The sequence below is a fragment of the Tiliqua scincoides genome, chromosome 4 (genome assembly GCF_035046505.1).
Source record: "Tiliqua scincoides isolate rTilSci1 chromosome 4, rTilSci1.hap2, whole genome shotgun sequence".
Classification (NCBI taxonomy): domain Eukaryota; kingdom Metazoa; phylum Chordata; class Lepidosauria; order Squamata; family Scincidae; genus Tiliqua; species Tiliqua scincoides.
Window position 1 is genome coordinate 20780364 of NC_089824.1, and position 242366 is coordinate 21022729.

At 44.5% G+C, this 242366-nt stretch overlaps 5 protein-coding genes and 3 pseudogenes across 10 annotated transcripts; 6 read left to right on the top strand and 2 right to left on the bottom strand.

Moving 5' to 3' along the window:
• Positions 1–4657: 4657 nt before the first annotated feature.
• Positions 4658–18681, top strand: KCNV1 (potassium voltage-gated channel modifier subfamily V member 1). Of its 2 annotated transcripts, XM_066626003.1 has the most exons (4): positions 4658–4714; positions 9093–9511; positions 12827–13353; positions 18170–18681. In XM_066626003.1, exons 1-4 carry the CDS (start codon positions 4658–4660, stop codon positions 18679–18681), a joined length of 1515 nt encoding a protein of 504 aa, XP_066482100.1. The 2 variants fall into 2 exon arrangements, with proteins under 2 accessions (XP_066482100.1, XP_066482099.1); XM_066626002.1 differs by lacking the exon at positions 4658–4714 and having other exon boundaries at positions 9030–9511.
• LOC136650280 (5S ribosomal RNA) lies at positions 10047–10163 on the top strand (annotated as a pseudogene).
• Positions 18682–89790: 71109 nt separating the features above from the next.
• LOC136650692 (5S ribosomal RNA) lies at positions 89791–89907 on the top strand (annotated as a pseudogene).
• A 5131-nt stretch (positions 89908–95038) lies between these two features.
• Positions 95039–137101, top strand: SYBU (syntabulin). Of its 5 annotated transcripts, none has more exons than XM_066625565.1 (7): positions 95039–95170; positions 97524–97731; positions 113676–113873; positions 124589–124691; positions 130469–130672; positions 133133–133282; positions 135309–137101. In XM_066625565.1, the coding sequence occupies exons 1-7, from the start codon at positions 95135–95137 to the stop codon at positions 136420–136422; spliced, it is 2013 nt and encodes a 670-aa protein (XP_066481662.1). In that variant the 5' UTR covers positions 95039–95134; the 3' UTR covers positions 136423–137101. The 5 variants fall into 5 exon arrangements, with proteins under 5 accessions (XP_066481662.1, XP_066481664.1, XP_066481666.1 ...); XM_066625567.1 differs by having other exon boundaries at positions 130469–130573; XM_066625569.1 differs by lacking the exon at positions 130469–130672.
• LOC136650110 (5S ribosomal RNA) lies at positions 128266–128385 on the top strand (annotated as a pseudogene).
• Positions 137102–142069: 4968 nt separating the features above from the next.
• EBAG9 (estrogen receptor binding site associated antigen 9) lies at positions 142070–160180 on the bottom strand. Its single transcript, XM_066625186.1, has 7 exons — positions 159990–160180; positions 153854–153951; positions 152530–152608; positions 152250–152408; positions 151421–151528; positions 149584–149675; positions 142070–142587 (listed from the first exon to the last, which is right to left on the bottom strand). The coding sequence occupies exons 2-7, from the start codon at positions 153934–153936 to the stop codon at positions 142467–142469; spliced, it is 642 nt and encodes a 213-aa protein (XP_066481283.1). The 5' UTR covers positions 153937–153951; positions 159990–160180; the 3' UTR covers positions 142070–142466.
• Positions 160181–163686: 3506 nt separating this feature from the next.
• ENY2 (ENY2 transcription and export complex 2 subunit) lies at positions 163687–168964 on the bottom strand. Its single transcript, XM_066625531.1, has 5 exons — positions 168843–168964; positions 167061–167157; positions 166599–166669; positions 165383–165457; positions 163687–163995 (listed from the first exon to the last, which is right to left on the bottom strand). The coding sequence occupies exons 2-5, from the start codon at positions 167126–167128 to the stop codon at positions 163919–163921; spliced, it is 291 nt and encodes a 96-aa protein (XP_066481628.1). The 5' UTR covers positions 167129–167157; positions 168843–168964; the 3' UTR covers positions 163687–163918.
• Positions 168965–169406: 442 nt separating this feature from the next.
• On the top strand, positions 169407–221932 carry NUDCD1 (NudC domain containing 1). The gene is made up of 10 exons (XM_066624329.1): positions 169407–169568; positions 174097–174251; positions 176973–177158; positions 179216–179390; positions 187131–187319; positions 193943–194153; positions 199367–199511; positions 209904–210029; positions 218870–219026; positions 220801–221932. The coding sequence occupies exons 1-10, from the start codon at positions 169451–169453 to the stop codon at positions 221094–221096; spliced, it is 1758 nt and encodes a 585-aa protein (XP_066480426.1). The 5' UTR covers positions 169407–169450; the 3' UTR covers positions 221097–221932.
• Positions 221933–242366: the final 20434 nt, after the last annotated feature.

Below are 242366 nucleotides of genomic sequence, written 5' to 3' on the forward strand. Positions count from 1 at the left end.
TAGGTCTGTGTAAGAGTCCCATGGCCAAAGCCCATTTCCTACCCTCTATTCAAGCTCCTGTTCTTGAGTTGCAGAACATGACATACAGATTTTCCAGAGATGCAGCAGCAAGAGACACAGCTGTCTGACAAGAGATCAGGCCATGGATTTTACTATTGACTTACATAAGGTAAGGATTTGTTCAGATATACGAAGTGGATGCTCAGGGAATGTAGAAACCATCTGCTTGTGCTTTCCATGAGCCAATGAAAAGGCAGAGCAGATGCATCTGGGTCTCTCAGCAAGCTTGATGACTCTTAGCAGCTGAGGCTTCTTTTGTCTCCAGAGGAGGTAAGGGAAGACCCCTGCTGTTTCTAATTCCTAGAACACCTGAGAGTTGAGATGAAATAAAAGGGGTGGGGAGGGAATGCTAGGCAAGCTGTTCTTAATTCAGATTCTGCTTCCAAATAAATTCAAATTTAATTCTTTTAAATTTGAACTGTGTATCAAATTTACAAGAACTCGTTGTACCTTTAAAAAAAAGCATTCCTTTAAGTCACAATTTAAAGTCACTTTTCTTACCATTGTAGCATGGTAGAGTGGCAAGCAAACAGTCTCAGGGGATTAGAACAGCTATTTCCGGGTTGTGCCAAGGTCACAATCCTCTCCCTTCGCCTTTGGTTGCCCCAGAACGCAACACGGAAGGATTAATCACTCCCACATTGCATTTTTTTTGCACTCCAGGGTCAAAGGCGGGGTCTCTTGCCTTGGCAGGACTCCAAGATAGCTGTTCTAATTCCCTGAGACTGCCTGCCTGCCGCTCTGCCACACTACAATGCTAAGAAAAGTGGTTTTAAACTGCAATTTAAAGAAACACTTAAAAAAAAAGTGGATTTCACTATCTGCGGTTTTTTGCATCTGCAGGGGTTCCAGGAACACAACCTGTATATACTTTCTCACCCTCAGATTTTTCATCAGATATTACTCAAGGTTTACATAGGCAGAACAAGACCTTATCCTAGACTTGATAAGGGTCTTCGTAGGACTGTTCTACATACAGAATTTTTTTCAGTCTCCAGATGTTTCCCTTCTGCTGTGTGGTCACCTCTCTGGCTGCACAATACATGCCTTCAAGCTTCCACAGATAGCTACAAATCACACCAGGCAGGATCTCAAGCTGGTATCACTCTTGCCGACTGACATTCCATTCTGCCCCCTCCCTTTGGTATGCCAGAGACTCCTCTCTCTCACCGAGGGTCATGACAGCTTATCAGTGACATCCAGTCTCCCCTCCAGGCATGAACAAGCTGCTCCAACTTAGTTTCAGGTAGACCTCAGGGAGCTCCAGAACACACTTTCTGCCCTTTATATATACAAAAAGTCCTGCATTGTCCTCTTCTGTATGTCAAACGTGCTGACAATTAACAGGTTCAATCAAATGACATTTTGCTTGGACACTGGGATACTACTGTATAGAAAGAGTATAGGCCTGCCCCCATATCCACAGGGGATCTGTTTCATCCCCCACGATTATGTAAAACCACAGCTATGACATTTTATTTTTATTTTTATTGTATTTCCCAATACTTTTTGTGAGCCGCCTTAAGTCCTTTCTGAGAGAAAGGTGGAGCAGAAATGCAGTAAAATAAATAAATAAATAAATAAATATAACAGCATACTGTGGTGGGGGGGGGGGAGAGGACCAGAAGGCCAAGAGATAAACATATTTTTAATTTTCTTCTCAATAGACAACCTAGGGCCCTATCCTATCCAATTTGCAACTGTGCTAATGGGGCATGCACTGCATCTTATAGTGGGGCAGCAGTCACAGAGGCCTCCTTAAGGTATGGGAACATTTGTTCCCTTACCATGGGAGTGCATTGTAGTTGCACTGGGGCTGGAAAATTGGATAGGATTGGGCCTCTAGATGGTAATGGGTCTTCTCGATCCATGCCAGCTATGTAGCTGGGCTATGTTCAAAGAAAGGGAAATTGGACTTTAAAGCAGGAGACAGCATCTCATGCAAATCACTGCTGCTGGAATCCATCTCCTCCCTCCCCCAAATCACCCCAGTTCCTCCCCTTCCCAAACACCTACAAACCACACCCTCCTCTATCACATCTGGGCCTACAGGGCATCCAGGTGGTTTTGGCACATGTGCCAGCAGCTCTGTTGTATGCAATGGCAGCTTGATATTTGTACCATCGCAAGGCCATTTACATCAAAGGATCAAAAGATCTGCTGTCCAACAAAGCCCATAGGACTGGGCCATTAATCAGGCACTACTAGAGTAAACATGGAGCAGTGTTTTGAGTAGGCCAGCACAAGAGAGACAATTTCAAAGGATGCAAAATCCCAAGCATGATGGAAGTCATTACATTTGGTGGGACTAGCTTCCAAAAGTAAACAGTGGACCAGTCTGGATGAGGACAAGCCCTCCTGGAACCTAAGGTGGCAAGCCACAATCCAGCCAAATAGGCATGAAATGCAAATAGTTTAACCTGTGATAATTATATGTACAGTTTAAATGCCAATAGGATAAGCACATTGACAATTCACAACAGCAGTGACTGGGGCTAACATAATCTTCCTAGCCTTCTTAACACCTGTAGTGAACAAGAAAAATACTAAAATCACTTTAAAAATACATAAAACACTTCACCAGCAGCTCCCAAGTCAAAACCCTGGCAGAAGAGGTTTTCAAAAGTTGAGAGAGGCTGGCTGCTCAAACTCCCTGATGCAGGGAGTTCCATGTTGACCTGTGCGCACCCCAGTCAAGCCCCGCTCAATGACAGCTTGTAGAGCAGAGCCAAAGATCTTACTAAACAGGAAGATTCATATGGCAGAAGGTGGTCCTTGGGTATTGTGGGTACTATGCACCCAAACCATATAAAGCTTCAAAGGCAATGACCAGCATCTTGAATTGGACTCAGATGGGAAGTCAGTGTACATCCTGTAGGGTGGGGGTAAGATGCTTTCCCCATATGGCCCCCAGTATGGCCCCCATCAGCAATCTTCCCATGGCACTTTGAACCAGTTGCAGCTTCAGAGGTCTTTTTAAGAGCAGCCCCATACAGGCTGTGTTGCAATAGTTCTTTCAAGATGTGAGCAAGACACAGGTAGCTGTGGCCTGATCTGCTTTACCGAGGAAAAACTGCAATGGCGCACTAGCCTAAGCTGGGCAAAAGTGCTCCTTGCCATGGATGCCACCTGCCCCACTGGAGCACGGTCCTGGCAGCAGCCTGATAATCACTATTTCCAGCTAAGCATGGGCAGATCCAGCCTGAAAGACTGGTGGGGAAGCATTCGGTTTGCAACAAGTGTTGCATTTTCTGTGAGTGCGGTTCTCAGATTCAATAAAGACCCCTTGGAGCTCTCCCCCCAAATCCTCCTTCCATACCCACACCACTCTCTTATGGATATGGCTCTCTGTCCCAATCATAAGAAAGTCAGCTTCCAGCATTTGAGCCCCTGTTGGATGGGCAGACGGGAGGGAAAACCATGTACAACAATAACAACACCTATCCCCGAATACCACAAACTCAAAAGGCAGGTTCTGTTTATTTACCTATGAAAGTGGCTGAGAGTGAACAGTTACAAGGAATGGGCACTGCTGCCTTCAATTGTTCAGCTGGCCAGAAAGGAAAACCCAGGCAAGTCCATGAGTGAGCAAGAAATGGCTACTCCACTTTCTGCTTGCTCACCTTTTCTCTCTGGACAGGACAGGTGGCAGGAATCGGGGCCAATGGAGCTGCACAGAGAGATCAGGTGATGTGATCCAGAGAAGGCACATGCCACCTCTTTTCACTTTTATTTCTGGGAGACACAGCAAGGAGGATTGCACCCTCCTACGCCCAGAGACAAAGAGAGTGCCAGCCATTGCCTGTGCCTGTTCATTTCCCATCTCTCTCCAGATGGCCCAAAAAGGGTTCATTTCCCCAATGCATTGCCCAGTGGAAGAGCCTAGATGAGCAAAGGAGCAGAAGCTCCCCCACTGATCAGCCTCTTCCTCCTGTTCACTCCCCTGCTTGCCTTCCCTCTGAGTGTTGCAGGAGTGGTGAGGAGGACTGATGAGCCCAGAGAGAAACAAAGCGGGAGCAGGCGGAGCAGTGGCCCCATTTAACTGGGGCGCTGGATCGGTTTGAGGCAGCTCCTGGGAGAAAATGAGAGAGAACAAGGGGGTGATCAAGACCAGTGGCAGCTACCTTGCAACTCTCACTGGCCCAGTTAGCCCTGCCAGGCTGCAGGGGGGGACCAGATGCTCCTGTTCCCTGGCATTCTCAAAGAGAGGGCTCCTTGGGGCATCAGAATCCCCATTGGCACACCACTCCAAGCCCTCCATCTGGTGGCTATTTGTTCCCCACAACAACAGGCTTGCAGCACCAAGCAGAGAGCTCCACTTTAAGGGTGTTTGCACTCCTTAAAGGTCAGTGCTGCATACGAGGCACCCCGGCCAGCAAGAGAGAACATAAGAACATAAGAACAGCCCCACTGGATCAGGCCATAGGCCCATCTAGTCCAGCTTCCTGTATCTCACAGCGGCCCACCAAATGCCCCAGGGAGCACACCAGATAACAAGAGACCTCATCCTGGTGCCCTCCCTTGCATCTGGCATTCAGACATAGCCCATTTCTAAAATCAGGAGGTTGCGCATACACATCATGGCTTGTAACCCATAATGGATTTTTCCTCCAGAAACTTGTCCAATCCCCTTTTAAAGGCGTCTAGGCTAGACGCCATCACCACATCCTGTGGCAAGGAGTTCCACAGACCGACCACACGCTGAGTAAAGAAATATTTTCTTTTGTCTGTCCTAACCCGCCCAACACTCAATTTTAGTGGATGTCCCCTGGTTCTGGTATTATGTGAGAGTGTAAAGAGCATTTCCCTATCCACTCTGTCCATCCCCTGCATAATTTTGTATGTCTCAATCATGTCTCCCCTCAGGCTTCTCTTTTCTAGGCTGAAGAGGCCCAAACACCGTAGCCTTTCCTCATAAGGAAGGTGCCCCAGCCCCAGCCCCAGAGAGTGCACTGGTGCAGCAGGGGTGGTAAGCTGGTATCCTCCCTTTGAGTGGATTTCCCCTGGTCCTGGTGTTGGGGGGGGGGGGAGAGAGAAAAAAGAGCATTCCTCTGTCCACAATATCCATCACCACATCCAGTGGCAAGGAGTTCCACAAACTAATCACACGCTGGGTAAAGAAATATTTCCTTTTTCTGTCCTAACTCTCTCAACACTCAGTTTGAGTGGATGTCCCCTGGTCCTGGTGTGGGGGGGGGGGGGGGGAGAGAAAAAAGAGCATTCCTCTGTCCACGATATCCATCACCACATCCAGTGGCAAGGAGTTCCACAGACACTCAGTCTGAGTGGCTGTCCCCTGGTTCTGGTGTTGGGTGGGAGGGAGAAGAGCATCCCTCTATCCACTGTATCCACCACCACATCCAGTGGCAAGGAGTTCCACAGACACTCAGTCTGAGTGGCTGTCCCCTGGTTCTGGTGTTGGGTGGGAGGGAGAAGAGCATCCCTCTATTCACTGTATCCACCACCACATCCAGTGGCAAGGAGTTCCACAGACACTCAGTCTGAGTGGCTGTCCCCTGGTTCTGGTGTTGGGTGGGAGGGAGAAGAGCATCCCTCTATTCACTGTATCCACCACCACATCCAGTGGCAAGGAGTTCCACAGACACTCAGTCTGAGTGGCTGTGCCCTGGTTCTGGTGTTGGGTGGGAGGGAGAAGAGCATCCCTCTATCCACTGTATCCACCACCACATCCAGTGGCAAGGAGTTCCACAGACACTCAGTCTGAGTGGCTGTCCCCTGGTTCTGGTGTTGGGTGGGAGGGAGAAGAGCATCCCTCTATCCACTGTATCCACCACCACATCCAGTGGCAAGGAGTTCCACAGACACTCAGTCTGAGTGGCTGTCCCCTGGTTCTGGTGTTGGGTGGGAGGGAGAAGAGCATCGCTCTAACCACTCTACCCGCCCCCCGCCACCTCACCCAGTGGGAGGACTGCACGCAGAAGGGGCGGCTCCCCTCGCCGGAGCGCACTTGCCTGCATCCCGCTGCTCCAGAAAGAGGGCGCGCGTCCTGCCGCCGCAGCGCGCTGCCCGAAGGCGGCGACGCGGGTCCAGCTGCTGCTCCCAGACTGGTCCGTGGCTGCCGCCTGAATAGCTGGCCGCAGACAACTCCCTCTCCGTCCGGGCGCTGCTCAGAAGTTGGGCACTGGAGGCGCCTGCAGAGCTGTCCAGAAGGGCACCTGCCTGCGCCTGGGAACCAGGACCCGGGAAGGCAGCCACTCCCGCAGCAGCAGTAGCAGCCCAGATGTGCCAGGGGGCCGGGAAGGGGCTTCACCCTGGAGGGGAAGGTACACTACCCCGGTCTGCTTCTGTTCCTGTCCGCAGGTGAGGAGGGATGCGGGGTAGCACTTTGGGGGTAGGTAGAGGGGGGCAAAGCACTAGCCTCATCGCAGCAGGCAAGGGGCCCCTCCCCTTCGGAGCCACTCCAGGCAGGGGGAGAAAAGCAGAATCAAATGCTAGAGGCGTAGCTGGGGGGGCAAAGCACTAAGTTTTGCACAAGGGACCCCTGCCTCTGTTTTACTCCCCATGCCTGGAATGGATCTGAAGGGGATGGATCCCTTGCACGCTGCGGTGAGGCTCCCTGCAAAACTTTGCCCCCCCTCTAGCTATGCCTCTGGGGGTAGCAGGCGTGGAACGGCATTTCTCAGAAGGTTTCCATGTTGCTCACAGTCCCTGCTGTCAGTTCTGCATGTTTTTAAGAGCCATGTAAAATATAAGTGATCTAATCAACTTTGTCAGTGGTTTCTGGTGCGGCACTCATCACCATGGCTGATTTTGGCAGAAGGTGTCAAAGAAGGAGACACTTAAAGCTGCCACCCTCTTCACATATTCCTGGGAGTAAACCCAATTGAGGAAGAGGAATTTTATCCTTAGTAAATAAGCATAGGATTGTACTCCCATTGCTGCACAGTTTTATGCACACTTGCTTAGAAGTAAATCATGTTGAACCCAATGGGATTTACTTCTGAGTAAGCTGGCAGAAGCTTGTGCTGCAAGTTGCTTCTCCGTTGCCTGTCTTACACCATGCACAAATGCTAGCATCACTGATCAGTTTAAAAGTTTGCCCTTTCAATCCCATTGCCTTGTTTCACTGCAGTAATAACATTGAGGGACATGTGGATAAAGAAAAATATACTGGTGTTAAGAGTAATGATATTAATGATGCGCTAGGTGCTGGCCAGATTTAAAAAGACCAGAAGGATGGCTTGCAATATTTGCAGACAAGATAAAGAAAGGAAGGAGAAGAGGAAGGACTAATTGAAATAAATTAACCCATTTTTAAGCAAGTCCTTAATGTAATCGGTCCTTGTTGATTGTCACATTTAATGATTAAATGTTGCATTAAATTGAAAAGGAAGCTGCTGCCTTATTAAATAAACTCCTAAGGGGCAAGTTAACAAACTCGATGCTAGACTAATAGCCAGTACCACTGTTTTAATTGTGCACAAGTAGGATCAGCAGTTCTGAGCCATTGTTTTATCATGTGGGATTGTGGAGCTGTTTAAGGAGCCAAGAGTTCCTACTTGGTTTTCATGAATGGCAGTGGTTTCCAAACTGTGAGTCGTGGCTTCCTAGGGAGCCATGGAAACCAGCCAGGAGAGCAGCAGAATCCTTGACAAATACCCTATACATCTCCCTATACAATATATAGGATCTCGCCACCCTATACAATGTATAGAATTGTAGCCGTAGTGGGGAGCTGCTGCCAAAGGTCCAGAAGACCCACCAGACAAAAAAGTTTGAGAACCACTGATGAGTCGCCATACCTACATGTCATGGTTACTGGCTTCTTCCAGAAGTTGTACTTTGAAGTAAGGCATTGCCACAGCAATAGTATCAGTCTCTATTATTCAGGAGAACAGAATGGCCATTGTTTTCAATTAGCAGTTTTCAATTAGCAGATAAAGGCCATTGTTTTCAATTAGCAGATAAAGGGTACTTCAACTTCCAGGCTCTACAATGGATGTGATGGTGATGAACATTTATCAGAGCCATTGAGGTGCACTGAGAGAGAGTGTTTGACTAACTAGGGAGACTTGAGATCATATCCCATGTTAGCTGACCCTGGGCTAGCCATTTCAATCAGTGTAACCTATATAATGGGGAAACTCCAGGCACATCATTCCAAGGTCCTTTAGCGGGATGGTTGACAATGCAGGTTGATCTGGAGAATTTGAAGTCAGAACAGACTGAAAAACCGAAGCAGCAAATGTAGAAAAAGAAAGAAAGAAAAAAGGACAAAAGGGAAAAATCTTTCTGAAGGCATGGAGATAGTAGTGTCTGGTAAAATCATCAGTTAAGGATCCTCAATATCAGTTGACATTCTACAACCTTATCAGGCATGCTGACAGATGATTACTGAGAACACAGACTTTTCTTATTCTTAATGATGTTGCAAATTTAAGCTTAAGAGAATGTCTTCCAAAATCTGGTATGGTTGACTCTGTGCCAAATTAAAAAGAAATAAAAAGTCCAGATTGCATAAAGAGGAATCATATTCTTACACTGCAGTATTTATCTGTATTCATTTAAATATTTATATCCCACCTTTCAGCTTAATACATCTTTTAAAATAAATCTGCTTTCCATTTGTGGCTAAGTGCTTTTTGTTGTCATGGGGGAGGAGCAATGGTATGCAAAACCTTGGACATCCATAGATGGGTGGCTTCAGACACTGATCCTGTGTACCATATTGCATAGAGGGCTCTTTAACTCTCACTGAAGTTTTCATGATTCTGAAATCCCTGCCACGTACAATGTGCTGCTATGGTTATGACTGAGGTGTAGTGATGACTGAGCAATTCCTACAGCCCCGATCATTGGAATATCTGAGGAAGCTCAAATAATTCCTTCCTTTAAGGGTGCTTGAAATGCAAGGGGTTGGTCTACCTTCTTGCTAAATAAATAAGCTCCTTCAACTTTCCCGTATACTTTTCCTTAGGAGAGACGGGGCTGCTGCCGGCAGCTAAAGGATGAAGTCTCCTCCTTGCTGCCTGTCCCTTTCATCTGGGGCATCTGGAGAGGAGCTGGGCAAGAGCACATCCTTGGGTTCTCTGGAGTCCAGCGTCTTCAGTAGCGAGGAGGAGCCGAGATTGTTGCTGCAGCAAGTGGCTCCGGCTTTGGACTGCATCACCATCAACGTGGGAGGTGCCCGCTTTGTGCTATCCCAACAAAAGCTGTGCTGCTACCCAGACACTCGTCTTGGCAAACTGGCCGTGGTAGTATCCGCTGCCCGGGATGTGGCCTCCAGCCTCCTGGACCTCTGCGACGATGCCAACTTGGTGGAGAATGAATATTTCTTTGACCGGAGTTCTCAGGCATTTCGCTATATCCATAACTATTACCAGACTGGCCGGCTCCATGTGATGGATCAGCTCTGTGCTCTGTCCTTCCTGCAGGAGATCCAATACTGGGGACTGGATGAGCTCAGCATTGATTCTTGCTGCAGAGACAGGTGGGTGGCTCGTTGTCTGTGAGCAGAAATTAAACTGGGTGACTTGGACAAGTTCAGTTGTCTCAGGCTAAAGAGGGAAATGGCTGGAGATGAAAGGAATAATTATGAGATGGTGGATTGATTGAGTGGCACTTGAACTCCTACTTTATGTATAAGGTGGCATCAGAGATAAGAAAAACAAGAGCTATGGTTGCAGCGATGACTTGTATTGAAAGAGCAGAACTAGAGCATCAGTGTGGAGGTGGCAGTTTTACACACTCGGTGTTTTATCCAGTTCATGATGGATGGAACTGGAGAATACATGATAGAGAATAGCCTTGATACATGCCTGGCCATACCCCCCTTCCTCAGCAGCTACTCAGTCTGTCTAATCCTTCTTAGGTGAAAAGGCAGTCTGCGTATTCACAGAGGTGCCATATGAAGCTGTCTTATTCTGAATCAGTAGCATAGCTGGGGGGGCAAAGTGGGTAAGTATTGCAGGCACCACAATGTGCTGGGTAAGTGGCCCCTCCTACTTGCTGTTGGATCCATGCCAGGCAGCAACTGTTACCCTGCACATGCCTGATCTTGTCTGATCTTGGAAGCTAAGCAGGGTCAGGCCTGGTTAGTACTTGGATGGGAGACCACCTGGGAATATCAGGTGCTGTAGGCTTATACCATAGTCTTTCAAGACTGAAGGTTGCCAACCACCATGCCAGGAAGCAACTGCAATGCACAGGTGCTCGCCGAACCAAACGGAGTCTCCTGCGTGTTGCCTTTGCTGCCTGGAATGGCTCCAGCAGTGAGTGGGAGGGGCTGCCTACACAGCACATTGTAGCACCTGCAAGACTTACCGTTTTGCTCCCCCTCTAGCTATGCTACTGTCCTGAATCAAACTATCTAGCTTGGTGTTGTCTACATGGGTTGACAGTGCCTCTCTAGAGCCCAGTTCACACTTCTTCAGGAAGCAGAAGTGCTGGGAAGGGCACAGTCTACTTAACTGCTAAGTTTGTTGAGTGGGTGAAGGGTAACGAGTGATGAAAGGGAAACCAAGAATGTGAGAACATGAATGTGGGAACAGGTTGGAGAGGATGATTTTTCTGATGAATATTTTCCTTGTTAATATGGTTACTGGTTTGGGAGTAAAAATAAGGCAGCATATGCAACTCTGCGGGCTGCAGAGTGCCACCCACCAGCAGGAGATAAGGTCCATGCAGAAAGCTGCTTTCAGAGCAAATCCAGAATATTCAAATAGGCAAACCAGGCTGGATGCTGCAGAGAAAGCTGGTGTGGGGTGTTTTAGAAATTCCACTGCCTCACTTCCTCTCTGCAACCCCACTTTTGGCAGGAGGTTAACAAGGCCCAAGTGACACATGGCTGCTGTTGCAAAATGCCTGCAGATGGTAAATGGCAACACAATGTTTTTTTAACGCATGCAAGTAATGCCTTGTGGGGATTTGCCATGTCAGTTCTGCACTTCCTACTGGAACTGCAGGCATGAGAGGTATGACCACAGCATGTTAGTAAAGTAATTTGGATACTGATTACAGGGCAATAATAGACCTGCCCCACTACACACTCCAGGGCAAAGGTCCACAATGCCACCACCCCCTGCTTGCTCATTGCTGCAGAGCTTCGCACGACATTCAGACCAACTGAGAAAGTGTACCGAGGCTTCCCCACGGGTCTTAAACAGTACTTCAGGGAAACCAGAAGTAGTGCTTAAGATCACATCGGGGCCTCACAAGGCTTCCCATGCGGTCTGGAGCGCTGTGTGGACACAGTGCTCAGGGCATATGCCCCCCTGCTCCCCTCCAGGCCTATCTCTGTTACAGGGGAATGACCTTTCTCAATGAAGGAGAAGTCTGAGGTTGCTCAGAAGCAACGTTCTGTGACATAGAAGCTACTGACCTCTTGTTAGTGGTAAAGGAAATGAACTCTGCACATGCACAGTGGCCCTCTTATGAAGCTGCCCTATCCTGAGGCGGACCATCTAGCTCAATACTGTATTCGCTGATTGGTTCTGGTTCTCCAGAGTTTCAGATGGAGCAGGGTGTTAACTCACCTTATCTGGAGAAGCCAAGGCTTGGACCTGGGATCTTCTGTATGCAACATGCTCTGCGGTTCCATCTCTACCAGTTATCTTTGCCCTGACTTTGTCTGCCTTTAAAATACCTTCCAGATACAGCTACCTCTTGATTTGCATTCTCTGTGTGCTACACTTCTCCAGGTGTTGAACATTAAGGAGCCTACCATACAGGTTAGGAATGTTCCCTTCCAAAACTGGGGTGAAGAGATTGGCTTTCACAGCAGGCCAACCTCATTCTTTGTTCTTATTCCTCATATGCCCTTGCTCATCATTGCCCTGTCTGTCAGTTGCAGTATGATTGAGAAGCGAAGAACCTAGACTGACGGAAAGTTCTTTGCCACGGATAGACTAAGGTTGTCCCAGGTCAGAATGCCAAACTAGCTGGCCAGTCAAGCCCCTTCCTTATTACTTCTTAAAAATATTAAAGCAAACTGGATGTAAAGCAGTATGGATTGCTCCTAAGGCAGGTACCATAGGAACAATGGTACCTATGGGTGAAACTTTTAAAAGGTAAGTTATCTTCAGTTCTGAGAGATTCACAATAGCGCAGTGGTTCTCAAAATTTTAGAGGCCCTAAAGTCAACTGCCTGATTTGTAAATGTCAAGGGGTATGGCTGTAATGGTGATTGGGCAGCAGTGCTTCCCCCCCCAGTCCCATAGCAGCTTGTTTGTTGCGCATAGCCTAATCTGCCCTGTCAGTTTCACAAACCACCAAAAATTGGGTCTTAACTCACTGGAGGGCCCAGGATCTGCAGGTTGAGAACCACTGCAATTGTACAATTAAAGGTTATGTCAGTGGTACCCAAGCTTATTATTTATTTATTTATTGGACTTGTAATCTGCCTTTTTCCCCGAAGGGCAGCCAAGGCTTACCTGGGCCATGATGCCCTCACAGCCTCTTCTTCTCAGTTTGGCTGGATGCAATCTAATCTCTTGAAATCTCATGAGATTCAAGACAGAAGTGCTCAAATCTCACAAGATTTCATGAGATCCAAGATGGCAGCACCTGGGGGAACAGGTTGGAGAGGCAAACAGTGACATCCTACAGCACCCCAGTGAGTATGATACAACGTCCTAAAGCACTGCAGCACACTATTGTAACCCCTGATTTATGGCATGGGAACAACTTGGGAATAATCCTGGTTTGTACAAACATTGGCCAGAATTCTGCCATGGGTCTGCATCACTTTGCACTTTTCGTTTCTTTCACATGTAGTTGTGTAATATTTGTGTCTGGTACTGCGCAGGTACTTCAGGAGGAAGGAACTGAGTGAAGTCTTGGATATCAAGAAAGATGCTATAGAACTGGATGCCCAAAATGAGGAAGAGGACTTCTCTGGAAGCCTGTTTCCTGCCATCAGGCAGAAGCTTTGGGAGGTATTGGAAAAACCAGGGTCTTCTATAGCTGCCAGGATTTTTGGCACTCTGTCCATGACTTTTGTTATCATCTCTATTGCCAACATGGCCCTGATCTCAGTGGAGCTGAGCTGGCTGCATCCACGTGTTCTAGACATAGTGGAATATGTGTGCATTACCTGGTTCACCGGAGAGTTTGCTTTGCGTTTCCTGTGTGCACGGAACAGGTGCCACTTTATGAGAAATGTAACAAACATCATAGACTTGCTGGCCATTTTGCCCTTCTACATCACCTTGCTGGTGGAGAACTTGCGTGGTGATCACAGCTCCCAGGAGCTAGAAAACATGGGCCGAATCGTTCAGGTGTTGAGACTGCTGAGAGCTCTGCGCATGTTAAAGCTGGGTAGGCATTCAACAGGTAAGGCCATACAATGTGGAAGTCTCTTGGGGAATGATTTTTATTTTTATTTTTTGGTACTCAAAGAAGAGCAGGAAAGTAGAATTTAAGGGCCAAATTAAAGGTAAGGCAGATGTTCAGCATATGGGCCCACTGGTGTTTTGGCTTGAGTTATAAACAGTACATGGGGTGGGGAGGCCAAAAGCGTGATGGAGGGCTTTAGATCTATGTCCCCATTTAGGACAATGTCCTCTGTTCATGTTCAAGAAGCAAGTGAAGCCATCAAAGATGCAAGGACATTGCACTAGGACTCAAAAATGTATCTGTGGATAAATCCAGTGGTTCTCAGACTGCCATGGGAGGGCAGACCACCCCCCTGCTTCACCCACAGTATGCAACTGGATGAGAGAGCACAGTCCTCCAGACTCTTTTCATTCAAAAGCACAGAGAGGTTCCAAACTACCAGGAACTATTGAAACTACTATAATAGCTTAGAATCCCTTTGTGTGTAGTGCAGCCTTGCAAATAAGTCTATACCAGCCCACCTGTCTGTCTGCATATCCCTGTGTTACTCAGCTGCAAAGTATAAGACAAAAGAATGAATATTTGTAAAGCTTCATTTCTGGTTCCTTGGAGACTAGGCTTACTCGGAAGAGATGCTGAGTGGCTCTGTGCAAGTCTGCTGGGCTCATTGGATACCCACAGATCTTACAATAGGCAGCTCCTTTTCCTCATGTTTCTTTCAGAGGGAATGTTGTCTTTAAGAATAACCAATTTATAGACTGAGGAGTGATGTACAGTTTTTGAGAATATCAAAATAGTAATTAGCTTCCACATGGCACCGACTTTAATGCACTGTTTTCAGGTATTGAAAAGATCAAGTGACAGAACAATTACAGCTGCTGCTTAATCAGCCATCCACAACTTACAAAAGCTACCACTCTGACATCTCTTACTATGTTTACTGGAGTATTTTGCCATGCTGTTGATAGTACATCTTCCCTAGATAAATCACAATGACTCAGACAGGCCTTGAACCCCTCTCTGCCTGAAGAAATGCTGTTCTTTACACTAGAGTTCATTATTTCAAATGTCTTAGGACAGAGGTCTCAATGACAGATGTCATGTACATATGTATTGCAGACAGGGAAGAATCCTTGGGCACAAAATGAGGAGACTACTGGATAAGTGATGGCACTAAGGCAGGGGTTCCCAAACTTTTTATCACCAGGACCCACTTTCTAAAATGACACTCGATCGTGACCCACCTAGCTTTATGCGACTGAAAAAGTTTCACTTTACCAGCCTCTTTTTTTCTGATATGGTGGGGGAGGCTTCTGGAGTGTGTGTTTGAGCTCCTCGTTCATCAAATAGGGCCCATTCTGGTAACCTTGCATTCCTCTCCACCTGTCCTTCAAAGTTGACCAAGGCACCTTCACCTATTCATGAGTACACAGGTATATGCAGCTCTATTTCAGTTTCCTTAGGACACGATACATTTTCCTGTCAACTATCAACTTTTCAGTTTCGTGACCCAACAAAAACCAGGTCATGACCCACTGGTATGTCCCAACACACAGTTTGAGAACCACTGCACTAAGGATTTGAATAGAATACATACAGAGCGTGAGCCAACAAACTGTATCTGAGCCAACAGCTTGATTCTGCTTCAAAAGGGCAAATGCTAATGTGGGTTAGACAGAAGTATTTCACCCAAGACATGAGAAGAAATTGTTCTTTTTAACTGAGTGCTTGTTAACTCTAAATTGCCAAGAATACTGCATCGGTTTTCAATCGCAACCATTTAAGGAGAGTAGCAAAAGCAACTTCCAAGGATGTTGGAAAACGAAGCTGTCCCTTTCTTCTAGCCTGTCGAATTAGTTGAGATCCTGTATTTTGGTGCTCCATTGCTCTGCTTAATTTGGCCTGCTTTCTTCTTAGACATTGAATGAAAGAAATAAGAACTTGAATGCTCGGAAATGTTTTTCTTATTGTTCTGAGAAAAGTCAAAGGAATATGATGCATGATTCTTAGTGTACAGGTGCAACCTATTTATCCACGGATTTTTTATCTTCAGATTTGTCTCAATTCGAATGGGGTGGGGGAACTGAAAGTCACACACACCTTTGCCTCCTTCGCCCTTTTCCAGGCAGCCCAAAACACTGCAAAAAGGCTCCACCTCGCCCAGGCAGGGAGATAGCCCTGGAGCCATGGAAGAGGTTCCCCTTGTGAAAGAACAGTAACACTCCTGGAGCCCCTGAGCCATCTGGAAGAGGTGAAGAGGGGAGGCAGAAAACCTCTGTAGCCAGAGCACGTGCAGCAAGGTGGAGCTCTCTCACACTCACACACACGCAGGGGCAGGTGTGGTAGCAACAAAGGGGATTGCTTCAAAAAACCCAGGGAGTGTTTGCTGAATCCCCCCTCCCAGATGGTGCAGGCTCTCCATGCTCCAGCCTATGGAAACAAAACAGCCCAGCAAGCAAGTCTTCCCAGCAAGCAAAGCATGAGATTTAGGCTACAATCCGATCCACATTTTCCTGGGAGTAAGCCCCACTGACTAGAATGACTAGACTAGAATTAGTCTAGTCTAGAATTGACTAGAATGACTAGACTAGAATTAGTCTAGTCTAGAATTGACTAGAATTCTAGTCTAGTCTAGAAATGACTAGAATCGACTAGAATGGGGCTTACTTCTGAGTAGAAACGCATAGGACTGGACTCTTAAAAGCTCAGCATCCCACCTGTGAAAGAAGCAGGACAGCTGGCAAAGGGGAGGGCTGAGTACGGAGCGGGGGAGTCGAAGGAGCGAAGGGGAGGGGATTGATAACAGCTGCCTTAGTTTCCTTCTAGCCCCAAGTGTCAGGCTGCAGCATATTTGCGTAACTCTATGGAATTTAGCACAACGCTTTAATTGCGCTGAGTCACGGAACGGAACTAACATGGATAAATAGGCTCCACCTGTAATGGGATGGTAGGAGAGCCCGTTAATTTCTTATTTTAAGGCCATTAAAACATTTCATCTTTTCATATTTAGGACCCAATCCTAAGGGCTTGCTGCACCACCAAAACTCACATTCTCGCTGTGCAGTGTACTTTATGGCTGCCACTAAAGGCAACATGCTATACAGAGTGGCCTGGCCACTGCCACAAGTGGCAAGCAGCCAAGAACACACACCAGCAGCCTGCCAACAACAGTAAATCAGCACAGAAAGAGCCCGATCCTGTGGTCCGCGGCATGGCTCCATGGCGTGGCCTACAGTTGCAAACGTGCCATAAGGCATGTTTGTGGGGCTTACTGCTGGGCTCCCGCTGGAGCTAGCCCAGCACCGGCCGGAGCTGGGCTGGCACGCAGTGGACACCTGGGTTCCGCGGCTCAGCGTTTTCCTGGACCACCGGGCTGCGGAACAGGAGGTGGGGTGTGGCCGGGGGCGTGGGGGAGGCATTCCCGGGAGGGGGGAGGCATGGCCAGTGTGTGGGGGAGGTGTGTCGGGGGAAGGGGGAGAGGCGGATCCGCAGAGCCAAGCTCCGCAAGATCCAAGGCGCTCGGGCAGGGCTGCTTGCCCTACATGAGTGCCTTTACTTTAGTGGCAACCAAAAGGTCACTGCTAAAGTGAGTAGCCCCATTGCGGGGCTGCTTCCCTTACTTGGGAGAAGGGAACGAACATCTCCTTCTCCTGAGCAGCCTCCCCCGGTAGTGCGGGAGGTGCAGGATCTGGTACGAGCCTGCCATGGAGCCACCAGACCTAGGTGCTGCAGGAAGCTCAGGATTGGGCTGTAAATCACCAGTATTTACTGACACCAGTAAATCAGCACAGGGGGTGGGTGGGTGGGTAGGTGGAACAGGGGGAGGGGAAGGAATAGGGAGGAGACTGGAGTAGGGAGGGGCCAGGAAGGAGGCAGTGACACCGCCAAGAACTTATCCCCCTACCCAGCCTTGATTCACCTACCCAGAACTTCAGCCAGGGAAGCTGCTGATGCGGGTCTGAGTAGACCAACTAGGGCAATGGAGGCTTTCCCCAGGGCAAGAGAACAAATGTTCCCTTACCTGGAGGAGGCCTAAGGACCTGAACCTCCCCTGGAGGTGTTGGCACAGCTGCCAACTGCATCAGCACAGGAGGAGTTAGATACAATTGGGCAGTAAGTTTTACAATTTTTTGAAAGCTTTCAGGTAGAGTCTAACTGAATGGAAGATGTTGTTTACATAACATCTCAAGTGCATCAGACCTAAATTATTCTTATTTTATAGATAAAATTTTTATCGATTTATTTTATAGATTTTATAGACTTATTTTATAGTCTTATTTTATATTACATTGGGAAAAGGATGACTGCTCAAGGTGCAGATTCAACTGCAAATCTATTATATTTCTGCCAACCTATAGTCCCTTACACTGTTCTTGCATGATAAAACAAGAAACAGTGGTTTAAGACAACACTTAAGACTTTAGCTTTCTAATTGTTGCAATTAGCATCTTAACAGTACATACAGTAGAGCACTGGAATAAGCCACCTAAGAAGGTTATGGACCCACTTTCCTAAAGATCCTTGGACTTAAGATCCTTCCTTAAGATCCTTGGACTTCCTAAAGATCCTTTAGGAAAGACCAGAGTAATCTTTCAGAGATGCTTTTCATCCAAAATGCACTGCTTTAAAACACAGTGTTTGGTAGATTTTGATAGTCAAGTGGACCCTTCAAGTCCACATTGAATTAGGATAGATTTCTTAATGGGCAAGTGACAATTCTGAACAGAGCTATCCCCCCTTTGACCTTCTCTGCATGCAAGAAGGAAGGACATAACAGGGAATGATGTAATTGACAGCCTGTCTTGTGTTCTAGGTTTGCGGTCTCTTGCAATGACCATTGCACAGTGCTACGAAGAGGTGGGTATGCTGCTACTTTTCCTCTCTGTAGGTATCTCCATCTTTTCTACCATGGAATATTTTGCTGAGCAAGGTGTCTATGGCACAACATTCACCAGTGTGCCCAGTGCCTGGTGGTGGGCTACAACGTCCATGACAACAGTTGGCTATGGTGACATTAGACCAGACACTACCTTCGGCAAGGTAGTGGCATTTATGTGTATATTATCGGGAATACTGGTCTTGGCTTTGCCAATAGCCATCATCAATGACCGCTTTTCCACTTGCTACTTTACACTGAAGATAAAGGAAGCTGCTCTCTGCCAACGCGAAGCCTTAAAGAAGCTCACAAAGAACATGTCCAGTGACTCCAATATCCATATAAATTTGCGAGACACATACGCCCGCAGTGTCATGGACGTGTTGAGGTTAAAAAGCCGAGAGAGGACAAGCACACGAAGCAGTGGCGGTGATGAGTTTTGGTTTTGATTTTTTAAAACTTGACTTTGCGGTGATGGTCTAAGCTAGTACAGACTGTTATGATGATATGGTGTTGAGCACATGGCAAACAATCCTTTAACATTCTTTCTAAAAAAAAACCTGCTTTCCAAGCTGCTGAGCATATTGCAACTAGAATAGTCCAAAGGCATAACAAGCAAAAAGTCTCAGGGTACATTGGTGCACAACTAGACCTGTCTGAGTAGAACTGTTTTGGATATTTGGCTAACAAACTTTTAAACTTATTCCAACATGAAAAAATGTATTCTGCTGTTAAAGAGTTTTAAAACTTTAATTTTCAGTGGATCTTTTGGGTACCATTTCAATGAAAAATTCTCAAAAGCATAAAAAGTGTATAAATCATGAGACTACTATCCACTGGTGGTTTATATTGCATTTTTGTAGCAAGAGAAAGAGGGTGAGTCCCATCCTATCCAATCTTCCAACACTGATGTAGTCGTGCCAGTGGGGCATGTGCTGCATCCTGTGAGGGTGGGCAGTCACGGAGGCCTCTTCAAGGTAAGGCGACATTGCTTCCCTTACTGTGGGGTTGCATTGACACTGGGATATTGAATAGGTTGGGGCTCTGACTATGTGTGTCTTTCCACCATGCAAATGGCCTATGTGGCATGTCTTCTACGCCAGCCAACTTTTGCATGATGTGTTCCAGTAGCTAAGCAATCCACATTCTGATCCCCTGTTCTCTTCCAAACGGTGGTCATCTTCATATTTAAAAAAAAGAAACTTAGTAGCTCAGTTAACAGAACTAATCAGTAATGTCTATTTATTGCATCTTTCAACATTATCATAATACTGATTTTCACTTTTTTTCAAGTTGTGTGTGTGTCCACATTTTGATTTATAAAGAGTTGGAAAACAGCCAAGAACTCTGATTCAAGATCCTCTGTTCATTAAGAACGTAGCGGTCCTTTGAAGCGGGGGAAGAGACTCGTTCCTTATAAAATTTATAAAATCCTTATAAAATTCCTTTATAAATTCCTTATAAAATCACTAAGGTCATGTGCATGTAAGTTCATGCACATTGGGGCAAAAAATCAAAACTTCACATATAGGCTGATGGGTTCTGAGCTGTCTGTGACAGATCAGGAGAGAGATCTTGGGGTGGTGGACAGGTCGTTGAAAGTGTCGACCCAATGTGTGGCGGCAATAAAGAAGGCCAATTCTATGCTTGGGATCATTAGAAAAAGTATTAAGAACAAAACGGCTAATATTATAATGCCGTTGTACAAACTGATGGTAAGGCCACACCTGGAGTATTGTGTCCAGTTCTGGTCGCCACATCTCAAAAAGGACATAGTGGAAATGGAAAAGGTGCAAAAGAGAGCAACTAAGATGATTGCTGGGCTGGGGCACCTTCCTTATGAGGAAAGGTTACGGCGTTTGGGCCTCTTCAGCCTAGAAAAGAGGTGCCTGAGGGGGGACATGATTGAGACATACAAAATTATGCAGGGGATGGACAGAGTGGATAGAGAGATGCTCTTTACACTCTCGCGTAACACCAGAACCGGGGACATCCGCTAAAATTGAGTGTTGGGAGAGTTAGAACAGACAAAAGAATATATTTCTTTACTCAGCATATGGTTGGTCTGTGGAGCTCCTTGCCACATAATGTGGTGATGGCGTCTGGCCTGGATGCCTTTACAAGGGGATTGGACAAGTTTCTAGAGGAAAAATCCATTACGGGTTACAAGCCATGATGTGTATGCACAACCTCCTGATTTTAGAAATGGGCTATGTCTGAATGCCAGATACAAGGGAGGGCACCAGGATGCCGGTCTCTTGTTATCTGTTGTGCTCCCTGGGGCATTTGGTGGACCGCTGTGAGATACAGGAAGCTGGACTAGATGGGCCTATGGCCTGATCCAGTGGGGCTGTTCTTATGTTCACTACCAGTTAAATAACTTGAACTGACAACCCCATTGCCGTAGAAGTCATGCCCGATAGCCATGCAATACCAGCCATGGGTGGGTTTCTTCATCCAGGTTCCCAAGCCTGCAATTTGGTTTCTTTGTCAAGGTTCCAAAGCCTTGTGTGGGTATCTATCTGGTTGCCAAGCCAATGATTGGGCTCTTATCCTAGGTTCCCAAGCCTAAACTGGGTATCTTATATGGTTCCCAAGCCAAAGTCTGCAGTTCAATTTTAACTGCTAACAATCTTTTTTTACATTCTGTTGCACTTACAAGCCACTTTCTTCAACACCGTTTCTGGAAATTGATATATACAGGCAACATAACAAACGGGAAACAGTTCAGATTATTTCAAACACAGAATGGAGGTACAAATTGGTACAAACTTTCAAAACGTTTTGAGAAGAAAGATGGCAAGAAAGCAGTAGCTGGTACTAGAGAGCATTACCAATTTGTACCAGTCGACTCAAACTCAGTTTGTGTCAGCAAAGTTTCAAATGACACAATAACTTTTGTCACCAAAATTTCTGATAATTTCATTCTGGGTTTGAGATTCTCTGAACTGTTTCCCGGTTGTTACGTTGCCTGTATTTATGACGACAAATGGTGAATCAGCAATGTTGTTGAGGTCTCAGCTGAACAAAATGATGCTATGATACAATTTATGCACCCTCAAGGTCCTGCTCATTCGTTTTATTGGCCAGAAAGGCAAGACGTTTGTTGGGTTCCAGAGCAACACTTCATTTGCAGGCTCCTCTCTCCCTCAGTGATATTGTCTTGGGGACAATCCTAGGCTTGGGAACCTAGGATAAGAACCCAATCATTGGCTTGGCAACCAGATAGATACCCACACAATGCTTTGGAACCTTGACAAAGTAACCAAATTGCAGACTTGGGAACCTGGTTGAAGAAACTCACCCATGGCTGGTATTGCACGGCTATTGGGCGTGACCCCTATGGCAATGGGGTTGCCAGTTCAAGTTCTTCAACTGGGAGTGACGATATCACCATGGAATTGTTATAATGATGTGGATAAAAAATTGTTTTAAAAAATCAACCTGACCTGAAAAATGACAGAATTGCATGTTGAAATATAGGCTGTTGCTGTTGGCAATGTCTCCCAACTTTGACCCTATTTTTCAGGCGTTGTTTGCCTGCGTTAGAAAATCAAACCCATTTTTCCGGGGGGTTTGAAACATGCTCTTTCTAATGAGATTAGTTTAAAAGCATTTCTAGAAGGTACTTTATTGTAAAAGCAGGTTGAAAATACCCTATTTTTGACCTTTTTACAAAAATCATCAGCTTTACACTTAATTTGTAAACTAATGGAAAGAGCTAGGAGGCTGAAATTACATATTTGAAAACAAGGTTATATTGGGATATTATGCACTAAATTTCACAATTATTACTTAATTACTGTGATCCTGGGGGTCGCGCCGCTGCCTCCTCTCTGCCCCTGCTGCCTCCCCCCCAGCCCCCGCAAAGACTTACTTTGGGTTTCAAACTCCCTGAGAGTTTGAAAACTGTAGGTGTAGAGTCTTGCAAGCACCCTTTTAATATGGAAGGGAAAGAATTCTACATTCAGAATTCTGTGTTTGGGTCAAATCTTGCAGAGTTAGGGTGTGCATGGGTTAACAAACCAAACACTGAGAACTACACAAACAAACCAGTTCCTGGTTTCTATCCATCATGCCCCTGGGTATCCAAGAAATGGAAGTTTAAGCTGAGCTATGGAAATAGAGAATGAAATAGTGGCATGCATGGAGTTCTATGGGACCAGGTTGGGAGGAAAGAAAAACTTGCTTTTCAGACAGTGGGATCATCAGGGGCATGGTGTAAACTTGGGGCTCAATCCTACTTGACTTTCTAGTGCTGATGAAACCATGCCAATAGGGCATGTGCTGCATCCTGCAGTAGAGGGGGACTGCATTGTGGTTACATCAAACCTGGAGAGTTGGAAAGGACTGGGCCATAGTCTCTACTCAGCAGTGCCCCAGAGTGTATCCCTCTACTTTCTTCCGAACGAGTAGATGGCTACCCTTCATTTTCATAGAAGAAAGTACAAAAACTCTGGGAAATCATTACAGTGAGGAAGGAAAAACAAATTACAGGAATCTCCACATGGTGACAAAATAGTAAATAAAGCACATTCTCCTCCTCAAGTGGCCTGTATATAAACAACTTCCCATCCATCATAATGCCAGCATTTTCTGGAAGGTTCAATAAAAAGGAGCTTCCACGTAGCAGAGTAGATTGGGGGATGCTGAAAAGCATGACCACATCAAAGATTTTGCTTTATGAATTTCTGTGTTCAAGTCCAGCCTTGAACTCACCAGACTTTTGCAGGCTGTACTGTACTTAAGTTTCATCCCTTAAAGTCAGTTTAAAGTCAGAGTACATGAGGTACAAACACATGAAATGGGGTACTGAAAGTTGAGAGACGAGAGCTGGTGGGACTCTGAAAAGATGCTTATGGCCTGGGTCATTCTGTAAATAATGTCAAGCGCCCTTTAAAATAGTCCCCTGGTAAAGAATAATTACCTGTCAGAACTGGCAGCTAAAGTTATTATTCTTGAATAAAAGCAAGCAAATAAATGACACCCGACAATATTGATTTCCTCAAGTATACATCAAGGTCCAGTGTAATAACTTGAGAGTTGTAGCTCATTGTGGAAAAAGGGAGACTTGGTCTACAATCCTATGCACACTTTTCTGGGAGTAGGCCCCACTGAACACAATGGGACTTACTTCTGAGTAGACCTGCGTAGGATTGGGCTGTTGGACTTCAAAGAACTGAAAGACAGATCAAGAGGGAACATTGCACTGAGACGCTGGCCTGTGTAAACCAGACCAGTGCCATTGGGGGAGAGGAGACAGGCACAGACATGGCTGCCACTGACCCATGTTTGCCCCATGTGTTCCCCAGTGACACATGTATTTGACATGGAAACACATAACTTGATTTTGTGTGTATTCAGTATTATTTTCCTGTCCCGGCTCACTGGCTGCGGTTTGCAGAAAGTGAGGAGAATGAGAAACATGTGTGATGATGGCATTGGATTTTGTGTTTCTATGGGTAGGGGTACGCTGAATCAGCAGCAGCCCTGAATCCCCATAGCATAAAGTGAGGCCCAACTAATTTTTCAAGCACTGGTGTTCCTGGAGGGGGGGGGGAGAGAGGAAAACGCTAAGTTTCTTCAGGTGACGGGTTACCAGAGTAAAGCGCCCCTCCCCCTTGGCTTCTGAGCCAGTCGTGGCTGCCCAAGCCAAGTGGAGTCATCTTCTCCACTTTGCTCTCACTTTCCTGAATGGCTTTGAAGCCAAAGGGGAGGGGGCACTTTACATTGGCATCCCGGCACCTGAAGAAAGTGTTTTGCCCCCACCCCCTCCAGGAACGCCAGTGGTTTCAAGTGCTATTACACCAACTTAACCTGTGAACGAAGACCATTCTACTTTTGTGAACAGTGCAAGATCCTTTAGAAAAAAAAAAAAATACAAGATGCTCTTTGGTCAGCATAGAGTCATCACTGTGTCCTCCATGAAATGGAGAACCAGATCACTACAGACACCTACATTATTATTATTCAGAATATTTATATACCGTTTTATATACCATTTTTCAACAGCAGTTCACAAAGCGGTTTACATAATAAAATAAATCCATAAATGGTTCCCTGTCCCCAGTGGACTCACAATCTTAAAGAAATACAGAAGGGATACCAGCAGCAGCCACTGGAAAAGACACCACGCAGTGAAGAGGGACATTTGCTTTCCCCCTGCTAAATAGAAGAGGACGCCGTTTTGAAAGGTGCCTCTTTGTCCCGTTAGCAAGGGTTGCAAACAACTGGAACGTATTTTTTAGAAGGGATTTCAGCTGCTGAGAAATATAAAGAGGCTCTTTCTGATTATGAGCTGTGGTCCACAAACGAGTTGGAGTTTGCTATTTGGGGAGGATGCCGTCTTCAAGTCAGATGTTTCTCTCAGTAGGTCTTAAATAAATAACTTCTACTTTGCATATCATGCAGAATGCATTTCCTGTTCTAATGTTCCCTGCCCTTGAAGGCTACAGGTGCTAAATAATTGATTCAGAGGAACTTACAGGCTCTGACCTATCCTGGGACCCTGGTGATGGCTGGCTGGTGATGAGAACCTGTGAAGGCCTGTTTGCAGCTCATATGTCATCGTGCCTCTTCTTATCCAGTCCCCTGCTGGAGAGTTGACGAAAGCTTTCAGCAGCAGTTGTAATCATTATGTTACGCTGATGCCCACTGGCAGAGTTTCAGTGGTATCATCTGTTGGCATTTCCATTTCAGGGCCTGCAGTGCGTGTGGTTGCTTGGTTTCCCCTCGGTGCATACGGAAAGATTCTGCACAACCGAATCCGCAAATTGGCTATGCCTTCTGAGTCCTATTATCATCAGGATGCAAATAGGACATGGCTGTGCTCGGAATTTAAGATCTTTCAAATCGTCTCGGAAGGAAAAGAAACCAAACTGAGACACACTGTGCCTTTCCCTCTAGGAAAAATGAAACCTCCCATCCTGAGAAGCGCTTGAAATTAGGCATAATAGTTATTCAGTCTTCCTAATCGCAGAATCTGTGGTACTGTAAGCATCCAGTCCTTGGACACGTTTGGAGAAAAGGTGCATTTCTTGGCCATCATGCTGAAAGCAGTAATGGACCTGTCCCTGGATGCACCCTGGGGCAAAAGTCTGAGATGCTGCCCTCCCCGGCACCATGCCCCCTCCCATACTTACCCAGCACCACAGAGCCTCGTGTGGCATTCAGGATGATTCGGAAAGCCTTCTGATGCTTCCCCAGGGTTTTAAACAGTACTTCCAGGAAACCAAAAGTACTGTTTAAGATTGTATGGGATGCCTTAGAAGGCTTCTTGTGTGGTCCAGAACACTGCATGAACGCAGCACTCAGGACATTTGCCCCCTGCCCACCTTCCAGGCCTGCCACTGGCTGAATGTATTATTCTTAATCCACACAGTGCTGTTTATGCTGCATCATGAAATTCTCACTTATGTTCCAGATTAGTTCATACAGGGTGTCCAGATGGTCTCATCTCATCTCTGCTGCTTACAGTAGTAGACCTGGAGTAGGCCTATACCTTGTGGAGTGCAACTTTGCCTAGACCGAAATACTTGAAGAGCTTGTTACCAGTCACACCAGGTTGCATGGACCACCAGTCTGATAAGGTCGGTCTTTGTAAAATTTCCTCTTTTTTTAATGGACAGAAGCTCTGTAAACCTTTTTTTAAGCCATGAGACATTTTCAAATGTGGAAACTCAGTACCATGGAAGACTTGACCAGACAGAATTTCTGTGTTTCACAGTGGCGTACGGGGCCTCCTGGTTCCTGTGGCCAGGCGACACAGTGATGTGGAAACCTCACTCCCACTTCATCATGTTGCCCCAACCCTGCATTGAACATTCCCCCCCCCCACTTCCAGAACAGCTTCATTTTGGAGCCATTTGGACCCAAGGGAGGGCAGGTGGGTGTGGGCCTAAATCAAGGCACTCACCACTTCTAGAGATTATCACTGCCCCCCTGCAACAAGCCCAGGAAACACCCAGAGTGCTGAGGAGGGGGAGTGTGTTCCCCCAGTCTTCCCCACACACACATCACTGCCCCCTGACAACCCCCCAGCCTGCACCCCCAGCCACTCCCTTTATGTGCTACTGTCATGCAGCTTTTGGAGGCAAAGCCTTTGTAACAAAGTGACATTTCAGTCCGTAATACTGAGTTATGAATTGTCCTCTAAAGAAGGTTTGATTTTAGGGTTACCATATTTTCATGCATGATAGAGTTCCCATTTGTTTTAAAAACTCTGAAGCTGACACAATTTCTACTGGTGCAGTATATTACTTCACAGTTCAGATGGGAAGGGAACCATAGAAAACATCAGTTGACTGAATCATATTTAGAGGCATTTCATTCTTTTCTCCAGACCCACCATTCAAGGTATGACTTTAGTGGTAACAGACTCATGTTGCTCTTCAGTTTTGAGAAATTAAGGCTTGCCACCTTTTTCAGGCTGCATTCCTGTAAATGAGGAGACCCACTAAGGACCAAGCAACCTATAGAGAGGTAAGTAGTTAATTACCTCTCCTTTCTGGTCCTCAGGTGGTCCATAGCATACATTGGTAACACTGCACACTCTGGGCTTCAGAAGAATAGGACTGGGCTATAGGAAGAGGATTCTGCTGGATCAGATCAAAGGACCATCTAGTCTGTTTCTCAGAGTGGTCATCCAGATATGGCCAGGGAGCTCACAAGCAGGTCATGATGACCACAATCCTCTGAAGACATTACTTTTTCCCAAACTGGAATTCAGTAGCATATTGTTTTTTTAATCTGGGGCTCCCAATAACTACTGTGGCTAACAGCCAGTAACAGACTTTTCTTCACATGTGGTCTAATCCCCTTTTAAAAGTTTAGGACAAATGGATCAACAGTGGTGGATGAAGACTGAAACCAGGTATCAGCAGAGATTTCTCCACACTTTGCTTACCAACTATTGATGTAGCCAATTAAGAACACTGTACTAGGGAACTGGGTCAGAAGAAATGGGTTAATGGAAGTATCCGTAACAGAGATCCAGAACTGATGTCACGCAAATGATGGGAACGAAGAGGATTTTGTAAGCAAGCAATTAAAACTGCTTGGAATCTAATCAAATTGCTAGCAAGTTACTGTTCGCTTTAATATGCATGTGATACTATCACCACAGCAACCCAAATGGGCAAACAACATTGTTAGTCATACAGACCACATGAGTACTGCGTGTACCACTTTCTGTGAAGAATGGAATGAAAGCCATGATGGGGTTGGAAACACACAATGGTGTCACTAGCAGGGGTGCAGACTGCACTGGGTAATGTGCATGGGGGGCAACACCACTACTAGCCAAATTTTGTAAATATCTTGGTATTTTTGAATAATACCATCATGTTATATATCATTCGATGTGTGATTTCATGAGGAATGCAATGAAACAAGCCTTATTGAAACATCTCTATTCCATCAAAAGTTATAGCCAAAAAACCAGTGGGTTGGCTCAATGGTGCATCACCACAGCCACTACCGGGGGCGTTGCCCCACCCACTGCATGGAAGGAGGTCCATCATGGGGGTGATGCCCTGGCCTCATGCCACAGGTGACGCGAACCCTAACGACACTTGCTGGACCTGACCAAAAGGTCTATCTCAGCAATTCTCAATCTATTTCATCTGATGGCACACTGACACGGCACCAAAATTGTTAAGGCACACCATCAGGTTTTTGACAACTGACAAGGCACACCATGCTGCCAGTGGGGGGGGGGGGCACACATCCCCCATTGGCCCTTGTAATAAGTGACCTTCCCCCAAATTCTTGTGGCACACCTGTGGATCACTTGTGGCACACCAATGTGCCACAGCACAGTGGTTGAATAAGGCTGGTCTATCTAGTCCAACAACCTACTTCTCATAATGGCCAGCCAGTTGCCAGGCAGGACCTCTGGTCCTAGCAAACAGCCCACTGTTGTTCAACAGGTATTCAGAAGCATAATGGCCCAACTATAACGTGGGCAAGAAAAATTGCTTCAAGGGGCTACATTCAGCCCACGGGCCTTATATTTGACACCCCTGGTTGACAATACACAGTATCCCAAATGTGGCTGCACTATTGTTTTGCATAAGGATATTAGAATATTGGCAGTTTATTTTCTATTCTTTTTGATGCTCCCTAGCATGGAATCTGCCTTTTCCACAGCTGCTTTACACTGTGTCAGTGTTTCCATTGAGTTGTATCCATCATGATCCCAAGATCTCTCCTCTACTTAGAGCCCAATTCTGTGCTCAGTGGCACAGCTCTGTGCAGCCGAGCAATGTCACAAATGTGCCGTAAGGCATGTTTGCGAGCCTCACCGCCGGGCTCCCGCCCATGCTAGCCCAGGCAAGGAAGCGTGATGGGGAGCGTACCCCGGGGGCGGGTACGTGGGGAGCTGGGGGCGGGGCTGGGACCCAGCAGTTATGCCAGATCCCAACCCCCATCCCCGGGGAGAAGGGAGTGGCTTCTAGCCGCTCCGCTTTCCTCGGACTTGCGCTACCTTCAGAGGTGGTGCAGGTCCGAGGAGACCCATTGGGGCACGCAGCCCTTACCCAGGGATAAGGGGAAGAGCTTCCCCTTGCCCCTCGCTGAGTGGCTGCGTTGGATGCAGCACAAGTCTCCTGGCTTGCCTGCTCCAGCGCAGGTTTGGATTTGCAATTTGGATTGTGCCCTAACGTGCTTAAGAAAGTTATTTAATTTTCCACTTCCACCTGGCAATTATGGAACAAAAAATAGGTGTCTAGGATCATTTTAACAACCACTAAATGGGAAATTGGGCAAAATGTTTCAAGAAAACCTCATTTCCATAACAGTTTCTCATTACTATGCAATATAACTGTCACAATGAGAATGCTCCAAAGCAAAGCTAGAACATTATATAAAATATGACAGATGGGAACCATACCATACTTTACCATAACAGAAGTTGCAAATGAAATCATGTAACAGAAAACAAGAATCCCAAAGGGGAGGCAAGGATGGATTCATTTTTTTTCTGTTCTTTAAAAAAAAAAAAAAAAAAAAAAGGCCTCATATGGTGACTACTTATATGACAGGAGAAAAGTGAATAGCCATGAATGGCCTAAATTTTGGACTAGGTTTTGGAAAGGAGCAGGGAGGAGGACAGATTAGACCCAGGATGGTGGTGGGTTCAGCAGAGGGGACGCACACCAAATCCTGACTCCCTTCCTGGCCTTGATCCACCTTCACAGATCAACTTGGACTTGTGTCAGCAATTGAGGGCCCAATCCTATCCAACTTCCAGTACCGGTGCAGCTGCAATGCAGCCCTGAGGTAAGGGAACAAATGTTCTCATACCTTGAGGAGGCTTCTGTGACTGCATCTCAACACAGGATGCGGTGTACGCCCCAATGGCAAATTGGATAGGATTGTGCCCTAAGCTGGCACAGGTCCAAGTTGACCCAAAGCAGCTACTGGGGCTTTCCCTAGTGCAAGAGGACAAATGTCCTCTTATCCCAAGGAGACCTCTAGCAGCCAAAACACCCCCACAGGATACAGTGGAGGCCATGCGGCTGCCGCATCATCGCATGAGGACTCATTAAGGATGAGGTCATTAATTTGCTTTACTGAAAACACTCATTTCTTTGCAGGGTCTTTAAAAAATTTATGGTAACTATCCAGCCAAGATTAGGCACTTTAAGTCCTATGGAGTTCAACAAGAGAGATTTAAGGATATTCTTAAGCCTCTCCCATTGAACCCTATGAGGTCTTAGGTCCTCAACGGTAGCTAGATTATGCCTGATATTATTAGCCCTGATATTTCTACAGATCTCTTCCAATGTGCCTGACAGCAGTTTTTTCTTCATGTAATTGCCTTAAAGAAAGAACAGATGTTCTTTCCAATTAGATAACTCTAGTGAAGCTTAAAAATATGATTTGGGTTGCCTTCATAAGGACAAGTAAAGAATTCAGAAATATATCGTGCACTATAGAACACACCATATGCCGTATTTTTTAATTGCAAGAAAACCCCCATGCTTCTGTAGGCAGTTGATAACAAGTGGTTGTCAGCTGCAGATCTTGTTCAGAAAAAGTTAGCTGGTATCTAAGGTCCTACCTTGGGCTGGACAACCTGTGACCCTCCCCTTATGCCAACTACAACCCACCTGCCAGATGTAAGATCCCATGGCGGTGTTGGAACTCATGGTGGGTCACAAGCTGTGCAGATACAGCCCATGTTCAGGCTGACCTTTCTACAATTGCTTGCAGTCCTATTTGGACATCCCTGGAAAGCATCAGTAAACATATTTATTCTCCGGCCCTTGCGTGCTCTTAAATGTTCACTTGCTGAGATGTGACACTGGAAATCCACAAGGAGGATCTCCTGTGGTTTTTGTTTTGCTAATTAGCAGCTCTGCAGGGCTCTTCTGAAGATCAAAAATGCAGAGCTCTGAAAAGGGGGGTGATGGTTTAACTCTTTCCATCTCTTGTCCCCAGTGTACATTCCCTTCCCCAATACCTGCTATTAGCTGCAGATGTTATAAGCCGTCTTTTTCCACACCCTAAAAATGAATAGCAGTTATGTGATTTATAGTGTAATTCTGTGTGGGTTTACTCAGAAGGAATTCCCTCTGCATTCAACGGGAATTTCAGCCCAATCTTATGACTTGCAGCAACTGGAGGAAAAGCAGTGGCAAAATGGTGAAAGCTGTATCCAGTGGGTGCTGGGAAGCCACCAGAGGTCTCCTCGGGGGAAGGGGACTTTTGTCCCCTTCCCCTGAGGAAAGTCCCAGGCCCCACAATGGAGCTTCTCAAGTCTGCATTGGCCAATTTTTATTTTCAGCCCAACATGGACAACTGGAGGCCCACCTCCTCTTGGGTTGGTTCCTATCCCCACCCTGCCCTCCCCCCACCCTCTCCCTGCCCCAGAATGCCTCCCCCCACCCAAAAACCTACACTGCCACTTGACAGTGCGACATACTTTCAGGCGTTCCCAGGGCGTCTCCATTCAGCGCTGAGGTCCAGTGCCAAATGGCACAGGCCTGGCTCCAGTATTCCCTCCTTCCCAGGTGCTGAGGACTTGACTTATAGCATATTTGCAACACCCAGCACCAGTGATGGAGCTCAGTGCCAGCACTCAAATAGAATGGGATTGGGCCATTACTTCCAGGTAGGTTGATATATGGCAGGAGGTCTGGTCTAGAGGGTAGAGCCTCCGTCTGCCTGAAGATAACATCCACAAGGTCGCCAGTTCGAGGCCACCGGCACCGTGCGACCTTGGAGCAGCTGACAAGCTGAAGCCGAGCTATTCCATCTGCTCTGAGCGTGGGAGGATGGAGGCCAGAATGTGAAGCCAGATTGGAATGAAACACCTGAATGTAGTGGTTCTTGAAAGAAAGAACCTTCTTTCAATTGTAAAAATCCCTATTTAATAAGGGATTTAAATAAAGCCTGCCTATGTAAACCACCTTGAATAAAGTCTTGAATAAAAAGACCAAGAAAGGCGGTATATAAATACCTGTTGTTGTTGTTGTTGTTGTTGTTATTGTTGTTGTTATTGTTATTGTTATTATATAGCACTGCAATCTTATATTGGGGAAAGGAGGAAAGATTAAACACCCTATCCCAGAGCCCTACATCCTTGATCATCTCAAAGCAGCTGCCTGCAAGAAAGAAAGAAAGAAAGAAAGAAAGAAAGAAAGAAAGAAAGAAAGAAAGAAAGAAAGAAAGAAAGAAAGAAAGAAAGAAAGAAAGAAAGAAAACCTAATTATGGATCTCCCATTGCTTGATTTCCTGGTTCTTGAAGTTTCATAGCAAATGTTCTGGGAGAGATTCAGAAGCTAGAACTGCTTCTCCTTCCACTTCCTGGATTTGAAAAGGAAGAAAGGAACACAACTATGACTCTCTAACCCACCACTGTCCTCTCCTCCATACTTTCTTTCCTGCTCTGTTCACCTCCTCATTTCTGAATGCAGGAGTAAGATGTGAAGGAGCAGCAGAGTTGGTCAGAAAGACAGACCACCACACGTTGGCCTCATGAATGGAACAGTCCTGCCCATTGGTCCTAACTTTGAACTACATTAATGAAAAGAAAACAAACCCTTAATCTTGTCTGATGTCAGAAGCTAAGCAGGGTCAGACCTGGTTAGTACTTGGATGGAAGACGGCCTGGGAATACCGGGTGCTGTAGGCTTATACCATAGCCTTTCAAGACTGAAGGTTGCCAACCAACCAACCAACCAACCTAAATAAGATGCAAAAGGGGAAAAGAACATATACTGTGGACAGGGTACTGGAAACATAACATCTGTTTTCTTAAACAAAGAATGTCAACTATCAGTAAGTATGTATTTGCTACCCTTACGTTTTGCTTTTTTCCCAGAGAGATCCACAGGGTTGTATACAGCTGCCAGGCAGTATGCCATTCAGGCAGTTTCCAGGGCCAGTCCTCCTTAGTTTTAGCAGCAAGATAGCATGATGTCTCTTCAACAGCATCTCAAACTGTCTTCCTCCAGAAACCTGGTGTTTTATAAATGTGCATGTCTCTTTGCAAGCAAAAGTCTATTAATCAACTGAGTGAGTGCTCACCAAAATAGAATTCTTTTTCAAAAGCGATTTCCATCTCACTCATTTGTGGGGGAGGGCGGAACTTTGGTGTTTTCGGCATTTCATTTCCCCAGGAATCGCACATTTGAAAACAATTCCCAACACACTGAACATGAACTGAGGATTTTGCATGGGTATTGAAAGATTACTTTGAGACATGCTTTAAAAAAGGCACACCATGCCAGCAAAGTTGGCCTCTGCAATAGATATGTTGCAGGCTGGGATCCATGCACCCCAAAAAAATAAAAAATAAAATAAAAATAAAGAGTATTACATGAGGGTAAAACAACCACATCCAGCTCTTGGGAGTGGACAGTCTCAATTAAGACTATATGCACATCTTCTAACATCCATTAATTTATTCCATTGATTTACAGGATTAACTACTTGAAATACAAGGATTTCAATACATATACACAGGATTAACTACTTGAAATACAACTTTTTCATATCAGCAGAGGCATCTTCAAAATCATAAACCTGTCCTGAATAAACATCATTCATTACAACAGGATACCACCTGAATATTAGCATTTGTTAATTTTACACAAGTCATTGTCTTTTCCATCACCTATAATCCCCAAATTTAACAAAGTTTTACCTTATGTACATTCACATCTTTCCACGTTTCGGCTATACATATTTTTACAGCCACCAGTGTAAGTCGGATTAGGTCTTGATCTTCCTATCTAACTTGTTAGGAACCAGAGGAAGACCATCCTCTTCATGTCCTGCTTGGGAGAATGCAGAGGCATATAGGTGGCTGCTGCTGGAAAGAGAATGCAGGACTTGTGTGTTCTGATCCAAAAAGATAGTTCTTGTGTTCCTAACAGAAGATCAATAATGGACAGTTCTCACTACTGATCCCTTGAGATCAAAAACACCTCTAGCTTGGGCTATACCTGCAGCAGAATTAGATATCAAAGAAGACTAGAAGTCTGAGGTAGAAGAATTGGTACCCTATAAAAAACCAATAAAAAATTGGTACCCTGATTGGTACCCTAAAAAAAACAAAATCACTGAAAGTAGAAAAATAGCACAGCAAACCAGCTATCTTTCTTCCTGGCAGCCCAGTTTTCTAATTACAAGGAATGTTCACATACAAGAGCATTCCAAAATGTGATCTCTTCCTTACAGTCTGAAATGGCAGTCCGTTCCACCACCCCAGCTTTCTACTATGTACGGCCTCACAGTTTACTCTCTACTACCTACTACAAGTGTGGATCAAGCCTATCATTAGCATAATTTTTCTTTGAAGTCCAGTAATAGGTAACTCGGGTTTTAATCAAGGTTGAATTTATGTTATCAAAACACGTTTTTATTTTGTTTACTTAATTATAGAAAACACATGAGTTTTCAGAATGTTCACCTTTCCGTGTCATCCCCCTAGCCCCACCAACCAGGGCTGGCCCATCCATGAGGTTAACTGAAGCAGTCGCCTCAGGGAGCAGATTGGTGTCCACCTATTTGCTTCTACTGTCCTCCTTCGCCTTTCACTTCCTGAATTGGAAAAGGAAGATCAGAGAGGAAGAGGAAATGTAGATGGGAGGGGAGTGTTGAGCTAGTACAATAGAGAGTGGAAGGAGAAGAGGCTGACACATCAGTGGGCAAGGGGGTCAGCATGTGGCATGCCACATCAAAATGTTGTGGGCTGGCCCTGCCACCCACTTGACTTAGGAAGAGCGTTTATAGAGACTATGTAGAGGGAGTCTACCAGACCTTGCCAGAACTGCCCAGCTCCTTTGGCCCCAAGACCACTGGCGTTCCTGGGGGGGGGATGCTAAGTGTTTCAGGGTGCAATCCTAACTGCTTATGTCAGTGCTTTCCAGCACTGACCTAAGGGCAGTGCAGCTCCGAGGTAAGGGAACAAACATTCCCGCACTTTGAGGAGGCCTCCGTGAGTGACACCCAACTGCAGGATGCAGCACATGTCCCATTGTCACCGCTATGCCAGTGCTGGAAAGCACTGACATAAGGAGTTAGGATTGCACCCTCAGACACCTAAATGAAGGAGTAAAGCAGCCCCTCCCCCTTGCCTGCAGAACCATTCGGAGAAGGGAGAGTGAAGCTGAAGATTTGGAGATCTTCTCCATCTCAGTGCCTCAGACACTTAACATTTTGCCCCCTCCCCTCAGATATGCCAGTGCCCAAGACTAAGAGCCCAATCTCATACAACTTTCCAGCACCATTGCAGCTGCAATGCAGCCCCAAGGTAAGGGAATAAAAGTTCCCTTACCTTGAGGTGGCCTCTGTGACTGCCCCCCACCTCAGGATTCAGCACATGCCCCATTGGCATAGCTGCCTCAGTGTTGGAATGTTGGATAGGATTGGGCCCTTAGAAGCTTTTCTGAGCTTGATCCTTGTGTGGCCTGCATTTCAGCCTTCTGGGGCCTGCTATAATACTGCACAAATCCATAAAAACAACACTTTATGTCTAGGACCTGGATGAAAAGTGGCAATGCAGTTTCAATTTTCATGTAATTTGTCATTGGACAAAAAATTCTCCTTGGTCAAAATGCAAATTTCATCAGGAAATGAGAAAGCACTCAGATTGGACCTAGTTTTAACTCTTGAAGTGAATGCTTCAGTCTTTGTGGTTCGGACCACATCGCAGTTGTCTCACATAGTAATATCTTCAAACACTGTTCTCTCCAGTCTTTGGCTTTACTGAAGACACACATTTGTTTGATGCATTTGAAATCTGACAGATTTCCTAAATTAGCACGCTATAAACTCAAAATGGCATTCAGGTCAAGGGGAAAGAATAACAGAGATGGATTACGATATGGCTGCAGTGTTCCGTTTCTCAGAAAAATAATTTGCAGCATGAATAACAGAAAATAACGGAAGGGTCACACAGCGACAACCCAAATGCTTTTTGGTCTGTAACTTTTTATTTTTAAACATTTGTGATGACGCTAATGTTTAATGCAGCATGTGCAGTGGTTTTTTTTATCTGAGTGATTTTCAATTTCAGTGAGTTCCTGCAAACGCGGGTGATGAAATTGAATTATCTGGGGGATTTGTGTTTTCCTGTGCTTGTTACCAGACATGGAAAAGACCTGCAGTTATTGTTTGTCAAGTTTGGGGCATTTAAAAAAAAAAAAGCATAGCAAATAGACTCTCCCATACCAGGAAAGGGTAGTAGGTGGTGATCTCTAAGACTGGCCTATGGATGCTTAAGAACACTCTTCTGAAAAACTGAAGCCCCATGGGAAGTATTGTCTAACCCAGACAGTCTGTGTTTACTAGTGGTACTTCCAATTGACAATTTGCCTTCATATGATGGCTGAAAAAAATGTGCTGCCCTACTCACATAGGCTGTCATTGGGAATCAAGTTTAATAGCCATGGATGTGCATGTTATTCCTTCCTTGTGACTGCACCTGCAGAACCCTTGGCTTGTTTCAAGTGCAGTTTTCAAGCATCGGAACTACCTTTAACCAGGAAAAGATACAGGCAGTTCTCCTTTAATGGGGGAGGAGTATATATGAAGTCACCATCATCTGAGGCAGACTGCTGGTCTAGCTCAATATTGCCCTCCAAGATTTCAGCCAGGATTCTTTCCCACTCTGAATTGGAAACTGAACCTGGGGTTGTCTGAATGTGAAGCATGTACTCCACCACTGAGCTACAGCCCCTCTTTACAGGACCATGGGAGGGACCACATGGAAGGTGATCATTAGGTGGGCTGATTGAGGCACTTAGAGGCACCATTTGTGAACATGGGCATTTCCATGTGTTTAGGGCCTGGGCAGCTCAAGTCTACACGGCAACTGAGGCAGTGAATCAAAGGCCGTCTTCGTCTTTACCTGGTGATGCACCAGTCTCTGCTTCCCCCATTCCCTGGATTGGTAAAAGAAGAGGGGGCAGAGTGAAGAAGGAAGTATTGATCCTTTTCCATTCTTTTTCCAGCCACCAAAGGAGACTGGTGAGCGAAAGTGTCTCAGTAGCCCACTACTCTCTTCCAGACTTCCTCTTCTGCTCTCCCCCCCTTGTTTTCCTCCAATTCAGGGAGTGGGAAGAGGAAGAGAGAGGAGTGGGCAGGTGTTGGTAGGCACCTCTGATGCAAGCTGTTGACTTGGGGATGGGACAGCCGTGGCCCAAATAATTTGTGATGTTCAATGGATCCTGTGTATGGTGATTGTTGGTATAAAAATGCCACCTATGCTGTTTACATTTGACTTTTGGGCAGCCCAGTCCTACCCAAATCCCCTGCTACCAATGCATGCTGTATCCATGGGGGGAGGTAGAGTGGAAAGGTCTCCTCAGGGTAAGTGAACATTTGCTCACTTACCCTGGGGAAAGCCTGCATTGCCAACACCTCAGATCCGTACCTGCTGTTTGGCAGGCATAAATCTGAGGTGTGTAATGGCAGTAGTAAGGGAGACAGATGGGTTTGGATATCGGTGCATGCAAGTGCTGCCAATACCTCCCCTGGCCTGCCTCCAACCCTGCCCTCATTCCACCCCCTTGACTCCCCAGTTCCATCCCTTCCTGCCTCATTCAACCTCCGATGCTGTCACATCTACCTTTGTAAATCCTAAGATGGGCCTCCAGTGCTGCTGTCTGATGAAGCAGCACACCTGAAATGCCTCTGCACACCAGCCCATGTATGCCTATGTAAGCCCATGGATGCCTATGTAAGTGTACATCTAAACTGGAATCTTTTGATATTGCCTTGTTTGCCCGCATCCTGAAGCAGAGTGTTGGCCCAACCACATACACACCTGGTGCCAGTGAACACCACCGGCACACTGTCACAAAAGTGCTTTAAAGCTTTGTGACACCACTTATTGTAGCAGCAATGGCAGGAAGGGTGGACCCTTCACACAGAGGCTGGAATGCAGGGATGCCCGCAGGAGCAGGTAAGTCCAGCACAGGGGTGGGGGATGGGCCGGATGAGGATGGAACAGGGCAGGGGGGAGCAGTGACAGGAGTGGGCAGTTCAGACCCAGGAGGAGGACGGGTTTGGTGGAGCTGGTGCTCTCCATATCCTATCGCCCCTCCTGGGCCTGATCCAACTGTGCAGATCAATGCAGACTTGTGCCAGCTATATAGCTAGTGCAGGTACAAGCTGACTTGTTGCAGCTGCTGAAGTTTACCCTGGGCAAGGGAGCAAAGGTCCCCTTACCTCAAGGAGAGATCCAGCAGCCAAAATTCCACCATGGGTTGCAGCGTAGAACCTGCCAGCTGCAATTTAGTTAGGATTGGGCTGCCCATTCAGAAAAAAACTTTAAGGATGGATATTTGTTCTGGGTTTGTTTATGTATTGAACTATGTGTCTTTTTTTAATGCTAATGGCAAAAAAAAAAATGCTCATTATTTACAAGTCTATAAAATGTCTGTCTCCTGTTATGATCTAATGGCAATATTAGCCTTATGCATCTGTGTGAAATCTACTTTTGAATGGCTTGATTATCATAACAGCTTATGTTCCAAACAGGCAACTAAGTCTAAATGTGATTCAAAATGAATTACTCATTGAAGGAAGCATTGTTTTAAGTTTCTGGTTTTCCCTCATGCAATCCATTATTTTAAGCATTGTATTGGCAACCTTCAGCCTCGAAAGACTATGGTATCACGCTCTGAAAGGTGGTTCTGGAACAGCATCTAGTGTGGCTGAAAAGGCCAATCCGGGAGTGACAATCCCTTCCACACCGGGAGCAAGTGCAGTCTGTCCCTGGTCTGTCTCCCTGGCTACGGGCCTTCCTTCTTTGCCTCTTAGCCTCAGACTGTTGGCAAAGTGTCTCTTCAAACTGGGAAAGGCTGTCACTGTTATGTCTCAATCCATCTATCAGTCAGTTCGAAACAAATTCAGATACTCGTAGCTCCACAGTGAAAATGAGCAACAGGTACCTTAGTTGTTCCTAATTGTTGTTAAGTCTTTTTACACTTCTCCAATATCAGCTTTGCATGTATTAGCGTTTTGTAGTTTTCGCTATCTCAGAGAGGCCTTTTCCTCAAGGAGGGAGAAGCAGAAGAAACCTAAGATTTAAGAAGCCAAGACAAAGAGGAAGCTGGAGGAAGTACCTGATCGACCAAGTGATCACAATGGCCTTCCCACACGAGACAAGGTAAAGTGGTTACCAGTGGTGATAGATTCTGGTTGTTATGAAGGGCTAATCATTTCGTTTACTGGCAGAAGGTGGAACACCAAAGGGAGTACCAGACAAGTGGGCTGAAGGCATGATTAGGGGGGTTCCACCTTTGCATTGTTTTACCACTGCCAGGTGATGAGGAAGTCATGCAAGTTCAGAGAGAATGAGGCCAGTGGGGAGAGATGGCTATGAGGTTGTCTTTTCACTTGAAGTGATGATAAGGCTACACAAGTGTGAAGTTCCCACTTCAAGCCATTCCTGCCCAATGTTGCATATACACAGCAGGGACGCAGCAGTGTACGCATGTGGGTCAGGCAGAAATGGGTTAACCTGCTGCATGCAGCACTTTTCAGTGGGTTATGGCCCAATCCTATGCATGTCTACTCAGAACTAGTCTCCACTGAGTTCACTGGGGCATATTCCCAGGAAAGTATGCATAGGATTGCAGCCTTAATGTTAATTCCGCGATGGGAGCAGTGATAACTGATTATTATATTAATACATTGAGATGAGATTATTCCAGGTTGACTCTTGGTAACACCAGCTGTTTTCCTCTTGCAATCACTTGTGGACTTGTGACATATCTTCTGCACAACAGCCGAATCCTACCTAAATCCCTGCACTGCGATGTAGTGGCACTGGTGTGGCTTCCACTGCATTCCATGAGAGAGTTTTGGCTGCTGGAAGTCTCCTTAGGGTAAGGTGACATTTGTCCCCTTGCCCTGTGGTAAGCCTCAGCAGCCACTATGGGACAACTTGGACCTTGTGCAAGTCCATGCTTCTCCATGCAGGCAGATCAGGACTGGGAAGGGACATGGGATTCAGCATGTCACCACTGCCAATTTCACCCCCCCCCAAGTCTGATCCACCCTCCTTCCTGCCCCATCACAGCTCTGTTCAGCCCTCCCCATGCCCTGCTCAACCCTCTCCCTGTGTCCCTCCAACCCCCTGCATAGGCTTAGCTGCACAGGAACGCACTCATTGGCAGAGGCTGGTTTGCAGCAGCCATAAAGCAGTTTCCACTGGCACAACACTAGTCATGATGGGGCAGGGGTTTAGGATTGACCCTCCCCCCATTTCTGCTCTATCCGAATATGCACCAGTAGCACCTGTCCAACTATTCTCATTACTGGGTTTTCCCATTCATGAATGTGATGGTTAAATCAAGGTGGGCAATGAATGGCCAGCAGATGGAAGCTCATGTCTTCTGCAGCACCTGTGAAGAGTGTATGACCAAAGTGTGACATTCTTGAACTAAACTTTGTCAGAAAATGCCTTACGGGGAAAACAGGATGACATCAGGGAGAATGATCAGAAAAAGTCCAGATTCCATTATGGGATGAGGCAGAAGACAAACCTGGGCCTAATCCACCCACCTCTCCATTCCCATCTAGTAGATCAATGCTAAGGATTAAGTATACTGAATGAACATTCCAGATTTTCTGTGTTTATCAGAAAATATCAACCAGAAGTGCCATGAGAGGGTTCAGGATGATATAGCTCTGTATTCCCCAGTGGAATGAGCTGATGGTTTCATTACTACACACTATACCTAAACTTTGACATCCAAAGCGGAGTGAAGCAGGGCTGTGTTCTTGCACCAACCTTGTTTGGGATTTTCTTCGCTGTCCTGCTGAAGCAGGCCTTTGGAACTGCAACAGAAGGCATCTATCTCTGGACCAGATCAGACAGAAAGCTCTTCAACCTCTCCAGACTGAGAGCAAAGTCCAAAGTCCAGCTGAAATGTCTGCGTGACTTCCTCTTTGCCGACGATGCAGCTGTCACTACCCACTCTGCCAAAGATCTCCAGCAGCTCATGGATCGTTTTAGCAAGGCCTGCCAAGATTTTGGACTGACGATCAGCCTGAAGAAAACACAGGTCATGGTTCAGGATGTGGACTCAGCTCCCTGCATTACAATCTCTGCGCATGAACTGGAGGTTGTCCATGACTTTGTGTACCTTGGCTCAACGATCTCCGACACTCTTTCTCTCGATACCGAGCTAAACAAACGCATCGGTAAAGCAGCTACCACGTTTTCCAGACTCACAAAGAGAGTCTGGTCCAACAAGAAGCTGACGGAACATACCAAGATCCAGGTCTACAGAGCTTGCGTCCTGAGTACACTTCTGTACTGCAGTGAGTCATGGACTCTCCGCTCACAACAGGAGAGGAAACTGAACGCTTTCCACATGCGCTGCCTCCGACGCATTCTCGGCATCACTTGGCAGGACAAAGTTCCTAACAACACAGTCCTGGAACGTGCTGGAATCCCTATGCACTGCTGGAACAGAGACACTTGCGTTGGCTCGGTCATGTCATGAGAATGGATGATGGGTGGATCCCAAAGGATCTCCTCTATGGAGAACTCGTGCAAGGAAAGCGCCCTACAGGTAGACCACAGCTGCGATACAAGGACATCTGCAAGAGGGATCTGAAGGCCTTAGGAATGGACCTCAACAAGTGGGAAACCCTGGCCTCTGAGCGGCCTGCTTGGAGGCAGGCTGTGCAGCATGGCCTTTCCCAGTTTGAAGAGACGCTTGGCCAACAGTCTGAGGCTAAGAGGCAAAGAAGGAAGGCCCATAGCCAGGGAGACAGACCAGGGACAGACTGCACTTGCTCCCAGTGTGGAAGGGATTGTCACTCCCGAATTGGCCTTTTCAGCCACACTAGACGCTGTTCCAGAACCACCTTTCAGAGCGCGATACCATAGTCTTTCGAGACTGGAGGTTGCCAATACTAATACCTACACTTACTAACAACTGTTACCTTGCACATGCCCGATCTCATCTGATCTTAGAAGCTAAGCAGAGTCAGGCCTGGTTAGTACTTATAAATAAATGCCTAAGAAACAGACTGTACAAAAAGTTGAACCTCATCCCTTGGGATTCTGCCCTAATTTCTGAGTCTGCAGTGGCCAATTAGGCTGTATAGAGCTCAGTTCCTGGATTCTGTTAATAAAGCACTAAATGGATGGCAAACTAAAACTTTTCCAAGTCATCATTTTAAGCTTTGTCCCCTGCAGAAAACCTGTAAACAAGAAACCTTGTGTATTCTCACTTTTCTGTCTCCAAAGTTTTCAAAAAACACATCTTCAGAATGTTTGCTGTCCATCTTACTTAAACGTGAGATTCTAGCGATGACTTTATATCCTAGCTGAGTTTTATTTAATGCCTTAATTGAAAGCTCTCAGATAGTCCTTCAGAAATATCTACCAGAGCAGCATGTCATAAACACAAAAAAAAATTATACAAAAATTCAAAATGGCAGCAATTAACGCAGCCTACAACAGACGGAGAAGAACCTTCAGCCAGTGCCACAGCTAAGGGGGACAGGGTACATTTCCTTGGGTATCACGCTTTGAAGGGGTGCCAACCCACACCCCCAACAACAGATCCCAAGGAGGAGCCAGAGGCAGTTGGCCAGCACTGAGCTCTAGTGCTGGCACTGGGTGCTGTAAACATGCCATAAAGCACTGGTGCTGGGTGTTGTAAACATGCCAGAACTCCCTGCCAAAAGGCCCAATGTGTAGTCTCTCAAGTCTGTGCTGGCAAAATAGCAAGCGCAAATTTGAGAAGCCCCATTGCAGGGCTTGGGGATTTCCTCAGGGAAAGGGGTTGAAAGACCCCCTCCAGGTGCTTCTCAGTGCCCGCTGGATACCACAATAGCCGCTTTGGCTGCAGGTGTAGCATAGCTACTCCAGCAGGTGCCAGGAAGCTCAGGACTGGGCTGCCCAAAAGGCACTTCTTGTTTTCACAACTGGATATGACTGGGGGGATGTTAAATTTGATTTTGTTTATGGGGGGTATTAAAACTCTTTGCACCCCTGGGTGCCAAATGCCTTAGCTGCACGACTGCCTTCAGCATTGTGCTGAAGAACAATCCTTTGCCTGAGAAAAGTAATGCTATGAATCCATCCGTGTTTGGATTTGTGCAATGTTGGAGGGTATATAGATGCCTACTGATGTAGATGAACATATGAAACTCGTCTGGAGATGCCAAGGATTAAATCTTGGCCTTTATGCACATAAAAGCATGTACTGTACCACAGAGCTATAGTTACAGAGGTAACACAAAAGGATCTGTATGAAGTCTCCTAATTTCAAATTGTGTGTATGTAAATGAATGAGTCTGACCAACAACACTTTATGCCAGTGTTTCTCAAACTGTGGGTCAGGACCCACTAGGCGGGTTGTGAGCCAATTCCAGGTGGACCCCCATTCAATATTTTATTTGTAATGTATCGATGCTACCCTGGCATTTGGAGAAATGTTACAGATCTGTACTTTTAACAGGTTACTATGTATATGCTTTTAACAATGATAGTCAATTGAACTTACTCCTGGGTAAGTGTGGGTAGGATTGCAGGCTAGGATTCTTAAAAATTTTCTTGCTTGAGGATGTTACTTCCAGTCATGACATTGCTTCTTGTGGGTCCTGACAGATTCTCATTCTAAAAAGTGGGTCCCAGTGCTAAAAAATTGAGCACAACTGCTTTATGGAATTGTTTTTGTTGCTGTTTGCTTTGCGACCGTGGGTGGAGAAGAATTCTTCTTGAATGCATTGCCTTGTCAAATGTCAGCATGACTACTGATTATCCACTGTGAAATTGTTACGTTTGTTGTAGAACGGTACAGTGAGATGGAGTCTTTCCTCTTTAACGCTGCAAGAGAAGTGAGAGCATCTGTTCCTATTTTCCTGTCTTGGTCCACAATCTTTGTCATGTTGCGCCGTGTGCCAGGAACACCAGGAGCTGCAAAAGTGCAGGATTCTTGTACGCAGGAACCGGGGGGGGGGGGAGGTTTTGCTTCTTAAAACATCCCAACATCTTTCAGAGGGTCTAAATTTTCAGCTGGGATGTGAATCATTGGCAAAGCTTTTCTAGGTCACTAACAGGGATGTGCTCAAGGCACTGAACCCAAGTCAAGAGTCAAGTCAAGACTTGATTTGCAACATGCCTTTGAGACTCGACACATGAATAATTTGAAGTCACGACTCGAGTCTTGAAAATGTTTGCGCATTGAGTCCAAGTGAAGCCCCTGCCTTCTGGTCCATCCCCCATTTTGTGCAGCCAGAAAATAAAAAATAACTTCTCTCCTCTTTTGTGCTCAGCTTAATAGAACATTTCCTTGTCAGATCAAACAATAGTTTGCGGTTACATCCAAACCAGCAAACTGTGGTTTGGGCTACTCCTCCAGACCAGAACTCACTTAAATGTGGTTTACAATTCTACTTTATCAAACTTACTGAAGCCATAGTTCATTGGTTCAGATATAAAGAAAGCTAAGATTTCATTAAACCAGGAAGCAATTTACTAAGCCATGTGCATGAGGGGAGTAAGATGGGCTCAGACACAGAGCTTAATTCTGATCCTCCAAACCATGATCTGTACAATTGTCTGCCTTTAGCAGCCCATTCTACATGGCCTGTCCCTCAGAGGTGGTCCTGGGCTTTCCCATGCCCAGTGCCACCTCTGCCTTTGCTGCTCCCCCACCCCTGACCAGGAAGTAATTGCAGTGATGTCATCATCACCGCAATTACTTCCATGCAGCTGCCTCCTCCATTCCCCCTTTGTCTCGGGGGAACGAAAGAGGCAACCCAGGCTCCGCCTGCGGGGGAGGAGGGGGTGGCCATCAGGGTGGTGGGAAGCGACATGCGTCTCCTCCAATTTCATTAAAGGACAGAAGAGGGGGCGGCCTCAGATGCAGCCGGGAACTGCGGAGAGAGTGGCTGCAGGAGCACAGACAATCTGCACAGTTCCCTGCTGATCTAAATGCCATCCCCCTTCCCCTTTAACAAAAGGGGAGCAGAGGGGAGGGGTGGCCCTGAGGGCGGCACAGAAGTGGCTGCACTCCTGCAGCCACTGTCGTCGTGCTTCTTGGTGTACCCAGAGGGGGGGGTGTCGCAGCGACGCCAACCCAGCACAGCGCCTGGGGCATTTGCCCCGCTTGCTCTCCTCTAGTACGCCACTGCTATCCTTTCCCAAAAACATTGCTAACCAAGGCTTCAGCAGTAACACCTACAGAACCCTTAGCATGTTAAAGTAATACAAATTCCTTGCAAATGCTAGAAAGCCAAAGGAAATTCAGCATAATAACGGAGCACAACAGATTTAAGAGTGGGAGTCTAAATAAAGGATGTCCTTGGAACCAGCTCATCTCACTGTCTCTGGAACAGTATTTCTCCTTCTGTTTTATATTTCCTTTATTCTTGCTCAAACTTCTCATCCACTGGGCTCCCTATTGTCATGCTACTTGCCATCCTCTGCAATTCAGGGTTTCAACAGCTCATCATCAAATGACCCCATACCTTCAACTTCATTCTCCTTTGTTGGAGGCAGTAAACCTGGAATTTTATCTTTTTCCCATCAGTAAGGCATTTTTCCTCTTCCTTCTGTATTTTCCAGCATACATCTCTTTCTCACAGATGGCAGAATCCATATGAGCTCATCTCACACATGGTGGTGAGATGTAACAAGATTCTTACAGTACCCTCAGATTTGGCTGAGCTACCTTCGCATCAGCCTCAGCAGCAACAGCTAAATTTTTCTCATCAAGTCAACTAGTTAAGAGCAAGGAAGGTCACTGACTTCAGCCCAAATTCTAACCAACTTTCCAGCACTGGCATAGCTGTGCCAATGGAACTTATGGTGCATCCTGCAGTCAGGTGATACTCATGGAGGTCTCTTCAAAGTAAGGGAATGTTTGTGCCCTTACCTCAGAGTTGCATTGTGCTCGTGTCAGTACTGGAAAGTGGGTTAGGACTGCAACCTTCCTTGCACAACAAGTGAGACAGCAACAGGAATGCAAAGAAAAGCAGGTTCCAGAGGTCACTTTTTCAGTGTAGTAGGCCAGTGGTTCCCAAACTGGTAGTCGTGACCCACCAGGGGAACCGGAAATGGGCCATTCCCCCTTTGAGGGGAATGGCCCAAAAATCAGCAGCAGCACAATCAAGATGATCATGCCACTGCTGGGAGAGAGAGGGCTTTTCCAATTTACCTGGGGAATGCTATGGCTCTCCAGAGGGTCTGGGAAGCCTGCAATCGCCTCTGCAGCCCTCTCTGAGCCTTCAAAGTACTGTAAAAAAGAAAAAAAAACCAATGAAAATAGGAAGTAGTTTTTTTACAGAAGCCACAGGGAGGGCTGCAGAGGGGGTCGCAGGCTCTGTGGACCAGAGAGAAAGAGAAAGAGAGTGACCCCCAGGTAAGTTGGAAAAACCCTGACCAGCAGCAGCGCGATCATCCCAATTATGTTGTTGCCCCCTGTCCCTCTCCCTTCCCTCCCCAGCAAATACTTACAGTTCCCGAAGTCCGAGTAGGACTGTTGTAGAATGAATGTGATCTGGGATTAAAAACAAACAAACAGGTCAACAGCCAATGTTAGTAAGATGATTGCTGTCGATCAGATATTTTCAACACCTTTCACGGCACACTGACCGCTATGGTCTTCACATCTTATGATGTCACTTCCAGGAGACTCTTCCAGGTTCTGTGGCTCTGTTTTTAGGGCAACGGATTGTAGTCTCAAATTGTCTGTTCCTTTTGCTCTTCCTCTTTAGAACCAGCAGGGGAAGAGGGATAGACAATTTGTTACTACAGGCAGTTGCCCTAAAAACAGAGCTGCAAAATCTGGAAGAGTTTTTCAGCAGTTTTCATCCATTGTGCTCAAACTTCCATGGCAAACCTGTGGACCTTTCATGGCACAGTGGTTGAAGATTGCTACTGTAGAGGCTTCTCTTGCCTATAGCTAAGCCTGGATTAAGCGCTGCCTGAAAGGCCCTGTCCCAGTGGTTCTCGAACGTTTCCAGCTCACGCTTTCCCTGATCCTTGTAGTCATTGGCCACGGCTCCCCATTACAGTACCTCACCTCAGTTACCCCCAAATTGGGGATGAAGGTGTTATAATTATACACTAGAAACAAGGCTGCCAGCAATCTGAGGCTGCAATCCTAACCACACTTACCTGAGAGTAAGCCCCATTGAACAAAATAGGACTTACTTCTGAGTAGACCTGGTTAGGATTGTGCCCTGAGTTTGTTAGCAGCACACCTGGAGGGTTTTGGAAAGGGAGGGGGGAAGTGATGAATTTGCTGAGGAAGGGGAAGACTTTGTTTTGTGTGTATCTGCTAATTGCAAACTGATGCAAACTGAGACCTAGAGACTGTTTGGCTGGAATCCTAACCCCACTTTCCTGGCAGTAAAGTTCCACTGAACACAATAGGACTTACTTCTGAATAGACCTGCCTAGGATTGTGCCTTTTGTCTTACAATAGCAGCCAACAGAGTAACCCCCCCCCCCCCAAAGGAGGCAGGAGGAAAAAGGGAATGACTAAAAAGGAATGGGGATTTTTATTTTTAATCAATTTTTGGAGACAAAGCCATCAAGAGTGGCCTTTTTTTCTTCTTCCTCGAGGAAAAAGAGAAAGGTGAGGATCCTGGGTTAAGCTGACACAGACCCCAAGCCTATGCAGGTCTACTCAGAAGCAAGCCCCATTTGAGTCAATGGGGCTTACTCCCAGGAAAGTGTGGAAAGGATTGCAGCCACACCCAGCAAGATTACAACTCACCCCAAAGTAGATGGGGGCTGCTCACACACATACACCCAACATGCAGATGCCACCCCTGTTCCCCCCAGGCAAGATGGAGGGATGCAGGCTGGGGCATTTGGACACCCCTCCCCCCCTAGGAGCAGACTGGCTCCTTCCTTCCCAAGCAGAGGAAAGCACTGCACTGTCTGTACTTACTTTGAAGCCTGCCAGGAGCGTGCCCTGTGCTGATGAGATGCAGCACCTCCGCACTCTTCTTTCCTCCAGCCTTGACCAATCCCAGGATGCCCAGGGTGAGGGGCACACTGGGAAATGTAGTCCTTGGGGCAAGGTTGCACATGGAGAGAGCTCTATGATGAGATGCAGCACCTCTGCCTGCCCAGCCAGCGTTCTCTCCCACCTCCCCCATGATGTTTCACACACCCTCCCAGCCTCACACTGCCCCACCCACCTCGTTCACAGCTGCAGAAAAGCAGCAAGTCAGCAGGCAGCAAGTGCAGCTGAGCAGAGCAGCCTTGCCTCTCTCCCCAAGATGCCTGGCGACGCCCCTGGAGGCTAGCCACGCCTCACTAGGGAGGCAGGACGCACACAATGACTACCTCAGCCCTATCCCATAATATTACCAAAATAAGTTTATTACTATAACAGAAATGACAAAAAAGGAATATCAAACATTTAGAGTTGCATACATTCATAGCAAAGACGGGGCATGTTTTTCTTCAAACATCACACTTTGCGCTCATCATGGGTGGTTCCAGCTCATATGTCACAAATGCTAACCACAGATAAAAATGGAACATGTCATGTGCATCTTTGAGCTTTTGCCAGAATTCAAACTATAATGTGGCCATTTTCCCCAGTCTTATTTATTTTTCAACATTAAGCTTTCATGTTTAGAGGCTCCTCACAATTTCAGGCCCTAAACTGCAGTGTACTTCACTTGTGTATCAACCCAGCTCTGTCCAATCAACAGTTCTTTTTCTTGTTTCGATGCCATCTAGACCCAGTGATTTGTTAACTTTTAATTTGTTGATAAGGCCTTGATAACTGCATCCATTGTTACCTCTATTGATTCAGTTCTTTAGATGTCCTCCCTGGAAAAGTCAAGCACATATATTTATTCTACATATTCTATTTTTAGATATTTCTTTTGCATATTTTATTTTTACTTATTTATTTAGAATAAAATATTCTATTTTATTTCTATATCTAGACATTTATGCTGTCCTGTGGCAAAGATGGACACAAATTCTTCCAACTTCTCTGCAATCTCACCATCTTTTAGCACATCTTCCATTTCCATCATCAAACCCCGGCCCTGGGGCCACTTGCAACCCTCAAGGACTCCCAATGCGGCCCTCAGGGACCCCCCAGTCACCAAGAGACTTGCTGGAGCCCACAATGGCCCTATGCAACTGCTTTCAGCGTGAGGGCGACTGTTTGACCTCTCGTGTGAGCTGTGGGATGAGGGCTCCCTCCACTGCTTGCTGCTGTTTCACATCTGTGATGCAGCAGTGGCAGCAAAGTGCAAGGCCTTTTATAGGCCTTGAGCTATTGTAAGACCTTCATTCTTTCATATAAGTTCATCTTTAGTATATTCATTTATGTAAACTTATGTAAATTTATTCAAATTTTAAATGAAAATTAATTCTTTTTTTCCCCAGCCCCCAACAGTGTCTGAGAGATGATGTGGCCCTCCTGCCAAAAACTTTGGACACCCCTGATCTAATAGACCAATCAGCTCCTCGGTTGGTTTCTGTTTGCCTAATATTTGCTGCCTAACATTAACTAATATTTGCTTTCCCATAATTTGTGCTCATTATTCTTGTCATTTGGCTCTTCAGTTAGTCCAAACTCTTATAATTCCCCTGTTCCTAGAAACTAAGGTACTCACACAACATTTTTATTGGCACAAAGCTCTAGCTTTCCTGATGTCATGCTGAAGTACTCTGAATACTATAATGTGCATTCGAGTTATACTCTGTTGAGAATGCTCCCTCGAGGCCTTCCTACTCAGAAAGCCACTTCTCTAAATGGATAATGCTATCCCTAAGCCAAACATAAATGGAGGGGCCATCCACATTTCCATTGTCATTTTCTTAATAATGCATGCCATGCAGAAGGAAAGATACTGAATGTAGCTGGGGATGATGACAAGGCAAAATGTTGGGAATTGATTCCCAACCCCTGCAAATCTCAGCTTCTTTTCTTCCTGATCTTTTATTCCAGTGGCATAGCTAGAGGGGGTGCAAAGCATTTGCCTCCATTTTGCTCCCTCCACCTGGAATGGCTCTGAAGGGGAGGGGGAGGGGCCATTTGCACACTTGAACTCATCAATGGCATAGCTAATTGGGCAAGAGGCACTTTTTCAAGTGGGTGCTCCTCTTTTTAGCAGGGGGAGAGTAACTGGCCCACCTCACCCCAGCAGTGTCTGTTCTAGTGGCTGTCTGCTGGTGTTCTTTTTGCATCTTTTTAGATTGTGAACCCTTTTGGGACAGGGAGCCATTAATTTGATTTTTCTCTGTAAACCGCTTTGTGAACCTTTAGTTGAAAAGCGGTATATAAATACTGTTTAAAATACTGTTAATAATAATAATAATAACTAGACGGGGAAAAGCACTAAGTTTTGCTCCCCTGCCCGAAATGGCTCCGAAGGAGAGGGAATGCTTGCACGCCACAGTGAGGCTACGCCTCTATCTATACCACTGGATCCAAGGACTCAGAATGGCAAAAAGTCATATGGCTACATCGTTAAGCTACAGTATATACGTAAGCAAACTTGGATACCTTTTCACCTTTCACAACCCCTAATTCTAAACCTCAGTTAGAGCAAGTTGCGCAATTAAGCAGACGTTGAACTGGACTCTTAATGCGTTCAGTATTTTGTAGCTGTTTTCTTTAAAGCTTGAATTAGCTGGTTTTCCTAATTCATTAATTCCCTTCCTATTTCTCTTCTTTCGTTGATTGCCCATTTAGCAGAAACAATTACATGCTTAGTTGCATTTTTCCTAGAAGGCACAGTATTTGTAGGCCAAAATCCAAGGATAGTCACATGGAACCATGTACATGTAGCCTGTGACAGTGGTTGGAGATAGGCATTCCCCTTGGTATTGCAATGTGGATGGAAATCTGTGCTCCCATCCCTGTCACGTAAGGCAAATGGAAGCCTCCCACATTACAATGCAGGTGGCTGTCTGGATGAGCACCTACAGCCAGTCTATGCCATCTCTGTAGCAGGAATAGTGGAACATCCAATTACTCAGAATAAAGAGAGACAGCCAAATTCCTGTGCTGTGTCCATGTGTTAGGACTCCTGCCCTGAGCTCAGAATCTGACCCTGAGGAGGGGGACACTCAATGCAGAAGAACCAGCCTTGTCCCAGGTCTCAACCCCATCCCAGAGCCTGGGTCTGAGCCCACCAGCCAGGAGAATTCTAAGCCAAAGACACAGGAGCCTGAACCCCCATAACAGGAGACCCAGAACTCCTTGGGGCATCAACCTCACTTACACCTGAAGCCACATTCTTCCCTGAGCCTCCACCCCAGCAATAGGCTACCAGGGGTGCAGTGGATAAAAGGAAGAGTGCAAGACTTGAGGCCAGTAGACTCCCCCTTCAAGATGACTCCACCCTCTAGACACATCCTTTTGTTACTTAAGCTGAAAATATTATTCACCGAATCTTTGCAAATATGAAATAGAATTCAAATCCCTAACGATGATTCCTTGTTCTGTAGAAGGTTTTTTTGTTGCTTTATTTTGTGGGTGTTTTAGTGCTGTAAAGAGCTATCTATTCACACAAACATTATTGGAGATGGTATTGAGAGATACAAACTTCAAATAGAAACCAAAGAATGATTATGCTCTGAAGAACTAACACAAATATTCTGGCAATGTGTTCACTGCTGACTGTATCTCTTAAGATGGAAACACATCTTGATGGAGATGTATTTTAGGCCTTTACACTGTACAGTATATATGGAAATAAATTTAAACTCTCCTAGAAAGGTGACTGAATGAAATGGCCCACCCAAAGGAATGGTCTACCTCCTTATTTTTTAAATACTTTCCTAACCTCACCCCGATTTATTCACACTTTCAAGCTTGACCTCATTGCAAGGTTATAACAGGTCATCCTCTGGCTAAAGCATTTGCTGAAGCTTCTCAGTCTTTTGGAGTGAGTCTACTGAGCTTGGAAACATTTGCTGCTCATTTCAAGCCAGGATACTTTCAAATGACTTCCTCAGTTCACACTTCTGGGTGAGCACAAAGCAAATTTCCTTATCTTCAGGACTTGGAGCAAGATTAATGGAACAAGACCATTTATGATGAAGTCACATGGTGACGAACTTACAGGAGTATCAGGCAACTGAGCCAGGAGATCAGTTGACCTCCTGGAGGCTCATGTGACTTGCTGACTTACAAAAAGCATCATTTTGGTAGCCCACCTGCCATGAATCATGCTCTGACATGCTTGATTCCACCTCAGGCAGACAGTAAGATTAGTAAACTCTAGAGCAGTTATTTTCAGCCTTTTTCATCTCATGACACACTGACAAAGCACTAAAATTGTCAAGGCACATCGTCAGGTTTTTTACAATTGACAAGGCACACCATGCTGCCAGTGGGGGAGTTCACATCTCCCATTTGCGCTACTAATAAATAACCTTCCCCCAAATTCCTGTGGCACACCTTTGACCACTCGCAGCACACAGTGGTTGAAAATGGCTACTCTGGAGAGTTTCCAGAAGGCTGCTGTCCATTGCAGTGGGGCTACATTCAGCTCAGTAGGTCACAAATAACACATATCTGGTGTAGCTTGGCTTTTAAAAAGGGTTTAAGGGCAAATAGCAACACGGTGATGTCCTTGAAGCAAGGCAATTTTTTGATCACGTGGGCATGGGATGCATGCAAACCAACTGTGGCTGAAATGGGACTGTGTGGAGGTGTATCAAAGGCCAGGATGCAATTGGTACATGCTTTGACTAATCATGCCCAAAAGGCCTCCTGCAAGATTAATTTTCAAAGGTTATAGGTCCTTAACTAATTCCCATTTCTTTCATAGCTTATTGTCTCTCTTCTCAAATGGATTCTTTGTTAGTGATTCCCATTGATTGTCAATGTACAGATGAAACAACAGTGCCATGGAACACACAAAACAATATGAATGCCTCCATGCGATGCATTAATCATCAAGCGAGCCAGGCAAACTTTTGCATAAAACCGAAATGCCATCAGCAGCCACAACAAAGGAATCAATTTATCATTGCTCAGCCCATCTACAAATGGAAGTGTCATTGTCAGCAGTGTTTATGCTTTTAATCAAAAAGTCTTCCCATATCTATTTCCCCCCACCACCACCTAATTAAGTTGAGTATTGGCTATTATCTGCTCAAATTACTGACTACTTGTAGAAGATACAAGAAAGGATCTCTGTTTGAGATTCTTCAGATGTCTCCGGAACCAGTTCCTGTTTCTCAGGCTGTATGGTGCATGCAGCTTCACACATCCCTGCGCATTATGTGGTCATGAAAGTAAGCAGGAACTTCTTTACTGATCAAGCCAAAGGTCCAGCCAGCCCAGTGTTCTGCTTTCATTGCTGGCCAGTTCAAATAACAGTGGAGGCCCCAAAGCAAGGAATGAAGGTGAAGGCCAACATGGATGTTTTGAGGGCATCATGGAAGGGGCAGACCAGCTGAAATCTTTCCTTCAACACACACAAAATAAGTTTTTTACTTAACTCTTGCTGGTTGTCTGATTATCACCCCTTCCCCCCCTCCCCCGGTGGCATGCATTTTGTGCTCCCTTCATGAGGCTGCATGCTATGAAGCTGTGGGGGACAGAATATATATTGGAGTGGTGGGGGATAAGTGGGGGATTGGGGTGTTAATGATATATAATAAATTTGATGATGATATAAATGATATAAATAACATAATCATCCTATTTGCTCCTGTACTTCAAGATAACTGGATCTAGGAATCGATTTAGAAACTCCAATTGATGCCAAGTTACCCCTGTTAATCACAATAGCCCCCAATCTAATGTCTGAAGCAATATCTTGTTTGGTCCTAAATGGAAGCAGGAATCCAACCACATTTATGTCGTTCTCTGAAAGGAATGAGACATAAATGAAACTGAATGTTTTCAGTGTACGTCTGCCTTTCCCCACTGAGAAGAGACCTATTTATTTTGTACACAGAGCGCAAAATGCATCTGGTACCCGAGCACAAAATGCAAAACGAAGAGCACCCCTTGGGGACTCTTCCCCTTCATGTCAGCAATTTGGAATTCTTGCCAATGTGTTGTTTTCAGCCTTTATCTAACTAATCCAATTAGGCACATCTCAATCAGTGGGGAATATTCCAGAGATGTCATTTTTATTCAGGTAGCGGATGCATCACTCAACCACATAAATAATATCCTTCACAAGGCTGACAACCATAGAAGGGAAAATACAACTCAGCCGTACAGTTTTGGCCTGGTGACGCCTTGAAGCTTGAAGCCATTTATTTGCATAGCTATAGTGTTTTAACTATTATAAAATGTCACCATTACTCATGATGTGTGTGTATCAGATGATTCTGTGTTCTATACGTTTCCCAGAATGGTTCTGTATCTTTCTTTTTTTAAGCTTTAAGTGTTAGGAGCCTAAACTTTCAGATTGGGAGGAAAGTGCTTTGACCTTTACAGCACATTCTATTTTAACTCAGTTTTAACACACGTTGCAGAAAATGTTACAAGAACCTTGTGGCTAAAAAAACCTTAGAAATCACAGTCAGGCATGTCTCAATAATATCATGGCATGCATAATACCTTTATACCAAAGAACAAGTCTTATGTAATGAATTTGCTTGGGCTGCCAAAAAGAAGCCTTTAAAAGAAATTAAGAACTGAAAGGAGCTTATAATTATAGGATCCCATATCTGTATCCCATATCTGTGATTACAATTAATTGGGGATCAAATTCACGCCCCCCCCCACAGGATCTCACCAGATATCTGGGGGTGTTTGCCCCCAAGCCCTCTGAACCTGATTGAAGCTGTACTCTGGTTGGGTTCGGAGGCTTTTTTGAGAACCACAGAAGTCACGAGCATTCACCTTCAGCCTCTGTGGGATTCAGAATGGTTGTTAGGGCCCCCCCCCAAAAAAAGTGACTTCCAGTGTCCTCAGGACACTTTTTTCTCCTTATAAGGCATTCGGAGGCCCAGGGAAGCCTGGGGAACAGAGCCCAGGCAGATACTGGGGCACGCCTGTACTATTCTGTATTTTGTAAGAAATACAGTGGGCCCTCCTTATCTGTGAGGTTGGTACCCATGGATTTCAGTATCTGTGGTTGCTGGGCCCACTGCTGGAAGGCCTCAGAGAAGCCCCCAGATGCAACTGGAAGTCACTTCCAGTTTGCATTGGCTGCTTCTGGTCACGTCCAGAGGTGTTCTAAGGCCCTCCAGCCATGGAATTAATTATCCACAGAATTCTGTATCCTCTGGGGGTCCTGGAACAGGTCCCCTGCAGATCCCATGGGTGTACGGTACTACAGTTTGAAAATCTTTGTTTTTTAGCAATAAGTCCAATATGTTCCTATATTTCTCTTCAGAGACATGGGACTACAAAACCATCATGAGATGTCATCAGCATTTGAATGGCATCCTTCAGTCTCGGAAGACTATGGTATCGCGCTCTGAATGGTGGTTCTGGAACAGAGTGTCCTCTCCAGTGCGTGAAGCCTTGGTAAAGTAGATATGGAGGATAGACTATTTCCCATGCAGCAAATCCCCCCTCTCCACATCGCTGAAATGGTCCAACGGAAAGGCAGAGGCCAATACGGTTGGTTCCAGCGGCATCGCAGAAGTTGCCAGAAGGTGACTGTGTTCAGCCATGAACTGCCTCAGGGACTCCGGCTGTGGATTTTGCCTTGAGGTTGTCTCCTGAAGCCTTTTCCATAACTGGATGCAGCCACAAGGGAGTGAAGGTTTGGGATCAGAGTTTTCCTTCTCTCAGATAAGCTGCCTTCCCAGGCTGAGTACAAGTACAGCCTGAGTACTGAGTACAAGTACAGCCTGAGTACTTAAGACAAGTACAGCCAAACTGAGGGCCTATTCTTGTCCCCAGGCCCCAGGGGATCATCAGCCCCCAGGGGATCATCAGCATTTAAGAAAATGAATTCAATGCATACTTACAGGTGCTCTCTTCTTCTCTGGGGCTCACATGAAGCCCTGCAAAATAAGAGGTTATAATTCTGGCTCTGTTCTCAGAGGGAAATGAATTTGGTTTTCAAGTGACACCATGACAAACGGAAGTAGATAGGTTGTCTTGTTTAATTTGGGTGCTCTCCGTGCATTATTCACAACCACATTGCATGCTGACACCAGGTCAATGAGGGGTCCTTGCCCCTAATAAGTACGTAATTAAGAGAAATGCTTCTCAGTCATGCAACCAGACCAGGTGATTTTAGCATTGACTTGCAAATAAATCCTCAGATCTCTTCTTCATGCATACTCCTCCGGGCACAACATTAGCCTTTTCACCTCACAATTCTCAGGGCAGGGAAACAGAGATGAGAGGGCAGTTCAGCAACTTAGAGAGTGTTATTTGTGGATGCTGTAGCTTCCAAATGAACTCTTGGGAACATCAGAACTTGCACACTCACTGCCTGACATGGAAACAAGTTCTGCCTTTATTATGTATAATAAATACATGTCTCCATGACCTTCCCAAAAGTTTTTTTTTAAAAAAAAGATCATTTGCTTAAACCACCAGTGCAAATTTTTAAAAATAAAGAATTTAGGTATAGAAGGAAAGATATAAAGTGATACATCTAAATTAGGTTGGGGGGGGGGTTCCAGTAGCTCAAGCCCATCTCCCCCTGGCATTAGGAGGGGTGAGAAAGCCCAACCCCAGACCTCCTAATGCCTTTTAAAGACATAAAAAATTTCACTTTGGGTTTTACAAAAAAAACAGAAGTGATGTTTTTTTGGCTGAAATGGCCAGTCTGAGTCCCACAGGCCTAGAGCAGATGTGTGCAGCTTCTGCAGTGCTCAAAAGAGCCTCTGAAGATGAGGAAAGAGATATTGGGGTGGTTGTGGACAAGTCGATGAAAGTTTAGACCCAATCTACTGCTGTAGTAAAGAAGGCCAATTTTATGCTTGGAATCATTAGAAAAGGTATTGAGAACAAAACAGCTAATATTATAATGCAGTTGTACAAATCTATGGTAAGGCCACACCTGGAGTACTGTGTCCAGTTCTGGTCACTGCATCTCAAAAAGGATATAGTGGAAATGGAAAAGGTGCAAAAGAGGGCAACTAAGATGTTTGCTGGGCTGGGACACCTTCTTTATGAAGAAAGGTTATGGCATTTGGGCCTCTTCAGCCTAGAAAAGAGACGCCTGAGGGGGGACATGATTGAGACATACAAAATTATGCATGGGAAGAATAAAGTGGATAGAGAGATGCTCTTTACACTCTCACATAACACCAGAACCAGGGGACATCCACTAAAACTGAGTGTTGGGAGAGTTAGGACAGACAAAAGAAAATATTTCTTTACTCAGCATGTGGTTGATCTGTGGAACTCCTTGCCACAGGATGTGGTGATGGCATCTGGCCTGGACGCCTTTAAAAGGGGATTGGACAAGTTTCTGGAGGAAAAATCCATTACGGGTTACAAGCCATGATGTGTATGTGCAACCTCCTGATTTTAGAAATGGGCTATGTCAGATGCAAGGGAGGGCACCAGGATGAGGTCTGTTGTTATCTGGTATGCTTCCTGGGGCATTTGGTGGGGCCACTGTGAGATACAGGAAGCTGGATTAGATGGACCTATGGCCTGATCCAGTGGGGCTGTTCTTATTTTCTTATAAATCCCCTTTCCCCTTCCAAGTCTCCTGATCCACTCCTCCTAGTGCACCCTTTTTTGGTGCAGCTGCACCAGCAGTAGAGGGGGGAGATAGAATTGGGCTACTAACCCCAATCCAGTGGGATTTATCATGCTGATGTCCCACTGATTTCAATAGGACTCATGCCTCAGTTCTACTCGGGACTTATAATAGCAGATCTAGTGATCCACTGCTGTAAGTGTGCCAAACCAGGGGGCATTTCAAGGTCAAGACAAGGTGGATCGGGGCAGTCATTGTACATGCCAGATCTTTTCCCCTTTTCTCAGCACCAGCTTTCTCCCATCCCCTCCTTGAACTTAAGTCTGGTAGCCTACTCACTGGCCGTCTGATTGCCCCCATAGCATGCTGCACATGCTTCATCAGTGGTGCTGCATGTTATGAACTGGCAGAGGATAAAACTGGGCTGCTAAACTTTGTGAGCAATAAGGTCTGCTATTTATCAGATAGGTGGAAACATCAGGCATTCTGTTCTCTGGTTATTGATCTTATTCACAGTTGCCATCTTGTGGCCGAGTAGGGCATTTTCCCACCCAATGTTGCAAAACTTGAGAAGCATTACTTTGGGGTCTGCTTTCTCTGCTTGATAAGTAACTAGGAGAACATTACTTCTGATAATGGTAAAAACACCATTATTTTTGCAGTTTAATTGGAACTAAATGAGTTTGAAAACAAGTTCTGCTCTTTTTGTGTGTGTCCTGCCTTGCTCTGTACCCAATTAAAACAACTGTTTAGTGCTAAATTTAATAATAATTGATGATTATATAGCAACTAGGTCCATCATCTATTAGGCCCACCCCTGCTTCCTCTCTCTCTCTGCAATCGTCCATTAGCCCCATCTCTGCTCCCTCTCTCTGCAATCGTCCATTAGGCCCACCCCTGCTCCCTCTCTCTCTGCAATCTCCATTAGCCCCATCCCTGCTTCCACAATCTTCCTTTCTGCCCCTCCACTCCTGCGTCATCCCCCAGGGGCTGGGGATAAGAACAGGCCCTCAGTTTGGCTGTACGTGCCGTAAGAGGAGACTAAACAGCCACCGGGTAGATGGGACTGGTCAGCCTGGGAAGGTTGCTCATCTGAGAGAAGGAAAACTCTGATCCCAAACCTCCACTGCCTTGTGGCTACATCCAGTTAAGGAAAAGGCTTCAGGAGTCAACCTCGGGGCAAAATCAGGAGCTGGAGTCCCTGAGGCAGTTCATGACTGAACACAGTCACGTTCTGGCAACTCCTGCGACGCCGCTGGAACCAACCGTATTGGCTTCTGCCTTTCCATTGGACCATTCCAGTGACATGGAGAGGGGGGATTTGCTGCATGGGTAACAGCATATCCTCCATACTTTCTTTACCCAGGCTTTGCGCACTGGAGAGGACACTCCAACTTCGCCATACGGCGTCGGCACAACACGGGAAGCAGCAGTTTACCGGTTATAAGCCTTCGCTCGATTGGCGTAGAGCATGACGCCAGGGGCTGCTTCCGACGGCGGAAGAGATCATTGCATCTCATTGTGCAGCTACCGCCCGCCTTAAGCTGGGCAGTCCCCAGCCAGTAAGGTGTTGCCTCGCCACGGTCCGTTAACCTCATGGGGTGCATGGGGTTTAGGGTGAAAACCGACAAGCGGATCGACAACTCTGCACCATGCAACAGAAAACAGAAAACTCCTGCCCTAAAACTGGGCGCCTGGAACATAAGGACAATGACACCTGGCTTCTCTGATGACCTGCAAGAAATAGACGATGCACGCAAAACAGCTGTCATCGACATGGAGCTGAGCAGACTGCAGATGGACATCGTCGCCCTTCAAGAGACAAGGCTGCCAGATTCCGGATCTGTCAAGGAGAGAAATTTCTCATTTTTCTGGCAGGGAAAACCACCAAATGAAACCAGGGAACATGGCGTTGGCTTTGCAGTCAGAAATACCCTGCTGGAATCCATCATCCCCCCCTACTGTGGGAAGTGAAAGAATTTTGTCCCTGCAGCTCCAGTCATCAGCAGGACCTGTCACACTCATCAGTGCTTATGCACCAACTCTGTCGTCTCCAGCAGAAGCCAAAGACAAATTCTACGATGATCTGGCCACCACTATCAAGAAGATCCCTGTAAAAGAGCTATTGTTCATCCTCGGCGATTTCAATGCTAGAGTTGGTGCTGATAACAGTTCGTGGCCCACTTGCTTAGGTCAGTTCGGCACTGGGAAGATGAACGAAAATGGCCAACGCCTGCTAGAGTTTTGCTGTCATCACGGTCTCTGTGTCAGCAACACATTCTTCAACACGAAGCCCCAACATAGAGTCTCTTGGAGACACCCAAGATCAAAGCACTGGCACCAGCTCGACCTGATTCTCTCCAGACGCTCCAGCCTTCCCGGCATCAAGATCACACGCAGTTATCACGGTGCTGCCTGCGACACTGACCACTCCCTGGTGTACAGCAGAGTGAAACTGCAAGCAAAGCGACTGTATCACACGAAAAAGGAAGGAAGACCTCGCATTGATACCAGCAAGATCCGGGATCAGAGAAAAGTGGAGGAATTTGCAAAAGCACTTGAGGAATCTCTTCCAGGCCCGGCCGATGCAAACGCATCCAACAGATGGGAACATTTCAAGAATACCGTTTACAACACCGCCTTGTCCATATTCGGCAAGAGGACCAACAAGACGGCAGACTGGTTTGAAGCCCACTCTGAGGAGTTGACACCAGTCATTGAGGAAAAGAGGAGAGCTCAAGCAGCATACAAGGCCTGTCCTAGTGAGCGCAACCTGCAGGTCCTCCGAGCTGCTCGCAGCAAAGTCCAGCAGGCTGCCAGGAGATGTGCTAATGACTTCTGGCTCCAGCTCTGTTCCCAGATACAGATAGCAGCTGACACGGGCAACATCAAGGGGATGTATGATGGTATCAAGCAGGCCCTAGGTCCAACACAGAAGAAAATTGCCCCTCTGAAGTCTGCAGCAGGTGAGGTCATCCAGGATCGGGCGCAGCAGATGGAACGCTGGGTGCAGCACTACTCTGAGCTATATTCCAGAGAAAATGTAGTCACCGAAGAAGCGCTGAACAACATTGAGTGTCTGCCTGTGTTGGAGGAGCTTGACAGTGAACCAACCCTAGAAGAACTTCATGTGGCCCTGGACTCCCTTGCCTTTGGCAAGGCACCTGGAAAAGACAGCATCCCTGCTGAAGTCCTAAAGTGCTGCAAAGAGATCATCATCACTGAGCTGCATGAAATCCTCTGTCTCTGCTGGAGAGAAGGTGGAGTACCTCAAGACATGAGGGATGCAAACATCATCACGCTGTACAAGAACAAAGGTGACAGGGGTGACTGCAACAACTACCGTGGCATCTCTCTCCTTAGCGTTGTAGGAAAGTTGTTTGCCCAAGTTGCACTAAAGAGGCTCCAGGTACTTGCAGAGAGCGTCTATCCAGAATCGCAGTGCGGATTCCGAGCCAACAGGTCCACCACTGATATGGTATTCTCCCTTAGACAACTGCAGGAGAAATGCAGGGAACAACAACAGCCACTCTTTATAGCCTTCATAGATCTCACGAAGGCTTTCGACCTGGTCAGCAGGGACGGCCTCTTCAAGATTCTCCCCAAGATCGGATGTCCACCCAGGCTCCTCAGCATCATCAGATCCTTCCACAAGGACATGAAAAGCACTGTTGTCTTCGATGGCTCCACATCAGACCCCTTTGACATCCAAAGTGGCATGAAGCAGGGCTGTGTTCTTGCACCAACCTTGTTTGGGATTTTCTTCACTGTCATGCTGAAGCAGGCCTTTGGAACTGCAACAGTAGGCATCTATCTCCGGACCAGATCTGACAGAAAGCTCTTCAACCTCTCCAGACTGAGAGCAAAGTCCAAAGTCCAGCTGAAATGTCTGCGTGACTTCCTCTTTGCCGACGATGCAGCTGTCACTGCCCACTCTGCCAAAGATCTCCAGCAGCTCATGGATCGTTTTAGCAAGGCCTGCCAAGATTTTGGACTGATGATCAGCCTGAAGAAAACACAGGTCATGGTTCAGGATGTGGACTCACCTCCCTGCATTACAATCTCTGCGCATGAACTGGAGGTTGTCCATGACTTTGTGTACCTTGGCTCAACGATCTCCGACACTCTTTCTCTCGATACTGAGCTAAACAAACGCGTCGGTAAAGCAGCTACTATGTTTTCCAGACTCACAAAGAGAGTCTGGTCCAACAAGAAGCTGACAGAACATACCAAGATCCAGGTCTACAGCGCTTGCGTCCTGAGTACACTGCTGTACTGCAGCGAGTCATGGACTCTCCGCTCACAACAGGAGAGGAAACCAAATGCTTTCCACATGCGCTGCCTCCGACGCATTCTCGGCATCACCTGGCAGGACAGAGTTCCTAACAACACAGTCCTGGAACGTGCAGGAATCCCTAGCATGTATGCACTGCTGAAACAGAGACGCCTGTGTTGGCTTGGTCATGTCGTGAGAATGGATGATGGCTGGATCCCAAAGGATCTCCTCTATGGAGAACTCGTGCAAGGAAAGCGCCCTACAGGTAGACCACAGCTGCGATACAAGGACATCTGCAAGAGGGATCTGAAGGCCTTAGGGATGGACCTCAACAAGTGGGAAACCCTGGCCTCTGAGCAGCCTGCTTGGAGGCAGGCTGTGCAGCATGGCTTTCCCAGTTTGAAGAGACACTTGGCCAACAGTCTGAGCCTAAGAGGCAAAGAAGGAAGGCCCATAGCCAGGGAGACAGACCAGGGACAGACTGCACTTGCTCCTGGTGTGGAAGGGATTGTCACTCCCGGATTGGCCTTTTCAGCCACACTAGACGCTGTGCCAGAACCACCTTTCAGAGCCCGATACCATAGTCTTTCGAGACTGAAGGTTGCCAATATAATATATATAGTACAGATGTCTAAAGTGATATACATACATTGGGGGGGAACCTTCTGGTGCTTCTCTGCTGGGGAGTTGGAAGGTACTGCAACGGTCTGGGTGGTCTGGAGGCATGATCAATCATCCAGTGTCAGCTTCCATGTCCAGAGCAGACAGGAAAGGAAAAGGAGAAAGGCTACAATCCTATGCACACTTTCCTGGGAGCAAGTCCCATTGAACATAATGGGAGTTACTTTTGAGTAGATCCACTTAGGATTGGGCTGAAGGTGTCTCCCTGGGAAGAGGCAGGGCCCTTAGGGCCTTGGGTCGCAATTCTATCCACACTTACATGGGAGTAAGAACTATTGAATCCAATGACACTTACTTCTGAGTAGACCTGCAAGGGATTGGGCTGCAATCCCATCCACACTTGCATGGGAGTAAGTCCCACTGACTACAATGGGACTCACTTCTGAGTAGACATGCATAGGCTTGGGCTGGTGGGCTGCAATCCTAACCACACATACATGGGAGTGAGGCCTATTGAATCCAGTGAGACTTACTTCTGAGTAGACACGCCTAGGATTGCAGCCTGACCTCAAAGTCTTGGCTAGCTGCTTGTCCTGACCCAAGCAGCACTAAGGCGCCTCTTCACCTCTCTCAAGCCGGGAGCGGGGAGACAGTGACTGTGCAAGCCGGAGAGGGAGACGCTCGACTTCTGGACGCGAATCATATCCCTCAGATGCAGAAGAAGAGAAGGAGGAAGGAAGATGCGCAGCAGCGCGCGCCGCAATTACTGCACACCGGCTCAGGGAGGCTGGGAGTGGGAGGAAATATGGGGAAGCAGAGCTTTCCAACAGTCGGGAGGGGGGGCAGCACGGGGGGGCCGCAGCACCAGGCAGCCCCCCCAGTGAAGCCTGGGCAATTGCTCCCCTGCGGCCCCCTTAGCGACACCACTGATCCAGTAGCTAGAGGGGGGCAAAGCACTACGTTTTGCAGGGAGCCTCACGGCAGCGTGCAAGGAGCCCCTCACGCTCCCCTTCGGAGCCAGGCGAATGCCTCTGCTTTGCCCCCCCTCCTGGAATGCCTCCAAAGGGGAGGGGCCCCTGCAAAACGTAGTGCTTTGCCCCCCAGCTACGCCACCGGTTCCAGCCTCCAGACACCGAAGCCGTCAAGTGGCAGCCCGTTCCACCGGTGAATTCTATGCCCTGCAAGGACTTTTTTTGTGTGAAGAGCCTCCCCGTGCTCCAGGGGCTACTCAGAAGCCGGTTTAGGGTGCCTGCGTCTCGAGCTGGAAGCTCAGCCCAACTTCTCGTGGACACAAACCTGGGTGATGCCCGGCCAAGGGCTGGCAGAGGGGCCGAAGTGGGGCAGGCAGGCAAAAAACGGGGACGGCCGACTCCCAGCGTCCTTGCTCCGGCGGCACTTATTGCCTGGGAGGCCAGTAGCTCCCTCCCAAGATACATTCCCAGGCTCCAGACGCTGGCCTACTCTGCTGGCAGCCACTACTGCTGGTCTTGCGCTGCCTTGTCGGCCACCAGGGGCCGCGCTCCTGCGCCCTCTGCCTGCCCAGGCGGCTCAGTGGGAGCCTCCCCGGGACTGTCCTTTACCTGTCGCAGAGGGCAGGGCCTCTTTCCTCCAATGGGCTCTGCGCATGCAAATGAGAGCACTGTGGGCATCCACCTGGTGCGCTGCTGCGCCTGCATCCCTCTGGGCTGAGCATCGCTGGACCACTGGCTGGGAAGCAGCCCTGAGCTCTCCCTGATGCTGGGAGAGGCGAGTGCAGAAGCCACTTTCTCCAAGGAGGGAGTAAAGTTCCGGGGGAGGGGATGGAGAATCGGACCTGTTTGGACAGCTGGGAGAGCACCCCTGCTTGATCCTGATTGGGGTTTCACATGCTTTCCTAGAAAGAATTGGGGGGGGGCCTCAACACCTTTGTTGCCCTGAGAAGGGAGGGGATGTACCCCAAGGGTGGGGGGCGGGTCTGGATTCTGGTCTGCTTGCAAGTTCTGGAATGGGTGCCTTAAGGTCCAATCCTACGCATGTCTACTCCGAAGTAAGTCCCATTATGGTCAATAAGGCGTAAAGGTACCCCCTCCCCGCATTAAGCCTAGTCATGTCCAGCCCTAGGGGCAGTGTTCATCTCCGTTTCTAAGCCAAAGAGCTGGCGTTTGTCCATAGACAGTTTCTGTAGTCATGTGGCTGGCATGACTAGATACCTAAGCACACAGAACACAGTTACCTTCCCTTCCCACCAAGGTGGTACCTGTTTATCTACTCAGGTTTACATGCTTTTGAACTGCTAGGTTGGCAGGAGGGCTTACTCCCAGGTAAATCTGCATAGGATTGTAGCCTTAGAGCCCAGTCCTACCCAATTCTCCAGTGCCAGTGCAGCCATGCCACGGGGGCATGCACTGCATCCTGTGGTGATGAGGCAGTCACAGAAGCCTCCTCAAGGTATGAAAACATTTGCTCCCTTACCTCAAGGCTGCATTGTGACTGCACTGGTGCTGGAAAGTTGGATAGGATTGGGCCCTTAATCTGTTGATGTGAAGAGGAACTGTGTCATTCCAATAACAGTGAGACCCAAGTTGCCTCCAAGTTGCCCCCACAGCCCTGGAAATACACCAGGAGCTGGGGGGGTGCGACTGGAGCAGACTCTCCTAACTACTGGGAAGGTTTAGGTTCAAAGTGAGCAGATGTCATAACCACAAAAGAGGACAAGGCACCCAATAATGTAGGGCAGGGGTGGGCATCTCACAGATGACAAGCTGCACCTGCTGAAATTCCCTCTTGGATACAATTTTTAAAGGTCCAGGACCCCTAAAGTTCAAAGTTTGCCGATACCTGATGTAGGACATCCAAGAAAAATGTAGGACATGACAAAATAAAAGCTAAAACCACTTGTATATTGATTTTGTATGGTTAATTTAAACACTATATTACTTACGGTTAAATTTAAAATATATCATACATATAATTACATATAATTTATTAATTACAAGAAGGCTATGTGCTGCCTGCAGGGGCCCTCTGACAAGGAAAAAGAGAACATTTGAGTCCTTTTCCAGGACATGAGGCTAAAAAGGAGGACAAGTCCTAGAAAAAGAGGATGTCTGGTCACCCTGAAATAACTTCCAAAAAATGACTAGCCCCCAAAAGTTTGCCTAGCCTACCTGTCAAAAGATATTAGTGTCAAATTGATGATCTAGTCTTGGTTTTGCAAAGCGTACAGAAGGGTTGGAAGGATGGAAATGGAGAAGGATCCTACCTATGAAAGTTGTCATTAAGCAGGAAGCGGCTTTGCTCAGCCCAAAACCAAGAATCGGAGACTGGAGAACAAGGACGGGTTAGAAAATAGGGTCTTCAGTACCATGGACAGATCCCAGGAAGCAGGCAACTTTTTTCCAATGGCTTCTTTCTGGTTCTTTCCAACTACCCCACTCGTGCAAGGAAAGCGCCCTACAGGTAGACCACAGCTGCGATACAAGGACATCCGCAAGAGGGATCTGAAGGCCTTAGGAGTGGACCTCAACAAGTGGGAAACCCTGGCCTCTGAGCGGCCCGCTTGGAGGCAGGCTGTGCAGCATGGCCTTTCCCAGTTTGAAGAGACACTTGGCCAACAGTCTGAGGCTAAGAGGCAAAGAAGGAAGGCCCATAGCCAGGGAGACAGGCCAGGGACAGACTGCACTTGCTCCCAGTGTGGAAGGGATTGTCACTCCCGAATCGGCCTTTTCAGCCACACTAGACGCTGTTCCAGAACCACCTTTCAGAGCGCGATACCAGAGTCTTTCGAGACTGAAGGTTGCCAACTATATACTATCCCCCCCCCCATGGGCTTAACTACCATTCCTAGATTCTTCCCTTTCACAAGGAGTAAAGAGCTTAAAGGGGCAGTCCTTTGGCCTGGAACACAAGTTTCCCCCAACTGTATGCTGATGGGTTCCCTCCAGGTATGTTACTTGTACTGGTGCTCACAAGGCCCTTGGTGCAAGGATGTTGTTCCATTAGACTTAGAGTAAATATGCTTTGGCATAGCTTCCTCTGGGAGTGGACTTTTCAGGGGTATTTCTCTCAGGAGGTCCTTCTGAGTTTTTTTGTGGGGGATTGGTGGTAGTTTCAGGAACAGAGCCTCTGCAGCTTACCCCACTGGTCTTCCCACACTAGCTGGCCCTTCTGTGTCTCTGCTATTAATCATGTTTGTGATCATGACATTTGTAGGTTGCAAAGTTTTATACAGTTTCCCTACCTGGTCTTCTGAAGGCATCTCTTCCTCACTCCGGGAAAGGAGCTATTTTCAAACCTGCTCATGTTTGTTTTGAAACCAACTGCTTCATTTTAGCATGTTGGTGTTAGGACAAATGTGCCTTGTCTAGCCCAGTGCAGGACCCACTGTGCTGGCAGAAGAGAAGATCAGGATTGTGCTGTGAATGTGTGGGAAGTGAGATGAAAAACCATGCCTGCTGATTTCAGCCCCAATGCTGACATGCTAAGTGCAAGCGGTCTGCAGAGGCCCCATACCCATGCTAAATCTGAAGGAGGCTCTTGGACCTTCCACACCAATACTGAATGTGCAGCCACTTGGAAAATGACCAGTGAGCATAGCCCTGCTTCAGTGTGTCTGTGTATGCCAGGAGGGAAGAATTTGTTTAGACTTAAGTTACACTAGTTCTTAATATAGTATAACCTAAGGTCTATACAGACTTTCTGAACAGTAAATATATCCCTGTGCATGCACTAAATATGTGGAAGGGAAGCAGGACTATGGCTGCAATACTAGAATACTTTCCTGGGAGTAAGTTCCATTGAACAACATGGGACTGACTTCTGAGTAGCCATGCATAGGATTGTGATGTATCTCTGCTAATCATGTCCCCAGTGGCCCCACAGCATTAGTGCAAACTAATTATATAGACACTATTTGTGGTGTCTAACCAATTAGGTACTAATTAAATTAGTGTAAACTAATTAAATTGGGACTAAGTGCACTGCCTCTTAGACCTGGCATGGGTCACTTGGATACTTATTTCACATGCCTTTTCCCTTCTTGCTGCAAGCACACAGGTTTCTTTGCTGCCTTTGCCACTGTCGGGCTGGCAGAGGAGGATGGCCCTTTCCTTCCTGGTAGCAGAGTGGAGCAAGAGCATAGTGGGGCAGCACAGAAAGCAACCAGTCCCAAACAAAGCCACAGACACAGGCTTGTTGAATATAGAAGCACATATTGGTAAGGGGCAGGCAGAAGAGTAGTCCGTCAAACGGTTCAGAAGTCAGGGATAAAGCAAGGCACAATCACGATTAGCAGTCCAAGTCACAGAAAACAAACCAGCAGCATTTCACCGAGAACATCCACCACAATCAACCCATACTTGGTGTCTGCCCCAGGCACCTTTTATACCAGAGCCAGCCAGTCAGAACAGGGCAACCTCATAGTCCCATGACAGTCTTGTGACCCTTCTCTGATTGGCTGCCCAGTAGTGCAGTGCACCACTCCACCATGGGCTATGTGACTCTTCACACATACCCCGAGTCACATGGCTCCACCTTACACAGGTGCATTTAATTACATCAGCAGTGCTGCGGTTACATTTGTTTACATTCTTCCAGGCCTGGGCATCAAGGCCTCCTGTCACATCCTGGCTAACAACAATCAAGGCTTGAGAGATGCCAAAGGCCTGTTAGCCACAATGTTTAATTTGATTTGTTTCCAGTTGATCAGTTCCACATGATAAGACCATGTGCATGCACACCAATTCAGTGATAACCAGGATTCACTTGTGAGTCAAACTCACAATCTCATTGTTGTCTGACTTTAAACACACTCATCAGTGTTATGGGGATGTCCCCCCACCCCCAGCTAGTCCTTTTTTTTTTACATTTTCCAGTTCAGTTAGGGGACCTCACTTGGGGAGCTCACTCAGCTCAGTTAGGGGAGCTCACATCTGACTAAGAGCAAATTTGGCTCATGTCCTATTTAAAACACCTCTTTTTCCTCCACAATATGAAGAGCTAGGTATCAGTGCTTCTGCAATCCAAACAGCAATATGGTCATTGGAGAGGAAGAAGCTAAAAGGAGCCAAAAGTGTTTCTTGTGAAAACACTTGCAGAACCTGAGCCCTCATATTGACTGAACTGACTGGATTCCATTTTCTTATCATTCAACCAACATCCCTACCACATTCATTTCAATTAGCCACAAAATGGATTGAAGAGAAGCTTGGTTTACTTATCACTCTGTTCCACTGTCACATTAACCCAAGGTGCACTGGTGGCAGATTAGAAAGGATTTGAAATCAATGACTGGTGAGCTGTTTTGATAAGCATTCTGGTTGTTGTTTTGCCAAACTTCCAGTCCAAGCTTCGCCTAGAGAACCTATGCCCACTTTTAGCTAATTAGCTCCCCTTTGTTCCCCAACAACAGCCATAGTTTTGCTACTGCACCAGGGTAGCTCACCTGTTCAACCTGCAGAGATCCTCCTTCCTCCCCTCTCCTGCCAGCAGCTTCTCCAGCCACCACAGCAAGACCTTGGTCCTCAGCAGATCTTGGGCAAGGCAGCCACACACCAATCTCCAGCAGTCTCCAAAGTCCAGTCACCCATCTGTCCTTGTGGCCACAATCCTAATCAATTTTCCAGCACTGACATAAGGGCAATGCAACTCTGAAGTAAGGGAACAAACATTGCCCTACCTTGAGGAGGCCTCCATGACTGCCCCCCAACTGCAGGATTCAGCACATGCCCCACTGGCACAGCTATGCCAATGCTGGAAAGTTGGTTAGGATTGTGCCCTTAGTCAGATAGTCCATCAGCCATTAGGTCCTCAGTCCATTAATCTGTTTGTTTGTTTTCTACAAGCTTTCTTCCTCCTACCACCCACCAAACTCTCCCTTCATCAGGTGCTGCTTTTATCCCTTAATGACCTGGTTGCCTCTAGTGGCTGCAGCTGTGCAGCACACTCACAGCAATCTAAGGTCCTGGTGTTAACCCCATGCTTGCCTGCCAGAGCAAGGGGCCACTGTTGACACCACTCCTTGAGGAATCTTGCACATTTCCATTACAGCTGTATGTGTGAAATCATCTATGAAGGGATCACCCACCTTCAAGTGTTGGTATTGGTTGTCCATTTTAAAATGCAGAGTTGGGAAATGACTAACAACTCAATCCTGAGCTGCACCAGCTCAGTGGCACCGAAAAGGGCTGCCGCTTAATCCTGCACCTCCCGTGCTACCGCAGGAGGCACCTCAAGAGAAAGGGACATTCGTCGCCTTCCCCCGAGTAAGGTAAGCAGCCCTGCAATGGGGCTACTCACTTTACCATCATCGGTAAGGAAAAGGCGCTCGTGTAGGGTGCACAGCCCTCCACGAGCGCCCTGGATCCTGTGGAGATCAGCTCTGCGGATCCTCCTCATGCCTGCCCCCCAGCACACCTCCCACCCACCCCTTGGCACACCTCCTTCCCACCCCCGCCGGCCTCCCGCCTCCCCAGAATGCCTCCTCCATGCCCTTGTCCACGCCCCCACCTCCCATTCCGCTGCTCTGCGGTCTGGGAGACCACTGGTTAGCTAGCACCGGGCTAGCACCGGCGGGAGTCCGGTGGTGAGCCCCGCGAACATGCCTTATGGCACATTTGCAACTGTGGTTGGTGGCATGGAGGTTTGGGCTCTGAGGACCCAATCCTATCTGGATCCTCCACTGATGGAGCTCAGGTTCCAGTGATGGAAGACTTGGGCCACTGGCACAGCAGTTACAGCGACAGTGCAAATGGCAAGCAGCCCTGGGTAAGCACCAATGAAGCTGGTAAGTCAGCACTGGGGGCATTCTGAGAAAATCTGGGGGAGGATCAGAGGAATACCACTAATATCCTATGCCCCTCCTGACCTTGACATGCTCCAGCAACAAGAAGGGGGTAACTGCCCCTCTCTACCCCAGCTCAGTGTCTTTTCCAATGGCTGTTTGCTGGCGTTCATCTGCATCTTTTTAAAGACTGTGAGCCCTTTTGGGACAGGGAGCCATTTATTATTTGATTTCCTCTGTGAACCACTTTGTGAAATTTTTGATCAAAAGCAGTGTATAAGTATTCTTAATAATTCTTAATAATAGTCTCCCATTAAAATAATTTATTTCTCTAGCTAGACATTTGTATCCACCATTCCACCTCCTGAGAGGTGGTTTGCATTTAGTTTACAGTACAGTACAAACCTGCATTTAGTTTACAGTACAGTACAAACCTCTTCCCTTTTCTCCGCCTTTTATCCACAGAGCCATTTGGTTGGTTCATCTGTGTGCGCATCACATCATCTCTCATCACCTGATTTTAGTGCTGATTAATGTGTGAAGTTTCATTTCAAGACTTGCACAATGTGTGCACTTTCTCAACTTAAAAGCATAGCACTGGAGACAAAGGCACATCTGCTTGTGGTAAGCACCTTCCACCAACTTCTATCGATTCTCAAGAACTTCCCAAACTTCCCCAGAAATTTCCTTTCAAAACAGGAAAAAAAACAAGGATCCTTAATGGATTTAAAAATCTACTCCCAGGGATTACAAACAGAATAGATATGGAGACATAAAAATAAGATACAGAATATTCCATGTGCTGTTAGTAGCACAGTATAAAACAAAGCCTATTATTTTACCACTAGGTGGCAGCATTTGATCTCTTTCCTTTAATTGAAATGCCCTAAAGCCACCTGAAGTCTATCAAAAAGAATAAAGATGCCTAAATTATAAAATCCTAAAAGTTATTTTTCAGCTTTCAGGAAGTACATAAACTACATCCTTGATGTCAACAAGTTCAAGTAACTGTAAAGAAATTCAGATTTATATCTTTCTGTCTTTATCTGTCTGTTTATTTCAGTCTAAAAATCCATTCCTTATTTTCCTCCTTTTTGAGGAACTTCATCCCATGTATTCAAGAGATGGGAGTTGCCAAAACAATGTACACTTTGAAAAAGGTCCATTTTTATTGCATTCCACCATCTTACCCAGTATAGATGTTAGGCTGAATGGCCTATAGTTTCCCGGGTCCCCCCTCTTTCCCTTTTTAAAGATCGGCGTGACATTTGCTATCCTCTAATCCTCTGGCACCATGGCCATTTTGAAGGACAAGTTGCATATTTTAGTCAAGAGATCAGCAACTTCATTCTTCAATTCCTTAATAACTCTTGGGTGGATGCCATCAGGGCCCAGTGACTTATTGATCTTTAATTTATCAATGAGGTCTGAAACATCCTCTCTTTTAACCTCTATCTGACTTAATTCCTTGGTCAGGAGGGGCCGTTCGGGCAGCGGTATCTGCCTGAGGTCTTCTGCCATGAAGACAGATGCAAAGAACTCATTCAATTTCTCTGCCATCTCTAAGTTTCCTTTTATCTCCCCTTTCCCTCCCTCACCATCCAGAGGGCCAACCACTTCTCTGGCGGGTTTCCTGCTTCTAACATATTTGAAGAAGCTTTTTATTATTCCCCTTAATGCTGCTGGCCATGTGTTCCTCATAGTCCTCATAGTCTCTCTCGGCCTCCCATATCACCTTCTTACATTTCTTTTGCCATAGTTTATGTTCCTTTTTATTCTCCTCATTAGGGCAAGACCTGCATTTATGGAAGGAAGCTTCCTTGCTCTTTATGGCCTCTCTAACTTGGCTGGTTAGCCATGTTGGCAGCTTCCTGGACTTAGTTGATCCCTTCTTCCTTTGCAGTATACACTTCTGCTGGGCCTCTATTACTGTTGTTTTAAGCAGCCTCCATGCACTCTGGAGACTTTTTTTACCCTCCCTTTCAACCTCCTTCTAACCAGCCTCCTCATTTGAGGGAAGTTCACTCATTGGAAGTCAAGGGTTTTTGTAAGAGATTTACCCGGTATTCTTCCCCCAATGTGCATGTCGAAACGGATCGCAGCATGATCACTGTTCCCCAATGGCTCAGTAACATTGACATCTCTAACCAGGTCCTGAGTACTGCACAATATTAAATCCAGAGTCACCTGGCCACTGGTGGGCTCCATGACTAGCTGCTCTAAGGCACAGTCATTTAGCATGTCAAGGAATCCGGTCTCCTTTTCGTGACCAGAACACAAATTGACCCAGTCAATATGAGGATAATTGAAGTCCCCCATAATTACAACCCCGTCCCTCCTTGACACCTCCCTGATCTGTTTCCTCATTTCAAGGTCCCCTTCCGGTTTCTGTTCTGGAGGACGATAGTACGCCCCCAGTATTACATCACTTCTAAGGCCTGGTAATTTAACCCACAGACAGTCTATGGTGGAGTTGGACCCACCTTCAATCTCTCCTTTGCTGGATTCTATCCCTTCTTTAACATAAATGGCCACCCCACCTCCAACACGCCCCTCCCTGTCCCTCCTGTAGAGTTTATAGCCTGGGATTGCGGTATCCCACTGATTCTCCGCATTCCACCAGTTTTCCGTTATGCCCACTATGTCAATGTTTTCCCTTGTCACCAGACATTCCAGTTCTCCCATCTTTGCTCGGAGACTTCGGGCATTTGCATGAAAGCCTTTGTACGTGGAATGCCCCAGGATGGGCTGCTTATTAACTCCTTTATCCCTGAATCCTCTCATTGTGCCAAACTGTCTATCATATCCCATCACGCTACCATTCCCAATTTCTTCTCCTACCCTGCCTTTGTCTTGTTGTTCTCTAACCTCCCCATCCTCGTCCCATAGGGATGAGGAGTCCCAAACCGGATGCCCCTCGGCTCCTGTTGGCCTTCCCCCAGGGATCAGTTTAAAAGCTGCTCTGCCACCTTTTTAATGTTATGCGCCAGCAGTCTGGTTAATCCCTGCTAACTGGTTAAGAGGCACTTTTTCAAGTAGGTGCTCCTCTTTTATTTAGCAGGGGGAGAGTAACTGGCCCACCTCACCCCAGCAGTGTCTTTTCTAGTGGCTGTCTGCTGGTATTGCATTTTTTTAGATTGTGAGCCCTTTTGGGACAGGGAGCCATTAGATATTTGATTTTCTCTGTAAACCGCTTTGTGAACTTTTTGTTGAAAAGCGGTATATAAATACTGTTGTTGTTGTTGGTTCCATTCTGGTTCAAGTGAAGCCCATCCCTCTTGTTCAGGCCCCACTTGTCCCAAAACGTTCCCCAGTGCCTAATGAATCTAAACCCCTCGTCCCTACACTACCGCCTCATCCATGCATTGAGACTCCTGATCTCCCTGTCCCTCCCACTCCCCTATCTTCTAGCTGTGCCCTCTCTTTCCCTCTGTGTTTCCTCATCCTCTCTGTCCCCTTATTCCTTTTCCAATCCAGGGGGTGAAAGAAGAAGGAGGCAAAGTGGAGGCAAGTAAGCCGACAGAGATGGATCAGCCACCAATCTGCTGCCTGAGGCAACTGCTTCAGTTGGCTTCATGGATGATTGAGACATGGATGATTGAGACATGCATACATGATTGAGACATACAAAATCATGCAGGGGATGGAAAGAGTGGATCGAGAGATGCTCTTTTCCCTCTTGCATAACACCAGAACCAGGGGACATCCATGAAAGTTGAGTGTTGGGAGAGTTAGGACAGACAGAAGAAAATATTTCTTTACCCAGCGTGTAATTAGTTTGTGGAACTCTTTGCCACAAGAAGTAGTTATGGCATCTTGCCTGGATGCCTTTAAGAGGGGATTGGACAAATTTCTGGAGAATTCATTATGGGTTACAAGTCATAGTAGGTATGTGCAATCTCTTGGTTTTAGAGGCAGGCTGCCTCTGATTGCCAGAAGCAGGGGAGGGCACCAGGCCGCAGGTTGTGTCTGTTGTCTTGTGTGCTTCCTGGGGCATTTGGTAAGCCACTGTGAGATACAGGAAGCTGGACTAGATGGGCCTTTGGCCTGATCCAGCGGGGCTCTTTTTATGTTCTTATGATGAACTGGCCCTGTGTAAAACATGTGTGTGTGTGCACACGTTAGCACTGATAAGGTCACTTCTAACTCTTTGTACTTGACTCTAAAGCAACTGTGAGATAACTGTCTGTGAGACGACAAGCTGCACCTGCTGCCATTTCCTCCTCCATGCAGTTGTTAAAGGTCCAGGAGTCTTCAAGTTGAAATGTTGGCCATCCCTGCCTAGTAGATCAAGTATGCCATACTTGAATGCTTTAAAAAAAAAGGTCAAAGTTAAAAGTATAAAGTTTACTTTAATACAAAATGACAGACATAAAATGTCATCTGAAATGAATGTCTTGAAATTTAGTGTAAATTATTTTTTAAAAATCAGCACAATCTTTTCATAGGGAATGCTGTTGTGATTGCAAATAAATAATTTTTGAAAAGAGCAGTAACTCTGGCTATGAAGATGGACGTGGAAATTTTAAAGCTTCTCCCAGGAACTCATTAATTAAGGGACGATTCAAGAATGCCGCAGCTACGTCAGTGGATGAGAAGCCACTAGTTACAGAGGCAGAAACCACCAGGAAATAAAGGCACAAGGAGGAAGCTAAAGAGTGAGCAGACCTGAAATGTCACAGTCACAGTTTCCCCATTCACACTGGACAGGCTGGTGCTGCCACGACAGTTTAAGCAAAAGGGTACCCACAAATCAGTTTCTGGAAAAATGTGGGTGTGCAACATGAAAAGCCCTGGAACCCAACAGATTTGACATCACTGCCAAAATAATGCCTGCCTGGCCAAATTCCTCAGCATCTCCAGTGGGACAACACTGGCTTTGAGTGATGCTTTTTCCCATTTGCTTGGCTTCTGCTAGCCACCCAAGTAGATCACCTAATTTAAAACTGATAGTAACCCTTTCCAAAAGTGCCTTCCACATAATCAGTGGATACGTGAGGTGGAGCAGGGCCGTGCCAGCTACCCATACTCCCTGAAGCCTATGCACAATGACAGGATCAGCCAGTCGTGGGGCTGGTTGAAACCTTTGCCTCAGGAGGTAGTCTGATAGGGATAGAGGGATATGCAGTAAAATTTGGGGGGGTGGACAGCAGAATTTGAGGGTGGGTTCAGGCTACAGTTCACCTTGGGTCCTTTGGTCACACACCCCTGTGTATTTGTGTTGGCAGGACGATATAAAGAATGTGTGCTCTCTCTCTTGCTCTCTCTCTGTGCGTGCGTGTGTGTGACAGAGAGAGAGAGTCCTCTTGGGCTCTGTAGCAGTGGTGTAGCTAGCAAGGGGCGGGGGGCAGTCTGTCCCAGATACCAGCCTTGGAGTAGGGGTGACACCACAAATGCCCCAACATCGCTAACATCACAGAGGTTACGAATAACCCCATCATGCTATATACTGTTGGATGAGGAATTTCCAGCAGAATGCAATGAAAAAACTGGAGTGAAATATCTCCTTTCCGTCAAACGTTATGGCCAAAAAACCAGAAACCAAAAAATGCATGAAGCCCTATGGAAAGTTAAACCAAGTCATATCGCACGTTTAGGCACGAGTAGGCAAACTTGCCTTAATCCATTGGAAAGGGCAGGTTGAGAGGAATCCAATGACACCAGAATGGTTCCTATCCAATGAAAGCAGCCCCCCCAAAAACACCCAAAAAGGAAGTCCCTCCCTCCAAGCAGATGAATGTGTTGAGCCCTATGGAAAGCGAAAGTAAGCCACACAGTTGCGTTTACTCATGAGTAAGCAAACATGCTCGGCTCCTGGTCAAGTCAGGCAAAGGGGGACGCAAGGCTAGCTGCATGGCCTCAATCTGATGAAAGTGGAGCTCAACAAATGCTCCAGAAGGCAGCACCCCCCCCCCAAAAAAAAAGAATAAGAGGCTTGAGCTGGTAAGGTGGGCACTGGGGCAGGCTGAAAATCTCACTGATTTATTTATTGGGGGTGTTATTGCAGGCAGGCTACAGAGAAAATTCACTTGGTGGAGCAGGGCTGGCTTCCCATTATTTAATTATTGGGTTTAATTTAATTATTTATTTTAATTTGCTTGTTGATGTCACTTCCAGCCATGACATCACTTCTGGTGGGTCCCGGACAGATTGTCATTCTAAAAGTGGGTCCCGGTGCTAAAAGTTTGAGAACCACTGCCTTAACTCAAAACTAACCAAAGAGACATCCTGGGGAGCTGGGAGTGACACACTGGTAACAAAAATTGTGGAAATTGTGGCTTTTAGGAATAATACCATCATGTTATATACCATTTCTTGCAGAATTTCATCCATTGCTTGTAGGGAAATATTCACTGCATTTATTTTCTGGCCATTATTATCATTCATTTCAAGGCATGGCTATTACTATCTCTGTCTCACCTACCTCACAGGGTTGTTGTGAGGACAAAATAAGGGGAGGAACCAGGTACACCACCCCGAGCTGCTTAGAGGAAGGGTGGTATAAAAATGTGACTGAATGACTAACTAATATAATTGATTAATTAATTAATAATTAATTAATTACGAGGTATGGTGTGACAAAAATTTATGGGCCCCGGGTGTCAAATGACCTAGCTACGCTACTGCTCTGTAGTCTTGGGGTGCCGCTTATATAATGCCTTTTTCTATTTCATTGTGATTGTTCTGATCAACTGAGAGCTGCCCTGAGTGTCTCCTACTGAGATAATCATCAATGAATTTACTACGCGCATTCAGCTGGGCATATGTGGATGTCCCCTGCATCATCTGAAACCCATCCTATGGGAAACCATTGGGTTCTGTTTCTCCTTATTCTTACCCCTTCTTTCCCCAAATCACCCGCCGTCCAGCGAGCGTGGGATTGCTTCCTGCTGGATTGCGCCGTTGCTGTGAGTCGCCGAGCTTCATGTTCGACAAGGCAGTGCGCATTTCTTGCTCTAGCAACACAGACAACCCTCTGCAGTAGCAAATGTGTGCCAAGATGAAACTGGCAGAATGGGGTCACTGGTGCTGCTGCCACAAAGTGTAACACACTTGCTGGCAACTATTAATATCTAGAATTGTCTCTGAAGGATCATCTGCTTTATTCAGCCCATCAATTCAGGGCAAGCCGTTTCATGTCACACAGAGTGCTAACAGCCGCAGAGACTGCTTTAGTGACTTCTATATCGTAGTCTTCTACATAGGAACCTCTGTCAAGCAACCTGGCATGGGAGAATGGAAAGTGTGTTGCTGGAAGGCATCTGTATGGCACTGTCCTAACATATCAACTTGGTTCTTAGCCATGGCAGGGCATTTCTGCCGTCTGCACACTTTCATTTAACCTACACTGTGATGACCTGCACTGATGATGGGTGAGAATGTGGAAGTCTCACACCCAGAGATAACCATGAGATCATGTAGACCAGGGGGGATGGATGTATTCTTCATCCTCAAAAGCAGGCCCCACTTCTGAAGGGTTGGACTAGCAAAGACATTGGAGATTCATGATTGGGGACCCAATCCTATCCCTGCCACCCCATAGCATGCAGCACCAATAATGGAGCATGCTATTGGGGGAACACAGATGGTTTTTACTTACCTTACCACAGGCTGCCTGCATCCAATGGGTAGAGGTGTTTGTTTTCAGTGTTTAAAATAGGATTACAGCTTAAGGCTGTGATCCTATCCACACTTACTTGGGAGCAAGCTGCATTGACTATAATGGCACTTACTTCTGAGTAGACATGCATAGGATTGCAACCTAAGTCTTACTGAACACAATAGGCTTACTTCTGAGTAAATAAATAACACTGATTTCAAACACCTCTATCAATGGGTCTCCTCAAACCTATGCCAGCTCTTTAGCTGGAGTAAGACTGAACATAAGAACAGCCCCGCTGGAGCAGGCCAAAGGCCCATCTAGTGCAGTTTCCTGTATCTCACAGTCGCCCACCAGATGCCTCAGGGGGTACACAAGACAACAACAATACGCCTGCATCCTGGTGCCACTCCCTTGCACCTATTTCTAGCCAATTTCTAAAACCAGGAGGTTGCACATATGTGGTTTGTAACCTGTGATGGACTTTTCCTCCAGAAGTCTATCCAATCCCTTTTAGGCCAGATGCCATCACCACATCCTGTGGCAAGGAGTTCCACAGAGGAGACTTTGGGTGTGGGTCTGGGCTGTGAAAGGGGGATAAGATCTCAGTGTATATGGCTGCCACCCAGCTCCTCCCTTTCAACCCCAAACCAGCCCACTCCTTGCCCTAATACACCTATGATCCTTCCCTGAACTGCGCTGTTGACTTACCAGTGATAGTGGGGGATAGTGGAGGTTCTGTGAGCTGCTGTTGCTCGCACATGGCCTCTGGCCATTTGTGCTGGTGGCTGCAAGCCATGAAATGGCAGAGCAGCTTTCCTGTCCAGTCCAGGACTTACTCTGACAGATCATGAGATCTGCCACCATAAGCCCCAGATAACACTGGGCAGTGGATCCTTCAACATGTCTTTAAAGGTGAGAGTCTGATTGCAGATCTCCAACTTCTCATCTAGTTTGACCTTGAGTTTACAGTAATGGGGCTTACTGCCAAGTAGCTATGCATTGGATCACAGCCTTACAGCTCAATCCTAATCAAGTGCTGCAGCAGTGGACCACCATGTTCCACAGGCACACGCTGTTGCAAAAGCATTTAAACAGCTTTGTGACAATGAAGAGAGCTGGCATGCTAGCAGGAAGACTGGAGCCTTCCCATACTATTATTATTATTATTATATGCACCAGCAGCTGTTAGGTTGCCTGCTGGATCTGGTAAGTCCAACACAGGGGCAAGGAGAGGGTGGAGGAGGGTGAGGAGATAGGGCAGGAGTGAGTAGATCAGGCCTGGAAGGGGAACAGAATTGAAGACACTGGCATTCACCATAGTCTAACCCCTTTCTTGGGCCCAATCCACCTGCATGGATCAACTCAGAGTTGTGCCAGTGATATTGCTGGCACAGGACTGGGTTGACCAATTTTGGCTGCTGAAGGTTACCGCTGGGGTAAGGGGACAATGTTCCCTTTCCCCAAGGAGACCTCCAGCAGTCAAAATCCCCTGCAGAGTACAGCAGCAGCCAAGCTGGCACCACTGAATCACCAAACAGGGATTTAGGTAGAACTGGGCTATCAGACAACCACTTTGTGACGTGTGAAAAAATTGTTTTATTGGACTTGTGAGCAAATTGTTTATTGGGCTTATTGTACCCAAACATCATGGCTGAAGAAGAAAGCTATACAGTTAACTCTAACCACATGTTTTAATTCCATCCAGAGATAAAATAAATTCAACCAGATGTACAAAAAAAAGCATTTTCCATCAGAGATAATTGGAGGCATGACTTGGATTGTTCCTGTTATGCCAGCAGAAAAGCAGGCAAAATTATTTATTCTTAAAGAAGGATGGAAAATATGCAGAGAAGAAATTGATATAATGACTATTAAGGAACATGTACATTCTCATTCTCCTGGTTGATGCTGAGCTTATACTACTGTTCAGAATAGTCTCTGCTGTCAAAACTGCCAGAAAGGCAGATGGAGCCAGTTGAAAGAGCAAAAGATCTTGATCTGATAACTGATTGATGTGATAGAAAGTGGCATTGTGCACAGAGATTGTACCGGTCTGTAAATTGGAAAGTTGCATAAGAGAACATGTATAGAATTCAGACTGAAAATAGACAGCAGAAGGGGTGACTCCACAACGTGTTTTCATCTTCTTCTTAAGACTGATCTCAGCCACCTTCCCATCATGTAATCATCATGTTCTTCCACTTCAGTGATTTTACGACCACTGCAAACCTGCTTCAGATGAGGGCAGTTTGGTGCTGATCAGCCAGCACAGATTATGGGGACTTGCACTAGTGATAACACAGGCACAGGTCCAAGTTGACCCAAAGCAGCTACTGGGGCTTACCCTGGGGCAAGGGGACAAATAACCCCTTATGCCAAAAAGACCTCCAGTAGCCAAAACTCCCTGGTGAGATGCAGTGAAGGCCTTTTATGAAGTGACATCTAAACTTTGGAAAGCCTTTCTGTGAGTGATCTGCCAGGGACATTTGGCCCCTTACCAGGGAAAGCTCTCTGGGTCTGCACTGCCCCTCAGGTTGGTGTGTGGGAGGGGGAGGATAGGATTGGGCTTTAAGGACCCAGTCCTGAAGTCTTCAGCGCCAACACTCCTCAGCTGGTGCCAATCTGGCCGGTGCAAAAGTGCTGTAAAGCTGAGCTGCAGTGCTGGGAATTTGATGCTCCACCAGCCAGTGGAGAGGTGTTTTGGGGAATGGGGAGGGTGGAGGTAGGTGGGGGAGGGCAAGAGGAGGGGAGTTTCGGGCCCTGGAGGGGGGTATCCTATGCTCCCTCCTGAGCCAAGAAACCCAATACAAGTCTTCTCAGTTCTGTGACTGCTCAATAGCAGGCGCAGATCCAAGAAGTCCCATTGGGGCCATGGCGACATTAGAGCAAATGCTCTCTTACTCCAAGAATCTCCAGTGGCAGCCCAGCCCCATAGGATACAGAGGTGGCCATGCTGCTGTTCATCTTGGTGCAAAGGCAGAATAGGATTGGGCTGCCCATGTAGTTAAAAGTATGCAAATATAAAACCACCTCCACTGACTAGAAACAAGGTTGAACGAAGTGGAAGACTGAAATGGATGAATAATGAAGAGGACCCAGATTCCAAACTAGTCTTCTTCCTTCACTGTTACCATGGTGATAAGCACTGCTGCTGCTTCTGATCTTTCCAATGAAGCTGTCTCTCATCATATGCACTTATTACAGCTGTCATGCACAAAAGTTGATCAAGTAAAAGAGATGGAACTGTGAACTAGGACATCCTTGTTTCCAATCTCACCTCGAGGCCAAACCCAATGTGACGTACCAATGGCTGAAACTCCAGATATCTTTGTGTTCCCCCACACACACAAAACAAAACCCCCTGATTTCTATTGGAACTAGGAGGGAGTGATGGGTGCTTTAAACCTTTTCCCCTGTGCTGTGGTCCAGATGCAAATTGTTCTCTCTTCAAAGCTACTATTAGACATGTAGGGGAAAAGAAATACAAATATTCCCCCTGAAGCTAATAGATGCTCATAGGGGTAGAATTTAAGCCAGAGAATCAGCATCAACTGCACCAGCATTGCGGCCCCCAATTCAAAGTCATGGTTAAGAAAATAAGAAGAGTCCTGCTGGATCAGGCCAAAGACTCATCTAGTCCAGCTTCCTGTATTCCCCAGTGGCCCACCAAATGTTTCAGAGAGTCTTGTCCCAGTTACACTCCATCTCCCAATGCCTGCTTTTGGGTTAATTAACATCCTCTTTTCTTTTTCTTTTTAAATCTCTAGAAACAACAACTGTGGTGTGCAAAGAAACGAACACAACTCCTTATTGGTTTGAGCAATTAACAAGAATTTATTGCTACAAACACAGACACTCCCTGCAATTCCTCTTGTCCAGAGGCTTTCCTTCTCCCCAAAATTCCACTTAACTTAGTGGGTAAAGGTCCAAAGCCTCCAGTCCAAGTCCATACCAGTCTCCAAAGCACACTCCAGTCTTCCCAGTCCAGTCTTCTGCGGCAGAGTGTCTCATTCAGCAGGGTCCTGGCAGTCCTCTCTTCTGTGTCCTCCAGCAGAGTCCTGGCAGTCCCCTTCTCCTGTAGGTTCGTCCTGTAGGTCTGGGGTCCTGTAGGCCTGAGTTGGGGTAGCTCTGGGCTCCTTCTGAAGCTGCCTTTTATCCTTGTATGTCCCATTATCCAAATGCAGCTCAGCTGTGAGCTACCTCATTAGCCCATGACCATTCAAAGTCCCATTAAGGTCAAATGAAGCTCAGGTGTCCATCAGAGTCTCCATTGGCCTTGATTGATTACAGCTATGGAGCCAGTCATGCCCTTCCCAGAGCTGTCAACCAGCTGTCAAAACATGGAATCGCTGTCAACACCACATCACCCACCTGATGATCTGATCTTCCATTACAAGCACACAAGACAGCAAGACACAACCTGCATTCTGGTGCCCTCCCCTGCATCTGACATTCTGAGGTATCCTACTTCTAAAATCAGGACCTTGCATAAACTCATCATGACTTGTAACCTGTGATGGACTCCAGAAATTTGTCCAATCCCCTTCTTAAAGGAATCTAGGCGAGGTGCCATCACCACTTCCTGTGGCAAGGAGTTCCCATTTGAAAAAACATATCAAAGAGTTTCCATCATGGAACACCCATGCTGTGTTCTGTTTGGTCCTCGGTCACGAATTCAGGGCCTTACGCAACCTCAGTCCCACCTCTCCAGCCACTTTGGATGTCAATTTGGGAGAAAAGCAAGGTGTAAAGTGAATAAATAGATACAATCTGTGGATAATTGATTTCTTAGAGGTTTGTTGTAAGAATTACTAAGGTAATACATGAAGGACTGTCAACAGTGTGAAACTCATAAATGAAAAGAACAAATATTTATAGCAGCTAACAGAAAAAAACAAAATAAATTGCTGAAATTCATGCTATCACAGTAAAACGTCATGAGGGCAACACACCTGATGCAGTATCAGTACAGCACAGCAGCTGTCAAAGACAGTGGTGTCACCAGGGTTTGTGTCACCCAGTGCAGGAGTCCAGCACATCACCTCCATGATGGACCTCCTCCCATGCAGTGAGCATGGTGGTGGGTGTGGTGATGCGTCATTGCCCTATCCCTGCTTGTTTTATTTTTGCTATAACTTTTTACAGAATAGAGATATTTTACGAGGTGGTTTGTTTCATTGCATTCTGCATTAAATTCTGCATCAAATGATATATAACATGATGGTATTATTCAAAAATACCAAGATTTTCACAATTTGGGCCAGTAGTGGTGTCACTCCTCCCCCCCTCCCGTGGGCATCACCCAGTGGGGCCTGCACCCCTTGAACCCCCATAGCAATGCCACTGGTCAAAGAGCCTGCTGGAATGCAAAGGTCTTAACTGCATCTCTGAACGAAAGCAAAGAAGGAGCCTGGTACACCTCTCCAGGGAGTACATTCCACAATCCAGATGCATTCCACAATCAAGAAGTTTCCATTATAAGAGAAGAAATTGTATCCAAAGTTTCCTTTCTTTCAACAGGAGCTATCTTCGTCTAGAAGAAAGACTGCTTCTTCCAAAGAAAGTTTGATCTATCAGAGGAAGGAACCTTTTAAATACGACCCATTACAGTATATTTAATTAATACAGAGACACAGAAGGCAGATATTAATCCATCACCCAAAAACTTGACAAAAAAGAAACAGTTAGAGCCCTTACTAAAAAAAACCCTGAGGGAGGGAGTCGTTCCTAATTCCTCTGTGAGGGAATTCCAGAATTACTGTTTCAGGGCTTCCTCCAGAACCTGTGGTCCTGAGGCACTGCATCCTGAGGCTGAGAATTATCTCATGCTTCTCCAATCTTCTCCAACCAGGCAGGAGGTCTGGTCTAGAGGGTAGAGCCTCTGTTTGCCTGAAGATAACATCCAAAGGTCGCCAGTTCGAGGCCACCGGCACCGTGAATGGCAAGACCTTGAAACAACTCACAAGCTTAGCCAAGTTATGCTGAGTTATTCCACCTGCTCTTTGGCCGCTGTCAGCCTGTGTGGGAGGAAAATGGAGGCCAGAATGTGATACCAGATCATTAAAGATCCATCTGAAATGTTGTGGTTCTTGAAAGACAGAACCTTCTTCAATTGCAAAAATCCCATTTGGGATTTAGTATTGTCTACCTATGTAAACCGCCTTGAATTAAAGTCCGAGGAGAAATCTGACGACCAAGAAAGGCGGTATATAAATACCTGTTTATTTATAGGGCAAAGGGAGGATGGCAGTGCTGTTGGGGTTGTGAGCCCACTGGCTGTCTGGGAGGTCTCATGAATGCCAAAATTCAACACCCTCTGAAGCTTACCCTGCACTACTTTCTTTTTGAAAGCATCTCCTCAATGAAGAATTGATGAGGAAATAAACCCAGGGGGGCAAGACATGGACTGACAGGCAGACTGAACTGTACCTGGTACGTCTGCAATCTGGGGATTTTAGCTTTACCTTTCATGAAGCAGATGCAGAAGGAGAAGTTGCTACTCCTGCAGAACCCAACCCGCAGGGTCCACCATTCAAGACTGGTCCAAGACCAACTGGTGCTTGAGATGTGGTGCCAGATGCCACCCCAGATCACTCCTCCATACTTCCATTTTATTGCCCTCTTTTCAAATACAAGGAGGAATAGGAGGAGCAGAGGGTGGTGTTCCTTGTCAATCCACAACCTGAGGCAGCTGTCTCAGTCAGCCTCATGTCCATGATGGCTCTGCTGTCATCCAGTTTGATTCTTTGTCACTATGATTTACAGAAGAAAGCCTCAAGGTATTCCCGGGAAGGAACACCTAAAATCTATTTAGGCATTAACTACTTGAGAGTTTGGAGGCATGTACAAGCAGAAGGACAGGTATGTATAGGCAGAAGGAACCACTCTGGACTTTAATCCCTTAGTTTATGGTAGCAAGTACTTCTTACATGGCAATTCTAATGCACTGTTGAGCCAGCACAGCCATCCCTCCACAAGCTCAGACTGTCGCAAATGTGCCACAAGGCACATTTGCGTCTACTCAATAGCTGGCTGGGCTGGTGGAGATGCCCACACCTGTTCAGCAGTGCCAGACTCAATCCCCACACCAGCACAGGTAGGTTGGTACCAGGTGATGCGGGGACTGGGAGAAGGTGGTGGGAGGGAGGAATGGAGTGGGGATGGGGCATTTCTGGGAGGGGAGGGACGAATGGGAGGTGGATTGGGCCAAGGTGGGATCAGCTGTTGTGACGCACACCACATCCTAATCCCCTTCCCCAGGCTGGGCAGCACTACACGGGCTTCACAGATTTGCACCAGTTATATAGCCGGCACAGATCCAAGAAGCCCCACAGGGGTGGCTGGGCTTTACTCAGGGTAAGGGGGAAAATATCCCCTTACCCCAGGCGACTTCCAGCCACCTCCTTAACTGCTTTGGATGCAGCACAGGCCATGTGACCAGAGCAGTTTAGGATTGGGTTGCCTGCTGATTGACCACTGCCTAGTGTTTTCTATCAGAAGCAGGATGTTGTAGTAGTTCGGGAGTTGGACTTTGACCTGGTAGATCTAGGTTCAAATCCCCATTTAGCCATACTTTGGGTCAGTCACTATCTCTTAGCCTCACTTACCTCACAGGGTTGTTGTGAGGACAACAGGAGCAGAAGAACCATGTACACTACCCTGTGCTCTGCAGATGGGAATTAAAAGGTGAAAAATAAATGAAGTAGTATTTCCTTATTGCAACGTGAGTTGGCAAACATCCCTACCTCATTTCACTCAATGCAATTAGTGGCCTTTAAAAAAAATGTGACTCTATCTGTGCTGTAAGGTATGCTGTTTGATGACTTTTATGCTCTCTCCTTGGTACTGAAATATGAAAAGGGGCATTTTGCCAGATGAACTATTATATAAAAAGACAGAGACAGGTTTGGGAGAACAAGATGTCTCCACCCTTAATGCGGCCACAGCCATACCCATTTTAGTCCATGCTAATACGCCTTTAGCTGGTCAATGCACAGCCTAGAACAGAAAGAGAACGCATAGCAGCATTTGGTTTTTATGCATTTATCTGAGCATTTGGCTTGAAACTGTCAGATCAAATAGATGCTCAGTGAAGTAGCAACTGTAAGGAGAACTGGAGTGTTAATGTCTTGCTTAGAAGAGAGAGAGAAAGAAAAAAGAGTTCACTCCTTCTTCTCTGTGTAACCATATTTCAAAAGATAATCTCACCAAGAAGCACCTAAATATTCATTTGCTTGTGTTTGTTTCTTTCAGGGTTTCGACATCTCCTTTCCATTCCAAGAAAAGAGCATGTTTTCTTAGGGCATGTTTTGTTGTTGGCATCCTTCAGTCTCGGAGACTATGGTATCGCGCTCTGAATGGTGGTTCTGGAACAGTGTCCTCTCCAGTGCGCGAAGCCTGGGTAAAGTAGGTATGGAGGATAGGCTGTTACCCATGGAGCAAATCCCCCCTCTCCACGTCACTGAAATGGTCCAATGGAAAGGCAGAGGCCAATACGGTTGGTTCCAGCGATGTCGCAAGCGTTCCACAAAAATGGTATTCTAAATACAATAATCAGAATCAAATCACTAGGGAAGCAGATGGACATAGCATTCGGGAATATTAAAAGAAGAAGAAAAATCAAGCAGCCGGTAAACCAAATGCTTGCCTTGATGGAAAAAAAATATTTAAATGACAATGAAAAACTATCAGTGAAGGAGTGAGATGTATCTCCTGTGGCAGGGAGTTCCATACCCTCAGCCTTGCCATTGAGAAGGCCTCTTCCTTGTGCCCACCAACATCATTTCAGCCAGCCACAGGATGCACAAAAAGGCCAATCTTACACACAACTGACCACAGAAGATACAGGAGGAGGCGGTTTGTCATCAAAACTAAACAACTAAGCAACTAAAGCCCCACGTGTTCATGATGTGTGCACTCACAATGCATGCGCTTCATGGCCCCCCCCATCCCCCTGCATACCTTCTTTATCACCTGAGTTCCTAAACCTTCTATAACTGTCTGGGGTATGATCCAAATTGGCACAGCCTTATTTCATGAGATCCCTCAGGTTGTAGAATACTCTCCTTAGAACCCAACTGGCATGTAATTTTAGTACCTTTTCCATGCCAGGTGAAAGGCTTTTATTGTTAAAGAAAGTTTCTCTGCTTGTATTACTGTTTTGTTCTGCAGTCTTTAATATGTTCTTGTTCAAATGTAGCATTGATCATTGACTATTAGCAGCTTTAGAAGCTTTTTTGCTGAAAGGCAGGGTAAAAAAACTTTTAAATTACCTTTAGACAATAACTAAAACAGCTCTTAAGCTCTGGAACAACAATTATGTACATAGAATAATGGATTCCAAAGTACTTTTCCTTTCCTCAGACAGACAAAAAGATTGCCTAGGTTTCTGTTTCAGTACAGCAGGCAACAAAACACAGGAGTTTATCAAGTCCCCATGCATGTCTTTTTTGGCTGCATTTGGTTTGCTGGGGTCACAATTTGTATGGCAGAAATCCATTATCTATTCTTGATTCATATTAGTCCAACTTGGCAGCCAACACACAGATTTATCTCTAATGATTTGTTCAGTGCATATTCAAATTTTAATGTGTGTCAGGATGCCACCTGGTAAAAAAACTGGTTGCTGTTTAAAAGTTTTGCAGCTATATGATCACATCACAGCATTCTCTTGCGTGAGTGTGTGTGTGTGTGTGTGTGAGAGAGAGAGAGAGAGAGAGAGGAGGGGTATGCATGCATGCTTGTTCAGGAACTGCTATCTGATATTTAACATTCTCACTGAATTAAAGAAATGGAAAATAAATTATCAGCGTGGTTTGAGTATGTTCCTTTCCAGTCCCTGAATGAGCAAAACAATGATCTTGGCTTCTTTTGTGAGAAACAGACTCCTGAGTGATGCAAGCCTGTTGCCTGCATGTCTGAGATGCACACAATTATTAGGCTTTTGTTTCTGAAGGGTGTCGTGTACAATACGCCTTTCCTTTCAATAATACCTGGCTCTAGAAGCTCCTGAGAGTCACAGCAGCTTTCTGGTTATGCTGGCCTTGGGCTGAATGTGCAATGATATGTCTGCTTTGAGACAAAAGGAGGATAGATAGATAGATAGATAGATAGATAGATAGATAGATAGATAGATAGATAGATAGATAGATAGATAGATAGATAGATAGATAGATAGATAGATAGATAGATAGATAGGAAGGCAGAAGCATCTTTAAGTAGGGAAGATGCTATAAAAAATGGTCAGCATGTTTATAGCTCTGAGATCCAGCTTTTTATACAATTGTTAGCAAAATCTCAAGAATTATGACACATGGGGTACATGCAGAGGCAGGGTTGGTGTCTATGCAAGGGCCCCCCCCCAAATTTGATTTTTTGGATACAGCACGTGGATATTTTCTAGTTGACACTGCATCTTATAAAAGGGTGGGATCACAAGGAATATTACAGAGAAGAATGAAGGAAATTTATCTAGACCAGGAGTGTCAAGCACAAGGCATAAGGCCAACAGGCCAGATGAGGCCCTCGAAAGTTCTTTATCTGGCCCTTGGGCTCTCTCAGCACCACCATCAACTGCTGTACTGAGGTGTCACTGCTGAAAGGGCAACCCATGTGATTATCAGGTTCTCCCAAATCTTGAAAATATGATCAAGATTTGCATATTTTCTCTTCTTTCATTTGCAGCTAATGAGTTCTGAAGTAAGCAAAAAGTGCTTATTTCTGGTCAGGACCTGCTTAATGACATCACTTCCTGCTTAATGACATCACCTCCGGCCCTCAGCAGGCATCACAAACGCTATTCAGCCTGGTGAATGAAATGAATTTTACGCCCCTGATCTAGACAGTCCTTTATCCCCTTCGACTCTGTCATTTCTGTACTACCATCTCTACAGCTTTTTCATGTACCTCCTTTATTCATCCATGGTGGAAGCTCATCTGAAAAACTACACAGCTGTGAATCTTTAAAATTTAATCTGGAAAACTGAAGTTGGTGGCAAAAAGTACTTTCTCCTGTAATCTTTCTCCTGTATTATTTATACAAGGATCAACAAAAGGACACGCAGAAATGAAGTCTCCTGCCTCAGTTGGATCTACAAATGACACTAGGCTGCACACGTTTTTAGTAGCCGAAACCAGTCATTTGTGTCACATCGATGGCTGGAAAGAAACAATTCTTATTCCAAATGACAACAGCTTTATGGTCTCCTCACCTGGAGGCAATTCTTCCCACAGGTGATGAGGCAAGGCATTGTAAATAATGGAAGGACAATGGGACAACTTTGTAGAACAAACGTGTTCATCAGTCAGTGTAACCTTTTTTGGCCCGTTTCATACAAAGAATAGGGCATTGTGGATCTTTTTATCCTGGAATGAGAATGTGTTCCTTTCCTCCACCATACATTCCCATAACTTGTGCAATTAGGACTTTTTTTGATGGCAGGTATGCTGACACAGAGTGATTCTTCCCCTGCAGAAATGTGAGGAACATTGCAATAATGAGATCATTGTGAAAATATCTACGCACATATGCCCCTGCATGAAATGCTCTGGGCAAAGCATGGCAAAGGGGAGGAATTTGCACAGGATGAGCATTGGTGTGCTATTGTATGAACTGGGCTTTGATGCTCAATTCACCCAGTTGTACAAGGTTTTGGGTTGCTCTGGTAAGAAAAGAGTCCTGACAACGTCTTACAGTTGCTCAATATCATGTGGTCCATTTTATGCCATTAAACTCAGTGCAAACCTATACCAGATTTAATTATGAATGAGACATTGGTTTGCAAGGAAAGGGGGCAGAGGATAGCATTCTCAAGCAGAGCTTAACTGTTATGATTTTAAATTTGCCAAATTACTACCCAATCATCTCTAACTCCCTGTGTAGTGATGTGGGAGCACCAACATGGAATCCACTGCATCCCACAGGAGACCACCTCAGGCACAGGAACATTTCTTTCCTTCTTCCAGGGTAAGCCCCTGCTGCCCCCATGGGTCAACTGCACCAGCAATATCACTGGCACAAGTCCATGCGAACTTGCAAAGGCAGAGTGGGTCTGGGAAAGAGGTTAGGATTCAGTGGGTGCTTCTGCCAATGAACCCACCCTCTTCCTGGGTCTGATCTGGCCTCCTCGCAACTCCATCGCCTTCCCCTTCCACCCAGCCCCTGCCCTGTTCCATCCACTCCCTGCCATCCTCCCACCCCCTGTGCAACCGTACCTGAGACAGCAGGTGTATCCAGCAACTGTTACCCTGCACATGCCCGATCTTGTCTGATCTCGGAAGCTAAGCAGGGTCAGGCCTGGTTAGTACTTGGATGGGAGACTGCCTGGGAATACCAGGTGCTGTAGGCTTATACCATAGTCTTTCAAGACTGAAGGTTGCCAACCAGGTGTCCCCAGTCCATTGCCACATGGACCCAGTCGCTCACTACTTCTACCGAAGGCCAGGCTGCACTCTCCGGCATGGCCACATTTGTGACAGCCAGATAGCATGCCACTGGAAGCATGTTCTGGCAGCAAAACGACCAGATGGGATTGGGCCATTGGTTGTCTTTATTTTTGCAATTAGCAGTCAACAGATAGAAGACACATCTTCTAAAATCCCTTTTTGCTGAGTTGCCATAGTGATAGTAGTGCTGTTTCAAACCTTCCTCATGCTGCTCTCCATTGCTGCTGTTCCAGAAAAGGCAGCAACAGCAGTGGCTTGTACAAGTCTGAGATCTCTGGAGTATAGCTGCAAATCAGCTAACAGAGAAACAGATTGCAAGCAACCTATTTTCTAACATAAAGATTTTCAAACCTCCTGCCTTTCCACCTCATTTTGTCATCCATGGAATGCTACACGAATGTTAGAGCAGTGGTTCTCCACATGGGCCATATGCCCCCTCCCAAGGGAACAGGCCATACTTGTTACTTAGAAATAACATACCAATTATTGGAATTAACAATGCAGATGGTAAACTATTTTTTCTTCTAACTAACAGTGGCTATGAGGGGGGTTTTAGCAGTAAATGAGGCTCAGAACGGGGCTATAAGCAAAAAAATAAATAAAAGTAAAAAGGTTGAAAAACACTGTGAACCAGGGCTGGGCCAGGACCTCCTGATGCCTGAGGTGGCAAGCCAAATGCACCCCCCTTCCCTAACCATGTGTCAGCCTCCCATCCTGCCACTCTCCAATGCTCTCTAGCTTAGCACGCCCCTCTCCTCCATGTTCCCTCTCCCTTGCCCAGCCTTGGAAATGGAAGAAGACGGATGACCAGTGGAGGCAAGTAGGCAGACAGAAATGGACAGCCTCCACCAGCCTGCTGCCTTATGCAACCACCTCAGTTGGCCTCATGGATGGGCCTACACTGTAGAGAACCTGTTTGAGTTACAGATGATTCTGAGGAATATTCTCTAGGAATATACTCTCAGTTCATCTAATGTGCTTGAATTCCAATATTAAGCTGTATCTGCGTACAGTCATTGTTACTGTGTATGTGAGTATAGTTATTCACACATTTCATTCAACAAAGGTAGGCAGCAGGAATGGGAAAACCCAGTGTGGCTTGACTTGAGTTGAGTCGCCAAGTCACCACCTGCGACTTGCCTCGAGAAAGAGTCCTAACAGAGGCACTTTCTGAGTCTCCAAGTCACCCTTTAGTGACTCTAAAGAACTAGTCGAGTCGTCGTCCCCTTTAAAAAGCCTGCTGTGGGAAAATGGACTCGAGTTCCCAAACCTGGTAGAAAGTATACTGGACAAGTTTCTGGAGGAAAAATCCATTATGGGTTACAAGCCATGATGTGTATGTGCAACCTCCTGATTTTAGAAATGGGCTATGTCAGAAGGCCGGATGCAAGGGAGGGCACCAGGATGAGGTCTCTTGTTATCTGGTGTGCTCCCTGGGGCATTTGGTGGGCTGCTGTGAGATACAGGAAGCTGGACTAGATGGGCCTATGGCCTGATCCAGTGGGGCTGTTCTTATGTTCTTATTGTTGATCTGTAACAAGGAACCCAGGTACAGCAATTCATACAGGTGTGTGTATCTAGGAACAGACAGCTATATCTGGGAACAGCAGAACATGTGAAAAACCTTCCTATCACCTTTATCCATCTCCCTCTGTACATTCAAAGCTGGCAGCAGAAAGAAGACAGTGGCTATGCAGAACTGGGGTATGAGGATTCCAGCAGCGTCCCGCCCCTCCCCCCATGATGTCATCTCTCTCTGTGGGTTTTACAATCTGCTTGTGCTTTTCCAGATTTGCCTGGGTTTTGCATGGATGCCAGTTCTCCATTTCAGTTGTTCCCCTTGCTTGTAATTTGTATTTGCGTTGCTGAAATGGTTTAATTGCACCCTACTTTGACAGAACTGAAAAGCAGGCTAAAAATAGCCTCTGCAAACGCCCAGTGCTTTCCTACAGTTGCAGTGCACAGAGGGATAGATTTGTACCAACCAGCCAAGCTGTTTCTCAGGAATTCCTGATAACTCCAGGATTTCCTAAAAATCACAGTTTGAAGGGTGCAGAGGTAAAATTTTGTAGGATGAGAATGTTTGTGAATCATGCTTCAGCTTTACAAAGGGCTCTTAGAGCAGGTGTGTGCCTCTCAAAATTCTTAACCCAAATACGCAAGGAACTCTGGGACTGAGAGTTCTTCTGAACATGTCACGCCAGGAAGGAGGCACACCTTTCTCTAACCGGGTTCAGAAGCGCCATAACCTTGGAGAGCCTCATCGTTATGGCACCTCTGCGAATGCACCCACAAGGCCAACCCCTGCCATACCCTAAAATGGTGATTTTTTTTTTTTAAACCAGTATGCTGCAGCGCATTGGTGTGCCATACAAAGTCTGCAGGTGTGACACAGGAGTTTGGGGCACAGGAGTTTGGAGCAGCTGAAAATAGCTGAAAAACTCTTCTGTGGCTCTGTTTCTAAAGCAAATATCTGTAGTCACAAGTTGTCAGTTACTCTTCCTCGGCTTGGCAGAGTGGTATTGCTGGGGGAAGAAGAGGGACGCACAATTTGTTACTACAGAGAATTGCCCTAGATACAGAACAGAACCCAGAAGCTGGAAGTGACATCACAAGAGATGAAGACCATAGAGAAAACCATAGAGGTCAATGTGCCTTGTGAAGAAAATTGCTGCATTAAAACCGCATGCTCACGGAGGTGCTGTAACCATGCAGTCCACAGCCATAGCACTTCTGAACACAGCTCCTGTCTCTCAAACCACCAGTCACAATTTAAGTGCTGCACAAACATGTGCTCTCAGTTCTAGAGAAGGGGCTGGACCAGTTCATCACTGCCCAAAATGTAGCTTGTTCTGTTCTCACTCTGCTTCTCCAGAAAAATCTCACAAGATCTGGACAACAGATCCAGAGCCACATGGAAACACATTTCCATGCATATCCTCAAGTATAACCTACAATTTTGCCTCAGACTTTTTCTTCATGGTACTGCTAGTTTTGTAGTTAATTTGTGACATTTTAAGTTTGCTTTAATAGGGCGCAATCCTAACCCCTTATGTCAGTGCTTTCCAGCACTGGCACAGTGGTGCCAGTGGGACATGTGCTGCATCCTTCAATTGGGTGTCACTCACGGAAACCTCCTCAAAGTAAGGGAATGTTTGTTTCCTTACCTCAGAGCTGCATTATGCCAGTGCTGGAACGTGGTTAGGATTGGACCCATAGTTTAAATTTTTTTTTTTTTTTTGGTTCTGTAAGCTGCTTTGGGTACCTTTCAGGGAGAAAAGCAGGATACAAAATGAGTACCAGTAAATAAAAATAAATACTGATAGTGCATGGTAGCCTCCAGATCTCTGGGATAGAGTAAAGCCTTTCTTCATCCCCTCCCTGTCTCCTGGTTTGGGCCCTGAGTATAATTAGTAAAAATAGTGTCATTAAGCGACTCACCACACCAATGAGAAAGTTCATAATTCTGGGATAGCAAACTCTTTTTTTTTTCCTTCAAAGGTCAGTATCTGCTTTTTTGTATATTATCATCTATAACAGGCCCAGAAGATAAGGGGTGGAAATGTCCACCCATTTTGCTTCAGATTAGGAAACACTTCCGTACAAGTAAGTGATTTGTGTTAAATGTATAGCTGGTATTAGGGTTTCCCTCACAAATTTGGCTGGCACCGCATCATCTCTGGTGTGGAACTCTCAAAAAAGATATAGTGGATGAAATGGGAAAAGCTGCAGAGGAGAGCAACCAAAATGCTTTTAGTGGGCTGGGGCACCTCCCTTTTGAGGAAAGGCTACAGTGTTAGGGGCTCTTTAGAAAAAAGTGAGTAATTAGTTGGTGAAACCCCTTGCCACAGGATGTGGTGATGGCACCTGAAGGCTTAGATGCCTTTAAAAAGGGATTGGACAGATTTCTGGAGGATATGTCCATCCACAGGTTACAAGCCATGATAACGGTATGAATGAACCTCCAGGTTTTAGAGGTAGTCTATCTCCCAATGCTAGGTGCAAGGGAGTGGCACCAGGATGCATGTCTCTTGTAGTCCTGTGTGGTCCCTGAGGCCTCTGGTAGGCCACTGTGAGATACAGGAAGCTGCACTAGATGGGCCTTTGGTCCTGGGTGATCAGATGTCCTCTTTTTCCAGGACATATCCTCTTTTGTAAACTTGTGTCTTGAAAAAGAACTTAAACGTCTTCCTTTTCCCTGTGAGAAGGTCCCTGCAAGCATCGCATAGCCTTCTTGTAACTAATAAATTATAGGTAATATAGTTTTAAAATTAATGAGTAATAATAGTGTTTAACTGACCACATGAAATCAATATATGAGTGTTTTTAGCTTTTATTTGTCATGTCCTACATTTTTCTTTGATGTCCCACATTTTGGGGTGCCTTGTCCTCTTTTGTGGTTATGACATCTGGTCACCCTGCTTTGGCCTAATCCAGTGGGGCTCTTCCTGTGCTCTTAAGGGGCTTGCAAGCCTGTTGCTTTTGCTCCAGCAAGCTAACACACCCCTGTGGCATCCTCCCTAGAAAGCGAGTTCAGGATCGCACTGGCACCACCCACAGCCCACTTCATTAAGACTAGAGAGGCGAGGAGGGTGCATCAGTGGCGTAGCCAGAGGGGGGCAAAGCAGGGAGCCTCACCGCAGCGTGCAAGGGGCCCCTCCCCTTCGGAGCCATTCCAGGCGGGGGGGGGAGCAAAACAGAGGCATCTGCCTGGCTCCGAAGGGGAGCGTGAGGCTCCCTGCTTTGCCCCCCTCCGGCTACGCCACTGGGGCGCATCTCCGGCCTCTCCCGCCTGGCTGGCTGGCTGGCGCTCCAGGGGCCAGAGGCGGCGCGCTGCCTGCCGCTCTGGATTGCAGCAGGCACGAGGGGCGCGCCTCTGCCCATTAGCAGCTGCAGCAGTGCCAGGCAGCCGGCAGCAGCCGCTCCACGTGTCAGGGCGGGGAGAGCGCAGGGGCTGGGCGGGCTGGCGGGCTGGGCTGGGCAGCCGAGCGCAGCAGGCAGGCGAGCAGCGAGCGAGGCTGCAGATCCCGGAGAGGCGGCTGCGGCTGCGGCACTGACAGCGCCCGCTCCCCGCCCAGCAGCAGCAGCAGCAGCAGCCCAGCCCAGCCGCCTCCGCCGGGACGAGGCGGGATGGGGCCCCTCCGGGAAAGCAGCAGCAGCAGCAAGGTGAGGCGGCGCGAGTGGGGCGCGTGTGATGCGGGGGCCTGCCCCGTGGGGCTGGCCGGGGCTGCAGCTCAGGTGTGTGGCTGGGGCTGTGGACGGGCGCAGAGGTGTACCTGCGGACGCGGGACACACTCATGCACACGGTACGTGAGAATGCTGGCACCCGTGTGTGTATACACACACGCACACGCGATACATGTCAAGCAATCTCTCTCTTTCTAGATATGATGTATATCATAAAATATGATATAGACATACATATATACGTCAGTCAAGGTATATATGAGATATATCGAATGATATATATCAATCAAGATATATAAGCACTTTCTTGCTCTCTCTTTATATATATATATATATATATATATATATATATATATATATATATATATATATATATATGAATGAGATTGAGCCATGGCGGGGGATCTAAGACACAGGCTTATATAAATCAAGATATGTGCATGCTCTCTCTCTCTCTCTCTCTCTCTCTCTCTCTCTCTCTCTCTCTCTCTCTATCTATCTATCTCTCTGTAAAAGATTGAGCCATGGAAGGGGAATCTAAGACCCAGGAATTTTTTTTTAAATCATTTTTATATAACACAAAACTTAGGTTTCTGTTTTGTTCCCGTCCCCCCTCCAGTCTTTCCCCCTCCAGCCTCAAAGACACCAAAGTCTGCTGATTGTACCCCAATCAAGCCTGCCACAGTGGGTAAAGATGTGGTTTTTAGGGTGTGGGCACCCACCTCTCCAAGATGAGAGATAGGAGGAGGAGGGGAGGCTACTTGTGGCTTGGGGGTGCTGAGGATGTGCTTGCAGTGGGAAGAAGGGCCCTAGAGTGAAGGGAAACAACATGTGGGGGGGGGCATCTTGCCCCCAGGGAAGGGCAATGAGAGAGGGTGGCCTTCCCCTCTCCCTCTCCCTTCCTGGCAACAGCATCCCTCCTCCTCCAGCCCTGATGGAGTCTGACATCATGATTGCTGCTCTGCCGCAGATCCTTCTCTGGAGGGGGGGGGGGACAAGCCCCAAATTACGTCACCCCAAACTGGGAAGGCTTCATAGAAACCCCATTTTTATTTGGCATCCCTCCCCCCATCCCTCTCTCGGGAGTTGTCATCATGATGATGTTATAGGTGGTGAGGATGGGTAATGATCGCTGTGCTAATTGCCTCTAAGAGCCTTTCCAGCTGATCCATTTTTGAAGCCTGTTAAACGCACTGCTGTCACCAGCCAGTTGTCTGGCAGACCTTGACATTCTCTGTCCAGCAAAACCTTTGACTTTGATTTGATCTGGTTGAAAACTGTGACTCTTCTTCGGTGACACCCGTCACAGACTTCTCTTCTGAAAAAAACAGGGCAGCCTCCCCATCTTATGTGTGGATTTGGCTGCTATTTGTTGCTTTTTTACAGTTGATGGAGTATGGTAGCATTTCACAAAGCCTGCAATGCTTATGAAAACTCTGCTTAAGGAGCATGTCATGCGTTGCACAGAGACAAACCTGGATTTCCTTCAGGGAGTGAGCTTGACAGGCAGTGGCAGCTAATTACTGCTACCTGATAGGAGTCATGTGCTTGCAGGAAAGAATCCATTTACACTTTACAGTAGGTGTGGACTGACTTGAAGGCCCAGTTCAAGTTGCATGGCAGCTTCCACATGGAAGCAGCTTCCACATGGGGCGGGGCCCCATGCAACAAGTGCCGTGTTTGTAAATAGTGACTCCGATGCTCTGTGTTATTGTGTGACCTGCCCCTAGATCAGTGCTTCCCAACCTTTAGGAGCCCATGGACCACTGAGGCAAAAATTGAAATCATTGTGGACCACATGTGGCTGTGGGTGGTCTGGCCTCCACTTTCTCTGGTGCTCTGTCTGCCAAGCACTCCCCTACAGACTATCAGGGAGGACGGAGGAAGGACTGCCCACAGCCACAGCTGACACTTACTGTAAGTGGCTGTGGGGGCAGACAGTCTCCACCCTTTTTGGTGGTCTTTGGTGCAGATTGCTTGCTCAGCCAGATACTGGAAGTGATCAAAGGAGATCTTTTTTCCTGAGACCTCTTGGACCACTTCTCGGGGTCTCGTGAACCACCTGTGGTCCCCGGACCAGTTGGGAACCAGTGCCCTAGATCTATACTGCACCCCCCTCAGGTGCCATTGTTGCCAATAGGGGGGGGGGGGTTTCAGTTCCTTAGCACCAAACCACATAGGTCACTATTTGCAATTATGCCAGTCCTGTGAAAGCTACCCATGTGGAAGCACTCTTTTATAACCAGTGTACTAGTGTCAGTGCAAGTCCTTTGAGATTGTGGGATTGAGGAGCACCAGAGAATGATGTTTCCATTGTTACTGTCATTGTAAGGAGCACAAAATCCAAGACAAGGAAATCTGCCGCAGTCGCATCCCTCGCCTGGTCCTCCGGCCTCACCTCCCCCAGCAGCATGTCCACCACCAGAAAGTGTCCCCAGCCTCTGAGTCACCCTTCTCGGAAGAGGAAAGCAGAGAATTCATCACCCTTAGCTCCTCTGGGGGGTCAGCAAGAACTATCAGCAGCAACAGCTTTTGCTCAGGTAAGGGAAGAATGGGTGTGGCCATGAAAACATAGAGTTCTTAAGCCTGTTGTCTTCCTTTTTTTTAGTCCCAAGAATAGAATGGGGAGGGGCCAGAACTCTGTGGTGGAAAACATGCTTTGCTTGCAGAAGATCCCAGTGGTGATCCCAGGAATCACCAGGATGCCATTCTTGACAATCCAGATAGGGCCGGGTAAGACCCTGCCAACTACAGGGACCAATGGTCTGATTCGGGATTAGAAATATCCCTTATTAGGGATAAGGCAGCTTCTGGTATTCATATGTTCAATAGCTTCCCTAAGGGGTCAGCAGTAGCAAACATAGCAATGGGAAATCCATTGCTTGCTGAGCGAAAGTCATCAGTGAATCTGTCAGAAACATGTCTTCTGATAGGCATCATGTATGTTGTGTATTGTCTACCCCTCCCCCCACACCTGATGCTGACTGCTTGGATGTGCAACTAGGGAAAAAGTCATGGTCAATGAATTTCAGTATTAAATATTTTAAACATGTTTCATTTTAAATGAAATCAGATGTTGCTGTTTGGATGACTGTCTTAAATATTGCATAAAAAAAATATTGGCATTCTGTTGGTATTAGAACTTTTTTTTTTTAAGCCTTAAAAGGTCTAGCTTTCTTTAAGAAGAGCTTAAGGCCTTGGAGATCTGTAAACTCTGTATGTAAAATGGGAGAGAAGATTGGCTTAGCAGGGATTACAGTCTTACGATTTCGATAGGGTTTTTTTTTACATTATTCAAAGTCCTTTATAATCCTTATTATTATTAATAGAAATTGATCCAGCAGGCACGGGTTATGTAATGATATTGATTTTCTACCCCACCTCCCACTAGATTACAGTGTCCCATTTGATGGTCAGTAATAAAACAATGATGTCATACAAGCAGTATTGATTGGGAGAATTACACTGTTCAAATGGCAGCCCACTCCTTTCCACACTAAATAATTTAAGATAGGAGCCTATTTCTTGTTGCAGTTTGCATACATACACAACAGAAGGTGGGGATGCTCTGTACAAATGCGCTTTAGAATAAGATCATGCTAAAAGACAATGTAGATAGAAACTCAACTCAATATATAGCAACCGTTAATTGTCCTTAGATAAAAGTGTCCTGGGACAACACTGGGGTAGGAGAGAAACTCTCATTTTGCTAGGGAAGAACAGTCCTTAAATTAAGAATAGCAATCTCATTTTGCAGTTATTGTGAGTTATATTGAAGTTAAAAATCTGCAATTTTAAGTAGTCCTTAAAATAAGACACTTCAGGAATTGCTGTCATGCTAGTGATTGCATATATTAGCGACCGAATACATAGCTTTTTATGAAGAAAGGGTTGAATTTAATGTTCTTTTATTGTTTTCTTCAAGGAAGGAATGCAGATTTTATATCTTCCTTGAAACTTTGATTGTGCTCTTAGTGTCTAAAGCAGCGTTTTTCAACCCCTGTGCCGCGAATGGTCTGCAGGTGTGCCACTGGGGGAAAGTCATATAGGACCATTGGGGGATGTGAATTCCTGACCAGCAGTGCCTTGTCAATTGTAAAAAAAAACTGATGGTGTGCCTTGCCAATTTTAGTGCCTTGTCAGTGTGCCAAGAGATCCAAAAGGTTGAAAATGGTTGGTCTAAAGCAGGGATGTCAAACATAAGACCCAGGGGCTGGATGTGGCCCACGGAAGCTTTTTATCAAGCCCTCAGGCTCTCATTTGCTAAGCAGTGCTAAGGACTTACTGCTGAAAGGGCAGCCCACATGAAAATTGGTCTCTCCCATATTTTGAAATATGATCAAGATTTGTGTATTTTCTTTTCTGTCGTTTGCAGCTAATGAGTTCCTAAGTGAGAAAAAGTGCTTATTTTTTGTTATGACCTGTTTAATGACATCACTTCCTGCCTCGTGACATCACTTCTGACCCTCAGCAGGCATCATGTATGCTGTTCGGCTCTCTGTATGAAACGAGTTTGACACCCCTGGTCTAAAGTCATCTTCTTTTTAAAAAAGTTCTTTTTATGAATATGTTTGAATGTTATGCAGAAGACAGTCTCATCAAAAACACAACCACTAGAATGGCACGCAGACCAGGTGCCTCTCCCAAATGCTCGAATGAACTCGCGCTCTGGATCTCATTCTTGCACGTCTAGAGCTTGTTAAATGTCATTGTCTTTCAGCACTAGCTCTTGACATCCGCCAGAAAGCCTTGCCTTCTGATTTCTGCATAACTGACTGGTGCAATACTGCTGTCCAGAGCATGTCAATGTTGCTTCAACCAGCACATCTCATACAGAAAAGAAACCGATTGCAGTCCTCTAGGCAGAATAAAGAGGCTGCCAGTCTGGAAGCAAGTAGAGGGGAAGGAGAAACCACTCAGAAGTAAAGGAGAATGTATGTACTATGGCAGGAAAGTCTTACCTTTGTCTGAGCTCTGAGACTTTTGGTGCAATCCTCTTGTGCCCCTGCACTGGGGTAATGAGTGCTGCACTGGCACAGTTACAAAGATGCCATAAAGTGCATTGCAACAGCAGTGGAGTTAGTAGCGCTGACAGAAGGCCTGTGCCATCCTGCTGGCGCCAGTACAGGACCCAGCAAGTGCAGGACCCAGTAAGATCCATGCTGGGCAGTGAAGGGGTGAAGGACGGGCAAAGGAAGGCAGGGAAGGGGCGGAAGAGGGCAGGGCAGGGGTGAGCAGATCAGACCCAGGAAGAGGGCAGAATTAGCAGTGCTGGTGCACACCGTATTCTATTCCCCCTTCCCAGTCCCTAATCACTGACACAGATCCATTAGGACTTGCACCAGCGATTTAACAGGGATAGGTCCAAGTAGACCCATTGCCATGAGTGGGGCTTTCCCTGGGGCAAGGGGACAAATGTCCCTTTACTGCAAGGAGACCTTCAAACTGCAAAATTCCCCCATGGGATGTGGCACAATCCGGCTGGCCCTGCTGCATTGGCTCAGGGGAATTTCAATAGGACTGGGCTGTTAGTTTTTTGACCCACCTTAGCATTGCAACTTGCTGGAATGTCAAGACTCAGTCTGATGCAGAAACAAGGGTGTCTCTGAGCACATGCAGTGTAGCTCTGTGGGAATACTGCACAATCCACAACAGGCTCCTGAATATCTTGAACTGGGGACCAGGCTTCTAGGACAGAAGCAGGGCCAAACCAAAGTTTTTGCTACCCTTCAAAATCCTGCCTGCCATCAGCACTTTATGTAATTATTGACCCAAATTCATGTATTGATTTTTATAGTTACATTTGAGAATTCTTCTATCACTGCATTGTGCTCTGTGCTGACTAAGTGCTAGCCCTAATGGGCTTTCAATCACATGCCCTGGAGGATATTTACAGCTATATCCTGCCCTTTCGCCATGGAGCTCAGGGCAACATATAAGGTTCTTTCCTTCTCCCATGACTTTTAATCTTCAGAACAACCCTGCAAGGTTAGACTGAGAGATGGTGATTAGCCCCTGCTAATTGGGTAAAAGGCACTTTTTCAAGTGGGTGCTCCTTTTTTTAGCAGGGGGAGAGTAACTGGCCCACCTCACCCCAGCACTGTCTGTTCTAGTGGCTGTCTGCTGGTGTTCTTTTTGCATCTTTTTAGATTGTGAGCCCTTTTGGGACAGGGAGCCATTCAGTTATTTGATTTTTCTCTGTAAACCGCTTTGTGAACTTTTAGTTGAAAAGCAGTATATAAATACTGTTGTTGTTGTTGTTGTTAGCCCAGGGTCACTAGTGAAGACCATGGCCAGATGGGGATGTGAACCTGCTTCTTGCCACCACTACATCAACTTGGCTATGTAGGAGATATTATCAAGCCAAAGATTTGCTAAACTGGCATCTGCTAAGCTGGCAATTTTCAGAGGAAGTACACAGTAAGCTGTGTACGTAAGCAGTCGCTCTCTTTCCAAGATTTACATCACCCCTGAATTATAGCACTCAAGAGGCAGTTACCTAGTTTCTCTGGTTAGGCTGGCCCTGGTAGAAAATAACACTGCTAAGCACTGTGGTTGCATATTTGTGGGGCAGCTATTCATTTCTCTTCCCCACCAGGTGATCTCATGGGTGGGGTGCAGCCTTCAGGCTAGCAAACAATGGTGATAATGAATGTATTGCTGTACAGCTTAATCCATGAACATGTTACGATGAAGATTTGTGGACAGTGTACTAGAAGGCTCCAATCTGATGCACGGTTACTTCCGTTGAATCCAGGGGGATTTGTTTCTGCATAAACATGCTCAGTTTGCGCAGGTGCTGAAAGAAAGCTACCCTTTACTCTTTGTAGATGGCACCCTTAAAAGACTGTGATAATAAAGTTTCTGAAGCTGAAATCTTATCCTACAGGTTTTATGAGTCAGCACCATTCAACTCAGTGCTTGATTGCCCAAGGAAGGAATATCTCCTAAGAAATTGTTGTGGGGGGAGCAACCCCCTTTCAAATTCCTGGCAAATACAGGTTGATTTCATGTACTTTTGTCAGTCTGAAACTTCAAACTGGGTGCCATTGTTCAATGAAAGGAATCCTTTGGGTGGACGCTGCCTGTCATCTGACATTGAAACTGGTACCCTCCACACTCCCTTCTCCCCACTCACCCACCCCACTGCCACCCTTTGGTTTGGATTTCAGCTGCTGGAGTCAGATGTCAAGCTGAGAAAAGCTTTTGGCAGCATCACCTGACTCCCTTGCGTCATCCTGCATCATGTCTGTTTTGCTCCCAAGCTATACTGCTTTGCTGTGGAGCATCTCTTGTGTATGCCCATATATTTATTGCATCAATTGGGGGGGGGGGGGAAACCCTGCACTTTAAAGAGTGTGAGCCACCCCCTTCTTGAGGAACCATCTGCACAGCTGTCCCAAGTGCAACAACAATAACAAAGAGGCTTTCTTGAATATTTGGGGGAATTTAAATCCTGGTATCTGCCTATAACGTAACAAGACACTGTGGGAAAGAGACTTCACTGACAGCACGCATCTTGCCCATTGCCACCAAGGGAAGGTCTGTTATGTGGTGTTTGAGATCAAATCTCTAAATCCGGTTGCTTGTTTAGTTTGTTATGCTAAGAGCTCATTTAACAGTGCTAATGTAGTTCAGTGGCTAGGAGTGTATATGAGCTGTGAAGTCCCTCACTCAAATCCTCTGCTATCAAGTCAGATTTGCCTTTCCTCAGTGGCATAGCTAGAGTGTTATTTTGCTCCCAACTGCCTGGAATGGCTCTGTAGGGGAGGGGTCACTTGCATGGCGTGTTTGGGTGCCTGCAAAACTTAGTGCTTTGCACCCCCTCTAGCTACTCCACTGTCTTTCCTATCTGCGTTACACTGAGTCAGAGCATTGACCTGCCTAGCTCAGGATTCTCTACACTGGCTAGCAGTGGCCCTCCAGGGTTTCAGCTCAAAGTGCTTCCCAGTTTATCTGTAGATGCCAGGGATTGAACCAGAAACATTCTATGTCCAAAACATGTTCTCTTATCACTGAGTTAAAGCTATTCTTCCCCCCCCCCCCCCAAAAAAAAATATCCAATAGAGCTACCTTTTAGGGTCATTGTAAGCAGAGGCATAGCTAAGGGGGGACAGGGGAGATGAATTACCCCAGGTTTCATGCCTTGAGGGGGTGCCAACCCATACCCCCAACAGAAGACCAGAAGAGGAAAAAAGCAGCCTTTTGAAGCCTCCTGGAAGCCTTAGAGAAGCACTTACAGTTTCTGGCTAAAACCAGAAGTGCCTTTTTAAGTTATTCTGAGGCCCAGGGCAGTTGTTAAAAAATTTTGTGCTCTCGGATGCCAGATGGGTTAGCTACACCACTGGTTGTAAGGATGACTGAGATCATATACATTGCTTTGCATGCTCTGAGGCTGCAGTTGTATGCATATTTACTTAGGAGTAAGTCCCATTGAACCTGGTGGAAGTAAGTAAGTAAGTATAGGATTGTGCAGTAAAGCCACTGCCGGCCCATCCAAAAAGCCAACCATTACAGGTTGCATCAGCAGTGGATTTCTTGGGATCCAAAGGGCTGGAAGGTTCAGAGTGCCTTTCACACCAAATCTGCCACTCCTTTGGACACTAGAATCTGGACCACTGATGCATCTCATATCGGGTGGCCTCATGGATGCAAGCCAGTTGAGCGAAAAGCATATAGTTTGCCCCCTTACCAACTCTCCTTATGTACTGCCTTGAAACTCGAAAGTGGGGACTTCTGGTTGCATTTACAGGGACAGTGTAAGTTCGTGCTGTCCCTCTAAATGCAACCAGAAGTCCCACACTTGCAGGTTCCATAGCAACATGAGAGTAAGAGTTTTGGGGTGTGCTTGTGTGTGTGCATGTGTAGCACAGAGGTGGTGGAATCTAGGCACAGTATCAGGTAATGTTGATGTTCTGGTCCCACCCCTCCAGTAAAGGACTATATAAGCCCTATTATCAACTGCTCTTCCCTGGAATTGATGCACACATGGAATGGACCAAGGTTGCTGGCTGAGCCCTGACCTATGTGTGCGTGCTGGTCCTACTCTCAATTTCTGTACATTCAGTAGTAAATGAGAATAGACTGTGTGTGGATACAGATGGAGGAACGCAGGGTCTGCACGCAATTGGTGTTCTGAGATACAAAAGAGGGGAGTTACAGCTGCCATACAGTACGTTGGCAATGTGCAGTTTTTGCCTGAACATGTGATCTGTGCATGAAGGGGGGGGGGGGATAGAATTTTGCTTTAGGCAGTAAATAAAAAATTGGGCCAGCCTTGACAGGAAGACTAAACAGAACAGTACAAGAAGATAAGAAGGCAGGCTGGCAGCAACCTCCTGGCACAGATATAGACAATCCCTGTTGACGGAAAGCAGGAAATCGTTGTAGGCTCACATTCTCCAACCTACGTCCTGTTACACAGCTACGTGGCTGTCATCACGAGATTTTATCCAAAGTGGGCAAGCCTGACATGGTTGGCAAGCCAAAGTGGGTGAGGTGAAGGCTGACAGCCGAATCCTATCCACACTTACCTGGGAGTAAGCCCCATTGACTCTACTGGGACTTACTTTTGAGTAGACATGCATAGGCTTGGGCTCTAAATCACCTACTACTGGACTCCAGGCTGTTCCGTGTTGCGATAACCTGCTTCCTCAGTTTACCTGCAGAGTAATTCCCCCTGACTTAACAGATGGTTTTGCCAGTGGGCACAGCTCCTGGCTGATGTGAGGGATCTGTTCGGAAAAGGAGGACAGCGGGTGCACTTAATCAAGCAAGATTTGCCTGTGTGTATGTGTATGTTTGATTAAAATTTAAGCAATCACAGTCAGATGAACTTGCTCCTGCCTGCTATCAGTGCATCTGATGGGCCATTCAGGATTTATAGGACATGCATCCTGAAAGTAGCGACAACAGCAGGCGTCCTTCACAACATTTTGTGATCCAGTAAAATAACATTTTGTGATCCAGTAAATGTGGAAATATAAATGCATACAGGTTTTCTCATTTTTGAAAGAGAAAAGAGAGTTTCTGGTTTAACTAGGCTACTTGAGCAATTTGGCATTTTGAACGCATCAGCATGTTCCACAGCTTGCTATCATCTTTGCTTAACCTGGCTTTAAAGTATTAAGGAGATGAGAAGGGCCCAGCTGGATCAGATTAAGCATCTGTCTAATTCAATATCCTGTTTCCAGTAGTAGCCTACCAGATGCTCCCACAAAGTTTTTGAGCAGGGCGTCAAAGCCCCAGCCGTCACCTGTTTGATCACAACATCTGGCTTTCAGAGATGCTACTTTGGAACCTGAAAGTCATTTAGTTGTCATGGCTAATAGTGGGTGCTCCCCAGCCTCCATAAATCCTTCTGTCGTCTACTTTGAATGTCCAAGAACAAAGTTTCTTCTATCAGTTTCTTTAAGGGCACAATGCTAACTTGTACTGGAAACTGGCAGGCCAGCGGGCCTGTGCTGCATCCAGCACAAGTTTGGGGCTGATTGCAGACTGAAACACTTCCCCTTAGCCCGTGTCACGCTGCAGCAGCCCAATGGGGTAGCACAAATCTGAGCAGCCCGGGACTGCCCTGGGCCACCCGGGAATGTGGTCAGGATCCGGCATAACTGATGAATCCTGACCCATCTCCTGCTCCCTGCCTGCTTGCTCCCCCCCACCCAGAATGCCTTCCTCCTACCTCCTCCCTGCATTCCCCCCCCCCAGAACCTGCTGAGCTCAGCTGACACAAGTCATCCCCAGGCCCCGCATCCGCATGGTGAGGCCGGCACACTTCCGTGCGCCAGTCTATCCCCCCTCAGAGTCGCGCAAAAGTGCTTTATGGCACTTTTGCAACACTCCTGGGCCGGCACAAGGGACTTGCGTCGGCCCAAGTGAGAGTCAGGACTGCGCCCCAAATGTTTTTTTCTATTCTTTTAAAATGTTATTTTTTCATGTTGGTTGCCCATGCTAAACTTTTGGAGAAATGGTAAAGCTAAGGCTGCACTTTTATACCGGCTTACGCAGAAGTAAGCCCAGTGGTCTCAATGGGGCTTGCTTCTGAGTAAACTTTTATGGAATCAGACCATACGTAAAGAAATCTTTTATTATCATGAGTGGCACCTGAAATTCTGGTTGAAATGCAGCATGAGCTCATCGACAAAGTGATTGTCTTTGTATCAGTGCTCCCTGCACCTGCTTGGGAAACTAAGCCTGTTGACCTTCACTTCTGTCTTCACCTGCTTTGTATATCAATCAGCAAATGAGCTGCAAAAGCTCCTGAGCTGTAAAAGCACAGTGCCACGTAATGTATATCCCACCCCACCCCCTTCCTCTTTGGTACATTTCTTTTAACTATATGGGCACACGGCGCACTTTTATTAATAGAATCCAACCCCAAAGTTAAGCGTTAACAGCTTTCAAAATGATCTCCTCTCAGATCTCAAATAGTTGCAGAGTTCTGCAGAATCAGAGAGACTGGTCCTTAACCGGAAGTCAGCTCTAAGGGTCTCCATCTCTCCATCACAGACTAAGGCCTGGTCTACACAAGTAGCGGATAAGTGGATGGACTGAATGCTGGCTTGTGGGAGAAAACAAAAAACAAAAAAATTGAGGAAAAAAACAGCTAGCACATCAGGAGAGAGATTCTGTCCCTTCTACTACCTCCTGTGCTAATTTTCTAGTTGCAGAAAGTTTTACTTTTACACACAGTAGCATTCAAAAACCACCAGGCCAAGTGTAAACCACCAGGCCTGAAGCTGGTTTAAGAGAAAGTTTCTTTTTTTCAGAAAACTCTGGGGATCGTAGTTTGGTGAATGGGTGAGGACTAGGCATCTGTAACAGGACCCTCAATCCCTTCTCCAAATAACAGTTCCCAGGATCCTATGAGAGAAGCTGTGACAATTAAGGGCCCAATCCTATCCAATTTTCCAGCACCGGTGCAACTGCAATGCAACCCCAAGGTAAGGGGACAAATGTTCCCATACCTTAAGAGGGCCTCTGTGACTAGCTCCTCACCACAGAATACAGTGTATGCCCCACTGGTATGGCTGCACCGGCACTGGAAAATTGGATAGGATTGGGCCTTATATGGGGTACTTAAGATAGTAAGATGCTACTTATGTAGCATAGATAATATCCGGTATTTCTGTTTTGCCTTGTAGATCCTACTAGAGCAGTGGTTCCCAAACTGGTGGGTCACGATCCACCAAGGGAACTGGAAGCAGGGCATTACCCCTTAAGGGGAGTGGCCCTGCTCTGATCAGTGCTCTGATCAGTGCTGCAGAGATCATTGCACTGCCACTTCCAAGGGACTTTTTTACTTACTTGGGAGTAGTGCTGGTCTCCTGCAGGGTCCTGGAGCCTTACAGCCCCCTCTGATCTCCTCTGTGGTTGCAGTAAACAGGCCTGATCTCTGATCTACAGTTACTTCTGGTTTTCAGGGAAAACAGTAAGTAACTTTAGATCGGAAATAAGGGCTTTGTAAACAAGCTGTGGAGGAGATCAGAGGGGGCTGTGAGCCTCCAGGACCCTGCAGGAGGCCAGTGCTACCCCCCGGCTAACTAAAAAAGCCCATTGTCAGTGGCAGTGCTGCAGTCTCTGTAGCACTGTCGCTGCCCCTCTCTGGCCCCCCTCGCCCTTACAAACATTTACCTTGGTCCCAACTCCCATATAGGAGTTTGGGAACCACTGTACTAGACCAGTGGTTCTCAAAGTCCTACTCGACCTTTGGGACCACAGTAAGTATTGGCTGAGGCGGGGTGGGGGACAAAAACCGGCAATAGGAGTTAATTGGAGCAGCGAGGAGGCTCGCAGGGAGGAACAGAAACCCGCTGGACCCTCCCAGAGGCCAGCATGATTCCCCAAGTAAGAAAAAACCCTTTCTTCTTGATCACTGCAGTGCCGTCAGAGGACCCATTTCTGGGTCACTCCTCTTAAGGGGAATGGCGCTCTTCTGGTTCCCCTAGTAGTGGCTTGCCACCCACCAATTTGGGAACCACTGTACTAGAGCAAGAATGGAGGCTTCATTCTCTTCATATCTGTCATTCCCCTTCTTCCATGTTTAAGAGAAATGCAGCGATGCTTTGTGGAATGGAGACCAGTGGACAGAGTGTTGGTTGACTGACCAGCTCGCTAACCTCTTGAAGGACGGAGATGCATACAGAACTCTGGCAGTGATTGCCCATTCACTTGAAGCAACTAGGCAAGCTCTATACACTCATCCTATAACATGTGTGAAACTAATTCTGACAGAGAGGGCTGTACATATAGTACTATATGCTTTGCACATGACATGCATGTGGATCTGGAGTGGGATACTGGATTTGGACCTGGCAGACTTAGGGTGAAGCCCTGTTTCAGCCAAATACTTCCTGCACAGTTCTGAGTTGGTTAGTCGTAGTCTCTTCATCTTTACAGTTTCTCCATCTGTAAAATGGGAATAAAAGGGCACAATCCTAAACCGGTCTACTCAGAAGTAAGTCCTATTGTGTTCAATGGGACTTACTCCCAGGAAAGTGAGGTTAGGATTGCAGCCATAGTGATTTAAGTCCCTGGACAGCTATGAAAATGTTGTAAAGTACCTTGCCCATTAAAATGGCTGTATAAAATAATCATGGACTGAGTTAAAATGCATTGTTTTGCATTCTCACAACATAGTTTGATGGACATGTAGCAGAATACTACATATGGTCTTCTTGTAATGATAATGAGACAATAGGTTGTTTGGGACCAGGAAATGAATCTGTAACTTGAACCTCACTAGGATAGTTCCACTTCCTAGGCTGTAGACCAGCTTTGTTGTTGATTTGAAATCCTGGCATCACTACACAACATTATTTGTCATGGTTTAGGGAAGAACACAGCATGTTCTTCATTTCCATTTGGAAGTGCTTGTTCTCTTAAGAAGCTAGCTCAGTGACTACATCCTGCCTGGGTTGTCAGCCAAGATCTAGCTAGAAAGAAACTATGTTGTAACAGACGGCCTGGTGAAGGAGGGAGGAGTGTAACATTTTGTGCTGTTCCAAGAGTAGTCTTGCCAAGTCATGAAAGCTGACAGAATGTGTGTGTGTGTTTATTTGCAATAATCAAGTGGAGAGAGGGAGGAGGGATGGTACAAAGCTCACGGTTTTCTCCCACCATCAAGTCCCTTCCTTCTTTCCTCTCATTTCTTCTGTGGAACTGCTTTTGTAGCCATGGACAGTTTTTTCTCGTAGAAGAAAATGGTCTCTCCACTGATCCAAGGACGACACGGAAACTTTCTCTCTGTCCCAGTTGTGACCGAGGCAGCGACTTCACAACCCGGTAGTCCCTTCTTATGTCAGCTGCGGATGTTTCTATAGATGTGTCACTCGCCACTTTGATCAATGTTTGTTGCTAAGAGATCCTGGAATGTTTCTGGATCTTTTAGCAGAAGTGACGGGTTGGCTGTGTGGAAAAGGATAACGTCTTCAAGAATCTCTCAAATGTCACTGCCTGAGCCAGCCAGCTACTCTTCTTGATTTATTGGGCAGTAAATTCTGACATCGAGGACAACTTGTGACTAGGCTGGGAAGGTAGGCAGGACTCTTGCAAGCTGACTACAGGCAGCTCTTTCAGGGCAAAAGACATTAGCTGATGTTTGGGCCTTGTTTTGGAGCTAGTTTTCTTTGTGGAGCTACAGAGAGAGATTTTTTGTTACCTGTTTGCTCTCAGAATAGGCTTGTACTGTAGCGGCTGATTTGAGTGTTCACTGGTTCAAATGTCACCTTGGCCATGAACTCACTTGGTGGTATTAAGCAAGATTCTTTCTTTCAGAATCTCCATTCATCTGCATTAGTAATGCTGGTCTATTTTACAGGGCTGTTAGTAGGACCTGACAGTGCTCTGTGCATCCTGCTTTTCTTTTTAATGTGTTCAAAGTGGTTTCTATAAGTTGATGTATGTGAAGCTGTCGGAACACTCAAAAGGTGGTACATAAATGCAAAGTATCACTGTCTGTCTTGCGACAGTTCTCCTTTTGTCCAACTGTTGACTCGTTCTGTTGAATGATAGGAAGGAATGGGCTTAAATAAAAACAAACTGCAAGGTGAGCAGAGTTTGCTTTTTGTTGAGATGTGGCTATCTGAGGGAATAGTTGAATGCATGCAAGGTCAGCTTCCACAGTAGAAGCAAAGCCATTATACTGGCTTTTTAGTGTTATGTTTTGCAGTGTACTATTACAGTATGATTTATTGATCCATGATAGTGGAGAGTACTTTACGATTTTTTTAAGCATGAATCATTTTTTAAAAAAATCATTTATAGCAACCCTGTGATGTGGATCATCACTGAGATTGCAAGTCTATGAACAATAACTATTTTCAGGGACTACAGCACAGTGTAGATCATTCAATCTGAAGGTCCAGGATCATAACCTGGCTTTTCCTGATTTTAGAAATGGGCTATGTATCAGAATGCCAGATGCAAGGGAGGGCACTAGGATGCAGGTCTCTTGTTATCAGGTGTGCTCCCTGGGGCATTTGGTGGGCCGCTGTGAGATACAGGAAGCTGGACTAGATGGGCCTATGGCCTGATCCAGTGGGGCTATTCTTATGTTCTTATATCACGTGGGGGGGGGGGAGAACACAAAATAAGGCAAAATTGATGGGGATAGAGAGGCATTCGGATTTTCCCCTTCCTATTCTGATTGCTCATCCCTGTGTATATGTATTTTTGGGGAGTGGGGGTGAGGAATGCTTCCATTGGATTTATTTCTGAGCAAGTATGTTTAGGATCAGACTGTGTGAGTGATATTTGAAGGTCATTAAATTCAATTAATTGGGGTTCAAGTCTCCATTCAGCCATGAATCAGGGACTGACTGCTCAAAGAAATAAAAGCCAAAAATTGATCTAAGCAAACCTGAGGTATTTGCCTAAAACCCAGCTGCTTTTGGAGCCCCACCACAGTACAGAACATTCAAGACCCACACATATCGGGCAGGAGGTCTGGTCTAGAGGGTTGAGCTTTCATTTGCCTGAAAATAACATCCGAAGGTCGCCAGTTTGAGGCCACCGGCACCGTGCGACCTTGAAGCAGCTGACAAGCTGAGCCGAGCTATTCCATCTGCTCTGAGTGTGGGAGGATGGAGGCCAGAATGTGCGACCAGATCAAGAAAGAAACATCTGAATGTTGTGGTTCTTGAAAGATAGAACCTTCTTTCAATTGTAAAAATCCCTACAGGGATTTAAATAGCCTGTCTATGTAAACCGCCATGAATAAAGTCTAAGGAGAAATCTGAGGACCAAGAAAGGCGGTATAGAAATACCTGTATCATCATCATCATCATCATCATCATCATCATCATCATCATCAATTTTTGGTTTTTATTTCTTTGAGCAGTCAGTCCCTGCGTTATATTACAGGCTGCTTTTGTCCATTTGAGAAGGCATTTCTCATATGGTATAAGAGTGGTTGTTTAAGAGAATCAAACCTAATGCTTTCTTATATTCATAGAACTTTGGAGTTCAGCTGCAGTACAGGTGCAAGAGGGAACAGTAAAATAATGTTGGCTCTAGAGATGAAAAATAAGATGCTCCAGTTCAAAATGCTTCCAGCATTCACTGCTTTCCCCAGATATTTTTTTCATGGTCAGAGATGAAAGCTCTGCAGGTCGTTGAAAGAGAGCTTGCCTCTACTGATGGACAGAGCTGCTTGGTCTGCAGCTGCTGCTTGCGCAATGGTGAAAATTTTGATCCTGCAAGAGATGTCGTGTTCAAATGTACATCTGATCCTTGCATGCATGGAAAAAATGTCTCTGGCAGCACGAGTTGTATATCGCAACTGTGCAGATGTATATACTTTCCATGTGGCTGTTGGGGGGAGAGGTTTACAGCGGTGTTAGGTATACAGCCTGATAAACATAACAGAAACGTAATAGGAAAGAGAAGTGCACACATCAGAACCTTTCATTGTCTGCAGCTGAATTCAAAAGCTGGACTTAGTGATTGGTATGTCTAAAGGTCATTAATGATACGGGTCAAGAGGAGGAATTGTTGTCAGTGCCAAGTTCACTTTGTTCCCATGATAAGCAGCATGATGTCCGTGGAAGCTGGACAGCTTAAGCAATTTCAGTTGAAATGGAGGAGGGAGGGGCCGAATGTCACTTTTTGAAATGTACATATACGTTTTACTTATACTGTGTATTAAAGTCCTGGTCTTACTACGTATGATTATTAATAGTAGATTTTACACCCCATATACCTGAGTGTAAAACAAGTTGTGATTTCAGTTTACAGAATGCAGTCTGTGTCATGGAAAGAATTCTACCTCAAGTACTGAGCTCCAAAACCCTCCATTTTGCCAAAACCCTCAATGGTGGTAGCCGGAAACAGTCAAGGATTTCCCAAAGATCCTCAATGGTGGAGACTGAGTGCCTGTGTACTGCCTTCATGCTAACAGGGAATGTCTCTGGTCATTAAGAGCAGAATGTAGAATTGAGACCTCAGCTGGCTGGAGCTGGGTGCTTGGAGGCTGTCACTTCCTTTCAGCCAGCCAACATGGCATTTCTCCTTCAAACCAAAATTCCACACCCCAAGATCCTTTCAGCAGCTGGGGGAAGGGAGGGCACATGACTGTCTTTTGCTGTCAGAAGTGTGCATCATGCAACTCCCAAGCCAGTTCTCCAAACAATCCTCTTGGAAGTGGAGGAGTGGCCTTCCCACAAATTATTTGCAGGTTCCCATGTGTCCTATTTAGTGTTCACGTTCCTCATTGTTGTAGGGCAAGGGTAAGCAAACTTCAGGCTTATAGAATCTCCATTTTTAATGGATCCCTGAGGTCCACCAACCAGAACCAAGTGGCAAAAGGAGGGTATGGAGAGATACATGTATAATTAAGGATTGGGGTTCCTCTGAGCTGAGGAATTTGTTCTCAGTATGTTTCTGAGGTTGGTTCAAGAATTTGTTTTTTGTTTCAGGACTGATTTCAAATTTCCATTCCTGGGTTCCCCCCAAACTTCTTGATTTCTGCAACCTGATTTTGAAGAAGACAAAAAAACTTTTTGGCTGTTGCTACTCAGAAATCATCCAGAGATTTACTAGTAGATCTTGATTTACTTGCCCCTCTTATAAGGCAGAGCTTTCTGTCTGCCTACCATCATTCCACTAAGTAAAAGGGAGATTTATTTTAACTACTGTTTTGATATGTTTCTTTTCATTTAAAATCTTAAATCTTAGTGCAGATACAGTTAAAAGAATCACTGTGGCTTTATACTGTCCTTACATATCCAGATTCCCAGCTGCCTCCCAAAAATCATGTTCCGCATTTTTTAAATGCAGAAGTAAAGGCACAAAATTTCTTCACTGAAAGACTAATTCCTTATCTTCCCACACAAGGATTAAATGCTAACTGGGAAATCAGTGACTGTACAATGTAATGTGCAATTCCCCCCCCCCCCCACAGATTCCGATTCTCTGCCACCTGTATTTGATCCAACAAATAACCTTTCTTGTGGCATGATTTTTGTGTGTGTCCTGTTTTTAGATGACACGGGATGCCCAAGTAGCCAGTCAGTGTCTCCGGTCAAAACTCCTCCTGATGCTGGCATCAGTCCAGTCAATTTTTGTACAGCCAGTGATGGAGACTGCACAAGAAAGAAATTTAATTCGGGAACAATGGGGGACGGAACTCAACAGCCAGCTCGATATAAGAAGGAAACAAAGACAAGCCTGATCAAGCCAGGTAAGATCAGACCTCGACAATTTTAAGTGCTGACTTTGTGTGGCATTTTAAACAAATGTTCCAAATATGTACATACAGGAACCTTGTGTAGTTAAATCATATCATAGTCCTCATATAATTATATATGGACCAAACAGAGTCCTGGATAGGGAAAAGTAAAATTCTGATCATTTGAGGCCTGGGTGTAATATGTATATGATCAGGAAGTGCTTCAATGCTTAGAATAAAATGAAAATTCATTTAGCAGGGCCTGCATTTTATTTTTGTCATTATCCCTTAATGTCACAGTACATGGGGGTGATTTGCTGCTGGACCCAAAAAGAATCAAACAATAATTTGGCTTTTCTTTTTACTTATTAATGATATGGGGTTTGCTCATAAATATAGTTTGTGGAATTGGCGCTAGCTTCTGAATATCTTGTTAGGTTTAAAAGTACTAATTTAATTTCAGCAGAAAATTGAATTATGCGAAGAAACCATTTCAACGCTTTGTTTTATTTGCTGAAATTCTTTGCCACCTTTGTGCCAAAAGTGCTGAAGGTGGTTTGCGTTCTGTAATCGTGGCTTAGAATCCCAAAGGCATGGTACAAAAGAACAAAGTGATGAGAAGGGAAGAAGAAAATAAGCATATTCAAATAGCAATTACCTAATGAGGAGGTGGAATAATTCCTGTAAGAGGCAGCTCTGGGACTGGGGGAGCCAAATGGAGATAAATGCTAGAGCAGGGGCATTGTGGGGGATGGCAGCTCCATCACATCCTCAGCAATCTCTGAGAGTAGAACTAGACCAAATGGGTGCAAACTACAATAGAGGAGATTCCAATTGGCTCTCAGGAAGAATTTCTTAATGGTCAGGGCAGTTTGGCAGCGGATCAGATTACCAAGGGAGGTGGTTGATTCTCCCTCACTGGAGATCTTTGCTTAAAGATAAGCACCTGCTGGAGATGCTCTAGGAGGATTTCATGCTACAGGCAGGGGGTTGTTGACCTTTTAGGTCCCTTCAACTCTATGTTTCTATGTTGGTGCAGAGAATGGAGCCACAGGTGCTGCCTGCCACTGCATGGTAAGCCTTCCAGGGCTCCACAGTAGTCAGAGGAATTCTAACCATCATAGTGTCCCTGATGTAGTGTCGCTCTGGGTCAAAGCTACATTGCAGGCATGTGCAAAATGACAACTTCAGCTGTGCTGGCTGTAAGAGAAGTGCCGCTTTCACCGCCCCATAATCCTACCAGGGCCCATCCAGGAGGCTGGGCCACAATATAGGAGGGGCCTATTGAAGGGCATTTGCCCAGGGCCCCCAGAAAACTGGAGCTGGCCCTGGGCAGCTGTCATAAGGATGACACCGCACCTCAAATCCCTGAACAGCCTTTACCATAGTTACATGTACAATCAAGGAGAGGCTGTGTTCTATAGGATAGCAGGCCATAACTTCCTATTGATTTGGAAGCATAGAATGCTACTCTCAGAGGAAACTAGCCCTGTAAAGAGTGTTATATAGCATGACATTTTGAAATGTTGTGCTTGCAGTGTGGTGATTTGTTCTCAGTTTTGTTGCAAAGATCAGCAGACTGTGAGAAAAAATAAATAATGGGTTTGTTGTTCAGACACAACTACAGAACCTGCAGAGCTGAATAGTGGCTTTGTCATGGGAATGGCTGAGTGGTTTTTAGATAATAGTTTTGCATTAACCTATTGTGTTGAAATGAACTCACAGAATGCTGCCTGGCCACTCTTATCAGAGGATGGATTTTTAAGATAGGGTCATCCAGTTTCAGGTAAAGTTCACATTGAGAAAGTTTGTTTCATGGGCTTTTTTTTTGTACTTTTCACTCAGTACAACTCCAGTAGAAAAATCCTTTACTTACAGCACAGTTCTGGACATGTTTACTCAAACATAAGTGTGTCTACATTCAAGGAGGCTAACTCCCTTGTAACTGTGTTTAGGATTACAGCCCTATTTTCATTTCCAGTTGATCTTCCCAGTTACTACTACCATCACTCATTTTACAGTTTGACATCTCCTGCAGGCTGGCAGCTGTGCAGGATGCATCAGTATGATCAAAAATATATGAAGGTGCACAACATTCATCTATTCATATGCTTGCTGTCATCCTCAACAAGCCAGTTGTTTGTATCCTGTGAGCATTTCTGTTTGGAAATTCAAGATCCACATACAGAGGGGGGCGCGTATCTGTGGATCCCATATCTGTGATTTCATTTAACTGTGGATCAGATCTGCTGGGTCCCTTCCCCCCCCCCCCCCATGAACACTTCCTGAGACTTTAGCTTCTCAGGCTCTGTCACCCTCAGCCAAAAATCTCTGATCACTAGCATAGTTGTGCAAATCAGAAAGTTCCTGGTTCAACTATCACATCTACCATGAACTCACTACATGGCCTCAGGCAAGCTACTCCAGCCCCCCTCCATCTGCAATGTGGGGGTAATAAATACTTACCTTTCAGGGTTGCTATATGGGGTGGAAAGGGAAGAAGGAGCAATATGTGTTCCTGGAGGACTTTTATTTGAAAGAAAAATAACATATTTCAAGTTAATTCTCCAGCCCTAAACATAAATGGAACGTAAGTGGAAGTAATCTCATGGAGAATTATTCTTTGTATGTGTTGATTCTTTGAATTGACTGATAAATAGAGGGATAGGTAGATTCGGGTGATGATAACAAGTAAAAGAAACCTGAGTTTGTGACAAGTGCCTTTCCTTTAAGTTACTACAGCGGCCCAACGGGGGGACGGGACTGCAGGAAGAGTAGGCAGGCTACTTCTCTGGGGCATTTCCTTCCCATCACCATCTCTGATGCCACCTATACATGATTACAAAGGATGTGAAGCTCTTTGAACATCTGGAAGTACTAGGCAAATATTTTGGTTAGTATTGGTCTCAGTGGGGTTTCTTTCGGCCTCTTATGCTTGGAATTTCTTCGCACAAGATACCAGTTCTTCCTCTTCCTTAAAGTCCAGCTTCAAAACCCATTTTTTTCCCATGATGCCTTTGGCTGAAGCCCTCAATCCCCATGTTCATCTGAAACAAAGGGCCAGTTCAGTGGCAGGTCTGTTGGTTCCTCCATCACTCGAGTAGCTTTCTATTCACATGTGAATGGTGGGTTGGACATCCTGCCCCCCCCCCCCAATGAGATTATGAGTTGGAATTCAACAGGATAGTCAGGCGGTATTGTTTCATCTAGACCAACACCTAAATACTGTACATGTAACCACTTTTGCTCACTTCTTTCCCTTGCTACCTTTGTCTCTCCTCCCCTTTCCCTGTTTACTGTTCTTGCCTCTTGCTTCTTTTTCATCCCCTCCCTCTGTTGTATCTGCCATTGCTGAGCTTCAGGTTGCATGCTCCTTTGATTTACCTCTTATGATTATGGGTGATGAGGCAACCCGTAACGCCTCTGCTTGAAAGAATGAATAAGCATGAAAACCCTACTAAAGGATATTGGACCTGAAATCTGTGGAATACACCCAGACCCGGAGACCTAAATGAGAAGTCATCCTAACAGGATTTGACACTAATAGCTCACGCACTTCCCTATTTCCCCTTGCACCTTCTCAAAATGGATGTTGCCCTTTTGGTGAGCCAGTCTGCGCATTGTGATAATGTGCTGTGTCGATTCCCTCAAGAGAGATGCTACCCATCCTCTGATAGGCTCTCTGTTACTCTCCAGTCTGTTGCTATGGCGTTGTATAGGTTTGCTTACTTGACCTGCTAACTGGAGGAGTTATTAAAGGATCTGTCTCCATGGAGACGCCGGTATGAAACTAAACTCAGTGGAAGGCATAAAATATACACATCTCTCTGCAAAAGAATCAAAGTGCTATTTTTTTTGTACAGAGCTAAACTCTCCCCTGTTCCAAAAGCTTAAGTAAATACGTTAAAATAAACATCCAGATTTAAGCAGAGAGATCAACGTTGTTTAAGGCATCATCTTGCTGTATTGAAGGAGCCATTGTTATCTGTATAAAAAGCCAGTCTCCAAGTTCTGTCTTTGTGACATGATGAAACACCCAGAATGCTACATGCTACCTCCAGGTTCAGAGGAACATAAGAACATCCCAACTGGATCAGGCCATAGGCCCATCTAGTCCAGCTTCCTGTATCTCACAGTGGCCCACCAAATGCCCCAGAGAGCACACCTGATAACAAGAGATCTGCATCCTGGTGCCCTTCCTTGCATCTGACATAGCCCATTTCTAAAATCAGGAGGTTGCACATACACATCATGGCTTGTGACCCATAATGGATTTTTCCTCCAGAAACTTGTCCAATTCCCTTTTAAAGGCATCCAGGCCAGATGCCATCACCACATCCTGTGGCAAGGCGTTCCACAGACCAACCACACGCTGAGTAAACAAATATTTTCTTTTGTCTGTCCTAACTCTCCCAACATTCAATTTTAGTGGATGTCCCCTGGTTCTGGTGTTATGTGAGAGTGTAAAGAGCATCTCTCTATCCACTTTATCCTTCCCATGCATAATTTTGCACGTCTCAATCATGTCCCCCCTCAGGCGTCTCTTTTCTAGGCTGAAGAGGCCCAAACGCCATAGCCTTTCCTCCTAAGGAAGGTGCCCCAGCCCAGTAATCATCTTAGTCGCTCTTTTTTGCACCTTTTCCGTTTCCACTATGTCCTTTTTGAGATGCAGCAACCAGAACTGGACACAATACTCCAGGTGTGGCCTTACCATCGATTTGTACAACGGCATTGTAATATTAGCCGTTTTTTTCTCAATACCTTTTCTAATGATCCCAAGCATAGAATTGACCTTCTTTACTGCTGCCACACATTGGGTCGACACTTTCATCAACCTGTCCACCACCACCCCAAGATCTCTCTCCTGACCTGTCACAGACAGCTCAGAACCCATCAGCCTATATGTGAAGTTTTGATTTTTTGCCCCAATATGCTTATCATAGCAATCATAGCTAATCATAGCAACTATGATGCTAAGTACCTGTTGCAGGGGAGCAAGCATGAGAGAAGTTGTTGCCTTCCTGCCCTTGCTTGTGGGCTTCCCAGAGTCACTGGTTGGCCACTGTGAGAAACAGGATGGTGAATTAGAAGGTCCTTTGTCCTGACTCAGCCAGACTTCCCTTGTTTACTAAGTGAAAAGCTAGGCATACATAGAAGATGCTATGTAGATGGACTGGTTGAGGGATGCCAATAGGCTAGACATTGTACTCTTTTGTTGTTATTATGTGCCATCAGTGTCCACATGGTAAGAGTCCTATTGGCAACATGAGTCCCAGGGGAGGACCTGAGGGCACGTAATAGAGCCATCTTGCTAGATCTAAACAAGTCTAGATCTGGTGAGCGTCTTGATCAGTGACCATCTGGGAACCTCCCTGTATGCCAGCTTGAGTTCTGAGCAAAACGTTGGGCTTTGAGGAAGGATTTGCAGTGAAATAAGTGAAGTAACATCACAGAATGATCGGATGGGCCCTTGGAGAGGGAGAATTGGATGGAGAAAGTTTTGCCGCGGTTAGGTAAAACTGAATGACATCCGAATGTAGGTGGCATTAAAAGCCATTAATAAAAAGGGTTTGGTAATGTCACTTGGGGACGGTAGGCACAGACAGAATAAAAGAGAGCCAAGAACAGATCCCTAAAGCAACAATGACAGGTACAGCAGGGAAAGAGGCAAGAATGTCCCCTATGTGGAAACAAAATATGAGTAGTTGGGGAGGAAGAGAACCAGCACCACTGAGGACAGCATCTCAGAGACCTAGGGCAAAAAGGGAATCCGGCATGATTGGCAGCCATGTTGTTATAGAAGGAAGTGAACATAGCTCTATGTACTGATAGTGTTCCCCGGCAGCCAATTCTATCCTGTGCTGGAACAGGCATGCTGACTGGCTTGCGCTCTATCCCCCTTACCCCGGGTAACGCAGTAGTGGCCCAAATGGGGCTACTTGGATCTGCGTCATCTCTTCGAGCAGGCCAGCACTAGGCGAGGCTAGATGGGGGGTTAGGATCTGACCTGAGTGCTGAATCTTGGCTCCACCCCCCTCTGGGGCTCAATCTGTACATGGAGGAGGCCAGATTCAGCCTCTCGAGGCCAGCACACCATGCGCCGGCCTGCCTCCTCCCACAGTGACCTTATGGAGCTTTTGTGACATCTCTGGACCGGCAAAAGGGACTTGCGCTGGCCCAACCGGGCCTTAGGACTGCACGCTAAATGAAGTTCCGCTGTCATAAAACCCTGTGCATGCTGACCCAGTCCTTGATAGGATTGGGCTGTCAGTCCTCTTACTGGTTGTGAATCCCATCCTCACCCCTCACATCCCATCCTCACCCCTAAGCCCCTAAAATCCTAATCCTAATTGGATATAACTGTAATTCAGCAAGTGTCCTGCCTCTGTTTCCTGATTGGATGGTGTTCAAATGAATGTTAATTGCTCTGCAGTGCTGCAAGTGCTATCCTTGATGTAAAGCTTATCTAAACTGTGATGAAGTCAGGTTCTGAAGGCACTGTGAGAGCTCATGACTATCTCAGAGCATCTCACCAGCAAGGAAAACTCACCAGGTGCCTTGAATGTGGAATGTTTATAAACTATCTCATTAAATGAGTTTAGATTGCCTAGCAGAAGGAACTGTGTTTGTGTGGGTTAATTACTTTTATCTTTCACCACCACCCCAACCCCTGTTCAGATAACAGCAGATGCACAGCTTAGCTGAAATTGATAACATATTTGTAAGTTCCATTGACTTCAGGCAGAGAAACAGTAAAGTGTGTGCTTTACCTTGCCATTGAAATCAGTGAGACTTACTGGCTGGATAGTGGCCCTAAAGTCTAGTACTTTTATGCCTGACTTTGAAGTACCCAGCCCACGCTTGAAACAAGGAAGAATGAACATAATAGGATCAGATTATTTATTAACAGTTGGGCATGTAGGCCAGCTCTAAAACTGCTCGACTTAATGTTGTCTGGCAGTACTACTGGGTGCATCTTACGTTATTAAGATCTTATGTTGTTAAAATGTCCTTCTGAGGTTGCTGGTGCCATTGACAAGTAAGAAGTTTGCACAGTGGTCAGTTTGGTACAGTGCATCTCTCTTCAGTAAGTTCCTCTGAAAGAATCTGCTCAGTTTCACAGGGTGATCATTATTGAATGTTTGGGTGCAAGAATGTAATTTCACAGTGTGTGTCTGATTCCTTGATTGGGGAATAAGTCCCCTATCTCCATCCCAGTTTTTTTTTGCATTGAGATACAGAAGTCCTCTCTTTCAGGAGACAAATGCACTGCTTGAAAGGAGAGCAGTATAATTTCTCCTTCACTAATCTAGGATGACATTGAGCCAATAAAAATATGAAACCGGTGCCATAAGCACTTCGCGCAATCTGTCGTTTATTTTGAAATATGCAAAAGGTTGACCTGAAGCGTAGCTTGCGGCTTGTCTGTCTAATTCTCCCTCCCCTCCCTCCCAATCTACTCTCTTGGACTATTTCCCTTTTCAGATTACATGTTTTCAGATTGTTATTGAAGAAATGTTGTGCGCATGTAAAAGGCCATAATTCCTTGTTAGGTTGGTATTTTTATGCCATTATCTGATACATCCGTATTATGTTAAAGCCCTCCTGGGATGGGTGGGGCACGATTGGCTGGAACTCTGAGTTGGACTGCAGTCACTGCTTTAAAAGTACATTTCCTTTTGCCGAATAAGTATTTTAAGAAGCTCATTGTGCAACTCAGGTATTTTGAGATGAGTCCAGTAAGGCAGTTGGTCGGTGCTGATTCCACTGACGTGAATGGGATCTGTGCCAGCAAATCACTTGACCATTCACTGCATGGGAAAACCAAATTTAATACTTGAATTCCTTGTGCATTGTACAAGAGATCTTTGAACATTCACAAGTGTTAATATAACTTTCCTTCCCTTCCCCCAACACAGCTAATATTGATGCAAAAAATAACAGCAAAATAGGCTCAGAGGCAAGTGTTTATAAATGATTTGTGAAAGTGATTGATTCCAACCATTCCTGGGTTTGCACTCCCCTTTAAACATTTGGAATCTGCAATGCCGAATACAGCTATGGTTACAATGCTGAGGTTGCAATACTTGAATAAATCCTCCTTCTTTACTTTCAGTTCAGATGATACAAGACTCTTTTAGCTATACCCCAGTGGTTCCCAAACTGTGGGTCAGGACCCACTGGTGGGTCGTCAAAGGGTGATGGAAAGATCAGATAACTAATTTGTCTCAAGCCCTGAGGCTATTCAAAAATCAAATACTGTAACTGTTAATTACCCTGCAAAGAGCTCAGCAACTGCACTTTGCAAGCATGTGTAAATAGAGAGATAAAGTTTGAGGATCTTTTTCTGGTCATTATTACTTATAAATAAAGTATTATTTCTTTTGAGATCTTTTTTAAAAAAGTTTGGTAAATTTAGGTGGGTCCTAATAGAATGTTGTTTTAAAAAGTCCTGTTGCTAAAAAGTTTGGGAACCATGGCTATACACTGCATAGTGATTGAGCTGTTTCCTGGGTCATGCAGCTTCATAATCTCTCTCAATAGGCATCTCAGGGCTTTGTCAATTGTTTTTCTCAGTCCTATATGAAAAGGGCTTTCTGCAGGATGTCTGGGGCAAGCTTTTCTCAGCCATGAAATTGGGGAAGGGGAGCTTCTTGTGGGACTTACATCCTCCCTGTTGTGTAAAGACTAAACTATGTATAGTTGTTTTGTATGTTGTGCTTGCTTTCTCCTGTTTGGTTTCTCTCCTCATTAAATGGATCCCTCTTTCTTGCTCCCAGATCCCAAGGTCCCAAGGGATCTGGGGATCCCAAGGTCCTTGTCTATGCGTTCATAGTGCTCCATGGACTCGCTGCCCCCTACTTTTCAGCTACCTAATCTCATGATACTATTGCCCTTAGGGCAACATCGCATCATGGACCTCTGTAAGGTTTCCTGGCAGAGCTGAGAATAAGAGATACATTATTTGTTTCAACCCCCAGTTTTGTTTCTTTTCTTTTTTTATTAAAGCTGAATAAAATAGCCAGCTTTTTGCAGTTTGCTAGTGATGAGAATTAACCCAGAGATTTGAACAGCCAGTCCTATTGTGATGGATGATCTAAGTAGGACCAAAGAAATATGTGGAATATCTTCCAGTGGTTTTTAGCTTCACTTTTTTCGCTGAATTTTGCATCATGTCTAAATTTCATGGCAACTGTGTCTGTTGTGGCTCCTGCCTAGGTCAGCCGCGGTCAAAATATTTTTCTACAAATCTGCATCGGTCTCCAGGTGGCCTGTGGGTTCCTTGGACCTACACCAGCTATACAACTGGTGTAGTCCAAGGACAGAAAAGTGGCAGTGTGGGTTGGAAAAGAGGGGATAGGAATCTGGTGCACACTGGTGCTGCTGAGATCCACCTCCTGTCCTCCCCTTCTCTGCCCACAACACACCCCTGCTGCCAACATACCAGCACAGCCTTTCGGAGCCACTGCTATGCACGCTGTACCTCTCTCCATTTGTGGTAGTGGCCTGGACACATGCATCAGTGGCCCAGCTTTCACCCTGCCATACAGTGCCTTGCGCTGCTGGAATGGGTGTTCCAGCAATTCAAGGGCCAGATAGGCTTGGGCCCTTAAAGTTTTTATGTTTACTTTGTCATAATTGTGGGCACAAGCCAGCAGAAAAGTCCTTCCTGTTTAGATGAAGAAGGGAGACGTATGGCAGTGATGGTCCTGTCCCCTGTGTTGCCCAGGGGCCAGGACCACAAAATATTGCCCCCACTAAGGAAAATGCCACCCACCAATTTGGGAAAAACCAGAAGTACCTTTCTAAGGCCTTCTGGAGGCCACAGAAAGCTTCTGGAAGTGACTGTGGGGGGAGCAGTGCTGAACCAGGTGTCACGTGCCGCCTGGGAGCACTTGCACCTGTGGATCCCCCTTGGTATGCCACTGCACCTTATGTGCAGTTTAGCACCTGTGGGACTTGCATGCAGTAGCGTTTACTGGTAGAATGTGTCCTAAACATTTAGAAAGCCATCATGATCTGTGTATATGGTGAAGATGGTTAGTGCAGATGCAAGTAGTTGAGAACTCTCTTTTGCAAGGCAAACTCATTCTTGTGGTTTAAGCAAAACCCACATGAGTCAACTTGCCTTGCCATATGGTATGAATGGTGCTTGTGTCCAAGGCTTTCAGTACCGCAGAATAGTTGCAGTGTGGTGACTGTAAATTCCCAGTTCTTCATTTTGCACTCCCCTGATTTATTTCAAGAAAGCCACCAGCGGTGTGTGGTGCTCTATAACAGCAAAAAGACAGATCCCTTTGGGACAGGGGAAAGAAGGAGGTGATTGTAAACAAGCAAAAATTAGGTGTTTAGTTCCGTTAGGAGAGGAGGACCAAATGTCAAACTGGTTGCAGCTTGAAATACATCTTTGAATGTTCCTGCCCCTCCTGTCTTTGATTCCCCAAAATGACAGCATTTATTACGTCAGAATAACTTCTGAATTATTTTCTTTCCATTTTTACTTCTCTGTCTCTCTGTGTCTCTCTCTCTCTCTGCTCATCTACTTGGAGAAAATGCTAGGAATCTGAACTGGATCTCTCCATAACATTCTGAAAACTGCAACCTTGGTTTCCAAGTACCAATGGGAGAGGCCTGGCAAGATGGCAATGATTCACTGCTTGAGTGGGGCACACCAGCCCTGAGTTAACATTTCCAGTGTGTTTTTATTCCTGCTTTTTCCTTCACAGGAAGTGAAGCTGATTTTAGCTCGTCAAGCAGCACGGGCAGCATTTCAGCACCCGAAGTCCATATGTCTGCGGCTGGGAACAAGAGGTCATCATTTTCTCGCAAGTAAGCAGCAGGCTTGTACTGCACTACCCAAATTATGAATGTTGCTGATTTTGGTGGTTTGTTAGTGGAGGGGGGTGGTGGAGTGGGAGGAAGTTGGCCTGGATTTTTTTTGTCCATTCACTTGTGTTGTGCACGCTTGCAAGTGTGATTTGCGGTACAAGCAAGAATCTGAGATGTAGGTGACAGTTGTTATCTAAAGGTTATAAGTAGGGAGCAAAAGGTCATATGCCTGTATTCACCGCTCATATTTGCAGTGTCGGGAAGTGGACGCAGACCGGTTAGGATGCGTATAATGGGAAACAGCTGGACAGAACTGCACTCATTCCAAGCAATTAACCTTAACCCTCTGGTCAGCACACATTTTGTTTTTCTGCTGTCACAATGCATTGGCCCAGCCGGTGCCCTGCTGTCTGTTGAAAAATAGTGACGCTAACATCTGTATTGCCAGTGCACTAAGAGATGTAGTAGTGGCAGTGATGATGACCCCAGAAAATGGACTGAGCTTCCCTAGCATCATAGAGGGGTGGGGGAGGCACAGGGCTCTCTGATTGATGTTGGCTGAGCTTTGCAGAAAGGCCTGTGGAAGAAGGAGCGGAAGCAGCAAGGTCCTGGGAAGGAGATCCTAAGGCAGCAGGCCAAAGAAAGGAGGAAGGGGCTGGGAAATGATTGGAAGAAGGAATGGTCCAGAGGGATACAGGCGAAAGAGAAAAAAAAAAAAGCAGTGGGAGGATGTGGAAATGGAACAAGTAATAAAGGCGGTTGTACAACTACGGCCCAAATCCTAACCAACTTTCCAGCACTGACATAGCTGTGCCAGTGTGGCATGTGCCGCACCCTGCAGTTGGGTGGCACTGACGGAGGCCTTCTCAAAGTAAGGGAATGCTTGTTCCCCTACCTTCAAGTTGCACTGCTCTTACCTTGGAGCTGGAAAGTTGGTTAGGATTGGACCCTAAAGAGGTTAGAGAGGCTTGACCATATATTGCTTTGAAACAGCCAGCCAGATCTTTGGGCTCAAAAACTCTACCTGAGATCCACCACTGGATAAGAAGTCGTCAATCATTTTGCGGAACATCTGGCAAGCATCTTGGCTGCTTGTGTGACCATTTTAATATGACATATATGCACATGTGTTTCGGGCAAGAAAGTAGGGTTTAACTGTGGGGGGGGGGCTGCATCAGCAACAGATTGGGAGAGTCCGAGGGGCTAGTGGATTTGGGCTGCCTTTCACTCTGCCACTACTACCTCCATTCCACCTGCCACCAATGCAAGCTGCAGTGATCTACTTCCTGTGCACTTGAGTGAGAAGCAGGTTGTTCTCCTCCTTACCATGTTCCTTACACTGCGCCATGAATCCTGGAGGTCCCACACATCAGGGTTTCACAGTGGCTTGCAAGGAACATGGTAAGGGCTTTGGATTTTTTGTTTTTGTTGAAGCATAGAGGCAGTGGACCCAAGATGGCATCAGGCAGTGTTCCAGTCACACCACCCCTGCCCATCATCAGTGATGAGTAGCAGGGACATCCTACCATAGCATAAATCAGGGGTGCCCAAACCCTGGCCCTGGGGCCACTTGCAGCCCTCTAGGCCTCTCAGTGTGGCCCTCAGGGAGCCCCCAGTCTCCAATGAGCCTCTGGCCCTCCAGAGATTTGTTGAAACCCACACTGGCCCAGCATAACTTCTCTCAGTGTGAGGGTGACTGTTTGACCTCTCGTGTGAGCTGTAGGATGAGAGCTCCCTCCACTGCTTGCTCTTTCACATTTGTGATGCAGCAGCAGCAGCAGCAAAGGAAAGGTCAGCCTTGCTTTGTGCAAGGTCTTTCATAGGCATTAAGCTATTGCAAGACCTTCAATCGTTCATATAAGTTCATCTTTAATCATTTATGTAAACTTATGTAAATTTATTCAAATTTTAAATGTAAATTGATTCTTCTTTTTCCCCGGCCCCCAACATAGTGTCAGAGAGCTGATGTGGCCCTCCTGCCAAAAACTTTGGACACCCCTGGCATAAATCATAGGAGGATGGAACATCTAAACCAGCCCTAATGCAGTTAATATATGACTTCAAAGAATTACATCTACCATGCAATTAGGGCTTGTTTAGTTATTCATGTCACTGGGTGGAAGTTATGCTGTGACCCTGCTGTTCTTTGTGCAGTGATGGGGCATCTCATCCCAAGTGGCCTGTTGCACCCCTCAAGGAGGCCCCCTGACAAATCCAGACTGCTACATGGTTGTATCCTGAGAAATGTCCCTCTTAGAAACATTGATTTCCTACATTAAGGGCAATCGAACATTATAAAAAAGCAAATCTGCTGGAATGGAGATTTGGATTAATTTAAATTAGAGTAACTAAGTAACCTATCCATTTCTCCCCTAAAAATTGTTAGAAGAAACACCCTGGGATGTTGGAGTTAAAGCCATTTATAATGCCAGTAACAAAAAATTAGGCAAGTTATTTCGGCGCAGAGGTGAAACAAGGAAAACCACACAGCTAAGGCATTAAACCGCCCCTGAAACCTTGTATAATATTCCTTCAAATACAACTCTTGAGCCAACGCGGCAAATAACACTTGCCAGAAATATCTCTGCTTTGCTGCTTGTACCAAATGCAAGCAGTTTCCCCCCTTTTTTTTCAGTTTCCTCAATTTTTGATTCTTTTGGAAGTTGCAGATTTTGTTTTTTGTTTTTTTGCCTGTTTGCAAAGGCAAGGTGCAGTTTTGAGAGATTCATTCGGAGCACCAGCAATGCCATACGACCCCCAGTGCAGCCTTCCCCCGTTGTAGTCTCCTAAGCAAATGGAAACAGAGAGATCCAGACCACAGCCTTGGGATGCTGGCAGGCAGCAAAATCATTCCACCATCTGGTCGATATAAAGTGTTCCACTTGCAAGTGGAGGAGGAAACCAGTTCAAACGAATTCTAAATAGAGTTGTTTTTTTTACATCATAATTTGTGGTGATTCATATATGGAGACTATCTTTCCCCATTTACTTTTTTTCTGAGCTCCTTTCTTTTATATTCTTCTGCAGGGAGGGAACTACTTTTTTGGCATCACCCGCACAAAAGACTGACCACTAATTTGCATGTCATATTTACATGAACAGCCTAATTTGTATTTTTCTAATGGGAGCAGCTCTTTTCATCAGCTGAAGCGTCAAATATCCCTTGAAACTGACATTTTTGTTTGTTTGTTTTAAGTTAATTCAGCTGCTTAAAATTATAAGGGCTTGGAAACTGAATGACTGCAAAACAAAACAAATATAGTGTTTTTACAGCTTATTCTTCTGGAAAATGAGATTTTAAAATGCCTTGTATTTTCTGAATTATTTTTGCAACCATTGGGAGAGAGAAATAACAGCATAACTATCTGCTCCGGCACGGTATCTGAACTGACAAGCCATAGTACAGCTGTGGTTCCACCTCATGCACCAAAGAAATGGGAGCATTGAGCAGATAAAAAAAAAAGAGAGAGACAAGCAGCTCTAAGTCATGGTTTACATATACATTTGGAAACTGAAACTGTGGCTAGAATTCTAAAATGTAGTTAATAAAAGTCATTTGTGTGATGTCACATGGGCAGACAGCAACTGTTACCCTGCACATGCCCAATCTCGTCTGATCTCGGAAGCTAAGCAGGGTCAGGCCTGGTTAGTACTTGGAGGGAAGACCGCTTGGGAATACCGGGTGCTGTAGGCTTATACCATAGTCTTTCGAGACTGAAGGTTGCCAACCAGTTCAGTCTTAATGCTGGGCAGTGCTGGTGGCCCACGCACAGCTATCACAAATGTATTGTAAGGCATGTTGCGGCAGCTGGGAGGAGAAAGACACCAGCAGGGAGGCCAAGGCCAGTTTGTGCTGGGCCCTTTGTGCCTGGATGCGGGAGCGGTACATTGCCCTCCGAGCAGCCGGGTGGTGTTTTGGATGGAGGTGGGGAGGGCAGCAGGGAGGTGGGGAGGGGGCAGAACTGGATGTATAGAGGGTGGGTTGGGAAGTGGATTAGGTCCAGGAGGGGTGGCAGGGACATCCCTCCCTGCCACCAAGGGTGGCTACTTGGCTACTGCTGAATCCTATCCCCCCTCCTGGGCCTTGGAGCCCCACAGGTCTCCTCAGTTCTGTGCCATTGATTGAGCTGGCGCAGATCCGAGTAGACCCATAGGGGCTGCCAGAGCGCGACACAGGGTAAGGCAACAAAAGTTCCCTTACCCCGAGCAGACCTCTGGCTGCTTCCCTGGCCCCACATGATACAGCAGTGGCCATTTTGGCACCGCTGTACCGCAGGACGGTAACTCCAATAGAAGTGGGCTGTAAATCATTGTCACAGGTATGTTTTGCTTATCTAGCTAGTGCACGGGAGGGATCAAGACCCTGGTAGGGGCTTGGATAGGGCTTTAGGTCTTCCTCCGTGTGCTCATTTCAGGTGGGGAAATGCTTTTTCCAACACAAATGCAAATGTGAGAGAGCAGGTTTCCTCTCATGGTTGGTTAGTAAACTCAAAATCTCTGTGTTTCAATCCTGATTTCCTCCACCCTTAGTCAAAATCCAGTTCTGTTTATTCTCCCCCACACTGGCATTATATCAGCTCTTTATTCTCTGCTCGGAAATGACGAGCTGAAGAGGCCATCAGGAATTCTTTTCGTTGCGCTCTCTTTGAATTCTTGTGTGTGCATGTTGCAATGTATTGTAATAATCTTGTACTAAAGCATCATATAATTCATATAAAGAAATTTTGGTTTATTCAAAGTATAATGTCTGGCCACCTAATCTATTTATAAATTTAATTAACTTATTAAATACACATATGATTCAAACAGAAGAAACAAGCATTCTTTTCTTGGCTGTCAGAAGAGACATTTTCTTTTGACTGCGAGTGGGGAAGAATGTCTCTAAGCTAGTGCCATAGCCCTAGTTTTTATATACAGCAAGCCCTCATTTGAGGTCATTTCATTATAAACTTGATGAGAAAAATAATTCCCTGCCAGGGCCACTGTCTGTGTGGAGTTTGCACATTCTCCCCATGTCTGCATGGGTTTTCTGTGGTCCAGAAAGCTCACATTTATTTCAGTGCTCAATATTAGAAGCGTTTTGCGTCTTTATTTAGAAGTTCGGTGATATTTTTCTGACCAGAAATATGCTGTGGGAACTTAACTCTTGCTTACATAGACCAACAGTCTCCAAACCATTCTCCCTCTGGGTGTGGTGTAATGGTGGCGAAGACTTAGGGCCCAATCCTATCCCATTTTCCAGTGCCAGTGCTGCTGTGCCAATGGGGTGTGCACTGCATCCTGTGGTGGGGAGACAGTCACCAAGGCCTCCTTATGGTCAGGGAATATTTGTTCCCTTACCTTGGGGCTGCATTGCGGCAGCACCGGTGCTGGAAAGTTGGATAGGATTGGGCCCTCAGGCTGCAATTCTAACCACACTTATCGGGGAGTAAGCCCCATTGCCTATAATGGAACTTACTTCAGAGTAGGCATGCATAGGAGTGGGCTGTTACTGTCCCACATCACAGCCAATGTTTGTCACCCCCAGTCCTCAGACTCATGCCGGGCAGTCACTTCTGCTGCCCTTTGCTCCAGAAGGCTCTGCACTCCAACTTCCTGGTGGAAGCAGCTGCCCGGTGCGAATCTGTTTGAAGATCAAGAGTGACAAACATCGGCTGCGGTGCAGAATGGCAAGGCTTCACCACTGCCGCGCCAGGATGGAGAATCTTGGGGCTCCGGATGCAGGAAGGGAGAGAAAGATCTTGCATGATGCATTTGTTTTTTGCTGTCTGTTCTAGCCGGGGTCCTCATGGAAGGAATAATGGATTGTCGTCTTACAAGTCTGGATCTAGCCCTCCTACATCCCGTGAGAAGGAGTTCCTGCCGATGCTGAGCAAAAATCAGTTGAGTCCCATTAGCATCCATCAGAATTATGGGGCTTCTTCAGCAAGCAGCAGCAATTCAGGGTCATACAAGGGAAGTGATAGCAGCCCTGTTCTGAGGCAAGTGAGCTTCTCCACACATCCTTCTCTTTTCCTCTTCTCATTTGAGTCCCCTCCATTTCCAAGCTATCATCTGAGGGCCAGACCAGACTAGACAGGATCTCCCTAGGTTTCTGTGTTTCTAATCTGAAGTTCCATGGGGCTCCTTTGGAGATCTGGGAAGAATCTTAACATTTTCTATACTGTAATTCTTCCTCTCACCCAAAAAGCTGCTGTTAACTCCATAGGAGAAAATGGATCAGCATTTGTACCTGTCTTTTTTTTTTTTTTCTGCTCCAGGGCTAATAACAGCTGTGTGTGAGAGAGATTTATACTGGGGAAAGTGCATGGGAGGAAAGAGTTAAATACCTTTCTTGTGTTTCCCTCCCAACTCCAAAGAAACCTAGCAGGACAGCTAATTACTAACCAAAAACTTTGGAAAATTCTAATCACTAATCTCATGCATGGCATCTGGCTTGGTCCTCACACTCTTGAATTGTTACAGGGTTGTCTTCATTACACATCATTGCAGACTCCTAAAGGCATTTGAACAGGGTGTGCCAGGGGAGCCCATTCCCATCTTCTGAATGAGTTTCTTTTCCTGGGTTTGAAGCTTTGGAAAAGGCCACCCATGCATTGCTAGGTTAAGGCTTGTCTTACCTTCTCTGCTAAAGGGGTGTCTTCTAGGTTCACATCTAATTAACACTATGCATCATTGCCTTGACCTGCAGCTGCTGCAAAAAGAACCTCTGGTGTTGTTGCATATGCTTGTATTCCGTGATGTGCATCTTTAGTGACATGCTTTGTGTGGCTGCTTCTTCTCATGGTGTATTTAACTAAAATCAACTGCATTCTGCTTGCAAGCCTCAGTCTGCTTGGTTCAGGGTGCTTTGATTGGATCCAGAATAGACAGTTTGAGGACTTGGGTTCTGAGTTAGGGAGCAATCCTAAGCCCTTACGTCAGTGCTTTCCAGCAGCAGCATAGCGGTGCCAGTGGGACGTGTGCTGCATCCTGCAGTTGGGTGTCACTCACGGAGGCCTCCTCAAAGTAAGGGAATGTTTGTTCCCTTACCTCGGAGCTGCATTGCCCTTATGTCAGTGCTGGAAAGCACTGACATAAGGGGTTAGGATTAAGCCCATAGTCAAATCATAGGATTTGAGGTCATGGCTATTGCTGGCCTGGTGCTCTACCTTGGAAGATCTAGTTTCACATTCCTGCTCAGTCATGATGCCTTCTGGGTGACCTCGCTCTCACTATCTCTCAGTCCAATCTGCCTCACAGGGTTGTGGGTAAGGACAAAAGGAGAGAAGGAGCTCCTGAGCTCCTTGGAGGAAAGGCAGTATAAAAATGTGAAAAAATAGATAATAAATAATACCTTGTTCGATTGAAACTTATGGGCAATGGACACGTAAGGTGCCAGGATAATCATGCAGATAAAGACAAAATGTGTTGCTAGCATGCCCAATAATGTACACATGATGTCACACAACAGTAGGTCTCCTTAGCAAGTCACCCCAAATTTTTGTTTGGGGAATTTCTTACTGAGTGGTTTGGCAATGGAACTGATTGCCAAGGGAAGTGGTGGGTTCTACCTCCCTAGAGGTGGAGGCTCGACAGGAACTGTTTGGAGATGCTTTGCAAAGAATTTTGCTGCTTTAAGCGGGGGGGGGGGGGCAAAGCAAGAGTCTTCAGCTGTCATGAAATGGCTGCTGACAAAGCACACAGTGCTGCATCGGCAGCCATTTCCAAGCACTGCCGCAAGAGCCGGCAGTGCTTCAATCCCACCTGGTGATCAGGCAGTTGTGAATGGGTGGGGAGGGGGCAAAATTGGGCTAGGATGGGGATGAACAGGGGCAGGGAGGCTGCAGTAGGGGAAGGATCCGTTGGCAATGGTACATGCTGGATCCTATTCTCCTTTTTAGGTCCTCCCAGCCCTTTCTCCTCCTTGGACTTGTGCCAGCGAAAGAGCTGGTACCGGTCCAAAGACCTATCATGGAGCGAGAGTCTTTTGAAGGGGTAGGGGAAACAAGTCACCTTTCCCCTCCAAAGCCTCCTGATACTGTGTGTGCCTTTTTGGCATGGCAGCAGTGGCAGGAGGGGAGGGGGAATAGATAGAAGAATGCCGGCCTTCTTCCTCTTGGAATCCCCAGTGACATCTAAAGCCCATTTGCTCTCCAGCATATCTGAATCATTTGCATGAATCATTTTGGTGGCCTTGCTGCCTACCTACCGGAATTTGAGACGAGATGAGAGAATGACTGTCTGTGTCTGAAGTCTGTGCCTGATTATCAGAAAAAAGACACACTCTGCCATCTGTCTGTGTCCCTCCACAAACTGGGGGTTGACTCAAGCACAATTGTTTTAGCATCTCAAGTCACCATTTCTTATTGTGAGTAGAATGCAAGCACAGCCTTGACTGGACTGAGCGTAACAAGTTTCAGGAGCAACAATGTTCTTTTTTTTTTTTTTTTTTTTTGCAGGAGGTCTGCAAGATACACCTCGTGTGGCGAGAACCATGGCGTTAAGCCACCGAGTCCGGAGCAGTACTTGACCCCGTTGCAGCAGAAAGAAGTGACAGTGAGACACCTGAAAACAAAACTGAAGGAATCGGAGAGCAGGCTTCAAGAAAGGTAAGCCTTCCTGCTAGGAATGGATGCATTCACAGATTACCCACTGCACTGTCCACACAGGGATACTTGGTAAAATAATGGTGATCTCATGGATATCAATCTCTGCTGGCTCCTAAACAGGTCCAAGTAAAACATGAACTCCTAGAAGAACATACACTTAGGACCTAATCCTATCCAAATTTCTAGTGCAGCCCAGATGTAACAGCACAAATCTTCCCTTACATTGAGGAGGCCTCTGTGACTGCCCCCCCCCCCAGGTTGAAGCACATGCCACATTAGCATGGCTGTGTTGGCACTGGCAAGTGGGATAGGACTGTGCCCTTGGACTGCAACCTTATGCATGTTTGCATGGGTGTAAGTCCCATTAAACTCAGTGGGGCTTATTTCTGAGTCGACACGCATAGGATTGCATGTTAATACGGTAATGAAACTGTGCCTACAAGGCATATCTAGCTATGCTCCCAATCAGTGACATCACTAGGGCCTACATCATGCAGGAGGCCAGCGCGTCACCGCTATGATGGACCTCCTCCCATGCAGTGGGCAGGGCAGCGCCCCAGGCAGGGGCTGTGATGATGTACCATTTCCCTGCCCCTGCTGGTTTTTTGGCTCTAACTTTTGATAGACTACAGATATTTCGACATAGTTTGTTTCATTGCATTCAATCACACATCAGTTGATATATAACGTGATGGTGTTATTCGAAAATACCAAAATTTTGGTGTGTAGTGGTGTTACCCCCCCCCATGCGCACCACCCAGTGTGACCCGCATCCCCTGGCAACGCCACTACTCCCAACCTCCTGATAGACATCTGAACCCACTGCCTTCCATTTGTGATCAGATTTATCACATAAACGTAATATAGGGTCTTCCAACGCAGTTCTGTATGCTGGAGATACAAACCTGAGCAAATTTCAGCAATATTACAGTTATTGAGAAAATGCATCCTACCCTTGAAATTCTTCTTGTCTTAGAATGATTTTTAGCTCAGTGGAGCCTTCAAAAAAATTGTAAGAATTTCTCAAACGTCCACGTCTCACTCTGGAACATTTTGCTTCTGAGACTTTAAGAATTGTCACTTGAAAGACAGAAATGAAAATGTGGCCAGCTGCCTTGGGTTTTGTTGCTGCTGCTTAGGTCATCTGTTTGCAAAGGCCATCTGTGCTGTCATTCTGTAGAGGAGGCACCACCTTGTATAATGCAGCATACAGGTCCAACCTATTTATACACGGATTTTTTATACACGGATTTGACTCAACACGAATGGCCGCTGCAAATGAGAAGGAATGTGCTGATCCCTGGAGAAGGGGAAAAATGCATCCCTTTAAAATCAGTTTAAAAAACTGAATAATCCTTTAACAACAGCCTCCTAAATGAGAGAGAGAGGAGAGAGAGAGAGAGGGCAGCTGGCTGACAATCCTTCTCTCCCCAGCAGACCCCTCCCTTCCCCCTGAGCACGTGAAAGAAAGGTGATCACTTTGCATTGGTGAAGGGAGGGACTGAGTGAAGCGCTTGGAGGAGGACTGATCGCTGGATTGTCTTCTTAATGACTCTTATCTTACATTGCAAAGGTCAACAAGGCTGTTTTTAAATCACCAGAGCAAAGAAACTTTGTTTTTTAAATTGATTCGCTATAGTGCGTTTTTTGCCATCCACGTGAGTGCTTGGAACGGAACCCATGCGAATAATGAGGCTCAACCTGTATATTTCTTTGTTTCAACTGAAAAGGTTCAGCCTGTACATTTGAGATTTCAAGGGCTAAACTACATGTTATACTGCAGAAGGTGGGCAGAGCTCAGAAAAGTCCTTCCTTCTGCCTTAAGCTTCTTACTGGTGTTTGTTATGTTGCATCTGGCCTGCCAATCCAGGAGTAACTGACTATGACATCATCACCAGTTATACCTGGTGGTACTTCTAATAGGTGGACCATGCAAAGTGGTTTGGGGGGTGACAAACATTGAGAAACACTGTCCTAGAGTACAAAATGTGTTGATAGGAATTGGTGTTGTCTTTTTCCTCTCCAGAGAAACAGAAATCAAGGATCTCAAGTCTCAACTGGCACGCATGAGGGAAGATTGGATTGAGGAAGAATGTCACCGTGTGGAGGCCCAGCTTGCCTTGAAAGAAGCGAGGAAGGAGATCAAACAACTCAAGCAGGTCATTGAAACCATGAAAAATAGCTTAGCTGAAAAAGACAAAGGGATTCAGAAGTATTTTGTGGACATCAACATCCAGAACAAGAAGCTGGAATCATTGCTTCAGAGTATGGAAATGGCACAGAATGGCTCTTTCAGTGAGGATCGGAGTCTAGAGTATGGGTATGGGTCACCTGATAAATCTTTAACTCGGAGTACAGACTATTCCAAAATGGGCAACAGTCTACTCATGGAGGACCAATCTATGGAAGATATGGCTGATAGCGGAGTACTGCTTAGCGACGACATGGCTAACCGAAATTACTTATTTGAAGAGACAACGAGTGCTACCACACCAGAATTCAGTCCAGCTCCCTTCACGCCCTCACCTTTAAACCCTATTGACCCTTCCCAAAACTTACTAAACACCAAAGAGGAGGATGGTGACCACAACTACAGCATGGCAATGGAACAGGCAGTCCAGGCCGATGTGTTGCTGTATAGCTCAGATATGGAGGAACTCATTCAGAACATATTTAAGGCACAAGATAGTTGCTCTCTCAGCCCGTCTCCAGCTTTAAAAGAATCGGATGGATCTTGTCCTGAAAACGCCACAGACTTGCTCGTGGATTTGACTCCGTGTGATCCAAATTCTGTCATCCTGTTAACCCCCATGGAGTCGATGAACAGCGCCATGGATTCTAGGTATTATGAGAACCGGGTCATGAAGGAACTGGACTTCACAGACTGTCATCCTGACATGCTTGGGGATGTTGTGAAAATGTCTGAGGGAAGTGTTGGGAAAAGATACTGGAGCAAGAACTTCCTTGTGGATCTTTTGGCTGTCGCTGCCCCTGTGGTGCCAACGGTAATATGGATGTTCAGTACTCAGAGAAGAGGAATTAGTTCGGGCTACAGTTTTGGAGCACTGCTTCGTGGCTGCTGCCTGGTAGCTTTGAATTCCCTCCGCCATGTTCCCACTGACATCCGACCCAAGATGTAACTCTCCCATACCGTGTGCCAAGAGGTTGAGGTCTGGTGGGTGTGGTGAGGCCATGATGAGCTTGTGTATGTAATGGTGGGTCTGTCCGTTTTGCTCCTAAATGTTTGATTTGCACTATATTTTGCTGAAAGCCTGTTTGTTGTTTAAAAGTGAAGCTCATGGCGACACAGCAATTTGTTTCCGCCAAGTGCAAACACAAGTGTGTTTTAGAGAGCATGCTAAGCACATCCCATTCTGTTGTTGGATGTACCGCTTATTATACCAAATGTTTTCAGATGTGAGGGGAAAGGTTCATTCTCTCAAAGGCAGCTTACATAATCTGCGCATGTATTGTCTGTCTGTGCTTCTTTGTGTGCTTCAATTGTGTAATCACTCCAGGATTCCACTGTTGCTGTATACAAGGGGACCGTAACCAAAAGGGGGGGGGGAAGACATGGGGGGACACACATTGTAGACTGGTTGGAGTCTTGAATCTTGTTATGTTTTATAAATATGGCTGTGAATATATTTTATGAAGAATGTTTTAAGTCTTAAATGAATCTGATTTGGAATGTGCCGATGTCACTCAAGTGTATGAAGGAATATTTTAAATGTATGGTGTACTAACTTATTTTTTTCTTCTTGTTAAATCTTTTAAGGAAAAAAAAAAACACAACCTTTATAACCACATAAGTAAAGCATGTTGAAACCTACTTGGTGTCTTTGACTGTTTCTGCACTCAAATGTACAGCAGAGGCATTTCCTTGTCAGTGTGCTGTGAGATGAAAAAGGTTGAAAATCGCTGATTTCCCAGTGCCACTGCAGTACTCCAGTGACTTTGCTGGGTTGGATGGCGCTCAAGACGGGGTAATGTGATGATGCTGTCACCCCCCCCCCCCCCAACCTCCAGAATGGCTCCAATTTGGAGCCAAACAGTGGCATGGGCAGGCAAGAGGGCCCCTCCCTGGATCTCTGAACACCCAGCGTGTGAGTGCTGTGCACCCCTCCCTGAAAGAGCCTGACAAACATCCAGATTATGTGATGGTGAGGGGGTGGATTGGCCCAGCCATGCTATGCCCTTGGAACGTTCAATCCTCTATTATAATTCAGCTGCCAGGTAAACTTCCCCCTTTCCTTCATGTGGTCCACAGAGTGAAGCAATTGTTCCTTCCCTTTCTTTTATGCTTTGATAAACAACTGCCGCTAGAGATAGAGATTCTCAGGCTGTCCAGTGGAGAACATGGCTCAAGATCTTGCCATCTTGCTTCTCTGCAGCCACAAGCCAAAATGTTTGGATGAGCATACACACATTTGACCTTTTCTAAATGGGTAGTGGGTGGGTTTGCAGAGAAATCTGCTTGTGAAAAGCTGGGGAGAAGCAGCCACTGCAGGTTGGTCCTCATTATCTGTGGTTTTACGATTCATGTATTTGACTCACTGCAGATTGCAACCCCACAATAGAGAGCCCTAAAGGACCTCCCAGACACAATCACTTCCAATCACATCCGAACATCTTGTGAGGTCTGATCATGGATTTAAGTACCTGTGGGGGGTTCAGGAATGGTCGCCCCTGCTGCTATCAAGGACGAACTGTATATTCAGTCCTCCCTCCCCTGCTGCTCAAACAATGAAATTATGCAAGCTCTAAAACAGGGGTCTCCAAACCCCGGTCCAGGGGCCAGATGTGGCCTGTGGAAAGCCTCTGTCAGTCTCTTGTCCCCTGAAAGCCTCTGGCCCACTTGGCCGAACATGATTGGAGCTGTGCTCTGGTTGCATCTGGAGGGTGTTCTAAGGGCCAAAGCGGTTGAATGAATGAGCCCATTCATTCATTTATTCACTCAGCTAAGTTCCATCTCTAAGTGATTTATATAAATTTTATATTTAAATTTTTTTTCAGGCCCTCTACACCGTGCCAGATATTTGATGTGGCCCTCTGGCCAAGAAGTCTGGAGACCCCTACTCTAAAGGAATGGAAAAGGGGAGGAAGGGAAGGAAGACTCACAGGGCAAGCCACACTGGGCAGGTGGGGGGGGGGGGTTGCACTCCTCCTTTTTTAGGAAAGACGAATACTGAGGAATAAGTTCTCAAAAGGAACAGAAGAAATGGATGATTTCCATAAAATGCCATCTGGTGGTCCCCCAAGATGTGTTGAGCAAAGGATGGAAACTGGTAAAGGGATAGGTGAAAACACTCGTCATTTTAATAACAAGGACATTCCTGCTGAATCAGACCTCAGTTGTGTCTAGTCCAGGAGCTTGTTTCCCTCAGAGGCCCACAAGCAGGAGGTGAAGGCATACTTCTCCCTTGCCATTACTCCCTGGCAACTGATACTAAGAGACACATTGCTGCAGAAACTGGAGACAGTCCATAGCCATTGTGACTAGTTGCCCTCCATTAATTTGTCCAATCCCCTTCTGAAGCCATTCAAGCCGCTGGCCATCACCACATCCTGGGGCAACAAATTGCCCAGGTTAATTATGTGCTGTGTGTGAAGTACTATCTTGTGTTGTCTGTGCTAAATCTCCTACTGATGAGTTTAATTGGGTTAAACCCTAGGGTTTCACTGTGAGAGTGAAAAATTTTATGTCTCAATTATGTCTGTCCATCCCCTTAATAACCTTTCTCAAGTTAAGAAGCCCCAAAGGTTGTATCCTTAATCATAAGGAAGGAGCTCAAACCTTCCAATGATTTTGGTTACCCTATTCTGCACCTATTCCAACACTATAGAACTGTACACAGTATTCCAAGTCTGGCTACATCATAAATTTGTACAGGGGCAATATAATTATTAAAACAGTTCAGTTCCATTCTCATATTCCTATATAGGGGTATATCAACTCTGAATGCAGATTTTCCATTAGTTGTTCTTGCTAATAACCATTGATGAACTTATTCCAGGTTTGCATGTCGTGATCTAGTAAGCAAGCACAAGAACACTTGGGTATGGTCAAGCAAACACTATTTTCTTAGAAAGATGCAATTCCCTTGCACGAAACCATAGCTATTCTCACTACACACTGCGGTTCAGTATATGGCTATAGGGCAGCTTGTATTTGAGATCTGCACTCTTGTCAAAGATTTTCTGAATTCGCATTCAACCTGCTGTTTGTAAATCCTGCCTCTGCATGTTAACTGATAGTTGGCCCTTTGCTTGATTGTCCAAGTCAACTAAGGGCGCAATGCCTGTGTTAGGCGGGTGCAAGTCCCTTGCGGCAACCTAGGAGGGTTACAAAGGGTTGTGCCTCCTTGGGAGCAAGCCGTGCCAGCGCACTGAGGCTGCATCCAGCCTCTATGGCAGCTTGCACCAGGTAGGTTGCGTCAGCCAATACAGGGATCTGGGGAGGGTGGGGAGGAAGAAGCGGGAAGGAGGTGTTCTGGGGCAGGGGAAGGGTGAGCAGATGGGGCGGGAGTCAGGGCTGAGACCCAGCTGTTATGCTGGATCCCAACCCTGTTCCCTGAGCAGTGTTCTTCTCGAACTTATGCCACCACCTGAGGTGGTGCAATACTGAGGAGACCCATTGTGGGGTAGGGGGAAGAGTGTCCCCTTACCTCTTGCTCAGCCACTTTGGGCCCTTATCTTGTACTGGATACAGTGCAGGCCTCCTAGCCTGCCTGTTCCAGAACAAGATAAGGTTGTGCTGCATGTTTCATAGGTAAAGTTCAAGCTACACAAAATGGTAGCCGAAGCACTTGTTTAAATCTACTTCTATTCCAATCACGTCATTTCAGAAGCGTATAACTTTTAGTAAAAAGAGCATGTGGGTGTGTCTGTACAAACACCGCCCACCTTCTGATCCTAGAAATGAGCCCTAAGCAAGAGGGAGGAGGACCTAAGGTACAGGCAAGCATGGGATAGTTCTGCACATGTACATATTCACAAACACATAGTATGGGAAGCACTGGGCAATTAGAAAGGCTGTCAACTAGTTAAATAAAAGCTAGTGATCTGCCTTTTAACCAACTGTTTAAACATTATTGCCAGATCATCAGTTCAGGATTTTTTCTTTAGTATTCTGAAGTACAAGACAGCAAATTGTAAAAGCTAACGCAATTACTAATGAGTCCCAAAGTTACTCATCCCATGAAGACAAAATGTCACAGCTAAAGACCCATCAGTCATGATTCAATCACATTCAAAACCACCTTAGCTAGGTTGCTGCTATTGTTTGAAGGGAAACCTACTTGGAACTAAAAAGCCTCAGAACAAATGCATCTCTCATCTCCAATTAAGATTTGCCCCTCGATGAAAATTTGAGTAATCTGTCCATTAAATAGGTATACGGTGCAATCCTATGTATCCAAGTCTACTCAGAACTAATTCTCACTGTGTTCACTGAAGCCTACTCCCAGCTCAGGATACTCTCCTGTACTTAACTTCAAGCTTGCAGCCCTAACAAAGATTTCTATAGAAGAGAGAGGTGACTGAAAGTGCATTCAATATTTTACACAATGGATCATTAGCCCGCTTATGTACTCCAGCAGAACTATGGGAACTTCACATCAGGAGCAAGAATCACATTTTTACTATTAAACATTAGAACAGTGGAATGGAAAGTATATCTCATGGAGGCTGCTTTGGGTTTCTTTGGCTTGATAAAGTTAAAACATGCAGAAAGTAAGACAAGACAGCTCAAGGACATCACTTACCCTTTTTCCAGCCTGGGGCAGGCAGATCAAACAGAAAGAGTGGGTCAGGGTCAGGACAAGTTCCTAAGCAAGTAATACTAGGAAAACAATCCCATGGAAGGTGTTTCCTCAGCTGCCTTCAGTTCTGACAAACAGCCCCAGGAATTGGGACCACTATGCTAAATTAAGAGACGTAAACACATTCATTCCTCTCTAAGCAACTGTCCATTTTCTTCCTCTTAGAAAGGGTTATGACAACATTTAAATAGGACACTTCTCAGAATTTGAGTTGCTTGCCATACATGGAATAAGCCCTTAGTTGCAATGAAAGGAATGTTTGTTCACATTGAGGCAAAAAGAAATCTGATCCCATGCGCTGGACTAGTGTCTTGAGAAATGGAAAGCATCAGTTTGGCTTTGTTGGCAAAGGAGCCAAATTCGCTCTGGCCACTGTCAACAACTGCTCTGATGCCACAGAAGCACTAAGCAGTTGTGGACTAAAAGGGAACTAGAGCTTAATACTTAAATGTCAAGGTGCACAAGCAACTGTTGTTCAACAACTTTAGCATTACATGTGTGCCACAGGTTTTGGACCAGCAGCTGAGCAATTTTGGAGAAAGAAGCAGACATCTTTTCCATACATACGGATAATGTTTAGTTATTCAGCTTGAGCACTGTTTATCAGGCGGTTAGCCCTGGGAATTTAAAGACGCTGATAAGTGTGCCACATCAGAACAGATCTAATGAAACAAAGCAAGGGTACAGGAAGGCACCTATCGCCTTGGAAAAAAATCTGCTTTATAGTCATTATTATACATTGCTGTTTTGCAATACTGATATTGGAAATGTGTCAATATGAAAATCCCAATTTTCTCCCTGCTCCAGAAAGACTGTTTACTGCCATGCTAAAAAAGCAAATACACCATAGTCAGGCTTCAGTCAATTAGCCTCTCTTCTATACGTGATGATATCAGCTCTTTACAATGAGGTACTTAGTACAGGCTGGATTTGTGTGAGAAAGACCAAGCCAAGCAGCAAGGCATTCTTTAAAATTATTTAATTACACACCTTTCAGGTAATAATAGACAATAGTACATTGCCATCATTCAATTATTTACACCCCTTTTTCCCTGTAGCTTCAAATAGGCATTTGAAAAGTTTATGCAGCAGTATCTCTTCTTGCAGTGGGATAGTGCTGGGTTAAGGCTCCTGTAGGAAACAGTCCTGGCCCAGTAGGAGTCAGTGGGATGATGCGTTACTGGCTTGAATGGTCCAACTGAATGTCCTTAATAGAAGAGCTTCCTCCTCCAAGATGGCTTTAAAGATGAAACAGTGAGCTGGAGTTCTAAAAATACCGAGATCAATACAAAATGATGCATAAGCCTTCAAAGCTGAATTCCCTCCCTTGTGCTGGCTTCATGAGACCAACACAAGTGACGTTAGGAGAGTTTCACTCCTATTTTGTTTTGTTCTTTCTTCATCAACCGCTGTGCCTCTTTCTCCATTTTCTTCCTTTGTTGCTCAGCTGATCTTTTTTCTCTTTCTGCTATTTTCTGCTGCCTGCAAATTCACAGAAGATACAGGATGTAAGGAAAAGAAAGTCCACGTCTAAGATAAAGTTTGGTTATGCACAACCAAATTTGACACTGCACTGCAGCCATTTTCTGAACTTTACCAGTGTTTTAAAATGTAGAACCCCCTACACATCCACCCACCATGGGACTAAGATCCATATACCCCAATATTGCAACAAGCAGTGCCCAGTGAACAGAATCAACAGGTGAAAACACAAAGGACATTCTATGGAAGGGGTGGGTTGATTTCAGCCTTGCTCCTTTTTTGTAACAAGAACCCCTCATTTTAAGTTACCAAACAAAAAAGTACATTTGAAATCTGTAAAGTTAAGGTATAACTAGCAGCCCAACCCTAACCAATTTTCCAGCACCAATGAAGCCATAATGCAGCATCAAGGTAAGGAAACAAAAATTCCTTGACCTTGAAGAGGCCACCGTGACTGCGCCCCCCCCCCCCAGGATGTAGCGTGCACCCTGTTGGCATGGTTGCATCAGTCCTGGAAAGTTAGGATTGGGCTGTAAGTTTAAGAATATAAGAAGCTCTTGTCAGATCAGATAAAGGTCCAACCTAGGTCAGCATCCTTTGCAAGAATTCCAGTAACCAGCAGGCTAAACTAGACTATTGGAATCTACACAGTCCCACCTCTGCTAGAGGCTGCTGACATCGGCGTGCCCTCAGTAAGCAAAAATTCTATCCAGCATTGTGCTGGGGCATATGGCAGGGAAACAAATAGCCTAAGCCCACAATCAGAGAATTTGCGCCTCATGTGTGCGCCAAGGAGCAAAACTAAAACTTGATTTTCCTGCTTCTCACCTTATGCTTGACACATTACATCCTACTAAGCATCAAGCTTCCTTTAGTAATTATATTTTAAATGACACACCTGATTTAAAATTAAAATTCATCTAGTTTGCACTTTCTTCGACAGATTAAGCATAATTAAGAATAATTAGAAAAGGCTACATGCTACTACTGTTATAATCAAATGCAATATAGACTCACACCTCTATAACGGTGCTTTTCAAATTGGAATGGAAATACCTATTTGAAGGATATCATGGATAGTAATAAAAGAGATGCATTTTAAAAGATTGAATGCTGTTCTATAGGCTTGATTATGTAGTTAATTGAGGATTCATTTGGATTCTACTCTAAAATGTATACATCAAATTCATACCAGGAATACTGTAAATGTAATTAGGGGCCCAATCCTAACCAACTTTCCAGTGCCGATGCAGCTGTGTCAACAGGGCATGTGCTGCATACTGCGGTGGGGAGGGGCAGTTAAAGGGGCCTCCTCAAGTTAAGGGAACATTTGTTCCCTAACCTTGGGGCTGCATTTTTTCTGGCAATTTGGATAGGATTGGGCCCTTATTTACATTTACAGTATTGTCAGTATAAGAATTACTTCATCCACATATAGGAGACCTGTGAGATTAGCAGGTTTTTAAAAATACGTGCACATTCATGCATGTATTGGGGGGGGGACAACAAGCAGAAATAATGCCACAAAACCAGTTCATACTATGAGCCTTTTGAATGATTCCTCTCTCCCTCAAACAGGTCAAGAAAAAGAGGCTGACGCTCTGAGCTGTTTTCTATTCTGCAATCACCTTTTGTTAGTTTTACTCTTTACTTTACATGACTTGCTTACGTATACTCTTGATATTTTTCAGATACAAATTTATACTAACATTCTGAAAGAATCTGGAAGCTGTCACATGGGGAGGAGGGGAAATGGAAGATAGCTTGTGCAAGAACTACTAAGAAAGTCACCCATTTAGGTTGCACCAGAGACTCTCTGTTCCAGTGAATATCCGGTAATTGACAAGAGACAGAAACACAGATATATTTATTTTACTTTAATGAGTTATTGAGAGAAGCCATCTTAGCAGTGTACTGAGCCCTCTGCTGGTGACTCTAGGCATTATTTTTAGAATTCAACATTTTCAATTTATGCAACTCTCCCACATTTTACACATAAGAACATAAGAACATAAGAACAGCCCCACTGGATCAGGCCATAGGCCCATCTAGTCCAGCTTCCTGTATCTCACAGCGGCCCACCAAATGCCCCAGGGAGCACACCAGATAACAAGAGACCTCATCCTGGTGCTCTCCCCTACATCTGGTATTCTGACTTAACCCATTCCTAAAATCAGGAGGTTGCGCATACACATCATGGCTTGTACCCCATAATGGATTTTTCCTCCAGAAACTCGTCCAATCCCCTTTTAAAGGCGTCTAGGCTAGACGCCAGCACCACATCCTGTGGCAAGGAGTTCCACAGACCGACCACGCGCTGAGTAAAGAAATATTTTCTTTTGTCTGTCCTAACCCGCCCAACACTCAATTTTAGTGGATGTCCCCTGGTTCTGGTATTATGTGAGAGTGTAAAGAGCATCTCCCTATCCACTCTGTCCATCCCCTGCATGATTTTGTATGTCTCAATCATGTCCCCCCTCAAGCATCTCTTTTCTAGGCTGAAGAGGCCCAAACGCCCTAGCCTTTCCTCATAAGGAAGGTGCCCCAGCCCCGTAATCATCTTAGTCGCTCTCTTTTGCACCTTTTCCATTTCCACTATGTCTTTTTTGAGATTTGAAACAATTTGAAACAATTGGGGGGGACGACCAATCATCTCTCAAGTAATGGAAAAAAGATTAAATCTGACAGTTCTTAATTAGCATAAGTAAATGCTACTTCAGCAAATTACATATTCACCATTTAAAATGTGTGGGAAAGTTTTTCCAACACAGCACACTTTGCTCTCAACAGTGCTGCACTAGCACCACTGACTAACAAGCTGGTCGTCTCACGATGGCTACTTGATGAGGAAAGCTTCTCCAAGATAGCTTCCATCTCCCTGGCTGGGTAGATGCAAAAAAGCACTACATTAGCTAAGACAATATTTTTTTGGAGCAAGATAGGGTCAGAATGCATAGAGAAGAAACCACAAATTGCATCAGAGTCATCTGACTGAACTAGAATAATCCATCAACAGAGAAGTGGGTATTGTGTACCTATGACAACTGTGCTGGCAAGACCATTGTTAATCAGTATTCCCGTTTTGAGATACTGTATACAAGTATGAATGACCTCCGCACCCAGCTAAAGAGTCCATATGCCTACTGAGAAATGGCTGTTGGTGACTCTTGCCATCAAATTCAATAGAAAACAGAGTTTTGGAATTAGTTACTTATTGCTATGCTGTGCCCTCAAACAGAGGCAATCACTGCTGAAAATCTAATCATTCATTTCATGTGTACAGAATACTAACTCCATGCAGGAGAATTAACATCAGCCACCTATAGTCACAAGAACCCTCATGCCCTTTCCCAATTTACCAACTTGCTGATAATAATTTTGTGCATGTTGCTAGCAGTTTTGTGACAATTATTGTAAAAGGAAAGCATGAAATTCCTGCTATTCATAAGGCTGGGGGGAGGTCTTGAAGATTAACACAGAACTTTTAACACCCCCCCCCCCACCATTTTGCAAGTACCTCTTTCTCCAAGGACAGCTGCTATGTGCGGGTGGCTCATTAAACAGTATTCCTACAGTTTAGGAAACAGATCAGGGAGGTGACAAGGAGGGACAGGGTTGTAATCATGGGGGACTTCAATTATCCTCATATAGACTGGGTCAATTTGTGTTCTGGTCACGAAAAGGAGACCGGATTCCTTGATGTGCTAAATGACTGTGGCTTAGAGCAGCTAGTCATGGAGCCCACCAGAGGGCAGGTGACTCTGGATTTAATATTGTGCGGTACACAGGACCTGGTTAGAGATGTAAATGTTACTGAGCCATTGGGGAACAGTGATCATGCTGCAATCCGTTTTGACGTGCACGTTGGGGGAGGAATACCAGGCAAATCTCTAACAAAAACCCTTGACTTCCAACGGGCAGACTTCCCCCAAATGAGGAGACTGGTTAGAAGGAGGTTGAAAGGGAGGGTAAAAAGAGTCCAATCTCTCCAGAGTGCATGGAGGTTGCTTAAAACAACAGTAATAGAGGCCCAGCAGAGGTGTATACCGCAGAGAAAGAAGGATTCCACTAAATCCAAGAGGGTGCCCGCATGGTTAACCAGCCAAGTTAGAAGGCTGTGAAGGGCAAGGAAGCTTCCTTCCGTAAATGGAAGTCTTGCCCTAATGAGGAGAATAAAAAGGAACATAAACTGTGGCAAAAGAAATGTAAGAAGGTGATATGGGAGGCCAAGCGAGACTAGGAGGAACGCATGGCCAGCAACATTAAGGGGAATAATAAAAAGCTTCTTCAAATATGTTAGAAGCAGGAAACCCGCCAGAGAAGCGGTTGGCCCTCTGGATGGTGAGGGAGGGAAAGGGGAGATAAAAGGAGACTTAGAGATGGCAGAGAAATTAAATGAGTTCTTTGCATCTGTCTTCACGGCAGAAGACCTCGGGCAGATACCGCTGCCCGAACAGCCCCTCCTAACCGAGGAGTTAAGTCAGATAGAGGTGAAAAGAGAAGATGTTTCAGACCTCATTGATAAATTAAAGATCAATAAGTCACTGGGCCCTGATGGCATCCACCCAAGGGTTATTAAGGGACTGAAGAATGAAGTTGCTGATCTCTTGACTAAGATATGCAACTTGTCCCTCAAAATGGCCACGGTGCCAGAAGATTGGAGGATAGCAAATGTCACGCCTATCTTTAAAAAGGGAAAGAGGGAGGACCCGGGAAACTATAGGCCGGCCAGCCTAACATCTATACCATGTAAGATGGTGGAATGCCTCATCAAAGATAGGATCTCAAAACACATAGATGAACAGGCCTTGCTGAGGGAGAATCAGCATGGCTTCTGTAAGGGTAAGTCTTGCCTCACGAACCTTATAGAATTCTTTGAAAAAAGGTCAACAGGCATGTGGATGTGGGAGAACCCATGGACATTATATATCTGGACTTTTAGAAGGCATTTGACACGGTTCCTCACCAAAGGCTACTGAAAAAACTCCACAGTCAGGGAATTAGAGGACAGGTCCTCTCATGGATTGAGAACTGGTTGGAGGCCAGGAAGCAGAGAGTGGGTGTCAATGGGCAATTTTCACAGTGGAGAGAGGTGAAAAGCGGTGTGCCCCAAGGATCTGTCCTGGGACTGATGCTTTTCAACCTCTTCATAAATGACTTGGAGACAGGGGTGAGCAGTGAGGTGGCAAAGTTTGCAGATGACACCAAACTTTTCTGAGTGGTGAAGACCAGAAGTGATTGTGAGGAGCTCCAGAAGGATCTCTCCAGACTGGCAGAATGGGCAGCAAAATGGCAGATGCGCTTCAATGTCAGTAAGTGTAAAGTCATGCACATTGGGGCAAAAAATCAAAAGTTCACATATAGGCTGATGGGTTCTGAGCTGTCTGACAGATCAGGAGAGAGATCTTGGGGTGGTGGTGGACAGGTCGATGAAAGTGTAGACCCAATGTGCGGCGGCAGTGAAGAAGGCCAATTCTATGCTTGGGATCATTAGGAAGGGTATTGAGAACAAAACAGCTAATATTATAATGCTGTTGTACAAATCTATGGTAAGGCCACACCTGGAGTATTGTGTCCAGTTCTGGTCGCCGCATCACAAAAAAGATATAGTGGAAATGGAAAAGGTGCAAAAGAGAGCGACTAAGATGATTACGGGGCTGGGGCACCTTCCTTACGAGGAAAGGCTAAGGTTTTTGGGCCTCTTCAGCCTAGAGAAGAGACGCCTGAGGGGGGACATGATTGAGACATACAAAATTATGCAGGGGATGGACAGAGTGGATAGAGAGATGCTCTTTACACTCTCACATAACACCAGAAACAGGGGACATCCACTAAAATTGAGTGTTGGGAGAGTTGGAACAGACAAAAAAATATTTCTTTACTCAGCGTGTGGTCGGTCTGAGGAACTCCTTGACACAGGATGTGGTGATGGTGTCTAGCCTGGACGCCTTTAAAAGGGGATTGGACAAGTTTCTGGAGGAAAAATCCATTACGGGGTACAAGCCATGATGTGTATGCACAACCTCCTGATTTTAGAAATGGGTTATGTCAGAATGCCAGATGCAAGGGAGGGCACTAGGATGAGGTCTCTTCTTATCTGGTGTGCTCCCTGGGGCATTTGGTGGGCCGCTGTGAGATACAGGACGCTGGACTAGATGGGCCTATGGCCTGATCCAGTGGGGCTGTTCTTATGTTCTTATGTACAGTAAGGAAGATACTTCCCTAGTTGCTGCTGCCTCCTGATCTCTCCTTCATGCTGTGCTCTACTTGGAATGACCAGGTCTAGGCTGCCACATATCCACATGTTACTGCAAATGTACTGCTGACCCAGCCATCTCCGCTTCCAGTGGGGATCCAGCTAGGCAAAATAGTGTTGCAGTCTCTATGGCACTTTGAACACATGCAGAATATTCTACATAGCCATACATGGCCAAGTACCACTAATGGAGTCATACAACAAGTTGAAAAGTATTGTTTTAACACTTACCCCAAAGCACATCTTCACTTGTCCTACACTTGCAACACTAGTCATTTATATAAAAGATTTACACCCAGCTTTTAAGGCAATGGTTCTAAAGCAGTGTTCAGGACAGAAACGACCAGCAAAACGACGCACAAATTGAAAGCAGAGAATTGGCATAAACAACAACTACAATCAGTTAAATGCCTCAGAGAATTTTTAAAAAGTATCAGCTCAGAGCCTCAAGCTTTAATTAGGCTAGTCGCTAGGCATAAAGACCTCGGACAAACTATTCCGTAATTAAATTCACAAAACTTCTGGGACATTAAAACTGATAGCTCTTACTATTATGAATCTTCTCCGTAATTTTGTTGCTCTGTGCAAGAGGTTTCTATTCTTAACTATCTCCTATGAAAGTTGACCAGCATTTCCCATGTTCTAGTACTTATCATCCCTCAAACCACAACTGCAAAGTTAACCACAAAAAGGTATAGTACTGACATTTTTGCTCAGTTACTGGACTTTGTAGAAGTTACCTCAGAACTTCTTCTGCTTGCCAGGCTGCATCTTCCTCTTCTTCCCAGGCATTTGTATTTTCCTGCCATGTCTCTAAGTCTCCCAATTCTGGCTGGAAAAAAAGAAAAGAACTCAATTCACCATTCCAACTGAATTCAAATTTTTGCTAAATCTCAGAATATTATAATGCACTAGAGTCCAGTGTTTCTCAAACTGTGGGTCGGGACACACTAGGTGGGTCACAAGCCAATTTCAGGTGGGTCCCCATTCATTTCAATATTTTATTTTTAATATATCAGACTTGATGCTATCATGGAATGTGATGGCATTTGGGGAAACAATACAGATCTGTACTTTTAATAGACTATTACGTATGCGCTTTTAACAGTGATAGTAAATGGAACTTAATCCTGGGTAAGTGTCGGTAGGATTGCAGCCTAGGATTGTCAAAACTCTTCCTGCTTGATGATGTCACTTCTGGTCATGACATTACTTCCAGTGGGTCCTGACAGGTTCTCATTCTAAAAAGGGGGGTCCAGGTGCGAAAAGTTTGAGAACCACTGCACCAGTCTAATGCAAACATTTCAGTTAATGAATCTAACTTTTATTTCCTATATCTTTTTTTCAAAGAGTTCAAGAGGATAGGAGAAAAGAACCAGACAGAACAAATAATTACAGATACTGTAATGCAGCCATTTTCAACTCGTGCCATGGCACACTGGTGTGCCGCGAATGGTGCACAGGTGTGCTGCGAGAGTTTGAGGGAGGATCATTTATTAGTAGGGCCATTGGGGGATGTGAGGCCCCCCCCCCCCCACCAATAGCATGGTGTGTTTTGTCAATGGTCAAAAACCGGATGGTGTGCCTTGACAATATTAGCACTTTGTCAGTGTGCCATGAGACAAAAAAGATTGAAAATCACTGCTGTAATCACTTCCTCATTTTTTACAATTTAATAAATTTTCACAGAAAAAAGGTTTGGCAATGTATTTCAGAAATGGGAAAAAACCCACCTTAAGCACACGCTTGGAGACATAATGCATTAACGAAAGTAATACTTTTGTTCTGAGTTTTATTTTTTTTAAATCAAAGTTTTTTTTATATAACTGTGTGCATGCATGTCAGATGATGGGGCATTTGGGTGGCAAATTGAATGACTCATCTATTAATTAGAAAACTGTTGGTGAGGAAACTGGATGAAATGATACCTTGATTGCTTTAACAATGCCATGGAGGGCAATCAGCAGGAAGGGAAATGCGTTTTCAAGGATGAAGCATCTCCAAAGTCTCTTTCTGCTGAAGTGGCTCTCCAGTTTATGAATGAGTGAGAATCTGCCAGTTCTACCAATTTTTCTTACAAAATTTAACAGGTTTCCTGTTCTATGGACACAAGTAGAATGAAAATGGATAGTACCCTGAAAGGTTTGTGTGGGGTTCACTCAGTGAGCAGAAGGTCTGGAAGCAAGAGTTGTGCTTACACAATGAAAAAGATCCCCTAAAAGAGAGCAATTCCTCTTCCCTTCATGAAGAAGCTCTCAGTGACAGGCACCTCTGTAGCAGGTTGTATACAATTTAGTATAATCAAAGGCTTCAAACAGTTCACTTTATCATGCCATTAACAAGACCTCTTTGAGGTATTTACATATCATTCAGGCATTTCCCTTGCAAGAATTCTGAAAAGTTTCTTTAAATTTAAGATTGAAAGCTGACTGCATTTAATTTTCAAGCTGATCTAAGACTCTATCAAACATTCTAACAACATGATCTGCCTCTTAACAAGCAAAAACAGTGACGCTTTCTCCTCTGATGGAAAGCATTAACCAGAAACAAAACAAATAGTACGAGTCAGATACTTACAGATTGGTGAATAAAAGGAACATCTTGTGTAGCTGCTAATCTACTAGAAAATGCTGCACTGCCATCCTGATTCCCAAAATTTAAGGGTTCACGTTTTTTAACAATAATCTAAAAGACAAAGTTGATGTGGGAACACATCAATGGGTAAGTTAGACCAAATCCTTTAAGACAAATCTATATGCATCAGGTATATAGACAGAAAGAGAAATTTGTAAGTAGCTTGTGGTTTTTATATGGCTTTATACATGCTGTGTTTTTGATGGTAGTTGTACTGTGGGCCATTTCATTGAATGAAGCAATGAAAGCAAATTGTGTGCACATTGTGCCCCCAAACTGTTGTGGTTTCCAGCATTAATGTTGTGAAGTTTTCCTCTAGTATGGGTAGGAGTCCTGTTTGTGTTGCACTGTATTGTTAAATAAATAAAAAAAACCTGACAGAAAGATAAAGTAAATTCACAAGTCCGCTGCCTCATTCTATTGGAGTTCCAAGCTACATAAAACAATAATAGAGTATGGTTGTCCTGGAAATCTTCCATCCTCAACACCAGCACTGAACCACCACCCATTCTACTGAGCCGATAGCTATCCAGAACAGCAAGCCATTTGAAGATCTAAATAGAGTAGCCCATGTAATTCTATACACATTTACCTTTTGCAAGACACTGGTCTTATTTTCTAACCACAGCCTATTCGCACATCCAGTCTAGTGAAACCACAGGTGAAAAATAATTTCTGTTCACTGACTGCTGATGTTGAATCATGACTGTTCTAAAAGTTGTCATAAAGTAACTGCTCATTTCAAAAAGAGTTATGAATGGTGGAAACATACTTTTTGCGTTTTCCTTATTGTTGGTGCCATGTCCTTAAAATAGTCAGGCTCCATTTCTTCCAGACCATTTTGCTGAGTAGCCATATTGCCATTACCACCTTCAATCTTCACACTTGTAGGAGCGTCTTCGTCCCATGAAGTCCAGTCTTCTACTTCTGGCTAAAGAGTAAACAGAAAGACTCTGGCGCTGTATTTACAAACTCAACATCAAGAATCTATATTTTAAACTGCTCTGATAGAATTATGGTTTAAGCCATATTCAGGCCATTAATGATACTACCTGTTTAGGAACTGATGAATAATCCATAGTGGTTGGCAAAGTTATTTGGTCCCCACTTAGTTTTCGACCTCTTCCAGTCCTGAAAAAGAAATATACAATTCTATCTAGCTCTGAAAATATGAGTACTACAAGAAGCTTCTAGAAAATGTTACGGATTAAAGCTACAGAATTAAAAGAAGTATTTTAAAGGCTAAATAAAAATGTAGTGAGTTTAAAAGGAAACACGAATCTTAGCATGAACACATTCATCATTAAAATATGAATGTAATTGTAAAGAAGGAAAATTTTCCAGCTGCTTTTAAACAGATCTGAATTTCACTAGTATTCTAAATTCTTGTTTATGCTTTGCACTATTTACCCAGTGAAATAGTGACATTTTATATTTCTATGATATGAAAAAAATCTCCTTTGCAAGCTAGTGTAATAAAATCTGCTCTGAACGAAAAATTCAAGCTTATAACCATGAGGTGTAGGGCTGATTTGGATATCTTTAAATGCCCCCCCCCCCCCCGAGTTGACCATCATTCTCTTTGGTGTATCCAAGAATAACATTAAATTGTGAGCATCTCATTTCCCTGTGTAAACTATTTGGCATACGAAGAAGTTTCAAGGACAAAATCATGGCATCATTAAGGGATCTCCAAGCTGACTAGTGTTATCACTGCTGATAGCAGTTGAAATTATTCAAAGCCATGTAAAAAAAATACCTCATGATCTGCCACAGGCTGCAATCCTATGCACAACTTTCTTGCGAGTAAACCTCAATGAATAGTGGGACTTAATTCTGACCAAACGTGCATATGTGCATCATTGGTTACTTGAAGGGCTTAGGCAGGTCCAGCAAGAACCCTCCACCCTTATACAGGTCTTTATCTTTTCTATATTTTTTTCAACTTTTTTTAAAAACTTCTGTATTCTTTGAGATGCTATCCCAAATCAGGAAAAAGTTTCTATCTCTTGCAGAACTCCAGAACAAACCTAATAACCTTAAAAAGGGGAGGGTTAAAATAGGTTAAACACCATGCCACCAGAGACATTAGCTTGGATTTATTATATAGATCTTATACAGATTCAGTTAAAGAATAAATTCAGAAGCCTATCTCTTTCTATTATCTATTAGAGCTGCTAAAACAAATATAATAGTACTTTCAGGCAGAAGCCATTTATACTTACAGCCATGCAAGTTAAAAGAGAACTTTAAATAATTCCTAATTCTTCTTTCCTCAGCATTACAACAGAATGGCAAAATTTTTCAAAAGGAAAAGAAAAATAGGTTAGAAAAAAGGTTCCAAGTAAAACAACTCACATGCAAACTGCTATTTACCTGCATATTAATCGCTTAAAAAAACCTAGTACAGCTGCCAGGCATGTACAAATTTTAAAGAGACGGAACTGTGTAATGGCCATGGTGAATGTCTTCACCTGCAAAAGGAAAGAAGAAAGTTACGCTGACTTGTATCAGGTATCCTTATATCTGCTTACTGCTTTTACTGCCACAGTGATGTAGAGCTAGTTCATGTAGATATTTTAATCCAAAGAGAAACTATAAGCATAGTCTCAAGGCATCTATATATTTACTAGGGACTTGCAAAAGGTCAAATGGAAGGGATGATTTAGCTTAGCACTTCTTTGATAGCATTTTCAGTACAAGTGTGCAAGCCAAAGGAGTAAACGCAAACAAAAACTTGTTTCAGAGGCATGCTTTCTGCACAGATCAGAAACAATGGCATTTCTTTATGAGCTTGCTCTCAGATGCATTTTGGCAATTATTCAAATTTAAGGCTGTACTGTTTTACAGCAGAAGTGGGATAGTGCAGAAACCCAAACAAGAAAATTTAACCTTACATAAAAGGTGCTTACTTTCACAGGGCACTACATTTACTGCATTTTATTACCATGAGCAGCTACTCGCTGACGAAAGTGAAATTACAAGCACATTTAGAGGCTTCTTCTGATTATGCATAGTATCCCTAGAAATTGGATGGGAATCTCTGAAGGAAATCTTTAAATATTTCAAACAACTAAAATGGGTGTTCTGCCACTTATCTGTAGTGCCACCCAAGTGGCAGAACATATGCAGAGTCCCAGATTCAACCTACAGTATCTTCAGTCCCTGCCCAGAAGAGGTAGCAAACAGCTGTCAGTATTAACAGGGAATACCAGATGTGGTCCAGAGTCAGAGATGGTTTTGATATACTAGTAATCATATTTCCAAGCCTACTTTCTGTTTTAAATTTGGGCAATCTTTGCACTTATCTCCCTTAACACTGCCAAGTTAAGTGAAAATAATCATTTAAATAAAAATGAAAGCAAAATGAGAATAAGCAAATTTCTTCTATACTAAAGTCATGAACACTTTTAAGAATCTGCTATATCAGGGCCTACAATTTGATATTAGTTTAAACAAGTCCTACAAAAGTCTCCAAAACTACTAGCTCATCTGCCCATGCACACCTGTTAGCTGTGCATCACACAATGACAGCCTGAAAAACAGCCAACCTTGCCAAATGGACAGAAACCAGTCTAAAAGTAATTCTTACTTCCTATAGCAACCAGGTAAGTGGCTATTACATGCCTGAAAGATTTCACTTCACTGATTCTACAGAAGAAGCAAATCTTAAATTTTAAAATCAAAGTCAATTAATGCAAAATGGTTACACTCTCAGCCTGTTCACAAGATCATTCTCTCCATTTAAACCATTTCTGCCCAATGTTGCATATATGCAACAGGAATCAAATGTTTCAGGAATCAAACCTGTGGGCTGGGCAGAAATGGGTTAAGGCAGTACTATTTTGGCTCCTAGAGTGTCACATTCACAGACTGACTCATACAAGGAAGTACAACTGTGAATTTCCACCTACTCTCTCACTCTCCAAACAATAAAGATGTAAACCTTATCTGTTTGGCTCTCACAGGAGTTTATTACAATTCAATCAGTCAGTCTTACTTTCATTGTGTAGTTTAATTTTTATGTGCAACGCAAAGCCATTACACAATAATTTGAGACTTGGGAAAAGAAATTATCAAGTAAAGAAAATATATGCTATCACCTTTTGAACTTTGATGATTTGAGCAATAAAAAATGAACATTCAATCCTACAACCTGAAATTCATTGTTATCCAGGTACACTGTACAGCTCTCTCAAGAGCATTACAACAGTTATTTGGAAATTCTTGTGGCACAGCAAGGTCTTTTCAGCAAATCGTTACCTGTATAATTACAAGCCTAAATCATTGTAGAAGCTGCATTTTATGCCACAAGCTTCTATAATTTTAAATATAGCAGGGCAGTAAAGCACTTCTTTATACTCCTTCATAAATGGCAGTCGTTACAGCTTCAGCAGCAATAGGAAGATGGGCGCAGCTATGGGAAGAAGGGGTTGTAAGTATGAACTACAACTCTAACTTCCAAGCTTGTACAGGTGTGGAGGTTTCAAGAACATAGTACCGCTCCAGCTGGAGGGGTTCGCTACTAGCAATCTTTTTAGCACAATGCAGTAGAAATGTAGGGTATTTTTCCTTATTATTAGAAAAATCTAATATAAGAGAAAACCATTCCCTTTGGTGTGAAACTTTAGTGTTTCCTCTATAGAACATAAAGGACAATATAAATCCCACTGCACTTTAAGCTGAATCCCAAATCTGTTACTTTCTGAAAATTTTCAACAATTTTCTCTTTTCAACATTTTAAAATATGTACATGTGTCCCTAAAAGAGAGACAGGATGTGTGCAGACTTTCAGCTAGTAACAGTCAATTCAAACCAAAATTACGGTTATTTGGAAGCAAGGTCTACAGATTTAAAACACGCCCTTCCAAGTAAATTTGCTTAAGAAAGACATTCTCCCTCAGATTTTTTTTTAAAACATATAATCATTTCTCACAGGATGACACAATCTTTTATGTCTGCAACTATAGGCATTTGTGTGTGGGGGGGGGGGATATTTTAACCCTGTTGTAGTACAGCCACTAACTATCCTGAAGGGTTTACAGAAGATCAAATACAGAAGAGATAAGGAACAGTTATCTTCTTAATTTGTGTAGCTGCTTACAGATAAATTGCAAACTCTTCATAGCAAAGTAGAAAATTGTTGAGTTTGGAATGAGTTCTACAGAGCTAACAATCACATAACTGTTAAATGGCAAGAATATAGCTCAGCCAGCAGGTTTTACTAGTTACAGCAACGTACAGCAAAACTCAAAGGTGCCACATTGTTGGCATAACAAAGTACGAACACTTAAAAATCACAGAAAGTGTAACATTGCATAAGATTTTTTTCCTGTACCAATGCTCCTTATTGTGTACAGGTAAGTAAGTTATCTTGTGAAAGCTAGTAAATGAAGCTTTCATTTTGCAACCATTCACGTTCCCCTAAAATTGTATTCAAATAAAAGAGAGGCAAAAAGTACAAAGAGATTTTTTAAGTGATACAGAACATAAGAGGAGCCCTGCTGGATCAGGCCAAAGGCCCATCTAGTCCAGTTTCTTGTACCTCACAATGGCCCACCAAGCACTTCAAGACAACAAGACACAGCCTGCATCCCGGTGCCTTCCCTTGCACCTGGCAATCTGAGGTAGTCTACCTCTAAAACCAAGAGCTTGTGCATACCATAATGATTCTGATTCTGATTGTGCACAGTTAAGAGCACAAGAGTTTCTTTTACATAAACCAAACTAGGTGGCCATATTCAAAATAATAAAGTGAGAAGAATACCTAGATGCCAAGATTAAGTCTAGCATTTGTGTAAGTTTTACAACTAAGGCTACAATCAAAATCAGACCCACTTATTCAGTGAAACTTGTTTCTAGGGGAAAAAAAATATGCTCAGGACTGGTTCACAAATGTTTCTAGAAAACACAAACATATAATGTGTATAAAATGTTCTCGTTTCATGATAAATAAAATCATTGTTTAAAATGGTTTTATCTATCTTGATCAACAAAGATATGTATTTCAATGGTACACTGAGCTACTGTAGCTCAGGTTCAATCACCAGGTTGGGCTGCTAAAGATCTAAAGCAGTGGTTCCCAAACTGGCAAGTCACGACCCATCAGCAAAGGAAGAACTTATCTCCACCCTTTTAAGGGACAGAGAGGAGAGATTGCAGCAATTATGTAACTATTTGCTAGGGCAGGGGGATTGCAGCAATGCTATCCCTGGAATTGCGCTGCTGCCAGGGATGGGAGGGGGGATTTTTATCCCCAGCCAGTACTTGGAGTCTTGGGAGGTCAGGGGGTGGGATTCTGGGAAGCCCTATACAGGGCTCCTCAAACCTCTGTAAGTGGGGAAAAATGGGCACTTCCAGTTTTTGTCATGTAACTGGAAAGTGCACGTTTTCCCTTTTCACACTTATAGAGGCTTGAAGAGCCCTGTGGAGGGCTCCCCAGATTCCCCCCACCCCGGAACCTTCCATTCGAAGACTCCAGTGCTGGCTGGAAGTAAGTGAAAAACCCTCCTCCTGTCTCCAGCAGAAGCACAATTCTGGGGATCATGTTGCTGCAATCCCCCTACCCCATGCAATACTTACGAGGTTCCCTACTCCTGAGGATGACTTTGGGAATCACTGATCTAAAGGTGATTAGTTATTTCAAATTGGTAAAGAGAATATCAAGACAGATAGGCTAATGGCATGATACAATATAAAGCAGCTTCATAAGATGTGACCAGATAATACAAGCTGGACTCAGCCTGCATTCTGCTCCAATGCAAGGAGTGGAATAGACAGCAAGAGAGCTCTTCCTTCTATGTTTGAAGCCTCCTTTCCCAGACCAAGATAGTCATCCTAGGCCTAGAGACAGACAACGGAATATGGGGCAAAAAGCATGATCAGTATTTGTTCAGTGGCCTTACCTAGTGTGAACCTTTTCTTCCTCAAAATCTATATCGCATGCACTCACAAGATGAAAGGATCAAGCAAAACTGAAAGAATGGTTGGGGCTATACCTACTGTGTGACGTCAGAAACTTAGAGCCAAATTCTATCCAACTTTCCAGCATTGATGCAGCCATGCCAGTGGGGCACGTGTTGCATCCTGTGGAAAGGGGCGGGGAAGAGGTCATGGAGACCTTACCAAGATAAGGGAACATTTGTTTGCTTACATTAGCGCTGCATTGCTGTCCAGTTGAATAGGACAGTTGCTGGACAGTTGAATAGGTCTGGGCCCTCAGCCTCAAAGGGTGACCCACGCTGGACAAACAATGATGTGTCAAGTGGCAAGCAGAGGAGAAGGAAGGGAAAGAGTTTTCTGTTTTGAAATTTTTTTTTATGGATAACTTTTTTATGAATAATTTTTGAGTCTTCAGAGAGAAAGCAGGAGACCAGCTCCTTTTTTTTTAATAGTAAAAAATAAGACAGAAGCAAATGGCCAATAAAAACTTAACATCATGTTACTTTCAGGCTGTAAGCCTGATCACAGGTGAACAGCTTTTGATTTTTTCCTTCCTCCTAAATGTTCTTCAACCTTGGGGTGGGACCCCAACGGTATCACTAAACCTCAGCTGCGAGGTCATGGCAACTCACAGGAACGAAAGAGGTTGAAGACCACTGGACTGGAGCACGACCCGGTAAAGGGGGTGGCATATGGCATATCCCTTTGGGTACTGGGAGACAGTGCGCCAGTCCTGCTCAGGCTCTCAGCAAATGTGCTAAAGCAGCTTTCGCTGGTGCCAGGCTTCAGAGTAACTTCCTCAGTACTCTCCAATGAGAATATCTGGTTGCAGTGTCCACTGCTGGGAAAGCACTGTAAGCGCAGGGAGCAGGCAGGTAGGGGGGAAACCAGCGGTGGATCCCCAGTCGTGTACTTTATGCGTTCACTGTGGCACGAAAAAGACTGAAGGCCACTGGACTGGAGCACCACCAAGCAAAAGGGCAGCACCTGACGCAGGCCTCGGAGACAGTATTCCAGCCCTGCTCTGCTGTCAGCGATTCTGCGCCAGCACCAGGCTTCGTGGTCGTTTCTTCTGCTCCCTCCAAGGAGAATACTGGGGGTGCTGGAGGGCACTGCAGGGCAGGGGGAGGGTGGGCGCGGCCAGGTCCTGGGCGGGGCGGCGGGGTCCGCTCTCTCGTCTCACATCCCCACGCGCATGTTCTTCTCTCCGTGCCGGGCCCAGGGCGAAGACCTCCCCGCTGCAGAGCGTCCTCCCGTTGCTGGCGCCTGACCAACGTCAAAACCGCCCCCGCTTTTTTCAGCGCGTGGGGACTTTGCACGCGAGGGGCTGCAGTGCCCGGAGCAGCTCCTCTTTCACGGAGCAAAGGAAACAGCCCCAGCGCCGAGAGGCGGCAGCCCCCTGGAGCGAGCCCCACTGCCCGCAACCTGCGAGGAGACCTGGGGCGAGGCTGCGACGGGAGCGAGCCCGCCGCGCACAAGGGACGGCACGAGCAGACCTGCGGGCCGGGCCAGAAGGCCCGCAGAGCCGAGAGGGGGGCCCCTCCCGGCCGCGCCGCTTGAGCGGACTCACCTTGACGCCCGGCGCGGAGAGGGCCGGGGGCGGCGCGGCCCAGGCCGAGGGGGAGCCGCTTCCCCCGGCGCCCGCCAGCTCCCTTCATGCACCGGCAGGCGCTGCCGCTGCCGTTCTCGGCGCCGCCATCGCCCGCTCCCTGCCAGGCCGCCGTCACCCGGGAGACCCGCCAGCTCCCAGCGCCCGCCTCTTCCGCTGCTCCCGACCAATAACGCGCGACCGGAAGGAGGACTCTCCTTGTGGCCCCGCCCCCCGCGAAGACTGACGTCTCGCTGAGGGAGGCCCGCCACGTGACACGGGCTCATCCGGGTCCTCGAGGCAGTCTCCTTAGCAACAGGCCTACGGGGCAGTCTCTGGACTCTGCTGCCTTAGAAAGGCCAGCGCGGGAGGGGGGAGGCGGCTCCGGCAACGCCCTCGCCACATGGAGGGCCCAAGTTAGCTTCATGATGCCTGAGTACCATGGCGCCGAGAGTGACGTCATTAGACATCATCAAGCACAAAGGGGTGTCATTAGGTAGGAAGTGACATCATTTGGCATAAAGTGTCATTAAGCCAGATGGGATGTTGTTAGGCATAAAGTGACATTGAGCAGGAAGTGATGTCATTGACCATAAAGTGACTTGATTGAACGGGAAGTGATGTCATTAAGCAAAGTGACGTCATTAAGCAGGAAGTGACATAATGTCCACACTTTCCTGGGAGTGTCCACACTTTCCCCACTGAATAAAATGGGACTGACTTCTGAGTAGACCTGGGCTCAGACCAACTGAGCAGTTCCAGCATAAGCAGGAAGTGACATCATCAGCCATAAAGTGACTTAATTAAGCAGGAAGTGATGTCATTAAACATAAAGTGACATCATTAAGCAGGAAGTGACATTGCTAGGCATGGTGACATCACTAGGCAGATGATGGCCTAAATAAGCCCTCTGCTGTCACATAGAAACTCATTAACTGCAAACAACCAAAGAGGAAAGGTGCATATCTGGCCTTCGGGCCTTGCATTTGACACCGCTGGTCTCTGCTCTCCCTTTCTGGGCCTCACAGAAGGGCTTTCTGCCCCAGGAAGGGTGCTGACCCCCAACAGGGCTGGCCCCCAAACTGGAGGTGGTATGCCACTCTGCTCCTCCCATGCCCTAGGTTGGAAAAGAGCAGGGGGGGGAGGCTAGTGTAGACCTTTTCTTCCACTCCGCCCCCTCTTCCTTTTCCACCCTAGAGATGAAGGAAAAAAGTGGAGGTGTACCCCACCCAGAGGAAATGAGCAAGCCAAGGCACTTCAGCCACAACATGCCTTCTTTGGGGAGGCAAGCCTACAGGGGTGGGTGCTCAGGGTGATGCCAGGAGGGACAGATGCAGGCTGAGTGACCTCAGTGAGCCTGTGCACCCTTGTACTACCTCTTTCTCTAAGCAGCACTGTGATGTAAGCCTACTCCTAACAAAGCCAGTTTGGGTGCCTTTGGAGAGAAAGGTGGGATAAAAACACTATAAATAAGCCACTGGACCCACCCCAAGAAAACACAGTGGTGAACCAGTAAGACCACCCCTTGCAGATGCCCTCTTCCTCTGGATCGCACAAAGGTTAGGATTGGTCTGTGCAAAGTGCTAGCTTTCTCAAGAGCACAAGTCATTGAGCCAATACTTTATGCTGCCACCTTCTGCTCCTTTGCCTCCCCAGGTGGTACACCCAGCATTGTACTACCCATTAGGACTGCACTGGCAAGCATCTCATACCTTTCAATTGTCCTCAACACCATCAGCGCAGCTGTAAGGATTACACCCAATAGGCCTACTCACAACTGTTGCACCTCACACACAAAATGAACCACCTCTGCCTAACCAGCCTTTGGAGCAGCAAGAAGCTTCCACACCAACCAGAGAGAGCACTTGCAATCACGATAGGCCAGTGAGCAGCTGGTGGCAATCTCCCCTCATCTGTCTCCCCTCCCATTGCCTACTACAGTTCAGAAGGAGAGAAAATATTATTATTATTATTATTATTATTATTATTATTAACAGTATTTATATGCCGGTTTTCAACTAAAAGTTCACAAAGCAGTTTACAGAGAAAAATCAAATAACTAAATGGCTCCCTGTCCCAAAAGGGCTCACAATCTAAAAAGATGCAAATGAATACCAGCAGACAGCCTCTAGAACAGACAGTGCTGGGGTGAGGTGGGCCAGTTACTCTCCCCCTGCTAAAAAAAGGAGCACCCACTTGAAAAAGTGCCTCTTACCCAATTAGCAGGGGTAATAGATAAAATAGATAAGCTATTGAGGTGAGACAAGTGAAAACTAGTTGCACTCCCTGGACAGCAGATCAGAACAGACTTGCAAGTTCTGTTGAACCTCTAAGAAAACTTGTAAAGGATTTCAAGTTTACAATTGAGTTGCAATGTCTCCCTCAATGAACAACCTGCTCACCAATTGTTTCAATGACTTGTGCCTAGAGGTGTTTGAAAACACTGTTATTTACTTTACCTAGAAGTAAGCCCAATAAGACTTAGAGCCCAATCCTATCCCCAACTTTCCACCTCTGGTGTAGCCACAATGAAGCCTCATGGTAAGGGAACACATGTTCCATACCTTGAGGTGCCAGTGCCTGCTCCTCTACCACAGGATACAGCACACACCCCTCTGGCACAACTGCACCAGCACTGGAAAATTGGATAGGATTGGGCTGTTAGGCTGTCAACCTATCTTACTCGCTGGAGACAAATATCTCTACTTATGCCTTGGATCCTGTTATTTATAAATCCCATTAAATTAAATCTTCTTCCACATATATCTTGAGTGGAATCCTAAGCGTGTTTGCATAAACCCTATTGAGTTCAGCAAGCCTTTCTTACTGCACCATTTTTCAATTAAGACACAAAACTAAGAAGCAGTTTTAAACAGGATTGCAGACTTCCTTTGATCAGAATTATTGTTTCAATCCTGAGATGGGAAAGGCCCAGGCAAGTACAGAATAAATGCCCAACACACACACGCTCTTTGTAGCATCCAGTGATATTCTCCATTCTCCTCCATTAGTCTTCAGCAGCACAGACCAGGAAAAGTTTTCAAACACAAAAATGTTACTTCTGGTCATACAGTTTTGCCAGCATATGGCCAAACTTGTATTACAAGTCACAGATTCTGGCTTTCATTGCCATGACAACTATTAACCATAATCAGATTGTTTCATTTTAAAACCTTATGTCTTCTTAAGCATATTCTCGTAAGTATTGGTTGGTTAAGGCACCATCCAGGAAAGGCTGAGTGAGGAGCCTCAGGGTCCAAACCTATCCAATTTTCCAGTGCAGGTGCTGCTGTGCCCATGGGGTATGCACTGCTTCCTGTGTTGGGGAGGCAGCCACAGAGGGCTCCTCAAGGTATAGGAACATTTATTCCCTTACCCCAGGACTGCATTGCAGCTGCACTGGTGCTGGACAGTTGGATAGGATTGGGCCCTCAGTATTCTAACAGGCAGTCTGAAGTGCCAGAACCATTTTCTATGCTACCCACAGTAGCAACTCACAGTATCACATAGTTATCATTCCTTTTTTTTCCAATACTATGGTACCATTTTACAGTTAAGACAGGATGCTCAGTGTAGCATGGTTTCTCCTGTGACCCTGTTAGCACATTTAAAGAGACACTTAATCTGAAGAGTCAGTATAAGATAAGGCAAGAGATAAAGAGACAATCACACAAACAAATCATGTTAAGCCGCACAATATCCTTTTAATGGCAAGAAATGAAATTTCTTTCCAACATATGCCCACATGGTAGGTTTTTTATTAAAATATCAAGATTAAGAATTCAGTGTAGCAAACTACACATCCAGTAACCAAACATTTAAAAAAAAAAAGAACTTTAACCCTAAGCATGGAAAAAAGTCTTCCAGTATCCAGCAAGATTCACTTAACACTGCAAAACACAACAGAAAAATCAGAGGCTGGCATGTTGGGCAAGGAATGTTCTTATTCTCTGTAGAAGCTCTTTCTTTACACTGTCTGGTACCAAGGCTGAAACACAAACAGGAAAGGATTAGGAAGAAGAGATGTAATAAATTAATATTGTGCCACACCATTTGTACTTATACCAGTTCAAAAATACAATACAATTTCCTGTTTATATTAGAGTACCCAGTTTGAAATTCCCTAATTCACCCCATCTAAGCTAGTGTTAACGGCAGATTCCCTTTCCAATATGATAATGAAACTGGACCGATAGCAGAGTCCCATGGCACGTTTTAAAGACACGATGCAGCAACATTGCTGAAACTAAGCTAAGCAGGGCTGGTCATGGGAGAATAACTATAAACCCTATGCATGCTGCCTTGAGCTACACAAAGTGAGATGTAAATACAATAAGTAGGCAAATTATGGAGCGCACAAGGGGCTTGATGACTGTGACTTTTCTACCTGTCTGAGGGCCCAATCCTATCCAATTTTCCAGTGCCAGTGCAGCTGCAATGCAGCCTTGAGGCCCCCAGGATTGCACCCTCACTGCAGGATGCAGCTCACACCCCATTGGTACGGCCGCAGTGGTGCTGAAAAATTGGATAGGATTTGGCTCTAAGACTAAAAACAGAATACAGGGACATCTGGTGGGCATGCTGAATAGCTGGGGAGCTGCCTTCCATTTACATAAATACTTTTCCATGGTTGCACCACACTATTAAAAGTCCCTCAAGCCAAGCTCAGGTTCTCATAATGTTTTTAGAAAAGTTTTTTAAGACTCCGCTGCTCATTCAGTCCAAGTTATCAGGCCACAGCGATTTCAACATCATTGTTACATCATTAATTGCTGTCAATCATGTTGTATATTTTGTTTTTATACTAAAACTTTTAAAAACAAATTTCAATTAATGTGAAAGGCTTAATTTGCAAACATCCACCCTTTTAGAGGAAAAAAAATCATGAACTTTAGTTAAGTTTGTTAAGTTTTTCTGTCACCTTGAGTCAACAAGCAAAACCATTGCAAGTAAATAAATAAAATTGGATCATGGCCATTGTGCTTCAGTTGTGGTGACAGACAACTAATCACATATAACAGCTGGATACTATCAATTGGCATTGGAAGGGGCATCTAGGTAGCTCAGTGGTTCTCAGATGAGTAATATAATGCACGTAGGACTATTTTTCCAGATAACGTGTTTGCCACAGTTACACATCTGGAAAGTTGGTCTATGACAGCAGATAACTGACAGATTTTTTAGATATTAAGTATTTGTGCACATGATTCAGCACACAAATAAAAAAGCCACTCTTCATATCATGTTTATAATAGATTAACTGTATGTAATCTCCTATACAATGTATAGTTTGAGTAAAATACAAAGGTTACACACAGGTGCAAAGTTATCACTATAACTATTCTCTAATTATTACGCAATATTACTTCCGTTACCTCTGCCTTTTGGAGTTATTTCTGCCACCAAATCATCAACTGTGACGTGTTCTAGGCCTTTCTCTTTGATGACATCTAAGCAAGATCAAGATAATCACGTGTTTAAAATTGGTTAGAAAATGACAGGACAGTCAAGAGATAACAGAACCCAACACAGAGAGGCAGACTAATCACTGATTTACATGTACAGTACTACAGATTATGCTCAGGAACACAGATTCACAACCCCACCCATTTAAGCATAGCAAAGGATGTTTTGTCCCTGCTCTATCCTGCTGACATTTAGTATGGTTTACATTAAAATCAGCAACACATGTAGTTAATGCTACAGGGGGAAAAGAGGGGAGAAAGTACCCCATAGGGCAGTGTTTCCCAACTTTGTCCTCCACTGTATCACCTCACATGGTCCACCTATTTGAAGTACTACTGGATGTAACTGGGGATAACATCATTGCCAGCTACTTCAGGGTTAGGAGGCCACATGTGACACAATAAACACCAGTAAGAGGCTCGGGGTGGATGGGAAGGTTTATTTGAGGAAGGGAAATTATGTTTTGGAGCTCTGCCTGCTGAGCAAAGACTCCTACCACTGTGTGTTGTGTTGTGTTCCTGGTCTTGTTGCCAGGCAACAGGTGTCTAGGGGTCCCACAAGTACCACCAGACACCATCTCAAGTACCACTGGTTGAGAAATACTGCCATGGGGGTACTCCTGAGCTCTCTGATACAGTTAAGAGATCAGGACATCTGTGCTGGGTCTATAATGAAAAGGAGAAATAAATTTGAATGAGCTACCATATACTATCACTGAATAGTATAACAATGCTGGAATTCCTCTAATGTGCAACATCTCTAACAAATTAAACCAAAAATACCAATTAAGGCAATATTGAAGTTAATGCAAAATATTATACATTTTGTATGTTAGGTCCATAATATTTTGCATTTCCAAGAAAAATAAACACTATTCTATATAGAATTTTTCAGTACTGTTATTCATTGCATGATGGTTTCATCTATTCAACTAGGAGATATGAATAATCTGGTTCTATTAAAAGAGGATCTGAGAGGCAGTATCTGAGATTACTAGAACGGGCTTTGTAAAATGACAACTACTGTAATTTGTGTTCCGTCAAGACTTAAAATAAAGGTATCAGGGTTTCCACAAGCACAACATGTTCTATCTGTTTGCAGGTGTGGTGATTGGGCAACAGTTACCTTTACAGTGTGCCTTCAGCTGGTCTTTCCAACCACATTCAATTAATTTGGCTCGCAATAATTCTTTAAGGCTGTAAAGACAGATAGATAATTAGAGACCTGCTAGCCGGGAGTACACACATTATTCAAAGTGAATCAATTAATACTAACAGAAAAAGTTAAACTGGTCTAACATTTTTCCACAATCTATCTAATGAAAAATGAGGATCCCCTAATGAATATACAAATAGTGAAATATACAAATATATGCATGCATACAGCAGGATGCAAGATTCTCCTTCACTCAGGTTATCCTCTTAACAGACCTCTGTGGTAGGTTAGGGAGCAAGGGAAGTGACTGGCCCAGTGATCTTTGTGACAGAGTAGAAGTGTGAACTCTGTTCTGCCCACTGCTAGTGACACCCTCTAACCCCCACACCGCCACCTTTAATACAACTGGAATATAAAATAAAGCCCACGTACCGTTCGCGTTCTCCAGTTTCAATTAGCTTTTGATTAATAGTTGCTTTCATTTGTGCATCTTTGTTCATTTTTCCAAGTCTTTATAAGTTCTACTGATCTAATTAAAAAGGAACAAAGGAAGAGGAGACTTTTGCCCCAGAACTTTTAACTTTCCCCCACAGTCAGGTAGGTAATTTTGACCGCAGAGGTCCTGCTCCAAGTTACCCCATCGTCAAAGACACACACACATAAGAATTGGGCCTTTTCAGTTCTGGCACCTGCCTGGTGGCATTTCTCCCCTTAAAGTACGCCTGGCACCATCTTTAGATTCTTTGATGCACCTGGTGAAAGGATTTTTATTTGCACAAGTTTTTAAAGATTGTGTGGTTTGAGCCTGGTATTATTTTTCCCCTGCTCATTAAATTGTTTTAAAATGTATTTGATTTATCTTTAACATGGTTTTGTTTGTTAAATCTAAGCTACCCTGAGAGGTAGCTAAACTCACGGGCAGACTACTGGAGAAAAAAAATGTTCTCATGTTTGCCAGCCTGTCTACACACAGCAATTGCATTAAGAACATAAGAATAGCCCTGCTGGATCAGGTCATAGGCCCATCTACTCCAGCTCCCTGTATCTCACTCTGGCCTACCAGATGCCTCAGGGAGCACACAAAACAACCAAAGACTTGCATCTCAGTGCCACTCCACTTCATATAGCATTCTATTTACCTTTGCACCCTCCAACGAAGACCCCAGACTGCACTTGTGTTTAACCTGGGCCACTTCATTAAACACGTGACCCATTTTTATTGCTTGAAATCTTCTGAACACACTATCCGTCCCTTGCCAGTGTGGGGTAGGCGAAAAAGCTGCCATCCTGGGCCAATTTGGATGACAGCAAAAAAAATTCCTACATGGCCCTACATACCCATTATGGTTTGTAACCTGCAATGGAGTTTTCCTTCACAAATCCCCTAAGAAGAGCCCAACTGGATCAGGCCCAGGGCCCGTCTAGTCCAGCTCCCCGCATCTCACAGTGGCCCACCAGATGCCTCAGGGAGCACTCAAGACAAGAAGATATCTGCATCCTGGAGCTACTCCCTTGTATCTGGCATTGGGAGACGGGCTACCTAGGTTCATTCTTGGTGGCTTGTAACCTGTGATGGACATTTCCTCCAAAAATCTGTCCAATCCTCTTTTAAAGGCATCTCCTTCGGATACCATCACCACATGCTGTGGCAAGGAGTTCCACCAACTCATTACATGCCAGATAAATAAATATTTTCTTTTGTCTTTTCTGCCATTACTTGGTGGATGCCCCCCTGGTTCTGGGGTTGGATGACAGGGAAAAGTGCATCCCTCTATCCACACTATATCCATCACCACATCCCATGGCAAGGAGGTCCAAAGACTACTGACATGCTGGATCAAGAAATATTTCCTTTTGTCTGTCCCAACTCTCCCAACACTCAGTTTGAGTGGCTGTCCCCAGGTTCTGGTGATGGGTAAGAGGGAGAAGAGCATCCACTGGACCCATCACCACATCCAGTGGCAGGGAGTTCCACCTGCACCTACCCAATTTGGGGTGTGCCAAAAGAATCAAATATTCATCTGCAGAACCACTAAGTCCTCCCCCCTCCGCCCCAAAAGAGGCCAGGAATAAAATGTGTGCCCAGGAGTCCCACAGAGGCTGGGATGGCCCATTGAAAGGGTCCCCAAAGTGGCCCCAGCCCCGCCTCTCCCCCTGTGGGCAAGGAACCTCCTGCAGCCGCAGAGGAGGAGGAAGAGAGTCCCCAACGCTCACCTTCTGCGCAGGCGGTTCCTCTCCAGACCCCGCACTGGCCTCGAACTCGCCAGCAGCCCGAGACCTGCTCCAACCCCGCGCGGGCGTCCTCGGGAAATGTAGTCCGCGCCGCCATTTCCTTGACCCCTTCTTCCCTTAAATAAACTATAATACCCAGACACGCTGTCCTTCCGGACGCCGCACGCATCAGTCGTCACGCTGAAACTATGCCTCCCATAATGCCTTTCTTGTAGGTTCTGCGCACGCGAGGGAGAAAGAGCTATTCGATACTAGAGTACACAGCGGTGGTGTCTTCGAAGTAGCACGCGTTGCAGCCCCCGCCCCATCGGCGCTCGGAAGGTCCACGTTAAAAGCCTGCGGCATAAAAACCCATTTGCAAGGGAGTGAGCTCGATAGAGAGCCGTGGTTAGGATTCTCAGCTTCATAAGCGGCACTCTTACTGTTTTCCTAGCTCTTTGTTGCTGTGGGAGGCGAAAGGCCACGAAAAGACTACAACCCCCAGAATGCCGCGCTGCCAGGCGCTTCTGCCCAGCAGGCATCGCTGCTGTGGCGTGCCTGACGAGACTCTCTCGGTGGCAGCTGCGGGCAGTCAGCAACGGGGAGCGGCCATGGCGGAGGCGGTGAGCTGCTCTCTGCGCGTGAAGCGGCTCCTGCTGGACGCCAAGTTCGAGGGTTATAAGCTCTCGCTGCAGCCGCTCGCCTGCTACCAGGTGGCGCTGGACTCGCGTGAGTGGGGGGACGCTGAGCCTCTGAGCGGGGAGGGGCAGAAGAGGGGGAGGGGCACCGAGCCGAGGAGGGGGAGGGGCACCGAGCTTCTTGGGGCCCCCAAAGGGGCGGGGGCGACCTCCACAAGTCTTTGGAGCCCAGGTCTACCTGGCTTCCCACTGTGGAGCCCTGGTCTGCCTGCCTGGATAGCTCAGTAGCCAGCTACACTGATACAGAAAGCCCAACACACTCCCTTTCCCCTAAATACACACACACACACATCTACACTGCTCAAAACAATAAAGGGAACACTTAAACAACACATCCGAGATCTGAATGAACGAAATATTCTTATTAAATGCTTTGTTCCTGACATAGTTGAATGTGCTGACGACAAAGTCACACAACAATCATCAATGGAAATCACATTTATCAACCCATGGAGGTCTGGGTTTGGTGTCATACTCAAAATTGAAGTGGAAAAACACACTACAGGCAGATCCAACTTCGATGTAATGTCCATAAAGCAAGTCAAAATGAGGCTCCATAGTGTGTGTGGCCTCCACGTGCCTGTATGACCTCCCTACAACGCCTGAGCATGCTCCTGATGAGGTGGAGGATAGTCTCCTGAGGGATCGCCTCCCAGACCTGAACTAAAGCATCCGCCAACTCCTGGACAGTCTGTGGTGCAACGTGGCGCTGGTGGATGGAATGAGACATGATGTCCCAGATTTGCTCAATTGGATACAGGTCTGGGGAACGGGCGGGCCAGTCCATAGCATCAATGCCTTCATCTTGCAGGAACTGCTGACACACTCCAGCCACATGAGGTCTAGCATTGTCCTGCATTAGGAGGAACCCAGGGCCAACCGCACCAGCATATGGTCTCACAAGGGGTCTGAGGATCTCATCTCGGTACCTAATGGCAGTCAGGCTACCTCTGGCGAGCACATGGAGGGCTTTGCGGCCCCCCAAAGAAATGCCACCCCATACCATTACTGACCCACTGCCAAACCAGTCATGCTGGAGGATGTTGCAGGCAGCAGAACGTTCTCCCTGCCATCTCCAGACTCTGTCATGTCTGTCACATGTGCTCAGTGTGAACCTGTTTTCATCTGTGAAGAGCACAGGGCGCCAGTGGCGAGGTTGCCAATCTTGGTGTTCTCTGGCAAATGCCAAACGTCCTGCACGGTGTTGGGCTGTCAGCACAACCCCCACCTGTGGACATCGGGCCCTCATACCACCCTCATGGAGTCTGTTTCTGACCGTTTGAGCAGACACATGCACATTTGTGGCCTGCTGGAGATCATTTTGCAGGCAGTGCTCCACTCTGGCAGTGCTCCTCCTGTTCCTCCTGGCGCGAAGGCGGAGGTAGCGGTCCTGATGCTGGGTTGTTGCCCTCCTACGGCCTCCTCCACGTCTCCTGGTGTACTGGCCTGTCTCCTGGTAGCACCTCCATGCTCTGGACACTACACTGACAGACACAGCAAACCTTCTTGCCACAGCTCGCATTGATGTGCTATCCTGGATGAGCTGCACTACCTGAGCCACTTGTGTGGGTTGCAGACTCCGCCTCATGCTGCCACTAGAGTGACAGCACCGCCAGCATTCAAATGTCACCCAAACATCAGCCAGAAAACATAGGGACTGTGAAGTGGTCTGTGGTCACCACCTGCAGAACCTCTCCTTTATTGGAGGTGTCTTGTTACTTGCCTATGATTTCCACCTGTTGTCTACTCCATTTGTGCAACAGCATGTGAACTTGATTGTTAATCGGTGTGGCTTCCTAGGTGGACAGTTTGATTTCACAGAAGTGTGATTGTCTTGGAGTGACATTGTGTTGTTTAAGTATTCCCTTTATTGTTTTGAGCAGTGTATATATACACACGCATGTATTTATCTATAGATACGCATACATACACACACACACACGTTTAAATTTTCAACTTAAAATAATAAACTCAAACCCACAAAACCTTGGGCATGCAATAATACAGGCCATGCCTCCTTATCCACTGACTTGGTATGTACTGATTTGACTTCCCACTGATCCTGAGGTCCACCTTTAATTGCCTTGTTACAAGGGGGGAAAAAATCCCAAATCCAACTGTTCAATAGTTATAATTTCATTCCACTAGACTCCATTATTCACCCCATCCAATGGCTGAGTGTGCTACAATGTCTGTACCAGGCATCTCTAAACTTTTTGACCAAAGGGCCGCATCAAATATCTGGCACATTGTCAAGGGCTGGAAAAAAAATTAAATATTAAATTTAAATACATTAGAGATGGAACTTAGATGAATGAATGAATGGGGTCAAATGTCCAGGATTTCTCCCAAGCACCAACACAGCCCAAGAAATAAAGCACGCACTTAAATGGACCTCCATTACCCCACTTCACAAGCACAGCTCTGTTTGTGCTCTCAGGGGATCAGAGGCTGACCTCAGGCCGGATAGAAGTTCTCCACAGGCCACTTCTGGCTCCCGGGCTGGGGTTTGGAGCCAGAAGTGGCCTGTGGAGCCTGGTCTATACCAATGCATCCTGGGGCAACAGTGGAGGAGTGAGAAACCAGGAAGTGAGTTTTTAAAGATATTTTTCCACTGAATTTTTATCCACTGAGGATTATCTCTGCCTTATGGGTTAGCAGTGGGGTTGGGCGACTCTGTGTAGACAGCAGTGTTTGTCATTGGACATAATATCAAGTGAAGCAGGATATCGCTAATGTTTGTGCTACACTGAACTGCTAACCCGTAAGGCAGAAGTGGGCAGAAGACAGACTTCTGTCCAAGAGTGAATCACCTAGTGCCGCCCTACAAAAAATCCTGGTTCTTATATTAAAGCCTGCATAATTTGGAATACTTAACACACATTAGTTGTCGCTTAAGAGATCCAGAGTATATATTCTTGCTTTTATGCTTAAGCGTTATCAATATATCACAGGAATTCTGGTTACACAGTTAATCCGTTTGCTAATCTCTGCAGCCAGGTAGTACAACTTTTTAATCTGTAGCAGCAAGAAGACAAGCAGAATTGCACACCTAGACTTACAACCAAATCCTAACCAGTTTTCCAGAAACAATGCAACTGTGCTGACAGGGTGCATATTGCATTCTGTGGTGGTGAAGAAGTCATGGAGGCCTCATTTATTCCCTTACTTTGGGATTGCATTGTGGCTGCATTGGCGCTGGATAGTTGATTAGGTTTGGGCTGTTGACTTGGAAGTCAGGCTAATTGAAATAGGAGGGATTGGCTTCTTGGGACATGCACGTATATTTTTTGAGGTGGATTTACATGAAGAGAACTGAACTAAAGCACAGTTACAATAATCTGAAGCTTGATAGTTTTATAATAATTGTATTTATAAATTGTGGCAGTTATAATCCACAGGGTGGCAGAGCAAAGCAAAGAATAGTCTTTGGTAGCATCTTCACTGCTTTACGCATAAGGATGATGGAAGAAAAGTGCACATCGGTGCCTCTCATTATGCCTGTTCTAGGGGCTGTATCAAGGCCTTGAAGGCTCCCCCAGCTTGCGCAGCTGTCACCTGTCAAGGCATATAGCAAAGCCTTAGCAAGGAGAGGGGTGGAAGAGGCTTATAGATTGTGCTGGGTATAGCACATGGGCACAAGAAGCCAGCCCTGTTTATGAGACCAAGATTGGCATGAAGCTATGTTCTGTATAGCAGGGCAGGGTTTCAACTGAGGTGAGAGAATTGCTGTGAGAATCTAAAACAGTCCCATAAAAAGATGACTCACTGAGTTGCATCTGCCTAGTAACCTAAGAATGAACCAGTGGGGAGTTTTGGGACAACCTGAGTAATAATAGTTACTGCATCAGGCAGGGTTCTGGATAGAGCTGGCATACAAAAGGTGAAATATAAACCATTAATATCTCTTATTAAGTTTTGTTAGTTTTCACTAAATTAGTCTCTCTGAAAATGGTGGTACTTTTAGAGAACATATGGGTAGTTATAAGTTTGGGACACTGATAGCACAATCCTGTATCTCGTTGAGTTCAGTAGGGCTTATTGCCAGATAAGTGTGTTCTGGACTGTAAGCTTACTAATTGGCAACTCAGTCCTGAGCTCCCTAGTGCTCGGTGCTGCAGTGGTGCCAAAAACTGGCATAATATATCCCCAGGGAAGAAGAAGGAAGCTTTTCTAGGTTACAGCTTCTTTTGTTTTCACATTTTTGACATAACAAGTGAATGTAAATTTTGAAGACAACAAGAACAGGACCTGGATACCTCTATCAAAGCTACCTCTTTCCCAGATATAATCTAAAGCAGAGGCAATAGGTAGCACTCTGAAATTGCTTTCTTTTATTTGCCTGTAAGGCTCAGTGTGCCTACTTTGAAGTAGATTGGAAATAAATCTAGAACCAGCAGGTCACATGCATTTTTTTTAAATCTAGTTTTCAATGCAACTAATATTTCAAACTGAGGTTCCATAGGGTAGCTGGCTGATAAATACCATAATTACGACACTTGCATAATGACTATTTTATCCCGTAGATATTAAAATACGTTCCTACTTTTTGTTTTCAGCGGTAGCAGAAGTCAAGCTCCGGGAGGATCAGTACACCTTGGACCATATGCGTGCCTTTGGCATGTATAACTACCTGCACCTTGACCCCTGGTACCCAGATAGTGTTTACTATGTGGATCAGCTTGGAAGAACCATGAATGTATCTGTTACTCTGGTAAGGTTATACATAAACCTAAGAAATAGAAATGCCTAAAGTAGGAGTGTCAAAATGAAATGCGTTAGAGACCGCCCTTCCTATACCGAAGGGCTACGTGCATATTTTTCTACCAAAACTAACAATTCTGCCTGAATTCAGTTCCAAGTCATCAATTTTATCCCACTTAGGACACAATCCTAACCCTTATATCAGTGCTTTCCAGCACTGGCATAGCGGTTCCAATGGGGCATGTGCTGCATGCTGCATCCTGCAGTTGGGTGTCACTCAGGGAGGCCTGAGGCTTGGGGCTTTCAACTTTTAATTTAAAACATGGAATTCCATGGAACTATGTGACAGTCAAGAGATATTGAATCCACAGTTAACACAGTTTTAAATAGGCTTGTTTCTCAAGTGGTACTATTTTATTCCCTTCTTATATTCATTGTGAGTTTATTTTTACATGATGTCTAATAACGACATGCATAGCTTATATTTTTAATAACCTTAACTAGAAAATATTACTAAATATGTACACTGTAATAACATTTAACAAAGAATTTTCTTGTTGAGTTCCAGGACAAATTAAATATTAGCATATATATGAGGAAATATGTTTACAACCAGAAAAATATGTAGTTGATGAAAGAACAAAGCAAGAGAAAGTTTAGATATTATAAAGCACTTGTGCATGTTCTCATAAGATTATACGATTTACAAACTTCAATGAATTGTAACTCTGAGAAGTATTTGTTCTCCACCCCCTTTTGTGATTTGTGTGGGAGTGCTTGCTCAACTGGATGCTGGAAGTGATCACAGGTGATCCTTTTTTCCTGAGACCTCTCAGACCACTTCTCAGGGTCGTACGGACCACAGGTTGGGAACCAGTGCTTTAACTTAACGGTTTCTGTTAATGTAACCAGTTCAGTAGTTTTTTGTCCCAGGTATTGTGTAGTTGCTCCTCAGCAGTAGAAACAGTTGAAGAGCACTGTTAGAGATTATTATGGACACTATGGGTGTCCATTTGGGAGAGAAGCAGGGCATGAGTTAAATAAATAATTATTTTAAGCCAAATGTTCTCTGGGATATTCATGCTGGTCATTTTTTTTAACAAAATTATTTCAGAATACATTTCTATCATTCTCTAATTTTAATGGAGAAGAGTATATATTAAATATCTCTTGTTTCAAATCTAATCAAAGTGTCTTCACATTCTTAGTTTTTTATATTGATTTAAATAAAATTTCTTAGCAGCAGAAATATCGATATTGAAATGGAATATGCTGTCGTTATTCGCTATCTTTTCATCCACACTAAATTGCATCCTATGCTTCTTCCGGAGATCTTGTTAGATTTCCTTTATCGGTCTCTTCTACAACATTGAAAGAGACATCTGGTTTTCTCTTATGTAGTACCTTTATGCATTATTATAATTTTATTTATAAAACACCTATAATTATCTAGAATTTGCACAAAAATTACATGCCTGTCCTGCCTACAGTCAACATAATCTAGTAGTTATGACACCAAAAGAAAGAAAGTAAAAGGACAGACAGGGAAGAAGGGACAAGCCAGTTCCAACTGCACTTGTTAACTCAAAGTGACATAAGTGTTATGAATTAGAATGTCCCCCAAGGGAGACAGTTCAGAAAGAGGAAGGGTCAATTGGCATTTGCTTCCAGCCAGGTCAAGGAATAGCCTAGCATAAAGATACTCTGCCTAAATTTTTGCACAGGTGAGTGGAAGAGCTTCCCTGCACTTGCTTAGGTGGGCCTTGCATTTTTCCCTGTGGTGTGATTTGCAGACTAGCTCAAGACCTGCATTGTTCTCTGGATCCTTACATGTCAACCTTGGTGGGCTTTTACACATTTATATCTGCATGATTATTCAAGGCTTGAATGAAGAAGGGAAATGAATCTTGGTTTTCTTGCAATTAGCTGTCTCACAAATGGTTCACTCTGATTAAACCTGCAAATATCAACATGATTAATGAAAATCTCCAAAATTGACTTGCTTCAATTTGCATTGTTCTCAACAATTTGACCTATTAATTTGAAACATTCACCTAAGCGCAATGGTTCCCAAACTTTTTTCAACAGGCCTTTTTTTCTCTTGACCTGCTGTGCCATTGGCCACAGCTCCCCATTAGGGCTACAGTCCTATATTTTGTATAGTGTGGCAAGGTTTTTGTGAGGTTTCTGCAGCTTCTCAAGAAGCCACAGTTCACAATTTGGGAACCACTGACCTTAAGGGGATTTGTTCTACAGTTTTTTTTCCTTCATTCATTTGTTTGTCTTTCTACTTTTATGTCTAATTCCTCCTACGTATTCCCTAATTCTTGTATATAAAACTTGTTGTTAATAACTTTTTCACAAGCAACCTACGGAGAAATCAAATAACTAAACAGCTCCTTACCCCAAAAGACCTCACAGTCAAAAAAAGATACAGATGGGGTGGGTAGGTTGACATTATCTTTTGGCAGCTCAGGATTCTAAGACAGAGATGGGAAGTCTCCTTTACAAGTCTTCTGAAGAAATCTGTGGGTCTGCATTCATGTAGTGTCCAAAAGCACAAGTGTACCATCCACCTGACTCATTTATTTAATGGATTTTTCTATTGCCTTTTTCTCAGTAGGGCACTCAAAGTGGCACAAGTCTCATCCAGAACATCAATTCATCAAAGTGCATTTGTTTCTTATCTTCTCATAACCATTTCAACAGTGTTCTTATTTCTTGCTTACAGGAAACTGCCTTAAAAAAGCCAAGAGAAGTGTTCAGACTTCCAGCAGACTTGATAGCTTGTGATAATCGCCTTTGTGCATCAATCCATTTTACCTCTTCTAGCTGGGTTACCCTTTCCGATGGAACCGGAAGACTGTATCTTATTCGAACTGGCAAGCGTGGCGATGGCTCATGTGAAAAGTGGGAGGTAGAGTGACAAAATTTAACAGCTTTTCTTAATGAGGAAATATAATAGTTTTGAATGCTTTTTGAATACGGTTTTTTTTTACCCCATGATTAGTGGTGCTTGGATTAAGTCAGACCTCCCTACCTCTTATATGCATACCCAGTCTTGGGTCAAATACTTTACCTTTGCTCTTTCTTAAAGAGCTTGTGATAGTGACTATTTGCATGTCTCATTGCATGTAATGGGTTGTAGCTAAAGAAAGTCAGTCATGATTCCATCCCATTGAAATCGGTGGGACTTTTTACTAACATGTCTCATTGATTTCAACACATCGTTACTGAGTCAATGATATTACGACAGGCAAATCTTGAAGTATGCTTGGGTAAATAAAAAATTCCTGTAAGTGTAAGGACTACTGAAAGAAATATGCATCAATTTTCTAAAGTGTCTCTTGTGAGTGTTGTTCTTTGGAGTGTGCCTTTCAGCACAACTTTCTAATTTAGCTGATTCTTGAAATTTGATTTTGTTCGGAGGTCATAGATTTGCAACTGAATTCATAGGGAGAGTTAATATATGCAGCAAAAGAAATGTGTGAGCACTATATTAAACGTTAATTGCATTTATATGGCCACTAATCATAACGTTGCACTAAAAGTGGTTTTATTCAGCATTAAAGTATTTGCTTTGCTTGCCTGAGTTCCCAGAACAGAAATCCCAAAAGACTGATGCTATTTAAGAGAGAATATTGCAGCACAGAAATGTAATTGTCTCACTTCATGTGCAAATGTAGTGTTGATAATAGTGTTGACATCTTTAAAGTATGTTAGGGAATTCAAAGTACTTCATACACAGATTATTTTCAGTATTCCTTACAGTGACATGTAAAGTAAATTGATGGCATTGTCAGCATATTAATGAGGGAATGTTGAGACTTACCACAGTACAACTCATGAGTAAAGTGACACTTGGAACTGCAGGCAGCCTGGCTTACAATTAAGGTTATTCATATCATTTCAAGGTTATTCATACCATTTCAGAAACACAAGTGATGCTTCACTAGGCAGAGGCCGTATCATTTTTGCTTTTTCATTGCCTAACCCAATTGCTATGTCAAGTATGAACTTTGTTTGTTGAATTCAGCAGGATTGTATTATGGGGTATGACATCTGTACGTAGCCTTAATACAAAAAGCATACAGTACAAAACTGAAATCTGAAAATCTTTTTCAACATACTATGGAGATCTTAAATGACTAATGTTAGTTACTGTTGGAACATGATTAAGGTGTATGTTAATAGACAACCAAGCATTTCCTACAGTTTTTAAAGCACAGTGCCGTATCTTTTAACTGTAAAATAGGCAAGGCGTAAGTTCATTGTAAATAAAAAAGTTTTAATATTAATGGGGCTTGAATGAGGGCAACTGTGGTTTGTTCTCTCCAGCAGGGCCTCTGTGTTCAAAAATAACCTGTAAACAGAGCATAAATTGTAGCCAATTCTTCTGCCTGTTTTTGACTGTAAACTGAAGTTGGTCACATCTCTTATACCTGTGCAAAACCCATGCTCTCACTTTGATTCTAGAGCATGAAAATGAGGAATTTTCATGGATAGGATTCTGCAAGCCATGTATTTCCTATTTGACTGCAAAAGTGATCTGACAGTCAAAAAACATATCAAATTCAAAGGCTTGAGAATCATGTAAAAAATTTTTTTTATAGTTGTGAGCTGCTGGTAGGGATGAAAAGAAAAATCTTGAAATTTGAAATCTATAAATAATTACTACTTCCATAATCCTGGGTTTTGGAAATGTGACTTTTTGCACTCATCAATATTTACCATGCCTAGCAGTTCAAAAATGCCACACACACACACACGCATGCATCCACACAACCCTTCCAAGGCTGGAGCTAGATAGTGCAGAGATGCAAAGCTGCCACCAAAAAGGCAACCACGGTTTCCTTCTCCTTCTTCCCAATTTTGTAATCCTGGATCTAGCTTTAGGTTGTCTGCTAAGGAGCAGGTACTGTGCATTTAAAAAAACATCACTCTATAGCTGACATAGATAATTTTCTCCTCCAGATATTATTCAATGAAGAGTTTGGGAATCCCTTTGTTGTAGTCCACAGCATATCATTTGTGAAGTCAGATGCACATTCAGTGAGTGTACTCCTCCTGCGGGTAGAAAAAGATGAATTAGACGTGCAAGGCAGTGGTTTTCATGTTTCCTTGGAGTGGGTTACGATTACAACAACTGGTAAGTAAGTTTCATGTTTTGCCTGATTGTGTCTTTTTTTGGTGACAGAAACCCCAACACTGTACAGGTGTTTCCCCATATCCATAGGGGTTCCTTTCCAGAAACCCCTGCAGATAGCTGAAACTGCAGATATGGGTGAATGCCTGTCCCCACAGCCTGGAACCTTTGGAGGTGGGGAGCTCGGCTCCCTTCCTCTCCGGAAGGGCTTCTGAGCACAGCAGAGGCCATGAACATTCATCATGGGCTCTGATTGAACTTCACAGTAGAAATAATGCAATTTCTGGTTTTACAGAGAAACCAGAACTGACTTTTTTAATGCCTTATAAGGCATTGGAAGGCCTAGAGAAGCTCCACTCCCCTCACCTTTGGAGGGGGAATGCACAGTGGGGGACCTGGATAATATTTGGGGGGGGGGGGCCCTGTACTTTTTAATTCTGATGTACTTATCCATCTCAGCTGCTTCAGTAACTGGAAATAACCTTTGACATCTTTTAGATTTGGTAGTATAGTGAAGAACATGAACTTGGATCAGCAAAAACTTAATTGCCTTGGGGCCTGCGAGAACCTAAGGGATCCCTCTTTTTCAAACACATAATGGAAGAATTCTGAGCATGTTTATCTTAGAAGTAAATTGCAATAAAATCCATGGGACTGACTTCTTAGTAAACATTGTTGGAATTAGGTCAAAAATCTTGGACCTGTAACTGCTGTTTATGCACCTCAAGTATTTTCCAAATACAGTCACTCAAGGGTGCAACTAGAGTGCTTGTTCATACGCTTCACTTCCAAACTAGACTTCAGAGACCATTCTTAAAATTGGCAAAGCTAGGTAAAACAATTCATCCAGTAGTAGCATTTACTTGTTGGCTGAATTTCTAAATCACTTTTATTAAACATCAAAGTGGTTTACAAAAGGAATTTAAAATAAACAATATTGGTTATAATAACTGAAGCAGTAAAATAAAAAGAGTATCTTGAGTAAAAAAAAGAGTGTTGGTGAAAGCTTTGCCAAATAGAAACGTTTTTAAATTTTTTCTTGAAATGAAAGGAATGCCATAGCTTGTGGGGCCATTGCTGAAAAGGTCTGTCTCCAACTGGATCTCTATAAGTGGCAGGCTAGAAAGCAGGTCCTCAAATTCCAATCTCAGAGGCCAGACAGAAGAATGCTTTTATGCAAATACCCGAAGTCTCCAGGCAAAGATGGGAGAACTAGAATATCTGTTGACTAGGGAAAACACTGCCGTAGTGGGCATAACGGAAACCTGGTGGAATCCGGAGAACCAGTGGGGTACCACAATCCCGGGCTATAAACTCTACAGGAGGGACAAGGAGGGGCGTGTTGGAGGTGGGGTGTCTGTTTATGTTAAGGAGAGGATAGAATCCAGCAAAGTAGAGATTGAAGGTGGGTCCGACTCCACCATAGACTCTCTGTGGGTTAAATTACCAGAACTGAGGAGTGATGTAATACTTGGGGGCGTACTGTAGTCCTCCAGACCAGAAATCGGAAGGAGACCTTGAAATGAGGAAACAGATCAGGGAGGTGTCAAGGAGGGACAGGGTTGTAATCATGGGGGACTTCAATTATCCTCATATAGACTGGGTCAATTTGTGTTCTGGTCACAAAAAGGAGACCGGATTCCTTGACATGCTAAATGACTGTGCCTTAGACCAGCTAGTCATGGAGCCCACCAGAGGCCAGGTGACTCTGGATTTAATATTGTGCGGTACTCAGGACCTGGTTAGAGATGTCAGTGTTACCGAGCCATTAGGGAACAGTGATCATGCTGCGATCCGTTTTGACATGCATGTCAGGGGAAGAGCACCAGGCAAATCTCTCACAAAAACCCTTGAGTTCCGACGAGTGGATTTCCCTCAAATGAGGAGGCTGGTTAGAAGGAGGTTGAAAGGGAATGTAAAAAGAGTCCAGACTCTCCAGAGTGCATGGAGGTTGCTTAAAACAACAGTAACAGAGGCCCAGCGGAGGTGAATACCACAAAGGAAAGAGTGCTCCACTAAATCCAGGAGGGTGCCCGCATGGCTAACCAGCCAAGTTAGAGAGGCCATAAAGGGCAAGGAAGCTTCCTTCCGTAAATGGAAGTCTTGCCCTAATGAGGAGAATAAAAAGAAACATAAACTGTGGCAAAAGAAATGTAAGATGGTGATACGGGAGGCCAAGAGAGATTATGAGGAACACATGGCCAGCAACATTAAGGGAATAATAAAGCTTCTTCAAATACGTTAGAAGCAGGAAACCCACCAGAGAAGCGGTTGGCCCTCTGGTTGGTGAGGGAGGGAAAGGGGAGATAAAAGGAGGCTTGGAGATGGCAGAGAAATTAAATGAGTTCTTTGCATCTGTCTTCATGGCAGAAGACCTCAGGCAGATACCGCTGCCCAAACGGCCCCTCCTGGCCAAGGAATTAAGTCAGATAGAGGTTAAAAGAGAAGATGTTTCAGATCTAATTGATAAGTTAAAGATCAATAAGTCACAGGCCCTGATGGCATCCACCCTAGAGTTATTAAGGAATTGAAGAATGAAGTTGAAGTTCTCTTGACTAAAATATGCAACTTGTCCCTCAAAACGGCCATGGTGCCAGAAGATTGGAGTATAGCAAATGTTACACCAATCTTTAAAAAGGGAAGGGACCTGGGAAACTATAGGCCGGTCAGCCTAACATCTATACCGTGTAAGATGGTGGAATGCCTCATCAAAGATAGAATCTCAAAACACATAGACGAACAGGCCTTGCTGAGGGAGAGTCAGCATGGCTTCTGTAAGGGTAAGTCTTGCCTCACAAACCTTACAGAATTCTCTGAAAAGGTCAACAGGCATGTGGATGTGGGAGAACCCGTGAACATTATATATCTGGACTTTCAGAAGGTGTTTGACACGGTCCCTCACCAAAGGCTGCTGAAAAAACTCCATAGTCAGAGAATTAGAGGACAGGTCCTCTCATGGATTGAGACCTGGTTGAAGACCAGAAAACACAGAGTGGGTGTCAATGGGCAGTTTTCACAATGGAGGGAGGTGAAAAGCGGTGTGCCCCAAGGATCTGTCCTGGGACCGGTGCTCTTCAACTTCTTCATAAATGACCTGGAGACAGGGTTGAGCAGTGAGGTAGCAAAGTTTGCAGACAACACCAAACTTTTCCGAGTGGTGAAGGCCAGAAGTGATTGTGAGGAGCTCCAGAAGGATCTCTCCAAACTAGCAGGATGGGCAGCAAAATGGCAGATGCTTTTTCAATGTAAGTAAGTGTAAAGTCATGCACATTGGGCAAAAAATCAAAACTTCACATAGGCTGATGGGTTCTGAGCTGTCTGTGACAGATCAGGAGAGAGATCTTGGGGTGGTGGTGGACAGGTCAATGTAAGCGTCAACCCAATGTGTGGCGGCAGTGAAGAAAGCCAGTTCTGTGCTTGGGATAGTTAGAAAAGGTATTGAGAACAAAATGGCTAATATTATAATGCCGTTGTACAAATCGATGGTAAGGCCACACCTGGAGTCTTGTGTCCGGTTCTGGTCGCCACATCTCAAAAAGGACATGGTGGAAATGGAAAAGATTCAAAAGAGAGCGACTAAGATGATTACTGGGCTGGGGCACCTTCCATATGAGGAAAGGCTACAACATTTGGGCCTCTTCAGCCTAGAAAAGAGGCGCCTGAGGGGGAACATGATTGAGACATACAAAATTATGCATGGGAAGGAGAAAGTGGATAGAGAGATGCTCTTTACACTCTCACATAACACCAGAACCAGGGGACATCCACTAAAATTGAGTGTTGGGACAGTTAGGACAGACAAAAGAAAATATTTCTTTACTTAGCATGTGGTTGGTCTGTGGAACTCCCTGCCACAGGATGTGATGGCGTCTAGCCTGGACGCTTTTAAAAGGGGATTGGACAAGTTTCTGGAGGAAAAATCCATTATGGGTTACAAGCCATGATGTTTAGGTGCAACCTCCTGATTTTAGAAATGGGCTATGTATCAGAATGCCAGATGCAAGGGAGGGCACCAGGATGCAGGTCTCTTGTTACCTGGTCTGCTCCCTGGGGCATTTGGTGGGCCGCTGTGAGATACAGGAAGCTGGACTAGATGGGCCTATGGCCTGATCCAGTGGGGCTGTTCTTTTGTTCTTATGTTCTTAAGAAGGCATAACTTCAGATAACTTGGTATCAGATCATTAAGGGCTTTAAAGGTTAAGGCCAGCACATCGAATTGGACCTCGAAGTAAAGTGCTGGTCCATGTGGATGGTGCAAAACCAGTGTTATGTGCATCTGTTTGCCCCTATCAGTAATCTGGCTGAAGTGTTTTGGACCAATTTAGTCTTCTGCTTTCCTCACGTGAGGCAGCCTCACAGGAAGCTAGCTCATTGCATTAGTCTAGCCTGGCTGTGATCGGTGTATGAATACCTGTGGCTAGGGCTGACCTTTTCTGGTAGGGCTGAAGGCAGGTGAAAGCTTTCATGAAAATAGATACCAAGAATAAAGTATCTGTACTTGTTGCCTAAAAATCATCAGTGAGGATGACTGACAAATGGTCTTGGAGGGGGGATGATATAGTGGGGAGATCACAAGTGAAAAGACCCTGCTCCTTGCTGTCACTATTGCACCTCAAATGATGGGAGTGCTGTCAGCAGGTTCTCCAAAGAAGATCTAGGTAGCTGGATACATTTATATGGAGCAGACAGTCCTTTACCTCATGGGTTATGTATCTTTAACTCTTGTTGAAAAGATGAAACACAAGAGTGGTGTTTTTCTGCTTACATCTGTTGTCATGTTTAGTTCTACCATGATGACAGCAGAGGGTATCTTAAAAAATCACTTTTTGGAAGCTTTTCATGAAGGTGGGAATTGTTCAATCTGCTTTAATAGAATAGTGAAATGTCCAGCTAAGTTGCAGGGATGAATCAGTCTTTCATTCACTGCATTTCTTCGCACCCAGTAGAGATAAAGAGTGGAAAATCTTCATTTAAAACAACAACAAAAACATGATCTCTAGGGGGCAGAAGAAACAGTAGGAGATCACAATTTATATCACATGTAGAGATCTGAGATGAAAGAAAAAAGCACACACATACGAGTAAAAATGATTTGATGTTCTTGTACTAATCTGCATAAATATTTTGTTGCAGTTCCTGGGCTAATAAAATGTTGGATTTAGAACTTGACATCTTTGAGCAATGGGGGTTAGAAAATTGTGGTGATTCAATAATTTGTATATGTGCAGTTGTCAGGGGCATGTGGCACTGTTGTGTGTGCATTAAATATGTCATTTCTTTTAAGGTCTGGATTTCTTTTTCCTCTTGATTTAGATCTTGTGCTGCAGTTCTGTGCATACTTTTTATCGATTAAGCTATTTCTGCCCAGTGTTGCATATATGCCACGGGGATCAAATGTGTACACCTGTGGCCTGGGCAGAAACAGGTTAAACCCCTGTTAACTCCAGGGAATTTACTTCTGAGTAAATGTGCATAGGATTGGGCTCTAGGGCATTTGCGTGGTACGTCACTGATGGAACATTACTTTTCTTTCACATTTTCATTTCAATATTCAGTGGTGCGTCGCTTAGCAACAGGGATGCAGACTGGCACCTCTGGCACCAAGCAATGCTTGACATTATGCAAAACCTCCAAAGGCGAGGGGAGCTGCACTCTCCTTGCCTCTGGAGGCTCAGAATGCCTGTTTCGGGTGGAAAGATACGATTCCGGTTTCCCAAGAAACTGGAAGTCACATGTTTTGACCAAAACGGCCAGTCCGAGCCTCGTACAGGCAGCGCATGGATATGTGCTGCCTCTGTGGGGCTCAGAAAAACCTCTGGAGGCAAGGGGAGCACAGCTCTCTTTGGAGACTGGGGGGTGAATAGGGACCAGTGGCAGCTGTCACATATGTGGGCTGTCGCTGGTTGACACATTGCTAAACAACGCTTACCTGTATTCAAAATTAAATCATGTTCAGTAACTTACAGGAATGGAAAAATGCTTGTCATTTTCCTGTTAGGCCATTGAAAGATGTTATCTTGGCTTCCTGGAGGGAACACAATGTTGAGTGTATTTAAGAGATCATTGTGATGATTGAGCCAGACCAGTCCTATTTCAAACACAGGCAAAAGACTTAACCAAAGAATGAGGGGTTTTCCATCACTATAGGTTCAGAAAGGCAAAGCCTCCTTTGGCTCCTGTCTGTCCTCACCTGCCCATGTTATGCATGGGATAGATAGAAGGATGCTCTTTTCCCTTTCACACAGCAACAGAACCAGGGGTCATCCACATAAATTGAGTGTCAAGAGTTAAAACAGGCAAAAGAAAATGTTTCTTTTCCCCGCATGTGATTAATCTATGGAATTCCTTGTCACGGGATATAATGATGGTGTCTGACTTAGATGCCCTTCAAAGGGGATTGGACAGATTTCTGGAGGAAAGGTCTATTACAGGTTAGACGCCACGATGGGCGTACACAACCTCTTGGTTTCAGAAGTAGGCTATCTCTGAATGCCAGATGCAAGGGAGTGGCAATAGAATTTTAGTCCCTTGTCTAGTGTGTGCTCCTTGAGGCATTTGGTGGGCAACTGAGATACAGGAAGCTGGACTAGATGAATTACAAGGATGGATTAGTCACCTCCCATTAAACCTGGCAAGCAAGGAAGACTGAGAAAAAAGAATGAGAAGAGCTCCAAGGGAAGGCGCTTTTCAGGTTGGTCCCACTTTGTGAGGATGGAATAATTATACGCTGCAGATGGGTCTCCCAACAGGACAGAGGCCCTGGAACATCTTGCTGCAGTTCACGGAGGTGCATGCCTTGAATTTAATTCCAAATAGTTGCTGATGTCTCCAACCTATATGAGAAAAGTAAGCCATGTGGAAGAGGGACACGAGGAATGAATGAAGGAGTCCTTCTGTGGGAAAGGGGGGGGGCAATAGGAATGAATGACGGGTTTGGTTGAAATGCTTGAGTTTTTACAGATACAGAACAGGATAAGCCAAGGAGGCGTGAAGAAAAGGACAGATAATGATCAAAAGTGGGCATTGCAAAAGATTATAGCTAAGAAACTTGATGGGTCATTTTAGCACTCTATTCATTTATTTATCCATATATCCATCCAAGTTGGGAGGGAAGAGCTTATCATAGAACAGCTAATCATAATATGATAGAAATAAACTCTGTCTTGGAGCAGAGCCAATGATGCTCAGGTAGCATTAGAAGTATAAAAAATGCCCTTGAGAGTGTTTTAGAATTGGGCACTAGAGACCATTTGCCCAGAGACAGTCCTCACTGCAAACCCAGTGGTCTGACTCATAGAATTCAGAGCAACACCTGTACTAGAAGACTCACTGAACTATCTTGTTTATGTGTTTGAGTTTGCTTTACTTTGAGTGCTTTGTATGTATGTTCTGTGTTGTCCTACCTGAATGGCATGCTCTGGCTCTATGTCTCCGAAGCTCACTCTTTTTCAAAGCGTGGAGAGGTTCCATCTTACCCCAGTGGTGATGTTGACATCCTACTAGAGGTGTAGGAAGTGTAAAGATACCTATCTCAGTGTCTGTGCCTTGACTCTTGATATGATCAAGGCTTTCCAGGGAGCAACCTGGAGGAAGATCACTATTCTATATATTTTTTTTTCTTCAAAAAAATACATTTTATTTATTTAAGGAATTTATACCCTGCCTTTCCACCCTACTTAAAGGTTCTCAAGTTGACTAAAAAATAGAGGGAATTTGACTCAGAGGAGTTTTTCTTTCAATCAGGTGATCAAGGGTATGAAATCTCCAAGCGTCGACTTCTCCAAGGGAAGTCAGTTCCTCATTATGCAGCTATAGAGCCAAGCGGTGATGGTCTCATGGTTATCTCTTACAAACCCTACACATTCATACAACAGAGTGATGAGAATGAATGTGATGGAAGTGAAAAGAAGAAAATGGAAGAGAAAAAGAAAGGTAAACGGGTTTATGATCTTATTTATTGTACTTGCAATCCATTCTCTCTTACAGCTTCAGTGTGTAGAAATCATATTTTAAATTTATGTTACTGTAAACATTAACGCTTAGACCATATCTAGGAGGCCATCAAAAAGCAACTTGCATTGGTTCCAAAAGAGATTCAGCATTCAACTTTGGTGAATCTTCACTGCCCGAGTTTGCTGCAGCCACTTCTTTCTGCAGACCCTGCAACCCAAAGTTGATACAGAGAATTTAACTGTTAAGAGGGTGCAACGGTTGTCCCAGGAGATCATAATGGAACATGGAGATGCATACCCTCTCCCAGATAAGTTGGATCACCCACAATTTAAGGTTTATCTATTTATATCCCACCTTATATGATATATATCTTTATATATAAATAAAAAAGAATAATTATACATCTAAAAATAAAATAAACAGCAGCAAAAATTTGATCCCAGCTTTAAAAGACTTATAAATGTGTTTGGATAAAATTACCTTTGCTGCCTGCTTAAAAGCAGGCAGTGCAAAGGGCCAGGTTTACCTTTCTTGGGAAGCTGTTCCATCGCTTGGGCACTGCAGCTGAAAAAGCTGTCTTCCAGGTGCCCACTGCTTGGGGAATCTAAATAGGCCTTCTTTGAAGCAGAGCAGAGTTGAGCTATTCTGACTCCAGACTGTTTTAATGGCTTTAAAGGTCAAAATCAGCAAAGCCCGAAAGCAAATTTAAAACAGAACAAAAAAATTGAATTAGACACATCAGAGCAAGTAATACCAGGCAGAACCCTGGCAGTTGTATTTTGAACCATTTGAAGCTTCAAGGCTATTTTCTAGAGGAATCTTACACATAGTGTGTTATACCTCCTAGCCTAGAGGGGACAATCATATGAACAACTAAGATCAGCTCTGCCTTCTCCAAGAAAGGATGCATCTGATGTGTTGGAGGAAGTTGTCACTCCTAGCCACTGCTACTTACCTGAGCATCTAAAGAGCAGATCAGCTCCAGGAACACTCCCTAACTGCGAACTTGCTGCTTCAGGGGAGAGCAACCCCATTGAAATCCAGTTGAACCCAGTCTAGAGCCCCCAACCCCTGTATGCCACAACCTGCATTACTTGGGACTATAGGGAACTGCAGTAGATGCTAAAGCTGTGATGTGATGTGTTGCGGTTAAGAAAAACACATTTCTCAGCAGGTGAGCAATACAGTTCTGCACCAGTAAAGTTTATAATCCTTCTTTGGGGGCAGCTTCATGTGGAACTCATTACAGTAGGCTAACTTTGAGGCTATGGGTGCGTGAATGACTGCTAAGAGATCAGAGACTAAAGGCACCTGTCAACTTGGCACGTGAAGTTGATAGGAACCACTCTTGACTGCTGCCAAAACCATCCAGGTAGGACAATAAATCCCATTTTAGACCTAAGTAAGAGAACCATAATTTCTTTTTACAACGTATATTCTGGACTTTATGACATCTTACTGTACTCTATTTTATTTTATAGGTTATATTTCATAAATTTGAAAATATCTTAGATGGGCTCCTAAAGGAATCTCTCTAAATCAGTTGTCTTCAACCTTTTTCGTGCCGCGACTCCACCATATAAACACAGTATGAGACCAGTGACCCCACTGTCAATCTCATTTTCTTCCCTAGAGCCTATCCGCCCACCCCCAGCTCATCACCACCCACTCCCTATCCCCATAATACCCTCCCAGTACTGTTCACTATAACTAAATATTCTAATTTGAGAGAACTGAAAAAGTTACCATGAAACCTGACACTAGTAAAAGGTATTTTAGCACAACTACTAAGAACCTGAGCAGGACTGGGACACAGTCTCCTGAAGGAGTACATCAGATGCCTCCCCCTTTACCTGGTGGTACTTTAGTCGAGTGGTCTTCAACCTTTTTCGTTGCTGTAAGTCGCCACAATCCCACACGGAGTCTTTGCAACTCCATTGGCGTCTTGACCTCAAGGTTGAAGAACACTGCTCTAAATCACTATATATATAGGTGTAGTTGTGAACTTTAATTAGAGCTGATGCTTTAGCAGCCAGCAGCAGCCACCAAAACAGTGGCAACTGTGATCTGGCCTCCATAGCCCTTCAGAACTTCTCTGAAGAGGAAGAGGCAAGAGACCTGAGCCACGTGTAAATCTATACCCCAATAAAGACAGTTAACAGAGAGTGACCTTCATCAGCTGTTATGTTTTGCCGGTACCCATTTCATAGCACATCTATTGGAGGTAAAGGAGTTTACCAGTTCAGAACTGATAATCCATAATTGGAAAAGCCTTCCATAAGAAGAAGACTAACTGCTGTTTTAATAGTTTGCTGTGAACCACCTGAGGACCCATATTGGTAGAAAGATATAATGCAGTTTCTTTAAAAGATTCTTCTTCAAAAGAAACATCAGTGAGCCTTCTATGTTTCCCCCACATCATTGTATAACTGAGGAATGTTCAGGGCAAACTGTATAAAGGAAAATAAAGGCAAGTGGAACTGCCTTTTAATTCAATAAGTGGTTTGTGCTATAGATATATATCAGAGGATGGTACCTGAGCATTCGAAACTTTGAATGTAATGTGACTGGTGACTGTTTCAAGCAGGCAGACATAATATAAAGGAATTTACTTTTGAAACACTATGGATGATATTTCTAGATAATGACCCCAGGAAGGAAGTCCTGAAGGAGTGGCACCACCTTCATGATGGGGCAGCACAGGATTTCTCCAGGAGAGTTTAACCTTGCGCTAATCACACCTGCGGCCCTGAAGCTACCGCAGACGCCCGCCCATAAGTCGACCCCACAGAAAAGCCGAGGGCAGGTTTTGAACCAAAAATCATGGAATTTTCTATGACCCTTGGATAAGTCGGGGGTTAAACTTAGGGGGGTGTCTGACTTTAATTTTGTCTGATTTTACTTGAGGCCAGATCCTGAAAAATAACCCACCACTAATTGTTACCTAAGAACTGTAGTCTCTGATTTATTAAAAACATAGTAAAAGATCATAAGATACAGAATTTTAAAAGAATAAAAATGTTCTTCATCACCTTTTTGTAAGCACTAGCAGAGTAAGTGCACTGTAAACAACATACCAGTAAAACAATGGTTCCCAACCTGGTATTCATGTACTCCCAGGGACACTCAACAGGACCTTTAGGGGTACTTGAAAAGAATGGAATAATGGTAGAAAAAGGCAGGTCATGCTCCAGAATGCCTTGCAAGGACCAGCAAGGCAGGAAGGGAGGTAGCTAGTTGACTGTGAAAGCCCCACCAATAGCTAGTTTTTGGTCATCAATTCATGTATGAAACAGTGATTGAAAACCAGCACAGTAAAAAAGCTGAAACATAATATGGAAAGTAATCAATCACCCAGAATTTCTCAGCATACTTCTGGTGCAAAACAGTGCAAAGGCAGAGTCTTCTGTTCTTCAAACAGATAAAAAGAGAAAACACTGTGACGATTACATGAAGTCTGGGTTTTCATATAGAGGAGATGAGGGCTTGTATTATTAATTACAAACATTTTGCTAATATGAAGGGTACAATTTATGGAAATGGGCTGCCAAGGGATATGCAAGTGAAAAAGGTTAGGAACCACTGCAGGAGAACCATGAATCAAATCCACCTTTAAGGTGTCTGGTGTGTTAAGCCAGAAGCTCTACGTACAACATACAAACCATAACTGGGCGTGTGCAATTCATTTCACAGCAGAGAGATGCAGCTACATATATTTGCAACCCTTTTTACTCAGTAGTAGACCCACTGCTTTCCATGGGTGTTATTCTTAAGTAAGGGTACATTGAATTGTAGCCTACTTCAAATGGAAAGGAGGATTCCCATCCTGGTGTCTCAAAAAACAGACCTGCTTTGCAAGCATTTGCAAAGCAGAACCAGGCTGCAGCAGAAGGAAGGAGAATAAAAGATTAACAAATTGCTTCTAAGGAGCTACCTGCTGCTTGAGAAACTTGGTGCCTGTCTGCCACGTGAGAAAGAAACTTATTAGAGTTGAAAGGCTTTGCCCTCTGATTGACCCGGAGATGAGGTGAAGTGATAATTTGAGCTTGATTACTTGGCAAAAATTTCAGGTACTATAGGCGAGTATCTGCGGTATATATTTTGTTTTAAAATATACTGCAGTGTCCATTCAGTAGAGTTATTAGATGTTATCTATCTTTTTCAAATTACCTGAGAGCAAGAAATAATTATTAACTCTAGAAATGATCACGGCACAGTTATTTGAAAGGCTGAATAGTTTATAAGCCACCACCTGAGGAATAGGGTAGAGAGCACCGGTGTGCCTCAAGATAAACCTCTGGTGTTCAGGGCTCATTATTGCTTTTCCCTCTCTACATGCACAGCATTGTATATAATTGATTATGCAAAATGGTTGAGATTTCTGAACCTCTAGGGAGTGGTTTGATGCTGTGATGTTGTCACAACAGACAAATCCAACCTGATCAATCCAGAGTATGTGTTTTGTCAGCCACTTCCTCTAACCTTGTGCTGTTGCACATGTTTTCCATGTCTCTATATTTTATAGAACTTTTTGATTAATGCACAGCTTCAGGGCTAACAGCTGTGGTCAAACCTTTTTGGCAAGTTATTACTGCTCACATCTAAAGCATATGATAGTGATTGTTGTAGAACTGTCAAGCCATGGCAAAGCTCCAAGGCTGGACACACATGGGAGTTCAGTTCTGACACAGGACAAGAGGGCCAGAGGCAAAAGACATTGTCAAAGATGGATTGAAGGTCAGGTACTAGATCAGGGTGACGCAGGACCAGGGAGTTTGCAGTCCACTTGGTGTGATAAGTTACTATTGTTTAGCCTAGCTAAATTATGTGTATATGACCAGTAGGACCGTACTGACTCCCAGCTCACTTGATTTCTCTTGAGCTCATTTGGCTGTAGTTTTCATCCTGCCATTGTTGGAGGTACTGTAGAGGAGCAAGCACAACCTGCCCTCCTTTCTAAGATACCCCAATGGATCAGAAGATTGGGCACCAAAGAATGATTATTGGAGGAGTGAGATAGAAGATACCTTTCAAGTACTGTACCTATATGGCCCCGAATATCAATCTGTGTCCTGCTGAGATTGAGAAGCAAACAGCATAGCACTGGAAAAACAGGCAGGATTGTACACCTGATTCTGTGCTATAGTTGGGTTCATGAACTGTGTTACCTTGCATCCAACAAATGTGTCAAAAATTATCCCCTAATGCTGTAACTTTAGTTGTGTTCGGGCTCAATCCTGTGGACCAGAACAAATGCTCCCTTACCCCGAGGAGGCTTTGGTGACTACCTTGAAACCCATAGGATATAGCAGCAACCATTTCAGCGCTGGTGTTCCTCTGGGCACTGAGGCACCATAGGATTGGGCTGTTAGTGACATAATAATGCATCTATTAGTTATTAGCTTCAGTTTTCAGACCCCAATAAAGAAATAAATAAAATATGAGGCTAGAGACCCAATATTGATCTTGTCCCCTTCTTGGGACCCAGTTTTCCCACCCTCTGCCCCCGTTGCCACCCACATGCCACATTGGGGAAGGCTCTTTTTGTACTTAGCACAACCATTTTTGCTCTTCATGATAATACATCCCCTTGACTTTTTTATCAGTGCTGGACAGGCTACTTCAGAGTAATGTAGTATGGCATACATTCGGCAGTAAGGGCTGAAACTGTTGGATTGAATTGGTCATGTGAATGTTCTAGATCAGTGATTCCCAACACTTTTTCACTTGCACATCCTGGCAGTCCATTTCCATAAACTGTACTCCCATATTAGCCTCTCAAGGCATTCTAATACAGACCTGCCTTTTCCCACCATTATCCATTTCTTTTTCAAGTACTCCTGAAGGTCTTGGCAAGTAAATTTGGGGGTACGCATACCCCAGGTTGAGAATAACTGTTTTAGATATTTTCTGGTGCTCACAGCCCATGATCTTACTGTTGAAAATCCAGACATTCCTCCTGTTCTCATCTATGCCATTTGGATTTTTTTTTTTAAGTTGCATATACCAAATGTGTATAACCCCCTATACTTTCTCTTCAAATCTTCCTCTTCAGAAAGGGGAACAGAGCATTCAAATAGGGCAACAGCACAGAGTGCTTATGACATGTTAAGCATTCTTTGCATGTTGGAATTTAGAAGGATGTGCTCGATTCATGCCTGAACCAGCCCGTTGCATTGATGAATACTCATACTTCCTGTACTTGAGGAACCATTCTTTCGTCAGTACTAAAAAAAATAAGTTTATACAAATAGTTGCTATCAGAAATGACAGGTGTGTATCTAATTCTCCCTTTTCCTCTGGAACATCTAATATAAGTCATCTGTGTCCTGATGTTGTGATGTGCTTTTCCTGACCCCCATTAGCTATCACCAGGGACTAGAACAGACATGGAAAAAAACTGTGATATGTGCGCACAAATAAAGGATAAACTAAGCACACCAGTGTCATTTTTCTTTTGTAATTATAATATTTCCTATTTGACATTTTTTTCGATTGCAAAAACAGAGCTAGTTTTCTTAACTCAACAAAACTTCCTACAAGTGTTCTCAATACTGCGGTTTGTAACCAATTCTATCTTCCTCTTATGTTTTTATTTGTAGAACCCCTCTATTACTGGCAACAGACCAAAGATGATTTGACAGTCACTTTGCACCTACCAGAAGACTTCATAAAAGAAGACATACATGTATATTTTTCTTCAGATCATATTAAACTAACCCTGAAAGATCAGCCTCTTCCTGTGTTAGAAGGAACCTTTTATTCATCTATTGATCATGAAAGTTCCACATGGATAATTAAAGAAAATAATAGGTATTTGTTACAGTGCCTTATATTCTGATCTGATGGTTATTATTGTGCTGTTGTAGTTGAGGGAACAAAGGACCCAGTGTGGTGTTAAATTTCAGAAAAACTGGCATTCCATGCTGCCCTATAACAAATTTAGTGTTGCCTTTTGCCACCAAAGAGATATTTACACTGAACTCAAAGAGAGAAATTCTGCCATTGTTTCTGAAGTATTTGTTCCTTGATGAGAATTAATCACATATCATACATTGTCTGAACTGTATACTTTTGATTTAATGTAATTACTTTTTGTGCTTCTATGTAGTTTGGTGCAACTGCACAGTTAGAGCACAACATTTGCAGTCACAATTATAAAGTTTCAGTCACCCGATTGTGCATTTATAAAAGCTACAAAATGCTGCAGTCAATGGTTCTGGTTATTTTCAACCCTCCCTGGATATATACTACTATATTCCTGGTCAAAAATGTCTATACTTTTAGCAGCCTCATAAAAAGGGAGCTGAAACCTTAAAAATTTAGGGTTAGTTCATGTTTGTCTTTTTTAAAAAAATCTCTTTTGGTTCCCATTCACACACTCAAGTTAAAAAGTGCTTCAGTAACTGGTTTTTGTATGAGTCATGCAGAATAATATCAAACCGTTTTACCTGCAGTGTCTTTATATTCACCTTTTAGAATTACAGTATTTTATTAGAAGGGGAAATTATTTTCCAACTCTTTTATTTTGGAATTTTGAATGATAAACTATGTACAACAGGATATTTTAGCACTTGCACACACACACCCTGAACTGGTTTAGGTTCTTTTTACCTCTCTGAATGCTAAGCACTTAGGAATATAGCCTTGCTGAGCAGTGATCTACATTGGTCAGAGCAATGATGATTGGGAAGAATGGCCACTACTACATAGTGACGCACGTTCTTTTGAGTACTTAAGTTTCAGAGGAATTCCTCTGAAACTTAGGTCTGGAATCTTGCCCTGTTCAATCAAAAGTCTGTTGAAAGTATGAGCATGATAAGGTGTCTTCACCAGGATTTACTATGCAAGAGGAGTTGCCTTCATTTTATAATCTGCTTCTGCAAGCCATGCAGTTGCATACATTTTACTCATTTTTATTTAGAGATTGGTATCCTGTGTTTATGTGAACCCTTCATGACAACTAACAATATCAATAACATTAGAATAAGGCAAGCAGCAGCTCCTGGGTTTCACCATGTGGCTAACACTGTCTGTTCAGAATGGGAGTGAGTGTGGAAAAAAATGTTTTTCTTTATGCCTGCTGCAGTATTGGATATCTGTTTTCTTAAAACTTTACTAATTTCAGTTTTGCTTTTCGTACTAATAATGTGAATCATAGCCTGGAAACTCAAATCCTTTAAGTGCAGCTTTTTCAACTAACTTAGATGGTGGTTATACTGTTGCTTCAGAATACAGGGGGGGTAGGGTAGAAACCCAATTGGTTGTAGGCCTATGCTTCCCAGATGATAGTCCTTTAAGATTAGCTTTTGCAGTTTTGCTTGGAAACAGGTTTGTATTTATTTTAGCAAGTAAATGTCAGTGGTAGGTTATAAGATACAGTTTACCTGTTTAGGACCTCATTCAAGGCTGCTTCCCTTGCTGCAGTTACATGTAAAGCTATTTACCAATTTCCATCACATTTTATCAAGTTAAGACCCTCCTCTTCAAGTGCCAGCCTTATTAACATGAAATACAGTAAATCAGACCATCTGGTTCAGCACCTTTTTTTCAAGTTTTCTTGAAAAAGAAAAATTAAGTTTGTATACTACTGTTATCATTCAGGGCACTAGGTAGTTCATAAGAAAAACATGAAACAACAATAATTGTTATTTTGTTAATAATAACTAATAAATTGTAAACATTCTTTTATTATTAACAAAACAGCTTGCAACAAACAACCAGCGACCTAACCATTAATAGTCAACAGAAACAACTTCAGGAAGTTTGCCCAGTACCAAAAACATGACTGGAAGAATAGCATTTTCCCAGTGTGCCTGAATGTGCACAAAGAGACTCCTTATCCCCCACCACAAAGTGGAATTTCAGAGGCAGGCATCACCACTACTGAAAATGTCCTGCTTCTTCCAATGCCTTTTCAACCTTTGATAAACCAGGTTCCTATAGCAGGGCATCAAATGATGACTTGAATGTATGTGGGAAGGGGTGTGCGAATATGAAGTAATGTGGTTCTTTTTTGTATCCAGTCCCAAGCCGTTTAGAGCTTTAAAGATAAGAATCAGCACCTTGAATAGTCTGTTGCACACAGGCAACCCAAGCAAACTGCAGAATTAGCGCTCTGTGCTTCCAGTTAGCTGTTCCCTTTAGCAGATGGGCAGCTGTATGTTGTACTGGTAGAAGCTTCTAACCTGTTTTCATAGATATTCCCATGTAGATACATGAAATGCATTCATGCTGATAGCACTATGTTTATAATATTTTTATTCCATCTTTCTCCCCCCCTAACATGGGCATTCAAGGTGGCTGACACAAAATACACATGACCCACATACTGAAAAACATTGGTCTAAACATTTTCTATACTGTACATCCAAATCCTCCTAACAAATTATTCAGCGTAACAGAAATGTGCTGCCTTGTACTGCTGTGTAACATATTACACAATTTTTTTGTTTTCATTCCCTTTATCGGCCAAGCAGGCTTATCCACTTATCCTACCACAGTTGGATGTTTTCTCTGCAGGCATATTAGCGATTGATTGCAAGAAGTGAGGATGAATTACTTGCCAAGAATGTTGGGTAGCAGAGACCACATCACAGTGTGCCTTGGCATCTCAGTGCAACTTGTCTTTAAGAACAGTATGCTTATCTAGATGGCCTTGAGTGAATTAGGGAGAAAAATAGGTACAGTATGTGTTTGAAACTTATAAATCCTCAAGCCTTGTTGTTGCTTAAGGATGCAATCCTACGCATGCGTGTTCAGAAGCAAGTCCCATTGAAATCAATTATTTCTAAATAAACGGCTTTACAATTGGGCTAGAAGTACTATTTAGAAAAGAGTGCAAACAATGGTTTTATTATTTTGTTTTGTGTTTGCTCACTTTACAGTAGCTGAAGTAGCTGCAGCCTCTCCACAAAGCAATCCTGGAGGGGCATACAGTCAGACAAGTGGGTATCTTAATGTATGTTCTCCATTCACCAGCAGGCTCCTAGAGCAGACCTTACTTGGATTGCTTTTGAGAAGCACCTTCCTTTCTAAATATAAGGTGCATGATGTGTAGATATTGAACTTAAACAGCATTCCTCTGTTAGTGATTTGAGGGGTGAGAATTGAGTGGATAACTGGTGAGCAGTGGGAATTTCTCTCCACTCCCAAGTGGAAGATTTATAATAACCAAGTAGGTTTGTAACTAAATCTGAAATAAGAGTTGGCACAGAAAGAATCCCAGATTTTTTAGGTACTAACTGGTAAATTTAGGAAGTGTTAGAGTGAGATAATTCTGCTTTGACATGCATATGGAAATGCATGTTTGAAAACAAATATTTGTTTCAGAATAAAGCAAATGAGGAAGGAGGACCACGTGGCCATACAAATATGTCTGCAGGTCCTCCTCAAATTAGAGGATTTGCACACATTGAACTTGTTCATGTATACACATGATGCTGTGGCGATTACCTTTTACCTTAGATTGTAAGCCCTTGTGTTGATCCTTCTTGGATACCTGCGTACATGGCCTCATCAGTTTTCATCTTGTTTTCATAATTTATTTGAACTTCCTCTGAAATATCCAATCCAATTAATGCCACAGCTGTTCTTCACCTTGATACCATAGTCTTTCGAGACTGAAGGTTGCCAACAAGTCTGTTCTTCACCCATTTGTCGTAATTCCTCTTAACATAGCTTTCACTGGAAAGCAAGATTTTGGGAAGATTTCTTGTTTAATTATTTTTCCACTGTAAATTTTGTAGTATTTAACAGAACCAGTGTTTTGTCCTGCTAATTCTTAATAACAATTTAGAAAGGAAGAATGAGCAGCTTATTGAAAGATTCAATTCACTTTATAAAACAAAGTTTCTCAGTAATGGTTAGGTGTGATTAAGTACCAAAACAAAGTGTTATTTTCCAACACTAAACAAGTTATTTTCCTTTGAGTTCCACTAGGTGAATTTGCCCTTAAGGCATTGATTATAATGAGAGAGGGCATATTTCAGAAGTGGGACATTATTTCTTTAAATTGCTGCCAGTCATTGTGGGTTGCCAAGAGATTATTTTTCTTCCTGGTTTTAAAACAAACAAAAAAAGCTCCATTTCCTTTTAAAGTAATGTCTGACCCCTACTTATATGACCCTCTATACATAAAAGTGTTGCTCTTCTGGGTTTATTTGAAATTCGGGTCAAAAAGATTTGTTACGGAGTGGGTAGGTGTGTGTGTGATGGCCTTGCATGTGCAAAGTCCATATTCTGTCCAGTTTAATTCATTCTGTGCCAAAGAATGGTCTGAAAACTGAATATGTTGTTGCTACGGAAGTAAATGTTGGTATAACTATTTTTGCACAGTGTATTTGCTAATCCTATCGTTAGACCACTGAGAATTCTGTCTATCTCCAGGCTGGATTTGGACTGCTGAGTAATACAACCAACAAGTTCGTAATCTCTACAGGGTTTTGCTAATTTTATTGGCCAGGGCCTCCATATGGCAAAGAATGGGGAGAAGATGAACATGCAGCCGTTTCGGTTTGCATGATTTCTACAGATCAGAAAAAAGGCTGCCTGTGCCTTTTTTTCTGTCTTTGTCACTCACAGCTCCTCCTTGTGATAGTGCTACTTTATGAGATCAGCACAGGTGCATGAAGCTGCTGTTTCTTCTGTGGTATTCCAGATCCAATTGTGGGGCTACAGTCATGTGGTCATTACATTATTACATGTTGATCTCCATTAGCAAACTTCTTTCCAAAGCCATAAGTGCAGAGAAACTTTTAAAAACTTGTATGAATGTTGAATGCCCAACACTGCTTCTGAAGGTAATAAATTCTGTGCTTGAATGATGCAATCACTATAAACATGGTATGCTGAATATGTAAAACCTTAGCTAGAGACAACGCACCCTGCTTAATAATTTGATTTCATTGGACTTTCCATACTTGCATATGAAAATCCTGCTTTAGGTGCACCTGATCTGAACGGGGAAAATAGGCATAATTTTATCCCCTTATTCTTACCTACCAATGTTTTTTCTCTCTTTCCAGTTTGGAGATTTTCTTGATGAAGAAGGAAGAGGGGCCTTTATGGCCAGAACTGATTGTTGGTGACTCACAGGGTGAATTAATCATGGACTCTGCCCAGAATGCTGCAATAGCTGAGCGACTGATGCATCTCACCTCTGAAGAAATGGTAAAGTGATAGCAGAATACACCCTTGCAAGAGTTGCATAGTTCAAATCTGTGCTGATGCTGAACAGTCATTTTGTGTTAATAAAATACAGTGTATTGTCAATCAGTGCTACATTAGAACATAAGAACAGCCCCACTGGATCAGGCCATAGGCCCATCTAGTCCAGCTTCCTGTATCTCACAGCGGCCCACCAAATGCCCCAGGGAGCACACCAGATAACAAGAGATCTCATCCTGGTGCCCTCCCTTGCATCTGGCATTCTGACACAGCCCATTTCTAAAATCAGGAGGTTGCGCATACACATCATGGCTTGTACCCCGTAATGGATTTTTCCTCTAGAAACTTGTCCAATCCCCTTTTAAAGGCATCCAGGCCATCACAACATCCTGTGGCAAGGAGTTCCACAGACCAACCACACGCTGAGTAAAGAAATATTTTCTCTTGTCTGTTCTAACTCTCCCAACACTCAATTTTAGTGGATGTCCCCTAGTTCTGGTGTTGTGTGGGAGTATAAAGAGCATCTCCCTATCCACTCTGTCCATCCCCTGCATAATTTTGTATGTCTCAATCATGTCCCCCCTCAGGCGTCTCTTTTCTAGCCTGAAGAGGCCCAAACACCGTAGCCTTTCCTCGTAAGGAAGGTGCCCCAGCCCCGCAATCATCTTAGTTGCTCTCTTTTGCACCTTTTCCATTTCCACTATGTCTTTTTTGAGAAGCGAATATGTCTGCTTAGACCAGCTAAAATGAGGGAACTGCTAAGTGTGGAACAAAACAATCTGTGTTTTTTCCTGTTCTGTTGTGACTTTTCTAGTACAGGTTGTTAGAAATAAAATTAGAGGAGATTTGTGCCTTGTGATGGTTGTCCAGTTATATGATGATGATGATTTCCTTTTTAATTAAAATTGATGTATTTACATATATTTAAGAATTTTTATCCTGCCCCATTCCCCCTTAGGGGTCACCAGGGTGGCTCACAACAATAATAATTATTTTTTTGATTTCTGTCCCACTTCATTCCACTTTAGGAGTTAAGGAATGTGTGACAAAATGAGATGTGATGATAAACATGAGTTGGATGCTGCAAATGCTGGAGCTATATCCGCTTCCCCATCCCTCTGTCTGTAATATGCAGTGTTCCCATATGATGTCTTCCTTCCCTCTTAGCAACTGCTAATGTGGAGGGAGGAGGGGAAGTGTGAGTTAGCAACAGAAAGGAATTCCACCCATTTCTCAGTTCGGTCTAGTTCTCTCCAGTGATGTTTAGTAAAGGGAGTTTCCTAGGAAGCTGCTTCACACTGTGCCAGACTCTTGGCCCGTGGAGCCCAGTATTGACTGCTTTGACTGGCAGAAGTTCCTCATGCTTTCAGGATTCTTACCAAGGGAAACTGGAATGACTTTTTTTGGCCTGAAATGGCCATTCTGAATCCTGCAGAGGTTGTGGGCAGATGCGTACTGCGGGCTTCAGAAAGCCCTCTGGAGGTGACCGGAGTGCAGTTTTAGGGACCGAGGCTCTAAGGGGCCAAAACCACAGGTTTTGCTTATCTGCGATTTTCTGTATCTGAACGGATCCCCCGTGGATACCAAGGCCCCACCTACAGTGCTGTAATCAGCTTCCCTGGGCCTCAGAATGCCTTAAAAGGGACAAAAACATCACTTCAGGTTTCCCAAGCCTGCAGAGGCTGCAGGTGGACGCAGGCGGCCTCTGTTGGCTTCAGAAAGCCTTCCAGAGGCAACCAGAGCACACCTTAGAAGTGTTCCTATCGAGCCAGATCTGTGGAAATAAAATCTGCGGATACTGAGGCCCCACCTGTAGTTTCTAGGCATTACTCTTTTTTTTTTTTTTTTTTTTTTTTTGAGGGTGCAGGAAATCATATATCATCACATATCGCTAAAACTAATAAATCATTACATATCCTGCTTCACGCCGCTTCGGATGTCAAAGGGGTCTGATGTGGAGCCATCGAAGACAATAGTGCCCTTCATGTCCTTGTGGAAGGATCTGATGATGCTGAGGAGCCTGGGTGGACATCCAATCTTGGGGAGAATCTTGAAGAGGCCATCCCTGCTGACCAGGTCGAAGGCCTTCGTGAGATCTATGAAGGCTATAAAGAGTGGCTGTCGCTGTTCCCTGCATTTCTCCTGCAGTTGTCTAAGGGAGAATACCATATCAGTGGTGGACCTGTTGGCTCGGAATCCGCACTGTGATTCTGGATAAACGCTCTCTGCAAGTACCTGGAGCCTCTTGAGTGCAACTCGGGCAAACAACTTTCCTACAACGCTAAGGAGAGAAATGCCACAGTAGTTATTGCAGTCACCCCTGTCACCTTTGTTCTTGTACAGCGTGATGATGTTTGCATCCCTCATGTCTTGAGGTACTCCACCTTCTCTCCAGCAGAGACAGAGGATTTCACGCAGCTCAGTGACGATGATCTCTTTGCAGCACTTTAGGACTTCAGCAGGGATGCTGTCTTTTCCAGGTGCCTTGCCAAAGGCAAGGGAGTCCAGGGCCACGTGAAGTTCTTCTAGGGTTGGTTCACTGTCAAGCTCCTCCAGCACAGGCAGGCACTCAATGTTGTTCAGCGCTTCTTCGGTGACTACATTTTCTCTGGAATATAGCTCAGAGTAGTGCTGCACCCAGCGTTCCATCTGCTGCGTCCGATCCTGGATGACCTCGCCTGTGGCAGACTTCAGAGAGTCTGTGTTCTTGCACCAACCTTGTTTGGGACTTCAGAGGGTCTGTGTTCTTGCACCAACCTTGTTTGGGATTTTCTTCGCTGTCCTGCTAAAGCATGCCTTTGGAACCGCAACAGAAGGCATCTATCTCCGGACCAGATCAGACGGAAAGCTCTTCAACCTCTCCAGACTGAGAGCAAAGTCCAAAGTCCAGCTGAAATGTCTGCGTGACTTCCTCTTTGCCGACGATGCAGCTGTCACTACCCACTCTGCCAAAGATCTCCAGCAGCTCATGGATCGTTTTAGCAAGGCCTGCCAAGATTTTGGACTGATGATCAGCCTGAAGAAAACACAGGTCATGGTTCAGGATGTGGACTCACCTCCCTGCATTACAATCTCTGCGCATGAACTGGAGGTTGTCCATGACTTTGTGTACCTTGGCTCAATGATCTCTGACACTCTTTCTCTTGATACTGAACTAAACAAACGCATCGGTAAAGCAGCTGCCACGTTTTCCAGACTCACAAAGAGAGTCTGGTCCAACAAGAAGCTGACGGAACATACCAAGATCCAGGTCTACAGAGCTTGCGTCCTGAGTACACTTCTGTACTGCAGCGAGTCATGGACTCTCTGCTCACAACAGGAGAGGAAACTGAACGCTTTCCACATGCGCTGCCTCCGACGCATTCTCAGCATCACCTGGCAGGACAAAGTTCCAAACAACACAGTCCTGGAATGTGCTGGAATCCCTAGCATGTATGCACTGCTGAAACAGAGACGCCTGCGTTGGCTCAGTCATGTCGTGAGAATGGATGATGGCCGGATCCCAAAGGATCTCCTCTATGGAGAACTTGTGCAAGGAAAGCGCCCTACAGGTAGACCACAGCTGCGATACAAGGACATCTGCAAGAGGGATCTGAAGGCCTTAGGAGTGGACCTCAACAAGTGGGAAACCCTGGCCTCTGAGCGGCCCGCTTGGAGGCAGGCTGTGCAGCATGGCCTTTCCCAGTTTGAAGAGACATTTGGCTAACAGTCTGAGGCTAAGAGGCAAAGAAGGAAGGCCCATAGCCAGGGAGACAGACCAGGGACAGACTGCACTTGCTTCCGGTGTGGAAGGGACTGTCACTCCCGAATTAGCCTTTTCAGCCACACTAGACGATGTTCCAAAACCACCTTTCAGAGCGCGATACCATAGTCTCTCAAGACTGAAGGTTGCCAACAACATTGCATATCTTAATCAATTTCCTCTTCTAAATTTACCCCTTAATATCATTTTTCATTCATCTATCATATCATATCAAATTATATATATAATACAATCATCAAAATGCCCTATCATGTATTTCTAAAACTTCATTTTCAACTGAGCATGAAAAGGTTTCCATTGCTCAATTTGTGTTGGTTTTTGTTGGTGATCCAAAATTTCTGAAAGTCTGTCCATTTCCACCACATTCATTATTTTCTCTTTCTCTTCTTCCTCATTCTCCATGGAACATAGCTCAAAATTTTAACTTTATTGTCATCCACTATCCATTCCTTTTCCTGTGAGGCCTTCAGTAATTTAAGGTTCTGATGAATTTCACATAAGTTTCTCTTGGTCATTTGTGTTTTCTCAGATAAAAAGTGCTCACTCTTCTCACTGGATCCAGTTCTTTAAATATCTCCTCCATCGATGTATCAATCCCTTCTGGCAATCCATTGTGACGTATCTTTCTCTTCTGGTATATTTTGTATCCTCACCACTCGAGCTGCTCTATCCATTTGAATTTCCATTAACGTCTCTGCATTATGCTGATTTTCTTCTGTCCTCGATATTTTATCTTGATCTTTTCTTATAAGTTCATCTGTTTAGTTAAAGCATCCACGCTGGCTTGGGTCTGTACCGATTGATTTGTTGCTATACCATTGCCAACAGTTTTTCCATATTATCTTGTATAGTCTGTTTCCAGTCTTTCCCTTTTGATTTCTTTTGTATTAATTTTCCAAGTTCCATCTCCAGCGCTGGCAAGCTTCGGACTTTCGCTGTTTTAGCCGCCATCTTTGTTAATGTTCTTTAAGACCACTAGATGTGCTCAGTGTATTATCTTCCTTCCTCCACTTATAAACACAAATCCGGTTCTTGCAATGTCTTTTTAAATCCACTAGATGTCACTGGTACACTGTTCTTGTTTTATTTTTGTTTCCTATCTTTTGTGCTTATACTTGTAGCCTTGGCAACCACATTCCTCAATCCACAAGATTGTCAAAGCATCCAGCTGCACTCCCAAACGACAGTAGCAAACCAAGGCAATAAACGCTCCATTTGATAAGGAGGGGCAGAGAATGAGGATCATGTCTGGAAAAAGGCCTAGAGAACACAGTCTCGTAGTTAGTGCAATTTAATCTAGAAAACTAATGTAACTACTAACACAAGTTATGATCTCCATTTCACCCATTAAAAGCATGTAAAGATTGGAAAGTTTTATCCTTGTTTGTACTTTTGATTAACAGTTTGGTAGAAATGAAATATTTTACAGAGAGCGATTGTATTTATTTTTATTTACTTAGGGTGCAATCCTAACCAATTTTCCAGCACCAAGGTAAGGTCAATGTAACTCCAAGATAAGGGAACAAACTTTGCCTTACTTTAAGGAGGCCTTTGTGACTGCCCCCCAGCAGCTGGATGCAGCACATGCCCCACTGGCACAGCTGGAAAGTTGCCAGTGCTGGAAAGTTGGTTAGGATTGCACCCTCAGAAACATTTTTATCCTGCCTCCTTCCCCTAAATAGAATGTCTGACAGCAGCTTCAGTATGCAGCATTCTGTGCATAATTTCTTAGCTGGGTAACATTGGAGCTCGGTCTTGATGTGTTGTTAAGAAACAAAAGCACATTAAAAAGCTATCATGCGCCATTGGAGCAACTTTTAGTGGCACAGTGGTAAGCGAACATGTGAGCTGTATAGAATTCTTTATAAAAGTAGATACTCCATTTAGTTCAGAAGACTACGTGCTGCTGTATCTATATAAAAGTTGTTCCAATGAATCAAATACGTTGGCTATATTGTTAAAACTGTGGGAAACTTAAAACTTCCTGGTTCATTAACAAATAAAATGTACACATTTTTAAAAAAAAAAACTATGTTCACCTGTTGTGTGCAATGCTGTGCATTGTGCTGTTTTCACTTCAGCACAATCTCCTGAATACTTCACTGTGGTTAAGCTGCAGTGCAGCTTGGTCAAGTAGCTTTTCAAAGTCCCTTGCTCTGATCCTGCTCCCATTTTAACTTACACAGCAGATCACAGGCTAATACAATGCAGTTGGGATACTTCAGGCATGTGTTCCAGTTGTCACTGTTAGATAAGATGTACGTGTTATTTCCTACTTTTGTCCTGGCTTTCAGCTCAGCAAGCCTACAAGGAAGTTTACAATAATGAAATGACAGCAAAATGTGACAGATAAAACATCAAGATTGCAAAGCTTTTTAATTCAATTAACTGAAGACAGCACATAAAGCGGACCTGGAGAAAGCAGAATTGTTATCAGCTCTTTCAAAAAACTTGTCTTTATAAAAAAGTCTTATCTTGTTTCATGAAAGCCAATAGTAATCAAACAGAGAATGTTCCATAGAAGAGTTGTCTCTGCCAAAAAGATCCTATCGTACTTAAAGTGAGATTGTTAGACAATGTTTTGCAGCTTAGGTTCTGTGTTTTATATAATACCAGTCCATTCATAGTATTCAGGGTTTCGTTCTTTCTTTCCTTCCTCAGAAACTTTGTGTACATCAAGAATTAGCAGGGCCAATTCTAATACAGGTGTGCGTCTCTTAACAATGGGGATATGTTCTCCAATACCCATTATTATGAAGTTAAGTCCTTAAGCAAACCTTCAGCCCAATCTGGTGCCTTTGTTGTGTAAACAGACATTCCTTGCCAGACACTATCTGGCTGCATAGGCTAGTGGAGATAGATTTGCTCTTCTTTGTATTAAGAACCTCTTTGTTGTGTAAACAGACACCCTGCTGCAGGCTATGAGAGCCCTGACGGCCTCATTAAGAGCCTCTTTGTTGTGCTTTGACTGCCATCCTATATGTCTTTAAGTGGACAGTTAAGTGACACACACCTGTAATTATAAACTACACAAGTTATGATCTCCTGTGTTCTGCTTTATGGTTGCCTGAAATTAAAGATGGATTGACTAGAAAAATAACTGATATACTTTGAACTTCTGCCTAATCTATAGCCCCAACTGCTATTAATTCCAGGGAAGAAATGATATCTATGTCCTGTGCTAAATCTGTCTATACCTCCCCCATTAACTTAATAGTAGCTTTGGAGGGTTAAATATAGTAGTTGGGGAGGAGGCATAGGAGGAAAGAGTTAAAACCCCCTCTCCCTCTCTGGAGAAATCAGCTTCCCAAATTTTCCTTATCTTGGGTCTTTGGTGTCTCACATCTAGTCTGGCCCTTAGAAGAAGGCATTTTGTCCACTCCATCATATATTCTCCAAATGCCTGGAAAAATACCATGATTTGCAGTTCCATTATCATTTCATCCTACCCTTCAATTAAAGCCTTAAGAACAGGTACATTGTTATTCAGTTGCTCCTGGTAACTAAAGGACTGTATTTGTGGTGAAAGTAGACCCTGTTGTTCCAGAGCATTCACTCCTGATAGTTGAAGCTGGCTTTGGAAGAGACAGTTTTTAATAAACTGTATGTAATACCTGAAGCACAAACCTGTATATTTCTAAATTAGTAGTTCCTTTATCTTTATTGAATAAGAACTAAGTATCCAATCCTACAGGTTTATTCACCTGTTATATTTTGCCCTATAATACTTTGTGCTAAGAACACATTAGATTACTCTTTAAAAAAAATACAGAGTTCCCAAGGGGCACAAATTACACTGATAAATCATTAGTTAGCTCTTACTAGCATTCATAAGAGCATAAGAACAGCCCCACTGGATCAGGCCATACGCCTGTACAGGACAAGAATCACCTAATAGTTGCAGAAGATTGTGGTCACTAATGACCATCTGGATTATTTGTGGAAACCAGTAGAGTATTAGAGATTAACTTTAGAACCACACTCTAAGTTTGACAGGTACATCTTTGGCTCAGACCAATTGAATGATAAGTTGAAAATGGGTTGGTAAAACCTATGTGATATTAAAAAATGCTCCAAAAGGATCATTGTGCTTAAAGCTTTCTTTGGAAGTATTGTTTCAATCACTGAACTACAAGATCTTGCAAAGCTTTTAAGAACATAAAACAGTTGTTTGATAATAGATGACAGGAGTAATCTATTTGCAATAGATTGCAAATAGTATCTTGAAGCAATGTACCAGCATGGTAATAGGAATATAAATTCTACAACAAGCATATGTTAAGTATTTGTTAGATTAGAGCCAAATTAAAATGGTTTAATTGGTGAGAAGGGTATAAATTGCATAATAAATTGTGTATGAAGATTGATACTTAAAGTGAAATCAAATTAAAAATTAGTCATGACATTTATTTCATCCTATGCTTCACATACTGTAACCATAGAACAATTAAAATAGATACAGTAGCAAAATTCATTTGTTTATATAAAATCTCCCACCTTTCCCACGCTGACGCAAGTGCCCAAGGTGGCTAAATGACAAAGTTTATAAAATTTACCAAGCAATTAAAATATATTGCAATACAAATACAATTAACAGTCAATTAAAATACATCACATTACAGTGATTATGATATTACTTGACATCAGGACTGTGAGCTTTGAAGTAGATATGACCCCACTGGGAAAACTGATCTGTTAAATGCATAGCATTTAACCATAGTTGGCACATGCCATGGTCTGTTGCTTTTGCTGTGGTTGAGAAAAATACCATGCGTACTGTGAAGTCATGGTTTAGCTTGCTGAGCTAAGTCATACTCTGAGGCACAGAGAGAGAGAGAGAGAGACCAGCAACATCTGTTTGTTAATTTGCAAAACAGGAGTCAAGCATAGTTTCTTCCAGTTTTGAAAAACCAATGGGCAGCTACCACATGGTGTTTGTTCATTGCAACAGTGGACTATACCTCTTTAATAGACATGTCCTCTGATGCTTAATAGGCTTCCATGGGACTGCACCAGTGATGCACTGCTCCCTTGGAGGAAAAGATTTAATTGTAGTCATATCATTATGTTGATATTGCTCTGCTGATCTCCTGTTCTAGCCATTTTGATAATATATTTAAAATATTTTCCACTAGCAATACTTCCAAGAAATCAAGTTTATCCCCTATTTCAGTGGTTTTGATATTTAAAATTTCAGCTGTCTCAATTAAGAATACCAAATTCATTAGTTGCGCTTTTATAAATGTTACCTAGGAAACCTGAATTGTGGCTGGAACCTTTGCCTGGCTTTCCCATATTTACACAATTTTTTGAAACTAAAGTTAGTTTCTCAGCATCTTTGACCCTGGACTTGGGTGTGTGAACCAAGAAATTTAGCTATGGAAGCTTTCTGAACTTGTCGGTTAAAAGCAGTCAGTCAAGGGCAGGATTGTTTGAGAGACCTTTTTTTCCCCTCCACACTTAGGAGCCGATGCTCCTATACAGTAAATCAGATCCCAGTGAACCCCCCCCCCCTTTTTTTCCGGCATGACATGACGTGACCCTTGTACTGTAAACAAGGAAATCAGGACATCTGTGTAAGCCAGCCCAGGGACCTTTAAATTTATTCATCAATTGCTCATGAGTGAAAACCAATGCATTTACTTGTCTTGTGACATCTTTCCTCTAGTTTCCAGAGAATGTCTTGCTGGCAAATTATGAATTTTAACCCCATTTAATAAAAAAATTAGTATACACAAGTAGATGTAGATACTTGTGTTAAGTAACATAACTGGCAACAGTTGATTGACCTATTTCCTAGCTGATACAAATACATTATTCATTTATGTAGCACTTAATTTGACACTTGAGTACAAATGGCTTTTTATCTGTTGTCTCATCAAGCCTGTGAATATATTGTTCCCGTTTTGCAGATGCAAAGATGAATCGGAGATGAGTTGTCCAAGATATTGCACATGCCCCTGAGTTAGGGATTTTTGATCCAGTCTTGTAAATTCCAAAAATGCTATATCTTCTGGAACATACCTATTTTTCAAAATAATCCAGGATTTACTGAAGGTTTAGGGCCAGTTTGTGCGATTATGTTTGTTCTAAGGTGTGTCAACAGTTACCACACATCAGTATTCTTGTATCTTCTGTCTACGTTTCAGTTTTTATTGGTTGTATGTCTACAAGCACATGGTGCATTCCTTCAATGGCTGTACCATTTCAGGCTGCAGGTAAGAGAACACATGTTTGAATGCTCATGTTAAAAAAAACTGCATGGATGAACATGGCTGAAGGAGAAGAGTTTTATCCCAGTCAACTCTTTGGCAATGCTAGCTTTCCATGTGCAGCTTTACATGTTGTCTTATGTGAGGGATCATTTGAATACTTGATCTCTCACCTGTAATCTGAAATTAATGCAGCCAAGGAGGAACTTACATATTTGCACCTTGCAATTGACCCTATTCTAAGAATGCAGGGATATCTTCTTTGAGTTGTCTTTGAAGTATGTCACTTGCATTTTATAGTTTAATGAGGATACTGGTTTTAGCGTGTGTGGGTTTTTTCCCCCCTGTATTTCAGTGGTGTGACTTCCTGCATCCTTGGAATGCTTTGGAGTCTAAATAAAATTAATTTTCTGGTTTCAGAATCCAGACCCCAGCAAAGAGAATCCTCCATGTAATGCTCAGGAGCTAGAAGAATGTGACCTCTTCCTTGAAGACAGCACAAGTTTATGCAGATTCGATGGTAACACCTTGAAGGTCACTCATGTGGTAAGTATAAGATGATATTTTCAGGATCCTTAATCACAGGACTACCAGCAGGGAAGTGAATATTCCATTTTTTGCGCAGTGATTTTGTACATTTCTCACCCCATCTGCCAATTCTATTCTCAGTTTGAAGCCACCTGCAGCTGCTTTACATTTCAAAGAAAAAAGAATTCATAGAAATACTCAGAATGTGTAGTTCAGCCCTTTGAAAATAGGATGCATGATCAGCTTAGTTGGAGCAGTAGTGGAAAGAAACCTGTGCAATTGACCTTGAATGTAATGCATACTGCCTATGTCATTATTCTGTTTGCTGCTCTTGTTTGTAAATATATTTCATGGGTTTACTTTATTTCTGTGAAAAAATGTTTGTGTGGTATTTTGAGAAGGTGCCTTATTGCTGATGTTTCCCCTGTGGGAAGTATGTCTTTTTCTCCGAAAGCTTTATATGGCCATATGTCTTGTAGAAATAGTTTCAGGATATCTACTGTATTTCACTTTGGTGCCCAGCTGGGATACATAATGGAATCTCAGAGGACTCTGAGCCTTAACTTTGAATATAATTACATGAAAGACCCTGATAAAATCTGTTACTTTTATCTACTTGTGTTCTGTAATTATGTTAAGGCAGCTAACTAGTGTCCATTTTTTTTTCCATTTATAAACTGACAACCGAATCCTGAGCTTCCCAGCACCCGGGCCTGCAGCAGCACCAAAATGGCTACTGCTGCATCCCAAGCAGTTGGGAAGCACTACCAGAGCTACTCAGAGTAAGGGAGCTTATGCTCCCTTACGCCATCTAAGCTCCAGGCAACCCCAATGGTACTCCTTGAATCTGCGCCTGCTGTTGAGCTGGTACAGATTCAAGGAACCCTGTGTTGGGTCTCCTGGGCTGGGAAGGGGGATCAGGATATGGCGGCAGGGCCTACCACCATCTCTACTCCCTTCCGGCCCGCTCCCTCCTCCTGCCACGCCTTCCCCCTGCCTCGGAACCCAACCCAGTCTTACATCTTCACTGACTAGTGTTTACATGGAGCTCCAGGCAGCGATCGTCAGAGCAGGTTTATGCTGGGCCAGCACTGACTGCCTCAGGTGTGTCTTACAGCATGTTTGCGACATGCTGGGCCAGCATGCATCACTCAGGATCAGGACCTAAACTGGGTTACATGATTAGAGAAGGATATGTAAAGGAACTCAGGTTTGTAAAATAGGTCTCTATTTTCATTTTTTTTTCCCTGTTGGTGTCTGAGTTCTATTAACTGATCGTCAAGCTTTGACAATGATTAGCATGTGGAGTTGCACATGAAGTGAAACCATTGCCAGGTGTAACAATTAATTTATTTTATAAATGAAATATCGTTTGTGTTGAAGCTCTTGCAAATCATTGACTCTGAAGGAAAAAAAACAACAGTCCAGTGACGCTTAACTGCTAAAAATCAAAACCAAATAATGCCCCAACCTGGGCATATTTTTGAGCTCATTAACAAAGGTTAGGACACCATGTCCTGTATGATGTCAGCAGTCCTGTGATCCCTCTCACCCCACTGTTTTGATGGCTGGATTTGTGGAGGCAATTTTGGCATTTATTGACCCTTGTGGACTATTAGTTTACTGTAGTGGTTGCTCCATTTCTTGGACAATGTAGCCTTGCACTTTTCTATTATACACTGCTCAAAACAATAAAGGGAACACTCAAACAACACAATGTCACTCCAAGTCAATCACACTTCTGTGAAATCAAACTGTCCACCTAGGAAGCCATACCGATTGACAATCAAGTTCACATGCTGTTGCACAAATGGAGTAGACAACAGGTGGAAATCATAGGCAAGTAACAAGACACCCCCAATAAAGGAGTAGTTCTGCAGGTGGTGACCACAGACCACTTTGCAGTCCCCATGCTTTCTGGCTGATGTTTGGGTGACCTTTGAATGCTGGCGGTGCTGTCACTCTAGTGGTAGCATGAGGTGGAGTCTGCAACCCACACAAATGGCTCAGGTAGTACAGCTCATCCAGGATGGCACATCAATGCGAGCTGTGGCAAGAAGGTTTGCTGTGTCTGTCAGTGTAGTGTCCAGAGCATGGAGGCGCTACCAGGAGACAGGTCAGTACACCAGGAGACGTGGAGGAGGCCGTAGGAGGGCAACAACCCAGCATCAGGACCGCTGCCTCCGCCTTCGTGCCAGGAGGAACAGGAGGAGCACTGCCAGAGCCCTGCAAAATGACCTCCAGCAGGCCACAAATGTGCATGTGTCTGCTCAAACGGTCAGAAACAGACTCCATGAGGGTGGTATGAGGGCCCAACGTCCACAGTTGGGGGTTGTGCTGACAGCCCGACACCGTGCAGGACGTTTGGCATTTGCCAGAGAACACCAAGATTGGCAGCCTCGCCACTGGCACCCTGTGCTCTTCACAAATGAAAGCAGGTTCACACTGAGCACATGTGACAGACGTGACAGAGTCTGGAGACGGCAGGGAGAACGTTCTGCTGCCTGCAACATCCTCCAGCATGACCGGTTTGGCAGTGGGTCAGTAATGGTGTGGGGTGGCATTTCTTTGGGGGGCTGCACAGCCCTCCATGTGCTCGCCAGAGGTAGCCTGCCATTAGGTACCGAGATGAGATCCTCAGACCCCTTGTGAGACCATATGCTGGCGCGGTTGGCCCTCGGTTCCTTCTAATGCAGGACAGTGCTAGACCTCATGTGGCTGGAGTGTGTCAGCAGTTCCTGCAAGATGAAGGCATTGATGCTATGGACTGGCCCGCCCGTTCCCCAGACCTGAATCCAATTGAGCACATCTGGGACATCATGTCTCGCTCCATCCACCAGCAGACTGTCCAGTAGTTGGCGGATGCTTTAGTCCAGGTCTGGGAGGCGATCCCTCAGGAGACTATCCTCCACCTCATCAGGAGCATGCTCAGGCGTTGTAGGGAGGTCATACAGGCACGTGGAGGCCACACACACTATGGAGCCTCATTTTGACTTGCTGTATGGACATTACATCGAAGTTGGATCAGCCTGTAGTGTGTTTTTCCACCAATTTTGAGTATGACACCAAACCCAGACCTCCATGGATTAATAAATGTGATTTCCATTGATGATTTTTGTGTGATTTTGTTGTCAGCCCATTCAACTATGTCAGGAACAAAGCATTTAATAGGAATATTTTGTTCATTCAGCTCTTGGATGTGTTGTTTATGTGTTCCCTTTATTGTTTTGAGCAGCTTATTATTTCCATGTATATGTGTGTGTATATAGCACTTCAAGCACTTCACCCATGCATTTTTGAGGCATACACTTTTCAAGCAGTAAATCCATTTTTATGTGCTATTAAGTTGGCAGTTTTCAAAACTAAGTATAACACTCTCCAAATAATTCCCAGTTCCTTCAGTATTCAACAGCATTCTGCTTTTCCATTTGTTTTTTTTTCCTTTTTGAGGTTAAAGAGTTTGATGCAAAAATAACAACTCATCTTGTTTGCTCATCTAAACCAAAAGGTTGCTGCCATTCATTGTTGAAAAACATTATGCAAAAAGATAATTAACAGCGACAGAAACAAATAAAAGTATTGGTTAGATAACAAGCAGTGAATGCATGTTCATGAAAGGGGCAAGTTCCTCTTTATCACATGGCTCAAATAATTGCCAGCTAGCTACCAGGGAAATGGAGCTTGATGCAAATGATTTGGTTTCTAATACCTGTTTGTCAGATTTTTGAAGAACATAAATAGGCTCCTTTCAAGCAGGATATTTAGAGTGACTGATAATTTCAGTTGCATCAGCTTCTCTGAAGTTTGATGGGCTTGACATTGATACAATAATCACCATATTTGGTGGTGTTCTTTATCACATCTAGAAATGATCCTAGTGAATCGAAAGATGTGCTCATTTGTCATGGCATTTGAATTCTACCAGATGTTCCATCTTCCTACAAATGCATGTCAGGAATTAGAAGTCTCACTTATTACAGGACATTAGTTCCTAACAAGAAATATCAGGCCCAGTGAGACCACAACATGGATGACTTCAGACACATGCCTCATAAATAGGCTGGCCTTACCTTGTTCCTTATAGTGATTTTTAGGATAAAATTGTTTCTTTGAGGATTTCTTATCTGTTGTTATTTCTATATATTGCCCTTCAATCTACTCTTTCCATAATTTCCTGTCCAGTATCCTATTTTCTAGATCTCTGATACAACCACTAAATTTGTGTTTCCTCTTAGCAGTAAGCACCTCAATTAAGCCATTTCTGCCCAACATTGCATTTATACAAAAGGGACCAAATGTTTACTGGGCAAAAATGGGTTATTTGATCTTTTTTACAGCCTTCTTATAAACACCTTCATATATTTATCCTTCATTAAAGACTTAGGAGTATTGGGTGTTTAATAATATTATACTATAGTCTTTTTTATGTGCTTTAATGTTGATTTCTATTCTGGTATTACATTGAGGGCATGGAATATTCGGACCGTTGTTCCTAAAAGAGAAGTGATTCTGAATTGAATTACTCTCAACACATGACTCCTTCCCCCTCTTGAGTTTAAAATGGAACTGCACAAATTGTAACTATTAAGTTGATTTCATCCTACCTGCCATGTATGGTTGCCTGGGACTTCAGAAGTCAGGGATTGTCAAGATTCTAGCAGGTCACAATGAATACTGATTTACAGATACAGCATTTAACTTGCTGGGTCACAAGTGTTAGATTTATGTTTATTTATATAATACATTTGTATTTCACTTTTCCTCTCCAATAGACATGTGTAAGGCTGCTTACAGCAGACTTTAAGCCAATTACAAAATCAATAAAACAATTTACTACCCAGATGTTTAGTAGGTATATACAAGCTTCCATATTCTAGACTACTTCTCTATACGTTGGTCTCTCTTTCCTTATAAAAAGAGGGCTTAGAAGATAATTGCAAGATTGTATTGTTGCCAAATTTCTATCTCAGGTTCCTGTGTTTTAGCAATATAAATCAAGGTGCCAATAAGAAAATGTTGGCTGATGACAGCAGCTTCCTCCCTTACTACTCATTAGATTTCAAAATGCTATCCAGAGGTGACTTGCTCTCTTTAGCCACATTTCTTTGAAATTAGTAACCATATATTTATGGTTATGTGTAACCATATATTTATGGTTATATATATTTATGGTTATAAATATATATGTTTTAAATATTAAATTTAAATAAAATAATAAAAATGTTTTAAATAGTAAGGAAAAGTCTTTATAGTTAGCATTGCTGCTATTGCAGAAAGCTTGCCCAGTCATTAACTAGCTTGGAACACCAAGGAGTGTGTGTGGAGGGGGGAGATGTATTTTTCAGCAGAGTTGTCCTCATTACAGAACTTTCTCTGCAGAGAAACCCAGCAGGCCAGCTCTGTTTATATATTTAACAAGTCAATAAACACTTGCCTTTCCAGAATACATTGGGATCAAGGCTGAATTTATTCTGAGGCTTTCTCTTGCTAGGATGCTGTGATAAATTTTTTTTATTTCGATGTTGAATTCTTAATCTCTCTTTTGATTGTGTGTGTGTGTTGTGAACTTCCCTGAGGGCTCATTGAAACCATATTGTGAAATACAAAGCTCTAAACAAACAAATAACATGCATGTACATTAGGAAAAACACAATGTTGTTCAGATAAAGACCCTCTTATAGAGAGGTACCCTTTTATATAATTCACCACCTAAAGAATAAAGCTTACCAGTGGAAGACCAATTCCAGCCATCATTACTTTGGAGTAGGAGTAGCAATTTTCATAGCGTGCTCTTTGTCTGATTGGACATAATTGCTGCATGCCACCATCCTGTAAGCCAGGTTTTTAGTTTTGCCAAACATCTGACTAAATCAGAGCTGATTTTTGTGTTGCAAGAAATTGTTCTTTCACAGTTCCAGGTCACTTGTGCTTCTGAGGTTCTACTTCTCTTAAGACGTTCAGATCCAGTCTTCTCCCATGCATTTTCAGGGGACATGTTTGCATTGGACAATCAAAGGCCATTTTTCCCCAGGATAAATGTTTCTGATAATCACAAAACCAAGTCTTTGCTGTGGAGAGGAGCAAGTTTTCATGCAGTATTTGTGTTTCAAGCAGAGAAAGGTTGCATGTGCAGAACAGAGATCACAATGTATTTCCAGGATGGAAATTCTTGCAGCAGTGTTTCTCTGGAAAGCAAAGAGCATTAGCAATACTAGACATGCTCATAGGCTGACAGTGAAAGTACCATAAGAATTGCAATCAATATGTCCAGTGAGAGTAGTTATGAGGTACATATTTTTAAACTGTCTTGAAAGGCAGTAAATCATTTTTGTTTCAAAGCAGCATAACTTAATCCAGGGTGAAAAATAACCCTTTTCTCAAGTTTGAGTTTTTAAAAATCTGGTTAATAAAAAATCAATAGCATATTTGATCCTTCTTTAAGTCCTTAAACAAGCAGAATTCTGAACGAGTAATAGCATGCTTGGAGATAAGATTCACACTTGCTGTACAATTTCTGTTGGGCAGCTGTTCTCAAACTGTGGGCCTGGATCCCACTAGTGGGCTGTGACCCAATTTTCAGTGGTTTGCTAAACTGTCAGGGTAGATTAGGCTCTGTGCATCAAGACTTAAACAAGCTGCTACTTGGGTGGGGGAGGCTCTGCTACCCAATCACCATTATAGCCACACCCTTTGGCATTTATAAATCAAGCTTCTAGGGTGTTGAACCCGTATCATATAGGGCTAAAGTTAGCATTCATGGTGCCTGCTGAGGGCTGGAAGTGACATCACTAAGCAGATGATGACCAGAAATAAGCACTTCGTTCTCACAGAAACTCATTCGCTGCAAATAGCAAAAGAGAAACTTCAAATCCTGCTTAAATTCTCAAGATATGACGGAGCCCAATTTTCATACTAGAAGAACCCAGTTATAATGGGAGCTGGATAAATGGCTTCCAGGGGCCACATCTGGCCTGCAGGACATATGTTTGACACCCCTACTCTAAAAAACTTGAGAACTACTGCTGTATGGTGGTGAATCAGGATCTGTGCTTTCAGAAGTACAGCTAGAGAGAGATTTTTATAAAGCAGTGATTAGCTCTTATTTCAAATTGAAATAAGGGTTTCTAAGCATTAGTACAGGAGAGATATTAAACTATCCCCGAATAAATAAATAAAACAATTTTAAGGGCTCATCTAAACTTCTCAGGATATGGAAATTCACTTTTATTAGCACTTCCATGCCAACATGCAAAATTCCTCTTTAATTGGGAACTACCGAATGTACAGAAGCTGAAAGTTAGCATGATAGCAACGGCAGATATTCTGTCTGGCTCTAAGGTTTATACTCGAAGTAGAAATGGAGGGCATCTTAAGCAGTTTAAAATATGATCACAATATTCCTGCACAGGAACTCTTGGAGTAAAGTGTCCACAAGTACTGGGGATACAACAGGGTTGTTCATTACAGGCATTGTGCGGTCAGAGTTGAGTGAGGCGAATGATTTGGATATAAATTTAAAATTCAGACTCTTCTCTGTAAGTGTGATCTAATGATCAAGCTCATGCTAGATTACAGAGAGGCCCTGCTTTATAAAATTTAATGCTCTTATAGGTAAAATATTAAGGGTCTAATCCTATCCGACTTCCCAGTGTTGATGCAGCCATGTTAGCAATGTGGTGGGGGTAGTCACGGAAGCCTCCTCAAGGCAGGAGAACCTTTGTTCCGTTACCTCAGGGCTGCATTGCAACTGTATCGGCATTGGAATGTTGGATAGGATTGGCTCCTAAAAGTGATAATTCAGTTTTCTCTGAATAGTATTGCAGGGATTTGTGCAAAAGAATTAAAGCAACTTTTCAGACAATATGCTTCTCACAGGCAATTTTTTGAGCAAACTGATGAAGTGTCTGAAGTGGTTCAATTCTATGTACCTTGCAAACCATCCTTATGGGGGGAGGTATGGTGAACCATTAGCCCTGCGGTTTTCAAACTGCGGGAGTTTGAAACCCGCAGTAAGTCTTTGCGGGGGTGGGGGGAGAAGGCAGCAGGGGCAGGGGGAAGGCAGCAACGCGATCCCCAGGATCACATCGCTCAGGGGGCTGCAGAGACTGGGATGCACTCACCAGTCCCTGCAGCAGCCATCCCTGTGTGTGGAGAGCCCTGCGTGAGCACCTGCAGGGCGCCCCAAGTTAGGGAAAGGGAGAGTGGAGCGATCTGCTCTGCCTCCGCAAAAGCGGAAGCGGAGCACGATCGCCCCACTCTCTCTTTCCCTGACCTGGGGCACCCTGCAGGCGCTCACGCAGGGCTCCCCGCACACAGGGACGGCTGCTGCAGGGACTGGAGGGTGCACCTCAGTCCCTGCAGCCCCATCAGAAGGGAAAGCGGAGCGATCGTGCTCCGCTTCCAGTTCTGCGGAGCGGGGCACGATCACTCCGCTTTCACGTTTCCTGACCTGGGGAGCCCTTCTGAAGGTTTCGAAGGGCTCCCCGCACCCTCGGGTGGCTGCAGGAGGCTTGGGCAAGTGCACCCAAGCCCCTGCAGCCCCCCTGCCTTCCCCCTGTCTCCTGGCTGCCCCCATCCCTTAAGGGGGCAGAGGCCAGGACCCACAGGCTGGGGCGTCGCAACGCCCCGGTTTGAATACCACTGCATTAGCCCACGGACAGTATTCAGCTTTTGGGATTATTTTGTCCACCTCCAGTTTCATCCCTGTAAGAGGCAATATTGGTTTCCCCAGTAGAATGGAAGCACCCCCCCCCCACATTAGCATCTAGAGGTGAAGACGTCTAAGATTCCACCTGCTGATTCTCTTTAGTCCTGATAAATTTTGAATTGGTACTTAAAAGGATTGTTTTGTCCTGCAGGTAAATCTTGGAAGCAACCAGTATCTCTTCTCAACAGTGGTGGATCCCAAGGAAATGCCCTGCTTCTGCTTGCGCCATGATGTTGATGCTCTTCTCTGGCAGCCGCACCCAGATCAGCAGGATATGTGGGAGCACATTTCTACTTTCAATGCTTTAGGTATGGGAGAAAGGTTTCACAACATTTCCTTTTCAAAACTGCACTCCATAACACTTTGCTTCTGAACTTTGACTGAAAGTCTTGCTCATGCAGACAAATGTTATGTTATTAAACCTTGATTATAACAGCAGTTCTGGAAAAAAATCAGTTTCATCAGAATTAAGTACACCTTAGTTTTATGGATGACGTTTCTGCACTATAGTAGGAGGAAGAACATGGAGTTCAGCTCAGGTTCAATTGCAAATTAACTATCAAAGCTGTACTGAAAGTCTTCCAACTCCAGAGTTCAGCATACTGCTGGCAAAAGGTGTTCCATGGTATATGTTATGGGAATAAGAGGCAGATCAAACTAGAGTGGAGGGACTTGCTTTTTAATTTTTTCATTAACAAGTACAGATCACAGATATATTTAACTGAAAAAATTGTTATAGCTGTTGTAATTTTCAGATAGCAGATGCAGCAGTCTCATTTTTTGTGTGTTTTGTTTGTTTTAAATACTGTTGTGGGGAATTCCCAAACTGTCAATTATCTAATGATTTGTTGAAAAACTGGACATGTAACCATGTCTGGATTTCTTCATTTTTTAGTTATTGTTTTATATATTTTGAGAGGTTTCCACTTCTGCAAATACAGCCAGCTTTTGTCAAATTACTAGTACTGTAATTAGTTTAATATTTTGCAGTTGGCCTCTCTGTGCCACATCAAAAATACCGGGATTTCTGTTCACTTTCAGATTGCTAGAAATCGGTTTAGACCTCTTGTCTGAGCATCCCATTAGAATAAAAACAGCAGCATTTATCTCCTCCTTCGCTGCCGTTTTGCAATATCATGTAGTAAGTGTTAATCTGCTTCACTTTTTATTTCTGGAAGAAGAATGTCGTCAGCACCTTGATCAATAGCAAAACATTAGAAATGCTTTGTCACAGCATTGTTCAAGGTTTTTAATAGTGATAGTAGGTATAAATCAATGTAATCCCTTTAGTTGGAGCCCCTCCTTCAGGTGTATGTTCTTAAGTAGAACGAGAGCTTATTGAGACAAAAGATTAAAATAATTAGAAAGCTTTATCGGAAAAATGCTCTGAGCAAAATTAAGAGTAGGCAAATCAGAGTAAATGTAAGGATTGCAGCTAGCAGACATTTGTATAGCACAGTAATTGTTATAGATACACCAATTGCTTTCAATCTTGGACCCACTTCAATAGGTTTAAAAAGTGCTATATGTTGATCTTAAAGATCATGGAATGAAGTATTTACGGCTCATCCTTCTGAGTAGCACCTTAGGAAGACAAAACCAGGATGTTGAAATATACTCCAAACTGTTGTGTTTGGTATTCAAAATATTTTCTTTAACCAGCTCTTACGAACAGCATTTCATACTGTTAAGATTTAATTTCTAGCTTGGTCTCTAGCTAATAAGGGCATTTGGCACATCATTTGACTGTATGTTTCTTTAACTCTTTTGGGAAAGTCTTTTATATGTATGCTATTCCTTGTACTTTATTGCACCTACAGCTGCTTCTGAACAGTCTTGAAAAGCAGCTCCAATGGTAAGGGTGCAGCAGTAGTCTAGTCATGACGACGCAAGAGCATGGAAGATGGTTGCCAAGTCTAAATTGAAAAGAGAGACTTGCAGCCATTTGTATAATTTCTCCTTTTTAAAACAAACCAAAAAACCCTCAACATAATGGATTTTTAAAATGTCATGAGATCTGTCCATCTTAAAGTGGAGGTGTTTAAAATAAAAATCTACTTCTATTGGCTGTTGGCTTTTTAGGTTACGTGCAAGCATCAAAACGAGACAAGAAGTTCATGACCTGTGCACCAAATCACTCCTATTCTGCTCTTTGTGAGTGTATGAGGCGAGTCTTCATTTATCGGCAGCCAACTCCTCTGTCTACAGTTCTGTACAACAGAAAGGAGGGCAGACAGGTAGGCCAAGTTGCGAAGCAATTAGTAGCAACTCTGGAAGTCCACGATCCGGTTCTCGGATTTCAAGCAACAAATGAGAGATTATTTGTTCTCACAACAAAAATCCTGTTTATAATAAAAATAAACACTGAGAATGAGTGACCACATATTTCATCCTGTTGACATCTCCACATTCAAAGTTGACTAAAATAATGACCATGGACAGCATCCCAACTAGCGCTGCCGCCATCAGAAGCTTCCTTTAGACGTGGGAGGAGCTCCTAACAATTGAAGAATTGGTCAGGATGCTACCCTATTCAAATTAGTATAATAGTACGGTGGTGTGCTGTCAGTGCAAAAGCAGCATATCACAGGTACTATTTTTTCCAATAAGTATGTTAGAATTTACCTGTATTTATGATGGATAAAAATTTCACCTGTATTAATAAATATGATTGTGGCTAACTTCCAGTTCTGTTGAGTAAGGCAAGGAAAGAGTTTTTTTCCCTAACCCTTTTCCATAGGCATTGGAGGGAGAAATTGCATATGCAAAATGATTCCTGATTTGTTTTTCCAAATATTTTTCCATCGCAGCTCTTTTAACAGCAGGCTGAAAGTAATTTTTTTTCTTTACATTTTTTGTTACATTGCAGCAGTTTCAGTCTGCCCTGCTTCGTAAAATCAGTCCCCATTTTGTTTTAAAAATAAATATGGACAATGTTTCTGAACAATTAAAATGTAATTTGCAGCTTAATGAAACCTTTTTAAAAAAAAAAAAACTTGTTTTCCATTTACTTTTAAATGTCTTCACTTAACATTTGCATTGGCTCATTGGACATATGCTGGTGAATATGAGCATCTACTTTTTCTTACACATATTTTTAATTGCAGTTGAACGTTCTCATTTTCTACAAAAGTGGTGATCAGATTTCACTTGTATTCTGGTTGCAGATGAAAATTGAAACTCATTTTAAAAATAAAGTGGACTTTTTTTGTAAGTGTTTTACTGTGCTTTTTCCTTCCCCCCCCCCCCCCACACACACACATTAAGACTAACTCACAGCACAGTCTTGTTGTCCCGTTGCACCAGTGCAGTGACCACTGTGGTGGAGTGCACTGTTGGAAAAATGCCATAAATCATGTTGTGACAGCGTGGAAGATATGGGTGCTGGCTTGAAGGCCTGTGCCATCCTGCCAGGGCCAGTGCAAGAAGGAACCCTGGGGCACTGAAATCAGCAGCCACCGTGCATTTCATATTCTATCCCCCTCCTGGGCATGAAATCCTGACATGGTTCTACTCAGGACTTGTGCTGGCAAATTAGTAGGCCCAGGTCCAAGTAGATTCAATGTGCAGGCTGGGGCTTTCCCCAGAGCAAGGGGACAAATGTCCCCTTACCTTGAAAAGACCTCCAGCCTGCTCAATTCCAGCATAGGCTGCAGCACAGTTCCATTGGCCTTGCTGCATCAGTTCTGGTTAGGATTGGGCTGTCAGACTTTAGATAGGATAAGAATTGATTTGAACGTGACAGGACTTCCATCGTATATCTGCAACCAAAAAGATAAAGAGGCAGTGGATAATCTTTTCATCAACAGGAGTAGAGTTGCATACATGCAAGGGATCCTCCCCTTGCATGTGAACAATTTTATTTCCATAAGCAGAAGGAGCTTTCCAACAGCAGAGCACAACTCTTCCGAAGCTTTGGCTGCCTTGTAGGCTTAAATTAGGTGTATAGGACAGAAGTGTTGCGGATAAGGAAAATTTTTGATAATCTATAGCTGTTAAAGACATTATAGCAGCATAAAGGTCTGATGCAGAGAAACTCTAATCATAAGAGCATAAGAACAGCCCCACTGGATCAGGCCATAGGCCCATCTAGTCCAGCTTCCTGTATCTCACAGCGGCCCACCAAATGCCCCAGGGAGCACAACAGATAACAAGAGACCTCATCCTGGTGCCCTCCCTTGCATCTGGCATTCTGACATAACTCATTTCTAAAATCAGGAGGTTGCGCATACACATCATGGCTTGTAACCCATAATGGATTTTTCCTCCAGAAACTTGTCCAATCCCCTTTTAAAGGCGTCTAGGCTAGACGCCAGCACCACATCCTGTGGCAAGGAGTTCCACAGACCAACCACACGCTGAGTAAAGAAATATTTTCTTTTGTCTGTCCTAACCCGCCCAACACTCAATTTTTGTGGATGTCCCCTGGTTCTGGTATTATGTGAGAGTGTAAAGAGCATCTCCCTATCCACTCTGTCCATCCCCTGCATAATTTTGTATGTCTCAATCATGCCCCCCCTCAGGCGTCTCTTTTCTAGGCTGAAGAGGCCCAAACGCCGTAGCCTTTCCTCATAAGGAAGGTGCCCCAGCCCCGTAATCATCTTAGTCGCTCTCTTTTGCACCTTTTCCATTTCCACTATGTCTTTTTTGAGATGCGGCGACCAGAACTGGGCACAATACTCCAGGTGTGGCCTTACCATAGATTTGTACAACGGCATTATAATACTAGCCGTTTTGTTCTCAATACCATTCCTAATGATCCCAAGCATAGAATTGGCCTTCTTCACTGCCGCCACACATTGGGTCGACACTTTCATCGACCTGTCCACCACCACCCCAAGATTTCTCTCCTGATCTGTCACAGACAGCTCAGAACCCATCAGCCTATATCTAAAGTTTTGATTTTTTGCCCCAATGTGCATGACTTTACACTTACTGACATTGAAGCGCATCTGCCATTTTGCTGCCCATTCTGCCAGTCTGGAGAGATCCTTCTGGAGCTCCTCACAATCACTTCTGGTCTTCACCACTTGGAAAAGTTGGGTGTCGTCCGCAAACTTAGCCACTTCACTGCTCAACCCTGTCTCCAGGTCATTTATGAAGAGGTTGAAATCATTTATGAAGAGGTTGAAATTGGCTCACTCCTTTCTTGCCCTAACTACAGAAGAGAGAAAACTATCTGATTTCAGATTTACCAAATCATATTTCAAATGTCTCCTAGATTATTCCGCATTCCAGTTAGTTCTGGAAATACCTCTGTTTTAGAATGAGACATATTCCACATATGGGGAGTATAAGTATTTCATAGTCACTATTAATAGAGGATAATAGATAGTGTAACATAATAAGATAAGTGCCTGACCTGAGGTGCTTACAGTCTAAATTTTGGCAGAAGGTAGGAAAGGTAGAGGCAAAAGCAGCAATTGAAAATAAATGTACAAATATAGCTGCACGTATTTGGACTTATTTAGTTTTGGGGTGAAGTTGAGGGATCCAGATTGGTGGTGTGGTTAGTGTGTCAACCTAGGACTGGGGTAATCTGGATTCAAATTCCATTCAGCCATGAAGCTCATGGTGCAGTGTCTCTCGGTTGTTGAGAGGATAAAATTGGGAGGGGAGAGAATGAGCTTCTTGGAGGGAAGGACAGGAGAGAAATGTAATAACAATCTGTTAACTGAAGTGTTCTTGGAAGAGCTGGGCTTTGAGTAAAGGTTAGAAGGAAAGGAGAGAAGGCCTTACAAATAAAGGTAAAAAATTAAGTTATTAACTTTTGAACGGTTTAGCTTACTGCACTGCACAAGGTTCCAAAGAGACTGGGTGTTTTCTCTCCATACATAGGAAATTAAATACATCTAGGAGTGTGTCCAGATCTTCTAGAAAGTTAACAAGTCTGCAGACATCACGCAGGGAGGATCTGCTTGTATAGGAAAAAACTAACAACCTCCTGTGTCAGCTAGTCCAGCTGCAAAATGAGATTTTTACATTTGAGGAAAGCCTCTAAGATAAAATAGCAATTTATCTATTATATAATAATTCAACTATTCCATGCAAAATTACATTCTGAAGCCAAGAACTAATTTGCTTAATCTATCACAAGAGTTAAAGAAAAGCCAGTTTAACATCCTTGACATTTTTCCTCCATAATCTTTATTACAAAAGACAATAAAGAAAAAGTATGAAACACAAATGAACCTGGACTTCAAAAAGAGATTACTGCCAGATCAAATCTAAGCACCAAAAGGCTTTTTTTCCTCTTGATGACAGTTGTTGGATGGTGGCGCTTTCAGTGAATCCTTGGTCTGTCAGGTATTTGAAGTCAAACTATTTCAACTCAAGTATCCAGACAACTCTTCTCCAGTCATGCCTTGAAATTCATAGTGAGCCACCAGTGAAGACATGGAGTGATCAAATAATGTAAACGAAAACAGCTCCACCTACTTTAAGTAATAGTCAACAATCCAGAAGGATCAACTCAAAAATATGCTACAAAGGAAAATATATTTCTCCCTGTCTCCCACCCACTACACACATCAATTGCTTGACATTCTAAGTTTGAGCAATTTCATGAATCCAAGTAATTCCTCTGGTCTTCTAGAATATATTTCCTTGGTTCTCTGGCACATGTCCACTTTGTGCAGTATCTAAAGCAGGGGTGTCGAACATAAGGCCAGGGGGCCAGATGCGACCTGCGAAAGCTTTTTATCCCGCCCTCAGGTTCTCAGCGGCTGAGCAGTGCTGAGATGTTACTGCTGTAAGGGCAGCCCACATGAAAATTGACTCTCCCATATCTTGGATAATAACATCACTTCTGGCCCTCAGCAAGCATCATGAATGCTGTTCGGCCCTTGGTATGAAACAAGTTTGACACTCCTGATCTAAAGCCACATTTGGACAATGCACAGTCTGAAATCTTTATGCATTGTGGGGTCAAGAGTGGCATGAGCTTGTGTATCTGTGCAAGTATTGTTGCATACAAACTCAAGTGGGCTATCCAAAGGTCTGGAGAGAGAGAGAGCTTGCAAAGATGGAGGTGCTATGTTGAGTTTAGGCCAACTTTTCTCATATAGTTCTCCTCTTCTTGATTAGATATCATTCTGTGAGTATAAGAAATTTTGCTACCAGAAGGACATCTTTGGATCTAGACCAGGGGTGTCCAAAGTTTTTGGCAGGAGGGCTACATCATCTCTCTGACACTGTTGGGGGCCAGGGAAAAAAAGAATTAACTTACATTTAAAATTTGAATAAATTTACATAAGTTTACATAAATGAATATATTAAAGCAGAAATATGAATGAATGTCTTGCAATAGCTCAAGGCCTATAAAAGGCCTTGCGCAAAGCAAGGCTGGCCTTTCCTTTGCTGCTGCTACTGCATCCCAGACGTGAAACAGCAAGCACTGGAGGAAGCCCTCATCCCACAGCTCACGAAAGAGGTCAAACAGTCACCCTCACGCTGAGAGCAGTTGCATCAGGCCAGTGTGGGCTCCAACAAATCTCCAGAGAGCCAGAGGCTCATTGGAGACTGGGGGCTTCCTGAGGGCTGCATTGAGAGGCCTCGAGGGCCGCAAGTGGCCCCAGAGCCGGGGTTTGGGCATTCCTGATCTAGACCAATGATTCTTTACTGCCTGCAGACTGTAGTATTGAACTGCTTTGGTGAAAACAAGCTTTTCCCAAACAATAAAGAGATCTCATTATTTTTCTTCTTGTAACTAAATGGGGAAGTAAAAGGACACCATCTATTACAATGTGACTTGATTGAGACAAAATATCACCCCCAAGGAAAAAAGCCCGTTGTTATCAATCATTCTGTTAACTTTCTATAACTTGGTCACTTTTCATAACACTTGCAAGGAGCAATAATTTTTCCAGTTAAGCAACCTGCTACGTGTACACTAGAATATTCTCCTTGACTATTCCAGCTATAGTCTTTACATGTATTCTAGCCATGTCTTCACTTGGCAAAATTTTTATGAACTAGACAACCTAACCATTTGTTGAGTGTAAAAATTTTACCCTGCAGCTGGCTGGGCTTGTTATTCATCGTGAAGGGTGTCATCCTGGATTTATACAAATGTCTGTTCAATTATCTTTGCTTGAGAGCAAAGCACAGAATTTATCTCAGGGAAACTGCACATTTCTCTGTTCCCAAAAACCTACAGTTTTATCAAAGAACAAAAAGCTACTGAATAGTAGATTGAATTGTATCGGCAACCTGGGGTGCAATCCTAACCAACTTTCCAGCACTGAGATAAGGGCAATGCAACTCCGAAGTAAGGGAACAAACGTTCCCTGACCTTGAGGAGGCCTCCAGGCCTGCCCCTCAACTGCAGGATGCAGCACATGCCCCACTGGTACAGCTATGCCAGTGCTGGAAAGTTGGTTAGGATTGCGCCCCTGGCCGGTTCTGGTTTTGCATAAACCCAAACCCAGAAAGTAATCTAGGCTTGATCCAAAGGGATGGACAGACACACTGTGAGTTTTCATTATCTTTGCAATCTTTTGTTTCATTGGTTTCAATGTTCTGTCAGACTCATTATCTCTGTTCAAATGGAGAACAATTTCTAAACCTGCAATTAAACCTTTCCTGTAAAGTGCAGGCAGGAATTTGGTGGAAATGCATTGTGATGCTCCTTAGGAGAACAAAAGAAAACAGAAGGATGGATGCCACTGGAAAGTAACCTTGACTGTTGGGTATTATACTGTAACGTGCAAGTCATTACATTTGTAAACTACTCATTACAGAGTCTTCATTTTTCCTCAGTAAGAATAAAAATATTTTTTTTACTTGTATATTAAATGATTCTAGCTTGTAGTAGCAACCAAGGTGATAGTATGTTCCAGTTGGCATCCTTCAGTCTCGGAAGACTATGGTATCGCGCTCTGAATGGTAGTTCTGGAACAGAGTGTCCTCTCCAGTGCGTGAAGCCTGGGTAAAGTAGGTATGGAGGATAGACTGTTACCCATGCAGCAAATCCCCCCTCTCCACGTCGCTGAAATGGTCCAATGGAAAGGCAGAGGCCAATATGGTTGGTTCCAGTGGCGTCGCAGGAGTTGCCAGAACATGACTGTGTTCAGCCATGAACTGCCTCAGGGACTCCGGCTCCGGATTTTGCCTCGAGGTTGACTCCTGAAGCCTTTTCCATAACTGGATGTAGCCACAAGGCAGTGGAGGTTTGGGATCAGAGTTTTCCTTCTCTCAGATGAGCTGCCTTCCCAGGCTGACGAGTCCCATCTACCTGGTGGCTGTTTAGTCGTCTCTTACGACAAGTACAGCCAAACTGAGGGCCTATTCTTATCCCTCATCCCCCAGGTGATAGTATGTACCTCTCTGCAATTCTTTAAGCTGTTGTTTGGTCAGTCTTCTATCACCCCACCTGGCTGCTGCAGATAACAGTGTTGGCCTTCACACAACAAACAAATTAAGGCTGCAATCCCGTACACACTGGGGATAAGATTAACTGAACTCAGTCAGAATTTTTTCTAAGTAGATATGCTTAGGCTTGCACTGTTAGAAATAGCAAGTGTAGGGAGGATTCCCATTAGCTGACTTCACTGATTCTTTGCTCATGTTTTCAGTAAGTGGCATATGTCCTACTGGCGTATATCAAGAAATGCCCCCCATGTGTTGTGCAATTTTTCATCAGATCTCCCCTTGTGAAACACATTTCTTAACAATTCCTATGTGGCAGATGCAGATCCATTGTTTGTCTTTGGGGGTAGGGGGGCATGAGCATTACCTTAGCATTACCAGAGCATTACCTCTGGACTTCAGAGTCCAGGTGAACCAGGCAGGTAGAACTTTGGCCTCCATGGCTGAGATTTGCTGAGAGAATAGACCTGGATAGATCTGAGCCCAGATCTACCTGCTGGGTAGACCTTGGCTCCCATTCAGACTGCCCTCTGGAGCTGTCTCTTCCAGATGGGTAGACCTGGGCTCCTGGTTGAACTGGCCTCTATGTCCAAGGTTTGCTGGGCAGGTAGACCAAGGCTGCTGCCCAGACTTGGAGCCCAGCTCTACCTGCTAGGTAGAGCTGGGCTCCTGCCTCTTCCAGATGGATGGACCTGGACTTCCAACTGTGCTTTGGCTGCTTCCCATCCCAATGGGAACCCTTCCCCACTGGCATCACAGTTTGGAGGGAGCAACACACCTATTCTCCCCCTGGATCCGCCCCTGCTGTGTGGTAGATAGGAAAAAGATAGCAGAGATTAAAACTCGTTTTAAAAAAAATGTGGAAAAAGTTGCGCTAGTGCTAGAAAACGGGCATTGTAATGAGGAAAAACTTAAGTAAGAGTTAAATTCTTAAAATCAAGAATTTTAGCCCAGTGTTCCTCAAACTGTGGGTCGGGACCCACAGGTGGGTTGTGAGCCAATTTCAGGTGGGTCCCCATTCATTTCAATATTTTATTTTTAATACATTAGACTTGATGCTACCATGCATGTAATTGCATTTGGGGGAATGTTACAGACTTTGAACAGACTTGTACTTTTAACAAGCTGCTATGTATATTCTTTTAACGATGATAGTCAATGGGAATTACTCCTGGGTAAGTGTGGGTAGGATTGCAGCCTAGGATTGTTAAAAATGGTCCTGCTTGCTGATGTCACTTCTGGTCATGACATCACTTCTGGTGGGTCCTGACAGCTTCTCATTCTAAAAAGTGAGTCCTGGTGCTTAATGTGTGAGAACCACTGGGCTAGCCCTTTGTACATATATACAATCTGAACCCTACTTCTGAGAAGTCCAGTCCCTAGGTTCACCTTTAAAATGCATGCATGTGCTATCGTTAGCACAAAACGTGTACAGAACTCATGTGAACAGCCTATAGTTATCAAAAAATACCTTCTCAATCTCTTCTTGGAGCCTGCCCTGCTCTGCCACCAAACCAGCCTTGTCTCCACGTTTTCAGACAAAAATGCTTCCCAGCCTTAGCTAGAGATGGCAAGGGGATCGGAGACTTTCTACATGCAAAGCCTGTGCTCTAACACTGAGCTACATAGTATTGTATTGGCTACTGCTGACCCCAGAACAAAGTTACACCGGCTACAGGTTAAGGACTCTAGACATAATAATAATAATGGTGTCAGTGTTGCTTAAATAAAGACTTTTCAGGTTGTCATTGAGAGATAAATGTCAAAGGCGTAAGAGCTTGAACTGGCACAAAATAACGATTTTGACTTGGGGGAGATTCCAATCTTGTAAACGATATATTGATCATGAGAAACCCTTGCATGTATATTTAGCAATGAAAAATAACTGGAACTGGGGCTCCTGACTCTACATACTTGAGAGCCTACTTTGGGCCCAATCCTATCCAACTTTTCAGCACTGGTGCAGCCACAATGCAACCCCAAGGTAAGGGAACAATGTTCTTGAGGAGGCTGCTGTGATTGCCTCCCCACCACAAGATGCAGTGCATACCCCATTGGCGCAGCTGCACCGGCACTGGAAAATTGGATAGGATTGGGCCCTTTATCAGCTACTTCTTTTAGGTTATTTTTCATCCATGTTAATTCTATCATCTTTCCAAGTTTTGAACACTAGTGAAATTTGTCCCAACTTCTGATGTTTAGAATGTATTTAATGTTGGCCAGCTTGGCTCAAGAGGAGACCCTAAGTCTTGGACTTGGTCATGTTGCTTTTATCACTGAACGTGCGTCTAGTTTTAATGACACTTGCAAGATTTTTATGTTTTATTTAAAGACTTTGCAGGCATTTCTACAAGGGAACTTGAAGCAAAGGACAATTTAAGTGTCAGTTTGTATTGAAAAAACGACCTTTTCTCTTTGCAATTGGCAATCTCCATCCACACAATCTATGCAATTTGTTAAGAAATATATTTCCATTTATTAGTGGAGATATGTTTTTTTCTTTATTTTTTGGGAAGATCGATCCCTCTCTCACATATGTGTGATGTTGCATTTTTATTTTTGCAGTTTTTGATGTGTCACTCAAAAACACTTTGACAATTCCATCCATGGCTATTAGTCCTGATAATTAAATGCTGTCACCAGGTGTGGGGGTAGTTGCTGGGAAGACGGCGACACATCCCAATGCCATGCTGCTTCTGGGTTTCACAAAGACATCTGACTGGCTGGCTGGACAAGCCAGATATTTTGGTCTGCTGCAGCTGAGCTGTCATTTCTTGCATTGCTTTCAAATTGCATTGGAGACCAGGCAGAGCTCAGCCCAAGGTTTTGCTTTCTTCCAATTCAATAGGTTCCTTTTTGGGGTTTTTTGCTCTATAACATGCTTAAATCCTGAACAAAGTTCTGATTCTCTTTTTTTCTCCAAACAAGCATGGAATAAGCTGGAGGCTGAACAGGAGAAAAGAAATTAAAACTATATTACTCTGTAAAATGCACAGAGTAGAAATAGCAGTTACCCTCCAAACAGAGAAGTCTATCCTAACATGTGGAGCGATTAGCAGTCAGTGAACAGTCAGGTTTGAACAATACTTGTACAACCTGCTTAATTCCACATGGTTAGTACAGGAAGGGCATTCTGAGCATACACATCTCACCCGTACCCCCTGGCGTGCCAAAGACCAGTTCCCTAATCACTTGGGTTTCATCTTTCATGAACATATGTTACAGTACAATCCTATGCATGTCTATAAGAACAGAAGCTGAGTGTTGCTGGATCTGGCCAAGGCCCATCTAGTCCAGCTTCCTGTATCTCACAGTGGCTCACCAGATGCCTCATGGAGCACACAAGACAACAAGAGTCCTGCATCCTGATGCCACTCTCTTGCATTTGACGTTCTGAGGTATCCTACTTCTGAAACCAGGAGGTTGCACATACCCATCATGGCTTGTAACCTGTTACAGACTTTTCTTCTAGAAATCTGTCCATTTCCCTTTTATGCAGCAGTAAAGCGCATTGGATGTAATGGGGCTTATTCCCAGGTAAGTGTATAGGATTGCAGCTTTAAAGAATGTAACTGGAGGGCTAAGGAAATCTGTACGGTTCCTTTTTACTGAAACCTATTTACATACCATCCCTGCCTTTTAATGCTACTGAGATGCCAACTAGGATCTTACTTGGATCCAGGAACCCACTGAAATGCAGACTCAGGGTATGAATACCAAATGTAATAGCAGGGGTTTTGCAGGATCAACATATTGTGTTGCATGTTACAGCCTAAGATATTTTTTAGAGATCATATACTTGAAAAATATAATTTGTTATTTATGCATTACCATTTCTCTTGCACTGTTCAGTCTTTCACTGACAGTAAATAAACCAGTTTTCCTTTTGGACATTGCAAGTGAGGAAGAATATTGAATCGACACAGACATATTGATAGGTGCTAGCAGTCCTCTTTGCCTGTTGTAGTAGAGGGGAGTTGTAAAAACCAATTTGTGGCACAGACACAAGCACGAGGTGGATGGGACGAGAGGACGATGATTAGCCAAACCTCCATGGACTCCGCTCAGAATGGGTGTCGTGCTGGGGCTGAAAGTGTTTTCTAACAGGACGGCAAATATCAACCTCACACTTATTATAGCAATACAGGAAGGGAAGTGAAATGATAACCAGTAGCTTCAGTTATGAGACTCCAAAAAAAGAATCATTAGCTGCTGTGAAGTGTGATAATGTGAAGCAGGTGTGAAGACCTCCCTTATTGCCACCTGTTAACATCAAGCAACAATTCTTATTTTAGGGAGTGTGTGTGGCTACTGTCTGTGTAGCCAGAAGCCAGGCCACTCTAACTGGATTTCAGCTGGCCTCAGGTTTACATCTCCAGGGTCAGCATTGTTGATAAGTTTTCAGAAGTGCAGAAAAGGAAGAATTCCACCTAAAGAAAATGGATCAGGGCTAAGCATTGTTTAAATCTTAGACAAGTTAATCATAACTAACATATATCCCATTCATTTCAGTAGGACTTAAATAGTAACTACCTTTTTTGTGTGGAACCGAATGAAGTAATGAAACATCATTTAAAAAGATTCAATATGCATGAATTTCAGGCTATGCTCTTCTCCATGGACATTTTTAAACAACTAAAATAATGATTTAAAAACCTACCAAATCACAGTGATACAGAATAAAATGTTCATTATAATCTTCTGTCTCATTTAAACTTGTACAAATGTTTGCAAATATTTTAGGCTCTGCTAGCAGCCTTGTATGAACTGCTTCACTGAGAAAATGTTCATGTAGCTATTGCCAAAGATCCGGGTTTTTTTTTCATCTCATGTAGGTTCAACGTCAGTTTAGAAATCCATCACCTGAAATGGAGTGAAAAAATCTTTTCCATTGACCCCAAATAACTGTATTTTACTTTAAACATCACTTTATATCCTGAAGCTTAAACATAATTGCTACCCCATCATGATATTTTGTTTCTCCAAAGGAGAAAATAGCTGAAAATGAGTGCACACTGGATTTTTAAAAACAATTTTGTATTGCAAACGATTCCAGCCTTTTAATGCTGCTGAAAAAGAAAGAACCAAACCAAAAATTGTTTGAAAGAGTGGTTATGCTCAGAGGATACGTAACTGTCTTGGAGAATGGAAAATAACAAATGGACTGGGCATGGAAATCTCTATTGTATGTAATGCTTTGTGAAATACATAATAGACAAGTGAGTAGTTGCCTCTTATTATCCAAGACTACACTGACCTAGACTTCTTGTTGCTAAGGCAAGAGAAATTGTTCAATTCCCAAATAGGAAATAAACTAGGGAAACATTTTTGGAATAATCCTCATTGTGGGTGAGTAAATTTTATTGAAACATTCACTACTAGATTCTCCGGGGTAGTAGAAAGCTCTTAAAGTGAACATGCTGGGTAATTGGACCTCAGTGTTACAAAAGCGTAGGTGGTCATGCCATACTTTTAGCTTAGGTGGTCACTTCCACACACCTTGCTACTTAGTAGCACATTAGCTCATGGAATTTGTTGCCACAAGACATGGTGATGGCTGCTAATTTGGGTGGTTTTAATGAAGGATAGGACACATGAAGGACACATCTACCGATCACTACTAGTCATATTGGTTGTGCATGATTTTCAGGTTCAGGGGCAATATGACTCAGATTAACAGTTGCTGGGTAACAAAGTCAAGAGAGGCAGTTGCTGGGTAACAAAGTCAGATTAACAGTTGCTAGGTAACAAAGTCAAGAGAGGCATATGCCTTTAAGAGCTTAATTCTGTAGGTACTTACAGCTTTCCAACTATGCTGCAGCAATCTAGGCTTGACTGCAGAACAACAATAACCTTATGACCCTATGTCACAAAAAGAGGATGGTTTGGGGGGGGAAAAGTAAGCTAATATTGTGGTCCTTGAGCTGAAGGACTTGAGCTGAACTGAATTAGAATACTTATACAGGCACCTTGTGATTGACGTGGTCTTGATTTACATGTTTTTGAAAGCGGGTGCTATTGCAAATTAATAGCGAAAATCTAATTTACGCAGGCAGTTTTTGAAATAACTCTGTCAATCATTTCCTTGCATCTTCAGAAGACACAAAAAGTTATTTTGTGATGTTTGCCAGCTTTGAAATGCAATTAATTAGCAACTAAATTAGCTGCTAATGAACGACACCTAAGAAGCTGATAGCTTGGGGGAGACTGCCTCAGAAGCCAGAAGATTAAAAAAAAAAAAAAAATAAAGAAAATGCATTCCCTGAGCTGCAGCTTATTACTATCTCAGTTTCCTTAACACCATTTTTGTTTGAATTGTCTTATCAGCCACTCCCAGAAACCTCCCTCCTTGCTTCCTCTATGCCATTTGTCACAAGCAGAAGTCACCAGTCATCAGGATAAGTGTTTCCCTTTAACCTGCACCATTTTAATTGGTTTCTATGGGAAAAGCAATTTTACCGTATTTTTCGCTCTATAAGATGCACCTGACCATAAGACGCACCTAGTTTTTAGAGGAAAAAAACAAGGAAAAAATATTCTGAACCAAATAGTGTAATAAAATATTTAATAAACTATAACAGAATAACATTTGAACCATGTGAAGTGAACAGCAGTCAACAGTGGCATTAAGAACCATTATCACTGTCATTAACAAATGGAGAGACTTAAAGGTTTGAGTACTCTAGTTTTCTGGAAATCCCAAGAACTCATCATCACTAGAGTCAGAATTTATGAAGCTCACAAAAGCAGGTGCACACAAATAGGGGATCACATTATCTTTCTGCTACAATGATGTTCTGCCAAATTCCAATCCACTGGGCCTTGTGCCCGCTTAAGGCTGATCAGTCCCCCTTGTGCAACTCACCAGTGCAGCAAGCAAAAGTGAGTCCAGTTCCAGTCCACAGATGCCAAGTAAATCAGTCCCATCATTCAGAGTTACCAAATCAGAGTCCAGAGCCAATAAGCCAAATTACAGTCCAAGGATAGGTTCCAGGTAGGTCAGTTAAATCCATCAGGGTATACAAGTCCAGCCACAGTCAGATTCCAAATTCAATAAACCCAGTCAGTCAGTCAGTCAGTCAGTCAGTCAGTCAGTCAGTCAGTCAGTCAGTCAGTCAGTCTCGTCTCCCCTCCCCTCCCCACCCTGCACTCCTTCAAAACCCACAAACCCTTTCTGCCTCTGGTACTCCTTATATCCCTGAGGGCCCTATTGCCTTCCAGTGGCTGCAGCTGTGCCCAGGATGCCCAGGCCTTACCCTTAAAGGGGCCACTGCTGACACCACATCTACCTCCTCACCAGATCGTCCTGGATTCCAATACAAGGGGGGGGAGCAGATCTCTATACAGACCAGTGCAAAAACAGGGGAAAGGTGTGGGGGAGGTAAGATCTTTGTATAGGCATCACAGCAAGACCAATGCAAAACCCCTTGCACACAGAACCAACAGATGGAAGTGGGGGGGGGGGCGCGCAGATCTCTATACATAGCAGTGCAAAAGCAGGGGAAAAGTGTGGGGCAGGTAAGATCTCTGTATAGGCATCACAGCAAGACCATTGCAAAACCCCTTGCACACAGAACCAACAGATGGAAGTGGGGGGAGGGGGCGCAGATCTCCATACATAGCAGTGCAAAAGCAGGGGAAAGTGTGGGGCAGGTAAGATCTCTGTATAGGCATCACAGCAAGACCATTGCAAAACCCCTTGCACACAGAACCAACAGATGGAAGTGGGGGAGGGGGCGCAGATCTCCATTCATAGCAGTGCAAAAGCAGGGGAAAAGTGTGGGGCAGGTAAGATCTCTGTATAGGCATCACAGCAAGACCATTGCAAAACCCTTGCACACAGAACCAACAGATGGAAGTGGGGGGAGGGGGCGCAGATCTCCATACATAGCAGTGCAAAAGCAGGGGAAAAGTGTGGGGCAGGTAAGATCTCTGTATAGGCATCACAGCAAGGCCATTGCAAAACCCCTTGCACACAGAACCAACAAATGGAAGTGGGGGGGGCGCAGATCTCCATACATAGCAGTGCAAAAGCAGGGGAAAAGTGTGGGGCAGGTAAGATCTCTGTATAGGCATCACAGCAAGACCATTGCAAAACCCCTTGCACACAGAACCAACAGATGGAAGTGGGGGGGGGCGCAGATCTCCATACATAGCAGTGCAAAAGCAGGGGAAAAGTGTGGGGCAGGTAAGATCTCTGTATAGGCATCACAGCAAGACCAGTGCAAAACCCCTTGCACACAGAACCAACAGATGGAAGTGGGGGGGGGGCGCAGATCTCCATACATAGCAGTGCAAAAGCAGGGGAAAAGTGTGGGGCAGGTAAGATCTCTGTATAGGCATCACAGCAAGACCAGTGCAAAACCCCTTGCACACAGAACCAACAGATGGAAGTGGGGGGGCGCAGATCTCCATACATAGCAGTGCAAAAGCAGGGGAAAAGTGTGGGGCAGGTAAGATCTCTGTATAGGCATCACAGCAAGACCATTGCAAAACCCCTTGCACACAGAACCAACAGATGGAAGTGGGGGGGGGGGCGCAGATCTCCATACATAGCAGTGCAAAAGCAGGGGAAAAGTGTGGGGCAGGTAAGATCTCTGTATAGGCATCACAGCAAGACCAGTGCAAAACCCCTTGCACACAGAACCAACAGATGGAAGTGGGGGGGGGGCGCAGATCTCCATACATAGCAGTGCAAAAGCAGGGGAAAAGTGTGGGGCAGGTAAGATCTCTGTATAGGCATCACAGCAAGACCATTGCAAAACCCCTTGCACACAGAACCAACAGATGGAAGTGGGGGGGGGCGCAGATCTCCATACATAGCAGTGCAAAAGCAGGGGAAAAGTGTGGGGCAGGTAAGATCTCTGTATAGGCATCACAGCAAGACCATTGCAAAACCCCTTGCACACAGAACCAACAGATGGAAGTGGGGGGGGGGGCGCAGATCTCCATACATACCAGTGCAAAAGCAGGGGAAAGGTAAGTCAGCCCCAGTAGAGCCAATGGGGCTCACTCCCAGGGATGAGTGGACGGGAGAAAAGCCTGCCAGCGCCTCCTCTCCCAGGGAGGAGCCCGTCTTAGTCCCTGGGCTCCCTGGACTCACTCCCTAGGCTCACTCCCTGGGCTCACAAGCCTGCCAGGGGCTCACTCCTAGGGATGCGTGGACAGGAGAGAAGCCCGCGATTGACTCATTTCGCCTGGAGATGGACTGGTAGCTCGAGGGTCGACATAATGAGCACCCCTGCTCTAGGGGCTTGCTCAGCAAGACTGCCACCCCCCCCTTTCCTGGGAGTGAGTCCCAGTGACTCTGAGACTTACTTCTGAGTAGACACATGGGCTTTCGCAGCGAGCCTGCCATCCCACCCACCCACTCCCGCTTTCCTGGGAGTGAGCCCCAGTGAGTCTGAGACTTACTTCTGAGTAGACACCTGGGCTTGCCAAGCGAGCCTGCCACCCCACCCCCGCTTTCCTGGGAGTGAGCCCCAGTGACTCTGAGACTTACTTCTGAGTAGACACATGGGCTTTCTCAGCGAGCCTGCCATCCCCCCCCCCTTTCCTGGGAGTGAGTCCCAGTGAGTCTGAGACTTCTGAGTAGACACACGGGCTTGCTCAGCAAGACTGCCACCCCACCCACGCTTTCCTGGGAAGCGGAGCCGAGCAGAGCGGGCAGGGGGCGGGGCCAGGGGCGGAGTTATTTTTTTTTTTGTTTTTTTTTTTTTTTTTGCAGTATTCGCTCCATAAGACGCACACACTTTTCCCCCCACTTTTTGGGGGGGAAAAAGTGCGTCTTATAGAGCGAAAAATACGGTAATTTGCACATTTAAAATATATGTGCAGATTCCCAAGAATGCAAGACCCATGTAAATCAAGAGGTGCCTGGAATGAAAGACAGGACATAGTTGGACAGAGTGGACAAAAGCCACCCCCTTTCATCCCTTTCAGGCTGCAAACTGAAGCACAATTCTCAAACTCTTTGGACATAAATGCATCGCATTGAATTTCAACAGAATGTACATTCTCAATTAGGAATTGCTGGATCTGGGCACAGCGGCATCAGCCCAGTTGTTCTGGCAAAGGGAGCAGGATCCCTCTTCCCTAAATTTGCCCTCTTGTGATCAGTTTCACAACCTTTTTCAAAGGACAGGATCCGGGGTGCAATAACAGCTATGGCCCACTTTCATTTTAGCTCTGCACCAAAGTAATGAGAGCCTCGAAGCAGTAGCTCTATCAAGTCAGAAACAACTGCTGGATTTATTCTTGCAATGTCTGGTTTTTCTTTTGTGAAAAAGAAACTGCAATTGTCTTTGCTGCCTTGGAAACGTGGAGAAATTGATTTGTATATTGATTTGTATATTGTGTTTGTGGTAGCAGAAGTCATGCAGTCAGAGTTCTCGACCATCCAGACATTCAATATATGAAAAAAGACTTTGACGCTGGAATTGATTGGCTTTCCTCTCCTTTCAAAATTTAAGAAATGTGATTTTTAAAAAGAAAATAATAAAATAACCCCCCAGTATTGTTGTCTTGGTAAAGCAGTGAAGGTAGATTGTTCAAAGACTGTTTGTGACTGAACCAAGATGCACACTAAATGAATGAAATCTTTTCATTCTGATGTATGAAAAGTTTTTGAATAATATGTTTGGTTGGTCTCAAGTACAGAACAACAGGAGGAAAAATTTTAAAAGGCATAAGCAGAAAGAAACATTCTTTGCTGTGGATTAGAGATGACTGGGATCTGATATAGAAAAAGTCCACCATGTACTTCTTAAGATTTTATTTAAGTGTGCACTAAAAAAAAGTGTGAATGAGAAACATGTATACTTGGAAACACTCTTCCAAAAACCCAGATTGCAACTCCCTTTCGAATATACACATTGCTCAAACCCAGGTTTGTTGTCAAGCAATGAATGGCAAAGCTTCTAGAACACTGGCACGGAACTTTGTTTTATCATACAGGCGGGTCCTGGTATACGCGGGAGTTCCATTCCAGAAACCCCCCCCCCCCAAAACCACAGATATGTGGGCATCCCCGCACATTTGGGTCTCACAAGGCTAGGGGAGCTATGCTCCCCTTACCTCTGGAGGCTCTTTTGAGGCTACGCATGTCCACCTGCAACCTCCATGGGCTTCAGAATGGCCGTTTAGGCTGAAAAAACATTACTTCCAGCTGATAAGCAAATAAGTAGCTATCATCAATGGTAATTGTTAGCTTGAAGCCAGGATGGGCTGCCTATAGAGGGAATAGGCAGTGGCTGGCTAACTGACCAATCCTAAGCTGCTCAGCACGCAGGGCTGCCGCAGTGCCAAAAATGGCTGCTGCAGCATCCTAAGCAGGCTAGACAGCCAGCAGCAGCTCCTTGGGGAAGGAGACGTTTGTCCCTCTCTCCGGGTTAAGGGAAGTAGCCCCACAATGTGGCTACTTGATTCCGTGGCAGCTCTTCAATGGGTGCGTAATCAAGGAGTCCCATGTTGAGCCACATGGCCCAGCACGGGGCTCTGGATTCAGTGGAGCTGAGCTCCGCCACTGCCGCCTCTGACCTGTCCCTCCCCCGCCACGCCCCCTCCCTGCTCCCCTGCCCTGTAACGTCTTCTCCCCGCTTTCCCCCACTCACCTCTCTGCTGCTTGGTGGGCTGGGTGAGCCGCTGAGCGGTGCAGCGCAGGCCCAGCACCAGGGCTGGCCCAGCGTGGGCTCACACAGGGCTAGCTCTGGTGCTAGGCCCCCAGTAAGGCTTACAACATGTTTGCAAGAGTATGCACAGGCAGTGAGGTTCAAGATTGGGCCCTAACTCCCCCAAGCAAAGGTACCCTCCCTGAAGGGGAGTGGAGTTCTGGTTTTGTTAAGACCACTGCAAGCATTTGTATTTGGTTACTACATTACGACCTGTGAAAACCCAAATTTTCTTGCCTTGTGCCTTATTCAGGAGTGTGCATTGTCAGAGGTGAATCATGCAGTGCAGGCCTAGATCACAAACCAGCAGAGGAGCTGGCAAATCTGTATCTGGATGGGCCAGTTTCAGAGTGTGGTGGGGACAGGGGGAAATGGGACTCATGAGTCAATGATTTCCCCATGCAATTAAAAAAAACAAGCTAAAACAGGTATTGAAGGGGAGGTTTTTAGGGAACCTTCTCTCTGCCTTGCTAGTTTTCTCATTGTGGGAATGTGTTAGTACTTCATCCTGCCCTTTGGGAGTTGGGTCAGGGGTGGCAGGCAGCTTCATGTGTACATGGAGTTGCACATAAAGTTTCTTGTTATTACTGTTACTATAGCAGGTTAAACAGATTTGTAGGATCAACTAAGATGTTAATTCTATTCCTATATCTTCCTCTTACCTGCTTGACCCAGTGCACATATCCAGAACGTAAACCACTTCCAGTATTATCTTGTGCAACAAAATTTACTGTCAGTAGAGTTAATATCACAAAGCTTCCTTGTGAGTCTATTGACTATAGGTAGACGTCAGCCTTGAGAAAGTGTGGGTTTCACAAGTGCCTCTTGAATGGATGCTTTTCATTAGTTGTAGTAACAACTTGGCCTTTCGAAGAAACACCAAGGGGAGATAATCAAAGAGACCATGGTAGAGTTACCAGAAAGACACTTCGCTACCTTTCAGAAAGCAGCAGCATCAATCATGCCATTCTGATCATCAATCAGAAGCATCAATCAATCATGCCAGCATAAAGAGTCATGGACAGGACAGCAGGAGCTGTGATCTTGTCAGTTTTCAGGTAGCCAATGATTGTAGAGAAGATCTCTAGGGAAATCATGGAGCAAGGCATTGCCAACAGCTGGTGCAGACATACTTTTATCCAGTTAGCCTCCCCTAATAACTATTCATACATATGGTCTACTCACTGAAACTGTGCAACAAGAGAAGAGCAAAGGCAGACACGATTGGAGCTTCCCTTTAATCTTCCCAGAGTTCACTCATCTCATGTTACATTGCTCATTTGAGTGAAAAACGGCGGTTTCCCAGAAGGCTAGAAGTAAGCTGAACAATCAGCAAGCATGACAGAGCATGTGAGCCAAAGGCTCATGCTTGATAATATAAGAAGCTGCCTGATCTAGTGGGATCCGTGGTCTTGATATCCACAGATTTCAGTATCTGCAGATGCTGAGTCCACAGCTGGAGGACCTCAAAGGCAGTGGCACTGCTAGGGGTGTGTGGGCTGCACCAAGTGGAGTGCACAGGGGGGGGCAGTGACACTACCACTGGCCAGAATTTTAAAAATCTTGGTATTTTCAATAATATCATCATGTTGTATATCAATCAATGTGCAGTTTCATGCAGAATGCAATGAAACAAACCATGTTGAAATATCTCTATTCTATCAAATGTTACAGCCGAAAAACCAGCAGCGGTTGGACAATGGTACAACACCACAACCACTGCCCAGGCATTGCCCTGCCCACTGCGTGGGAGGAGGTTCATTATGGGAGTGATGCTCTGGCCTCCAGCACCAGGTGACACAGACCCTATTGACACCACTGCATAGAGCACCTCCCAGGTGCAACGAAGTTACTTCTGGATTGTGCCAGAGACTTCCGGTTGCATTCAGAGGTGTTCTGAGGCTCTTCAGCTGCAGCTTTCATTATCCACAGGATTCAGTATCCACCGGGGGGCAGGGGGGCTTCCAAGGGCCCACTGACTGTACTGTCAAACCCTTGGTGTTGTCTATATTGGCCTTCAAGGCATCTCCAGGGTTTCAGACAAGAGTCTTTCCCAGCCCAACCTGGAAATGCCAGGATCTGAACCTGTGACTTTATGCATACAACTTCCAGAATAATTCTCTGCAATGCCCAATGATATGCTGACATGTCTGAGCCCATGGTATTCCAGTGTGGTTACAAATACAGGTGTATACCGCTTAACAACAGTTCTTTTAATGACATACCGCATATATGATGGTGGCCAAAGCACAATAAAGTAGCTCTTAATGAGGCAATCATGTCTCCCATAGCCTGCAGCAGTGTCAGTTTACACAACCAAGAGGCTCTTAATGCAAAGAGGCAATTGGTCTTCAGTAGCCTGTGCAACCAGCTAATGTCTGGCAGAATGAGTCTGTTTACACAATGAAGGCACTAGATTGGACTGAATGTTCACTTAATGACCTAATCGCATAACAACGGGGATTAGGAGAACATATCCCTGTCGTTAAGTGGTGCACACCTATAACATGCTTTTGAGAGCACTGTGATTCCTCACTGGACAGATTCATTGCAACAGTAGTATAACAAGGACTCAAATTAGAAACCATTGGCAAAATGACTTTTGCTTTC

Coding starts and splice junctions, on each gene's coding strand:
- EBAG9 (XM_066625186.1), bottom strand. CDS start 153,936: ATGGCCATTACACAGTTCCGTCTCTTTAAAATTTGTACATGCCTGGCA. Junction 152,409..152,529: donor ATTCATCAGTTCCTAAACAG/GTAGTATCATTA, acceptor TTTACTCTTTAG/CCAGAAGTAGAAGACTGGAC. Junction 151,529..152,249: donor CAATAAGGAAAACGCAAAAA/GTATGTTTCCAC, acceptor TTTGTCTTTTAG/ATTATTGTTAAAAAACGTGA.
- SYBU (XM_066625565.1), top strand. CDS start 95,135: ATGGGGCCCCTCCGGGAAAGCAGCAGCAGCAGCAAG. Junction 95,171..97,523: donor AAAGCAGCAGCAGCAGCAAG/GTGAGGCGGCGC, acceptor TGTCATTGTAAG/GAGCACAAAATCCAAGACAA. Junction 113,874..124,588: donor GACAAGCCTGATCAAGCCAG/GTAAGATCAGAC, acceptor TTTCCTTCACAG/GAAGTGAAGCTGATTTTAGC.
- KCNV1 (XM_066626002.1), top strand. CDS start 9,030: ATGAAGTCTCCTCCTTGCTGCCTGTCCCTTTCATCTGGGGCATCTGGA. Junction 9,512..12,826: donor GATTCTTGCTGCAGAGACAG/GTGGGTGGCTCG, acceptor GGTACTGCGCAG/GTACTTCAGGAGGAAGGAAC. Junction 13,354..18,169: donor GCTGGGTAGGCATTCAACAG/GTAAGGCCATAC, acceptor CTTGTGTTCTAG/GTTTGCGGTCTCTTGCAATG.
- ENY2 (XM_066625531.1), bottom strand. CDS start 167,128: ATGAACAAAGATGCACAAATGAAAGCAACTATTAATCAAAAGCTAATT. Junction 165,458..166,598: donor GCTGAAGGCACACTGTAAAG/GTAACTGTTGCC, acceptor GATCTTGCTTAG/ATGTCATCAAAGAGAAAGGC. Junction 163,996..165,382: donor AATAACTCCAAAAGGCAGAG/GTAACGGAAGTA, acceptor TTTGTGTTTCAG/CCTTGGTACCAGACAGTGTA.
- NUDCD1 (XM_066624329.1), top strand. CDS start 169,451: ATGGCGGAGGCGGTGAGCTGCTCTCTGCGCGTGAAGCGGCTCCTGCTG. Junction 179,391..187,130: donor GGTTACGATTACAACAACTG/GTAAGTAAGTTT, acceptor TCTTTCAATCAG/GTGATCAAGGGTATGAAATC. Junction 187,320..193,942: donor AATGGAAGAGAAAAAGAAAG/GTAAACGGGTTT, acceptor TTTTATTTGTAG/AACCCCTCTATTACTGGCAA.